This window comes from Schistocerca americana, chromosome 6 (genome assembly GCF_021461395.2).
Source record: "Schistocerca americana isolate TAMUIC-IGC-003095 chromosome 6, iqSchAmer2.1, whole genome shotgun sequence".
NCBI classification, from domain to species: Eukaryota; Metazoa; Arthropoda; class Insecta; order Orthoptera; family Acrididae; genus Schistocerca; species Schistocerca americana.
In genome coordinates this window covers 535750439-536038796 of record NC_060124.1, presented here as the reverse complement: position 1 = coordinate 536038796, position 288358 = coordinate 535750439, and the positions used below count along the sequence as shown (strand labels likewise).

At 41.5% G+C, this 288358-nt stretch overlaps 2 protein-coding genes across 3 annotated transcripts; one reads left to right on the top strand and one right to left on the bottom strand.

Moving 5' to 3' along the window:
- Positions 1–17493: 17493 nt before the first annotated feature.
- LOC124619616 (exosome complex component RRP41) lies at positions 17494–50939 on the bottom strand. The gene is made up of 4 exons (XM_047146124.1): positions 50563–50939; positions 31532–31738; positions 18429–18638; positions 17494–17797 (listed from the first exon to the last, which is right to left on the bottom strand). Exons 1-4 carry the CDS (start codon positions 50722–50724, stop codon positions 17621–17623), a joined length of 756 nt encoding a protein of 251 aa, XP_047002080.1. The 5' UTR covers positions 50725–50939; the 3' UTR covers positions 17494–17620.
- Positions 50940–67189: 16250 nt separating this feature from the next.
- Positions 67190–272178, top strand: LOC124619376 (5-oxoprolinase). Of its 2 annotated transcripts, none has more exons than XM_047145702.1 (20): positions 67190–67257; positions 145545–145736; positions 151875–152119; positions 157838–158086; positions 160366–160567; positions 169411–169671; positions 173568–173699; positions 180397–180598; positions 181572–181794; positions 183757–183895; positions 187695–187972; positions 199284–199431; positions 199565–199677; positions 211310–211583; positions 211821–212065; positions 219197–219308; positions 223607–223831; positions 227076–227319; positions 238462–238559; positions 271938–272178. In XM_047145702.1, the coding sequence occupies exons 2-20, from the start codon at positions 145560–145562 to the stop codon at positions 272088–272090; spliced, it is 3720 nt and encodes a 1239-aa protein (XP_047001658.1). In that variant the 5' UTR covers positions 67190–67257; positions 145545–145559; the 3' UTR covers positions 272091–272178. The 2 variants fall into 2 exon arrangements, with proteins under 2 accessions (XP_047001658.1, XP_047001657.1); XM_047145701.1 differs by lacking the exon at positions 67190–67257 and adding an exon at positions 95800–96062.
- The last annotated feature ends 16180 nt before the right edge of the window (positions 272179–288358 follow it).

Below are 288358 nucleotides of genomic sequence, written 5' to 3'. Positions count from 1 at the left end.
TTCAGTTTTCAGGGAATGGATCTCTCTTTTATGTGGCAGGAAAAGCTCGTCACTCTGTGCTGTTTATTTAATTCTGGAACATGCAGGTCTTGTAAAATATATCGGAAAAAAGTAATTAAATATGTAAATTATCAATTTTTCTGATCGCACTAAGGATAGGTACAGGACGCAGCCAACTGCAGGTGGTGGCTCATGTCGGCACTAATGATGAGTGTCGCTATGGATCGGAAGAAATTCTCTCTGGTTTCCGGCGGCTATCTGAGTTGGTGAAGACTGCCAGCCTTGCTAGCAAGGTGAAGGCAGAGCTCACCATCTGCAGCATCGTCAGCAGGACCGATTGCGGACCTTTGGTACAGAGCTGAATGTAGGGTCTGAATCAGAGGCTCAGACGGTTCTGCGACCGTGTAGGCTGCAGATTCCTCGACTTGCGCCATAGGGTGGTGGGGTTTCGGGTTCTGCTAAATAGGTCAGGTGTCCACTTCACACAGGAGGCGGCTACACGGGTAGCAGGGGCTGTGTGGCGTGGACTGGACGGTTTTTTAGGTTAGACGATCTTGGGAAAGATCAAAAAGGGCTCCAGCCTCAAAGGGTACAGGGCAAAGAAACGATGAGAATCGACCAAGCAACAGTCGGTATTGTAGTTGTAAATTGTCGTAGCTGTGTTGGAAAAGTACCAGAGCTTCAAGCGCTGATAGAAAGCACGGAGGACATCGAAAAAGTACAAGGAAGGGCAACTCGTTTCATGCTATCGCGCAATAGAGGTGAGAGTGTCACTGATATGATATGCAAGTTGGGGTGGCAGTCACTGAAACAAAGGCGGTTTTCTTTGCGGCGAGATCCATTTACGAAATTTCAATCACCAACTTTCTCTTCCGAATGCGTAACTATTTTGTTGACACCCACTTACGTAGGGAGAAATGATCATCATAATAAAATAAGATAAATCAGAGCTCAAACGGAAAGATTTAGGTGCTCCTTTTTCCCACGCGCCATTCGAGAGTGGAATGGTAGAGAAGTCATAGTGTGAAAATGGTTCGATGAACCCTCTGCCAGGCACTTAAGTGTGAATTTCAGAGTAACCATGTAGAAGTAGATGTAGATGTAGATACTGTAATGAAATCGATGTCAACGTAACTGTCCACACAAAATTACACTGTTAAACACCTTTGAATCACGTCTTTGCACCAACCACAGGGCAGACCTGCCGGCTGCCTTGCATATTCCCACGCGTGCAGTTTGGGAAGGAGGCCAGCACACAGGGCTTGCTCATGCAGCCCTCAGACTGGAAGTCACACTAATTCCCAAACAAAACATCACATGAAAGCAACCCTTTGTGGGGCTGTGCCAACAGGTAAGAGGTGGTATCACGTGCCTCTCCACCATCAAGGAATTTTCTATGCCTTATTCTGCCATTCCCTTGTTCGAAGCAGTCTGTAGAGGACCCTATGCCCCCATAAAGCATGTCTTGTGAGCCTCTGACGTCATGGAATTTTCTGTGAATGGAGCATCCTGACTGGTTGTTACTGAATTTACCCACCAAAACGCTACTGCTGGTGAGGGAGCACTGTCCGCCACTTTCTACAAATGGACAAATTACGAGAATTTCAGCTAAAAGCTGTTTTCATATATTCATATGGCACTGATGGTTAAACCCTGCAAAAGTTGTCTACAGGTCATGAAATCTGTAAACTACTGCCAAAGTCACTTAAGTCAAATACACTGCTCTGCTATAGTTTGAATTTTTTGATGTGAAACCGATATCCAACCAGGCTATATCACCACAGACAACTGTACCACCATGCCATATTGCTGCGGTACACATAATTCATATCCTGCACCACACAAAATCATCACTTCACATCCTGCATGTAACCATCAACTGCCAGGCATTTCTACACATACCACAAAGACACACAATCCCAAAAGCAGAAGCACATGCACCATATATAGTCACAGTGTTAGATATCCCCCACGAGGTCGGTCAATCATCCACCATGGCTGACGGTCACAAGGCAACTACCTCTATACACATTGGCCTGAAGCATGATTGGAGTATCCTCCACTGACAGTGGCCACTCCCTGAGCTGGTGTACAAAGGCTGGGCTGGTTCCTCCGATACAAAATCATCTGCAAACAGTACTGTTTCCAGCTGGGACTGCTTGCTGTCATGGTTTCTGCAACTCATTGCAAAAGGAAGGGGGAAGTGGGGGAGGGGTACATTAATTGATTGATTGACTTAATTAATTAGTCAATTAATTTGATATCAAAAGTGTGCTTGATTGAGTGAGGGGAGGGATCGGAGATTTTCCAGGCTGGTGAGTGAGGTGGAGAGGGAGGGGATTGAGTAGTTGATTTTGTCCGAAGGACGGATTTTCCTTCTATTCTCTACTTTTTTGCTTTACTTGTTTCTTGAGTCACTGCTCGCACACCTCTATCAGCTCTCCACAGTTCCTGTCCCTTTACCACCTCCCACCCTGCTCATAGCTGTTGATGCTTCCTCCTCCTTTCTACACTATTATCCCCGGTTCCCGTAGCATTACCACCAGTGACCACCGCCTTTCAAAATGCCTGACTCCAAACCCACAACCTCTTTTATAGTCATAATGAGCAACTATATCCTCATCCTCAATTACTTTTCCTTTGAAGGCATCACCTATAAACAAATCTGGTGCAGCAATGGTCACCCACATGGCACTATCCCATTCCAATCTACTATTGGCCAGCTAGACAAATTCTTTCTAGACACCAAGAATTTCAAACCTGTTATCTGGCTCAGATTAATCTTCATGATCTGTACACCAAAAGAGGATACCCTGTCCACATTCCTCCACAAGGTGACATCGTATCACCCAATAGATACACTTCATGTTCCTCTGCCCATCAAGCCCCAGACCTGTCGAACACTTTGCTGATGGCTCCATCAGTAGCTCCATCCATATCAAACCCATCAACCACCAACAATACCTTCATTTTAACAGCTGCCACCCATTCTGCGCTAAGAAGTGCCTTCAATAGCATCATGGTGGTCTCATCAAAGTGATGAGCAGTCCCTCTCCAAACATACTGAGGGGTCTTGATGAGGTCTTCAAAAACCTAAATTACCCTCCACACACTGTCCAGGAAAAGATCTCCACACCTTGTTTCGCTAGTCACCTATCATCACTCACTCACATATCAACTGATCGTCCACAAAAAGCACCCCTTCCCCTTGTAACTCAAAGTCACCCACAACTGGAGGAACTGAATCACATTCTATGCCAGAGTATCAATTACCTCTCCACTGCCCACCCTACATACAAAATATCCTTGTCTGTCCCTATTCCACACTTTCTCCATGGCTCATGCTGCTGTAAAAGACCTAGATGCAAGGTCAGTCCCATACACCTTCCCAATACCACCTAACCTAGTCCTGTCACAGCCATTTCCTATTCCATCAAATGAAGGGCCACCTGTAAAAAACAGCCACTGCAACCACTCTGTAGCATTCTACACAGAGATGGCCCTAACAGACTTTCTGTGTGCACGATTGGGCCAAACTGTGGTGGAGAGACAGCTGGACAACTCAGAGCATGATGTGTAACACTATGTGCTCAACTTCAGCGCTGCTTTGCAGCCCACATCATCTCGATTCTTTCCATCAACACCAGCCTTTCAAAACTGCACAAGTGAGAACTACCCCCACTGTTTGCTTAAGCCACAGGTTTCATGTTCCAATAGTCACTATACCCCACCTGCCTCTATCCACTTCCCTGCTACATCACCCCCAGCCTCACATATGGCTTCTGCCCCCCACTGCAACTGTACAATTCTTTGCTCTTTCCCCTTCTATTGTTCCTCCCCCCCCCCCCCCCCCTCCAGCACAGGCAAACTGATGGTGCACCTAGCACCCACTATCTTGACCCACACTCTGCGGTCAGGCCTCAGCACCAAGACAACAAGACAATAGTTGCCACATATGTGTGTGAGTTGTGCATTGAGTAGCAGTCTACCCTAGTTCATATTTTGTAACAATATTTCCTTTTGTTGTTGTTGCCTTCAGTTCGAAAAATTATTTGATACAGCCCTCCTCACTAGTTTATATTGTGCAAACTTCTTTATCTCCGAGTAACCCACATCTGTTCGAATTTGTTCATTGTATTCAAGCCTTTATCTCACTCTATAATTTTTACTCCATTACCAAAAGACGACTCTTTGATGCCTTGGGATCATCGATCCCTTCTTTTCATCAAGATGTACTGCAAATTTCTTCTTTCCCCAGTTTCATTCATTACCTCCTCATTAGTTATTCAATCTGCCCACCTAACCTTCAGATTCTTCTTTAGCATCATATTTCAAATGCTTCTTTTCTATTTTTGTCTGAACTGCTTAATGTTCACATTTCACTTTCATACAAGGCTGTACTCCATACAAATACCTTAAGAAAGATTAAATTTATATTCAGTGCTACCAAATTTCTGTTTTCAGAAATACTTTTCTTGCTATAGCCAGTTTGCATTTTATATCCTGTCTGTGTCCAGTTATTTTGCTGTCCAAATACAAAACTCATCTGCTATTTTTAGGGTTCATTGTATAAAGCAGTTGACCTTAGGTTAACACAGAAAATGACATCAGATCAAGTTGAACTCAGAAATTGGTGTTTTATAAACGTTAATCCCATAGTATATTGCTGTGAAGTATGATCATCTTTGGCTGGAAAAATTTTATAGATCAAGTCAAGATCAACTGCAATCGTCAGTTCATAATCTAGTGGCATTACAAAACATGCTTTTGTTTTTGCATCATCATCATTTAAGACTGATTATGCCTTTCAGCGTTCAGTCTGGAGCATAGTCCCCCTTATAAAATTCCTCCTGATCCCCTATTCCGTGCTAACATTGGTGCCTCTTCTGATGTTAAGCCTATTACTTCAAAATCATTCTTAACCGAATTCAGGTACCTTCTCCTTGGTCTGCCCCGACTCCCCCTACCCTCTACTGCTGAACCCATGAGTCTCTTGGGTAACCTTGCTTCTCCCATGCGTGTAACATGACCCCACCATCTAAGCCTGTTTGCCCTGACTGCTACATCTATAGAGTTCATCCCCAGTTTTTCTTTGATTTCCCCATTCTGGACACCCTCCTGCCATTGTTCCCATCTACTAGTACCTGCAATCATTCTAGCTTCTTTCATATCCGTAACCTCAACCTTGTTGATAAGATAACCTGAATCCACCCAGCTTTCGCTCCCATAGAACAAAGTTGGTCGAAAGATTGAACGGTGCACAGATAACTTAGTCTTGGTACGGACTTCCTTCTTGCAGAAGAGAGTAGATCGTAGCTGAGCGCTCACTGCATTAGCTTTGCTACACCTCGCTTCCAGTTCTTTCACTATGTTGCCATCCTGTGAGAATATGCATCCTAAGTATTTGCAACCGTCCATCTGTTCTAACTTTGTTCCTCCTGTTTGGCACTCAATCCGTTTATATTTCTTTCCCACTGACATTACTTTCATTTTGGAGATGCTAATCTTCATACCATAGTCCTTATATTTCTGATCTAGCTCTGAAATATTACTTTGCAAACTTTCAATCGAATCTGCCATCACAACTAAGTCATCCGCATATGCAAGACTGCTTATTTTGTGTTCACACATCTTAATCTCACCCAGCCAGTCTACTGTTTTCAACATATGATCCATATATAATATGAACAACAGTGGAGACAGGTTGCAGCCTTGTCTTACCCCTGAAACTACTCTGAACCATGAACTCAATTTACCGTCAACTCTAACTGCTGCCTGACTATCCATGTAAAGACCTTTAATTGCTTGCAAATGTTTGCCTCCTATTCCATAATCTCGTAGAACAGACAATAACTTCCTCCTAGGAACCTGGTCATATGCCTTTTCTAGATGTATAAAGCATAGATACAATTCTCTGTTCCATTCATAACACTTCTCCATTATTTGCCGTAAGCTAAATATCTGGTCCTGACAACCTCTAAGAGGCCTAAACCCACACTGATTTTCATCCAATTGGTCCTCAACTAATATTCGCACTTTCCTTTCAACAATACCTGAGAAGATTTTACCCACAACGCTGATTAAAGAGATACCTCTGTAGTTACAATCTTTTCTGTTTCGATGTTTAAAGATTGGTGTGATTACTGCTTTTGTCCAGTCTGATGGAACCTGTCCCGACTCCCAGGCCATTTCGATTATCCTGTGTAGCCATTTAAGACCTGACATTCCACTGTATTTGATGAGTTCCGACTTAATTTCATCTACCCCAGCTGCTTTATTGCACTGCAATCTATTGACCATTTTCACCAGTTCCTCAAATTAGATCCTATTTCCTCCTTCCTATCCCATTGTACATCGAAATCTGAAACATTACTGATCGTATTTTCACCTACATTGAGCAACTCTTCAAAATATTCCCTCCATCTGGCCAAGGAATCCACAGGATTCACATGCAGTTTCATGTGAACTGTCCGAAATAGTTGTCATTTCCTTCTTACCTCCATTTCGAAGACTGCTAATTATGGTCCAGAATGGTTTTCCAGCAGCTTGACACAAAGTCTCCAACCTGTTTCCAGTCTTCCCAAGATTTCTTCTTGGATGCTGCAGTTATCTGTTTGGCTTTGTTTCTTTCTTCAACATAACTTTCTCTGTCTACCTGAGATCTAGTATGTAGCCATTTTTGATATGCCTTCTTTTTCCTTTTACAGGCTGCCTTGACTGTGTCATTCCATCAAGCTGTTTGCTTCCTCCTACCTTTACACACTACTGTTCCAAGACATTCTTTAGCCACTTCTAGTACTGTGTCCCTGTACCTTGTCCATTCCTTTTCCACTGACTGTAATTGACTACATTCAACTAGCTGGTACCTTTCTGAGATCACTGTTATGTACTTGTGCCTGATTTCCTTATCCTGTTTTTGCAAACACAAGTTAAAAATAAATAGTAAAAAACAGTATTAACACAAAATATGTTAAGGAAATAAGTGAATACATCACTCTCAATTTTATTTTTAGGTTAAGAAATTATGAGCTATGTAAGTAACGAGTGCAGATAATAATTGATTTCATGACTCTTGCAGACGACTCAAAGTAATATGATTAATTTAAAGAATTTTATAGAAACTTGGCAGCAGTATTAGAAAAGGAAATTCAAAATAAATTATCAGGTGGTGGCTGCATCCTAGAATGAAGACCAGAGGATTTCAGGTTCAATCCCACATAAGTTCATGGAATTTTTTTTTGCCACTTGCAGTGTCTTTCACCTCTTTGCAAAATGTTAAGCTGTTTGAGTTTAGGACTCAGGGTAAAACTAAATTACAGTTATTATAGCTGCAGCATTTGACTTTCACAATACAACCTAACTGTCAGTGAGTCAGATGAGGAGTTTGAATCTGCAATCTGCTCCATTATTTAAATCTGTATAAGATTAAGAAATGAACATGAATGTAACAAATAATAATATAAACACTTTTTCACAGCAATTCATTTTAAACAATTTATCTGAGCACATTAAAATCCATATTAACCACAAAATAAAACTCTGAGATAAAATTCTGCATTTTCATCATAGGGGTTGGAAACAGGAACAAGTTGTGGCTTCAGGCCTTCAGTTACTTTCTGCCCATAGGCCTGACAGACTGCTTCCAGTTTTAAACATTTCAACCTGGACAGGTTTTTATACTGGTTTTGTTCCAGTTTAAACACATCTAATTACACAGCAGTGGAAGTATAGCAATTGCAAACTGTATCTTAAAATTATACTGTCGTGCACAAACATTTTCTTGGTCCTTCTCTTAAACTGACGTTGTACGGGGTTCACCACCCTGCTGGAGCAAATGTAATTTCAATGTATAGCTAACGCGCTGCCTGCGACAGAAAATATCTTTGATGCAATAGAGTCGCAGGTCAGAGCAGTCTCGGCAGTTGTTGCAGGCGCTCGTTGCTACAGTGCAGTTGTAGTTTGTCGTTGGTAAAGCGCAGTTCATATCCTAGTATTGTAAGGTAAATTTTATTATTTTTATTGGCATTCGTGTAGTTAAGTCACTTGCCTGAGATGTTATTATAAATTCGTTTCAATCTCTTTGTGAGTATTCAGCACCAGTTGACCCAAATTTGTAATATTCAGTTTCTCATATAATGGATTGCAGGTCTTTATCAATAACATAAAATATTTTCAGAATATAATTTTTACCAATCAACAAAAAAATGAAGGAATAATTTTGCCTTAAGTCATTACCAGTCCTGATCCAGTTATTTATTTAAATTTAAATATTTCAGAAATTTTCTCAGATCAAAGTCATGTGTTCTTTAGTAATGAGACGACATGCTATGCAGCTGTGTCAATCAGCAAAGTCAGTTTTACTAACGATTCATATCTCAGACAAATGTTGTCCAGTATTAGTAGATAGGGCAGCATCACACTAAGCTGTGCCATTCATGAGCAGATACACAGACAGTGTTTTCCGGCGACACCATCATGAACTAAGAATTTTTCATTTTATTCAGATTTATCAGTTTTCATGAGTTAAGATATTAACAAAAAAAAAATTACCATTTTTATTATTTTATACGGGAAGGTTACAATGTAACACATTTTCAAACACTGTCAGCCATAATTTGTCCTATATCCTGTGAATTAAAGTCAACAGTAACTTCGTTCCATACCTTTTCTTCATGGACACAGAAACTTAAGATTTCCAGCAAAAACTTTTTTGGCTGGGGAGAAGTTTTAAGACAGCACCTTCTTCTGCTTACTTTCCTCCAGTTTTATAACACGGAACCTTCTATAATAAATTTTGGGGGCTTATAGGAGCACAATCTTGGTTCACTGCCAGGCTACTTGGAGTCCTGTGAATTTATCAAACCATCATCTCATTTTCTTATTGGGATGTTTAGAGCCTTTCACATTTGTTTGTGTTTTGTAGTGAACAGAAGCTGGTTTCATCACACAGTGTATCTGATTATGATTTATTGCGTATATTTCAGTATCAATTGCATTGTAAGCACTTTGCTCGTATTCTGCTCAATTTCTGTTCGCATCCATAATATTGGGTAGAGTATATGATTCCATATTTGTTTTCATTTCATATAAAAGAAGCTGTTCTCATTGCATAGTGTTCTGCGGATTTGTGTATATTTCTTACTGCTTATGAATCCATGTGTGAACTACTCAGTTTAAATGCATTGCAAATATATTGCTTTTATTCTGCTGTATTTTTGTTTGTATCCATTTTCTGTACTTTCTCACATTCAAAGGAGAACTCCATGTTAACAGCTTTTGTCAGAACTGGTATTCAGCTTTATTACATCTTGTCATGTAATGAGTAAATAATTCTGTTATGAATGGTGTTGCTTCTTGCCACTGACTGCCTTGCATATCACAGTCATTTGAAGAGTGTGCATGAAGATATAAATGAGTATGCTTTGCAGTTTTAGTGACTAGACCATTCTTCTTTGCAAATGCTAAAACTTCAACAGTAATTATGCAAATGTGTTCACATGTTATTAACAGGCACTGCAAATAATACAGTTTAGCAGAAACCTATGTCCTAGAATCATCCTTTGGCTCAAATTAAAATTTCGGAGGCCTCCATTAAATGGATGTATGAAAAACAAATGCAAACAAAAATAACACAGAATATAAGCAATATAAGTACTTACAATAAATTTAACTTGAGCAGGTTACACATGACTTCGTAAGTAGTAATACAAGAGACATGGGTCCACAGAATAGTGTGTAATATTTTATATGAAACAAAAACAAATATGGAATCACTCACTCCAACCATAGTATATTACGGATGTGAGAAAAAATAAAGCAGAATATGAGCATCATATTTACAATGCAATTCAAAGAGTGCAAAGTAAACAAGATCGTATTCAGGAACACAATGTGATGAAATTGGCTTCTGTGCCATGCCATGTCACTTCAGATGATTTTTTATGTTTTGAGAAGTTGTAAAGCACAATTATTTCCACTCAATAATTGCCACATAATTGTGCAATACTGGGTTTCAGTCACAAGGCGAACACAATGGCACCTGCAAAATTTTACATTATTAAACTGCAGCTATGAGAAGTTAATCTTGGTTTTGAGATTTCTTGAATGTATTGTGTTACAAAAATGTTTCAAACTACACATTTCACCACCAGACTATGAAGCCCAACCATAAAGAACAAATGAAGAATATCATCATCTAAAACTAATATTTTGCAAAGCACGAATACGTATTTTTGAGTTTTGAAGTTAACTGCCCGGCCACTACTGTTGTTCTCTTTCTGTAGGACAGACCTTGCAATTCTTATAATTTGGCGTTCTGCTATAGATAGTGTGTATCAGTAATGTGCAATTAACATGTGCGGTCAAAGTGTGATAGTCATGTTGGTAGATGATTTTAACATTGCTGCCAAGCAACTCTCATACTAATTTACATCAGCTCTGAACCCCCTTCAAATCCAAGTATAGTGTTATACAATAGAGTGGAGTCCTGAAAAGAGTTAAGTTTCTGAGCTAAGATCAAAATTGACCCCCAGTCACCAATGTTTATACAACTGTCCCTATGTGCCTCATTTCCTAATTTATCAGCAGCACCTGATTTTATTCGTCTATATTCCATTACATGTATTTTACTTTTGTTGATATTTATCTTACAGCCCTTTATGAGACACTATCATTCCATCCAATTGCTCTTCAAAGCCTTCTGCTGCCTGTAACAGAATTATAATATCATTGGAAACTGCAAAGTTTTTACTAGTTCTTCTCCCCAAATTTTAATTGCATTTCCAAATTTCTTCTTTTTCCCCTTAACTGTTTGCTGAACGTACAGATGAATAACACTGGGTTGGAGCTATATCCAGTCACAACCACTGGTTCCCGTCCATGCCTTTCAAATCATATTAACTGTAATCTTGCTTCTGTATAAGTCATCTATAACTTTTTGCTGTCTGTATTTTACCCCTGCTACTTTCAGATTTCCAAATGCATATTCCAATCAAAATCGTCAAAAGCTTTCTCTGAAGCTATAAATGTTAAAAATGTAGGTAAGCCTTTTTTCTATTTGTCTTCTAAGATAAGTTGTTGGGACAGTGTGGCTTTGTGTCCGTACATTTCTCTGGAACCCAAACTAATAATCCCGGAGACTAGTTTCTTCATTCTTCTGTAAATAATTCACATCAATAATTTGCAACTACAACTTGTTACACTGACAATTTCATAATATTCACACCTCTCAGCACTTGTCTTCTTCAGAATAGGAACTACTACATCCTTCCTGAAGTCTGAGGGTATTGCATCTACCTACGACTATCCTGCATTCAAGTGGAATAGTTTTGTCATGGCTGGCTCCCTCAAGGACATCAATAATTCTGTGAGAATGTCATCTAATATAGGGGACTTACAGAGCTCTGTCAAATCATTCTCGCAATATCACATCCACCAGCTCATGTTGATCCACTTCCTCTTCCCTTTCTATAATATAATCTCGTGTATACTTAGCTGTTACATACAGTCCTCCCAGCTTTCCCTCTGTTGCTTAGTACTGGATAGCCATCCGAACATTTGATACTCGATACAGTACTTCTATTTTCTCCAAAGATGTCTCTAACTCTCTTGTAGACAGCATCTATATTTCTCATAGTCAAGCATGCTTCTGCAGCCCTCCATTGCTCATCTAGTCATTCCTGCTTTGTCAGTTTGCACTACCTTTCAATTTCAGGTTTTAGAAAACGGTATTCTGTTTTGCCTGCCTATTACCATTTACAGTAAATGAATTCTTTTCTTGCATATGTTGTTTTCCATTGTATGTTCTTACATACACTGACCTACTTAATGCAGGGGGGGGGGGGGGGGGGGGGGACTGAGAAATATTGCAATAAATACCATAATTGCAGCACAGCATATGTGGGTGTCTAGAATGTGCTCGTATTTCAGATGTAAGGCCAAAGGCAAGCACAGCACTCCTGATCACTGGACAGTAAAATGGGTAAAATGACAATGCACTGGACAAACAGACTGGGAATGAAACCCCTTTCTGCTAAATGAGAAAACAGAGGTAGTATTGATAAAACTGTAATTTAATAAACCCAAAACATTATGATCAACTACTTAAGAGCGTTGTTTGGAACACACTACAGCAGTGATTCTGCACAGTTTGAATTCCCTGAGTCCTTGGTAGGTTTCAGCTGGTGTGTGTGCTCTGATCGTGCAATGCCCATAAATTAAGGGCTGGTGGTTTGTGGATGCAGAGTGGGTACCCGATAGCATCACAGATTAGGTGAATTTTCTGGCCAAAATATCAAAGCGATTTCACAATCATACTCCTCAGACCACAGTAGCATGATTCTGCTCTTGTGGAAGGAAGATGCAATCACCATCGGCGAAATCATTGAACACGAAGGGATTCAGTTGGTCCACAATAATGTTCAGGTAATCCACAGCTGTTGTCATGGTGCCTTTGGTTACTACCCTAGGTCCCACAGAAGCCCTGGGAATGTCCCCACCCTCACTGGTCTGCATCTGTGGCAAGGTGCGGGCTTTGAGCAGACATTCACTTGAATGCTGGCATATCCACAATCTTGCTGATACAAATCCCTTGCAAACGTAACTGACAATGATGTTGGATCAACATGAAAACAAGTAGAAATTCTCTCTCGCAGAGCCCCGTGTTCAACAATGTGTGCTGAACTGTGTCCTCTGAAACACTTGTGCCTCAGCATTGAACACTGTTGTTAGATATGCCACAGTTTGCCACTTTACAGAGTGGCCATTCCCCTGACTTTCCCATTCTCTAATGGGGCATGAGCATGCCACTTCTTGTCACCTGCTTGTTGTTTCACTGACATTCATCAACTTTGCATGGATACTCAAGACAGTAACACACAAACTGCTAACCATCTTCATGTTTTTGAGATGCTCATTCCCAGGTGCTGGCTCATACCAGTCTGCTCTTTGTTAAAATTGCATATGTCAGTAAATTTCCCCATTTGTGGTCCATATCATTGCTGTAACAGTTTCTATTCATTTCTGTTTCACTTGCACACTTTTCTTGCCATGTCAATGTGCCCACAAATTTCCCAGGTGGCATTGAGTCTCAGATGTACAGTCATCATATAGCGCAGGGTCAGAAGCTTGTATGGAAAAAAGTGTGGCAGCCCAGTTTAGTAAGTTATTTAATTAGTTGCTTGCGTGTCTAGTGGATCATATATGTGACCTCTTGCAATGATATGAAACGAGTCAGTTTTGCAATCATAGTACATCATCTGTATCGAAAATATCGCAACTTGCTCACCACTTATATTATTGCTTCTTTTTATTGTATTTTTTTATTTACCTGCAGAGTGCATTTTATGCTGAAGTAAACACACACACACACACAAAAAACACGGTTTCAGTTTGTGCTTTGCCATAATTTTAATATTCGATAACTAACTGATGATGTGCCAATCTTGTTACGCTACAGCACGGTCTCGGAGACCTCTGTATTGTAGTCGTCGTACAAGCATCAATATTATATGTTATTTAATTTTGCATTTTTAACTATTTCAAATGAATACATAACAACTAAAAGGAATATTAATTCATTTATAAAGCATGTTTTTTGGAAACAAAATTTGTTTACATTATAAATCATTCTTTGAAATGTTAAATTATACGAAATTCTGAGTAATATAACATATAAATCAGATATTTTGATCATACAATTAAAAAATTGCACTAGCACCCCATTAGCTGCAGTTTTTGCATTCAAATGGAGCACTGTAGACAAATAGGCTTTTTGCTTGTGTTACAGGTATAAGCAGTTTCTCTCTTCAGTTTTGATAGGCAGGTGTAGCATGTTCATCTGTTTTTGCCTCATTTTACAAGGGCTGGAGCTTGTTTTTAAGATGCGTTGGGTCCAAGAACTCGGGTCACTGTCGCTCTTAGTTTCCATGGCACCTGTTGTTCACAGCACACCAATGTACCTGAGGCAATGCTAAAGTATGTCCTAATATTTTTAGAAAAATTCCTCTTTCTGTTGGCTTGGTAAATTGAGTGTTGTACAGCACATATGCATTTACTCCATTCAATCTAAAATTCTATAGAAAATTTCCAATGGCCGACTTGTAGAGTAAACTGCGCATTTCTTGTGCAGCTCATCTACGACCCCCCCCCCCCCCTTGTGGAGTTATAATAGGCAATAATTTCAGGCTTAAGTGTATGCCTGCCTGCCTGCCTGCCTCATCAGAACAGAATGGCGCACTGACAAATTGTCAGCAATAACACTGTAACGAGAACCGTAAACTGGTTCACATAAGCAGACTGAGTTGGTACCAAAAATTTCTTTTCATCTGATGATAAATTTTGGTCACTGGAACCTTTTCCACAATAAATGTACCCACTGTAGAAGTGATTGGTTTTACTATCGCTCTCATACTCATAATTTTGATGCTGTATTTGGCAGGTTTTTGTGACACTTAGGCAACAAAATAAGAACAGCCTCGAAAATGCACCAACATTTCATTTACAGTAACACTTTCTTCAAAATTGTACAGGCTTTGGGACTTAGAAATAAATTTTTCAAATATACGCACTACAGCTGCAAGCTTATCGCTTAATATGCTTTCACTCATCTGCTGCATTGATGTATTGAAAGCAGTGCAGTAGCATTTGATCACTGCCGAATAGAACAATATACCAAAAGATTCTCTCAGCTACCGAGTCTAATTCAGTGAGTTCAAGGCGATTTTCATTTGAGATTTTATTTTTATACGCAACTACTTTTTTTATTTGTTCATTTTAAAATTTCACATCATTTCATTATCCATTAGCTTACACCAAATGAAAAAAGGGTCATGCTTTTCATTTTTGGGCAACTTTGAAGGGGGTAACTTGATGATAATATTATGTGAAGGAGTTATAACTGCTCTGTTCAGTGCATTCTTTGAACACTTGTACCTGTTTTGCCATACAAACTTCTTGGGGTTATTTTTACAGGATCCAGGTCTACCTCTCATCAGATGATGAAACTTCTGAAACATCCATTTCTGAATGACTGCTGTAATAAATTTCTTCATTTTCAGAATTCTTGGCTCTCTCCTCTACAGTACTTACGTCTTAATTGCAGTCTCACAGGTCGTATGTCAGCAGTTAAAGGTTAAATTCTTTACATCACTTATAGGTGCTCTGATTTATTTATGAGTGAATACCATATTCCTGTCTGTGTGATGGGTAGTGAAACTCTTCTCCTAGTATGATATTTATGAACGTTACTGTTATTATAGACTGTAATTCACTATTGACAACAAACTTAATAAGGGGGTAAATGTACTGTGAGACTGTTGTGTACATGCAACTGTTTATAGAGCTGTCTACAAGAGATTCTACAGTGGACATCACATATTACCCTTATTATATGCTCACATATTACCCTTATTATACGCTCTTTTGCAATGAAGACCTTTTCTCCTTAATGATGAGTTACTCGAGAAAATGATAGCACGAGGCATTAGTGAATGATCTTCTCACCTCCAAAATCTGAAATCATATAACACACAGTTACAGAGCAAAGGAATTTAAGATCTATAACATGTGACTTCCAGTTCACATTCTTATCAATTAAAAAATATAGAAATTCAGAATATTGTTTCTTTTATAGATTTATACTCGTGCATTATTTCTAATGGTGTGGTCACACTTTGTCCAATACTTAATTGCATTTATTGTGTTTTATTCAAATTCTGTGACAGTCCACTTGGAAAGAACCAGTTATAACTTTAAATAAATAAATATCTGTATTTTCAAGTGTTGAAATTACTCCATTTGGCATGATTATAATACCTGCTGTATGAAATTACTCTTGGATATACAATGACAGATCATTTATGTATAACAAGAAAAACAGTGGAGCCAATTTCAATTACTGTAGTGAACCTTTAGTGAATGTACGAGGGTTGTTTTTTAAGTAAGGGCCATTCGCGCATATAGTCCCGTAGTTCGCGCGGACGCTGCAACAAGCCACCGCGCCACTTGCCGGCATCCTTCCCGTTCACACTGATGCAAGTTGGAGCTCTGTAGCTGACGTGTACGCTTCACTGTGCTACTTTATAATATTTACGATTATTGAACTGCCCGCCGTGTGTGAGATACGGTCAGTGATACGTTTTTTGACCGCGAGAAGCCTATCAGCTGCAGAAATTCATCGTCAGTTAACAGAAGTTTATGGCTTGAATGCAATGAGTGAAGGTAAAGTGCGTCATTGGGTTAGAGAGTTGAAAAATGGCCGTAAAAACGTCCATGACGAAGAACGCTCAGGCCGGCCCTCTGTGATCACTGATGATTTGGTGCCTGCAGTCGAAACAAAGATTCGTGAGGACAGAAGATTCACAATTTCCACTCTTTCTTCGGAATTTCCACAAGTTTCAAGATCGGTTTTGTACAAAATTGTGTCTGAAAACCTAAACTTTAAGAAACTGTGTTCTCGGTGGGTACCCAGACTCCTCACAGAGGTCCACAAAGGGAAGAGATTTGCCACTTCATTGGACTCTTTGATTCGTTACAAAGAAGAAGGAGATGACATGTTGAGTCAAATTGTCACTGGAGATGAAACATGGGTATCCCATATCACTCCCGAAAGCAAGCGACAATTGATGGAATGGTGACACACAACCTCACCCGTCAAGGTCAAAGCCAAACAGACGCTGTCAAAGCGCAAGATTATGGCAACTGTGTTCTGGGACCGGCGCGGTGTTTTGCTAGTGGACTTTATGCCATGAGGAACGACAATCAATTCAGATGCCTACTGTGCAACTCTAAAGAAGCTCCACAGAGCAATTCAAAACAAAAGGCGTGGCATGCTGACAAAAGGAGTTTTGCTCCTGCACGATAACGCTAGGCCTCACACCTCTCAAAATACTCGGGATTTGATTGATTCTTTTGGCTGGGAAATTTGGACCATGCACCATACAGCCCCGACCTTGCTCCTAGCGATTTTCACCTTTTCCGGTACCTGAAACACCATCTTGACGGGCAGCACTTCAATGACGACGATGAAGTGAAAGCAGCCGTGAACTCTTGGCTGTCGGAGCAGGCGGCCGAATTCTTTGAAGAGGGAATTAAAAACTTAGTTGTACGGTATGACAAGTGCTTAAATAAACAAGGCAACTATGTAGAAAAATAGGTAAAAGTATGTAGAATCAGAAAATAAAAGTTTTTTTTACAAAAGTATTTGTATCTTTTTTTAAAAATAAAAATGGCCCTTACTTAAAAAACAACCCTCATATATAGTTCCTAACATACAGTTTAAATGCCTCTCCAGCATAGTGTACAGGATGTAATGGCTTTACTCACCTTGGCACTTCACAACATACAGCATCTCTCTCTCTCTCTCTCCCCCCCCCCCCCTCCCCTCCCCTCACTTTTTGTACATGTATAATGATCAGATAGTTGCAGTTATCAAGGAAGACGGGGGAAGGATCTCATTCACAACAGGTTTGGAATTGCAAGAATCTTATCACAAAATAAGGGTTGTAGACACAATGAAATAGTTTTATAGTATCAAAATATAGTACTCTCAATACTTGTTGCCACAACATAATTTAGAATCCACAGACAAGTTCAAAGTTATTGTTTTTAAGTAAAAGTGAAATCACAGTTCATTTGCGGACTTCATTCCCCAGTTGGATGCAACACCAGCAGTTTGTACATGTTCGATTACTTGTGCATTCAAAATCCGATGGATTTCACGACATCCCTCCAGTGCACACTCTACCACTTCATGGAAACTGTCAATATGAAACCTCTGTGACATCTCCATTACAGCTATCTGAAATTAAAAAAAACAAGGTGCCGTTACTGAACTACAACAAATAAAAGTGCTAGATATACTGAAAATGGACTACAAACACAAACGGATTATTATTATTATTATTACTGAAAATGAGGATATCTACCAAAACAGGTCTATACAGAAAAATATCAGAAGAAGAAGGTTAATCTCCTTTGGGCATCTCTAACAAATGAATGAAAACATGCTAATGAAACAAATAATATTGTATTTCTAGAGAAAGAAGTCCACAACACCACAGATTATAGAGATCAGAAAATGACTGAAAAGATCAATATCAGGGAACTGGAAATAACAGAAAGAATAAAATACTAAATTTAGGAGGCTTACAAGGCAGAAAATGTAAAGACTAAGTAAAAACATGAAAAAAAGAAAAGACAATGTGTGGAGAAGATGAAGGAGTACTGCAAAACAAAGGAAACAGCAAAGAAATAAAGAAGAACTGAAAATGCTACACGATACCAGTTGGACAATACGAAGATAAAATAAATAAATACTGCTGTTTTTCATGAATGCTTATTTCACTGGCAACAAAATTTAACTCTAGAATGGAAACTTTTCTTCCTTTTCAAGAATGCAATACTCAGAATATGAAAGCAAAGACTTTTACCTGGCCAGATATTGGCAAAGCTGCAATTGTAAGATTACATCCACCAGAAATTTCTTCCACGTGGCTTATGTCAACCATTGGTTTATTGTTACTTGCTAGAGTGGCTGAGCAAGATATCATGTACTCCTTCATGGGAATACCAGCATCAATTAATGCAAGAGTAGCTGCATTAACACAAACACAGTAGTTTCCACCGTCAGCCTGCAGAACCTGAAAAACGAATACTTATAGAAAATATTAAAATAGCAGAAACTCCTGGATGCAAACAATCCATAAAAATGAGGACAGGCAAAGCTAACTGATGTTTGGTGCACAGTCACATGTAACAGCACAGATGTGATTAATTTTTGCATGAATACTCATTTTCCAGTGCTATCTCTCTCTCTCTCTCTCTCTCTCTCTCTCTCTCACTCACACACACACACACACACACACACGTGCGCGGAACCCCTAGTCGTGTAATCACAGATGATGAAGCCTGGATTTTAGAATGTGATCTTGAGACAAAGTGGTAAAGTGAGGAGTGGCACACTGAGACATCTCCTCGACTGAACAAATGAGCAAATCACAGATTAAAACAACACTGATTTGAAACTTCCTGGCAGATCAAAACTGTGTGCCCGACTGAGACTCGAACTCGGGACCTTTGCCCGTGAGGAGGGGGCATGCGTCGTGCTTGGGTAGCTCATTGGTAGAGCACTTGCCCGCGAAAGGCAAAGGTCCCCCGAGTTCGAGTCTCAGTCCGGCACACAGTTTTAATCTCCCAGTAAGTTTCATATCAGCGCACACACTGCTGCAGAGTGAAAATCTCATTCTGGAAACGCCGATTTGGTTTTTTGACAATAGTGGTATCATACATACAGAATCTGTTCTTCCAGGACAAACTGTCAACCAAATGTTTTACAAAGATGTCCCTGAAAGGCTTAGGAAAAGGCTGAATCAAGTGAGACTGATGACAACACCCATGTTACCTCAAACCTCCTGTTGTTGCACAGCCCCTATTCACCTTTGTTAGAAGTACATCATTTTGGAAGTATGTGGATAAATGCTGGGGTAAAAATTACAGGTGCTGAATTTTACTAGTATACTAGTGTCATAAGTCCCTTAAAAACCACCCAAAGCCACTAAGCTGACTACACAGTGTTTACCCCTAATGGCATCTGTGTAATCCAGTCCTTCATAGAAGTGAAACTGGAACACACTAGCAGCATAAATGCGCAGTATATGTAGCGCACCAGTGCGTTCATCAATGTGGGACAACGTTCTCACTCATATGAGTACACAATAATATGCACCTTGTTCTACAGGTAAACTGACTGAGTATGAGCTAATCTAGGGTTGGTAAGAGTGGACGTCTGACACCAACTCCAACCTGCATCAACATTCACTGCAGATGCTTAGAAGTGGTCCTGTTTTGAGTGTATTTTTTGGGCTAGTTTCTGAGGCAATGTATAGCACACAGAGCCTAATTTATAGGTACAATCTGGAAAGACCAAGGCCCTCTAAAATTAAAAAATGAGGCTATGTTTGAGAATTCGTCTGACTAATGCATTGCTTTTCAAGATGATTATTTTCAGAGAAGAGCATTACCTCAGAGCCCATGTTATCTTTGTCAAGTGACAAACTTTTTAGATGTCCATTTCAATCTTACAAAGCCATTGAGGTGACAGAAAAGCAATTGTCACATCTCTGATTGAGCAAGTCATTTCCATACCTCAACCAAAATATTACCGTAGGTACTACAATGTTAATCCTTTGAGCGCCAGTGGTTCCGCCACAATCCACTATTTCATCCTTTTCGTTTTTAAGTACAAGTGCCTGAAGGATGAAACCACCGATGTTGCAAAAGCTTTGAATCATGGCTCAGAGTATTAAGAAGGGTATGTGAATGGCTGGTTGCAAAAAATGGAGAATATTCTTGTCTCCTGGAGCATTGCATTGATGCTCCAGTCGTATCACAAGTTGTAGCATGTTTTGTTGTTCAGAAAATGTGCAGCAGCAATTGTCAATTTTTGGACAAAACATGCATGGTTGCTTCTTTGTCTGCAAATGATTTCACTGTACATGCAGCTTCCAATACCACTTCTTGCAGAGCATGTAGATTATCAGCAACAGATACATCAGAGAGGGTGTGTGAGTAATCAAATGTATATATGTAATTCTGAGCTTTCTGAAATGGAAAAGAAGGGAACTTAATGATTTAGAAACCAGATCTTAAGTTTCCCTGTACTTGCCTACCATAAAAAAACAACCTAGAGGTGAGTAGTTATTAAATATTTTAGGTTTTTGCCAGGTGAGCTGATAATAATGTGAGTGATTATGATGAACTCACCCGGTTAGGAAACTTAGAAAATTGACATAGTTCAACTTGTCAGGAAAGAAAACTAAATCATTGTAAGATGATGCACATTAGCCACAAGATACTGTTGGCAAACAGCTGCATTTCTGACATAGCTTAACTTAATCAAATTGCTAGGCGTTTTGTAACGATGTTGAGGCAAAACATTAAATGCACAAATAATAAATTAAGTGTTGTGGGGGAAATACATGTAGAAGAATAAATGTGACTTTTAAGCTAAGAATTTTATCATGGTATTGCAAAGTCCAGGACGGGAAAAAATAAAACTCAGGATAAGGATCCGGTCATCTGCAGCTTATGGACACTTTGCACAGACACCCATACTACAATATTAAAAACATAAATATCACTCACAGATTACGCCTTAGACCTGTTCCGACTGCTGCTTACAAGGCACTGTGAGGAGCAATCTATGATTGTGGGATGTGTTCAGCTTGTTGATAATGCTTCCAGCCATTATCACCAGTAGATAAAACGCAATGGTCCCACTATGCTGCTTTATTCAAGCAGCTCCTCATTTGGTCCCACAAGGCTGAGTGGTCCCCATTCTAGACCTCCCTAACTCAGATCAAATCTGACAAGACACCGGGAACCGAACCTGGATCCTTCTGCACCGAAGGGAGCAATGCTAACAGTTTGGCTATGGAGGCAGTTGAACAGTATATTCTGTCACTTATAAAAGTCCAGTCTTCTTGCAACAAGTGATCAGATGGCAAAAAACTTACACGACAACAACCTGCAAAAAATCATGCGACATTCCTAGTCACATAATATCTGCATTAATGTACGACATTCTTTGCTATTAGCCAGAGCTAGTATCTCTTGCTCTAAGTGAAACACTTCCTTGCGATGGTATAATGAAAATATGCTGTTTATGTATGTGGGTTGTTACTTTTGTATGAGGGTTGTTGCAATGGTGCACACAACTTGCTGCCTCAGTTGTGTATATGCCACAATGGACAGTACAGGAGCATACTGCAACTGAAATGCAAACCAATATCAAGACAAATCAATGCTCAGATGATTCAGGCCCAGCCTCAAGTCATACAAAGTCCAAGGAAAAAGGAATGGCTGAAAGGAAGTTTTGTTAAAGTAAGAGAGAGTGAATCAAAGTTTTCTTTACAGATTTTGCATTTAAGCTTAATATGTTTCGCGCACACATGTGCATGCAGATGTGCAGGTGAAGTATTTAACAATTAAAGGGACCACCAGCAAAGTTCTGAGACAAAAGTAGAGGGGTAAGAAGGAAAATCAAAGAGTGAAGAAGAGATGAGGAAAGGAAGATGTTGTTGTCGTTGTTGTGGTCTTCAGTCCTGAGACTGGTTTGATGCAGCTCTCCATGCTACCCTATCCTGTGCAAGCTTCTTCATCTCCCAGTACCTACTGCAACCTACATCCTTCTGAATCTGCTTAGTGTATTGATCTCTTGGTCTCCCTCTACGATTTTTACCCTCCACGCTGCCCTCCAATGCTAAATTTGTGATCCCTTGATGCCTCAAAACATGTCCTACCAACCGATCCCTTCTTCTAGTCAAGTTGTAGGTGAAATAAGGTGGAGTAGAAATGTGATGCCCTATAGCATTAGAAAAGAAATCTTACAAGGACTCATAGCATAGTGGAATGGTTGTAGTACATGCCCCATATGCAAGAGGTTGTAGGTTTAGATCTCATCAGGTGCTACATTTTTTTTTTTTTTTTTTAAATCTTTATCAAAATTACTTAAGTCATTTTTTATTCAGGTTTAAATGTGCATTTTTAATTTTAATTCCTTTTTATGTCATTTTAATGACCATGATAACTTTTCAATTGCTCTCATGTTTTCTTCCTAGCACTCTCTTTCCAGCTGGAATCTCTGTGTATGGGAATTTAATTATATAATTATTTTTATTTATCTATCACAATATCCAAACATTTGGGAATGCCAATGTATCAGTTAAAAACCAAAACACGAAAATCTATTTATATGTGCATTTGGTGTCAAAAACACAATTTTCCTCACAAGATGTATGTTTTCTTGGATGGCAATCACCATACGAACATTTAAAACAAATTCTTATTGCACTATGGAAAAAATAATGCAGATGAAGATTTAAATGAAAGAACGGACTATAAGCAAAACTAAATTCAAGCCAAATGGGAAAAGAAATAATGAATAATAAATGCAATAACATTGTTGAAAATATAGGATGATGAAACAGAAGAAATTAAATCGATGTTAATGAATGGGATTAACTAAAATCACATGGACAAAGATTCTATGTGCAGAAAGAATTTTAGGAAGAAAAACTGAGAGCAACTGAAAAATCTATAATATAAAAATGAATCGCAAAATGTGTTGGTAAGCGCATAACTCAACAACGCCTCGACCAATTTGGCCAAATCTTTTTTTAAAATGTTCGTTGAAGTTCAAGGATGGTTTTTACGGCGAGAAAAATTAGAATTATTGCTGGAAAAACCCTAAAAATAGCCCTTTTCTTTTTCCTATACAAATGATTTGTAACTAAAACGTAGTCAATTTGAGCTTTATTGCTATGGTATAAAGTTCATATTAAATTACAAGCACTCACTGTTGTCTAAGCAATGTAGGTGTGTTCCTAACGTCAAAGATCATATCTATCAAAACAATGTGCGTGTGTGCGTTGGAGCACAGAATACATAGTTGGAGAAGTTTAATGTCGCGTTCCGAAACTCGCATTTCTTTTGTATTAGTTTCGGCACGCGAGATAAAATGCATCAGTTTCCACGTCATTACATCAGTCAAACAAAAATCGCGTTACAATTCGTACGGCTTAAAAGGATTTGACTTCAAGTCATATAAAATTTAAAAAAAAAAAAAAAGTTGTCTGTGACCTAATCTACTGAGTTTGCTTTTGTCAACTGATACACGAAACAAATTCGTGTTTTGTGCAGAGTGTTTACTTAGTTAGTGTTTGTTTAGTTCGTGATTAGTGAAAAACTAATTTATATTTGATATGCCTCCTATAAGACGAAGCAATTTAGGTAGAAGAACCAGAAATGCTACAAACCAAGCTAATTACCGATCTAATCGTACGGCACAAGAACGTGACGACGGAAATGAACGTGAAAGAATTCGGATATCACAAACGCGTGAAGCGCGAGCGCGACATTCAACTAATAATCGCGCAAGTTTGAATCGAGCTGCTTTCAGTTACGATGTGTCAATTGACTACAGTAACTACCAATGTGTTGTTATTGGTTCTATGAACTCGGTTTGCTCACACTGTAAGGCATTAAAATACAAAAACGAAGCCAATGGATTGTGTTGCGCAAATGGTAAAGTGAAATTGATACCATCGGACCCACCACCAGAACCATTGTTCTCATTGGTTTCAGGAATAGGAACAGATTCTATACACTTTTTGACACATATCCAACAATATAACAATTGCTTTCAAATGACTTCATTTGGGGCAACAAATGTAGTTCGGGAAAATTTTATGCCAACTTTCAAGGTATGTATTATAGCAGTTACTCATAATTATTTTAGCGAACAAAATTTTCTGTCACAAAAGTTAAGATGTGTCACTAATCTTCAATTTCTTAATCACTTATATATCACTTAGTCATCATATTATATGGTGATTCAGTTTCAGTGACACTTTTATTATATTTTATATTTGATAGATATTACTTCAAACTAAATACATACTTTTTAAGATCAAATATTATTTAAGTTTGATCACTGACAATCCATTAATTTATACCACACCATAATATTTTATTTTATTTACAGATACAAGGGCAAATATATCACAGAGCAGGTTCACTGTTACCAGTGTCAGATAGCGACAACAAATTCCTGCAAATTTATTTTATGGGCAATTCACCACAAGAAATTGATCTGCGTTGTGCACATAACAATTTAGTAAAGAGGTCTATTGTAGAACAATTACAAACTTTATTTCATCAACACAATCAATTGATTATATTGTTTAAAACTGCCCTGGATCTGATGCCATCCGATAATCACAAAATTGTAATCAGAGCTGATAAAACACCTGCAGGTCAACATACAAGACGTTTTAATGCACCAACTATTGATGAAGTTGCTATCGTTGTAGTTGGAGAAAACTTGGAATCCCGTGATATTGTTTTACATCGTCGGAATGATCAATTACAACGTATAAAGGAAACACACCGCTCATATGATGCACTGCAATATCCCATTATATTTTGGCAAGGTGAAGATGGCTACGATTTCTCAATAAAAATGATAAATCCCATTACAGGTAACTAAAATATTAATTTAGCTATGGCGATAATATCTCAGTCATTATATTATGTATTTTAATTTTATATTTGAATGTTATTAAAAGAAAATCTATTTACAGGTTCTGAAACCAACAAAAAAGTCAGTTCAATGAACTATTATTCATACCGCCTAATGATTCGGGAAAATGAAGAAAATCACATATTGAAATGTCGGCGATTATATCACAAATATGTTGTTGACATGTATGTAAAAATTGAAACGGAGAGATTAACATTCATCAGGTTGAATCAAACCAAACTCCGATCTGAAGAGTATATTCACCTTCGAGATGCGATTAATACTGATGGAAATGCACAGAATGTCGGTCGGATGACTATTCTTCCAGCAACATACATCGGAAGCCCTCGGCATATGCACGAATATGCTCAAGATGCCATGTCGTATGTTCGTCATTATGGTACAGCAGATTTGTTCATCACATTTACATGCAATCCGCAATGGATAGAAATCAAGCAGGAGTTATTCCCTGGGCAATCACCCATTGATCGTCATGATATTACAGCCAGAGTCTTTAGACAAAAGTTGAAATCTTTAATGGATTTCATCGTAAAACATAATGTGTTTGGTGAGACACGCTGCTGGATGTATTCTGTGGAGTGGCAGAAACGAGGATTGCCACATGCACACATTTTGATTTGGTTGGTTGAAAAGATAAGGCCAAATGAAGTTGATGCAGTGATATCAGCTGAAATCCCTAATGTACAAGTAGATCCTGGATTGCATGAGGTAGTTATCAAAAACATGATACATGGTCCCTGTGGAACTCTTAATCAAAATTCACCGTGTATGATGGATGGTAAATGTTCAAAACGATATCCACGGACATTAATATCGGAAACAATTACTGGTAATGACGGTTATCCATTGTATCGTCGCAGATCGACAGCAGACAATGGAAAATCAACAATTGTCAAATTAAATCAACAAGATATTGAAATAGATAATCGTTGGATTGTTCCATATTCACCCATTTTATCAAAGACATTCAAAGCACACATCAACGTTGAATCTTGCCATTCAGTGAAATCTATTAAATACATTTGCAAATATGTAACCAAAGGGAGTGATATGGCTGTGATTGGAATTGGTGCAGAGAATTCCAATGATGAAGTTACCCAATACCAAATGGGCCGCTATGTCAGTAGTAATGAAGCAGTTTGGCGAATATTTTCTTTTCCTATTCATGAGAGACACCCTTCTGTTGTTCACTTAGCTGTGCATTTAGAAAATGGACAAAGAGTGTATTTTACAGCACAGAACGCAGTACAAAGAGCTGCTCAGCCACCATCTACTACATTAACCAGTTTTTTTGAGACATGCCAAAACGATCATTTCGCACAAACATTGCTATATTCTGAAATGCCAAAATATTATACCTGGAATCAATCCTCAAGGAGATTTATACGACGGAAACAAGGAAAACCAGTTCCAGGATATACAGATGTATATTCCACCAATGCGATTGGCCGGATTTATTCAGTACATCCAAGCAATGATGAATGTTTTTATTTACGACTGCTATTAGTCAATGTACGTGGCCCAACATCATTCCAACAGTTACGAACTGTTCATGATGAATTGTGTGGATCCTACAGAGAAGCCTGTCAACGTTTGCAATTGCTTGAAAATGACGCTCATTGGGAGCAAACTCTCAATGATGCTGTAATATCATCACACGCTCATCAAACACGAACATTGTTTTCTATAATCATATCTACATGCTTCCCATCAAACCCAATTGATTTGTGGATCAAGTACAAAGATTATATGTGTGATGATATTTTGTATCAAATACGGAATAGAATGGGAAATCCAAATATACAAATCAGTGAAGAAATTTACAATGAAGCATTGATTTCAATTGAGGACATGTGCTTGATAATGTCAAACAAACTATTAATTCAATTAGGCCTGACCGCGCCCAATCGTCCAATGCATGACGCTTTTAACCAAGAGTTGCATCGAGAAAAACTGTATGATCTCAACGCTTTGAAAGAATTAATTCAAACAAATCTTCCACTGTTAACTGAACAACAGAAGTATGTATTTGAAACTCTTATGAAAGTAACAAATGATGAAACTGGAGGGATTTACTTCTTAGATGCACCTGGTGGTACAGGAAAAACTTTTTTGATTTCATTAATATTAGCAACAATTCGCTCACAAAATAAAATTGCACTTGCACTCGCTTCGTCGGGAATCGCAGCAACTTTGCTTGAAGGTGGTCGAACAGCCCATTCAGCACTAAAATTGCCATTAAATATGCAAAGCAATGAAACTCCAACCTGCAACGTTTCGAAGAACTCTGCAATGGCAAAGGTTTTGCAGCAATGTAAATTGATTGTTTGGAATGAATGCACGATGGCACATAAAAAATCTTTGGAGGCTTTAGACAGAACCTTAAAAGATCTACGGAGCAATAATAACCGATTTGGTGGTGCAATGATTTTATTAGCAGGAGATTTTCGTCAAACATTGCCAGTGATTCCACGATCAACGCCAGCTGATGAACTCAATGCATGTCTAAAGTCCTCCAATTTGTGGAAACATGTCAAAGTACTTCATTTAAGCAAGAATATGCGTGTCGAGTTGCGAAATGACCAATCTGGAAACATATTCTCTAAACAACTCATTGACATTGGTAATGGCAAATTTCCTATAGACATGTTGACTGGCTGCATTAACTTTCCTCAAAGTTTTTGTCAGTTAACTCGATCAAAAGATGAACTTATTCAGAAGGTGTTTCCAGATGTTTCTCAAAATTACAGAAACCATGATTGGTTGAGCGAACGAGCTATACTGGCTGCAAAAAACATAGATGTAAATGAATTAAATTTCAAAATTCAAGAACAAATTACAGGCGAATTGAGGATATATAAATCAGTTGATTCGGCTACTAATCAAGATGATGTAGTCAACTATCCACCGGAATTTTTAAACTCGCTGGATTTGCCAGGATTGCCACCTCACAATCTTCAATTAAAGGTTGGATCGGTGGTTATAATGTTGCGAAATATCAACCAACCGCGTCTTTGCAACGGTACACGGTTAGCGATAAAAAAATTACTAAACAATGTGATAGAAGCAACTATACTCAAAGGAAAGTATAAAGGAGAAGATGTTCTCATACCGCGCATCCCAATGATTCCGACTGATGTGCCATTTGAGTTTAAACGACTACAGTTTCCAGTGCGGCTTGCTTTTGCTATGACTATAAACAAGTCCCAGGGGCAATCATTAAGTGTTTGTGGTATTAATCTAGAAAACCCATGTTTCTCACATGGTCAATTGTATGTTGCCTGTTCCCGTGTTGGAAAACCATCAGATTTGTTTATCTATGCGCCAGGTAATCAAACAAAAAACATCGTATACCACAAAGCACTACAATGATAATAATAATAATTATGATCCACATGATTAACAATAAAGCGATTACTTACTTTTAAATCCTTATATATGTTTTATTTAATTATTTTTTATTCACAACGCCCTATCACCAGGGTGACGGTTCTGTTCAGGAGAATTTTTTTAAATACGTAGGCAAAAAAACTGCCATATTACAAATCTTTTTGACAGGACGAAGTCTGTCGGGTCAGCTAGTACAATGATAAAAATGACATGACGAAGGAATAAAAATGATAAATTACATTCAACCAATGAACTGAATAAAAATAATTATCAAAGTCATTTTGATAAAGAGCTAAAAATGAAGAATTTCACAGCACCTCATGAGAGCTGAACCCATAACATTTGCACTTGAGGCTTGTATATCCATTATGCTACGTAAATAATCCATATACAGTTTATTTTTTTAAAGCTGTAAGGCATCATGTGAAAGCTCAGAATTTGTTTTCTTAAGTTACTCACATACAAGGGCCCACCTGGTTAATACTTGCAACCTTAACCTGGATCACCGTAGAGATGGTTTCAAAATGTTCAATCCACTGCTGGGGACTTCTCCTTGTAAATGGCACATATTTTGAAGTAGCTGAACTCTACCACATTATGTCATGTAGCTTGTATGCTGTGCAACAAGTTGGCATTTGGCTACAACTTTACTGGTGACCATTCATCTGTGTGGATAGTTCGTTATAGTTGTAATGTAGTTTACATATTATTTGTCTGTTTTCACAGGTTGTGCTGGTGCTGCCTCCTATAGAGCGAAATGCTACATAAGTGCTGGAATATTTTTTGTCTGGTAGCATTATCAATATGAAAGTGCCAGAGATGTTCAGGGAAGCACTTTACACTGCAGACCTGCATAGGCTGCACACAGTAACATAGCAGCACAGCCCACATTGACTTTTCTTCTAAACTTCTAAAAAGCTGTTAACCTCTCGTTATTTTATTTGCTGCCATGTACAAATGATCTGCTGTCTAGTGGCCAAGACAGGCCACAATTTCATAGTATTAAATTGTACATATACATAATATGAAGTTTATTTGATTTTTATTTTTAACTAAGTTTTAATAGAGCTGCAGCTTTCAAAAACAAACTTCAGACTAATTAGGAAACTGAAACGCTTAAAATTAACAACTCATGTGTTAAGATTAGAAAACAATATTACGAAAAGGATAGTTGCTAGTCACCATATAGCGGAGATGCTGAACCGCAGACAGACACAACATAAAGACTGTCAGAAAGCCTGGCCTCAGCAGCCAGAGTGTGTATGTGTGTTTCGTCTATTACAGATGAAGGTCTTGTTGGTCGAAAGCTCACTTTCTGACAGTCTTTTTTGTTGTGCTTACCTACGGCTCAGCATCTGAGCTATATGATGAAGAGCAACTATATTTTCACAATATTGTTGCATTCCATCCTGGATTTTCCATTCTAAGATCAGGAAACAGGAAGGTAAGGAAGAGTTTAAATTTATACAATGCCACTACCAACGCTGTCCAGGAGGGAGTACCAGCCTTTCACTCCTGGGCAGCCATCAACCCACCAACCACTGAGGGCAAGGACCTCAGCAATAATCTTTTGGGTCTCTAGCCCTCAGATGGTGTGGTACTACAAACAGGTTACGTTGCTCTACACAGCAGCATCTCACTTTTTTTTATGAGTCAGCCAACTGAAGTTGTCAAGTGCAGTGATGTACATGATCACAACACCACAACAAAGTACAACTACTTTTGAACATGAACAAAATTCAAAAGGACAGATCGATGTCCATACATTAATGGTTTGATTTGGCTTAATAAACTGCCATAATTTATACAAATATTGAAGGAGATTGATTTTTATACAAAATTAAAACCTTTTCTGATAGAAAAATGTTTATATTCATTCAATGAATTTTATAACACTGCTTGTGAAATGAACCAGCAGTGTGTCAGCCATAAACTAATAAATATACAATATTGATATAAGATGCAATAATTGTAATATGTAGCACTTTGTTAATGTCATTATTATTTATGATTTTGTAAAAGCCATCCTTGTGCTGGCATCAAGCAAATAAATAAATAAATAAAGATTCAAGCACAAGATTTATGTATACCTGTACATTACCCAGACAATCTTATTTTAAAATTCATTCCAAAAGTTGGTGCAACAGCAAAATAAACATTAACGGATTATGTGAAGGTAAACTATTCCAACAAGTTATTGATTTTATTCACACTTTCCATTTCCCACAACTGGAGAATCAAACACATATCCAATTATTTGACCTGTGTCCTCAGTGTGCCACATATTTAATGCCTGTTTTGAGAGAATGAGGTAGGAACTGTTCAACATATCAGCATGTACATGTACAGCAAAATTTATTTTAATGTTTTTCATCTAGTGGAAAATGAGAAATGTGTTTTAGAAATGTTCAAAATATCCTCAATACACTGAAACCTTTTTACGGACATCCCCAAAACATTTCTAAACAGTTTATACACAATGTTGGGCAATAAATTTCCCTCATTGTTTCCTAAACTGCAAGAGAGTAGCTGTAGTAAGTCAGTACCATTTGATTCCTTTTAAATGACAGAAAAAATGTTACAGTTTACATTTCACATTAACGGATTTACTAAAACTGAAAATGTAACACATGTATTATTTTATCTGTGAATAGCACATTATAAAAATTAAGAAGCAACTGTGTAATGTGGATCGATATAACAACACCCGTCTTCAGTACTTTGGCCACTTCTGTGCAAGTGCTACTGTCGCAGAAGGAACACCTACTATGAAAAGTACGCCACTGCAAAATCCATGACAACAACAAAGCGGACAGAGGATCCCCCTAACAGGTTAAGTGAGAAGCAGCTGCTGTTAGCCAGCAGTAGCAACTTCTCTGAGGCTTATCCCTATTTGTCACCAGAGTTGTCTCTGTTTTCCAGATAGTCTTGTGGCCTGCGCACAGTACTTTCCACAACGGTAATGTTTACAACCACTGAGTAAATACAAAAAATAAAACACTAACAACCACAATCACAAATGGGATACCCATTCCTGTATACCTCTACAAAGACATCAATCTGGGACCTCGGGTAGAGCTCTGTTTTAATTGCCGCCTGCAGCGCCTGGCGCAGATGTTGAGTCATTTCTTGAGATTTTCTGTCACCTCTGGGCCTTCGTTTACGTTCACCAGTGCTGAATGTCGCCATACTGTACTGGCAGTTGACATACACCTGGTCATGTATGGCTTTTGTTTTGCTTCCTCGAATCTGGAAAGTCAAACAATAAACATTTTACTGCCTTTGCAGTTATCTGGATGTACGGAATGGGATATTTAATATCCAAGACTGGTTCTCCTATTATTAAGATTTCTGGTATGTTACTCAATAAACACAACATGAACTAATCTGGACACATGACCAGTAGAGCCACCCTCCAGCTGTGATTAGTACACTAGATGTTAGCCAGTCAAGTCTCGCCATGACCTGTCATGGAGTGGAAGGTGTAGCCCCATCTTACCAGGGTCCCTCAACCACTGTACCATGCCAATTCAGTCAATAAGTGATCTACCTAACAATATGAACACAAACATTTAGCCAGCATGAACATAACAATGATTTCAGATAAAAATATTCAGTCCACTCTGGATTATTTCACATGAAATCATGCAGTGGCCATTGCACTCATGTCAAAGATGTTTGTGAAAATTTGGTTTGAGATAACACACAATGAAAGAATGTTAAAATATTTTTTCCACACTATTTTAATCAGAACTACAGTTAGGAGGCAATTTCAAAATGTGGGTCTTTTTCACAAATTTCCACAGAGAGACAGTGGTTTAAAAGCTCGTAGCCACTATAATTTTTTAAATTTTTGAACCAATTTCATTCAATTTGCTCTCTCTGGAAAGATATAAAATTATTAAAATGTTGAAGTTATACATGCACATATTTCCTATCTACAATAAATGTCATTTCTAAAGCTGCTTCACCAAAATTATAAGTTTCGGTATCTTAATTTTTGTTTTACTTAATGCCTATTACCATACTGATCAACATAAAAAATGAGAAGCACATTGTTCTCTTTCTTGCTAGATCACACACTTCTTTAATAAAATGGTAATGACTTACCTCAAACGGCTACATACCAATACATGAAACAACAAGAATCACAAACACAGGCTGCACTCGCACTGTGTGTGTGTGTGTGTGTGTGTGTGTGTGTGTGTGTGTGGGGGGGGGGGGGGGGGGGGGGGGCGCGAGTGGGGGAGAAAGAGAAAGAGAGAGAGAGAGAGAGAGAGAGAGAGAGAGAGAGAGAGAGAGAGAGAGATGCAGCCGCTGTGAATTGGCAACATTATTATAATTGTTCTTACTCTGAGCATGCTACACAGAGATTTCTGCTATGCGAGATTTAAAGGTCTTTTTTGCCATAACACAAGTATTAGGGATGACATTTAAACTCGTCATCAACTCCTTCTTGCTTCTCTTTACAGATTATTCGTAATACATCTTTGACTGATTAGAGCATCAGAAAAAGTTTAAATCATCTAGTCCTTTACTGCAACAACTAGCAGTAGCAAAGTGATTGATTTAATACACGTCAAGTCTGAATCTATCTGACACTGAATTACTAAAGTATCGGTGAAATGTTGACAGTTTTTCTTCTCCTCTATGGCTCTATTTGGAAGCATTTCACAGTTTCATGAGACTCTAAAGGAGTGTGGTAAAAAAACTGCTATGGTATTTTTAAAGTTGTTTCTTTAACTACAGCAAGGAATAGTCTTGGACTTATCCCAGGTACTAAGTGTTGTACAACGTCCTGTGCAGTCATTCTATTTCCTACACTAAATAGATTGCCAGGGACGGATGTGGGGTTGGGTGATTTGGGGGAGGGGACCAGACAGCAAGGTCATCAGTCCCATCGGATTAGGGAATGAAGTATGCTGTGCCCTTTCAAAGGAACCACCCTGCCATTTGCCTGAACCGATTTAGGGAAATCAAAGAAAACCTAAATCAGGATGGTCGAATGCAGGTTCGAACTATCGTCATCCCGAATATGAGTCCAGTGCGCTAACTACTGCGCCACACTGCTCACTGCTCAGTTTTGCCAGGGATGGATGAATGAAGTTGAATGAACAGAATATAAGTATGATACGTCTACAACACTTAAAAAACTTAATGAAAGTCAAGAGTTATTTGAAATTTTACCATGTAAAGTCACCTAAAAGACACAAGACAGGCAACCAGAATACATTCAATCTGAGTCTTGTCCCTTAGCACTGAAATTCCATCAAACAGCAGCAGATGTGAAATATGGCACCTGTGGTGAATCAAAGAAACCTTAAGCAACAAAAGGTATCAAAGGATCATGTAGCAGAAAAAGAAAACACCAAAAAAGGTCAGGACATGCACAACTGTGCAAATGCTTTCATATTGCAGAATATGATTTACTGCAAAGAGTTAAGAAAATCACGAAATTTGCATTGTATAGCAAAGAGTAATAATTCTAAGAATAAAATAAAAAACAACATTGAGCATAGCCAGAAGAGGAGCAGGGAAGTCTAGCAGGGAACAAGATGTTTTGTTTTGTTTTAGGGTACAAAAATAACTGGTGTCATAAGCACCCAAGTCAAAACTATAGAACATGAAGACAGAGAGGAATTAAAAAATGACTACATTTCAGTCGCAATCGACGCAAGAGAAGACAACTAAAGATTTGGAGAAAGGGCTATAAAATACACTATAGAGAAACAGAGGTCCAGAACTAAAAATTAAATGAGCTTCGTCATATTGCTACAACAGATAAGAAGTGAAATATGGTTGACAGCTCTTGCATTGTTCGCTAAAAAGGCCGATAACTCAGATGGCAAACCCAAGAGGGAATGAAACAGTTAAAAAATGGCCATTCCATCAGGAAATGGCAGACAGTTAAAACTTCGATGCAGTGTGCACTAAGTGATGAGGGAGTGTCGCTTAACAAGTGGCGATGGTTAAAACGGCTGTGTCCTATACGCAACCTAGTTAAAATGACCTCCTCCCAGCGGGGGGAGGGGCCGAGAGGAAGTCGTCCAAGCCACTGGGAGAGGCTTAATAATTCTGAGCTTATTTCCATGAAGAGAGGACCACTGGCGATGCCAAAGTGACACTGCTTCCTGACAGACGGCAACACACGACATCATCGGAGGGAATGTAGGAACTAGTGGGCTGAGGTACGAGGACTGCAGCCTTGGCAGCAGCATCAGCAGCATTGTTTCCTGGCAGGCCGACACAACCAGGAACCCACATAAACATCACTGTAGCTCCATCAAGAGTGAGCAAGTGACATTTTTCCTGGACCCATTGCACTAAGGGATGGGTGGTGTACAGCACATAGAGCCTTTGAAGGGCACTGAGAGTGTCTAAGCAGTGGACGCAATTGAAAATCCTGTGTTGCCAGATGTACTCCGTGGCCTGATACAGGGCGAAGAGCTCGGCTTTAAATACTGAGCAGTGTGCCGGATGCTGATACCGCAAAACATTGGTGCCAATGACAAAGGCACACCTGACACCACGGTCAGTCCTAGAGCCATCAGTATACACAAAGGTACTATTGTGAAGATCCCTGAGAAGGTCCATACAAAGGTTGCGAAACTAAAGGCGATACAACAAGGCTGGAGTAGTGACCTTAGAAAGCGAATGAAGGCCAAGGCGAACAAGGGCCGCCACATGAAGCCAAGGCAGTGAAGGGTTCACACCCACAACGAAAGGTCCAGGTAGTGTGAAGTTAAGCCGATGGAGCAAGTGCCAAAAGCAGACTCCAGGAAGTAACAGTGAAGAGGGGTGCGCCCCATACTGGCGATCAAAGGAGTCATTGCAGGAGGCGGCTTAGGATGGATTGCCACGCATGGCAGACATACAGCTTGCATACCTGCTTAGGAAAGAGTCACAGCAGTAGTTCAGCAGCTTCGGCATAAAGACTCAACCGGACTGGTGTAAAAGGTGCCAGTGGCCAAACAGATGCCACAATGATGGATAGTATGGGGTGATGGTGTAAGAGGGACGGACGTGCAGACACATAAAGAAAGCACCCATAAACTAGTTTCGAACAGACAAGAGACTAGTACAAATGGAGAAGGGTGGTTCGATCTGCACCCCAGGAAGTACCGAGAAGGACACATAGGACACTGAGGGACCGTGTACAGTGGGCTGGCAGGTATGACACATGAGAGGACCAAGAGTGTTTCCTACTTAGCATGAGCCCAAGGAATTTCGTAGTTTCAATGAACGGAAGAGCAACAGGCCCAAGATGAAAAGATGGTGAGAGAAACCAATTGCTAAACCAGAAATTCATACAAATGGTTCTGTCAGTAGAAAAATGAAAGCCATTGTCAATGCTCCATGAGTAAAGACGATCGAGACATTGCTGAAGACGCCACTCAATGAGACAGGTCTGTGGCAATAGATGGCAAAATCATCAACAAAAAGGGAGCCAGAGATGCCTGGCAGAACACAGGGACTCAGGACTAAACCCTGAGGCGTACTGTTTTCCTGGATAAATGTGTCCGACAAGATGGAACCCACACGTACCTTGAAAACTCGGTGTTTTAAAAATTCCTGAAGGAAATGGGGCACGTGGCCATGGAAGCACCTCGTGTAGAGGGTAAGGAGGCTAACAGTTCTCCAGCGGGTGTCATAGGCCTTCTCCAAATCGAAAAACACTGCCACAGTCTGGGATTTCTGCAGAAAAACATTCCTGACATGTGTGGGCAAAGTGACGAGATGGTCAGCTGCAGAATGGTGCGCTCCAAAGCAGTGGTTAGTAAATTGGGAAACTCTGATCACCATACTAGCCGGGCATGAATCATATGTTTCATCGCCTTGCAAACACAGCTGGTGAGAGAGTTGGGTCAGTAGCTAGAAAGGAGGTGTGTGTCCTTAGCAAGCTTCACGCCAGAGTCTGGGAAACGTGCCCTGTGCCCAGATGCGGTTGTACGTATTAAGCAGAAAGAACTTGCCCACAAGAGAAAGGTGCTGCAACATCTGAATGTGGACAGCGTCTGACCCTGGGGCAGAGAATTGGGATGAACTGAGAACACTGTCTAGCCCCTCGTAGTAAAGGCGGCATTGTAGCACTCAAAATTCTGAGAAAAGAAGGGTATTGCCTGAGCCTCTTCTGCTAATTTCTGATGGAGGACGGCAGTGTGATAGTGGGAAGAGCTCAAAATTTCTGCAAAATGGCAGCTCAAGGTGTTGGAGATAGCAATAGGGTCCACAATGACATTGTCTGCTAGTGTCAAGACTGGAAAATGGGGAATGGATCTTGGTCTCAGAGAGCCGTCGGAGGTTGGCTCATGGAACAGAGGAAGGGGTGGAACTGTTAAAAGAACTAGCAAATGAAATCCAGCTAGCTTTTTTGCTATCTCGAAGAATGCGATGACAGTGTGCATACATCTGTTTATAATGAATGAAGTTTTCCATTGAAGGATGACATTTAAAAACGGGGACAGAATGTCTCTGCGGACGAATAGCATTGTGGCATGCCTCAGTCCACCAAGGGACTGGAACATGGTGTGGTAAAGAGAAAGTGCGAGGAATGGAAGATTCTGCGACGATAAGGATAATGTAGGATATTCCACCTGGTCATCACAACTTGGGAAATATTGTTCTTCAAAGGGCGCCAGGGAGGAGTAATGCTGCCAGTCAGCCTTAGTCATTTGGGTGTGCACACAGGTGGGGTAGCAGTCAGCAAACCGATAGCATATGGGAAATGGTCGCTCGAGTAGGTGTCAGAAAGAACGGACCACTCGAGACAACGGGCACGCTGGGTACTGCAGAAGAATAGGTCCAAATGGCAATAGGTGTGTCAGGAGTCTGAAAGGACTGTGGATGCTCCCGTGTTAAGGCAGAAGAGGTGAGGTTGATTAAGAAGGTCAGCCAAGAGGGCACCTCTGGCAGGTTCCTGGGAGAACCCCAAAGGGGACGATGCGCATTAAAGTCACTGTGTAGCAGAAATGGGCGAGGTAGCTGCCCAATAAGCTGGAGGAAGTCTGCCCTGGTGACATCAAATGACAGAGAGTTATAAATGGTACAAAGGGAAAAGGTCGGGTGCAGAAGGAAAAGGCAAACTGCAACACCTTGAAGACAGGTAGTCATGGAGATCACGGAGATGGGTTGACTATGAACGTCATCTCGTATGAGCAGCACGACTCCCCCATGAGATGGAATGCCGACCTCAGGGGGAAGGTCAAAACGGACCGGGAAGAAATGTGAAAGTTCAAAGCGGTCACGAGAGCACAATTTTGTTTCCTGAAAGCAGAGTACAAGGGGACACTGCAATTCTAAAAGTAGCAGTAAACTCTTCTTGTGGCATCAAAGGCAGCAAACACTCCACTGGAGAAGTGTGACGATGAGGAAAAAATGAAGGGGTGTCACCTCGGCAGCTGCTGAATGCTAGCCTGCAAAGACTCACTGCTACATGGCACAGAGGCAAGATTATTCTGCTCCATGAGGTCCATAGAAGCATCGGCTTTCTTTTGCTGTTGTCTCTGAAGTCCAATGCAGAAAAACGGTTGGTGGTGCGGATCAGTGACACGGAGGCCAGCCTGGCAAAGGTATCGCATAGCGATACCATCGAAGAGGACCTTCGAGTCAGCGAAGAAGAAGACCATCTGACTTTGCTGGACTTCCTCAAGCCTTTATAGTTAGCAGAGGAAGGCTCAGGTGTTGGTTGGCAGGAGGGACATAGGACGTCTTCACAGGAGTACTCCTTCTGTCCTTTTTGGTCTGCCAGTTGTGTAGCCGGTAGCTTTGCCCCGAGGCGAGAGTTTGATGGCTTGTTGCACACCTGCACAAGGGTACGGCGATGTTATCTTGACACTGAGCAATTTCACAACCTCAGAGCCAAATTTGAGGTCGCACATCTGCGTGACCATGTTCTTCATGGAGCAAGATGTAGCAAGAACAGAACTGTAAGTGCCAGATTTGCGACCAGCCAGTAACTTGCGACCGACCGGTTAGGGCACTTTTTCTTTTACCCACATGTCTTGGACAGCCCACTCATCTAGATACATGGGACAATATCGGGAGCAGGCGACATGGCCACCACTGCAGTTAATAAAGCGGGGAGAAGGAAGCGGACAATCGCCCTTGTGTGCATCCTCACCACAAGTTACACATTTGGCTGGGTGCCGACAAGACGTTGTAGTGTGGTTGAAATGATGACACTGGTAGCAGCGCATTGGGTTCGGAATGTATGGTCAGACTGTGAATTTCATATCCAGTTTTGATCTTGGAAGGAAGCACCACTCATCAAAGGTGAGAAAAGGAGTGCATGTGGGCACTAAGGAGGAATCTACGTTTTCATCACCCAATGGATGGCAATGAAATCCTCATCAGAGAGGTATGATTGGATTTTGGCCTCGGTCAGACCGCCAGGCAGCTTAGTGTCAATAACACCACAGGAAGAGTTCAGAGTTCTATGGGCCTCAACACAAATAGGTTAGCTGTGGTGAAGCAAGGTGGCAAGCAGCAGTTATGCTTGAGAATCAGAAGTAGTCTCCAAAAGCAAAGTGTCAATCCGTAAATGAGAGCAGGATTTCACAGAGCCAGCAATTGCATCCACACCTATCTGAATAATAAATGGATTTACTGTTGCGAAGCACTGACCGTCTTCAGTAAGCACTGACCGTCTTCAGTACGTGAAACCACGAGGAACCGTGGTGCAGCTGAAAGGGTCTTTGAATTGTTAGCCTCATTCCATTTGTGTTTCGTAGACGTTGATTGTGAAGATTGGCTCATCACAAGAAAATCCCCCATGATTGCCAGGGTTTTCCATGGTGCACTCCTTCCAACTAGGAGCCCCCTTCACAAGGGGGCGCACCCGCCGTAAGTGATTGTTCAAACTTCAGGTCACACCTTCTGAACAGCTGACAGAGGGATCGATCAGCAATTTGGGAAGGTAGCAGCTCAGGAAATAACCCCTCCCTGCACCCGGCCTGTACCAGGGGGTACGTGTAAACCCTACCTGTTGATGCGAGGCTGGAAATTACGTGCTACCCTGTCACCTGCTACGCATCAGATGCATGGACCGGCATTCTGGGGCACACAGGGAGGAAGAAGAAAAAGAGGAACCGCAAATGCCAAAGTGGAGGAAGGATAGGAGAAGGGAAACATAGAAAGGAAAACGGAACAAAAAAACTGTCTTGAGACTGTTCTTATGTCAGTGACAGACAATGTGAAACATTCCCAAAAACACACCAGACATGTTCCCCAAGGGAGGGGAAAAAGAACAGCAAGATGATAGACAATCAGCACAGAAAGAAAAGATGCTGCAAATGCTGGGGCCCCATGGTAGCCAAGCATGAACCAGCCAAAGTGTGGTGAGCCCCCTTGGGGGAGGGAACAAGATGACTTAGTAGTTGAAGATAGTGAGCAAATGGTCCACAACGCCAAGCACATAACAAGCCTATTTAACAATTACTTTCTAAATGTAACTTAGACACTTTCTACAAATAGCCCAAAATAAAAAGCATTGCAGTATATGTGACAGTCACTACCAAAAGCATTCAACCAATTCTAGGTCACACCAACTTCTAGGGAATACAGGAAAATAACTAACTCTTTTAAAAACAAAAATTCTCATAGCGTTCATAACATTTTAAGCAAATTATTAAAAGTGTGATGTTCAGACACAACTACTATGCTGTCATATATCGAATGCACCACTTTCATAACGTTCTTCTTGAGACTAGAAATTGCAGGTCGTGCACAGACTGCTACTTCACATTCAAGATGCTGATTGAAAGATGGACACAATTTGATCTTGAAGCACATCAGGCATTTACTGATTTTAAGAAAGCTTTTCACACAGTTGACAGAAGAAAACTTTGGAAAATCCTGGCAGAAACTAACACTCCACAAAACACCATAAAAGCAATTCAGAACATACAGAGACAAAATGTGATTACAGTCAGTGCTGTGCAACAGCTGTTGGTCTGGAAACACCTGGCCAAGGAGTAGGACAAGAATGCTGCCTCTCACTGCTTCTCTTCAACGTAAACAAATAAAATCATCAGTGGATGAAGACAAAATCCCAGTGCAGAATCAAGATAGACAGGTAAACTAACCTAGACACATGACTGTCTGCAGATGAGCATCTAATTTTTGCAAAATCTGAGGATGATCTACATAGATCAGTTTATAACCTGCAAAAAACAATAGCAAAAATGTACAACAAGGAGATCTCCCTCATCAAAACCAAAGTTGTGGCCTTCATAGCGAAAGACCACAAGAGAAGTAAAATTTCGATAGATAACACTTTCACTGAGAAAGTATCAACATTCAGCTAAATTCAAGACAGTAATACGCAACACAAAATCACGAACTTAATATAAGTAACAGGACTAATAAACAGCATACTGAAACCATCTCTTGTTCAGTGGTACACCCTGCCCAAACCTATCCTCTTGTAAGGCAACAAAGCTTGGACACTCCACAGAGAGGACAAGCAAAGACTAATGAGTGCAGCAATGCAGTTCATGAAACAAACGGCTGGCTACATTTGGGATAGGAAAAAATGTGATGAGATCCTTAAGCATCTCAAAGTAAAACCAATTCTCAACAGAGTACAGAACTATAGGACATCTTGGTAAGACCATGATCCTCCAAAAATTCTCAAATACTAACCCAAAGGTAGCATAGGTGTAGTAAGACCTGCACAGAATGGACAGATACCATACCAGATCACTATATCTAATACTGGCTGGGGGTCGCAGGGGGGAGGGCGGAGGGGGGGGGGGGGGGGAGGAGGAGGAGGAGGAGAAGGAGGAAGAAGAATTCCTCAACATATGTTTCCAGGCGGACAGATAAATGCTTCCTGCTTCAGAAAGTTATTAAAACAGATGTTAATAACAACTGACTCATTTCACTATTAATTGTCTTCTCAAAAGTTTTGGGAAAGACAAATATATTTAAGAATGGGTAGGCATATAAGTAAACATAAGATTCCAAGTCATTCACAATTTGGATTCCAGAAGGGCCTCCCACTGAATATGCCACCTGCCATTTCTCTTACCTTGCGTTAAAATATCTGAATGATAAGATTTCACCTAACTAGATTCTTTGGTGAGCTGTCTATGGTATTGAACCTTCTTTACGAGATGCTTCAAATTTATGCCTTTTATGGTGCAACGAGAAAGTGGTTCACTTCCATGGACTCTGCAGAAATTTATCCAATTGGGGGAGGGGCAAAGACTCTAAAATTGGCATCAGTGTGCCCATGAAAGCAGGGTGTTCACGTGATTACCTTGCAGTGCCTGGTACACACCTTCCTGGATCCGCTGATTAAGGAAGGCCGATAGCAGGAAATAAAAGCTGTCTGTGCAAAATCCAAGTTGTCTGTCTGTCAGTTGCCTGATGTGCTGTCTTCATCGCCAGGATGTCCACAACAAGTTAAAGTAGGTGTGCCGCAATGACACTGTCCACGTTTGTGTGTGTGTGTGTGTGTGTGTGTGTGTGTGTGTGTGTACAGTGATACAAATACAGCCATGCACACTTAAAAACTGAATTATGGCTGTTAGTTTTGTTCACCTGCTTGCCAATCATAACCCCACACCACACAAATACTCATCCTAAACGAAATACCTTTGTAAAAATATTTTCAGACATTGGGTCCTTAGTGTTCCTTCCCGTCAATATTCCTGAGGACATAAGATAACCTACAATCTTCCATGGAGCACAGCAGTGATCACTATTATTCGCGAAAGTTTGTTCAGTATCCGAATGTGGCATTAGCGTAGAATGATCACAAGACTGATGCAGGCAACATTCTTCTGTAAGAGTACTTTTCTTTGGTGATGCAGCAGAGCAGCACCCAGCACTAAAGACAGCGCTTCTGTAGATATTGGCTTTGCTGTATGTGCATGTGAATGGTGGTGATGGCAAATTGGAGCAATTGGGTAATCAGTCATGATGGACACACAGCAAGCCGTGAATTTACAGACCGTTATAGGGCAATTACGCTCAGAAATTTGGCAATCGAAAAAGCGGAAGATAGGAGCAACACGAGTTGCATAAATAACAGCCCTCCGAGTGTAACCAGTGCAAGTGCAATGGACTCAACAGTAGTTAACATCATCTTGTTCATCCATACAGCTGCAGTTTTTCACAGACCCCTCATACATACAAGTGAACAGTTAGTGACAATGAATGCTTAAAAACCACTACAGGCAATATTAAACAATGGAAAATCCAGGAAGGAATAATGACAACATCATGAAAGGGATATAGACTGCTACTCACCATACAGTGGATGTGCTAAGTAGTAGACAGGCATAACAAAAAAACTGCTAAACAAGTGAGCTGTCACCCAACAGGCCTTCTCCTAAGGGACACACACACACACACACACACACACACACACACACACACACACACACACACACACACACACACACACAGAGAGAGAGAGAGAGAGAGAGAGAGAGAGTGTGTGTGTGTGTGTGTGTGGTGTGTGTGTGTGTGTGTGTGTTTTTCCCTTCCTACTATATAGAAGAAGGCCCTTTGGCAGAAAGCTTACATGTTTAGCAGTCTTTTTGTTGTCCCTGTCTGCTGCTCAGCATCTCCACTATATGCTGAGTAGCAATCTATCCTTTTCATAATAGTGACATTACTCCATTCTGGATTTTCCATTGCTTTGTTGCACAGCCTCTCAACATATTTCAATTTGTTTCATAAATTCACTGTAATATGATATTTTGTTTCACAGCAACTCGACATATTTGTTGTTGTTTCAGGATATCACAGAACAACAGTGCTTTGTTTCTATATACAGCAGCAGCTGCAGCAGATGAAGAAGGACTGAGTTCCATCAGTGAGTTGTTGTGATCCCAGCTGTGCAAACAGCATGGGTTCGCATAGTTGTTTAAATAGGGCTGATGTGTTTTGCTATATTTATGGGACATGTATGTGCTTAATCAATGCAGAAATACCACAGCCTTCATGAAAGAGAGGCATACCATGCTCCTTTTGGCATCAAGCTTCGTGACCAGGATAGAAAAATTCACTTTGCATTTAGCATGTCGCACATTTAGAATGGCAAGAAGAGAAGCATGCACTTTGCCATACTCAAGGTGTGAAGGAAACCCTTGAATCACAGTAATGACTGTTGTTTTTGTAAAGTGGTTGTAGCTCAAGGAACAAAAAGAGAATAGTGTATCCCAATCTACAATCTTCTATGAGATCTATGCCTCATGACCCTACTCTAACCATACCCTAACTACCATACCCTAACATCAATCAACGAGCACTCAATTGGACAGTGGTAAAGATGCTGTATCACATTCAGATAGTGATGACTTTGAGCACAGTGTTAGTGCCACTTCACCAGAGTATTTACACAGCCATAACTTAATGATGTGATTCATTAACTCAACTTATCAGAAATAAGTGCAGAGCTTTAGGTTCAAGACTCAATCCAAAAATTTACTTGCATCTGTAACTACTTTTACGTGGTACAGAAAGGGGAAACAGGACATTGCATCTTTCTTCTCTGAACATGAGACCACAGTTTACTGCAGCGATACATAAGCACTGATGGAGCGGCTTGGTGTGAACTACCAGGCCTCTCAGGGAAGACTTTTTATTCACTCCTTACTGTGTGTTACTCCACAATAAATCTCCTTGGGTGTATTTTTATGTCCAGTCCATTCACAGATAAAATGTATTAAAGTGTCACATGTTTGCTGCAGTGCATTAATTATAAAGACCATCAGTGGCTTCCGTGTGGTTGATGATAGGCCTGTTATGGGGCTTACAAATGGGCTACACCAAACACCCTCGTTTCTTATGTGAATGGAACTGCCATGCAAGGAGGGAGCACTGGCAATGGAGAGAATGGCCACTCCAAAGACCTTTGTCTGCTGGCTCCATAAATGTCAAACATGAGCCGCTTATGGAACATTCCAAAATATTACTCCCTCCATCGCACATTTGTGTCTGCAATGGCTCAGAATGGTAATGCCTTTAAACATATCTGCATGACATTTATAGCTGTAAGTTATGAAATACTTGCAGCTGGAGTATTTATTGGACCCCAGAGAAGAATTTTTTTTTTTTTTTTTTTTTTTTTTTTGTTTGTGGTTTTAGGGCGCAAAACTTCTATGGTCATTAGCGCCCAGCCCGTGACGTAGAAAACAGGAAAAAAACGAAATTTAAAATCAGCAGCAATGGAAACAAAGTCAGAAAATTTGAGAAACTAAAGGCAGAAGGAATGCTTAAAAGTCCACTATAGAAAGGGGTTGGTTGTCCCCCAAAAAAAAGCTTCAAATGACTGACGTCATTTCACTGTCACTAATAAACTGTAGAACGCGGTCAGCTGAGCGCGTGTCATCTGCTAAAATCGACGATAGATCAGGCGATAGCTGTAGACGGGAGCGTAACGGATTAAAATAGGGGCATTCAATTAAAAGGTGTCTGACCGTCCACAGCTGAGAGCAGTGGGGACAGAGTGGGGGAGGATCACCGCTTAAAAGATGTCGATGACTAAAAAGACAGTGCCCTATCCGGAGTCGAGCTAAAATTACCTCCTCCCGACGACGCGTTCGGGAGGAAGAGGTCCAAGCGCAAGGAAGGGCTTTCACTTCCCGCAATTTATTGTGGGGAAGTGTTGACAAATGCGCATGCCATAAATGAGTAACTTGGCGACATAAACCGCTCCGTAGATCGGTAACCGGAAGAGACTGAAGAGCTGGCCGAGGAAGAGAGACTGCAGCCTTTGCCGCTATATCGGCCGCCTCATTTCCACAGATACCAGCGTGTCCCGGGAGCCAGAGGAACGCCACTGAGACGCCCCCCAGGTGGAGCAAGCGCAGACAGTCCTGAATCCGGTGGACCAGAGGGTGCACAGGGTAAAGAGCTTGGAGACTTAGGAGAGAGCTGAGAGAATCTGAGCAGATTACGTACTGTATCCGCTGATGGCAGCGGATGTAGTGGACAGCCTGGAGAACAGCGTAAAGCTCCGCAGTATAAACCGAACACTGGTCGGGAAGCCGAAAGTGATTTGGGGTGTCGCCAACAATATAGGCACTCCCTACACCTAACGATGTTTTCGAGCCATCGGTGTAAATAAATGTGGCTTCCGTCATTTGTGCACATAGAGCAGCAAATGCCCGACGGTAAACAAGTGTAGGGGTACCATCCTTGGGAAATTGACATAGGTCTCTGAGCAAGTCGATCCGGGGACGGAGCCAAGGCGGTGCTGTACCCCAAGTTGTCAAGAAGGTTTTAGGAAAGCGGAAGGAAAGAGAATGGAGCAGTTGACGGAAGCGGACTCCCGGGGGTAGTAGGGAGGAGGAGCGGCCTGCATACCCGACATCAAAGGAGGCGTCGAAAAAAAGGTTATGGGCTGGATTAGCAGGCATGGAAGACAGATGGCTAGCATAACGACTCAGAAGGACTGCCCGCCGATTGGACAGCGGAGGTTCAGCAGTCTCAGCATAAAGGCTTTCCACAGGGCTGGTGTAAAAAGCTCCAGACACTAAACGTAATCCACGGTGGTGGATAGAGTCGAGACGCCGAAGAATAGACGGCCGAGCAGAGGAGTAGACTATGCTTCCATAATCCAATTTCGAGCGCACTAAGGCGCGATAGAGGCGGAGAAGGACCACTCGGTCCGCTCCCCAAGAGGTACCATTCAGGACACGGAGGGTGTTAAACGAACGCAGACAGCGAGCCGAAAGATAGGAAACGTGGGAGGACCAGCACAGTTTTCTGTCAAACATCCCAGAGAAGAATGTTAGGTATGATCCACAATTTGATAATACTATGACCCAAGTTGAGAAACAAGTGTGGGCAAGTTGCCCTAATGTTACTGAAAATCATCATGGTTACTACATGTGTCCACAGTACAAAGAAATGGCTCAAGGACTGCTAGAAAACTTGAAAGTTCAACAGGACTTTTTAAACTGCATTTTCTACATTCACACATACACCATTTCTGTCTCAGAGTCTACAACAAAGAACATATTGAACATTTTCACCAAGAATTGAAGGACATTGGAAAAAGATAATATGGAGGTTGAGCAGTTAATATGATGGCCAATTATTGCTGATCTATGAAAAGACACACATCACCCCTACAGAAGGTTATGGTAAAATAGTTCAATGAAAATAATTTCTTCCTTGAGCAATTGAAACATGAATCCATCTGTTATTGATTTATTTTCCCACTGTTTCTTGTAAATTATTGAGAGTTCCAACCAATTTGTAAGAAATAATGTGATCAGCAACACATGTATAATTAAAATGTACATTACAGCATGAAACATTTTCCTCATTTCTAAGAAAATGTGATGTGATGCGAGAACTGAAAGCATATAAGAGCTGTGTTATCAGAGTAGTTATTAGAATTTAATTAAAACTGTTAATTCAAAACTGTAAAAAAATTATACTTTAAACTATTAAAATTAAAGCTTAAGTTCGTTTAATTTCATAAATTATATTTGTTAAGATGTTTGACAAACTTGGAGAAATATGGATTACTTTTTACTTTTCCAGCAAATTCATGACAAGTTTCTTTCGAATTAAAAAATATATAAACATTTTTTATAGGTTTAACGAAACAACTACTTTGTTCATTTCTCCACTTTGCTGACAACATTAAAAATTCTTTCAGTCTGTTCACACAAAGGCTAGCACAGAAGTACAGTATGTGTCTGTGCAAACTTCTTTTGATGAATCCCAACACCCAGCTCATTTTCAGTAGCTGCAACTTCAACAAATCTGCATTCAATTTCACCTGTCAGTTTAAGAGCACAATTTCCTTGCTCCCCTCCTCATTTGTGGTGTTTTTGCCATTCAAACTTTGTTGTCAAAGCTGGGAACACTATAGGGTTGTAACATTATGCACTGAATTTTTTTTAAGTCTTTTTAAACTGCCATTCCAATGAAATTCTGATCCACATTATCGCAAATCTTCTCCAATTTCCAGGGCTAGAGAGGCAGAATCTACAGATTGGACAGTAGCAGTATAGCCCCTCCATTATCACTGAATTACAGCCACAAGCGTACATTACAAACCACTAACTGATGCCATCATGTTGGATATCAAGCACAGGAGCTGATCCAGACCAAAACGCATGTCTTCAACAAACGTTACAGTTCTTGGCACATTAAATATGAATGTCTGATCACTTTCAGGAGTATGACATTCAAAAATTATCCTCCAGAGGGTCTATGAACACCACACGGAATATCTATGTTTAACTTAATTGTAACTAGTTGATTTACTGACATTATGAAAACAAACAGTAATAGATATGATCAAACAGCTAACAGATGTGTTAAGTTAATTCAAAAACTGAAATACTGCAATTATAAGAAATCCAATTCACAGACAAAAAAATTAGCAGTTTTATACAACTGACTAACAGGAATGAAATCATAAGAACTATGTCACATCTAGGTAGCGTCTTCATAATAAATCAATGCTACACTCACAAGGGGCTCTTACAGAGTAGCACCCTTTGATTTTTTTTCATGCTTATAGAATTTGAAAATCAGTACCCAGACATATGTTTTGGAAAACAGTACAATGCAATAGTGAGGGGGAAAAAAAACCACCTTTGATGATCTGAAGATTTCTAAGTACTGTTTTTCTTCTTTTTTTCCTAGGACACACACACACACACACACACACACACACACACACACACACACACACACACACACACACACACACACACAGAGAGAGAGAGAGAGAGAGAGAGAGAGAGAGAGAGAGAAAACATTTCTCCTTTGCTGGTTTGAATCTCCCTAGTAGAAACCTCTTGTTTCTGTGAAATGCACTTTTTTCTGTGCACTGCACCATACTGCCATATAAAGCTGATATCCAGGAACCGACTTCAAGTTCTATAAGTATGAAGAAACTTGAATGGGGCAGTCCACAAGGCATTCTTGTCACTACTACAATTTTCCTCCCCTTCAGAAATATGGTCACCTCTCATAGCCCAGCTTAATTAACACACATGCACCAGAATGACAAGAACAACTCCAAAAACTAGAACAGTTTTGTGAACAGCCAGAGAAAAATGTTATGGTTGGGAAACAAGTCAATAACTATGGAGGTTTGCCCTTACTCCCTGTAGTATGCAAATTCTTCTTATGGTGAACTGCAGGTCTGGATTCAGAATTAGGGGAATATCAAACAGTCTTTAGGTGTAACAGGAAAATTCACAATAAGCCACAAACATAAAACACACTATTATAAAAATGGACTAAAAGAACGTGCTGTACACTACATTACCCGATTTTTAAAATTTATTCATATGTTCCCCAGATTTATCAGGGAGAACCTTCAGAGATATAAAACAAGCCAACCACACATTAAGAAAACAAACAGCAAGCCATGGAAATGTGAGGTCAATACTGCGCAAAAGAAAAAGGTCATGATACTAGTAACTGCTATTTGTGCTTTACATTTAACCAAGTAAGTTGAATACTAAGTTGCTACTTCAAAAAAGCTGTTGCTTTCTCCATTACACTTAATAGCTACTGCTTATCACTAAGGACAGCTTAATATTTACTTACTAAAACTGGTGTTTTTTCAATAGTCACCTACATCAATAAGCACAGCATCTTTCTTACAGTATATTACTACTTGCCGTGTAACTTTACAACAAACACTGCTACTTACCATGCAAATAACAGAACTTTACAATCCTTGAGTCTAGCCATTCGTGTAGTTAGTAGAAAGAGTGGCTAATGGTAAGTTCTTAATTTTCTTTTATATGCCTTGTGTCTGTGTCCTCATGTGCATATATTCATAGGTCTCTGTACGGCTTATTTTTACCTTTTATTAACATGACAGAGCCCATATCAATATAAAATAGTCCAAGGACAAATAAACTACTGGTTCTGATACATGACTACACTCTGAACCCTCAACCAAAAGGCTAAATTTAAATGAAAATTATTGTTGTCTCTTCTACTGCGGTTTTGCAACCACAGTTCAGTTGAAAATTATTTTTACTGGGAAAAATCACCAATAACTGGGAATAAGTACACAATTCCCTGTTATAAACACATCTGTAAGCTGTGTCGATATCTGTTTTACACAATATTTCAATTGCTCGTTTCTTCCGAATAAACATTTGCCTTAGAAGATAGTTTTGGAAAACAAGAGAGAGTCAACACAGGGTCCTGGAGTCAACCTCAGGTGTCCACAGCACATTAAGTGGTGGTGTACACACACAAAAAGAAACAGTGCACAACTATTTTTATAATATCAGTTATATTTTGCAAGTTGCGTACAATCAAATTAACATTGTGCAATCGGGGTTGTGACTGTGCCATTGTTATGACACTGACTTTGCACTCACGACAATAGTGTTTGCTTTGTCCAACCATCATGGCACAGGTTTTCCTAAATAATTTTAGGCAGATGTCATAACACTTCCTTCAGCAAGGCCACAGTCCTACCCTTGCATGTTTTAAGTTTGTGTATATTTGAACTGTTTATTTTCATTTTACTGTGACGACAAATCGTATATCATTGTGAGATGATACCTGGATGAACGCACAATTAAATAAAAAAAAATAAACCACCACACAGTACAATGGGTAGTTTAACCACATGTTTGCTCCATAATAACAAACAGATCCGTGGAATTACACACTGTGTCTCATTTAGCATATGACCATTACTGCCCACTTCTGGGGTTGGCAGGTTATTGCTTGTTAGAAAACAAATAAAACGAGGCTTTGTGAAATTAAGACTCGTTAACTGAGATAAAAAATACGACATATCACATACGATTATCATGTTTCTTGTATACTCCTATAACACAGTAATAGCCTACAATTTAAATGACAACTGGATACATAGGCAAGTTGTCATTAATGCCCTCATCCACGATAGCAAATATTCGTAGATCTTGGTTTGATTTATATTTTGAAACCCGAGTGTAAGTAAAGTAAGATATAAATTTAACAATAGTTTTCAAGCGACAATTTCAATTTACAGTAAACATTGTGAGCATGGAAAATTTCGTGTGCAACTGACAATTATTTATTGAGTATAAGAACGAGTCAGGAAACATGTCATATATATTCTTATTTACCTCATGTGGACCATAGACCGCTGCCAGCACTTTTGTGTTGCCTTGTTCCAAATATGCACTACCATCAGGCTGACTGAAAACACCTAGCTTGCATTTAATAACTCTTAGTTCATTCGGCTTGCGGCCGTCTAAACGGTATCCTTCTTCCGACAGCAAATTCATTGTTTCCTACAATGAATATTTTTACGACTTAAAACAAAACTCTCACGAATATAGATTCAACATGTAACACATCACTGTATAACAACACATATTATGCACGAGGACCGTTTTGTTTGTGGCGGATAAACCGTACCACGTGCTGTTACTTCGTCTGCACGACAGATGACTAGCGTTGAACTTATAAACAAGCTTACGCGCAAAGTTGACACTTTGGCGAGGTGGCTGATGGGAGCGACTATACAGACATTTCCTATTAATCCATAGACCCTGACGTATAGTTATGGCTCAAAGGGAGCCGGCGTTGCCCCAGCTTAGGTTTGGTGGGACATGCGAATTTCAATTATATTTACAAGGCGTGCAACACTAAGGCGGCCGATTTTTTTTAAATTTCTGCTAGCAAAAGCATTCTTAGTGCCATGGAGGGCAGGAACTAGGGTAAACACAGCAGTAAACTTTTTATCGACATAATGTAGTTCATGAAGTAACAGAATGCTCTCATAATACAAATATACATATTTATTTTATTTTGGATTAAAGCTCATACCGGTATTTCATACAATGAAACTGTAACTGTACGTGGCAAAAAATAACGTGATAGAAATAACTGGTTACTGCGAAGTAGCAGTTACTGGAATAACTGCTCATCTGGTACTAGCAGCTATGTCAGTAACTGCCACTGGTAACTGCCAGCAAACAGTGCCTCGTGCTATCTGTTTACCGAAACTCGTACTAAGCTTCGCGTCGTTAGAGATCTGACTATAAAGGAGAGGTATAGACCAACTGGAAGGTGTTCTATGCGTCATGGAAATAACTGTGGGACTGCACGCCATATGTTCATAGAACTGTGTACTACTCACTCTCTCTCTCTCTCTCTCTCTCTCTCTCGTCACTACTTTCAGCACAACCACAAACAAAGGCGGCGTCAGAACAGTAAAGGTATTTCACTTATACGATCGTTTCCTTGAGCCACCGCGCTGTTTGACAACTTAGTTTGGAAGGGTAGTACCAACAGTGACCATAAGGAAGTAGTGACCATAAGGAATTCTAGAGACTATGGAAATAACAGTCAGACGTCGGTATTTTTCTGTGGCAGTTATCGTATTCGCTCACAGTTGCTCTCTGGGAGTTACGGTGAATTCACACTTGCCGGAACGTCACCGTCACGTTTCCAAGCGTCGGAAGTCAGAGGAATTCCTGAGCATTCACACCACACGGCACTTCAACGTTGAAAGGACGTCGAGACGTTACAGATGTTCATAAAATACTTACTAGATACTCTATGACGTTGTTCATAGTAGGTCGTGATAAAAAGCCGAAATTTAGCTTATGCTGGAATTGTGTGAACAATAAATTTCGTGTGAGAGGGCGGCAAAGTGCATCATGTGAAATATAATATACCTCTCTGGTGCTATTGCAAGGGTAGCATTCATCTCACGCTATAAGTTCAATTCTTTTATCTTGGCGGCTCGCGAATGCCCGCCCAGACGCGGGAGATTGCTGCGTTGCCAGTTGCACACGACGCACGCGCCAATAGAAGCAGCGCCATAGTATAGCATAGTTCGCAAGCTTACGTTTAGGGGGGAGTGCGCAGTTCATGAAGTAAAGCCACCACGGCCGCATTAACCCTTTCGCTGCCAGAAAGACGTGCTCCCTGCATTCCGCGCTGTGCGCGATTTTGTCACTGCATTGCTCGCCTGTGAAGACACATCGTGTTCCGACTGCTTTGACACTCTTATCATTCGAATCCACAAAAACTATTTGGCCCAAAAATTAGATTTTTACACATCTTCTTGACTGATACCTCCCCCCCCCCCCCCCCATAAATGACTTAATTTTTTTTCGATGTTCAACGCAGTTATTATGCAGCATTAAATATAGTAAACCATTGCACGAAATTTTGAAGAGTTTGCAGAGGTAAAAGTCCATAGAGTATACTTTCCGTATGGTCGATTTTAGTTGCCACAATGTTGAGAATAAAATGTGGACAAGATACCTAAATTTCATATAAAATTTACTGTATAACAATATCTCATTGAAGTACCACATAGGTGTCGTACGTAATATTGAGAAATATTCCGTCTTTCGCGACTGTAACAAAAGTTTTATTTACACTGAGCACGTTTGGCTTTATTTTAAAGCACTTCAATCAATCAAAAGGAAGTAGACAAAATAAATTAAACAAAAATTGTGGACTTACAAAAACATTAGGACTTGAATATACCGTCTATCAGTGAAGTGCTCTGAGCTATGTCAAACATAATTTTTGTGTGTGGCACACACAAACATCATTTATTTGCTAAAACACTGATCGGCCAACACAAACGTTGACTATTGTGTTACCGCAGCACAAAACTACGAAAGGTGACTTGGCAATGGAGGAGACAAAATACTGTCCACTGAAGATGCTACAAAAGAGAGAAACGCGTCTGGTCTAAATAAGTCGCTTATTCTTCTTCTTCTTTCGATTTCGGCCATCTTTGGACCACGTTCAACAATTCACTTGCCCGGCTTTTTGATCTTTTTTCTCTCTTCCCAATATTTCCTCATCATTTTCGAGTGGTTCCTCCTCCGCTCTTCCGACCATTTCCTGTTATTATTCTTTAGTTTCGTTTCTTCTGGAAAACACTTAATTTCGTTCACTATTTGTCTAAACTTTTCCCTGTCCCTGATTGACTCACGGGTGACATTAAAATAGGCCAAATCCTTTTTCACCATCTGTATCCATTTATTGTTGGTTTTTTCGTTCCTGTTACTATGTTCAAACACTTTTCTTGTTAGTCTGTTTCCATCCATCCTCGACAGGTGACCATAAAACGTTAGTCTGCGTTTACGCATTGCCTCACTCACTTTCTCAATAGTTTTGTATATTTCCTTATTACTCTTTAGCTTGTACTCTTCTCCAATCTTTCTCGGTCCTAATATTTTTCTCAAAATTTTCCTTTCTTTCTTTTCCATGTTTTCTATTTCCCCCTTTTTGTTAAGAGTTAGGCACTCCGATGCATACAGGCATTCTGGTCTAATGACAGTTTTATAATGTCTTAATTTAGCTTGAATCGAAATGTTTTTTTTGTTATATATGTCTTTGGTTTTTTGAAAAGCAAATTCCATTTTCCTTGCTCTCGCCTGGTTTGCACTCTTGTCTAAACCATTCACTTGAATTATTTCACCTAAATACTTAAATTTTTCTACTCTCTTAATATTGCCGTATTTAGTAATAAGATTTTTCTTGTTATTTCTATGATTAGACATATACACGGTTTTTTCAAATGAAATCTGCAGTCCAGCTCTGGCCGAAACTTCTTGTAGTTTCTCCAGGTAGTTCTGAGCTATTTCTTCGTTTTCTGTAACTATTGCCAGATCGTCTGCAAAAGCTAAACAGTCCACTTCTATTTTTTCTTTTTTTGTTCCAATTCTGATGTCATTCTTGGTGCCTTTGAGTTCTTCTTTCCATATTCTCAATATCTTTTCCAGTACGCAGTTGAAGAGGATTGGGGATAAACCATCACCTTGTCTAACACCTGTTTTAATTTCGAACTTCCTTGAAATTTCACCCATAAATTTAACTTTGGCCTTACTGTTTGTTAGCGTCTGTTTGATAATTTGAATTGTTTTCTTATCGACCCCAAATTCTTCCAATACTTTCAGTAATGTTTCTCTATCTACCGAGTCGTATGCTTTTTTGAAATCTACAAATACTATTGCAAATCTCTGGCCTCTTGAGATTCTGTAACGAATTAGTGTTTTCAGGTTAAATATTTGTTCAACACAGGATCTACCTTGTCTAAAACCTGCTTGATATTCACCTATTTTTTTATCCAGAACTGGCTCCACGATTTGAAGTAATTTCCTTGACAAAATTTTGTATCCTACTGGTAGTAGCGAGATCCCTCTATAATTATTAACATTCATCTTATCCCCCTTTTTGTGTAGTGGGTGTATCAGGGCACACTGCCAGTCTTCAGGAATTCTTTCTTCGTCCCAGATCTTCTTAAACATATGTTCCAAAACTTGTGGGAGGTTGGTATCCATTATTTTTAGGATTTCTGGTACTATGGAGTCTTCACCTGGGGCTTTATTGTTTTTTAGACTGTGTATTATGTGTTTTATTTCTTCAGCGTCTGGAGGTTTTGACTCGGTATTAGTATTTCGGTGGTTTTCAAAACTCATTTTATCTTTGGGTGGTTCACAATTTAGTAGATTCTCGAAATATTTTGCTAATATTTCACAATTAGTCTTGTTTGTCAAACCTAGCTTGTTCTCTTCATCTTTAAAACATAAATTTGGGGATTGGTATTTGGTTAGCTGTTTTCTAAAAGTTTTGTAGAAATCTCTAGAATTATTTCTTTTAAAGTCTTCCTCAATCTGTTCTAGGTTATCCTGAAATTGTCTTCTTTTTTTATTACGGAAAAGCTTGGCTGTTTCTCTTCTCTGGATTTTAAAATTGTCAAGATCTTGAGGATCTTTTGTGGAGTTCCATTTCTGCCACAATTTCTGTCTCTTCTCCAGGTTCTCATCACATTCATTGTCCCACCATGGATGTCTTCTTACTCTTTTCACGAGACAATTTTCTTTTGCTATTTCAACTATTTCGTTTTTGATCTCCTCCCATCCCGCTTCCTTGTTTATTGTGGATATGCCATCGCTATCTTTGTGCAATGCTCTTTGAAACCGTTGTTTAATTTCTTCATTTTTTAAAGTTTCTGTGTTATATTTTGGAATTTTGTAAAAGGTTTTCTTCTCTTTTCGAAATGGGAGTGGTCTGAATTTAATCGTAGTCAAATAGTGGTCTGAATCAACATCAAGGCTTTTCAGCACTTTAGTGTTTTGAATTTCTTCTTGACAATGAAGTGAGATAGCCACATGGTCAATTTGGAATTCTCCGAGAAGTGGATTTGGTGATCTCCATGTTTTAGTTTTTCGGCTCAGCTTTTTGAAATGTGTTGTCATTATTTTCAAGTTGAAATGCCTACATACCTCTATAAGACTTTCTCCATTTTTTGAAGTTCTTTTGTGACCTGGGAAGAGGCCTACTGTTCCATGGTATTTTTTATCCCTTCCTATTTGTGCGTTAAAATCGCCTACTAACATTTTTATGTTCTTCTTTGAGCATCTATCCAGTTCCATTTCAAGTATCTCCCAAAATTCTTCAACTTTCTCCGGGTTATTTTTGTTGTCCTGGTTTATGGGTGCATGACAGTTGATTATAGAGTATCCTTTGTTTTTACATTTAATCTCAAGAATGGATAGTCTCTCAGAACTCGAGTAGAAGTTAGTAACTGAATCTAAAATTGAGTGATGTACCAGAAATGCTGTTCCCAGGTATGGCATTTGTTTCATTAAGATTTTACCTGGTTTTCCTTTAAATAAACGATAGTTTTCAAAATCTAAAGCAGTTTCATCTAAAAACCTTGTTTCTTGTAATGCACATATTAAAATTTCTTTCTGGTTCAGCTTTTCAATCAATAATTTCAATTTTCCTACTTTAATTAGAGAGTTTACATTTAGGGTTGCAAATATAGTTGCTTTCTTAAATTTCAGTGTTGAGGGCTGCATACATGTTGGTTGGGGTCCTCCAAAATCCTTTGACCCCTTTGCATTGTTTCTACGAACAACGAAGGATTTGCCATTCGGTCTACCTCTTGGAGTAGTGTCTATCTTTGACGACGTTCCCATCATGCTTTGCAGTAATTGTTGGATAATAAATTGGGGGATCAGGTTGCCCCGAATCCGAAATTAAAACCAAGGTAGTAAGCCCTGGAGTTAGCTCTTCCGCTCTCTCTGCCGTTGGGAAATTGTTCCTCTTCCGCCATTGAGACCGTTGGCTGGGTTTCACCTAGTAACCCTAGGCAGGGGCCCTATGACAGGGTGCTACCATCTGGAGCCGGACGGACCCTGGTTTTTTTACGAGGTTGTTACTCCTCCCCCTCCACACTTCCCCATCCTCTTGTTTTTAGATGGACCCGGGCTTGGGACCGGCTTGCGGCGGTGTTATTACAGTTGCAGAGGAGGAATATATTTCAGTACCATCGGTAAAACTGCGAGAAAGAGAACATGAGTACCATTGTGTGTGTGCCATACATTTCATTGACTGAAGTGCTTTAAAATAAAGCCAAACGCGTCCGGTGCACATAAAACTTTTATTACAGTCGCGAAAGACGGAATATTTCTCAATATTACATACGACACCTATGTCCTACTTAAATTAAATGACATATTGTTATACAGTAAATTTTATATGAAATTTAGGTATCATGTCCACACTTCGTTCTCAACATTGTGGCAACTAAAATCGACCATACGGGAAGTATACGCTATGGACTTCTACCTCTGCAAACTCTTCAAAATTTCTTGCAATGGTTTACTACATTTAATGCTGCATAATAACTGCGTTGAACATTGAAACAAAATTAAGTCACTTATGGGGGGAAGTATCAGTCAAGAAGACGTGTAAAAATCAAATTTTTGGGCCAAATAGATTTTGTGAAATCGAATGATAAGTGTGTCAAAGCAGTAGGAACACCATGTGTCTGCACAGGCGAGCAGTGCAGTGATGACAAAATCGCGCACAGCGCAGAATGCAGGGAGCATGTGTCTGCAGCAGCGAAAGGGTTAATGAAAAGACAAAGCACTAGAAATTTCGAAAAATTGCATTCAAACGAATATAATTCGTGATGTAAAGGCACTTCGATATGGTTTTTAAGTAATGAAAATATTAAGCACCAGACAAGGATTGAACTCATAATCTTTGGCATAGAATCCATACACCTTCACCGTTACACTAACGCACCTGATGTGACTGCTGAACGCCATGGGGGACTACTATAACACGTCACGCAAAATACTGACAAACACTACTGGTACGACTATGAATTACTCACGCTTCGTCGAAGTACAGTAGGAAATAAACAATTACTGCTGTTCTTTATTGCGAAAAAGCGGTTCGTGAGAATGATACAAACACCTTTCCTTGCTATCGCCTGAATTAGGAGTTTTATTGCTCGTTTGGTTTAATTAATTAATAGAATATGAAGCAATTGGTATAAAGACTGCTTTTTCCAAACTTTCTATAAAAGGAAGTCTGCTATCAAGACATTGCTTTTGTTCTATTACTGTATTTATGACTGAACGTTCCTAAAACTGAAGACACTCGTCCATGCTCTGCACTGCAGTCGAGATCTGGCAACGTCGTTCTCTGTTCATTGGCTGACTGTGTTTTGTGACTTCAGATGCGCAGAACGAACCTAAACTCGGCCGCAACGTCATAGTGACGTAACACCACGTCATCCTGACATAATAACCTAAATCGACTACATGAGTGCGTATATCGGTCTTTGCAGTTTTACCGATAACGTCAAAGCTAAATGTAAATACACGTGTACAAACATGGAGGTATACCTCCATGGCCACCATGGACCAATGGCTTCTGAAGACTGAAATGCATCATGCACAGTTGACAAAAACAAACTGCCTAGTGCTGACAAATCACATATTGGTGCTCGATCCAAGAGCAATTCAGCACTGCTGTGTGCAAGTGCTCTTCTCCTTGTTGACAACCATCTGCCGCTCACTGTGACACAGATCACTACATTATCGAAGATTGTCAGAAATCCTACCTGGCGAACCAAACCAGTTTGTTTACACCATCTGCCAGCTCTAACAGCCGCTATGTACGTGATTGTAATAGTAGTCAGCATATATTGCTCTACTCGGGTTCCGAAATCAGCATGATCCTGAACACCACTACTCTTCCTTATGCTGCAGATTTCTCATCTCAGCTCAATGTGGCAAATTGGTTGGTTGTTACCACTTATGGATCTTCTGTATGCAACACTGACTCTGGCAAATTGCCAGACTTTCACATGGACCTTCAGGAAAGCAGATGTGAATGAACCCTGTTAGGAGCAGATTTTCTCTGTGTGTCCAGATTTGTGAGATGGAGCACTCTTCTGTAGAACACTGTCTCTTAGCATTCAGGGTACGATCAGGAGACCTTCAATGAAGGCTGCTTTACTACAGACAGACACACTGAAAACTCCAATGTGCAGGCTTCAGCACCTATGCTCCTCACTCGAGTATCATCTGGTGGCAACCAACAAATTGTAGAAACACACTGTACAGCAGTGCCTCTCATTACAAGAAGAAAAGTTCCTATTAGAGGAGACAATGCATGAGTCATACTACCATTAGGCAGAGGCTAATTGTCAGGTTTCTTCATTACAACCTTGGTACCGTATTCCACCAACTTTGATGCCTACCATCACAGTACTTCAACCTCACGAATATTTTTTGATGTAATGTGGACACCCTAGAAGTCAGATTAGAGAACTTTATCAACAGTTCAGGAGTTGACAATAAGTACAGATAGATCGATGAGTTACTGACCCAGGCTTTACTGACTTTGTACTCAGTGGACACTAAAGGCAAAGTGAGCACTTTCCACTCCTGATGGACAGCTGTAGAAATAATTCAGCACTGTATCAAACAGCTGGAATCATCAAGGATGACAATGCCTATCCACTGTAATTATATTTCTTCTTTACCTATAGCAAACATACAGATTAGTCATAGTGCAATCAGTGGCAGTGACTCCCACTTGTGTGTGTTCAGTGCTCCCCAGTCCATAATCCACCATAGCATTAAGGGACATACAGTGCATAGGATCGAGACTACAGAGGGACAACTCATCTATTACAAGTCATGATGCCTTTCCCTTGACAAGTTACAAATCACTAAAGCCATTTTAAACCAATCATTAACCAAGGGCATTATATTCTCTTCACCGACTCATTTGGCTTCGAAAACGATAGTACATTTGAAATGTGTGGTCACTATAGGGACTATTCCTGGTCAATATCCAGAACCAAATATCCACAGATTTTCACATTCACTATCAGGTGCTTCTGTCTTCAGCTTTATAGACTGTCAGATGGCTTACTTGGAAATACTGATGCCAACAGAGAACATAGCTGCAACTGCTTTTTTTACCCTATTCATATTATTTGAATTTTTATACATGCCAACCTGGTTGAAAAATGCAGCACAAACTTGACAGGGTTTCATCAGTTCTGCTTTGTGCAAATTCCCAATTTGTTTTTCATAGTTGGACGACATGCTCATCTTTTCTTGTTCACCACCGAGCGAGGTGGTTAGCATATTGGACTCACATTCAGGAGGACAATGGTTCAAACCTACGTCCAGGCATCCTGATTTAGGTTTTATGTGATTTCCCTAAATCGCTTCAGGCAAATGCCAGGATGGTTCCTTCAAAAGGGCAGTCCGATTTCCTTCCCCATCCTTCCCTAATCCGATGGGACTGATGACGTCGCTGTTTGGTCCCCTCCCCCAAACTATCCAGTCCTGTTCACCACAAGAACCTGAAAAACACCTATAACAGGTTTTTCATACCCTGGTTCGATTGGCCATGGTACTGAATAACGAGAAATGTCAATTACAACAACAGAATGTAACATTTTTGAGCTATTCTGTATCGCCAGAGAGGATCAAATCAATAGAAGAAAGGACAGAATTAATTCATCTGATGCGTAAGCCTACAACTTACAAGGAACTAATGAGATTTGTAAGCGTGGCTAACTTCAATTGGCGTCTTATTCCACGGGCTGCAGAAATGCATGCGCCTCCAACCAGCGTCCTAACAAAAACGAATCCTTAGGGGAGACGACCTGCAGCATGGTTTTAGGAAATGTTATGAGTTTTTGAATTTATCAAATGGTCCTTACAGATCACTCACCTGTTGCCTATGGTCCATCTGTCTATCACTGCTGACGTTAGACATACTGCCACTGACATAGTTTTACAACAAACAGTGGATGGCATCCAACAGCCCCTTTCTTCCCAGAACTGAAGCTGTGAGGACTGGTTGTGAGTCATGCTTGGGTGGCTCAGTTAGTACAGTGCTTGCCCACGAAAGGCGAAGGTCTCGAGTTCGAGTCTCGGTCCAGCACACAGTTTTAATCTGCCAAGGAGTTTCACATCAGTGTACACTCCGCTGCAGGGTAAAAATTTCACTCTGGAAACATCCCCCAGGCTGTGGCTAAGCTATGTCACCGCAATAGCCTTTCTTCCAGGAGTGCTAGTTCTGCAAGATTCACAGAAAAGCTTCTATGAAATTTGGAAGGTAGGAGACAAGGTATTGGCAGAGTTGAAGCTATGAGGACGGGTCAGGAGTGATGCTTGGGTAGCTCAGTTGGTTGAGCGCTTACCCATGAAAGGCAAAGGTCCTGAGTTCGATTCTCAGTCCGGCACACAGTTTTAATCTGCCCAAGAAGTTTCAGCCCTTATCTTTCTTTCCCACAAATTAAGAGGGGCCCACAATGACTGTGGCCCGCATACGACCGTGAATTACTATCGCTATGTAAATCAGTGAAAGACTTTAAGGAATCTATTGAGGACTCACCTCTCACACTTTCCATTGACCACCACCGATTGGTCAAAGCTATCTGTAACCCTAGTTGGGACATGTCCACTCCCACCATTTCAGACATGTGGTCTTTATTGTGTAATTTTCAGCTGATATCTGGCACGTGAATGTGGGTATAATGTGGTGGTGGATTATATGTCCAACATTCATGCCCTCAGTACACTAGTAGATCTCGATGACTCAGCTGCAGCAAATGAGCAAAACAAACAGTTACAAGCCTTCTTAAACAACACCAACACGGTCTTGCAGTTACAACACATTAGGATACCTGATTCTCATGTTTTCTTATGATGCAATACAGTACAAGGCAGGCCATGCCTTTTGGTCTCAGTGTCATCCAACAAAATAATCTGTGACATCTTAACCCACCTTGAGACTTGCTATTGAGCGTTTTGCGTCGGGGTTGGGGGGGGGGGGGGGGGGGGGTTAAGGCAGACTGTAGGAAGTGATCGTACATCTAACTTCCTTGCCAGCACAGCAAAGCTGGACACCATACAGTTCCACCACAAGGTACTTTTATGGTATCTAAGGGTCATTTTCAACATGTGCTCCTGACCTTGCTCAGTGTACCACACTCCAACACCTTTAGATACATTCTATGGACCAGCGACCATATGACGCAGTGGGTTGAGGCAGTTTCCTTACAAGATATAAGAGTGGAATCTATGACATAGGAGTTTATACACATAAGGCTATCTCATTTTATCTATCAATACCGACCAGAAGTGACATTTTGAATCACTTCTCTTTGTGGAGTTATGCAAATTATGTGGAGTGCAATGCTTTCATACAACAGTTTATTATCCCAAAAGCAACATGGTTGGCTGAAAGGCAGCACCAAATCTGGAAGGCTGCTTTGATGTGCCATGATGCGCAAGGGATCAACACACTGCCATGGGTCCTACTAGATATCTGGACTGTATCCGAGGATGACATGATGTCCTCACCCACAGAAGTATTGTGTGGTGAGTGTCTCACAATGCTGGTTCACTTCCTCTTACCTTCTCCACAAATATCTGTTTTAGAATTGCCATCATTGGTACACAAAGTCATAAGTCAAATAGTTCACATCTACACACCACTACCTCATACCCAAAGTGGATGGTAAGATTTTGTACACATGGTGCTACATGACTGCACTAATGTAATGCTACAAGATGACACGACTTGTGCTGCACTACAACAGCCATATTCCAGACTCAACAAAGTCATCCATCCAGGAGAAGGGACAGTCATTTTCCATGTTAGTGGAATGAAAACCTAGCAGAGCATTGGCCTAGTGCGTCAAGCCAACTGGGTGTTGCAAGAGCAAGAGGACAATAAGCTTTCTTGATGATCTGTGGATCTTTCAACTGCTTCATTTTTGTGGTGTCACACAGTAATACTACCTCAACTGCAAGGTTCAATGTCTGTTCCCCTGCTTCAAGCATCACCAACAATAACCTGCCCTGCTCCCGCTATAGCAGAAATCTTCAACTTGCAGCATTTCTTCAAGATTGTGTGCCTGACTGGTAATCCAGTTCTACTCACTCCGTGGTGCTCTGTACTGAAGGGGGTGTTTCCACGGTGACATCAATCACCAAAATCAATGTCGACACCAAATCAATATTAGAAACAACATAACAATGACTACTTTGGCTCTTGAGGGAAATGATTGTCTCCGTCTTTGCATTCCTGTTATTTTCTTGTGTCGAGCACTATGGTCTCGTGCGTTCTCTTATTTCTGTATGTGTTTTCATATCAATAAAGAGTGTAATTCATGGCAACGGTATCCAAATATCATCCACAGGTTTAGATGAAGCTCCAATGTGTATACTAAAAGATTGCATTAGCAGCATAAAAGAACCCTTACCAGACATTATAAATGAGTCGTTCTCATCAGGTTGCTTCCCTAATTATCTAGAGCACGCAAAAATTCTTCCCATATACAAAAAAGGTGATACAGAAAATATAGAGAATTACACACCAGTTTCATTGCTGTCTTCTTTTTCAAAAATAATGGAAACTATTATGAAAAACAGACTTATGGACTACTTAAATAAATACCAACTCCTATGCAAAGAACTGTTTGGTTTCAGGACTGGAAAGGGAACAGAAGCAGCTATAGAAAAATTTACATGAGTAGTTCTAGAAGCCCTAGATAAAGGAGAACAAGTAACAGGCGTTTTCCTAGATCTCAGTAAAGCATTTGATACAGTTGACCATGAAATACCACTAGGTAAACTTGAAGCTCTAGGAATCAGGGGGGTTGTAAATAAATGGTTTAGATCTTACCTTGTGGATAGAGTGTAGAGGGTGGAGATATCTCAAATTTCAAGTAGTTCAAATTATTTAGTTAAACATCTTTCAGATGAAGAATATTTGAACATTGGAGTACCTCAAGGGGTGTGCTAGGCCCAGTACTATTTCTTATTTACATTAATGACTTTCCACAGTGGGTAACGCAAGGGTAAACAGTGTTATTTGCTGATGACGGCAATTACAGACAGGACAACAGAAAGGTTACATGTAAAAGCTGAAAAGGCAGTTATGGTAGTTCACAACTGGTCAAATAACAACAAAGTAACCCTTAATGTGAAAAAGACTAGTAACATAAACTTCTATATAAAGAAAAAACCAAATATGACAAAACTTAAAGTTCAAAATGAAACTATAGTGTGTGCAGCCAGCACAAAATTTTTGGGTACGTATGTTGATCAACAATTAAAATAAGATGAACATATTAGGATGCTTTGGAAAAAAATTAGCACAGCATGCTATGCCTTACGAATAATAGTCACTGTGTGCAATAGTTCATGCCAGACAATGACATACTTTGCACACATACATTCTATAATAAGTTACGGCATAACATTCCGGGGTGCAAATGCCCAAAATGTGAAATATGTGTTCAGATTGCAATAACGAGCTATCAGAATAATGAGCAAGAGTCACAAAAGAGCACACTGCAGTGAGCTATTTAAAAAATGGGGTATTCTGACAATCCCAAGTGAATATATCTTGCACACTACAGTTTTTATTCACAAAAATACTGAGCAATATTTAGCAAACAGCTGCATACATGATAACCAAATCAGAAACAGTAGAGAGAATGAATAAAACCAAAACCCAAACCACTATGTTTTGCCAACGTGTCAAGATATACAATAAATTGCCAAAAGAAATCAAAGACATAGAGGAACTCAGTAAATTTAAAGCATTCCTTAAATAATATTTATTAAAAAATAGTTTTTACTTGATTATAGACTTCATGCAGCATAAAATTGGCATAAATAAATAATCAGGTTAATCAATTATAAGGTGGACATTCTAGATTGTAATTTACCCATACAAGTATTTGAGGAGTCGTGTGATCTATTTCTTTTGATTGAAGCAGGTTCTTCTGCATTATGTAATTCAATGATAAATTGTGTGTGTAATGATGACATCCATACAAAGAAATTTGTTTATGGATGAATAAATAAATGAATAAATATTATTCTATGACTCGTTGCAACTGAATCCCCAAAAGCAGTTTTAAAACCTAACCACATAACTGTAGACTGGGTGCAGTCACTGTCTTTCAATGGTTACTTATAAAATAAAAATAGCAGACAGCACACCTTTGTATAAGTCAGTGACCATAACCATGCACATATACACAAATTTTTTGCACTCTTATACTCACTTTATTAATTCTAATTTTGGTAAGCTATTTGCACTAACTGCCATCATTAAATCTTTCATGAGACAAAAAGAGTAATCTTTGCATACACAAAAAAATATTTTTTGTAAGAAAAGAAAAATGACCATGGAATTCACATTATTTCAATAGATCATAAACTACGAATTAACAGGGTACAAATACATTAAAATAAAAAATTGAAATTATATTGTAATCTAATTTAAATTTTTTTCATGTTTGCACTTGTCAGTCATCTGTCACATGGAGTGCATTGTTACTGTGTACTGAGAAGCACCTGATGGTAGCTGAATAATTTACCTTCCTACCAATAATTGTGTCACAGCCAATATGCACCTACACTTTGTACAAGTATGTACTGTTTGAGAATATATGATGTATTGGTGTTTTAAAGTGCTTGGTTGTATTACCCAGTTATATTACCATGTTTGTCCCTATTAATTGTGAGCAGTTATTAGTTTGTCATCTACTGAAATAACGTGCATCCCTTGGTTATTTTTCTTTTCTTAAGAAAAATATTTTTGTAATATGTGCAAAGAATTGTATACCTCCTGTTTATACATTTCCTTATGAGAGGTCTAATGACATGAGTTAGCCAAAATGTGTTATCAAATTCAGAAATAATAAAGAGTGGTCAAGAATGAGATTTTCACCCTGCAGCAGAGTGTGCACTGATATGAAACTTCGTTGCAGATTAAAAGTGTGCGCTGGACTGAGAATCGAACTCCGGACCTTTGCCTTTCTCGGTCAAGTGCTCTGCCAACTGAGAGCTTCAAGAAATTTGGAAGGGAGGAGATGAGGTACTGGTAGAATTGGAGCTGTGAGGATGGGTTGTGAGTGGTGCTTAGATAGCGCAGTTGGTAGAGCACTTGCCCATGAAAGGCAAAGGTCCTGAGTTTGAGTCTCAGTCTGGCACACAGTTTTAATCTACCAGGAAGTTTCAAAGAGTCGTCAAAACTGAAAAACATTTGTCTGTTTGTACTTACAAAATCATTTATACCTTAAAGAATAGTGATTTCACAAACTTCAATCAGTACTTCTGTGTTTGAAAACTAAGCTTCTCTTTGTTTGCCCAGTTATGGGAATCAACTTTTAGTCATTTTAAAGAAATATATTCATGTCTAAGTTAAAGAAATTTCATATTTTATTTGTGACTGGTAACAGCTAAACAGTGTTCTCGTGCTGTAGGCCAAATAAATAAAAAAGGAAAATTCTTCCAGCCTACCACTACACTGTAATATCATTGGAAGAACATATAAACACACTGAAATTAAATGCAACTGCAAAAAGGAAGACTATCACTTATTGTATTACATACTCAAAAATCTGACAATGTTGCAGTGTGCAGTACATTGGCAAAAAGTTTATAAGGTTCTCCTTTCAGAAATAAAATGTAAATTTGATAACAAGTCCATGTTTATGGAGTCTCTGAGACAATTTCCTCTGACATGATCATTTTGCAGTTTCCAAATCTTCTTAGTCACAATAAAAAACCTTCCTAGAACTGTTAAATACATTTGGATGTAACATATCATAAGATTGAACAATTATGTACTGTCTTACGTAACATATACAATTCTTTTCATTGACTTCTTCTTTATTTTTCACTTGTTGTATCTATAATTGTGTAAAAGTCAGTCTCTATTGACTATCTTGTAACAGAGAAACAGTAAGGACTTGTAATTTTTAAGAACAATTCTCATGGAAAAACGGAGGTCTGGGTAAAAGTACTTCAAAAATCGATTGAAAACAGTCTCAGTCACAACAAAACATTCATTCACAATGGCTATTAGTTTTGGTCAGAATGTGACCATCTCCAGACCATTTGTACCATGATGGGAGATGGTGGTGATGAACAGAGCAGGTATTATAACTCAATGAACATTAACTGCAATTAACATTTGTCAAGTCATAACAACTGTTCCATTAACTGCCACCGCTTACCATCATGGTAGAAATAGTCTGAAGATGGACACATTCTGACCAAACTGGTAATCATTGCAAACGGCCGACCGAAGTGGCCGTGCGGTTAAAGGCGCTGCAGTCTGGAACCGCAAGACCGCTACGGTCGCAGGTTCGAATCCTGCCTCGGGCATGGATGTTTGTGATGTCCTTAGGTTCGTTAGGTTTAACTAGTTCTAAGTTCTAGGGGACTAATGACCTCAGCAGTTGAGTCCCATAGTGCTCAGAGCCAATCATTGCAAACAAATGTTTTATTGCTGTTTTTAATCCACTTCTAAAGTAATGACTTGTGCTTCAGCTGTGAATGGTTTCTTGAAGTGATTCTTCTATACTATTTTTCTCCTCTTTTTTGTAGAGAACAACCTTCTCCGAGGCTGTTTACTTCATTGCCTTCTTGATGCAGAAATACAGAGACCAGTCCATCGATGATCTGCGTTACAGTTAACAGCAGGTAATGTGGCTTTCAGACCTGCTTGTAAGTGTTTTAAAACTTACAGTTTCCTTGGAGTAGATGTGTCAATCATATCAGGTAATTTTACTACATTTTCTCCTTCTTCTGCTTTGAATCTGAAGGCTCAATATTTTCCCTGCTAAGTTCAATCAAAACGCTTTCTTTCTCACTTACTAATTTCCCTTATCTATACATGTGTAATGCAGCTTTGAAGATGTTGTCATTAACAGCATGAAAGTTATTGATGTTCATTGAACTATATAGCTGCCTTATTTTGTGGAGATTGACCAAACGAATATGCTTAATGTGCGTCCACATGGTGCTATTTTTGTGTTCAACTATGGATGTACACTTACATTTCTAACAGTGTAAGCATAAAATCTTATCTGAGCATGCATAATTTCTTCAAACTGTAGGTTGTGCATCATAGTGCATAGCTTCCCGGGTTCAGAATGAACATAGACCCACATTTCTCAATCTTTTTTTTTTCCTTTGGGACACACCAAGTACATTTCAAACTTCCGCAATAACCCTACATGTAATTTTTTTCCTAAATGTAAAAACCAAACATATAAAGAACATACAATTTTTTAAATATGGACCAAGAGTGTGACACAAATGTTACAAATTGATTACATAACATGAATATAAACATAAGGCATGCAATTAAAGAAACTTATTACTCTTAACAGCAAAAACATAAAGCACATAGAATACATATTTTGTTCTTATGGGACTATTAAGAGACATAAATCTCAAAAAATTAAGTACGTAAGACTCTTGAATAAAAACATATGGACATAAAAGGAACTTACAATTCATAAGCAAGAACATAAAAAATAAACATTAACATAATAAATATAAGAAGATTTAAAACTGGTGAGATACTTCTCCCTGGCAGTTTTTGCAAAGCAGATCTATGTGTGGACAAACTCTTGACAGGCACACCCTCATCTTGCTGTCCATATCAAGGAGGCAAGACACATAGTCACATTTTATGTTCTTCAATGTCGATAATCCAGACATGCTCCAGTAGAACAATGAGCAGGGCACTGAAAGAGACACTGATTTATTCACAATATCAAAATATTCACTTCTGACTGAGATCCAAATAACTTTGGGAGCTTTTTCTTTCAATTTTTGACCTCAGTATTGTATAAGCTGATATTTCAATAAGTTGCATGTTTCTGGAGCTGTTTAATTCTGCTTTGGATACATTTTCCTCATCAGGTGCAACCACCCACTCCCAGTTAGTAGTAGAGGTGGAGGGAAAGCATTTGGATATCCATTCTTGCAACTCAAGACAGGCTCCTTACATGGGTTCCTTTATCCTATTTTTTTCTTTTCCTTTTTTATTCAGCTCTCCTGATGTTGCTGCTACACCTGGAAAAGCAGTTATACAGTTTTCTCCCTATGACAGAGATTCAAAGGATGAGTTTTTTTCCCAACATGCGCTATTTTATCTCTTGATGATATAACCATATCATGCCATCCACAAATACCTGAATTTTAAGCATTAAGTTCTGCAAATTGCTGCAGATTTCAATGCTGGCCCATCAGCAAGTGTCAATGTGCGAACCATTCAACTAAACATCATCGATTTGGGCTTTTGAAGCCGAAGACCCACTTGTGTACCTTGATGACTGCATGACACAATGCTTTATACCTTGACTGAGCCCATCAACGCCAACATTGGACTGTTGATGACTGGAAACATTGTATCAAGTGGATGGACGTTTAGGGGTATGGAAACAACCTCATGAATCCATGGACCCAGTATGTCAGCAGGGGACTGTTACAGCTGTTGGAAGCTCTCTAATGGTGTGGGGCATGTGTAGTTGGAGTGATATGAGACCCCTGATACGTCGAGAAATGACTCTGACAGGTGACACACATGTAAGCATCCTGTCTGATCACCTGCATCTGTTAAAGGTCGTTGTGAATTCTGATGGACTTTGGCAATTCCAGCAGGACAATGCAACACCCCACATGTCCGGAATTGCTACAGAATGGCTCCAGGAACATTCTTCTGAGTTTAAACACTTCTGCTGGCCACCAAACTCCCCAGGCATAAACATTATTGAGCATATCTGGGATGCCTTGCAACGCCCTGTTCAGAAGAGATCTCCACCCCCCCCCCACCCCCCTCATACTCTTACGGATTTATGGACAGCCTTGTAGGATTCATGGTGTCTGTTCCCTCCAACACTACTTCAGACATTAGAGTTGAGTCCATGCCCCATCATGTTGTGGCACTTCTGCGTGCTCGCAGAGGGCCTACACGATATTAGGCAGGTGTATAAGTTTTCTTAACTCTTCAGTGTATGTGCTCTGGAAGGCAATGGCATACAAAAAACAGTTGGATGGGTGGCAGATGCGCAGAACCAGTTCCTCGGCTGTCATGAAATCATAGGAGCAGTGGTAATAACAACATGTTTTATTCACCAGGATTCACACAGCTGCCGTGGACAGCTCTGTGGGGGTGTTGTTGACCCCATGATGCAGTGCCAACCCTTACTAACTTATGGCAGCATGTGACCATGGCAGTACTATATGCTCTCAGCAAAGCACAACAGTGCGGTAGCCTCACATGGTAACCATAACCTACTGACAATGTGTCAGTTGCTGGTGTAATGTGCCCACCCCAGCACTGGATGAGCTAGCTGGCAGTAACGGACATGGCACTTAGGTGCAGGCTGCGAACCAGAAACACCTCAAAAATTCCCAGGAGTCACTCGATGTCAGCTTGCAGGAGGGCCCCCCCCCCCCCCCCCCCCGCCCCCCGTCTCCACCAGTTCAGACCTTGGCAGCATCCGTTCTAGCAGCATTTCACAGTCCAGCAGCTAGTCGAGGGAGCAGCTGGTGTGGGGGCATTCTCGGTGTAGGCAGCAGTTGATGACAGACACTGTATCTATACTGGCTTGCCCCAGTCCTATTCTGACAAGGCATCGTTTCCAGTCACATAGAAAGGTCCAGGCAATGTGCCATGAAATAACACAATGATCCCCTGCACCAGGCCAGTCGCATTCATCATGTCATCTCAGCAGCACTGTGGCCCTGCCAGCAGAATTTTTGAGGACAATATGCTGGCCCGCCTGGCTACAGGCTGCAGGACCTGCTAAGAAGAGGTGCCAGTGGCACATATGAAACTAAGAAACACTACTAACAAGTTCAAAATTCAAAATGAGAGTTTAGAATGACAATTAAATAATTTATTTTACACAGATTACAGGCATTGTCATATCTTCCAGAATTTATTCTTGCAATAACACACTTCTCCAACATTAGAATTTATTGTTGCAATAACACAGTTATCCAACATTAGAATTTATTGTTGCAATAACACACTTCTCCAACATAGGCTGGCAATTCACAGAGCTTCTACATCGCACTTGCACAGCTATTTCTTCTTCCAAAGTTATTGGGGGTGCCATCCCACCTTGAAGAGAAGTGTCATCCCATGGCCTGGTTCTCCATATGCACGGAGGATAATTAATCCACACAATAGTTGTACTCTGTCAGATAATCATTTATTTTATTGTTCTTTCACTCATGAGCATCACTCACTGGTGGGGTATACATAGGTATACACATTGCTCTCTCAGAGTAGTATGTGTCAACACACTTTCTATTCATTCACGTACAGAGCATGGGGAAAATATTTGAAAGATATAACCGTTATTTGACTAGATTTCAGCCTTAGGCCATTTTCAAGTGTTGTTAAGTACAATAAATCACTAGACTTCAGTAGAATACTAGTCACAGGTTTTAACCTGTGATTCGTCATCTGTTTTATTCCACAAACATATCTAGTGAATAAGTCATGCTAACTGCCAATAAATTAGCCTATTACACAAATGTTCTCACATTTAATTTTGACAAAATTGGTTTGTGTAAAAGAAGATAAATACACTCCTGGAAATGGAAAAAAGAACACATTGACACCGGTGTGTCAGACCCACCATACTTGCTCTGGACACTGCGAGAGGGCTGTACAAGCAATGATCACACGCACGGCACAGCGGACACACCAGGAACCGCGGTGTTGGCCGTCGAATGGCGCTAGCTGCGCAGCATTTGTGCACCGCCGCCGTCAGTGTCAGCCAGTTTGCCGTGGCATACGGAGCTCCATCACAGTCTTTAACACTGGTAGCATGCCGCGACAGCGTGGACGTGAACCATATGTGCAGTTGACGGACTTTGAGCGAGGGCGTATAGTGGGCATGCGGGAGGCCGGGTGGACGTACCGCCGAATTGCTCAACACGTGGGGGGTGAGGTCTCCACAGTACATCGATGTTGTCGCCAGTGGTCGGCGGAAGGTGCACGTGCCCGTCGACCTGGGACCGGACCGCAGCGACGTACGGATGCACGCCAAGACCGTAGGATCCTACGCAGTGCCGTAGGGGACCGCACCGCCACTTCCCAGCAAATTAGGGACACTGTGGCTCCTGGGGTATCGGCGAGGACCATTCGCAACCGTCTCCATGAAGCTGGGCTACGGTCCCGCACACCGTTAGGCCGTCTTCCGCTCACGCCCCAACATCGTGCAGCCCGCCTCCAATGGTGTCGCGACAGGCGTGAATGGAGGGACGAATGGAGACGTGTCGTCTTCAGCGATGAGAGTCGCTTCTGCCTTGGTGCCAATGATGGTCGTATGCGCGTTTGGCGCCGTGCAGGTGAGCGCCACAATCAGGACTGCATACGACTGAGGCACACAGGGCCAACACCCGGCATCATGGTGTGGGGAGCGATCTCCTACACTGGCCGTACATCACTGGTGATCGTCGAGGGGACACTGAATAGTGCACGGTACATCCAAACCGTCATCGAACCCATCGTTCTACCATTCCTAGACCGGCAAGGGAACTTGCTGTTCCAACAGGACAATGCACGTCCGCATGTATCCCGTGCCACCCAACGTGCTCTAGAAGGTGTAAGTCAACTACCCTGGCCAGCAAGATCTCCGGATCTGTCCCCCATTGAGCATGTTTGGGACTGGATGAAGCGTCGTCTCACGCGGTCTGCACGTCCAGCACGAACGCTGGTCCAACTGAGGCGCCAGGTGGAAATGGCATGGCAAGCCGTTCCACAGGACTACATCCAGCATCTCTACAATCGTCTCTATGGGAGAATAACAGCCTGCATTGCTGCGAAAGGTGGATATGCACTGTACTAGTGCCGACATTGTGCATGCTCTGTTACCTGTGTCTATGTGCCTGTGGTTCTGTCAGTGTGATCATGTGATGTATCTGACCCCAGGAATGTGTCAATAAAGTTTCCCCTTCCTGGGACAATGAATTCACGGTGTTCTTATTTCAATTTCCAGGAGTGTATTTTGACAGTGACCTGTGTTCTACTCAAGTCTAATGATTTTTGACAGTTATAACACTTGAAAATATCCTTAAAGCAGAAATCTAGATTGTGGAATACAACCTGTTGTTAGGTCAAATGGCGGTTACACCTTTCAAAAAGTTTTTTTATGACTGTGGCTCCACAGCAAAGTAAAATCATTCACGGGAATTCTGTAACTAGTCTAATCTTGTTTTCATGGTTGGTTGGTTTGTGGGGGTTGAAGGGACCAGACAACAAAGGCCATCAGTCCCTTTTTTCACAACCGTGAAACACCCACAAGGAATAAAAACACACAACGGAGATGACAAGGGATGACATAGAACAAGAAAGACACAAACAAATACTTCACAAAAGAAATTAAAAGCACACAGTATGTTACAGTGGTTGGCCGACCATAAAAAAAAAAAAAAAAAAGCCAACCACCTAGACATACACTAAAAATCCCAATCTAAAACAGTAGGCCAAGGGCCAGACACAACGCATGAAAGAGACAAACCCTCAGATCGAGTGATAAAAGACCCCAGCTTGAATAAAACTCAAAACTAGGCCAGCCATTGCAGAGTCATCTGTTAAAAGTGCAGGGAGCGTATCAGGCAGCACAAACATCTGCCAGAGCACAGTTAAAAGTGGACAGTCCAACAAAATGTGGAGCACTGTCAACGCTGAACTACAGCGACAGAGAGGTGGGTCCTCACGGTGCAATAAATAACCGTGCGTCAGCCAGGTGTGGCCAGTGCATAGCTGGCAGAGTACATCGGAGTCCTTGCGAGAGGCCCGCAAGGAGGAGCGCCACACTCCGGTAGTCTCCTTGACGAACCCAAGTTTGTTGGGTGAAGGCAGGCTGCCCCATTCATCACTCCAGGTACCAATGACCTTCTGCTGCGCAACTGACTGGCGATCACACTCCGAAAGGCCAGTCTCCAGGCCCGGTGCACCAACTGTATGTTTGGCCAGCATGTCAACACGTCCATTACCCAGGATTCCAACACAACCCGGGGTCCAACCAAAGACCACGGAGTGGCCACAACAGGCAAGAGTATGCAGGGACACCTGGATAGCCACCGCCAAACGAGAGCAAGGAAAACACTGGCCAATAGCTCGTGAACCGCTCAGGAAGTCACTACAGGTAATGAAGAACTCACCTGAGCAGGAGCAGATACTCTAGGGTGTAAGAGATGGCGGCGAGCTCTGCAGCGAAAACACTGCAGCCACCCAGTAATGAACATTGTTCAGACTGCTCCCCAAAGTAAAAGCATACCCAGCTTGACCAGCAACCATCAAACCGTCGGTATAGACTACGGCAGAGCATGGACACGCGGCAAGGATGGAAAGAAAGCGTCAGCGGAGGGCCTCAGGAGGGACTGAGTCTTTTGTGCCTTGTGCCAAATCCAGCCGAAGGCATGGGCGGGGGGCACACCATGGGGGTATATGTGTATGGGCCCAGAAAAGAGGTGGGAGAGGGAAAAAATCAAGCCCAGAGAGAAGAGCCTGGACACAAACCGCGATTGTACACCCCAACGGGGGCCACCATTCTGGAAGATGGAGGACCTAGTTGGGGAACAGGAGATGGTAGTTTGGATGCCCGGGCAAGCTATAAACACTTGCAGCATAAACAGCCAGTAGTCGTTGGTGCCAGATCCACAATGGAGGGATGCCAGTTTCCACAAGTAGGCTGTTTACAGGGCTTGTGCAGAAAGCACCAGATGTGAAATGGATCCCGCAGTAAAATATGGGGTCAAGCAACCGCATCATGGAAGGCGATGCCGAACCACAAGCCAGGCTCCCATAATTGAAATGGGACTGAATCAATGCCTGATACAGTCATAGAAAGGTAGATCGATCGGCACCCCATCTGGTGTGACTCAAGCAGCGAAGAGCATTAAGATGGTGCCAGCACGTTCATTTAACAGGGTGTATACGGGGACAAGGAAAAAAAATTCCCGGATTATTCCTGGATTTGTCCCGGATATCCCATTTACAAAATATGCTTTTTCCCGGGCGAAAATACACTTTTTCTGTACTAAGTGACAGAAGGTTTTCCGTAGATTTTCCCTCGGAACTGGAAAAATTATCAATCCTTTGAATGGTTAACATTTTATACAATCACGTAGAACTTCCCGAAAAAAAAAAGAAAAGACGGCGCAGAGAAGTTTTGGAGAGACTTTTAATAAAAAAGGAGAGAAGTTTTGGAAAGACCTTTGATTTGCAGCAACATATTTTCGTATTACGAAAGTATAAATTCGAATTGCACCAAACACAGGGCGTTAGTTTCCGCAGCGTTGAAACCGAGGTTGCGATGTCCTTTTGTAAGCGAGTCATATCTCAAGCCACGAGATCTCGCCAGCCGAAGACAGCAGCTATTCAGAGCATAGGGCATCTGTTATAGTCAGCCAATAGCAAGATCTCTGGTTACATAGCACGAACACGCAACAGGAAAAGTTAACGGTTTACATCAATGTACACAGTACCGTATATCTACAAGAAAAGCTAAGCTTTCACATATAATATTGGTCTCTAAGATTAACACGCTACAACAGACGCTAAGCTTTCACATGTAATATTGATCTTTCTTTGTGTGTGTTATACTTTAAGATACATCAAACAAAAGTGCCAGTAAATTTAAAATTATGACATACATGTCTCGGCTCGAAATACTTGTAAGTGGCTGGTCCTCAAACTGTTCAGTTTTGAATGCTCTGTGATTTATATATCCATCCCACTTTCTCACACGTAACATAATTCATCTTGCGTAAAAAGAAATTTACTTTGAAAGTAACGCTTTTCTAACCGCCGTTCGCAATACTATCCGCAGTCTCTTAGCAATAGGTTCGATTTACCAGTTGCCAGAAAACAGGCATTATTGCACGTGAGCAGCTGCAGTGGTGTAGGAAGACCACATGTTCGTGTCTATAAAGCACTAACAGAGCTTACACTATACCATAAAAGAAACAGGGCATCAGAGGATACTCCAAAGAGCATCGGAATTTCGTAAACCATACTAAAATGCATAATTCGGCTTGAAGTGCAAACTGGCTTTTTCCAGATTCACAATAAAGTAAGTCCCATCTGATATTAAGCTTTTCAGTGTGGTTTTTGGGATGTAAATTTTCTTGGAGTACCAGTACTCTACAATCTCATTTTTGGTTCTTTATTATGGCATAATACTATATATGGCAGAAGATGATAACATGCACTTGAAATTCAGCGAACAGTTGGAACTAGCCAATACTGTAGAATGAAACACTTCGTTTCAAATAAAATGATTGCCTCAGCGGAAAGATAAATAAAGCCAAATTTCTTTAGGAAACTTGCAAAAATAACTTCACTGTTCTGCAAGGCGATTAATGCTTGACTGCTCCTAATTTAGAAATAAAATAATATCAGAAAACTGAAATTAATAATATATTTTTATCCTCCGTAATTATGTGAATGTATTTTAATTCACTTGATATCTCCTGGCCACAGAAATCCATTTTGTTTTCATTTGACGTGGGAGCTGTACACTAAGAGAAGCAGCGAAATCACTTAAAGTAAACACGGGTAATGAGGAGGTTAACCCCCTCCACACTACAACTCAGATAACTCTGTGCAAGCGTGAACTGGCAGCTAGGGCACACAGAAAAAATTTTTCTCGTTTGCAACTGGCTGCTTGCTGTTACTACCGATACAGCTAACAGCCAAACTTCAAGTAGCGGGAGAAGGTACTGCTTATACGCGAGTCAAATGCGCATGCGCAACAGACCGCTGGCAATTGGTCAAACGAACCTAATGTGAACAGTTGTGACGTCATGGTCATAGCAATCAGTTTATTGTTACGAAGAATTACAGTCTGCGCCCTACGGCCTTTGTCATATTTTTGCTATTTGCAGACGCTTGTGAGTGCACGATGTTTTGTTGTTGTAAATTGCACATTTCCTTTGCCACTAAAGTTTTATTTTTTTCCCTCTCGTTTATATTTTATTGCTGCAGTATCATTGTCCAGTAGCAGGATACAATAACATTCTTTACTAGAGAATCAATTCTGCAATCAAATTATAAAAATTTAACTGAAAGGTAAAACAATGAAAAATTCCCGAATTTCCGAAAAATTCCCGGGTTTTCCCCGGTTTTCTCCCGGATGAAAAAATTTCCAGGTTTTTCCCGGATTTCCTGGTTGTCCCGGGTCATATACACCCTGTTTAAGCTACTGAATATGAGGGAGCCAAGCCAACTGGGTATCAAAAAGCAAGCCCAAAAACCGATGTGTCTCCACTACGGCAATAGGTTCGCCATCAAGATAAAGCCACAGCTCAGGGTGAACAGTACGACGCACGCAGAAATTCATGACACAAGTCTTGGTGGCCAAGAATTGGAAGCTGTGCGTGATGGCCCAAGACTGCACCCTGCAGATAGCGCCCTTTAGTTGCCATTCAGCAACCGCAATGCCAGTGGAGCTATAGTACAGCAAAAGTCATCAGCATACAAAGAAACCAATACAGCCGTTCCCAGAGCTACAGCTAGCCCACTCATAGCAACTAAAAACAGGCAGACACTCAAGACAGAGCCTTGCGGGACCCCACTCTAATGGACTCAGGAGGAACTATGGGAGGAATCAAATTGCATGCAGAGGGAATGAAGCAAGAATCAATTTTGAATACAACTAGGGAGTGGGCCCCTAAGACCCCACCCATGAAGCGTGGTGAGGATGTGATGTCGTCATGTTGTATTGTATGCCTTCCACATGTCAAAAAAAGACAGTAACCAGGTGCTAACGGCACACAAATGCGTATGGATGGCAGACTCCAGGCAGACTGGATTATCGGTGGCAGAGCGGTCCTTACAGAACACACCCTGACATGGAGCCAGAAGGCCCAAAGGCTCAAGTAACCAACTCAGCCTCCGGCTCACCATGCATTCGAGCAACTTGCAGATGAGGCTAAGGGGCCATAGCTGTCCACGTCTAGTGGGTTCCTGCCAGGCTTCTACACTGGTATGATAATGCTATCGCGCCATTGAGACGAGAACTCACACTCAATCCATTTGAAAAGTTCTCGGAGGTGTTACTGGCAGTCCATCAAGCGGTGTTTGAGCACCTGATGTGGATGTGATCCAGCCCGGGAGCCGTATCAGGGCATGTGGCTAGGGCAATTTGAAATTCTCACTCACTAATTGGAGCATTGTACGATTCAGATTGACATGTATGGAATGAAAGGCTCCGACATTCCAACTGCTCTTTCAGGGAGTCCAGCAGGTAATTCGTAGAAGCGGAACTCTGAGCAAAATGCTCTGCTAAGAGTTCTGCAATTGTGTCTGATTCAGTACAGACTGCTCCATTCAGAGAAAGCCCAGGGACGCTGATGGAGGTCTGATATCCATAGAGCTGCCTAAACTTGGTACAAACCTGCAATGGAGAAGTACGGATGCCAATGGTGGAGACATACCTTTCCCAACACTCCTGCTTCCGATGGCAAATAAGGCGGTGGGCTCGGGCATGGAGCCATTTAAAGGCAATGAGGTGTTCCATCGATGGGGGCTGCTTATGACGCTGGAGGGCACACCTGCAATCTCTAATCGCCTCAGCAATCTCGGGTGACCACCAACGCACAGTCCTCAGCAAAGGAGACCCAGAAGAACAGGAAATTGCAGATTCTGTGGCAGAAACAATGCTGGTCATGATCATGTGAACCACCACATCAATGGCGTCATGAGAAAGAGGCTCAATAGTGGCAATGGGGGGGAACGAGTCTCAGTCAGCCTTATTCAGAGCCCATCAGGGGAGGTGCCCAGAAGATTGACACTGTGGCAGTGACAGAAAGATCGAAAAGTGGTCACTAGGGCTGCAGACCGAAAGGTCGATGGCTGAGTACGTGCCATGCACCATTCTGAATGGTGGAGACATACCTTTCCCAACACTCCTGCTTCCGATGGCAAATAAGGCGGTGGGCTCGGGCATGGAGCCATTTAAAGGCAATGAGGTGTTCCATCGATGGGGGCTGCTTATGACGCTGGAGGGCACACCTGCAATCTCTAATCGCCTCAGCAATCTCGGGTGACCACCAACGCACAGTCCTCAGCAAAGGAGACCCAGAAGAACAGGAAATTGCAGATTCTGTGGCAGAAACAATGCTGGTCATGATCATGTGAACCACCACATCAATGGCGTCATGAGAAAGAGGCTCAATAGTGGCAATGGGGGGGAACGAGTCTCAGTCAGCCTTATTCAGAGCCCATCAGGGGAGGTGCCCAGAAGATTGACACTGTGGCAGTGACAGAAAGATCGAAAAGTGGTCACTAGGGCTGCAGACCGAAAGGTCGATGGCTGAGTACGTGCCATGCACCATTCTGAAATGTGTGGAGACACCATTATTTAAGAGGGAAAGGTCAAGCTGTGCCAACTCTTGCTCAATGACAGTGCCTCGGCCTGTTGCCACCAAGCCACCCCACAAAGGGTTATGGGCGTTAAAGTCACCCCATAACAGAAAAGATGGTGGCAGTTGGGCTATCAGCACAGCCAATACATGCTGTGGGACATCTCCATCCGATGGAAGATAGATACTGCAGATAGTAACAGCCTGAGGCACCCACACCCAAACAGCGACAGCCTCTAAAGGTGTTTGAAGAGGTACACACTCGCTGTAAAAAAGAGTTAAGGATGTAGGATGCAGACTTCATCAGATATCCTTGCATAAGCTGCCCAATTCTTATAATAACCACGATAGCCATGGAGAGCGTGAAGTCGCATCGCCGGAAACCAAGTTTCCTGGAGAGCAATGCCGAAGAAAGAGTGAAAGCTGAGAAGCTGTCGGAGCTCAGCAAGATGGTGGAAAAAACTGCTGCAATTCCACTGTAGAATGACATTTTTCGTGGCCGAAAAAGGCATGTGAGCCATGTGTGGCTCACGTTGCCGCCATCATGTATTTTACACCCCGTTTTTAATGCACTTCCACCTCACTACATTAATTTAAATTACTACTGTCACTGAGTTGCTGCTTTGCCTGATCATGAGCGGCAATAGCAGCACATATCGATATATCCCCCCTCCTAGTATCTTTGCTCGACTGCTATTACTTCCCTGTCATTGTATGTCATAAGGAGTTCGGGTTGCAAGTTCGGGGCTGCCAGTCAGTTGGAATGCATCTGGAGCACAGTCCGGACCTGCCACTCGGGAAATTGCAATGCGGCACAAATGCAGTCGGGTTGGAGCTGTGAGGTCTGCGTCGACATGGCTCGCCCGACCATTGCCGCCACGTATCACTTGAGCCAGGTCACGGTATTGGTGGATCGATGGTCAGTCGTCCTAACAGACAGTGCGTTTCGGCTCGCCAATTATTCACGAGTCAGCTCTGTGTGTGTGCGCATCGACTCCCGATTTGTCTTCGTGCGTGCTTAGTTACTGTTGGGTATCATTCAGGGCTTCGTGCTAGTGTTTGTCAAGTTGTGTGTGTAGTTGGCGTTATTTCCACTGCTGACTATTTTAGACGTTGTCGGCATTCTGAGGGGAGTCATTCGGTTGGTGCGGACCAGGCAGGATATGTCTGCGCGGTGCAGTTGTCTGTGTCCACTGGCGGTCCCTGCGCAGTGTCAGAGCGTGTGTGGAGCTGTCCAATTGCTACGAGCTTTGTGGCTCACCGACCCAGGATGTCTAGGTTGAGTGGTGTTTTAAGTACCCAAGCCACATCCATTCATGTTGTGTGGTTCGTTTCGGTGGTTTTCTGTTGGGGAGGTTTTCCTGTGAGCAACACCGAGTGTTTGTATTGCTGAAATTTAGCCTCCACGAGGTGGAATTACCTGTATTGGTTGACTACAATTCAAGTGCACCAATGGAATTTTCTGCCTTGTGGCCGTTAGTGTTCCAGTTACCTGCCCTGGCCACTAATGTAATTTCAGGCAGTGTCCTTTCCTCACCTGTTGTCGCTGTCCAACACGGTGTGTAGTTTTGACAGCTTAATACATATACATATTTGATTCTGGATAATTACATCCGTAACATTTTGTGTTTGAGTTCTCATGTACCAATTGGTCACAAGCAAGTCGTTTTGTCGGTCTGACTGTGGCTGTACCTTGGTTGGGTTCCGATAGATCAAGTGTACTTGGGCTCACCAACTGTCTCACCTAAATGAATGAGGGCAGACCGATCCCTGGAGGCTTCCGAGTGCCGTTGCCTTTACTGTCTTTCTCACCGGTGTTTAATTGTCTATTTATAATCTATCATAGCCAATGATTTAAAAAATTCTTGGTTTTACTGGTTTTATGTAAATTAAAGGTTTTCACCCGCATATAAGTAAGTTTGAATACTGGCAAGTGGATATTTTCTATAAGATTATTGATTATTGCTGTTGTGTTATCCTTTCTTTTAGTGTGGTTTCAGCTACTTAAAACTTAAGGCTTATGGTTATATTTTTTAAAATTTTGGAAAATTAATTGTGGGCCTTCAGCCGCTTGGAACCTTATTCTTAAAATTACCCCTTAAGCAAAAACAGTGCGGCCTTCTGCCTTTGAAAGGTTATGGTAATTTATTTTAAAATCTTGAAAATTTTATTGTGGGCCTACAGCCGTTTGTATTGCATCTTGTTTAAGTTTGTCTATCCACCCCCATTGGTATGTTGATAGAGACCCTAACAAACAACAAACACACACACACACACACACACACACACACACACACACACACACACACACACACACACACAAAAATTCAAGCTTTCGCAACCCACAGTTGCTTCATCGGGAAGAGGGAAGGAGAGGGAAAGACGAAAGGATGTGGGTTTTAAGGGAGAGGGTAAGGAGTCATTCCAATCCCGGGAGCAGAAAGACTTACCTTAGGGGAAAAAAGGGACAGGTATACACTCGCACACACACATATATATCCATCCGCACATAAACAGACACAAGCAGACTGATGAAGCAACCGTGGGTTGCGAAAGCTTGAATTTTTTGTGTGTGTTTGTTAGGGTCTCTATCAACATACCAATGCTTTCGTTTGGTAAGTTACATCATCTTTGTTTTTAGATGTATTTTTCCCACGTGGAATGTTTCCCGCTATTATTTTATTTGTAATTGTAGCTGCATGTCTTTCAGTCACTTGAAATTTACCTTGTTGATTTTTAAGATTTCTTGTTTGGAGGCCTTCAGCCATGAACGATTTGGAGCTTGAAACTCGTAATTGTAAAAGTTCGGCTATGTGCTGCTTTGGTTGTAAATGTGTTATTAAATTACAATAAATACCAATTTTAAGGTGAAACTGACCCCAACCTTATTTGGCCCTTTCCACAATCCTAATCATCTGTTCTTCCCAGTGGGTTTAGCAGGCATTTCAGTGTGAAGAAACTGAGGAGGCAGATTATGCCGATGGGTCTCCTGCTGCCACTGATTGAGTACCTGTGCAATCGACATCCATTGTGTCTGAGGGTCCAGCGAGATCTGGGTCCTCAGCGGATGCTAGAATCTCCACCTCTTCCTCAGATGCAGACCTTGTAGGTAGCGATGGGGTGGGTGCCACAGCAAGTTCCTTGGTCTTAGAGATCTTCTTCTTGGACTTTTCTCACTGCTCCTTGGGTTTCACTGGCTGGGAGGGCCTCACTGATTGTGTCTGGGTCTGAGGAGGAACGTGAAGCCCCACGACCAGCTGATTGTGGGCACTTCAGCCACTGGCAGGCATCACTTTTCCCACTGGTGGAAACCTGGGAAAGGAGGGACCCAAGGGACCCCTTCCGAGTGAGAGGAGCCGAAGAAGCTGGACACTTCTTCGGCTTAGAAGTGGGGATGGACGTCCCCAATGGGTGGGGAGAGGGGGGTGTTGATCCCAAAGTAGATGGTGCAGGAGCAACAGGGAGGGTGGTGGCCCCCTATGGTCAAGGGGGCAGATGTAGTTGTATGGCTCGGAGAGCCGACTGGAATTCGCTGAACTGATGGGGCTATCACTGTTGTCGTAGTGGCAGCATAAGAGGAAGTCATTCGCACAGGATGGAGTCGTTCATATTTCCTCTTAGCCTCAGTGTAGGTCAGTCGGTCCAAGGTCTTATATTCCATGATTTTCCACTCTTTCTGTAAAATCCTGCAGTCTGGCGAGTAAGGTGAATGAGGCTCTCCGCAGTTGACAGATGGGAGGTGGGGCACATGGGTATTGGGATGTGGTGTGCGTCTGCAATCTTGACATGTGAGGCTGGAAGTACAGCAGGAAGACATATGGCCGAACTTCCAGCACTTAAAGCACTGCATCGGGGGGGATATAGGGCTTGACGTCACAGTGGTACACCATCACCTAGACCTTCTCAAACAATGTATCACCCTCGAAGGCCAAGATGAAGACACCGGCGGCAAACTGATTATCCCTCAGACCCCAATGAACACGACAGACAAAATGAACACCTTGCCGCTCCAAATTGGCGCACAGCTCATCATCAGACTGCAAAAGGTCCCTGTGGAATATAATGCCCTGGACCATATTTAAGCTCTTATGGGGCGTGATGGTAACAGAAACATCCCCCAACCTGTCACAAGTGAGTAATGTCTGTGATTGGGCAGAGGATGCTGTTTTTCTCAAAACTGACCCAAAGCGCGTTTGGAACAAGCCCTCCACCTTCCCAAACGTGTCCTCTAAATGCTCTACAAAGAACTGAGGCTGCATCGTCATGAAAGACTCCCCATCAGCTCTTGTACAAACTAGGAACCAGGACAAATATCGCTGCCATCCTTAGCCTTTTGCTCCTCCCATGGTGTGGTCAGGGAGGGAAACAATTTGGGGTTATAATTCTGGGCATTGAAGAGAGCTCTCGAATGCTTAGAGACCACTGGCGGCTGGCCACCAGCAAGAGAAGATGTGCCACACTTCATTGCGTGTCATCCACCCTGATGCCACCCACTCCGACCAAGGGCCCTCCTCAAGTGCATGCTGGCAACTGCACTCAGGAATGTATCCTTTCCCAAGAGATGGAGAATGAGTGGGACTGCAATGCGACAATGAGAAAGGACACAATGCACCATGCAAGATAACCTTCTCCACTTGGCTCGCACTTCGGAAAAATTTTGAAATATAGAGATCAAACCCGAGAGGGGACCATCACAGAAAAGCCAAAACATTGAAGACTCCTTTTAGTCACCTCTTACGATGGGCAGGAATACTGCAGGCCAATTCTAACCCCCGAACCCGCACGGGGGAATCTTGTTTTCATGATCCCCACAAAAACTATATGTAGGGAATTATTGTATATTGCTAGATTCATCACTTAAAGCGCGTTCCTGAAAAACTATAAGTATGCATTCTCAGGATAGGTAGTGTTCATCACCAAGCATCTGGCAGTACAGATTTATCAGCATCTCTTTGACACTCTCACATGGACTAAACAAACCTTTAACGGTTCATGCTGTTCAATATCCACTATTCATCACATCTGGTAGGATCCCACACACTTTAAAAATATTCTAGGAAGGCTCACATAAAGGTTTTGTACGTAATCTTCTTTGTAGATTGATTGTGTTTCTGTAGTATTCTAGCAATGAACCAAAGTCTGCCACTTACTTTACCAACTACTCAGACTATTCTATGCATTTCATATCTTTACACATTGTTACACTCTTGTATCTGTACAAGTCTACCAATGCCAATTTTTTACTCTAAGTCACAGAACACAATGTTTCTTTGCTTTGGGCTGGTGCATTGGGACGTACTCTCTGCCATGCACTTATCGTGCATCTTTCTTCAGACAGTATTTCATTATACATAACTGCATCATCTGTAAAAGAGCCTGGCATTGATATTACTATTATCTGCAAGCCATTAAAACTACAATGAACATCAAATGGTCCCAGCAGACTTCCCTGTGAACTGGGGTACACATTATGACTCTCCATGTAAGATATCATCCTGAATCCTCCCCACCAAGAAATTCTCAATGCAGTCACAATTTTCACTTGATACCACATACGATTTTACTTTTGATAAATCTAGGTGTGGTACTGAGTCAAATGCTTTTCATACCATAACAGTAAAGGTCCTGATCACTTTTATCCGTGACTTACAGGATGTCACGTGAGAAAGGTGTGAGTTTGGTTTCACATGATCGACATTTATAAAATCCATGCTTGTTAGCATGGAGGACCTCATTTCGTTTGACATACCTCATATGTTGGAGATCAGAATGTGTTCAAAGATACTACAGCTAATGGTGGTCAAGGATAGTGGAGGAAAGTTCTGTAGATTTAATTGTCCTTTCTTTCTGTTACTGGGCCTGCTTTTTTCTGAGGAATCTACAGTATATTGTAGTTAAGAGAGGGGCTAAATCAACTGCACACTTGGTAGAGAGTCTCACAGGGATTCCATCAGGACCTGGACCTTTGTTCAGTTTTAGGGATTTCAGCTGTTTATTAACAGCACTGACTAAACCCCTATCATTCACCTTTGCAGTGCATCTTTGAAATGCAAGAATTAAACTGGGGCAATATTCCTGGGCTTTACCTTGTAAACATTTGTGATAGGCTATAGAATGATTCTACTGGCTCCAATGTTCATCTCACATAAGGATCTCACAGAGACATTTGCAAGTTATAGTGTGTGTCATTTATGTTGGCGGCCGAGTTTAGGTTCGTTCTGCGCATCTGACATCACAAAACACAGTCAGCCAATGACCAGAGAACGACGTTGCCAGATCTCGACTGCAGTGCAGAGCACGGACGAGTGTCTTCAGTTTTAGAAACGTTCAGTCAAAAATAAAGTAATAGAACAAAAGCAATGTCTTAATAGCAGACTTTCTTTTATAGAAAGTTTGGAAAAAGCATTCTTTATACCAATTGCTTCATATTCTATTAATTAATTAAACCAAACAAGCAATAAGACTCCTAATTCAGGTGATAGCAAGGAAAGGTGTTTGTATCAATCTCACGAACCGCTTTTTCGCAATAAACAACAGCGTTAATTGTTTATTTCCTATTGTACTTCAAGTTTTTCATAATCATACCAGTGTTTGTCAGTATTTTGCGTGACGCGTTAAAGCCTCATGGAATTATGTTGTCAGACGAGCTGCATTAGTGTAACAGTTAAGGTGTTGGGCTGCTAAGCGAAAGGTTAAGAGTTCAAACTTTGTGCAGTACTTAATATTTCTTTATTTAAAAATTATATTGAAGTGCCTTACTTCACGAATTTTATTCGTTTGAATGCAATTTTTTGAATTTTCTAGTGCTTTGTCTCTTCATTAAACCTGCTGCAGACACGTGCTCCCCGCATTCCGCTCTGTGCGCGATTTTGTCATCACTGCACTGCTTACCTGTGCAGACACATGGTGTCGTTGTGTTCCCACTGCTTTGACACACTTATTATTCGATTTCACAAAAACTATTTGGCCCAAAAATTTGATTTTTTTCACATCTTCTTGGCTGATACCTTCCCCCCATAAATGACTTAATTTTGTTTCGATGTTCAACGCAGTTATTATGCAGCATTAAATACAGTAAACCATTGCACGAAATTTTGAAGAGTTTGCAGAGGTAAAGGTCCATAGAGTATACTTTCCGTAGGGTCGATTTTAGTTGCCACAATGTTGAGAATGAAATGTGGACAAGATATCTAAATTTCATATAAAATTTACTGTATAACAATATCTCATTTAAGTACCACATAGGTGTCGTATGTAATATTGAGAAATATTCTGTCTTTCGCTACTGTAATAAAAGTTTTATTTACACCGGGCGCATTTGGCTTTATTTTAAAGCACTTCAATCAATGAAAGGTATGGCAGATACACAATGGTACTCATGTTCTCTTTCTTGTTTTTGTTCCACAGTCGCAGTTTTACCAATGGTATTGAAATATAGTCCTCTTCTGCAACTGTAATAAGCGACTTATTTAGACCAGATGCGTTTCTCTCTTTTGAAGCATCATCAGTGGAAAGTATTTTGTCTCCTCCATGGCCAAGTCAACTTTCATAGTTTTGTGCTGCGGTAACACAATATTCAATGTTTGTGTCGACTGATCAGTGTTTTAGCAAATAAATGCTGTTTGTGTGTGCCACACACAAAAATTATATTTGACATAGCTCAGAGCACTTCACTGATAGACGGTATATTCAAGTCCTAATGTTTTTGTAAGCCCACAGTTTTGTTTAATTTATTTTGTCTACTTCCTTTTGATTGATTGAAGTGCTTTAAAATAAAGTCAAACGTGCCTGGTGTAAATAAAACTTTTGTTACAGTCGCGAAAGATGGAATATTTCTCAATATTACATACGACACCTATGTGGTACTAAATTAAATGAGATATTGTTATACAGTAAATTTTATATGAAATTTAGGTATCTTATCCACATTTGATTCTCAACACTGTGGCAACTAAAATAGACCATACGGAAAGTATACTCTATGGACTTTTACCTCTGCAAACTCTTCAAAATTTCGTGCAATGGTTTACTATATTTAATGCTGCATAATAACTGCGTTGAACAACGATACAAAATTAAGTCATTTGGGGGGGAAGGTATCAGTCAAGAAGATGTGTAAAAATCTAGTTTTTGGGCCAAATAGTTTTTGTGGAATCGAATGATAAGAGTGTCAAAGCAGTCGGAACACCACGTGTCTGCACAGGCGAGCAATGCAGTGACAAAATTGCGCACAGTGCGGAATGCAGAGAGCACGTCTTTGTAGCAGCGAAAGGGATAATGCGGCCGTGGTGGCTTTACTTCATGAACTGCGCGCTCCCCCCTAAACGTAAGCTTGCGAACTATGCTATACTATGGTGCTGCTTCTCTTGGCGCGTGCGTCGTGTGCAACTGGCAATGCAGCAATCTCCCGCGTCTGGGCGGGCATGCGCGAGCCGCCAAGATAAAAGAATTGAACTATAGTAACGTTACACACTACCCTCCATCATGTACAATACAGTGGCTTCTGGAGTATGTACGTGGATGTAGATATGCAGTAGGCAGTCATAGAGGCTGAAAATATTTTAACAGTAACAGATCTGAATACTTTCCATACAATAAAATACTTTCCATACAAAAAAATATATATGCAATTGTAACTGTTGTGTTCCTTACAAATATTGTTATAACAAGTCTGCTCACATCGGATCTTTTTTAAAACTATATATATCTATACTGCAACAACTGTCTGTTGCAATAAATAATATGTAGTAGTTTTAAATGTTGATAACTATTTATGTTTTTATCATTTTAATAGTTAAGAGTTTTTTGATTACATAATTTGTTTCTTGTCTGCCATAGCCCATTTAGTCTCTCTTTTGTATATGCAGAATGTAGATAGCCGTACCATAGTTGCAACCACAATGGACGGGTAGCTGTTGAGAGGTCAGACAAACGTGGTTCCTGAAGAGGGGCAACAGCATTTCAGCAATTAGTTGCAGGGGCAACAGACTGGATGATTGACTGATCTGGCCTTGTAACATCACTCAAAACAGCTTTGCTGTGCTGGTACTGAGAAAGGCTGAAAGCAAAGGGAAACTACAGCCATAATTTTCCCCGAGGGCATGCAGCTCTACTGTATCGTTAAATGATGATGGCATCCTCTTAGGTAAAATATTCTAGAAGTAAAACAGTCCCCCCATTTGGGTTTCCGAGTGGGGACTACCCAGGAGGGCATCATTGTCAGGAGAAGCAAAACTGGCACTCTATGGTTCGGAGCATGGAATGTCAGATTTAATGCAATGAAGAAATGCTACAGGTGCAGTCAGTACCAAAATGCTGAAGCTGCAAAGGAAATGATATTCTGTCTTAAAATTTTTATATTTGTCAAATTCTGGTATTAAAACCTAGAGCTTCAGCTTCTTATCAGCAATCATCACAACTGCATGACACATCACTCCCAAAATAATTACTATGTTCTTGAGATGATAATCTTCAAACTCAACTCTCCACTTAATTTATTTTCCGTCCTGTGGCTCTTTGCAAATTCCAAATATGTCAGTTTTCTGGACAATGATTTCAGTTAGTCCGACAGCTACAACAGTGAAACAAATCTGCACCTACTTATATACTTAGCAAACCAGTGTACAGTGCACAACAGGGGGTTCTTAACACTCTATTACACGTCACTGTTTGTTCCCATTTCAGTCACACCCAAGTGTGGAAAGAATGACTGCATAAATCCCCAGATATGCTGAGCATAGATGCCCAGATTTGCTGAAATTGGTCTAGTCCTGTCTTTATGGTCACCAAGGGAGCAATACGTAGCAACCTGGAGTATATTCCTTGATTCTTCACTTAATACTGCCTCTCCAAGCTTGTAACTACAGTTTCTTCACAAAAAATCTACCAATTACAGTTTTTTCGCTTTCGTGGCGCTCTTTGTATGCATTCAATACACCCCACTAGTTATAGAGATGCCACACAATAGAGCACTATTCTAACATAAGACACACAAGCAATTTTTAAAATGTCTCCTTTATAGAATGATTATATTTTCCCAGTATCCTGCCAGTGATCTAAATCCGGCCATTTCCTAAGTAAAGGAAATGAGCCAATGTACTCGTGCCATTTCATATCATCCTCTCCCTTCAACTACTCAGTGTTTTCCATACTTTCCTTCTCTCACCAACTCTGTGGAGAATATCCTCATTCCTTACCATATTGGTCTACCTAATTTGCAACATTATTCTGCAGTACCACATCTCAAATGCTTTGATTCTCTTCTGTTGCAGTTTTCCTACTATTCATGATTCACAACCATACAATGCTGTGATCCAAATGTATATACTCAAAAATTTCTTCCTCAGCTCACCCAAGCATTTGTGTGAAGTGACTGATTCCAGTTGTGACATTGGTGTAGCCATAGAATACTAGATTTTTGTGTTTCGTGAAATGAACAGATTTACATTTCTGTACATGTAAATAAAGTTGCCAATCTTTACATCATTCTGAAATCACATGAAGATCTGACTGAATATATCTGCACATTTTATACAATTCTTTTCTATAGGTAACTGAATTATATGTGAAAAATCTAAGGTTACTATACATATATTCTGCCATATCATTAACATACAAAAGTGATAGCAAACATCAGAAAGCTCTACCCTAGGGCATGTTTACAGTTACTTCAACTAATGTCAATGACTTTCCATCCAACCTCACAGACTACATCCTGCCAACAAAGAAAACCACAACTTGGTCACAAACTGCGTTTCACACTCCATACAATTATATTCTGGTTAATAAAAATTGGCATGGTAATGAGTCAAATGCTTATCCAAAGTCATGGAATATTAGCTACATCTGCTTGCCTTAATCCATCGTTTTGAATATGGCAAGTCATTATAGCGCAAGAAGAATTTTGCACAATTGCTAATATTAGAATCTATGCTGTTTGGCTTGGACGAGCTCACACTGTTTGACATAGATAATTATTTTTAAGCTCAGGATATATTCTAACATTCTTGAAAGGATGGGCATGAATGAAACTTGACTGTAGTTTTGTGGATCATTATTCTTCTTGTAGAAGAGAGTGACCTGTGTATTTTTCTATTGGGCACTTTTTTTTTTCTTTTGAGTACTACTCTGAACAGCTCTTTCATTGCTGTATGTCAGTAACAGACTTAGAAACATAAAACAGCAATCCAGACGGTTTCCACTTATCTCACAGGAAACTATTTTTGTTCCATAAGGTAACTAGAGATTGTACCAATATGAAATACTAATAACTGGGAAGTCAATATATTTTGTGATTCAGTCTTTATTCCATCTTGGAAAGTACTGATCAAGAGCATGTAGAGTTATGTCCATATTGCAGTGTAAAAAGACCTTTATCAAAATATCTTTTATAAAAGACATTTAAAGAGCATGTAGAGTTATGTCCATATTGCAGTGTAAAAAGACCTTTATCAAAATATCTTTTATAAAAGACATTTTACAACATTTTTGGTCTGTGTACCTCTTTTATAAGAGGATTGTCCTACCTATCATAAAAGATTTGTCGAAGAAATTCAACAGCGTACTATAGGACATCTTTATGTCCAACTTTACTTTGGACTGCCCTACTAGCATTCTCAGTAAGAAAGAAAGAAATAACAGCAGCTATTCACAATACATTTCTAAATTCAATTATTTTTCATGAAACTGATAAGAGTTCCATAATAAATTGTTTGTCTGACCATGATGATCAAATAGCAGCAATAAAGCATCACCAGTCAAGTTTAGCTAAGAAATGAATAATTCAGTTCCAAAAAATGTTTACTCAGTTACAATATTCAGAGTGAATGTACTGGGTGATGAATGGGAAGAAGTTTACTAAGGATGCATAGTAGAGGAGGGGACTGGCTGCAATCAAGACTTAAAGACACATTACAAGCAATAATATGATTTCTTCACTGTATCATCAGAAATGCAAAAACCACGCACTTTACACAAAACTACATTTCAAGAACAAATTGCGGGCATATTTGGAACTTTATTATGTAAGACACAAATAAATTAAGAAATGCAACATTTTCATCTCTCTTATGGTGACAGTAACCAAGACAAATGATACATTCCAATTACTGCTCAATAAAATAAATGAATTCTTCCTCCCAGAACTGAATTGTCACAAGCAAATGCATTAAATTTACTTAAACAGGTATTGAATACTCCGCCAGCAGACATCGATTTTTCCATACCTAGCTGTTGTTTAAGATGACACAAACAAAATAAACAAAAATTTCAAATAAATGAAAAGCAGTGGGCTAATCCTTCTCCCTGCAGTGCCTTTACAAGAAAAATGTTATCTTGTGCTGAACTTACGTCATCCACTTAAATTACCTTTGCAATCAGTCTGTGTGTCATGACGTATGTGCTGAAAGACCGAAATATGCAGTAATGATATTTGAAAAAGTCCACGATACCAGAACGAGAGATCAATGAGCACGTACAGCATCCTGATGGACAAGAAATTTAGGTGGCACCAATATATGGATAAGTTACAAAAAAAATCAGTTCTGCACACTTCCCACGCAGAAATTTCTTGCACTCTGTAGACCTGCAGATAGTTTTGCTAGGGCTCTTAGCAAAATTTTATTTGTTTGTGTTAGTGATGTAATAAAAGTTTCAACTTGCATCTAGTAAGCCATGCTGATGACAACTCCATCTCATTTCACGATAAATACTTTCAGGAATTACAGTCAGCTGCAACTAAATGTGTAACAGAAGTAACCATCTTTTCTGCACCAAGGCCTAAACACAAACACCTGTGAATATCAGCTGTTAACATTTAAAACTGGCTCTCTCGAGTTCGAAATACATAAAACATATGATATTACATCAGTAGAAACAAATAACATCAATTTCTTGTTGTCCATCTGGAAAAAAAAATTCTTCAGTGGGTAAACCACATTAATTTTTTATGCAAGGCAATCAGCAGTAGTTTGAATCTTGTAAGCCAATTGGCAAAAATAATTCCAAGTTAAACATTAAATCTTGTTTACAATGAAACACTATCAATTTCTGAATTATGGTATTGAACTGTGGGGCAGACTTGCTTCTGAATAGAAAACTGACATTACAGAAGAGAGCGATTACGTTAATGCATGAGAGTTCAGAGAGTCCTCTCATGGAAACTTTGTCCAACATAAATATTTAACAATATATTCCATCCATGCAAGATGTAATTAACTATATTTGTACAAACATATTTTTCTGAGTAGTACAAACAAAGTAAATAAGTGCAGTAATACATGTGATTATAAAATTTGGAGGAATAGAGAGAGATTTGATTTTACTTTGCTGTGGCACAAAATATAAAGTCTAATGAGTTACAAATAAGTCGCTTCAAAATTCTGAAACATACATTTCATATTTTTTATTCTCAATTACATACAGTCACCGTATGCGGCGTAAAAACACATTATTTTGCTACGCGCCATCAGTTACTGAGTGTGTCTTCGTGGCATTGTGTATTTAGTGCAAATATCTCTTAATCTTCTCATGTGCTGATTCATCTACAACGAGATATGTATATACTGCATTGATTTTATTGTAACACTATCAACAGTCCATACCAAAAAAGTTAAATTTGGAAGAAAACCCATTACTGGAAATTACATTCCAGAATCAAAATATTATTATTAAGTCCAGTATGGATTAATGAGGTTTTCTTTTCTTTAGTGTTTAGGGATTTACAACTTATTGCTTGATATCTACCAGCAATCTTTCAGTCTCTTTCTTCAGAATATAAATGTAGGTTCTGATCTGTACACTTGAATGGACAATTTATATGGAACAGGCTTCTGCAAGATATTATTTATCATCTATAGGCTACATAATATTTGGTGAACCCTTCTGTAGACAAAATGCTATTTGATGCTAGGTCCATTGTCCCAAAAAGATTATGCCACAGGGAAGCATCTAATTTATTTATTTACGTGTTTGTATGTGGCCATCAGGCTGATGACTTGCAAAAGTCATAGATAGCTTGAGTAGTGAAGAGATATAAGTAATACCTACATGTAGTACTGGTACAGAGTAAAAAATGAAGAGGTACTGAGAAGAGTGGGAGAGAAAAGGCAGTTACTAGATGTAATAAAGAGAAGAAAAAGAAATTGGATTGGGCATATATTAAGAAAGAATGACGGACTGATAAAAACAGTTTTAGAAGGTTATGTAGAAGGGAAAAGGAAGCAAGGAAGGAAGAGATTCCAGATACTGGATGACATGATGGACGGTACAACATACAGCAGCCTTAAGAAGGAAGCAATGGATCACAGAAAATGGAGAGGCAAAGGACCTGCTAATATAGCAGATAACTGATGATGAGTACTGGTACATATATTCATCTTGATATTCTAAGTATGTTACATGTTGCAACAAAGCACCTGCAGCTTAGAATTCACTGAGTGAACACGGAAACACTTATTAACTAGAAAAGCTTTTAACTCCCTGTGGAACAGCTTAACTTCACAAGTATGTGGCAGCTTGTCGAGTCATATCTGACCATTAATACAAGAACTGTTGTCAGCCTTTCTTTTTCCACATTTTGTCTTCTTCTGTAGTTACCCTTGCTTCTGTTACCACAATTACATGTGAATGGTGGACTTCATGTGGTTCCCAAGTTGTGCAGCGACCGTAAACCATAAAATTACCAAATAAGCAGCAACCTGTTGCAAAATCATGTTTTATTTATTCACTTTTGCAAATCAATTTAAGCTAATTAACAGCCATCATCGGTGCTACAAATATAAGAATAAAAATAATTAATAATGGTGACCAAATGAATAAATGAACATAAAGCAATGTAAACCCAATTAAATGAATATAGATGTATTAAACCATTTAAAATGCACATACAAATTTACCTTTCAACGAATATGTGCCCTGAGGAGTAAAACTGTCTTAAGCAGAGGTCAGACATAAAGTGATACATCAAGAATTGAGTAAGACAACGAGGAAACCATAAGGGGGTGCTGCAAAGCAAACCCGCCCTCTATGCAAAAAGATACAGCTAAAATAAAAATGAGAAGAAGAAATGACATACAAATGGAGGTAAAATATAATGATATAATACTAAAATATTTACATAAAATATCCATTTTATGGTTTACGGTCACTGCACAACTTGGGAACCACATGGAGCCCACCATTCACATGTAATTATGGTAACAGAAGCAAGGGTAACTACGGAAGAAGATAAAATTTAGAAAAAGAAAGGCTGACAACAGTCCTTATATTAATGGTCAGACATGATTCAACAAGCTGCCATATACTTCTGAAGTTAAGCTGTTCCAGAGGGAGTTAAAAGCTTTTCTAGTTAATAAGTGTTTCCGTGTTCACTCAGTGAATTCTAAGCTGCAGGTGCTTTGTTGCAACATGTAACATACTTAGAATATCAAGATGAATATATGTACCAGTACTACATGTAGGTATTACTTATATCTCTTCACTACTCAAGCTATCTATGACTTTTGCAAGTCATCAGCCTAGTGGCCACATACAAACATGTAAATAAATAAATAAATAAGATGCTTTCCTGTGGCATAATCTTTTTGGGACAATGGACCTAGCATCAAATAGCATTTAGTCTACAGAAGGGTTCAATAAATATAATGTAGCATATAGATGATAAATGATATCTTGCAGAAGCCTCTTTCCAGCAGGGAGTCTTACACATGTCAACAGGCCTACACTTACTCTCTATTGCAATTTGTGGTTAATAATCAGAATGAATTTTGGATTAAGTGTTAAATTCATAACCACACTACTGGAAGTACAAATGACTTCTAAATAAATTGTCCATTCGAGTGTACAGTTCAGAACTTACACTTATATTCTGAAAAAAAAAAAAAAAAAAAAAAAAAAAAAAAGACTGACAGATTGCTGGGAGATATCAAGCAGTAAGTTGTAAATCCCTAAACACTAAAGAAAAGAAAACCTCATTAATCCATACTGGACTTACTAACGTTTTTGGTATAGACTATTGATAGTGTTACAGTAAAATTAATGAAGTATATACATATCTCGATGTAGATGAATTATCAAATGAGAACATTAAGAGATATTTGCACTAAATACACAAATGCCACGAAGACACACTCAGTGACTGATAGCGCGTAGCAAAATAACGTGTTTTTACGTTGCGTACGCTGACTGTCTGTAATTGAGAATAAAAAATATGAAATCTGTGCTTCAGAATTTTGAAGCGACTTACTTGTAACTCATTAGACTTTATATTTTGTGTCACAGCAATGTAATATCAGATCTCTCTCTATTCCTGCAAACGCGCTGTAACCGAAAGACTCCAATAAAAACTGAATTATTACCCGCCATGGGTATGACACTCTCTCAAGTAAAACTGCGGAGAAAATTCTGCACTTAATTTCATCACTCTAGGTTTCGATTTCCAATACAAGTACGCAAACACTAAAGAAGAACCCTGTTGTTTGAAGCAACACCACAGTCTGGTACGATGCTAAAACGGTCAAAACAATTCAGCTTGCAGCGTTAGAACTAACGAATGACGGCAGTGACGCAGCAATAAAACTTTTGCTCCCATCCAGGCAGTGCTGAAGAAGGAATTCCGCTTGCGTCTTGGCTGAGTGCATGAAGTCACTGTCTAACCTTGACAGTGCTAGCTAGCGTTATCTGAATGTAATTCTCACACACGACTGCGCAAAGAGGGCACGTGTGCTACGCGATTACTCAGCTTCTTCTTCTCGCGTTGTCATAACACTCTAGACTACTGGCAGTAACGAGTGATGCTCATTGGCTGGACCCCCACCTCCCGCCGCAGCAACCTGCCAGCAGCATGACACAAACCCCCACTATATAACAGCTGGCAAACAGCTGAGAAACAAGTTAGTCGCGGAAGCGCACTCTGTTCCCAGAAGCCTGCAGAAGACGCTATGGTTGTAAACAACAAGTTTAGATTCGCGATTGACAGAGGTGGCACATTCACAGACATCTATGCAAAATGTCCAGGCGGAAAGATTCGCGTTATGAAACTTTTATCTGTGGATCCTGCCAACTATCCTGATGCTCCTAGAGAAGGTATAAGAAGAATCTTGGAAGAGGTGAGTGAGAACTCATGAATGTTTGTTCTTGATTTCGACTGTATTGTATAACAGATACAATCAGTAGTGTTAGTGCTTTAATTATTCATAATACCCTCACAATAAACTTTGTTGAGAAGATCCGTTATATATGTGGTGTTAAGTCTGTTGTGTTTATATTTGCCTCCCGAGTGCGCCCATGTTATTCTTACTATTTACCTCAAGTGTAATTATTAGGTTCAGCTTCATACATATTAGGTCCGCAGCTGCTATGAAATGTTTAGGTGACTACTACATGCAGCTCTCATTTATTTTTTCTTGGTTGTACTATTGCACTGTTTTCGTCTCACCAGAGCATTTCCAAGTACATGTGCAAACTTGTTGTCATACGAGTATCATTACAACACAACGTCACAGTTTTAAAATTACATGTTTATCCACATACCATCGCACTCAACTTCCACGTTATGACCGCACAGTTATTACGGTATTTAGTGGCAGGCTAGGGCTAGAAAGCACGGGTGAGTTTTGTCATCGTGACTATAAAGCTGCAGTCACTGGCACGTCATCATCAAATAATAATATTTATGTATGTTAATCGTTTGTATAACCATTTGTATAATAATGTGTGCACTAACAGTGCCTTATACAACACAAACTGTTTACAGGCAAATAAATCAATTTAAAAGTGAAGTGCGCTCTCGAAGGATGATTCACTAAACACATTTCGAAATCCAAGCGTCATTGGTCGATATGGATTTTGATGAGACGGTCATTATTGCGATTCATGATAAGCAAAAGAAAATATCATAAAAAAGTGCAGTGGGTACACCCCCTTTGGAGTGACAGGCTAATAAGTGAAAAGTTTTGCACAATGTTTAATAAACTTGACAAGATCCAAAAAATGTTTTTCAATATTTTCGAATAAATGTTGAAAGTTCTGATGAATTACTTATTATTTTACCCCCATTAACATACAAAAATACGATCATAAGATTGTCTGCCCCAGCTGAAGTTGTCCTGAGCACTTAAAAATAACTGTTTCACCGACTTCTTCTCATCCTTTAGCTTTCATATTTATGTCCGAGTAATCTAAGTTGTTGTTAAAAAGTGCTTGTATTTTTTCCGTTTCTTCTTTAAGAATACCATTGTCATAAATAGTCTTCACGGCTTTGCCACTGGATGACGATGTGTTGAACCACCTGAAGATGTCGGACAGTTGCTCCGAGGTAATATTGTAGAATTTGCACGTCATCCGGCAGCAAACCCGTGAAGACTATTTATAACATATCCGCCGGGAAACCTTGAAGAGTCACAACAATGCCATTGTCGATATTAGCTCCGTGCACATTCACATTGTGCGAAGACATTTATGCCTTGTAGGTGTGTCACTTTGTGCTTTGGAAAGCAAATGGGAAGCTGAGAATGTACGGGGAGATCGTTTTGTCATCTTTGCTCGCGCGGCAATCAAAATCTATCGGCGCAGTGACAGTTCTATCACGGGCTTGTTCGCGGGCCGGCACGCGTGTCATCCGGCTTTGACGTCTAAGCCTCTTCCAGTAGCAGTTAGACGCTCGTCGTACTTATAGCAGTGCGCCTGCGAAGTGACATTTTTCGACCCTCTTGGGTACCGACGTTACAGCGGCGAGATCAGTAGGCTTGCTTATCACAAACCTTCTCATATGTGCGCTATGTACACAACAGCTCCATTGTTTCCTCCTTTCAGGGAATTATTACGCATACTAGCTTGGCGACAACAATGCATTGTTTCATAGATTTACAGCCATTTTATCGGTTGCTTTTCTCAAACGTAATGTATACTACGCATCTGTATCACGAAACTGCTAAAACGGTGCACGGTGCTATTGTCAGATTGCCTGTGTAACGGCAAGGGATAACAAAAATTGGATATGAATTTCACAAACGCTGTAGAAAGAGAACCACTACATAGAATGACGTCAAATTTGAAAAGCATAACTGGCGCAGGGGGAAATGTTATGAACAAAACAGCAACCAGTAGATGGCGCTGCAAGCGTCGTAACTTAAATGGGGTCGGCTTCAAATGATAGATGAATGGCAATAAGACGGCTATAGTTTGAGATGCACTTTACACCATCCCTACCGTTCAATGTGCATGACTGTACAAGTTCGGCAGTCAACAGCTGTGGTCCTGTTAGGTAAGCCCATCCACAGCGACAAGGTCGTGCAACATCGGATGGGAAAAATTGGTTTTTGGTTGTTCTGAAATAAAAAAAACCGCATAAAAAGCAAAATGATATCGGTTTCGGATTGTCTCGATATTGGCGCAAGGCATGTTCAGTATGCTGTCAACCGTTATCTGCCACAAGTTGAAACTGCGAAACTGCACGTTCGGGAATCGGAGTGTCTTCTCAGGGGCCACGTTCAGAATCTGTCTGCAGTTCAGTTCAGTTACGTTCGTATTTGGAGAACTGAACACAACGTCTTTCAGAAGTCGCGCGAGTTCAAATCTGGTGATCTGGACGGCGAGGCTGTAAGGAAATGACTTCCGACAATTCTAGCATTTCCGAAATGCATCTGCAGCAGCCACTTCACTGGCGGAGGAGCGCCATCTTGCAAAAATATGATCCTGCCCACACATCCACGCTGTTGAAGGGTTGGAATGACGTTGGTGCGCAAAACACTCTAATAGCGTTTACCTGCCTTTCCAGAATGAAATGGCACCGGTTGATGTGCGTGCTGGTTTTCCGTTGCCCGTATTCTGCAATTCCATGTTTTGCCAAGTCCATGGAGATGGAAACGGGCTCCGTCTGTCCACAGAACGTTCCATTGCCATTCATTGCCCACTTCCATTTGAGCAAAAAATTCCAGAGCGAACATTTGGTGTACTGCCAGGCCAGCAGGAAGCAACTTCTGAACATGGGTGATGGGACCGATGACCTGGCTGTTTGGTCGCCTCCTAATGCAGGACGTTTCGTAGAATTTTATGCGCCGTCCTCGCAGGTGTGTCCAACGTTCGGGTAGTTCGTGCACTGCATGTTTGCGCACCACCTGTCGACCCCGCCTACAGTGCTGTGTCCATCTTCGACAGGCGCCACAGCGCACTTCAAAAGAAACTGTCTTTTCAAATTTTGTAATCATTTTCTCGACATCATTAGCAGACATCGGACGAATACCTTTTTGCATACACGTGAATGTCCGAAACATGCAGGGCTATTGGGGTACAGGCAATGTTCTTGTAAAAGCGCGCGATCCTTCATGGAGGCGGTAAGGTCAGATCTCTCGGATGAAAACTGAGGAACAGCCGTATGCTGCGCGTTTGTTGGTGTGCTTATTCTGACGCTTACAGCACCGTATGTTGTTCACATTTTCGTTATTTTTTTGTTTTGTTCCATGACGTTTCCCCATGCACCAACAATATGCTGTTTAAATGTGACGTAGTTCTGAGCAGTGGTTCTTTTTTATAGCGTTTTGAAACTGGAGATTTAATTATGGACATCCGTAATTATCCACCGAATTTAGAAATTCAAAATGCTGTCATAATACTGATTAAGAGGTTTCAAGAACAAGGCAAGTATTAAAGTTAGAAACTGTGTATACATCTTGGATGTAGAGTTAACTCACGGCGCGGAGATGATGCAGATTTTATTCATACAGTATTTGAGAAAGAGAGCACTGTTTACATACACTTTCAAACGTTTTCTAAACTTTTTCGCTATGATACCCTCCATTAAATAATGAAAGGAAAAATGTTTATCGCTTACAACGTTTTTGGTGTTCGTGCATTTAAACTATTGAATCAGGCATGACGTTATTTCTTTAGCGCGAACTCTATTCCCAGTACATGTTGAAGACAGCATCCACATGTACCACTGAATTTACTTGTCAAAGTGTATCATTGTGCGACACTGTGTCTATGGGATATGGCGTCATAAACACTGAGATGCGTGACAAGCTGGCATTTGCTTAAATGGAGCGCAAATTAACCAGATCACAACTCATCCATGAAATAAGAGCATTTTAGCCACCACCAACACACTTTAAACATAATTTCAGACTTCTAATAAACTTTCTTTAGCTTATATGCTTAACGTCCAATATTTAACACATTTGCTCATTTGTTAAGTAATCAGAAAACTGAAGCTGTTTTATACTTGGGAGTTAGATTATTTAATGGATCGGGCGTTTACTGGTTAAAACCGTAGTCTAGAAACCCTGAAGAAGTTTTCCGTGGTTTCCCTCAATCCCTTAAAGCCAATTTCGTGATATTTGGTTCCAAAAACTAAAGGAACGGGTGGTCACCAACCCCATCCTTGAGGAATCTGTATTACTGAAAATAACCTACAGGCGTGTGGAAGCACGTTACAAAAGAGCAGTAGCTCTTACAAATAAAACCTGTACTCTGTGTTAACAGTAAACATAACCGTTTGTACGACACTGGTTAAACTGACGTAGATACTGCAATTAGTAGGAAGCCGTTGCTCTCCCTCCCCCCAAACAAAGGAAAACTGTTGCTTTTTCAGTTATAATAAATGCTAAGCAGCTGATACTCATTTCCTATTGCTATATTAATACCTACATGATCACACCGACGCTGCTCAAAGAACGAATTACTCGTGTGTTGCAAGGAGAGAGAGGTGAAATTTACGAGGGTAATCCCAAAAGTAAGGTCTCCTATTTTTTTTTATAAGTGCAGAACTCTGTGTGTGTGGCAGTTGGTCACACTGTTACGAAGAGTGCTTCACACGCTGTGTGTAAACACGCGCACGCCGCGCTGAGGCGCTGTCTTGGCTTGGCAGCCATTGAGAATGTAGCTCCCGTTGGATGTTACCGCCAAGCGCGAATTGCGCGCAGTTATTCGGTTTTTGAGCGCAAAGCGCACTGCTGCGCGGATTGAAATCCATCACCAATTGACGAAAGTGTATGGCGTGTCGTGCATGGATGTCAAAAATCCTTCTTCGCCAAAGCCGCGGAAATTCAAACAAACAGTCTGCAAGTAAGGTCATGACAACCGTTTTTTGGGATCGGAAAGGGTTATTGTTGGTGGACTTTATGCCCACGATTAACGCTGAGACTCTGAAAAAATTCAAACGGGCAATTCGGAACCGGAGAAGAGGAATGTTGAGCAACGGTGTTCACACTCTCCGTGACAACGGTCGCCTACACATCGCTCGGCAAACCGTTGCTCTCCTGCAACAGTTTCAGTGAAACATAATCACCCACCCACACACCCTATAGTCCTGACTTGGCGCCCAGTGACTATCACCTTTCCGTAGGTTAAAAGAACAAATGGCTGGAAAGCGATTCAGCTCAGACGACGAGGTGAAAGAAGAAGTTCATAACTTTCTGAACAGCATAGCGGCGAGCTGGTATGACATGGGCATACAAAAACTGCCACAGCGTCTACAAAAATGCATCGACAGAAATGTTGATTATGTCGAAAAATAGCTAAATGTTCAAGCTGTAAACTGATGTAAACCATTGTAGAAATAAACAGGTCTATGTATGCAATTTTTATGGATCGTCTAAAGATACCTTAAGTTATATTGGTGTGAATAGATGCCATGCCTCATAATAACCAAATAAGAGTGTAGTACTTCCAATGGACCACCATTTAGGATCTCTACCGCCGGTCGATAGATCCCATATGTCACTATGTCTACCAGAGCCGAGGGCCGTTTCTACTATTAAGGGACACTAGGCGACCGTCTAAGATGGCAAAGGACGGAAAATTTCATATCGAGCAACGAAAAAATTGAGCAAATGAGGAGGAAAAAATGAAAAAGAGGAAAAAATTAAAACACCAAATTGTTTTCAAAAGCATGTGCAACAGTTACATGACAAATCCTTACTTATTTTATGAAAGTGAACAGATTGCCTCTACCTGCTTCATAACTACACCAACCGCAGCTGAGTACCAAACGGAAACGAACGTGACCTTGATTCATCTCGGACGAGCGCTGGACCCGGCCAAGTGTGCTGGCCTGCCGAATATTAGCAAAGCATTCATGATCTGTATCATGATTTAAAAAACCCCTCCCATCACAAATTTTCATGTTTTATTAAATACACAATTAATTTCGGACGCTGTGGGTCCATCATCAGGTGTAAATCGTCTGAATAAATCATTTATTTTTGCTGTTGATAGAGGTGAGGTGCATGTTACTCTCATGAAAAGGTTTGCTGTTAGCATATGAATTTCGTTATGTCAAATGCGGAAAACATGTACCAAAGAGTGGGAGAATAAACAGTGTATACTTACCACACAATCCAAAAGAGCGTTTTCAACTTTAACACCATCATACAATGGTTTCTCTATCCTGTTCATGCAAATCACTTCACTCAAGAGGCACATTTGTACACACATTTTTGTAAACATTGTGTAGATGTTGTTAGACTTTGGTGTGACCAAAGATGAATTTATTCGTAGTACCAGAAATCTAATTATTAAACGATTAACATATGTAGGGAATAACTTTAGAATGGGTCTTTAGTATTACTGAAATAACTGTGGCTTACGAAATCTGTATGTTCATTCAACATAGATTCTGGTTTTTTTGATTTTGTGGAGGTATACCTCTAGCTGTTCTGACACATTTAGGGTCTTACCATTGGTTTCATTATGTAGTGCTACCAAATTGTTTTCCAGACTGTTGATGACATGATTTGTTTCCAAAAAATGTTGTGCAATGACTGACTTTTCGAAGTGGTTGAGCCTATAAAGCATTTACGTGTTCTGGGAAATGCGTTTTGAAGTTTCAGACTGTTTTCCCTACACAGTGGACAGGACAACTGGGGCATGATACTTTCTACACTCCACTGCTGTTGAATTTTTGTATATTTAATTTTATGTTACGGACCATTAAATAAAGTCACGTTTGCAGCTGCAAAATGTGGATACAATTAAATCGTATCATGGTTGTCAACCTGAGCGATACTTTTCATGTGAAATAAGTACAAAATAAGAATCAAGTACTATCATTCAGAGTACTACTTCTGACAAATTTTAAATCTTACTCTTAGTGGGCAGCACACAAAAACAAAGCTACATTTTGATTTGATACTGAAATTTCGTTGTGATTCTAAACAACAACAAAAAAAGTCAAAAATTTACTGTACAGAAGAAGAAATGTTGCAAGTCCATTAACTTCGCTAGCAGAAACAGTTTAGTATGGCCATACAAATGAAGAATTTAATTAGTAAATGTACTTAAAAGTTTCATTCAACTTTTTTATTTAGGGTTTAACGACCATAGTGAGCAACTCAGTGGACTATAAGCAGTCGCCCGTCCCTAGTTTAGGGCCACGTACTCCAGAGAAGAATAAGAGCCAATGCCTTCAGACAAACACAACGTCCATGCCTCATCGGGATTCGAACCCAGACCCTTCTCGGACGAATGATCAGAAGCCAATCGCTTAGACCACTGTGCCACCGGGGCAGCTAAAGACAGTAGTAGAGCTCTGAAACAGAAAAAGCGAACAAGGCATCATTTATTTGTTTACTTATTTAGTTAACTGCGAGAAAGTGGATGCTGAAAAAGATGAGATTTATTCCTCATTCTAAAAGTATTTCAGATAAAACAGAAACAAAATAACAGCATGATTATCCGGATGACCTAGTTTGACTCTTCGACATGTCTGGCATTAGTAGAGCACAATTTGTATATTCAAGAAAAAGTTCGTTCGCACCAGAAAATAATTCCACGCCTGTTATAGTTCATTTTCTTGCCATTAAATAAAATAAGTAATTTATGCCAAATTTGGCAACACTGATGTTTTCAGTTGAATTCTAGTTTAACTGTTCAGCGCATTCTTCCTATTTCAATTATTTTGGGAAATATCAACAATTGAGGACAAAAAAATAAGAAGGTGAGGACATTTGATGCCGTCAGTCGGTTTTAAAGGAACTGAGGACAAAGCACGAAAATTGAGCACTGTCCCCAGGAAATGAGTACGTCTGGTCACCTTAGTTTGATGATTGAAAGTATAACAGGAGATTTGCATTGCTGTGCCGTTGGATGGTGGTGGTGGTGGAGGGAGAGGGGATATCGGGGAGTCCGAAGGTAGTTAAGAAAGAGTTCTCGCCTAAGGCGGCAAGACTGCTAGCAACGGCCATACCGGAGCCACTGCTGGCACTGCTAGTTGCCTCCGACTAATTTCAACAGCCATGAGGTGATAACACACGAGAGAGAGAGAGAGAGAGAGAGAGACTGACTGACTTACATGGCGAGATGACGCAGCAGCAGGCTCGGCCTCGGTCTCGTCTCGTCCTTGACTACGCCACAAAGTGACGCTGAGAGGGGGCCGGACGCCTGTCTAGCGGTATGACTGGCAAAGTGGGAAGCTGCAAGTCTGCTTGCCCACCCGCCCATCCGCTATCCCTTCGCGTCATGTTTGCAGACTGTTGGGTGGGAAGTGGGAGGGGGGAGAGGAGGAGAACGATGAGTGCAGCGAATCTGAGAGAGTGTGCGCCTGCGCGGACGATAACAGCCACAGCGGTATACTTCGTTCATTGTAAGAATAAATCTGATGCGAACAAACACAAACGCGATGATTGGCCAGAAGCCTTAGCGCACGTAAACTGCTGTTGTTACACTTTTGGAAGTACGTCCTACTATGTATTCGATATCGTATTACAGAGTTACTTTAAATTAAACTTTAAGATATTCTGATGTATTATCAGCCATCAACGTTTTTCTTGATCAAGCTTTAGATATGTCGTTTTTATCTCAAACATCGCGTACAGTTATAGTCTCTGTACTGTTGTCAGTTGTGCTCTGATTGTTGTGCTGTTAATACGCAGTATGAAAATGGCTTCTGTCCTAAGACAGAAGTATCCTGCTTCCATCTTAATAACAGAGAAGCCGGCAGAGCTCTGGAAGTATACTTATGACGAGATACGCCTCAACCGCGGCAAGGAGCCAAGGTACCTAGGGGTCATGTTACACAGAACCTTGTCATTTAAATCACACATTACAAAAACAGCTGCCAAGGTGAGAACAAGAAACAACCTCATCCATAAACTCTGGGGATCAACGGCAACAACTCTTATGAGGACGTCTGCGCTGAGCTTGGTATCTCTGCTGCGGAAATGGCTAAACATTAGCCACGTGAACAAAATAGATGTTGAACTTCACAGAACCATGCGCATTATTTCAGGAACCGTTTGGTCTACACCTAACATATGGCTACCTGTCCTGAGTCATAGACCACTCCCAAAAATGCGACGAGAATCAGCCTTGGTCAGCGAACACAACAAGATTGAAGCAAACCCTGAACCACCGGTACACATCGATATTCCTGATCTCAGTATCAAGATCCTCCACTTGCTCTCCACAGCCTCACTGGAGCTGACATCAACTCTTGGAGAAACTGCAAACTGCCCCATCAGTTTGCCACCTAATACTTTGTATTACTAAGGCAGTTTCTGGGTTTGATCAGCCCTGCAGGATCTGGTCAACTCTGAACCGACTAAGAACTGGGCATGGAGGATGTGCTGACTCATTTTTCAAGTGAAGACTGCTGTCTTCGCCAGCATGTGACTGCGGCGTGCCTAAGCACACCATGCAACACGCCAGAGAAGAATGCAGTTAAAAAAAAAAAAGGCTCTGAGTACTATGAGACTTAACTTCTGAGGTCATCAGTCCCCTAGAACTTAGAACTACTTAAACGTAATTAACCAAAGGGCATCACACACATCTATGCCCGAGGCAGGATTCGAATCTGCGATCGTAGCGGTCTCGCGGTTCCAGACTGAAGCGCCTAGAACCGCTCGGCCACACCGGCCGGCCCCGAGGCACGATTCGAACCTGTGACCGAACCCAGACTGTAGCGCCTAGAACCGCTCGGCCACCCCGGCGGGCCAAGAATGCAGTGCCAGAGCGTTCAGTGCGGATTTTGAAGAATTCCTCATGGCATCCTAAAAATCCATTGAATATATACAAGGACTAGATGTTTGCCTGTGAATATATGTAATGTAGAATAACGTGATCCGTGGTTAGCACACTGGACTCGCATTCGGGAGGACGACGGTTCAATCCCGTCTCCGCCCATCCTGATTTAGGTTTTCCGTGATTTCCCTAAATCGTTTCAGGCAAATGCCGGGATGGTTCCTTTGAAAGGGCACGGCCGATTTCCTTCCCAATCCTTCCCTCACCCGAGCTTGCGCTCCGTCTCTAATGACCTCGTTGTCGACGGGATGTTACACACTAACCACCACCACCAATAACGTGATCCAATACTGAAATGTACTTAAATGCAATACGCTAAATAAATAAATAAATAAATATGAAAATGGCTGAGGCTGCTTCCTGCTCCGTAGTGAAACACCCCCGTGGAGCGCGATTAATAAGAGCCGAGAAATAGGTTGTTCTTAATGTTTTTCATAAATTTACAGGAAAAATCGGCTATAAAGTTTTTCGAGGGACTGTATTTTATAGAGTTGAGATACAAATGCACGCTCGATGTATAGCGGAATCGGCAGCAGTAGGCCTGATGCGACCAAGCCGTTCATTTCGGTATTCAACTTTTATTTGAACACATCAGACTTCTTCCAACCCCGGCAACGAAAATCTAATGGCGTAAGGGCTGGCGATCTTGTTGGTGAGTTAGTTGCACTACCATGACCAGTCTAGTGATTAGAGTAAGAGCAGTTCAGATGTTCCCTCACACGTATGATATGAGTGGAGGGGCTCTGCCATACTGGAAGTACATCGCTGTCCATGTGGCCAAAGGAACGTCCTCAAGGTGTGCAACAAACGAATTTCCCAATACTGTCCCGTTATCTGCTCTTCTAAAATGACTGTGCTTACGAACACATCGCCGTTCACGCCGCAGCAAACTATAATCGAAAAACGAACATGGAAATACAGGGGATAGGCAAAGTAATGTGAACAGTCGTAGTAATGGGACGGTTGAGTTTGATGGTCAACAACGCAGGTAAGGCAGGTGTCGCGCTGGACTGTGCGTGATCAGTACGGACTAGGCATCAGTGCAGGTTGTTTACGAGTATTGCACACTTCGTATTTGCGATCAGAGGCCGAGGTCGAAGTGCAACGAAAGACCTAACAGAGTTCCAAAGAGGGCAGATTGTGGGGGCCCGATTATCTGGAGTATCAGTAACCAAGACAGCCAACTTATTGAATATTTCAATAGCGACTGTTTCAACAGTCATGACAGCCTACACAAAACATGGAGAGACACCATCGTTTAAGCGTAACAGTGGGCGCAAATCAAAATTAAATGACACAGATCGTCGTACGCTAACACGAATTGTGTCAAAACAACACAAAACTACGGTGGCTAAAGTGACCACAGAGCTCAATTTTCATGGGCGAGCTGCTATACCGAAACCATTAGTGACGACAACCAACGCAAAGACGTGTGAAACATGGTGTCAGAAGCATAAACCCTGACGGCTGATCAGTGGAAAGACGTCATATGGTCCGACGAGTCAACGTTTCGGTTATTTCCAACATCGGTCCGGGTTTACGCCTGAAGAACGCCAAAAGAGGACTACAGTCCTGATTGCTTGATTCCAGCGGTGGAAGTGTGACAGTGTGGGCAGCCATATTATGGTATTCTGCTGGTCCCATCATTACCCTCAAAGGCCGTGTTACAGCCAACGATTATGTGAACATTTTAGGTAATCATGTGCACCCCATAACTCGAATGCTGTTCCCAACAGTGATGCCTTATTTCAGGACAATAATGCACCCATCGACACAGCCAGGTCAGTACAATCGTGGTAAGAGAGGCATGCAACTGAACTGTAGCGTCTTCCCTGCCCAGCACAGTCCCCGGACTTGAACATTGTCGAACCCTTGTGGGCAGTATTAGAACGCAGACTCCCTCGTCACTATAGGAGTTAGAAGAGGTTCTGATCGAAGGGTGGCATAACATTCCACTGGAGAGTATTCAATCATTATATGCCAGGATTATAAGAAGAATCGCAGCAGTATTATGTGCAAATGGGGGTCCATCCGCTTATTCCCAAGTAAGTACAGGTGTTCACATTATCTTGCCTATCCCCTGTATGTTTCCACTGTAGCGTGTGGATTTTAGTGCGACTGTCTCTATGATTGTTAGGTCCATTGCCGATTCTGTTCTGCGTAAACGCTGCTTTATTATTGTATTAATGGAACAAATGTCGATCGTCTTTTAATCAGCGATAAAATTCAATTTGTGTGGCACGTCATCAAACTGAAGATTGTGAACTCTCTGTATGTGAAATGGATAAAGGTTTACCGAATTTAATGTTCGCCATACACGTTTTCGTGCAGAAGGTCGTCGTGTGCTGGTGGTACGAACACATTTGCAACATTTCAACACTGTATTACTGTTCCAACACAGGTTGTTGAACTACGCTTTCAGAAAAAAATGGGAACTTGTAAAAACCTCCCTTTCACGAAATGTACGGAAAACTCTGATAAACACTCTACGATCAGGAATTTGACGCATCGGAAAGCGTCAACAGTATACTTCAACAGCAGCAGGAGCACAATCGTCGCAGAAGCCGTAAACGTCCACCGTATCTGCATATTCCATCAGTGTGGTTGAAAACTGCTGTTTAGTCATTGGTGTGGCACTTTAGCCAGCGCGTGTACAAACACTGTTAACCGACGTTGCTCTCTGATCCACTCCCAATACCTCGCACTACTTCACTCGCAATACACTGAGGACAACAAAGTGAACATACAGCGGGCCAGTTTAACGGCAGAAAAACATTGCGAGCAGAGGTCAAAAGCAACGAGATAAGTCGGCTTAAGCGGCCTGCTCACGCACAATATTGTCACAGAAGGTGAGTAGCACAGTCACTATGGTGTAGTGGTTATGATACTAGACTATTGTATGGAGGGTCGTGAGTTCAGAAGTCACCTGAACTGTAATATTTTAATTTCTTTATTCGGCTCGAGTACATTGTAGAAGTATCCACAAATGGCAATAATCATTGTACTGCAATGTTGTGTAACTACACTCCTGGAAATGGAAAAAAGAACACATTGACACCGGTGTGTCAGACCCACCATACTTGCTCCGGACACTGCGAGAGGGCTGTACAAGCAATGATCACACGCAAGGCACAGCGGACACACCAGGAACCGCGGTGTTGGCCGTCGAATGGCGCTAGCTGCGCAGCATTTGTGCACCGCCGCCGTCAGTGTCAGCCAGTTTGCCGTGGCATAAGGAGCTCCATCGCAGTCTTTAACACTGGTAGCATGCCGCGACAGCGTGGACGTGAACCGTATGTGCAGTTGACGGACTTTGAGCGAGGGCGTATAGTGGGCATGCGGGAGGCCGGGTGGACGTACCGCCGAATTGCTCAACACGTGGGGCGTGAGGTCTCCACAGTACATCGATGTTGTCGCCAGTGGTCGGCGGAAGGTGCACGTGCCCGTCGACCTGGGACCGGACCGCAGCGACGCACGGATGCACGCCAAGACCGTAGGATCCTACGCAGTGCCGTAGGGGACCGCACCGCCACTTCCCAGCAAATTAGGGACACTGTTGCTCCTGGGGTATCGGCGAGGACCATTCGCAACCGTCTCCATGAAGCTGGGCTACGGTCCCGCACACCGTTAGGCCGTCTTCCGCTCACGCCCCAACTTCGTGCAGCCCGCCTCCAGTGGTGTCGTGACAGGCGTGAATGGAGGGACGCATGGAGACGTGTCGTCTTCAGCGATGAGAGTCGCTTCTGCCTTGGTGCCAATGATGGTCGTATGCGTGTTTGGCGCCGTGCAGGTGAGCGCCACAATCAGGACTGCATACGACCGAGGCACACAGGGCCAACACCCGGCATCATGGTGTGGGGAGCGATCTCCTACACTGGCCGTACACCACTGGTGATCGTCGAGGGGACACTGAATAGTGCACGGTACATCCAAACCGTCATCGAACCCATCGTTCTACCATTCCTAGACCGGCAAGGGAACTTGCTGTTCCAACAGGACAATGCACGTCCGCATGTATCCCGTGCCACCCAACGTCCTCTAGAAGGTGTAAGTCAACTACCCTGGCCAGCAAGATCTCCGGATCTGTCCCCCATTGAGCATGTTTGGGACTGGATGAAGCGTCGTCTCACGCGGTCTGCACGTCCAGCACGAACGCTGGTCCAGCTGAGGCGCCAGGTGGAAATGGCATGGCAAGCCGTTCCACAGGACTACATCCAGCATCTCTACGATCGTCTCCATGGGAGAATAGCAGCCTGCATTGCTGCGAAAGGTGGATATACACTGTACTAGTGCCGACATTGTGCATGCTCTGTTGCCTGTGTCTATGTGCCTGTGGTTCTGTCAGTGTGATCATGTGATGTATCTGACCCCAGGAATGTGTCAATAAAGTTTCCCCTTCCTGGGACAATGAATTCACGGTGTTCTTATTTCAATTTCCAGGAGTGTATATATACCGTATGTGTTCTCACCGGAGGCAGCTCACTCCGCGTTCTTGTATGTGCAAGTGCTGAATAAACCTTCATTAAGTAAAGTTAGTGTTCGTCATACATCTATTTACACCTTCTTCTAAGTGACAATATTTATTGACAATAGTAGTTCGTCAAACTTTCAGTACATTTAAGCGACCTCACACTATCAATAATATTGACAAAAATTGTCAGTTAGGAACGCGGTTTTACAAGGTTAAGACGTTGTACATCCAAAAGAAAGCGAGTGCTTCAGTTATATTAGCTAAGGCTCGCAAAAAAACGGAAAACAGTGAAAAAGAGAAGAAGGTACCGATACTGGTTTGGAAGAAAAGGAGCGACTAGTCACATGTTATTTTACTGACAACTTACAAAGGTTTCATAAATTATTTTCCGACGAATCTTCCATAATACAGTAAGGTATTAATGTTTATACGAGATAAAATAGAGAAACAAAATATGTTAATTCGAGAGGCAGTTGGTGTCGACGGGAGATTAGGAGTAACTTTGAGATTTCTGGTGACAAGCAGCTCTGTCGAATGCTCGAAGAAAGTCGTTTAGTATCTGCATGCAAATACTCGTACATGCAGTAAAATTGTATGGAAAGCTGTGAAGCTATTATATCTGCCTGGCCAGAATGTATTCAGTCAACACAAAACATTTCTTTAATGATTTGTATGGTTATAATTTGGTGAAATTGACATGCATTTCTCGCACTTCTTACTAGTTATTGCAGATATGCAGGGTGACAATTATTGACCTACATGAAATAAAGTCGTCATAGCTTCGGAACGGTTTGCGTTAGGACGTTCAAGCTGCACGGTTGGCCGCGTAGCATGTTGGGGATTAGTATGCGTCAATAAGAAAAGTTGGCGCTTTTGGGGGACTGAGAATCCGCATTTCGCGATCGAGAAATCTCTTCACCCTTAACTGGTGGCTGCGTGGTGTGCAACGTCCAGTCACGGAATAGTCGGTGCGATATTCCTTGGTGGCACGGTGACTGCCAAACAGTAAGTGAAGGTTTTGGAAGATGATTTCATCCTCATTGTCCAAAGTGACATTGATTTCTAAAGGTGCATTCGAGGAGCACATTGGGGACCGCATTCTGGCTCTGGGGTGTGTGTATTGAACCGGAGACCTAGAAACGACGGAGAGACGTCTTCCCGCCATAGCCCTCAGTGGTTTGCAACCCCACAACAGGCCACAGCAGTCCACCCACTCCACCGCCGCCCCACGTCGAGCCCAGGGTTATTGTGCCGAGCGGATTCGTGAAAGGGGCCGGCATGCCTTCCCGCTTCGCGGCTAGCCGGGCGGGCTGACTGTGGGGTACACGGAGACCACTGGCATGGGCCGCGATTGGTCGCCATATTCTCCGAATCTGAACATACGCGACTCTTTAATATTTTGAAAAAAGTTGTATAGCAATAGCACCAAAGCCATTCCTAGGATGAAAACAGTCATTCAGCATCGAGGCGTTCAATAAATTCGAAAGTAAAGTGCTATGTACTGACTTGGCAGAAAATCCTAAGAAATTTTGGTCTTATGTCAAAGCGGTAGGTGGATCAAAACAAAATGTCCAGACACTCTGTGACCAAAATGGTACTGAAACAGAGGATGACAGACTAAAGGCCGAAATACTAAATGTCTTTTTTCCAAAGCTGTTCCACAGAGGAAGACTGCACTGTAGTACCTTCTCTAGATTGTCGCTCAGATGACAAAATGGTAGATATCGAAATAGACGACAGAGGGATAGAGAAACAATTAAAATCGCTCAAAAGAGGAAAGGACGCTGGACCCGATGGGATACTAGTTCGATTTTACACAAAGTACGCGAAGGAACTTGCCCCCCTTCTTGCAGCGGTGTACCGTAGGTCTCTAGAAGAGCGTAGCGTTCCAAAGGATTGGAAAAGGGCGCAGGTCATCCCCGTTTTCAAGAAGGGGCGTCGATCAGATGTGCAGAACTATAGACCTATATATCTAACATCTATCAGTTGTAGAATTTTGGAACACGTATTACGTTCGAGTATAATGACTTTTCTGGAGATTATAAATCTTCTCTGTAGGAATCAGCGTGGATTTCGAAAAAGACGGTCGTGCGAAACCCAGCTCGCGCTATTCGTCCACGAGACTCAGAGGGCCATATGCACGGGTTCCCAGGTAGATGCCGTGTTTCTTGACTTCCGCAAGGAGTTCGATACAGTTCCCCACAGTCGTTTAATGAACAAAGTAAGAGCATATGGACTATCAGACCAATTGTGTGATTGGATTGAAGAGTTCCTAGACAACAGAACGCAGCATGTCATTCTCAATGGAGAGAAGTCTTCCGAAGTAAGAGTGATTTCAGGTGTGCCGCAGGGGAGTGTCGTAGGACCGTTGCTATTCATAATATACATAAATGAGCTTGTGGATAACATCGGAAGTTCACTGAGGCTTTTTGCGGATGATGCTGTGGTTTATCGACAGGTTGTAACAACAGAAAATTGTTCTGAAATGCAGGAGGATCTGCAGCGAATTGACGCATCGTGCAGGGAATGGCAATTGAATCTCAATGTAGACAAGTGTAATGTGCTGCGAATACATAGAAAGAAAGATCCCTTACCATTTAGCTACAATATAGCAGGTCAGCAACAGGAAGCAGTTAATTCCATAAATTATCTGGGAGTACACATTAGGAGTGATTTAAAATTGAATTATCATATAAAGTTGATCGTCGGTAAAGCAGATGCCAGACTGAGATTCATAGGAAGAATCCTAAGGAAATGCAATCCGAAAACAAAGGACGTAGGTTACAGTACGCTTGTTCGCCAACTGCTTGAATACTGCTCAGCAGTGTGGGATCCGTACCAGATAGGGTTGATAGACGAGATAAAGAAGATCCAACGGAGAGCAGCGCGCTTCGTTACAGGATCATTTAGTAATCGCGAAAGCGTTACGGAGATGATAGATAAACTCCAGTGGAAGACTTTGCAGGAGACACGCTCAGTAGCTCGGTACGGGCTTTTGTTAAAGTTTCGAGAACATACCTTCAACGAGGAGTCAAGCAGTATATAGCTCCCTCCTACGTATATCTCACGAAGAGACCATGAGGATAAAATCAGAGAGATTAGAGTCCACACAGAGGCATACCGACATTCCTTCTTTCCAGGAACAATACGAGTCTGGAATAGAAGGGAGAACCGATAGAGGTACCCAAGGTACCCTCCGCCACACACCGTCAGGTGGCTTGCGGAGTATGGTTGTAGATGTAGATGTTCGGACACTTCAGCGGGTCATGCACAATTTCGCTATTCGTCTGCGCCACATCATCATCAATGATGGCAGGCATATCGAACATGTCATAACCTTAATCCGAATATCTGTACATGCTGAATAAAGTGTTTACACTCCGTAGTTTGTAACTAATTTGCTTTTCGTTTCATATAGTTCAATAATAGTCACCCTGTATGAGGCATTTTTCGAAGTGGAAGCAGTTTTTCCAAGCTACTATGTAATTCACCAACCTATACTAATTTTCAAATTAATAAAATAAACAGTGTCATAGAGAATTCTCCGTTGACCATCCTAAAATGGTACATACCATGATTACCCTAGCATTGCACTATTAAAATTGTTTTGTGTTAAAATGAGGTATGATACGCACAAAGGTGAATTGAAAACGTAAACTATGGACAGTAACGCCATGTGGCTGATTCATGAAGCTCTGTCAACACCTGAATGTACAATATTGTCAGACTGTCAATACTTGGCTTCACATGTTCAGTATGTATTGACAGTATCGAGAATATTTTTAAGGCGGTCAATACTGCTCGTCAGTGTTCCTAGTATTGACAATACGTCAATATGCACCATCAGAAGGTCAATATATTTCCGATACGACAATATTATTGAACGTGTGAGGGGTCCCTTTACAGTAAAACGTCAAAGAGATTGTTTGGCTAAGACATACACGAGCACACCACGAGCTAAAAACAAATGTAAGTTAACTGTGTTCTGTCTCGGAAACCGTTCGGAATAGGACTTATTTCCATATGAGATTTCTGCTTCAAATGAGCTCTCCTGCCGAACAGCTGAAAAATGGCTTCAAAGTGTGGAAAAACGGACACATCTCGTTATTCGAAAATCATTGTTATTCTATTGTAGCCGTTGGAGATAGAGCACTACCTTGTTAGCTACTGCTTTTGCACTTTATTCGAAGTTTCTGCAGTCCCAGAAATATAGCCAGTTGGACATTTTGCGTGATTTCTCGATTAGTGTTTCCAGATGTCTCGATTTTCACGAGATGTCCCAAATTTTTAGAGATGTCCTGACATCCCTCCCCCCCCTTCTTCCTGTAAACCTTACGGGGATGCCAGGTGTCCCGACTGGTGTGTGGACATTTGCCACGATTTTACCTGCTCCGAAGGGTTGGGTCCTTTGTCTCCCCCTCCCCCTCCTCATCCTCCTCACCCGCCGCCCGACCAGCAGTAAAGTTGCTTACTGAGCCTTTCCGCTGGTTTGCTTAACATAGGACCAGTATCTCTACGGATTTTCCGCAACATTTCTAGATAGAGTTTCGTTGTTGGAACTATTAAATGCATCTCGCATTGAAATCCGCATCAAATTTCGAACCTCAATAGTAAAACTTCGCCAATCTTGGAGATTTTGCGCTCGTCTAAATTATACGTCCCTTTTTCGGTGCTACTGCAGCAGCCTTCTGTCGTGTTTTGTGTACCATGGGGAATCAGTTCCGTCTGTTATTAATTTATTTGGTATGAATCTCTCGAGTGCTGTTGATACTATTTCTTTGAAATTAGCCACATATGGTCTTCACTTACATAGTTTGAAAGGATTGGAGACTGTCTCTTAGAAAGTAGTCAACCGAATTTTCAGTTACTTTTATAAACAGATGTATTTCGCGTTTAGTTTTGGTGAATTTCTCTTTACGGAATTGAGCCTCGCTACGACTGTGTGTTCACTAATCCCTGTATCCGTTGTGAGGTCAAGTGTGTTTCCTTAACCATTTACAATTTTAATGGCCTCGTGAACTAATTGTTAAAAATAATTTTTAAAAAAGCATTTAGAACAATTACGGAAGTTGCTTTCTATCTACAATAGGGTCTGAAAATGTATTTTGTCAACATACGGAAGGTAGATTGAAGTCACTGCCAACTATAATTGTATGAGTAGGGTACCTATTTGCGATGAGACTCCAGTTTTCTTTGAAATGTTTAGCAACTGTTTCATCTGAGACCGGGGGTCGGTAAAAGGAGCCAGTTATTAATTTATTCCGGTTGTCTAATATAACCTAAGTCACAGGAACTACCTCCTTCAATGTCGCTTGTGAGCTGGAACACGCATTACATTATTTTTCCTTAAGTTCTGCTTATTGTTTCTGTTGTTGTGGAGATCATTACAATTACGTCTTTTCCCTTCAAAACCTAGGATGCTTTGTCTGTGACCCTGTAAATACCAGAGCTAGACAATGTAGAACAACAACGTACGTTACAAGCATAGCATTCTGTATTACTTCATTTCCTTAATTCTAACATTTTAAAACTGTACGTCGAATTTAGATGACGTGTCAATCATAGATGTTCTTATCTCTGTTTGTGAACGTACTTTCAGTCATGTTTTGAACATTGTCCCGCTACACTTTATTAACTAATGTTTCGCCGCAAGGGATATCGGATTTTAGAGAGTAAATTAATATGGAATATGTCGTTCTTCTTTTCGAACATTCACATACCCATTTCTTCTTTCCTTATTGTCTTTTGGGCATGCAGTTGCAGTAATTAAAGTAGACACAAATGCATTGATCAAAAGGAAATAATTAGCGTACATTCGCATTCTCTTTACAGCGTTCCTTTCTTGTTGCTCCCATGGTGATGGACTGTTCCTATAGCAATCAGTAAGCGTGAAAGGAAGCTACCGTACAGACAGAGGGATCTATATTTATACTTGGCAAAACTAATTACATACTGACATAATCGTCGGAATTGCTTTCGTTTCCCAAAAGTTATAAATATTTCGATTTCGGAAAAGAAACTCTGTATTTCGCCAAGATGTCGAAGAAGAAGGTCCCTTGCGTACTGGTTGTATCGAGTAAGATGTGGAGATGGCGGTTTGAAAGCGGACAGAAGTAGTACGAGGAAGGACGTCCCTTACCTGAGGGATCGCTACCTGGCGAAGGGGAAAGTGTGGCAAATGTCCGGCATTCGTCCCGACTTCGACTGTTGTATTATTACCGCCACGCCACTGTTTTTTAACTTCTCCCTCCTCTTGCCCTTCGACTGGCAACGACTTCTCTTGTACACTTCTGTGCAAAAAGAAGGACGAAAGCAACTTTCTCACTATGTGTTACTGCCACGTAATATAGCTCGATGAAACTTGGGCTACACGTAGAAAGAGCTGCTAGAGTTAGTAAAGAAGGTAACGAATAGGAGAAATACGCGGTGAGACGAACATAAATTACACTTTTATTCGAAGACAATAACTACACTGAAGTCCTCGGGATTCATGACCGTCCCCTGGACACTAGAAAGCGGAACGTTGTTCCTAATAGAGTGTGTGATCGCCACGAACGGCAATGACCGCTTTGCAACGGGTGGTAGCGAATTCTTGTGATGGAGCGTCCATCCCTCCACCAGCGCGTTGGATAACTGCTGGATGCTCGCTCGTTGCTGCACATGGACGTGCGGCCAATACCGTCCCCTTAAGACTGCAGTGGGTCCGATATCGGTGGATTCCGCCGACGACCGACATCGGCCATAGATGCCAGATCTTTCGAAATCATTACGCCACTACATGCGCGGCCACACTATAGCCGATCTTATCGCCCGAACGTACTGACTTAAGACGAGATTCGATGAAATACAAATCAAATCGACCGACGTTCTTGCACACAGAATACGGAGCGTGATAAACTGATAAGTTTAGTCCAAGGAAGAGTGAGTTTGTGGCATCCTGAGGATGAAAATGTGGTATCGATAGCAACGATGCCACGGCGTAGGTCCAAGTTCGTAAGTTGGCACTACGAGACACCGCCGACAGCGCCCTATAGCCGGCGCTGTGGAGCTCTACGAGCGTCGGCCCGTGTTCGCACCATTTGATGCCGAGGAGAAGACCTAGTAACACAGTTTCTACTTCATAGGGAGCTATTTCTGGCTTTGTTACTTAAATGATAGTGTGTCTCACTACTATTAGTCCTTACCGTTGATACCTGTACCAGTCGCACCTACGGGTCTTCAGTGTACGTATGTCCTTGACTAATAATTAAATGTACTTTCACGTAAAAAGCTGTACCGAGAATCTTATCTCACCTGCTCCTACTCGCTTCCTTCATTCGGCCAACTTTTCAGTTTTCAGGAGCAAACCGACGCGCCGCCTTCCAGGCGGGATACAAAAGAAAATACGATAATCGGGACTTTTTCGGAATCTATGGACTGAAATCGCAGGTTTATTCGAAACCTCAAGTAGCCAAAATCTTTATTGGAAAATTTAGGTGTAGATTATAACATCTGAAAGTAAATCGTTCAAGTGAAAAGGGTGGCGTATCTTATATGCATATAGCTACTGTATTGGATCTTTTTTACGGTTAGGTTGTCATTACAAATTACTACTACTTACTGGCGTTGTATGTCAGTGGGGTATTGATTCTGTTAATATGAAGTGGTTTGCAAATGTGGTGTACGGTATGTACACTACTGGCAATTAAAATTGCTACACCACGAAGATGACGTGCTACAGACGCGAAATTTAACCGACAGGAAGAAGATGCTGTGATATGCAAATGATTAGCTTTTCAGAGCATTCACACGACGTTGGCGCCGGTGGCGATACCTACAACGTGCTGACATGAGGAAAGTTTCCAACCGATTTCTCATACACAAACAGCAGTTACCCGGCGTTGCCTGGTGAAACGTTGTTGTGTTGCCTCGTGTAAGGAGGAGAAATGCGTACCATCACGTTTCCGACTTTGATAAAGGTCGGATTGTAGCCTATCGCGATTGCGGTTTATCGTATCGCGACATTGCTGCTCGCGTTGGTGGAGATCCAGTGACTGTTAGCAGAATGTGGAATCGGTAAGTTCAGGAGGGTAATACGGAACGCCGTGCTGGATCCCAACGGCCTCGTATCACTGGCAGTCGAGATGACAGGCATATTATCCGCATGGCTGTAACGGATCGTGCAGCCACGCCTCGATCCCTGAGTCAACAGATGGGGACGTTTGCAAGACAACAACCATCTGCACGAACAGTTCGACGACGTTTGCAGCAGCACGGACTATCAGCTCGGAGGCCATCGCTGCGGTTACCCTTGACGCTGCATCACAGACAGGAGCGCCTGCGATGGTGTACTCAACGACGAACCTGGGTGCACGAATGACAAAACGTCATTTTTTCTGATGAATCCAGGTTCTGTTTACAGCATCATGATGGTCGCATCTTTGACTGGCGACATCGCGGTGAACGCACATTCGAAGCGTGTATTCCTCATCGTCATACTGGCCTATCACTCGGCGTGATGGTATGGGGTGCCATTGGTTACACGTCTCGGTCACCTCTTGTTCGCATTGACGGCACTTTGAATAGTGGACGTTACATTTCAGATGTGTTAAGACCCGTGGCTCTACCCTTCATTCGATCCCAGCGAAACCCAACATTTCAGCAGAATAATGCACGATTGCATGTTGCAGGTCCTGTACGGGCCTTTCTGGATACAGAAAATGTTCGACTGCTGCCCTGGCCAGCACATTCTCCAGATCTCTCACCAATTGAAACGTCTGGTCAATGGTGGCCGAGCAACTGGCTTGTCACAATACGCCCGTCAATACTCTTTATGAACTGTGGTATCGTGTTGAAGCTACATGGGCAGCTGTACCTGTACACGCCATCCAAGCTCTGTTTGACTAAATACCCAGTCGTATCAAGGCCGTTATTACGGCCGGAGGTGGTTGTTCTGGATACTGATTTCTCAGGACCTATGCACCCGAATTACGTGAAAATGTAATCACATGTCAGTTCTAGTATAATATATTTGTCCAATGAATACCCGTTTATCATCTGCATTTCTTGTTGGCGTAGCAATTTTAATGGCCAGTAGTGTATTTCCACTTTAAAGTGCTTTAGGTTTGCAGAATACCTTGACGCTACTTTTTATGATTCTTTCAGTCGTGTGCTAAATGACAATTAATTGACGTACATCTACACAACGTTAAATAAATATGTACGATACGATGTTGCAGCGACTGTGTTATTCTGATTACGATGCATGCATGTCCAAAGAAACTTTACATCGTAATCAGAATAACACAGTCGCTGCAACATCGTATTTACCTGGCAATACCGGGCAAGTGACTTGCAAGTACAACGTCTGACCTGTACGGGAATACAGATAACGGATGTACGAGTACAGGTCGTAGACGCATGGCTGATGACATATGGATGTTTGTGTCTGGCCGTGAGTCGTGCATGGATAGCCAGCTTGTAAGGCGACCACTCGCGATAAGCGGGAAATCTGTGTTCGGGTCCCAGTCCGGTACAAAGTTTCACTGTCGCCATTCCATTCTACGGCTGATGTAGTCCTCATCCGTAATTGCGATTTCATTTAATGCGTTAAAGAAATATAGGGAAACAGAGTGTTTATAACTTGCTTTTCAAGGTCACCACGAATTATCTCGAGTTTTTAAGAGAATGTTGCTCCTGTCGTCCCACATATCTGTAAAACTGTTTCTGGTTATTCCGATAACCGAGGAGAGAGTGTGTAGTACTCGCCATGTTGTTCAGGAGACAGGAAAGTTCATTCACATGCAAATGGCGTCTCTTTATTAGCAGAAGTCACTATGCAGCACTCGTATCCAAGCACAGAGGCGTCGTGGTATTCACCCCACCCTAACAGGTTGAAATCGCGCGGTTTTTCGTATTAAGAATTTTTTACGGCGATCTTAGGACGCATACATGTTAGGAAGACAAATGAAAAATCAAATTTCATTTTTTGCAACATATTTTTATAATAAACGTAAATATAGTTGGCACTTTTGATGAATGGAATCGTACTTTTGAGCACAGTTGTACCAGCGCACCAATTCTGTTCATAATACAGTATAAGAAAACCAATTATCCCACCACGGTAGATTCCTTAAGGAATCGAACATCAATTTATAAAATAGCTCTGTCTTCATAGGAAGCTAGTTTTTCACACATCTCATTGATTATGACGTCATATCTCCCGAACTATATGTCGTCCAATAATACAGTTTGGCAGGAACATTCAGTGGTAAATGTGGGTAAAGTCTACAAAATGAGCCGCGCGGGGTAGCCGTGCGGTCTAGGGCGCCTTCCCACGGTTCGCCCGGCTCCCCCCCCCCCCCTCCTCCCCCATCGTAGGTTCGAGTCCTCCCTGGTGTGTGTGTGTGTTTTGCCGTTAGTGTAAGAAAGATAAGTAGTGTGTAAGCCTAGGGACCAATGACCTTACCAGTTTGGTCCCAAAGGAACTTACCACAAATTTTCTACAAAATGAGTTGCATCGTGCCTGATGCTGTTGTTTTCCTGCATGAACAGCGAAGTTGTTAGTGAACGATAAACTTTTTTTCCTTTCATAATTTTTTAGGGTTGTCAGTGAGGAAGTTTCGAAAAGGTTTGAAATTACATGTAAGGTTCGTTGGAAGTTCTCTAATTCTCAAATAATGAATGAATAATGTCTGGCTAATTAGCTTATGTGAGCTCCACTGCCTCAGGACAAACATTTATATTCGGTCTATAACTGAATGAGAAACTCAAAATCAATTTTTTTGCTGCCCCTGTAAGCCGTTAAATAGATAACCATCAAATGGAATAGGGTGTCTGTTTCTAGCCGTTTAATAATAGATAATTGTCTAATGATTGATAATTTACTTCCCTTGTTTTGTTTCCTGACTTTCAGGTCCTTCTCCCGCCAATTTTTTTAAACCACCAGTCCCAAAGTCCCGCAAATTATACCTGTCAACCCTAGTGCGGCCCTAGCCGATATACAGGGTGTCCCAGTCAAACCTCCCTGATTTCAAAGACGCAGGGAAAAAAGCACAGTAGATACGACAGTGAAAAATTCACCACATTGTAGAGCATCTCAAAGAATTTATTTATTTATTTATCATCAATACACCTCTACATGTGAACCATTTGTAGCACGAAGAATATGGAGTCTATATTCAATTTCTTGCCAAGTTCTTCTAACATTTCCTCTGTTATTGTTGCAATTGCATTAGTGATACGATGTCGCAACGTAGGAAAATCGTCCACTTTGGTAGCATACACGCAGTCCTTCACGAATCCCCACATTAAGAAATCAAGCGGCATAGTGTCGTGTGAACGTGGTGGCCAGGCAATGGGTCCACCGCGGCCTGTCCAACGATTGGTAAGTTTCCTATCCAGGAACTTGCGAAAAGCCGTTGACCAATTTAGCGGAGCTCCATCTTATTGAAAAATGATGTTAGGTTGCAAGTCTTGTATCTGAGGGTACACAAACTGCTCCAACATGTCCAGATACACTGACCCTGTTCTGCATTAGTCCACACCAGATCTTTTGTTTAGGGCTATCACGAACATGTTCAATAACAACGTGCGGATTTTGCGAACTCTAAATCCAAACATTATGCCTATTAACCCTTCCTTATAGACGAAAGGTTGCCTCATCTGAGAATAAACATCTTTCCAGAAAGCTGGCATCCATATCAATACGCTGCAGCATATCCACAGCAAATTGTTGTCGGCTTGGTTTCGTCAGATGTTGCAGAATTTGCACGTTTGTAAGCACACATACGAAGACGCTGGTGAACTCCACGATGCAATGTTGATCGATGTACATCAGGTTGCCTAGATGCTTCGCGAATTGACTTATGTAGGCTTCTGAGAAACGTTTGTCTGATGTAATCCGCTGTCTCTTCTGAAACTCCGTAACATGCACCGCCAGAATGTTTCAGAACACTTCCTGTTGACACAAACTTCCTATACCACTCTTTGTTTTCACCTCAAGTGGATCACATTCATACACACGACGATAATTTCTTTGTACAGTAATCGGCGATTTTGTTACGGCAAACCACACTGCTGCTTGCGCGCTGCTGTAGAGTCGCCATTTTCACTTCATGCGACATGCTGCACTCTGGCGACGATACTTGGCACTTCTGAGCCTGGAATATAAATTCTTTGAGATGCTCTACAATGTGGTGCATTTTTCATTGTCGTATCTACTGTGGTTTTTCTCTCCTGGGTGCTTGAAATCAGGGAGGTTTGAGTGGGACATCCTGTAAATTCCACATTTCGTCGGAGCAGCATACTGGTTCGGGCCGGGCTTGGAAGTTTCCAGCACTGCTAAAGGAGCTAGTTACACACGCCAGTCCGTATCAGCAGCCGTGCACTAGCGGCGTATGGCTACTTTAATCCTGCGGCTCTCGCCTGCCTGTTGCGTAATGTTATTTAGGACGCGTCTGGAACAGAGATAAGGGGGCGGTCTCTGGACTGCAGTGATATGTGCTTAGTGCGGACTCTCGTCACCGTCCTCTTCTCCGATTTTTTGGGATCACGTTTGGACTCGCCTACTGATGAACCACCGTAGTTAGCGATTGAAGAATCGCCTTTAAGTTGTTATTAGCGACCACCAGATAGCGCTATAAAGATGTGACCTTACTATTGTTTCATAATTTTTCATTCCATTCATGTACGACCGAGCGCCGAAGTTGGCTACTTAAATACAGCATTGCTAATTCAGGAAACAGTGAGGTGCTGCGGTCTGCAGGGTTACTATCCGCATTTAGGTTGACTCCCCTCACCCGTGGTCGAATGGGAGGTAGTTTCAAGGTGTGGCACGCAGCCATAGCGTAGAAATATCTCTCGAGCATTGCGCTCCGCGCATGTCGTCAACATTAAGCTGAAACTGTCACTAGACGTTGTTTGCTGAAAGTCAGTTCACACTGGCTGTCGCGACACGTCAAATTACGTCGCCTCAAAATATTTCACCATGCATTTCAGTCGCCAACATTCACACAGGTCGTCAACAGACTGTGACGTTACATCACGGCACGCCGATGTTTCACGGGGAAAAAGTTTTGACGGTATCGTCGTCTGCTAACAACGTTCAGTTAAACTATTTTCGCCGCGCTCACTCGTGTTATGGTACTGGCTTTCATGCTCCTGTGTCGTCTTAATCTTCATTCTGTTATTTACTTTGTTTTCGTGACAAGTTGCAAACATTCCATGAGAAGTAGGATATTTTTTTCCATTCAGTGTTCTTACACAAGAGAGATCAGATACCTGAAAGCGAAAAATTATTTAGATTTTACAATAACATAACAGAGCTGACGCCCACAATGTATATAAAGAAGAACGTAAGTTTAAGTGAAAAGGTCAGCTTTAATGAAGGAGAAAAGACAGTTGCTTTTGACGTCATTAGTTACATAAGGGAAAAAACATAATAAATAAAGTAAATAGACTCCATTTATTCCATTACAGCTACAGTTTGAGATATTTGTATGTACACAGACGGGAAAAAAAATCGAAACACAAAGGAGCAGTTGTGCGACGTAAACGAAATTTGGTAGGCATGTTTGTACATCTGAAAGATGATGTCTATTCAAATTTCGTGTCAGTTGCATGAGTGGCGCAGGATGTAAATCATGTTTGCTTTAACGCTGTAACGGTCGTGAGCGTTATTTACCTTTGAGATTGGACGTGGTGAGTTCATGTTACTCAATAATGCCTTTGGGGCAACAAAGACGACATTATGAGATTTTCACTCTGCAGCGGAGTGTGCGCTGATATGAAACTTCCTGGCAGATTAAAACTGTGTGCCCGACCGAGACTCGAACTCGGGACCTTTGCCTTTCGCGGGCAAGTGCTCTGCCAACTGAGCTACCCAAGCACAACACAACGCCCCGTCCTCACAGCTTTACTTTACCAGTACCTCGTCTCCTACCTTCCAAACTTTACAGAAGCTCTCCTGCGACCCTTGCAGAACTAGCACTCCTGAAACAAAGGATATTGCGGAGACACGGTTTAGCCACAGCCTGGGGGATGTTTCCAGAATGATATTTTCACTCTGCAGCGGAGTGTGCGCTGATATGAAACTTCCTCGCAGATTAAAACTGTGTGCCGGACCGAGACTCGAACTCGGGGCGTTTCGCGGGCAAGTTTGGAAGGTAGGAGACGAGGTACTGGCAGAAGTAAAGCTGTGAGGACGGGGCGTGAGTCGTGCTTGGGTAGCTCAGTTGGTAGAGCACTTGCCCGCGAAAGGCAAAGGCCCGAGTTCGAGTCTCGGTCCGGCACACAGTTTTAACCTACCAGGAAGTTTCAAAGATGACATTATCAGCACCTAAATGAGTTTGAACGAGATCGTGAAATAGGGCTACCAGAAGCTGGATGTTCCTTCTGCGATACTGCAGAGAGGCTTGGCAGGAATGTAGCCACTACACAAGACTACCGGCAGCGGTCATCAGGAGAATGTACGGTCGCAAGAAGACCGCACTCCGGACGGCCACGTGGCACTACCGAGAGGGAAGACCTTCGTGTTCGGAGTATGGCTCCGGCGCATCGTAATGCATCTGCTGATGTAGTTTGAGCAACAGTTGGCATCACAGTGACACAAGGAAATATTACAAATCAATTACTTCAAGGACAGCTTCGAGAAAGACACGCTATAGCGTGCATTCCACTGAACCCAAATCACGGCTGTCCGCGACTTCAGTGATGTCGAGCTAAAGCTCATCGAGGGCAGGGTGGGGGGTCTATGGTGTTTTCTGATGAAAGGTGGTTCTGCCCCGCTGCCGCTGACGGCCGTGTTGATTAGGAGGAGGCGAGTTGAGGTCTGCAACCAACCTGTCTGCGTGCTAGACACACCCGACCTACTCCCGGAATATGATCTGGAGTGCCATTTCGTATGACAGCAGAGCACCCTCGTGGTTATCACACGTACCATCACTGCAAAACTGTACGTCAGTCTGGTGATTCGACCTTGTGCTACCACTCATGAAGCCGGCCGAAGTGGCCGTGCGGTTAAAGGCGCTGCAGTCTGGAACCGCAAGACCGCTACGGTCGCAGGTTCGAATCCTGCCTCGGGCATGGATGTTTGTGATGTCCTTAGGTTAGTTAGGTTTAACTAGTTCTAAGTTCTAGGGGACTAATGACCTCAGCAGTTGAGTCCCATAGTGCTCAGAGCCATTTGAACCATTAAAAAAAAAAAAAAAAAAAAAAAAAAACACTCATGAACAACATTCGAAAGTGCGTTTCTCAGCAGGATAACACTCGGCCACATACCGCTGTTGTAACTCAACATGCTCTACAGAGGATCTACATGTTGTCTTGGGCTGCTCTATCACCAGATCTGTCTGCAATCGAGCACGTATGGGACATCATCGGCCAACAACTTCAGCATCATCCTCATACAGCCTTAACCTTTCCCGCAGTTACCGACCAAGTTTAACAGGCATGGAACTTCAGCCAACAAACTGACATCCGGTACCTGTGCAACACAATGCGTGCACGTTCATTGCTTGCTTTCAACATTCTAGCCGTTCCACTAGTTATTAATGTACGAGCGTTTCACATTTGTAATGGCATATCTCGCACTTATATAACCTGTGATGTCTCAGTTCAAAAATGGCTCTGAACACTATGGGACTCAACTGCTGTGGTCATGACTCCCCTAGAACTTAGAACTACTTAAACCTAACTAACCTAAGGACATCACACACATCCATGCCCGAGGCAGGATTCGAACCTGCGACCGTAGCGGTCGTGCGGTTCCAGACTGTAGCGCCTTTAACCGCTCGGCCACTCCGGCCGGCTGTGATGTTTCAGTGTTGATCACTGAAATATGTTACCTTTTGTAAGTCGCCAGTTTCTGACTGGTTTGATGCGGCGCACCTCGAATTCCTCTCCTGTGCCAACCTTTTCATCTCTGAGCAGTGATTGAAACCTACCTCCTAAATTGATGGATCTATTCTAATCTCTGTCTTCCTCGTGGTTTTTAACCTCTACAGCTCCCTCTAGTACCATGGAAGTTATTCCCTGATGTGAAACTTCCTGGCAGATTAAAACTGTGTGCCGGACCGAGACTCTTAACTCGGGAGGTTCGCAGGAGAGCTTCTGTAAAGTTTGGAAGGTAGGAGACGAGGTACTGGCAGAAGTAAAGCTGTGAGGACGGGGCGTGAGTCGTGCTTCGGTAGCTCAGTTGGTAGAGCACTTGCCCGCAAAAGGCAAAGGTCGCGAGTTCGAGTCTCGGTCCGGCACACGGTTTTAATCTGCCAGGAAAGTTTCATATCAGCGCACACTCCGCTGCAGAGTGAATATCTCATTCTATTCTTAACAGATCTCCTATTATCGTGTCTCTTCTTCTTGTCAGTGTTTTCCATATGTTCCTTTCATCTCTGATTCTGCGGAGAACCTCCTCATTCCGTATCAGTCCACCTAATTTTCAACATTTTTCTGTAGCACCTCGTGCCAAAGGTTTCCATTGTGTTCTATTCCTGTTTTCCCCAGTCCGTGTCTCTCTACGATACAATAATGGTCTCCAGATGTACATTTTCAGAAATTTCTTCCTCAAATTAAGACATATGTTTGATACTAGTAGACTCCTCTTGACCAGGATGCCCGTTTTGCCAATGATAGTCTGCTTTTTGTTCTTCTTGCTCGGTGGGTCGTGGGTTATTTTGCTGCCTAGGTAACAGAATTCCTGAACTTCATCTACTTCGTAATCCCCAATTCTGACGTTTTTTCGCTGTTCTCATTTTTGTTCCTTCTCATCAGTTTCGTCTTTATTAAATGTGTTCTCAGTCCATCAAACTTGAAACTCCAGGTAGGAATATCAGCAATGTAGTAAAAGATGGATTGCTACTTCCATAAAGAAGAAACGCTAAGTTGCAGACAGGCACAATTAAGACACTTACACAAAGCTTCTGGCCACAGCCTCCATCAGCAAAAAAAAAAAAAAAAAAAAAAAAAAAAAAAACAACACAAACCCACCATCATACATACAAGCAATCATACCTCCGCGAACTCCGGCAGACTCCTATTATACCTTTTTCTTCAGCTCTTCAGCTGTCGATTCTGCCATATACTCATCTAACGAGAAATCGTTGTATTCTTTTCGTTTCACTTCACCGACCCCCACTACATCTAGACTGAGCCTCTGATTTCCGTTCTAAGATTTTATATTTTCCCTACCACGTTCAAACTTCTGACAGGTCACGCCCCAACTCGTAAATGTAATCCTTCTTTGGTTATTCAATTTTTTTTTTTTTTTTTCGTGGTCGCCTTCTCGTTAGCAGTCCCCTCCCAGATATCCGTATAGGGGGCTGGTCCGGAATATTTCGGCAGTGAACAGATTATCATGAAATTTTTTTCCAATTACAGATCACGTGTCCTATGGCTACACATATGATTCTTCTGCCTTTTAGGGGCATTTTCCCACCCCAAGAGTGCCCTGAAGCTCTGTCTACTCCGCCGCCCTTATTGTCAAGTTCGTTGGCAGAACGAGGGTGGCTTGTCATGCCGGAAGTCATCGGCCACCGTTTCTGATGATTTTTTATTCAAAATTTAAGCAGCAGCGAGGTTCGAATCTGGGAGTGAGGATGTTTTCATTACTAGTCAAAGACGCTACCCCTAGACCACAAATGGTTCAAAATGGCTGTAAGCACTGTGGGACTTAACATCTGAGGTCATCAGTCCCCTAGAATTAGGACTACTTAAACCCAACTAATCTAAGGACATCACACACATCCATGCCCGAGGCAGGATTCGAACCTGCGACCGTAGCAGCAACGTGGTTCCGGACAGAAGCGCATAGAACCGCTCGGCCCCAGCACCTGCCCCTAGACCACAGGTGTTATCTAGACAAATATATTTCCGGGATTTCATTTCTCTACATTAATTATTTTTTGGTGTTGCGATTTTTTTCCGTCAGTGGATATAACTTCCGTAGCAAATAAAGGTTGATATTTTGAAATGTTGCTTCACTTCTCAGCACTTTAACAAACGAGATTGATCAAGAACATACGTATTAATTTTGCTTCGGCCGTTAATAAATATTGTTGTTAGTTCCTCAATTCCGATACTATACCCTGACATTTTGTATCGCAGTTGGCGATTTACATTCGCCATTCGATAGTGGTGTAAGCGAACTGAGATGACGTGACGTGACGGATAGTAGTGTTAATGCAAGCCGTTACTTGATGCCTGTTCATTTTTCTCTTCAAAGCTAAGAGCCTAGTTTATTCCAAGTATCAAGTGCAAATTTTTATGGTGTCTATAAAACGCCTGAACCAAATCCACAGCACCCACGAAGGGTATCTGTATTTACTAGCGATACAATGACATTCAAAATTTATAGGACGCATTACGGACAAACGTGCGCTGTTTCGAGATCACGTGATCAGTGTATGTTGACAACATAAAATCAGTTCTGCGCATCTGAATGCTGACTCCAGAGATATTTCTACTCTCTGCACGCAGCGAAAAACTTTGCGGGAGACCGACAAACAGGTTTCAGGCGTTATCTGTAGCTGATTAACATCCTGAGCTGCAGTCGCCTGTCGCGTTTCAGAAGAAGCCTCTCTGCCTGAAAGATCCGGGCATTCACAAAGGGTGGGATTATTGGTGGCCAATGTCGTACTTTAGCGATATTCCTGCCAATGAGGGGAAGCAATTCAGTGGGAGTGTAACAGAAATGCAGATATTGCGAGAACCTGCTGAGAAAACTGAAAAAAAACAGCTTCCGGAGCATAAACGGTGTACTGTGTTTAACCACGGCATATCAGTCATGTACAGATCGTGCACATGAATTAAACAAATAACAGCTTGCACGGAGACGTAAAAGCAGTCATTTTTTCCATACGCCATTGTATATTATTATATGGTACCATAAAGAAGTGCACTGGGGCACAAGTTCCGTAGTGAATACGGAGTGTAGATATGGATGTAATAGGAAACCTGTAGTGGACAGTGTCTATCAGTTCTCTAGTTTAAAAAAGTCAGATAAGACATCTTTTCTTTCTTTTCCACTTACATTATAGAATTTTGTTTGTGTGGATGTTATTCGTGTGTTCAGTGAACTTTACCAATGCCTGCCTGCCATGGGGCCAAGTCAAGAATGTATCTGCAACGTAACATGTGGTGGACGTCCACATTTTCTAAGTCGTGTTTTCCAAAATTCTCTTAAGAAATTTCCTTAGTCATGGACATGACCTTATTCCCATTTTTTATTTTATGAGCTGCTATGTTGGGCAATATTAGGCTGTAAATATGTTTCGTCGTGTTCGATCATCACTAATACTGGCATACGAAAGTTCTGAATGGGCTATAAACTGAATCGTGTGACATGTGACGAAGGCAGGGCTGGTTCCTGAAAAACATTCCACACAAGCGATAAATTCTTTGGTGTCCCTCGACCCGCCACTCCCTCAGACATTGTGGTTGCTTTCCTGGGGCTCTTAGTAAGACCTTTTTAAAAAATCGTATTTGAAATCCTCGGCCGCTGCCTCAGTCGACTGTTATAGCCATACGAGGAAACTCTAAGATACTTGAACCGTATGTAACTTGAATTTATAATACAATGGGTACTAGGAAAGTTTTCCAATACGACGCAACAATAAGTCGCACGAGGCTGATTGTTGTGTTCTGAGAATACTTCAGTAGCATTCTATCCGCTGTGCCAAGTCTGTGGGCGCAGTCTGACATCGTGATCGCGAAGTGAGATTCTGGCAGCTTTACGGTACAACTTCGCGCGTGGTTTGAACATAGGCCAGTGCTTTGAAGTAATGACTCTTGCACTCGGTGATCTGTGTCCACATCGTACAATTATAGTCAGGTGGTACAGAGAATTCCAAAGAGGAAATTTCACTCTGGAGGACGCGAAGGCCATTGATGCTGTAAGGAAAAGGCTAGACGAAGCAGGCGAGTTACCTATAAGCAGATAAAGGATACCTTAGGGCTAAATGCACCACCAATTCGTTCTATTCTGCGTGATCTTTTGCAAGTAAAGAAATTTTGTTGTCTCTGGGTGCCGCATAGACCGACGGAAGAGCAGATGATACGACCTGTGAATTGGTGCTGGGAGATATTAAAGAAGTTGTCTAAGGGACAAACTCAGCAGGTGAATAACATCGTGACAGGTGACGGGACTTGGCTGTGCTATAATGATGTGCCTACTAAGACTCAAAACAAATGTCTTTGAATATGAAGACATACCCTTAGCTGTCAGAAAATCCCGATAAGTAAAGAAGAAAATGATGGCTGCTTTTTTCAAATCGAGTGGAATTGTGGAGCATGTTGTTTTGGACACACAGAAGACACAATTAAGTGGTACACTGAGCAGTGCCTGTCCAAAGTCATCCAATCTTTGAAGAACCTGCGACCGAAGTCAAGAATGGACACTTGGTTCTTCCATCACGACAACGCTCCATCATACAGCGCCAAAGCATGCACCGAATATTCGCGGGGTACAGGACTGAAACTTCTCGAGCACCCTCCTTACAGTCCAGACCTTGCTCGCTGTGACTTTGCACTGTTTCCGCATGTGAAAATTAAGCAAAGGAGTGCAATTTTCAAGTGATGAGGACCTCCTTGACGGCTTGGAACAATGAGTGTGCCTAAGTCCCTACAGAAAGTAGCGAGAACTGGTGTAGGGATTCGCTTCGGAGGATGAAGATGTGTATTCAATGTGACGGAAATTACTTCGCAAAAATTAAATAAATAAAGCTGTATTGCAAAACTTCCTCAGTACCCTTTGTTTGCGACCACGTCCCTTCCCGTAAACACTACATAAAACTTGTGTGATACTCGGGGCTGTTTTAAGACACAAGCGGCCGCTCCTCTAGTGCAAAACTTGTATACAGGGCGTGTTATAATTAGTAGCGTAAACAACCCAGTTCCACGCTCTGTACATTTAGATTTATTTTTAACTGTCTTATTACAATCAAGAAGCGATAGCTAATATGGGAGGGAGAGACAGAAAAGGAGGTGGGAGTCACCAAGTGATGTGTCGCTCCTGGGGGAAAAATGGAACAAGAGGGAGTGGGGGGGGGGGGGGGGGGGGGGCGGCGCCAAATGATATGTCGCTTGTGTGGAAAAGATGTTCTTGCGTCGGCCCTTATGATGCTTGATATGTTGCGTAAAATGTGATTCTTTTACAGAGCCGTAGATAACGTTCGCCGTCGACGATTCAAGTGAATGCCGAAGCAGATTAGACGTCGTACGAATTTCTGTCAGACGTAGCAGATTTATTGCTTCCGGTGTTTCTCGTTGTGTGTTCTTAACTTTCCCTAATTATGGTGGTTCGGCGCATTTGAGCGTGCGTATAGTTCTAGAAATGCAGAAACTTTTGAATGTAACTATCATAATTTCAACTGCTTGCCGGCGTCATTCTAACAACAACGATGATGCGTGAGCCAGACCATCAAAGTTATCAGCGAAGCGTTAATCTGTTTTAGTAACTTCACAAGAAATATAATTTTTTGTCAAATATTTAGTCAGAATAGTTTGTATGTATAGAATACACGTTTTTCATCAGCTTAGAATGAATGGTAGTGTCTTTCTCCTCTGATAAAACTCATTCTACGTCCTATTTAATTTTAGTCGTAAAATTTTTGGACCAGGGATTATGTAACATTTTTGATAACTTTCAATTAAATGAACTGGTCAGAACATTCAAACAAATAGAGCGTGACACAGAAAAAGGGGAATATTTCCACAATGCAATAAAACAAGAAGTGATGAATGAAAGAAATTGCATTCGTAGTAAGTGAAACCTTACAACTTTGCCATATACGAAACATTGCTGACATTTATCATTTTTTAACAAATACTTCCTTTAGATGGCGTCCTCCTGTATGAATACATTCGTGAAATCTGCTGTTGAGATTCTTCATTGACCGCTGCAACATCTCAGCTGGAACATTGTGAATTGCATCCCCAATTCTCTGTTTTAACTCCTCCAGGGTTCTTGGTCGAGTCGTGTAGAATTTGCTCTTGAGGTATCACCATAAGAAAAAATCACAAACGGATAAATCTGGCGATCTAGGGGGCCAGGGAATGTTACCGAATCGTGAGATCACACGGTTGCCGAACAATTCTCACACATACGCCATTGTTGCTGTGCAGTGTGTGATGTCACTCTGTCCTGTTGAAACCAGGCTTCTTGAACGTTTGGAAAGTTGTCCAATGCAGGTGTAACGAAAGTTCGTAACATCTTCCCGTAACGATCGGCATTGACAGTTAGTGCGTTTCCCTGTTCATCTTGGAAAAAATACGGCCCGGTAATACCATATGATGAAACAAGTCACCATAATGTCACTTTACTATAGTGCGTGTCATTTATGTTGGCGGCCGAGTTTAGGTTCGTTCTGCGCATCTGACGTCACAAAATACAGTCAGCCAATGACCAGAGAACGACGTTGCCAGATCTCGACTGCAGTGCAGAGCACGGACGAGTGTCTTCAGTTTTAGAAACGTTCAGTCAAAAATAAAGTAATAGAACAAAAGCAATGTCTTGATAGCAGACTTTCTTTTATAGAAAGTTTGGAAACAGCATTCTTTATACCAGTTGCTTCATATTCTATTAATTAATTAAACCAAACAAGCAATAAGACTTCTAATTCAGGCAGTAGCTAGGAAAAGTGTTTGTATCAATCTCACGAACCGCTTTTTCGCAATAAACAACAGCGGTAATTGTTTATTTCCTATTGTACTTCAAGCAATTCATAATCATACCAAGTGTTTGTCAGTATTTTGCGTGACGTGTTAAAGCCTCATGGAATTATGTTGTCAGACGAGCTGCGTTAGGTAACGTTTAAGGTGTTGGGCTGCTAAGCGAAAGGTTAAGAGTTCAAACCTTGTGCAGTGCTTAATATTTCTTTATTTAAAAATAATATTGAAGTGCCGTACTTCACGAATTTTATTCGTTTGAATGCAGTTTTTTGAATTTTCTAGTGCTTTGTCTCTTCATTAACCCTGCTGCAGACACGTGCTCCCCGCATTCCGCTCTGTGCGCGATTTTGTCATCACTGCACTGCTCGTCCGTGCAGACACATGGTGTCATTGTGTTCCCACTGCTTTGACACACTTATCATTCGATTTCACAAAAACTATTTGGCCCTAAAATTTGATTTTTCTTGGCTGATACCTTCCCCCCATAAATTACTTAATTTTTTTTCGATGTTCAACGCAGTTATTGTGCAGCATTAAATGTAGTAATCCATTGCACGAAATTCTGAAGAGTTTGCAGAGGTAAAAGTCCATAGCGTATACTTTCCGTATGGTCGATTTTAGTTGCCACAATGTTGAGAATGAAATGTGGACAAGATACCTAAATTTCATATAAAATGTGCTGTACAACAATATAATTTAAGTACCACATAGATCTCGTATGTAATATTGAGAAATATTCTGTCTTTCGCTACTGTAATAAAAGTTTTATTTACACCGGGCGCATTTGGCTTTATTTTAAAGCACTTCAATCAATGAAAGATATGGCAGATACACAATGGTACTCATGTTCTCTTTCTTGTTTTTGTTCCACAGTCGCAGTTTTACCAATGGTATTGAAATATATTCCTCTTCTGCAACTGTAATAAGCGACTTATTTAGACCACATGCGTTTCTCTCTTTTGAAGCATCATCAGTGGAAAGTACTTTGTCTCCTCCATGGCCAAGTCAACTTTCGTAGTTTTGTGCTGCGGTAACACAATATTCAACGTTTGTGTCGACTGATCAGTGTTTTAGCAAATAAATGCTGTTTGAGTGTGCCACACACAAAAATTATATTTGACATAGCTCAGAGCACTTTACTGATAGACGGTATATTCAAGTCCTAATGTTTTTGTAAGTCCACAGTTTTGTTTAATTTATTTTGTCTACTTCCTTTTGATTGATTGAAGTGCTTTAAAATAAAGCCAAACGTGCCCGGTGTAAATAAAACTTTTGTTACAGTCGCAAAAGATGGAATATTTCTCGATATTACATACGACACCTATGTGGTACATAAATTAAATGAGATATTGTTATACAGTAAATTTTATATGAAATTTAGGTATCTTATCCACATTTGATTCTCAACACTGTGGCAACTAAAATAGACCATACGGAAAGTACACTCTATGGACTTTTACCTCTGCAAACTGTTCAAAATTTCGTGCAACGGTTTACTATATTTAATGCTGCATAATAACTGCGTTGAACAACGATACAAAATTAAGTCATTTGGGGGGGAAGGTATCAGTCAAGAAGATGTGTAAAAATCTAGTTTTTGGGCCAAATAGTTTTTGTGGAATCGAATGATAAGAGTGTCAAAGCAGTCGGAACACCACGTGTCTGCACAGGCGAGCAGTGCAGTGATGACAAAATCGCGCACAGCGCGGAATGCAGGGAGCACGTCTTTGTAGCAGCGAAAGGGATAATGCGACCGTGGTGGCATTACTTCATGAACCGCAACTGCGCACTCCCCCCTACACGTAAGCTTGCGAACTATGTTACACTATGGTGCTGCTTCTCTTTGGCGCGTGCGTCGTGTGCAACTGGCAATGCAGCAATCTCCCGCGTCTGGGCGGGCCTGCGCGAGCCGCCAAGATAAAATAATTGAACTATAGCGTGTAAGGGGCACTCATTAACGTCATTAGGATGTTGTGTTTGCCAGTAACGGTAGTTCTGTTTATTCACATAAGCTGTGAAACGAAAATGTGCCTCATCTGACATTCACAACTTGTCTAGAAATTCATCGTCATTGTTTATTTTTGTTATCATTTGTTGACAGAATACTTATCTTTGTCCTTCAATTGTTGCACCATCTGTAGTTTGTTCGGATAAAATTTTAAATAAACATGAAGAATTCTGCGAACACTCTCTCGGGACATTCCAACCACTGCTGCTTGGTTACGAATTGAACGCCGTGGGCTCCGTAAGACAGACTCGCGTATATCAGTGTTCGCCGGAGAACGCACATTTCTTGGTCGCCCTGTTGGTTTCTTCTTGAGAGCGGATCCTGGTTCTTCAAAGTTCTTAATCTAACATTTTATCGCGTGTTTCAACGGAACGGCATCATTAAGTCCTACATTACAAAAACATCGAAACTCCCTCTGCGCCGCTACCAAACTATCATTGTTTTTATAAAACTTTCTTTACGGCTAACGCACGCAGTTGTCTGTTCCACTGAACCATTAGTAATGAAACGGCGGACTGTTTACTCGCTAACTGTCACGAACCCACAGTGCTGCCACCTGCCCATGGCTGCCACTACTCATTTCAAACATTCCCATTATTGTGTGTGACCCTATATCATTCCTCCATTAATCAGAGCAAACAATACTTGTATTTTTTAGGAATGGAGAATGAAATGGCTCTCATGAACCAGTTGGTAACGTTTCAATAATACACTTGAACACTGTTTAGTGCAGTGGTTCCCAACCTAGCAGTAACTACCTCCAGAGGGGTAAAATGAAGCTTACTGAGGGGCAAAAACAAAAAGAGTTCGACTGTGTTCCGACCATGAGACTAAATTATTTTTAAAAATATCGTTATTAATATCACTGTTTCCCAAGACTGTAATACTGATTCTACAGGGTGGTCCACTGATCGTGACCGGGCCAAATACCTCACAAAATAAGCGTCAAACGAAAAATCTACAAAGAACGAAACTTGGCTAGCTTGAAGGGGGAAACAAGATGGCGCTATGGTTGGCCCGCTAGATGGCGCTGCCATAGGTCAAACGGATATCAACTGCGTTTTTTTGAATAGGAACCCCCATTTTTATTACATGTTCGTGTAGTATGTAAAGAAACATGAATGTTTCAGTTGGACCACTTTTTTATCTTTGTGATAGATGGCGCTGTAATAGTTACAAACATATGGCTCACAATTTTAGACGAACAGTTGGTAACAGGTAGGTTTTTTAAATTAAAATACAGAATGTAGGTACGTTTGAACATTTTATTTCGGTTTTTCCAATGTGATACATGTACCTTTGTGAACTTATCATTTCTGGGAACACATGCTGTTACAGCGTGATTACCTATAAATACCACATTAATGCAATAAATGCTCAAAATGACGTCCGTCAACCTCAGTGCATCTGGCAATACGTTTAACAACATTCCTCTCAACAGCGAGTAGTTCGCCTTCCGTAATGTTCGCACATGCATCGACAATGCACTGACGCATGTTGTCAGGCGTTGTCGGTGGATCACGATAGCAAATATCCTTCAACTTTCCTCACAGAAAGAAATCCGGGGATGTCAGATCCGGTGAACGCGCGGCCATGGTATGGTGCTTCGACGACCAATCCACCTGTCATGGAATATGCTATTCAATACCGCTTCAACCGCATGCGAGCTATGTGCCGGACATCCATCATGTTAGAAGTACATCGCCATTCTGTCATGCAGTGAAACATCTTGTAGTAACATCGGTAGAACATTACGTAGGAAATCAGCATACATTGCACCATTTAGATTGTCATCGATAAAATGGGGGCCAATTATCCTTCCTCCCATAATGCCGCACCATACATTAACCCGCCAAGGTCGCTGATGTTCCACTTGTCGGCGCCATCGTCGATTTTCCGTTGCCCAATAGTGGATATTATGCCGCGCTGTTGGTGAATGACGCTTCGTCGCTAAATAGAACGCGTGCAATAAATCTGTCATCGTCCCGTAATTTCTCTTGTGCCCAGTGGCAGAACTGTACACGACGTTCAAAGTCGTCGCCATGCAATTCCTGGTGCACGGAAATATGGTACGGGTGCAATCGATGTTGATGTAGGATTCTCAACACCGACGTTTTTGAGATTCCCGTTTCTCGCGCAATTTGTCTGCTACTGATGTGCGGATAAGCCGCGACAGCATCTAAAACACCTACTTGACAGCAGCTAAAACACCTACTTGGGCATCATCATTTGTTGCAGGTCGTGGTTTACGTTTCACATGTGGCTGAACACTTCCTTTCCTTAAATAACGTAACTATCCGGCGAACGATCTGGACACTTGGGTGATGTCGTCCAGGATACCGAGCAGCATACATAGCACACGCCCGTTAGGCATTTTGATCACAATAGCCATACGTCAACACGATATCGACCTTTTCCGCAATTGGTAAACGGTCCATTTTAACACGGGTACTGTATCACGAAGCAAATACCGTCCGCACTGGCGGAATGTTACGTGATACCACGTACTTATACACTCCTGGAAATGGAAAAAAGAACACATTGACACCGGTGTGTCAGACCCACCATACTTGCTCCGGACACTGCGAGAGGGCTGTACAAGCAATGATCACACGCACGGCACAGCGGACACACCAGGAACCGCGGTGTTGGCCGTCGAATGGCGCTAGCTGCGCAGCATTTGTGCACCGCCGCCGTCAGTGTCAGCCAGTTTGCCGTGGCATAAGGAGCTCCATCGCAGTCTTTAACACTGGTAGCATGCCGCGACAGCGTGGACGTGAACCGTATGTGCAGTTGACGGACTTTGAGCGAGGGCGTATAGTGGGCATGCGGGAGGCCGGGTGGACGTACCGCCGAATTGCTCAACACGTGGGGCGTGAGGTCTCCACAGTACATCGATGTTGTCGCCAGTGGTCGGCGGAAGGTGCACGTGCCCGTCGACCTGGGACCGGACCGCAGCGACGCACGGATGCACGCCAAGACCGTAGGATCCTACGCAGTGCCGTAGGGGACCGCACCGCCACTTCCCAGCAAATTAGGGACACTGTTGCTCCTGGGGTATCGGCGAGGACCATTCGCAACCGTCTCCATGAAGCTGGGCTACGGTCCCGCACACCGTTAGGCCGTCTTCCGCTCACGCCCCAACATCGTGCAGCCCGCCTCCAGTGGTGTCGCGACAGGCGTGAATGGAGGGACGAATGGAGACGTGTTGTCTTCAGCGATGAGAGTCGCTTCTGCCTTGGTGCCAATGATGGTCGTATGCGTGTTTGGCGCCATGCAGGTGAGCGCCAGAATCAGGACTGCATACGACCGAGGCACACAGGGCCGACACCCGGCATCATGGTGTGGGGAGCGATCTCCTACACTGGCCGTACTCCACTGGTGATCGTCGAGGGGATACCGAATAGTGCACGGTACATCCAAACCGTCATCGAACCCATCGTTCTACCATTCCTAGACCGGCAAGGGAACTTGCTGTTCCAACAGGACAATGCACGTCCGCATGTATCCCGTGCCACTCAACGTGCTCTAGAAGGTGTAAGTCAACTACCCTGGCCAGCAAGATCTCCGGATCTGTCCCCCATTGAGCATGTTTGGGACTGGATGAAGCGTCGTCTCACGCGGTCTGCACGTCCAGCACGAACGCTGGTCCAACTGAGGCGCCAGGTGGAAATGGCATGGCAAGCCGTTCCACAGGACTACATCCAGCATCTCTACGATCGTCTCCATGGGAGAATAGCAGCCTGCATTGCTGCGAAAGGTGGATATACACTGTACTAGTGCCGACATTGTGCATGCTCTGTTGCCTGTGTCTATGTGCCTGTGGTTCTGTCAGTGTGATCATGTGATGTATCTGACCCCAGGAATGTGTCAATAAAGTTTCCCCTTCCTGGGACAATGAATTCACGGTGTTCTTATTTCAATTTCCACGAGTGTATGTTTGTGACTATTACAGCGCCATCTATCACAAAGCGAAAAAAGTGGTCCAACTAAAACATTCATATTTCTTTACGCACTACATCAATATGTAATAAAAAATTGGGGTTCTTATTTTAAAAAAAAGCGCAGTTGATATCCGTTTGACATATGGCAGCGCCATCTAGCGGACCAACCATACCGCCATCTGGTTTCCCCCTTCAAGCTAGACGAGTTTCGTTCTTTGTAGGTTTTTCGTTAGATGCTTGGCCCGGTCACTATCAATGGACCACAGTGTATAAGTTACTAATAATTAAATATTTTCCAAGTACTAACATTAACATACGACACAACGTGGTGGAGACTACATCTTGTGAAATTAATGTATTAACGTCTTCCTCACACGGTCCACCCACTACACACATACTTTTGTTCTTTGTACCATGCATATACCCTGGCTAGTCACATTAATGTGATCACCCGTCAAAAGCTTGTATAACCACCTTTCGCACCACGGACTGGTGGGAGGCGTGCAGGAAGTGTGTCGGTGAGGTTCTCAAATGTACCGATAGGAATGTGGAGCCACGCCCACTCCAGTACTGTGGCCTGCTGTGCTATGTTTGTCGGTTGAGGGTCGTGGTGCGAACAGCCCGATAGAGGTGATCCTATATATTGTCGACTGAGCTTAAACCTGCGGAGTTCCCTGGTGAGGTAAGCTCGTCCTGGTGCTCTTTGAACCACGCACGTACACTGCGAGCTGTGTGACGCGTTGTATTGTCCTGCTGGTAGATGCCATCGTGCCTAGGATAAACAAACTGCATGTAGGGATGGACGCGGACCCCAAGGATAGATGCATACTCGTGTTGCTCCACTGTTCCTTCCAGAATGACGAGATCACCCAGGGAGTGCCAAGAGAACGTTCTGCAGAACATAATCTCTCTCCTCTGGGCTGGACCCTTCCGACGATTGTTGTTGCGTGTATATTTCCAGACATTTCACGCCCTAAACGCCAATGGCCATCTTTCCGATGGGGCATAAAACGAGATTCATCTGAAAAGGCCACCCGTCGCCACTCAGTGGACATCCATTTGAGGTATCGGCGTGCCAATTCTATCCTTCGTCGCCGATGAACGGCAGTCAGCATGGGTGCATGAAATATGCGCCTGCTGCGAAGGCCCATAAGCAGCAACATTCGCTTAGCAGCTGTTGGGGAGACACTTTTGGTAGCCCCATAGTCCATCTGGGAGGTCAAGTGCTCAACAGTTGCACCTCTGTTCGCCCGTACTTACTGGGTGATCTAAAAGTCAGTATAAATTTGAAAACTGAATAAATCACGGAATAATGTAGATAGAGAGGTACAAATTGACACACCTGCTTGGAATGACATGGAGTTTTATTAGAACCAAAAACATAAAAAAGTTCAAAAAATGTCAGACAGATGGCGCTTCATCTGATCAGAATAGCAATAATTAGCATAACAAAGTAAGACAAAGCAAAGATGATGTTCTTTACAGGAAATGCTCAATGTGTTCACCATCATTCCTCGACAATAGCTGTAGTCGAGGAATAATGTTGTGAACAGCACTGTAAAGTATGTCCGGAGTTATGGTGAGGCATTGGCGTCGGATGTTGTCTTTCAGCATCCCTAGAGATGGCGGTCGATCACGATACACTTGCGACTTCAGTTAACCCCAAAGCCTATAATCGCACGAACTGAGATCTGGGGACCTGAGAGGCCAAGCATGACGGAAGCCACTTCCGTCATGCTTGGCCTCTCAGGTCCCCACGGCTGAGCACACGATCATCACCAAACGACGCGCGCAAGAGATCTTTCACGCGTCTAGCAATATGGGGTGGAGTGCCATCCTGCATAAACATCGTACGTTCCAGCACGCGTTTATCAGCCAGGCTGGGGATGATGCAGTTCTGTAACATATCGGCGTATCTCTCACACATCGCGGTAGCAGCTACAAAACCAGAATCACGCATTTCCTCGAAGAAAAAAGGCCCGGTAACGGTAGATGTGGTGAATCCATCCCATACCGTGACTTTCTCGTCGTGCAATGGAGTTTTCACGACAGTTCTACGATTTTCGGTAGCCCAAATTCTGCAGTTGTGGGCGTTGACAGGCCCTCGGAGCGTGAAATGAGCTTCGTCGGTCCACAACACGTTACTCAACCAATCGTCATCTTCCGCCATCTTTTGAAACGCCCACACCCCAAATGCCCTCCACTTCACTAAATCGCCAGGTAACAGTTCATGATGCCGATGGATTTTGTACGTATAGCATCGGAGGGTACGCCTAAGTGCCAACCAAACAGTAGCGCATTGAAAGCCGGTGCGACGTGCGACTACACGAGCGCTGACTTCCCCGTGCACAGACGATCCCGCTACAGTCTCCATTTCTTCCTGAATTGTCTCAGCAGCATTACGGCTTGTGCTCGGCGGCCACTACGGGGTCTATCGTCTAAACAACCCGTGGCTTCGAACTTCGAAATCATTCTCGCCACAGCTGCATTTGTCAACGGACCTTTACCCGTTCGAATCCCCTTCCTGTGGCGATAGGATCGTAACGCTGAACTAACACATTCCTCATTCTGATTATACAGCTTCACTAAAAGCGCCTTTTCAGGTAACGTCAACATGCTGCGATTGCTGCCGCATGTGATTCTCTCTCTCATTACAGCTCCTTGTACACGATTGTCATGCGCAGTCACTGACGTTTTGCTGCCCAGCGCCATCTGTCGGACATTTAGTGAACTTTGTTTTTTTGTTGTTGTTGTTGTAATAAAACCCCATCTCATTCCAAGCATGTGTGTCAATTTTTACCTCTCTATCTACATTATTCCGTGGTTTATTAAGTTTTCAAATTTATACTGACTTTTTGATCACCGGGTATATCCGCAGCCGTCGTTCATCTGTCATCTATTCCCAGTGGTGTATCACAGGTTCTTCGGCGCCGGTTTTGTATAGGATCATTTTGCCATGCACGGTGTATTTTAATCATTGCGCCAAGCGAGCATTTTACAAACTTAGTGGTTTCGGAAATGGTTCCACCTTTGACCCGAAAACCAATTATGGTGCTCTTTCGGGCGTCAGATAAACCGCTCTGTTTCCATATTAAGACAACGAATGTCCTTTTTTCCCCAGCCCTTGACACACTTTTATGTGCCCTCCACTGCTAGTGCTGCCAACCGTCATCTCTGAGTGGCTATTGCACGTTGACGTCGAATGTAGGTGGTGATCACACTAATGTGACGGGACTGTGTATGGCAGTGAAACTGAGACGTATACGTCACATATGCTTAAATATTTCATGAAAATGCGTTTGAGGTTGTAGCTAGTTCCTGCAGTAGACCAGAAAATACTTAATTATTCACCGAGCGGGGTGGCGCAGTGGTTAGACACTGGACTCGCATTCGGGAGGACGACGGTTCAATCCCGCGTCCGCCCATCCTGATTTAGGTTTTCCGTGATTTCCCTAAATCGCTCCAGGCAAACGCCGGGATGGTTCCTCTGAAAGGGCACGGCCGACTTCCTTCCCCATCCTTCCCTAATCCGATGAGACCGATGACCACGCTGTCTGGTCTCCTTCCTCAAACCAACCAACCAAACAACTTAATTATTCACTTCACAACAACAGATGAACTAATTGACAGGACAATATGACAGAAACTATGTTCAAGCTATTGTGTTGCTGTAGGGTCTACATTGTCGTCAGAAATAAAGCATTCTCAACCTGAGTCATCCAATTTCTGCCAGTTCAGACGTAAGGGGTCCAACAACCAAGTGATTTGTAAACCGTATTCCTAGTACTCATATTTTAATATGGTTGATTCTAACTGGGAGTGCAGGTTGTTGGTGAAGAAAGTGTTGCTAACGAGAAGAGTTGTGCAGACGAAGCTTTTTTAGTGGCAAGCGTCTTCCCTCAATTTGAATAGTCGCCTTTCTTTTCTGATAACGTAAGACTTGCGAAGTACTGAGAACCGCTTCATCATTATACAAAAAAAGTTTTTAGATTCATGCAGTACCAATTAATCATTCAAGGAGGTAGGCAGGATATTGTCAAAGAGGGGGGGGGGGGGGAGGGAGGTCCAATGTATTAAAGAGGACGTTCAAAAGCTCATGTTTTTCATTTATTCTGAAATACATTTATTTTTTAATTTTATGTACCTAATTTGCTTTGGTTCAAATGGCTCTGAGCACTACGGGACTTGACTGCTGTGGTCATCAGTCCCCTAGAACCCTAGAACTTAGAACTACTTAAACCTAACTAATCTAAGGACATCACACACATACATGCCCGAAGCAGGATTCGAACCTGCGATCATAGCGGTCGCGCGGTTCCAGACTGTAGCGCCTAGAACCGCTCGGCCACTCCGGCCAGCAATTTGCTTTCATGGCGCATTTATACAAATAGTATTCTTCCTATAAATTTCAGTAGAAACATTTTCTTAAGTAAGGTGTAACATATATTCCCCATACATATGAGGAATACTCAAAAGCACAATTAAATATTTCTTTGACAGTGCGATAACTTCACTTTATCACCAAATTAATTAAAATTGTAGTATAATGTATTCACTCTTCGCTGACAAAACACAACTCAGTCTTATAACATAAGGTTCACCATTGCAGGGCACCAGATCTTAACTTTCGGTTGGGTAACTTACAAAGTTAAAAGGGTTCAGACCTCTTTCGACAATAGCTATCTTTCTCCTACTACAGTCTTGTATTTAAATTTATGACTTACTTGAAACCAAGTCAGAATTCCTTCAGCGCATCAAAGCATCCCATGTTTCCCAATTCATACTCAAGCTGAAAAAAGGTTTTAGGATGAACGAACGATAGAATGTGCTGTCATCACATGAACCTCCCTCTCTCTAAAAGCCACTCTCCATAGTTCCGTACCGGTAATCTTTATCGTAATTGAGTACTGCACGGATGAGCAGATTAGGCGATATTTTGCAGTTTTGGCTACGAATAATAGAATTTTGAGCAGATTGTGTAAAGAAATGCAACCATCGCCGTTTGGGCGATATTTTTGTTGATCAACGCGACAGAGGTAAATCCAAGTGTGTTTTTATGCACTGACTTAATTTAATGTTATTTGTAATGATGTTCACTGCTCCGCTGCCTTGTGAAACACTGAAGTATTACAACCTCAAAGTTCAGTCAGGCTCCAAATAACGACTCCAGTACTAAATTGCTATAGATGGGTAATTAGGCTACATATTTTTAACGTACCATAAAGTTAGTGGACGAATGAAAAGTCGCTTTCCTCTTCTTTTTTTTTTTTACAGATTTATCCATAATTAGAAACTATCACATCACACAACACAAAAGCAATAAAGCAATTAAGTTCAACTGGCAGTGAAAACGGAACTGATTAACAAAACAACCGAGCTCAAATAAGGCCAATAATATAAAGTAGTTGATGTTGGCAAGTTTAAATCTATCGATAGTGCGTAATGCTTTTTCGTCGATTGATTAAAAATCAAATCGTCTTTCAGTTTCACTACATAGCAGCTAGTCCGTGTGTAATTTCATTCAAATGATAGAGAGGGGAGGGGTCCAGATCCTCCGAAAGCGCCCCCGCCCCCACTTGGCTGCGTCCTTGATTCATTAGTTTGTGGTTCAGTAATTCGTGATTCAGTATGATACCCACAAATACTAGATATAACATCCCTTTAGGCATCTTAAAAATGGAAGTGTTCAAAGAAAATTCTTTTTCAAAATGGTTCAAATTGCTCAGAGCACTATGGGACTTAACTTCTGAGGTCATCAGTCCCCTAGAACTTAGAACTACTTAAACCTAACTAACCTAAGGACATCACACACATCTATGCGCGAGGCAGGATTCGAACCTGCGACCGTAGCGGTCGCGCGGTTCCACACCGTACCGCCTAGAACCGCTCGGCCACCACGGCCGGCAATTCTTTTTCGTTCCAAAGTTTAGTTAGGCGTTCGTGTTGACGATGGTGCGGGAAAGATGAGGGGGCATGTGAAGGGGGTTAGGGAGGTGTTGCTAGATAATACCCAAATTGCACTCGGGGGGTAACGGTTTCAAAATCGAGAACCACTTATTTAGTCACTTACTTCGTACAAATTCTTGGCTTTGTAATGAAATGGAAGGAACTGTGATTTATTAAATGGTCAAGAGTAGATTTCATAAAATAAAAGGCGGTACAACATGACTCTCGAAACTAGTCTGATTACAAATTTGCTGTTTGTTTTCCCTATGATCGCTTCGCAACGGGCGCAGGAAATCTGGTGTCGGTTAAGCTTTTTTTGCGGTTGACGGCTTACACTTAACCATGACTTGTATCCAGTGACACGTGACGTTCAAGCTGCACCAAGCTAGCCGTCCGCACTCCCCAGATCTCCGCCGGCATAAGCGAAACGAATATCACAAACACTATGCAATTCACACGAAATAGTTAACAGTATTATACAACAATCATAAACCAATAATGTTAAAAACATACTGTACCATTCATTTTGATTCCATTACGCTGTGATGTCTGTGTGCCTCAGGAAACCGGCGTTCCCATGCCGGCGGACCAGCCAGTGGACGGCAGCGCGATCGAATGGATCCGCATGGGCACAACGGTGGCCACCAACGCGCTGCTGGAGCGCAAGGGCGAGCGCATGGCGCTGCTCGTCAGCTCCGGTTTCCGCGACGTGCTCTTCATTGGCAACCAGGCCCGGCCGCGGATCTTCGACCTGGTAAGGAAATGCCCAAACAGTAGCGGGGATGTAGTTTTACAATGTATATTTATTGCAACTCGCTGTGCTTCCCCACCCTCCCCTGGTGACGGTGGTTGAGTTATTCCATATCTTATACACTTCTGGAAATGGAAAAAAGAACACATTGACACCGGTGTGTCAGATCCACCATACTTGCTCCGGACACTGCGAGAGGGCTGTACAAGCAATGATCACACGCACGGCACAGCGGACACACCAGGAACCGCGGTGTTGGCCGTCGAATGGCGCTAGCTGCGCAGCATTTGTGCACCGCCGCCGTCAGTGTCAGCCAGTTTGCCGTGGCATACGGAGCTGCATCGCAGTCTTTAACACTGGTAGCATGCCGCGACAGCGTGGACGTGAACCGTATGTGCAGTTGACGGACTTTGAGCGAGGGCGTATAGTGGGCATGCGGGAGGCCGGGTGGACGTACCGCCGAATTGCTCAACACGTGGGGCGTGAGGTCTCCACAGTACATCGATGTTGTCGCCAGTGGTCGGCGGAAGGTGCACGTGCCCATCGACCTGGGACCGGACCGCACCGACGCACGGATGCACGCCAAGACCGTAGGATCCTACGCAGTGCCGTAGGGGACCGCACCGCCACTTCCCAGCAAATTAGGGACACTGTTGCTCCTGGGGTATCGGCGAGGACCATTCGCAACCGTCTCCATGAAGCTGGGCTACGGTCCCGCACACCGTTAGGCCGTCTTCCGCTCACGCCCCAACATCGTGCAGCCCGCCTCCAGTGGTGTCGCGACAGGCGTGAATGGAGGGACGAATGGAGACGTGTCGTCTTCAGCGATGAGAGTCGCTTCTGCCTTGGTGCCAATGATGGTCGTATGCGTGTTTGGCGCCGTGCAGGTGAGCGCCACAATCAGGACTGCATACGACCGAGGCACACAGGGCCAACACCCGGCATCATGGTGTGGGGAGCGATCTCCTACACTGGCCGTACACCACTGGTGATCGTCGAGGGGACACTGAATAGTGCACGGTACATCCAAACCGTCATCGAACCCATCGTTCTACCATTCCTAGACCGGCAAGGGAACTTGCTGTTCCAACAGGACAATGCACGTCCGCATGTATCCCGTGCCACCCAACGTGCTCTAGAAGGTGTAAGTCAACTACCCTGGCCAGCAAGATCTCCGGATCTGTCCCCCATTGGGCATGTTTGGGACTTGATGAAGCGTCGTCTCACGCGGTCTGCACGTCCAGCACGAACGCTGGTCCAACTGAGGCGCCAGGTGGAAATGGCATGGCAAGCCGTTCCACAGGACTACATCCAGCATCTCTACGATCGTCTCCATGGGAGAATAGCAGCCTGCATTGCTGCGAAAGGTGGATATACACTATACTAGTGCCGAAATTGTGCATGCTCTGTTGCCTGTGTCTATGTGCCTGTGGTTCTGTCAGTGTGATCATGTGATGTATCTGACCACAGGAATGTGTCAATAAAGTTTCCCCTTCCTGGGACAATGAATTCACGGTGTTCTTATTTCAATTTCCAGGAGTGTATAAGGAGGAAACAACGAGAATGAAGTTTGACTGGAATAATAGTAGTTAGTATTGCATAATATAATGCCAAGACGATAATTACGTGACTGATTTTATAATGTTAAAACTCAGATTTCTTGTACAGAGTTTAGGTAAGGCTTGTCAATCAGTTTCAAGACAACAATAATACAGTCGACTTTTGCTAATTCGAAACTCGATAAATCTAAAAATTCTGTGTGTTTTGATTCACTCAGTAAATATTAAAGATCGTCATACGTAGCGCACAATAAACAATGTATCAATCGAAGTTGATGGCTGTCTAGTACTAACAAGGGAACCTCCCCATCGCACCCCCCTCAGAATTAGTTATAAGTTGGTACAGTGGATAGGCTTTGAAAAACTGAACACAGATCAATCCAGAAAACAGGAAGAAGTTGTGTGAAACTATGAAAAAATAAACAAAATATATAAACTGAGTAGTCCATGGGTGAGATAGGCAACATCTAGGTGGATGTAAACCCATGAGCGCCGTGGTCCCGTGGTTAGCGTGTGCAGCTGCGGAGCGATAGGTCCTTCATTCAAGTCTTCCGGTGGGAGAAAACTTTTTTATTTTCAGACAATTATCAAAGTTCAGGCACTCACTTATAATCGACTTCGCTCTCCAAAATTCCAGGACATGTTCAGATTTGCTTGGACATATGCAGGATTTGACGGTCTACACACGGAAAATTTTGAAAACGTTAAAAACATATGTTTTGACAGAGCACAGACAAAACTGTGCGACTGTGAAACTGTTGCATTAATTTGTTGCAGTTTATGTGACAAACTCTTATGTTTTCACACTTTTTTGGGAGTGATTATCACATCCACAAGAAAACCTAAATTGGGCAAGGTAGAAGAATCTTTTTACCCATTCACCAAGTGTACAAGTTAGGTGGGTCGACAACATATTCCTGTCATGTGACGCACATACCGTCACCAGTGTCGTATAGAATATATCAGACGTGTTTTCCTGTGGAGGAATCGGTTGACTGACCTTGCAATCAAATGTTTTCGGTTTCCATTGGACAGGCACGTCCTTTCGGCTACTAATCGCACGGTTTTGCGGTGCGGTCGCAAAACACAGACACTAAACTTATTACACTGAACAGAGACGTCAATGAACGAACGGACGTCAATGAACGAACGGACAGATCATAACTTTGCAAAAATAAAGGAAGTAAACTTTTCACTCTAGGGAAGATTTGTTGCACACGCTAACCACGGGACCACGGCGCTCCTAAACTCGGACTCTCCTAGATGTTGCTTATCATGCACATGGACTACTCAGTTTGTATATTTTGCCTAGTTTTTTCATAGTTCCACACAACTTCTTCCTGATTTCTCGGTTGATCTGTGTTCAGTTTTTCAAGGCCTATCCACTGTACCAAACTTATAACTAAATCTGAGGGGGGTGCGATGGGGAGGTTCCCTTGTAAGTAATTCGAATGATTTCGGCAATTTTTCAGGTGGCTGTTTTGTCAATCAACTCTTTGTGACAGTCCTTTGTTTTTTCAACAATGTATGTATTATGTTAATCTATTGTTTGAATAACGTCGTGGTATCAAAAGTGTTTGACTTTCGCAGAAGGTATCGGATTATTGAGCCCGTGGAATGTAAAGTGGAAAAAGAGGATGTAACGAAATCCTGACAAGTACGATAATGAAATGGAATGAGAGGGAGGAAACGGACCTGAGGAGGTAAGTTTCCGGGAAATACGGAAGCGTCCGATCCCGCCCGTCTGCTTTGACCCATGACGTCACAAATATGGCGGAAACGACCATAAACCACGATTCCAATATGGCGCATATAAAGTCGGTACGTACAAATTGAGGACGAAAATACATCGAAAAACAAACACACACTTTCCACAAAAACCCTAATGACACTAACGAGACAAGCGCAGGAAATGGGGTGTTTTTGGGTGGGGGGAAAACCAAATATAAACAAATTTAGACACCCACCCCCATACAAAACCACACAAAACGACGAAAAAAAAAAACCGACGTCACAAATACCACTAACACAATATCATCTGGAATCGGACACTATATAGCTCAACAGCAGCTCCCGATCCCATAAATTAGGATCAAACACTTCCCTTGGCCTATATAGCTCAAAAATATCTCCCGATACCAATATCAACATACACAGCCACACATTGGGATCGAACACTTCTCTTGACCTGCGCACTGTTAATTTTATCCGTCACATCTATTCCTGGACAAAAACGACAACCAATTAATTTTACTAAAATTACCACACGATGTACAGCGAACAACACTAAATTAACGTTCACACAAAATCGTTAACTCACTGAAACGAATTCCACTACAAACACAGCCGACACTCGAACAATTCTGGATAATGAGCAAAAACAAACTGAGCCCATTACACCACACAAACGAAAACCCTGAACATACCACCAGAGAGCACAACACACCACAACATGACAACATCTACAAACACGCCACACTCACAAACCAAACTCTGCTCTGTCATGACCTCACACACAACACCCTTACGTCACGGGTCAAAGCCGATGCGTGGGATTGGACGCATCTGTAGACCAAGTTTCCGTTTCTGAGAGAATGCTTACCGAATAGGCTTGGGAAATGTAGAGGACAAAACATATGTTCGAGGTTATATCCATAAGACAAAGCACAGTCATTTGCTGAGCATTGAAGGATTCGCTGTTAATGAGCAGTTGCTCACCAACCTTAAAGAAAAGGAGATGACATAACTTCGTATTTTAGATAGTTTGTGTGAAGAAACTTTGTGTGGGGGTTAATGAAACGGTTTATATGGAAAAATAAATAAAATTGAAATTTTCTTATGCTCTGGTAATAAGTTTCTTCTCACTTTTTTTGATATACAATGTGAAGTAGTAATTACTACCCACCACATTGTACATGTTACAGTAGTAGAAATTCTTCTTCGCAATATGAGTAGTTGTCTAGGAGAGACTTTCTCAGTTTGTTTTCAAATTTCGCTTTACTGTCAGGCAGACTTTTACATTACTGTGGAAATTAAAAATATATATATATAAATCGTAAATTATTTGTGCATACGTGTGTATGATCAGTAAGACCTGTAAATAGGCTACATGTTCTTGTAGTCAAGTAACTTGTGTGTGTCACTCCTGTGCAATTTCCTGTGCACAGTGATGATAAACACATACCCCTTAAATGTGAGCAGGTTTCGTACTGGTAATATACAACTACATATATTAACAGAGTATTTATAATATACTTAACCTATATTTTTTTGCTTATGTTAGTAATTTTTATTGAGGAGATTGAGCAGTGTGAAGATTGGGGGGCAGGGGAGGTTCTCTCTCTCTCTCTCTCTCTCTCTCTCTCTCTCTCTCTCTCTGTCTTGCTCTCCTTTATTGTTTAAAAAAAGCACTAAATAGAACAAACTAAATTGCAGTATGTAAGTCTTCTTATATAGTCTTTATCACTTCAGGCAGTGGGGTTACCTCCATAGTCTCAGATGTTATTGAATATAGCATATGTTAAAATTCAGGAGTAAGTAAGAAACATGTATTTTTTTGTTTTCTCCAAAAAAAAAAAAAAAATCTTGCCCTGAGATACAGGTCTCCAAAGATGACACTGCGAACACCATTTTGAAGATACGAATTTTGGAAATTTTTTTAAAATGCTTTATCTCTGTAACAGTTCTAGATATTTTGTTAGATTCTTTTTATATGAAAGATAATTGCTTTATGATTACAATGGTATCTTCCGTTTGAACATATCTGTCAAAATTATTTTACTGTCGCCTTTTGAATCTTTTTTGTAATATACTGAAACAATATTTTTTTTTTTTTTTTTTTAAATGCCAATCCAGAAAAGTTAGATTTTTTCCCTGTTGTCGCAGAAACCATGGTGCAATGGTTATGATACTAGACTGTTGCATGGAGGGTTGTGAGTTCAAAACTCACCTGAACTGTAAAATTTTAATTTTTATATTCGGTTCAAGTGCATTCTAGAAGTATCCACAAATGTTAAGAATCATTGCACGGGAATGTTTGTAACTGCATATATACCGTGTGTTCTGGCTGGAGGCAGTTCGCTCTGTGCTCTTGTATGTGCAAGTGCTGAATAAACCTTCGCTAAGTGAAGTTAGTGTTCGTCATTCATCTAATTACACCTTCTTCTACGTGACACTATAGTAAAAGAACTTTGACAGATAAGTCCAAATGGAGGATTTCTTTGTAATCATAAAGCAATTGTCCTTCAAATAAAAAAAAAACAACAAAATATCTAGAACTGTTCCAGAGATGCAGCATTTTAAACTTTTTTCCAAAATTCGCATCTTCAAAATGGTATGCACAAAGTCATCTTTGGAGGACTGTATTTCGGAGCAGAAATTTTTTTTGGAGAGAACAAAAAAATACGTGTTCCTCACTCCGGCCTTTCTTGTGACATATGCTAAATTCAATGACATTTGAGATTGTGAAGGTAAGATTTTTTTCCTAGCCTGCCTGAATTGAAATTAACTATGCCTTGTGTATCTGTCTTGATCTGCGAGTATAGTAAGATTGACATACTGAAGTGTCCTATGTCATCTGCAGGAGATAGTCACACCCGAGGTACTGTATGAGGACGTCGTAGAGGTGGACTGCCGTGTAATTCCTGCACTCCCCGGGCGTTGCCAGCTGCAGGAGATGGCTGCAGACTGGCGGAAAGTGCGAGGCACTACTGGAGAGGAGCTCCTGGCTGTCAAGGAACTGGACACTGAAAAACTGACCAGAGACTTGCAGGCACTTCGCGGCAAAGGCTATAACAGCCTTGCTGTAGTACTCGCCCATTCTTACATGTGAGTCTCTCTCTTTCTCTGTCTCCCTCTCTCTAACTTCAGTAGAATGGTTCAAAGTTAACAGGCATATTGTAACTTCTGTAAAAAACCAGCAGGCTCAGTCAATTTTCATACTACTAATACTACCACCACCCTACTACTACTACTACTACTACTACTACTACTACTACTACACAGAAACTCCCCACTGCAGCACCAGTTTTGAGCACTGACAGAAATATCTCTCATTGATAAATGAGGCAAAAACTTTAGGTGTACATATTAAGCGAATCAAGAAATGAGAAACCACCTGAATAATCCAAATGAAAAGCTAAATACAGTTATTACGTGCTGTAAGAAAGCGTAAGCAAAATATGAACCATGCATACGAAGTAACAATTTACCATTCGCTGTGGACTGATGTGTGTAATTATTTGTGGGGTAACTTCATAATCAACATAACAATATTTAGACTACAGTAAAAGACTCTCCTCATTGACCCTGGCCGAAGATGGCATCCACTCAGAATTCTAGTTGGTGCCTGGCAGTGCTGACAAAAGGCGTGTGGCAACTGGTAGCCTATTAGGCTGCAGCTGTGACATCAGCGGTGCACTACTTCTCTTGGCAATGGTGGCATATCCCTGGATGACTACTGCTGGCCTGTGCACCTTCACCATGATAAGGTGTGGAAACTGCCCTACTAAGGATTCGACCTTCCACCCTGGGCAGGCATTTGATGGTCGTTGGCACTGTGGCACTGAGTCCTCCTAGGAACTCAGTGCTGGTGGAAAAAGGCAACTGTGATGGGCTGGCAGCACTGGGATGCCAAGTCCCATCAGAAAATTAGTTCTGAAAGCACTGGACTTGAAACCATGGCTGCTGCTGCTGATGATGATGCTCCTTCATGCTATGGATTGGCATGTAGAGAAGACAACTGTATGATGAATCAATGAGAAATCTGCTGTGGTTCAAACTATAACACTATTTATACCACTCTCTAGCACATTTGTTTCCCTAAAACTTGTGGCTAGTGATGTCCTGTATAGCAGAGATCACCCCTGGTATGGCGACCTCACTTTGTATAGTGTGGCGGCTGTTGCTGCGCTATGCTGTTTTCTGATGCAATTGTCTGCCTTCGCTGTGTAGCCCACTTGCTTGACTGTTTGTATTGTCCTACATGTCGTCACATAGCCAGCTTCCAGCCTGTGATGGCTAATGCAGTCCTTCTTTTGGCTAAATTAGTATTTCTTAGACTGCGGTATTACTGTACATTCTGTAATATTTGATGTTCGTATATAGAGTGGAGATGCTGTTCAGGACCCAATAAAATGACCGAAATGATCAGAATCACCAAATACAACTGGTAGGATAAAATCATGTGTTGGCAAAACATATGCATTTACTTGAATGACATAGGCCAGCTATGGCTCAAGAACAATGAAGAGACTCAATAGTTGGGACAAACTCCAGGTCAAACTGAAGGACAGAAGCTGACAAGATCTCACATTTGGTGAAAGTGTTTACAGAAGATGTATATCAAGTCCTTCTGACAAAAGGTTTTCACAATAGCAGAAGAATCCATCAAGTGGTGCCAGTGCATCAAGGAAGCACTATAGAAAAGAGTTGGATGAAAGAGGTTTGGTGAACGACTCCCGAATGTTGCACCTACAGCAATTGTGGGAGAACACCCTGACCTTACTTTTCTCATGCTAGATTATAGGAGAAGAGATACAGCATTGTATAGCAGTCAGAACTGATGAACCAAGTACACTAGAGATAATGACCATGCATGTTGACACCATTGTCAGGAGGTAGTAGAAAATGTGGCAGAGAGGTATATTGATCTTTGGCACCTGTCTCCACCACCAGTCGAATGCACCATGAAGAATAGACTCTGCCAACTTGTACCCGCATCATCGCCATCAAATTTTGTGTGTTTTGTTTTGTTTTGTTTTAGGGTGCATCTCCATCAAATCGCAACCCAGTATTTGACCATTGCAGGTACTACCAGCTCCTCCACCAAGTAAAATACTCTGCAGAAGAACAGACATTTGGAGGACGGAGGAGAACATGGCAGTCTGTTTTCACTGTCAATGCCTTGGACATGCAATGTGCTATTGCAGGGTAAAAAAAAAAAACAACAGGTGTTCAGTGACAGTCACATTGAAAGGTGTCAACTATCACAACATTTCTATGCATGCCAGTTAACTGCAGATGATTATAGTTGACCTGTGGGCCAGAGTGTGTACTGTACCCCGGACAGCGTTGATCCCCAGCATGCCTTAAACATTCCTCATCACTGTACAGAGCTATCAGTAGATCGCCTAGCTGGTAAACTGAGGAAAACCAAGTGAGACAACAATCTGTGGAGATGAGACTGGCACAGATGAAAACTCTCCATGGACGACAGTTACCAGGATGATAAGAAATCTCATTGACTCCGTCATTAGTAGCCAACCAAACTGGGCGCTAGACAATTCAGGGGCTTTTTTTCTGCAATGTGAAGTGCTTATTGTTGCAAGCTAATGAAGACTGTGTTCTGTGATACAAAACTGATTGTGCTGGAGGTTTCAAATGGGAAATACCTCCAGAACATACTGCATAAATGGCAGCACACAGCTCTACAAATATGTTGTCTTAACAGCATGTTGTCATGATGTTATTCTCAGATGGAACTTCTTGCAGACATCAGAAACATTCATACGTTGTGGAAAATCAGAGCTCCAGACTGACAAGCTATTCCAACATTCACAGCAAAAAACAGAGTGATGTGCACAGTTGTTTGCTGTTAAAGAAAAGATGAGTTCATCATTAATTCAGATGCACAGTTAAAATGTGAACCTTCTGTCAATTGGAAAAAGCTACTTGGGCTCATAAAAAAAATCTATACGCCAGTGTTGATAATAAGCATTCTGAGTGGTCAAGGAGAATCTAAGATCACTAATTTTTTTGAGCGGCCACAACTTGTCCCCAAAGGCATGTGAGTAGAGCCATATCAGTCCAGCAAGGGCTGCATAGTGTCATTGATCTAGAATCATGCTCTGCTACTATTAAAGGCACCTCAGGGATGGAAGCCACTATCGAACTGCCAATAGGATCAGGATTGATGGAGAAACAGAACTGACAAGTAATAGCCATTCTGTTACAAGTTTCCAGTGGTTTCAGATCCAAAGTGAAGAAAAGATGGATCAAGCAGCTCATGATAAAATGCTGTCTCAACACTGGGGATCATCCACAAATTAACCAGCACTTGTATAGAGCATCACCAGCTGAACAAAGGACAATCAAGGAGGAAGTGGAGAAGATGCTGCAGGATAATATCGTTGAGCCTTCAGAGTGTTCTTGGTCCTCTTCAGTGGTCCTTGTGAAGGAGGAAAGCACATGGCTTTTCTTCATCGACTACTGATGACTGAACAAAGTCATATCTACTGCCACTCACTGATGATACCTGGACTGCTTGAAAGGAGCAAAGTATTTATCAGGCCTGGAAATGTAGACAGGCTGCTGGCAAAAATACAGGGTGGAAGGCTGACAGGAGAAAAAAGACTGCCTTTGTGACTCCTGACAGCCTCTAAGAGTTCAAAGTTATACCGTTTGGACTATAAAACCACAGCCACCTTTGAATGATGGTGGACAACATGCTTCGACACTGTAAATGGGTGGCATGTCTTTGCTATACAGATGATTGTTGTTTTTTTTTAAGACATTTGAAGATCATCTAAGATGACTGAAAACCTTGTTGAAATGTGTTCAGACTGCAGGTGTCTGTCTGAATTTGAAAAAGTGCCTCTTCATTGCCCAAGATATAAAAAATTGTGGGGCATCTAGTGAATGGAAGTTGAGTCTGTCCGGATCCAGAGAAAATGTGAACAGCCACAGTTTTTCCAACTCCTCAGCACATTCCTGATGTGAGAGGTTTTCTTGGTATGTTCTCATACTACAGCTGATTCATAAAAGACTATGGTACCAAGGCACATCTGTAGCAAAACTTACTGCAGGGAGATGCAAAATTTTCCTGGAACGTGGCACAAAAAAGATCATTCTTGTCATTAAGGAGGCATAACATCTTCTCGAGTTCTGAGACAGAACTTCACACTAATCATAGCAATTTTAGAATAGGGGAGTTCTGTTGTATCATCTGGTGAGATGGACATGGAGACTTCAGGAGTAAAGCGTCAAAATGGTGTACAAAGCACAAACACAAGGCCACTGACTGCCTTTCAAGGAATCCTATGGTGGAACACAGCAGCATGGACAAAACCTCAGTCATTGCTGCATTAAATGACATTGCTGCTGAGCACAGGGAAGATCAAGCAGCCTTGACGAAGGAAAGCCATAATAAGTGACAAAAATTTCTAATTTCCAATTAATAAAAGGAATGTTGTATAAGAGCAACTATGATCCGATGGAGCAGAAATGGCTGCTCATCATCTCATCTCATCTGCAGTCAGCAATCCTCAAGTATTTTCATGATGGCTCAACATCTGGTCACCTGGGATTCATGAAAACTCTAGAATTGGATACAGGTATCACTGGCCATATCTCTACTGATCCATTAGACACAATGTGAGCCACTGTAAGGGATGGCAATGATGGAAGTGTGTGCTGCTGTTACTTCTGGGGCATCTGGTATGAATCACATCTGCAGTAGTGCCATTCCATCGAACTGTAATCGACCCCTTTGGAGGTTCCTGAAGTTGACAAATGGGGAGTCAATGGACAATAGCCTACACTGACTACCTCACCCACTATGCTATCATCAGAGCTGTGTTGACTGTCAAATCTCCAGAAATTGCAAGATTCCTTGTAGAAGAAATCATTTTGAAGCACAGAGTACCCTGTGTGATAATCTCTGATTGTGGAAAAGTTTTTCAATCGAGACTGGTATCAGAGGTAATTTCACATTGCTGCATCACCCACAGGATGAAAACTGCCTGCCATCCACAGACAAGGCTTCACAGAACACATTAAGACATTGTCATATATGCTCCTGATGTACGTTGATGTCAAACAGGAGGACAGATGCAGTACTGCTCATCTGACCTTCGCATAGGACACAGTGAAGCAAGACAGTACAGGCTTCACACCATTCTTACACCACTCTTCAATCTGTACAGTTGAGTAAACAAAATGATGGATACATGTTCCCTTTTAAACTACTACATGAAACACTCATCATCAGGATCAAAGAAGTGAGGCAGTTGGATGTCCAGGAGAAAGACTGTGATCACTACAATGCCTAGCACTGGTCAGTGAGACCAGAAGACTTGATATGGAGTTTTACACATGTGTGGCAAATGGGAATGTCAGAAAATTTAAGTGTTACTTTGGCCCAGTTGTATCCTTAATTGCTTGTTGGGCATTACATATGAAGCCGAGGATTATGACCCTTCGTCAATAAGACAAAAGCACAGAGACATGGTCCATGTCCTTTGTACAAAACCCTACAACAGTCCAGAGCAACTGTGCCAACTACAAATTCATGGGTCCAGTATTCTAACCCAGTTGGTCTAGAAATTTTTGTCACTTATTATTGCTTTAACCTTTGGCTAGTTAAGTCAGTTCAAAGACTGGAGGAAAACAAGTATGTATCATCTCCAATAGGACCATTCCTAGTAAAGCACTGTGGTGTTAAAACAAACCTTTGTGTTGACGATAGTTTAACTTTATGTAAAGAACATTGCTGACAGAAGTTACTTGTGAAAAATTATCAAAATTTTCCTTCGTCTTATTTTTCAGGTTTCCTGACCATGAGCTGGCTGTGGGTGAGATAGCAAAGAAACTTGGTTTCGGGCATGTATCTCTGTCACACCAGGTTATGCCCATGGTCCGCATTGTGCCACGTGGCTTCACTGCCTGTGCAGATGCATACCTCACGCCACACATTCAGCGTTATGTACAGGGCTTTGCTTCTGGATTCAAAGATAATCTCAAAGGAGTCAATGTGCTATTTATGCAGAGTGATGGTGGTCTTACTCCCATGGATGTGTAAGTACTGTCGGTCACTAGCTTATGACTGATTAAATATTCTGTTACTATTATAGGCTGCACTTGGATACCAACTCAAGGATAGTGGAAGCGGCATTACTTACCAACTCAAGGATAATGGAAATGGCATTATTAATAAGTCTTTTTACTCTTAGAGAAATGAATACACAAAAGTAAGATGTTGAAAGATGTGTACTGCAAACTTGCTACACTGCATTCCTGAAATTCCTGTTCATTCCACCTTGCACTCCTATCAAACATGATGATGCGTAGGAAACCATCTTTTTATGTGTAAAATTTGTTCAAAAAGTAATTGGAATTTTTTTGGAAAGAATCTTATTTATTTGCCTTCATCAATTTTATCCCTTTAAAAATAGTCCCCATTAGATACCCTTATGCCAGCACTTTTTCCAATCTCTGAAACGCTTCTGGAACTTTAACTTTGTCGTAGCTTTTAGCATTCTCTGTGATGCATTTTTTAATCTCATCTATTTGTAAAATTAGTCCCTTACAGTTTTTTTTAGTTTTGGAAGCAGAAAGTGTCACATGCCGTGTGGTGAGTATGGAGATTAAAACATCATTACAGTTTTATTTTTGGCCAAAAATTCATGAATTAGCAATAAAGTTTAAGCAGTTGCAGTATTGTGTTGCAAAAGCCCGGAATTATATTGTAATTGGATAGATAATAAATCTACTCTGCAAGCGGCTGCAGAACACACACACATAAAAGAAGGTTATAATTAGGCATGCTTCAGGATCTAGTGGCTCCTCCTTCCTGTGGAAGAGCTGAAGGGGAAGGAAGAGGGCTGGAGGAAAAGGACTTGGAGAGGTCTAGGAAAAGTCACCCAGAACTGCGGGTCATGTTTTTCGTCACAACCCGTGGCAGTTTTTTTTCTGGTTGCTTTATGCATACGGTGTGTAATTTATAAGTAGTACTCCTTATTGATCATTTGACATTGTGGCAAAAACCCGTGGTGTACTATGCTGTTGAAATTAAAGAATGCAATGAGCACAGCTTTCACATTTGACCACACACTTATTGGTCTTGGCCTTGGTGACCCAGAATGCTTCAACTAGGACAGCTGAGACTTAATTTCATTGTCAGATCTGTAAATCTATGTTTCATCAGCCGTTATAATGTATTTCAGTAGTTTTACATTTTTATTGAGTTCATAAGCAACTCGTGAGCAACTTGCATTCAACAGTTTTTGCCAACAATTTTGGAACAGATTTTGCTGTCACTTGTTTCATACCCATGGCATGTGAGAAAAAATTCATGAAATGAGCCAGTTGATAAGCCAACATCATCAGCAACTTCTCTGATTGTGATTTGGTAATCATTTTAATAATTTGTTTCACTTTTACCTGATTTAATTAGTTGATGATGTGCTGCAGTGACGAGGGTGCTTGTTGTCATCTGTATCCTCACAGCCTTCTTTGAAATTCTTATACCACTCATAAGCCCATGTTCTACTGATAAGACTCACCAAAAGCAATATTTACTATTTATAAAACTTCTCTGCACTTCACATTGTTCTTATAGCAGAATTGAATACAAATTCTCCATTCCATTTTTACACAAAACAACCACTGACACAACCAAAACACATGTAACATTTTTGACAGCTTACAACAGACTAAAGATTTGATTTGACTTACACTATTCATGTACTTTTCAGACACATTTATCAAAGCAACAATTACAAAATCACACAAACTGTACTAATAAAGCACACAAAATTATAAAATTTATATAACTTTTTGAGCACACCTCATAAATACCAGCAGAAGTAGAAACTGCCCTTGGTAAAAGAAATCAAGATTCAAATATATATGGGACTTTCATTGGTGAAATCTTCTTGAATTATCATCCAATTTGTGGCGTAGTGTTGCTGCAACATTGTGACAAGTTTCCTACCCTTAGCTCCAAGACATGGAGGAAACTCATCGAAACATTGTGACAACATGACGTACAACTTGGGTGATAACCAGAGAAGATTTAATTACGGATTTGAATAGGTGCATCAGACATACTGTTAGTAAAAATGCTTGCTATCTAAAGTTCCAGAAGCACTGGTTGTTTGATGTAATCTAGGGATGAATGTGATGTTGCATAGGGGATGAGGAATCTAAGTTGGAAATGAAGAAGTGCTGTAGTATTCACTGAGAAGAGGTGATGACTGCTTGCAAAGGAAGTACAACTACGCACCACTGTCTTCTTAAAATTGTGTAGAAGAGTACAATGAGAACTTCTGAAAGCATCATTCATAATGTTTCAGATTCAATGGCTCCCGAGCAATACTTTCTGGCCCAGCAGGTGGGGTGGTTGGATATGCTGTCACAACATATGGAAGAGAAACTAAGTTGCCAGTCATTGGGTTTGATATGGGTGGAACATCCACTGATGTTAGCAGATTTGATGGAGAATATGAGCATGTATTTGAATCAACTACAGCGGGAGTCACAATACAGGCACCTCAGGTATGCTGTCTGTAATACCCAAATAAAAACAAATGAAGTTATTTTGATGTATTAGGAATATATTTGCCAACTCCACTTTAAAGTCAATAATACAGAGATACTATAAATGATCGATTCAGTTTCAGAGCTGTATATTTTCCATAGTATTACATGTTCAAATAAGATTGATGCAAAAATAGGACTGTAAACTCACCAAATTTGCATTTTGCACTTGAAAAATGCTCTAAGAGCGCCGCTTGGGTTGTGCAACATGCACCCCAATGGTTGTCAAGTTCATTTCATAGCTTATGGAGTAACATCCTGTCAATGGTCATAACAGTGTCATTGATGCACTCTCTGAGCACCTCCAGTGTTCTTGGCAGTGAAGTAGATAAACAGTCCCTAATGTACTTCCAGGGGAAAAAGTCACAAGGCATTTAGTCAGGCAACCTGGGGGACCCAAGGGAACAGAACGATGTGCAACAATGCTCCACTGAGAATGCTCCACGGAGGGAGTGCCCTGTCTTGTCGGCTTATAAAATTCTTGGAATCGGCAGTTGTTTTCCATAATTCCTTCTAATGGACCCAAAAATATTGTAACAAATAAATGCCTTGCATGTTCCAACACCCACAAACTCTTTTCTTGCTGTCACCATTTTGTCAAGGCACTGCACTCACATTACCAACTGGTGGCAGAATGAAAACTTGGTGAGTTTACAGCTCTATTCACGCATCAGTCATATTTGTATATGGAAGCCAACAGCTCCGCGCATACTGACTTGGTATGTCATGACTCCAACAACTGACTTGGATGCACTCTTGCTTGTCCTTGCTCCAGAATAACAATCTATAATGACAGTTTCACTATTAGTGTTACAACTTTTGTTAAGTTGTAATGAAAAATTACATTTCTTTTTTGCATGATTTCTTGAAGCCTGCAGCTGCCATTCTCTTTATCTCCTGTATGATTGTACAATTTTGGCCTTAGGCCATTTTCAAGTATCTAAAACGGAAGTTTCACACATTGGATACATTAGTGACACTTGTGATTTTGATGTAGGAACAAGTCGTATCTGTGAATATACTAGGCACATTATAACTTACTATGGATGATGTTTTAGTAACAGATTATGTCATATACGTCGCTGCTCCTATGACGACATGTTATGCTTGTAAATTAGTTAGAGATGTTCACACTATTTTAGGAGCATATTACTTTCGAGCAGTTGTTGCAAAGCTCTTATGTATAACGTACTTAACACTAGGAAGATAATTATTTTACAGAAATTTGCTACCTAACCTGCTGCATATGCTTTTGTTCTCAGTTATATTTAATTATCATTGATAATTAGTGTAAATATGACTGTATGTAATTTCTTTAAAGTAACTTGTAAGTATTTGTTCTGTTATTGTAGAACCATGTCATTTTTGAATAGTTGGTACAAAGATCTTATACATCACATTTATCATAGTATTTTAATGAAATAGTACTGAGAACCATGAGAGTCTAGTAAAAACTGCTTTATGGCTGGGTGATGTTTGCATTACAGTCATATCTATTAATGAGTGTAGCAATAATTTTACGTTCTGTGTTTCTGTAACGCTTCATTGTAGAACTGGTAGAAAGTTGTCTAGGAATTTCCCCATTTAGCAGTTTTTTTCTTTTTTTTTGTTTTTTTTTTTTTTACTTCTTATTTAAAACTCTGTCTGACTGATCTTTTAGATGTATGTAGATTTCAATTTCTTCCATTACATCCATGACTTTTCCTTTCTGTAACTTGCATAATATTTGAAGTGATCAATCTACGAAGGGCATTCAAAAAGTTTTGCACAGTCGTCTCCAATTTTTTTTAATTTTTTGCAGGAGGAGAATGAAACTTTTTGTGAACATACTTGGAACATTGAGCTATACATTGAGCCTACTCAATGTAGCCTCCATCAGCTGTGACACATCTGGCCCAATGTTTTTTCCATGATGTAAATGCACTTTGGTAAAATTCTGGGGATTATCTTTTACACCATCACTTGACACAGGAAATAAGTTCTTTCTGACTATCAAATGTTTTACCGTGCAGGTGGGCCTTTGGACGACCGAAGAGGTAAAAACTAGATGGAGCCAAGTCTGGACTGTAGAGAGGATGAGGAAAAATTAGCCAACCCATTTTCCTGATTTTTCTCCTGTACCAGAAGGGCTGTATGGGATTTGGCACTGTCTTGGTGTAGTCTGATGTGCTGACCCTGAAACTGTGGTCTGTGGGTCTTGATGGCACGTTGCAGCTTGTCCAGTGACAAGCAGTAATGGTCCCAGTTAATTGTGGAGTCAGGTTCCAAAAAGTCAATGAAAATGGCACCACACTGATCCCTGGAGAAGCCTGCTGTCTGTGAAAGTCTTGGTTTCTTCTTCTGAGGGGAACCCGGATGATGCCACTCCATGGATTGGGCTTTGCTCTCAGGTTCGGACAAAAACAACCATGTTCCATCCTGTGTAATGATGCCATCAAAACACTCTTTCCATTCTTCACTAAAGGTCTTCATGAGACACTCGCACACATTCTTCCTCATCGTTGTCATTTCTTTTGTCAGTAATCTAGGCACCCAGCGTGCACAGATTTTTCATACCCTAGTGACTGTACCAGTGATACCACACTACCCAATGACAAATGAGTCATTTCAGCAAGCCGTCATGTCGTCACACATCTGTCATTTTGGATGATTTGATCAATGGTCACCTTATTCGCATCACTCATTGCCGCCTAATGTCTCCTGCATCGTGGATTGTCCAGTAGAGAGAAATCACCTTCTTTAAACCTCTGCAACCACTGGTGGATACTGCTACGATCCACTGTGTCCTCCCCATAAACAGGGAACAACTTCCTGTGAATCGATGTGGCAGAGTCATCACCGGTCTTGAAGAGGTACTACATCATTGACGACTGTCGCAACCTGACATCTAAGTCACGGTCCATTATAGCTCACTTGTAAATAAAAGAAAATACTTTTATACGCCAACTTATAGCTAAATGTTCCAAGTATGCTCACAAAAAAATTTATTCTCCTCCTGCAAAAAATAAAAAAAAAAAAAAATTAGAGAAGACTGTGCAAAACTTTTTGAATGCCTTTTGTATGTTAGATATTTTGAGGTTGGTGTCTTTCAAGTGTGCAGCAATGTGGATGGGTTATTGTTACTTATTGTCATGTGTTCTTTGAAACGTGTACTAACTTTTCTTTCTGTTTGTCCAATATAAAATTTTGGCGTTCTTCATAGTTAATTTTGTAGATTCTTGATAGTGAAAATGGTTCTGATTTATGTGGTATGTGTCTCAACAATCGGTTTAGATTGTTAGGGGTTCTGTAACTGGTGTATAATTTTGTATCCTTGAAACATCGAGTAATTTTGTCAGAAATAATACCAAGATATGACCATAGATCAAAATCACAGGTGTCACTAATGTATCCAATGTATGACACTTTCATTTTAGATACTTGAAAGTGGCCTAGGGCCAAAATTTTACTATTGTACAGGAAATAAAGAGAATGGCAGCTGAAGGCTTCAAGAAATCATGCAAAAAATTCATCGCAGCTGCAGACCCTACCGCACTGAAAATTAGAAAAATTACCTATTAACAAGAACTTACATGTGACAATAAGTTGTAAAATAATGAAGCAAATTTTTGACACTGTTTGTTTTCTTATGCAATTTCTTTTTTATGCAACATCTGGCAAGGTATCATTTTGAACAACTGCTTTTAAAATATGCAGATTTATGCTAAAGTGCTTTATTATTTTTATTGCTAACATTTACAGAGGTTGCAATGCTAAAGATACATTATTTGATACAGTCAGCTACATGATAAACCATGTTAAAGATTATTATCTACTGAGCTATTTGCAATTTGAATAACTGGTCATAACATTACACAGTATTTTTGTAGAGCTTTGTATTTGATAATTTTGTATTTCATACAAAACCTCCACGCTACTTGAGTAAATTATCATAGCCTTGGATTTTTGTTAGGAAATCTTAAATGTTTAGCAGTCTTTTCATTGTGTCTCTGTGCAACTCAGTGCCTTCTCTCTGTGGGGAGTAGCTGTCTATCCTATCCTGGACTTTCCCTTGTGTGGAAGGAAAAATTCTTAGCTCTGGAAAGAAAAACTGGAAGGAGCACTGCAGGAGTACTGAACCCAAAGCAGAAGTCTGGGAATCATAACATACCTCCATTAATAAAGTCAGCTGTCTTCCACTTCGTCTTTCGAATCAGTGAACAGATTTGCTACCACCATTTAGTGGCAAGTGTTTATCTTCAGAGAGGATGTTTCATATTCATGAGCTACCTCAACAATGTTAAATTCGTATTATGCATTGAAAATAAACAGATATATATCACACAATCATTATTAAACATGATTTTCATCTTTTGTGACTATCTGCAGATGATGTGCATGGATACAGAGGGTCAGCCATTTGAGAACTGTCATGAAAAGTAGGAAATGCCTGGCACAAATACTGCTGAATGTCCATCAGCACAAATAAGTGTAATGTAACCTGCAAAACTAGATGGAAAAGACCCACCATTTTTTGACTACACTGTTGGTATTGGTTAGAAGAGTTGGTAAAAACTATAAAGTATCTTACACATACACACTCACACAAGGAGAACTCGGACACACATGGCTACTATTTACAATCTCTCAGGCCCGATTGTGGGGTGTGCCTGCATCTGATGTGAGCAGCAATTTGCAGTGAATGGTGGGGGCAAGGAGTTGGGATGGTGTGTGGAGGGGGAGGGATGTTATACTGCTGTGGGAGCTAGCGGGGGTGGTGGGGACTGGATAGGGCTACTAGGTGTGGAGTTGGGTGGCTGTGCTGGGAAATGGGGGAGGGGAGGGGAGGGGAGGGGAGGGGAGAGGAGAGGAGAGGAGAGGAGAGGAGAGGAGGAGAGGGGTGGGCAGGGGAGGGGAGGGCAGGGGAGGAGATGGGGAGGGGAGGGGAGAGAAAAAGACTAGTAGATGCATTGGTGGAATGGAAGAGGTGGGTAGTGCTAGGGTGGAAGCAGGGAAGAGAGAGGGGTAGAGTAACCAGCAAAAGTTGACGCCAGGGGTATTATAAGAATGAAGGATATGTAAGGAGAGTTCCCACCTGCACAATTTAGAAAAGCTGGTGTTGGGAGGAAGAATCCAGATGGTGCAGGTTGTGAAGCAATTATTATAGTGGAGCACACATTGGGCAGCATGTTTAACAAGTGTGTGGTCCAAGTGTCTCTTTGCTAGAGTTTGGTGGTGGTCATTCATGTGGACAGACAACTTTTTTGGTTGGCATGCCCACATAAAAGCAGCACAGTGGTTACAGCATGGTTTGTAGATTATGGGACTCGTTTCACAGGTAATCCTGCCTTTGAGGGCATAAGAGATACCTGTGACAAGACTGGAGTAGGTTGTAGTGGGAGGAAGTATGGTGTATGAGCCATCAGCCAGGGGTTTGGAGCAGGGCTGGAGTAGGGATGGACAAGGATATTGTGTAGGTTCGATTGGTGGGAGCATACCACTGTCGGAGGGTTGGGGAAGGATATTTCTCATTTCCGGGCATGAGAAGAGGTAGTGAAACACCAGGCAAGAAAGAGATTCAGTTGCTCCAGTCCTGGGTGGTACTGAGTCAAGGGGGAGTGCTCCTTTGTGGCCAGACAGTAGGCATATGGAAGGAGGTGGCAGGTGACTGGAGAGACAATGCACGGGAGATCTGTTTCTGGATGAGGATGGGAGGGTACTTTCAGTCTGTCAAGGCCTCAGTGAGAACTTTGGCATATTGGAGAGTGAGGTGATAACCACAGGTGGCTAGGCTGAGTGAAAGGGACTGCTTGCTGTGGAATAGGTGACAGCAGCAAAAGTAGAGGTATTGTCGTCGGTTAGTAGGTTTTACGTGGATGGAAGTATTAAACCAGCCAGCCTTGACGTGGAGATCAACAAGAGGAAGGCAGCTTGTTGGATTGAGGAGTATCAGGTGACGCAAATGGGGGAGATGATGTTGAGGTTCTAGAGAATGTGGATGGGTTATCCTCACGCTTGGTCCAGGTCATGAAAACATCAGCGATTCTGAACCAAGTGAGGATTTTGACTTGTAATATGGTGTTGAATTTTAAGACCACTATATATGTGTAGTAGACAAAGATCCATAGTCACCAAGAGGTTGCATGTACATGTTTGAATTCCTAAAATTCAGTCTAGAATTTAATTCTGTGTAGACTAAAGTACAAAAACCAATATGGTAAATTCTCTAATGTTTCTTTTTGTTAACACTTAAGTAAAATTATCAAATCGATTCAGTCTTCCAGCAAAACAGTGCTGAGAGATTAATTTGTCTTAGTGTTTTTATGAAACTTAAATGTGAAGCGTAAGATAACCATACAATATAATTGTTTATTAACCTATAATTCATGTCTTACTAACATGTATTTCCATTACAATATCGTTGAAGCATGGACCCTTTTCTTACCTAATATTCTGATTATAACAGGCTGGATGTAGACTGTGGAGATGTTGAGTCACAGACAGGACAACAAAAGTGAACTTTTTGTCAAAATGCCTTCTTCTGAATTAGACAAAACACACACACACACACACACACCACACACACACACACACACACACACACACGTTGTGCTGGTCTGCGACTCGACGTCTTCACTGTATTATGATTAGCAGGCTATCCTTTTCATAATATTGCCATTATTCCATCCTGTATTTTCCATTGTTTGAAAATGTAACTGTAATTAATACATTGTTCTTTAAAGCACAGTTAAACCTGTACTATGTCACTGACTTCCACCAAATACCAATAATGATAGTTTGGTCAAGATATAGCTCTACCAACACAATGTGACAATAATCTAGTAATTCATGTACATTCGCTCTCTACATAATTATTTCACAAGATCTTCCCATATTAACAATGCTATCATCCATTTAAAACCAGTTTTGAGAATTATCGGAACCTGGTGAACAATATTTTACTGGTAGGGAAATCGAGGAACTACAAAATTTCTTGGTTGTCACACTGTCTGTAGTTGTCTTATCATCCCTGCAAGCTAGCTCTTGACTATGTCTGTACTCTGGGACGTAGATGATTAGTACCTACTCTGACCTTGCGAGTACCCGAAGCATAACTGCAACTGCCCATAAGACCCATGTTAATCCTTTTTGGAACCATTAAAACAAATGAATGGTTAGTGCTACTGTCATTTTTAACAATTAATATATTATTAAGGATGGCCACCAGTTCATCTTCTAGTGGTCAGCTGCCACATGCTGCAACTTCCTTACTGCTCAAGGTGCTCTTGGGCTGTAAGCAATTGATACATGATTTTGCTGCAGCACTCATTCATTTTGCTCTACAACATGTATTTCAACAATATCATGTATCATTATAACTGTTTGCTTATATGTTAAATGCCCTTTTTTATGACAGTGTACACTCAGGTGCTGAGCCAACAATGTTACCGTGACACCAAATATTATCAAGTGTTTTGACCTGTCACACAATGTATTTTTTCTTTTTGTGTATTAGACTGGTAAATTAGAGAATGTTCTGCTAAAAGTACTGAGTGAATAGCCTTTCTGTAGTATGTTTACAAATCGATATTCAGTTAAACTAAAGAATTATTTATATCTAAAAACAAAGATGATGTGACTTACCAAACGAAAGTGCTGGCACGTCGATAGACACACAAACAAACACAAACATACACACAAAATTCAAGCTTTCGCAACAAACTGTTGCCTCATCAGGAAAGAGGGAAGGAGAGGGAAGGACGAAAGGATGTGGGTTTTAAGGGAGAGGGTAAGGAGTCATTCCAATCCCGGGAGCGGAAAGACTTACCGTTTTTATTTACATATTTTGCCTTGCTTATAACCATTTCTGCACATTGGTTCAATATGGGTGTGATGATCCAAGCAAAATGAAGTACAGGTACCTAATGTGATTTTGCATTACTTGTTTTCTTTTGTCACAGTGTGTTCAATAATGTAGAAATAACGAAATTTTAAAATAAGTAATTAATGAAGTTTGATACTGTAACAGTATGCCGAGTCCTGGTTAGTTAGTTTGTGTTAATGTTTTACAGGAGAATATGTGTAGGTATCCGTTCATCACAGTTTCATGTTGTTAAGGATTGGACTACAGTGAACACATTTTGACTAATCGGAAAATGTCTCCCTTTACCTAACTTTGTGATCCACATGTTCATTTTCATGAAATCCAGACTATTGGTAGTAAAAATTTTGTCAAAACCTGTGCACTGGACAGATTATCTGATTCTTAGTGCCAGTACTTTCTTGAGTGTGTGTGGACACAGCATTGTACTTGCTACGAAACTGTGAGGCATGGGTTCTTTTTCCATGATAGGCAATTTTAATTTGCAATTAATTAATATTTTGTCATGTTGTCATGATTTATAGCAATATTTAAATGAATTATTCTTTTGTGTTTTCGATATATACTTATACTTCTATTTTACTTCATATCACTATACTGCAAGTAATACATTTGGTTGTACTTTACATTGTGATGTAATGAATAAGTTTGGGCAACATACACTACACAAAAGAGGAAGGAAAGTTTTAACTATCTCTCACTTTGTGACTTATTACAGAGATTAGAAATTTGTGCCCATCTTAGTTTTAAGTGATAGAATGCAGCATAATGTTTTTTGTAAGACTACTGGATTACTTCATGTAGCCTTGTGTAAAGGGGTGTGAGGTATCAGCTTAATGAAAGGGACTGTGAAAAAAGTTTTAATGTTTCTATATTATCACAAGAGTACAGAACTGCCTTTTGACGTGGCCAACTTACAGGGACAATCTTAATGTTTCAGCTCGATGTAAACACTGTTGCTGCTGGCGGTGGCTCGATGCTCTTTTTCCGCTCAGGAATGTTTGTGGTGGGTCCTGAATCTGCTGGTGCACACCCAGGCCCTGTCTGCTACCGAAAGGGAGGACCACTGGCTGTCACTGATGCCAATCTGTGTCTTGGAAGGATCCTACCCGAGTACTTCCCAAAAATATTTGGGCCTACAGAGAATGAACCCCTGGATAAAAAAGCGACTATTTCTGAGTTTGAAAAACTCACAGCTGAGGTAATTACTTCATTTTACGTTCTATAGTTCCAGATATTTCAGTTTTTGGAAATGAAATTCTGTTACACCACTATTTTGTATGTTTGAAAGCAATGTCCAATGTGAGAATCTATAAAAACCATTTGACTTTTGTTTCATACATTTTTCTTAGCCCAATATATTTTATCACCCAGTTCAACATTGCTAGATAAGCAGAGTCATTTTTTCATGGGCTGTAACAATACAGAAGGAAGGAAAAAATCATAACAGGCCATTTACAACTCTTCTTTCCCCTCAAGAATCTCCCAGCTTTCTCTTGCTTCCAAATCAAAAAGAGAGCATTCACTCATCTGTTGTCTTTCTTAAAAGTTGATTTTAATATTATGTAAGGTGGAAAGGAATGTTTATCAAATTGGTCCTCAAAAAAGATTTATCTGCAAACTGGCACACTGTGAAAACGCATTGTAGAATTTGTAATATTATAGATCAAATTAATTGACATAATCCTAAACTACATTGGAAAATTTAATAAGTAACAAGCAACTTAAAATATATGATGAGTGTAAGTGACACATGAATTAAACTTTGTACACCAGATAATATATGGGGCTGTTCAAATTTCTCTAGAATTTATCATTTGATTATAAAACTACAGTTGATGTAATTTTTACTCAACATTGTGTTTGCATCTAGTTTTTCTATAAGTAACAGTAGGTATGCTGCCTACCATTATTGCTCATTGTATGCTACCATATTTCAGTGTCTTTCGTGATTTATATGGTCATATTTAGTTAATAACTGTAATTTAGCCATTTGAAGCAGTTAATTAATCAGTGTGTACAAGCTCTGATTATAAGGTGATTCACTGGCTCTCCTGTCAGACAGTTGATTGATGCCATGATTACTTGATTGTGTAAAACATTCAAATGTTTCCTTAATTTTGTTGTTGTATCTAGTGTAGTATCCAATATACCAACATAAAAAAGCAATCACAAGAAAACTGTCATGTGGCATGGATTTGCAGCTGGGGAGGGAAGGCAGGGAACAGTGCCTCTGAAACCAGCAGCTTTGTCACCCTGATAAGGGCTGCTTCAAAATTGGTCAAAATGTCTGTTTCAGTTATGGGTGTATCTCCAAAATAATTTGGACTAATACCAAAAATACACTCTTGGAAATTGAAATAAGAACACTGTGAATTCATTGTCCCAGGAAGGGGAAACTTTATTGACACATTCCTGGGGTCAGATACATCACATGATCACACTGACAGAACCACAGGCACATAGACACAGGCAACAGAGCATGCACAATGTCGGCACTAGTACAGTGTATATCCACCTTTCGCAGCAATGCAGGCTGCTATTCTCCCATGGAGACGATCGTAGAGATGCTGGATGTAGTCCTGTGGAACGGCTTGCCATGCCATTTCCACCTGGCGCCTCAGTTGGACCAGCGTTCGTGCTGGACGTGCAGACCGCGTGAGACGACGCTTCATCAAGTCCCAAACATGCTCAATGGGGGACAGATCCGGAGATCTTGCTGGCCAGGGTAGTTGACATACACCTTCTAGAGCACGTTGGGTGGCACGGGATACATGCGGACGTGCATTGTCCTGTTGGAACAGCAAGTTCCCTTGCCGGTCTAGGAATGGTAGAACGATGGGTTCGATGACGGTTTGGATGTACCGTGCACTATTCAGTGTCCCCTCGACGATCACCAGTGGTGTACGGCCAGTGTAGGAGATCGCTTCCCACACCATGATGCCGGGTGTTGGCCCTGTGTGCCTCAGTCGTATGCAGTCCTGATTGTGGCGCTCACCTGCACGGTGCCAAACACGCATACGACCATCATTGGCACCAAGGCAGAAGCGACTCTCATCGCTGAAGACGACACGTCTCCATTTGTCCCTCCATTCACGCCTGTCGCGACACCACTGGAGGCGGGCTGCACGATGTTGGGGCGTGAGCGGAAGACGGCCTAACGGTGTGCGGGACCGTAGCCCAGCTTCATGGAGATGGTTGCGAATGGTCCTCGCCGATACCCCAGGAGCAACAGTGTCCCTAATTTGCTGGGAAGTGGCGGTGCGGTCCCCTACGGCACTGCGTAGGATCCTACGGTCTTGGCGTGCATCCGTGTGTCGCTGCGGTCCGGTCCCAGGTCGACGGGCACGTGCACCTTCCGCCGACCACTGGCGACAACATCGATGTACTGTGGAGACCTCACGCCCCACGTGTTGAGCAATTTGGCGGTACGTCCACCCGGCCTCCCGCATGCCCACTATACGCCCTCGCTCAAAGTCTGTCAACTGCACATACGGTTCACGTCCACGCTGTCGCGGTATGCTACCAGTGTTAAAGACTGCGATGGAGCTCCGTATGCCACGGCAAACTGGCTGACACTGACGGTGGCGGTGCACAAACGCTGCGCAGCTAGCGCCATTCGACGGCTAACGCCGCGGTTCCTGGTGTGTCCACTGTGCCGTGTGTGTGATCATTGCTTGTACAGCCCTCTCGCAGTGTCCGGAGCAAGTATGGTGGGTCTGACACACCGGTGTCAATGTGTTCTTTTTTCCATTTCCAGGAGTGTATGTAGAAACTTACATCATGTGTTCACTTTGTGATTTTCTGTTCATGCCATGCCTAATATTGATCCATTTTTGTGGGATATGTGTCCTGCTATAGGTTCTTAAACACTGTTCGCGCAAGGCTGCCAGCCAGTTCTTCCCTTCAGTATTATTTGTAGGAGAGCTGCTTGTGGTGTTAATAAATTTAAAATATGTAGTATAACACCTGGTGTCAAATGTCTCTGGTTTTGTACATGAAACACATTATTGTTAAATGGGGTACTATTCCAAGCAACAAGGCATTTCAAAAACTACAATTCCTTAACTAAGCCTCATGTTCAGTATTGTAGTTGTGTGTTGGACCCTTATTAGTCTTATCTGAGTGCAGATATAGAGTATGTAGAAAAAAAAAAAAAGAAATTTTTGTTCAAAGAAAATTTGACTGGTGTATTAGAGTATCTGCCAAGATAAATACCTGAAATAGGATTCATTTTCAAACTGAGGGGAAAGTTGTGGATTATGGAACTTGGACAAGACTCTTACAGGTTGCAGTGTGTGGGAAATAAGTTAATATGCTAGTTACGGAAGAATAGGGGGCGGGGGGGGGGGGGGGGGAGGGGGAGGGGTCAGCTAGAGGTTAGACCATCATATAGAACAGATGGGCTATAATGAAAAAAGTTGAGGAAGGGGGTGAATGTTGTCTTCATAGATAAAGAGAAGATGAAGTGGAACTGATAATTGAAAGTGGCCTTATATATTTTGCATTCGATGTCCATCTCCTTAGCTGACAAGTCAGCGTGGCTGACTGCAATGCAGGAGGCCCAGATTAGTGTCCCAGCCAGGTCAGAGATTGTATCCCCTTGGGGAGTAGATGTTATGTTGTCCTCATCATCATCGATCTGCAAATTGCAGAAATTGCGTCAAATAAAGACTCGCATTAGATGGCCAAAGAACTCCACATGGGATCTCCCACCCAATAACACCCTATGATCATTTCTTTTAATTCCTGTTGAACAACAACACAACATTGCTTCAGAAAGCGATTGAAACTAAATGAAGTAATTGAGTAACGAATTTTAAGTGTTCACAGGAGTGCAAGTTGTGTATTTAGTTGTGCACATTGCAAAAGAAGCATTGGAAGCTATCTTGCATTTTAGGGCTTTGAAGAAGAAGAAGAAGAAGTAGTAGTAGTAGAAAAAGAAGAAGAAGAAGAAGAAGATCTGGTACTTTGAATACTTCTTTCAACAAAAGGTTATCTGTAACATACCAATATTTTTTAAGGACTGAAGTATCATTCACTATGTATGCTAAATAAATCATTTTAGGCTATCAGTATTTTATTTTTCTTTTACAGATAAACAACTTCCTGACAAGTCAGGAGACTGAACTTTTGAAGAAAGATACAATGTCTGTTGAAGAAGTTGCTATGGGATTCATTAAGGTTGCAAATGAAACCATGTGTCGCCCAATCAGAGCCCTTACACAGGTAACACTATTCAGTCACTGTCGAATGTAGTTAATTGTTCTTCAAAAACAAGATGGATTTTGGCTTTTCATGTAGTTTTTTTTTTCTTTTTTCATAAAATTAGATTTGGTTGCTTGAGTCTACGCGAGTGTTGTAGAGAAGAGATTTAGTTGAAGGCTAACTTAATACTAATTAGATTTAGCAATATCTCTTCCTTCTTGTACACTGATAGACATTAGAATCACAAGACAACATTAAGTTGTTTGTAATCAACCAGATCCATTAAATGGAAGTAGACATGATTAAAGGTATGTCACAATGGCAATATTGCAATGTGAAATATTGACATACAATTGCAGTTATTTAGCGACCCTTTTGTGATGGTTCTGGAAGCTGTGTGACACCAGATACCATCACATGTATGTTGGATTGTGTCCCACTGCATATGCCACCTATTTTCCTGTATACATATATGTGTACCACCCCCTCCACTGGTGATGACCTACACTAGAGCAGATTTTAACATAACAGAATTAAATGCATGCAGTTGGTGACTTAATTAAAGAAGTAATGTATAAGCTGTGAGTTTGAGAAGCTGTACAAACATAGACATTGTTGTGCTGTGTAACAGTGTTTGGCAAGCCAAGCAGAATGGAAGAAACAGTTTTTACAGAAGCATCTTGATATACCACTATGCTGATCCTGCAAGACACATTAGAGGTGACTGAAACTGTAACTGCTGGCTTATGTGAGCTACAACACCTGCGTGTATTTCTAGACAGCACAGCTGTGTTCATGAGGCTGATGTCATTAGAAACTGGTTATGAAGTGTTGGAAGACATGATGATTGGTGCTTGGTGTAAAAACTGGCAGGCTGACCCTTGACTTACAGAAATTGGATGTAATGTATGTAAAAAAGATAGAGGCCCAAAATTGAATGGCTGCATGATTGGAAATCAGTCCTCGAACTCAGTCTCAGCCGTCAAGTATTTAAGAATATCCACCCAAAACAATTTTAGATAAAATCACCGTATTAGTCAAGCTGTGGGTTAGGAATACATCCGATTCCAATTTATCGGAACAATCCTGATGAAGTGTGATTCATCTGTCAAGGAGTTTGCTTTTGTAGACTCATACTCAAAAAATTGTTGATGTATTTGGGATCGATACTAACTTTGATGAATAAAAGGAAGAGGTGCACAATTTATTATGTGTTTCTTCAGTCAGTGGGAGAGCATCACAGAAATGCTCATTGTGGGATGGCACAGTACAGGAAATACGTCATGAATCTCAGTGGACCTTACTCTCAAAATTCCAAGAGCCACATCTGAGTACAAAGGAAGCACCGTATTACAGGTACTTCACTCAAAATACGTATTGCACAATGACCCTGGCAGTAACATTAGAAAATTTGGGGTAGTATTAAGAATGTCAAAAATTATTCTTCCTGAATACTATCTGAAAATGAAATCAGATGGTGGGGAAAGTCTTGGGCACAATGTGCACTCTTTGGCGCATGTTCTAGGGTACAAGTGTTTATTTTCACTCTGATGGTGAGATACAACCATAATCTGGGGTTAGGCTGAAACAAAATTATCTGTGTGATCCGTCATCGTATCTGTATCCAATTGCAGATTTGCTGTATCTTAATCGTTCACTAATTATGATTCAATAAATTACAACTGTCTTAAAATATGAAGAATATGCACAATAGATGTACAGTAAAATTGGAAAAATTTAAATTATAACAAATGAGATGTCCATAGTTCTAAAAGAAAGCAAATGGGTATTTAATGTGTTACTCAATTAAAATTGTTAGTTACATAAGGGATTCGGACTTCAATATGATCAGGATAGGTGAATTGTGGACTATGGGGTTGTGTAAGGGTGAATGGGTGGTTAGTACCAATAATAGCAGCTCCATTAATTCTCTAATGACTTTTATTACTTCTGCAAATGTGCACACATTCAGTCATTACCTGTAATAGCCAACTGGTACCGAGCATTGCTGTTTGAAGACATAACACAAATCTTCACCTTGCCTATCTGACCAACACTGTATCTGCTTACTAAGTTAGGCCACTTTAGATGCCTGCATGCAGGACAGCATAAGTGTCCCTTCCTTCATTAATTCATACATTATATTCCATAAATCCCAACTGGTTTGTGTCCATCACACTATGGACAGAGTTTTTGCAGGTCATGCAGTTATCTGTAATGAACTATTACCTGAGGAGGAAAGTGGCACAAATATCCAGCCCCTCATGATAATATTTTAAACTGGTGCAAAGGTTGGCAACTTGTTTTAAATGTTCAGAAATGTAAAATTTTGCGATTCATAAAATACTGCTGCTAGTATTTCAGCAGTAAAATGTTAAGCCATTTTCAAAGTGAGCCTGAGAGACTGACAGTAAAGTGTTCCTGTCCACCTTACCTCAGCTGAGAGAAGCAATGAGAGTACTATCTGAAACACTTAGACCTACACCTGTTAATTGGCTATCTGTATTAGCTAATACACTACGTGATCAAAAGTATCCGGACACCCCCAAAAACATAAGTTTTTTATATTAGGTGCATTGTGCTGCCACCTACTGCTAGGTACTCCATATCAGCGATCTAAGTAGTCATTAGACATTGTGAGAGAGCAGAATGGGGCACTCGGCGGAATTCATGGCTTCGAACATGGTCAGGTGATTGGGTGGCACTTGTGTCATACATCTGTGCGCGAGATTTCCACACTCCTAAATGCCCCAGGTCCACTGTTTCCAATGTAATAGTGAGGTGGAAACATGAAGGGACACAGACAGCACAAAAGCATAGAGGCTGACCTCGTCTGTTGACTGATGACTGATAGAGACCGCAGACAGTTGAAGAGGGTCGTAATGTGCAATAGGCAGACATCTATTTAGACCATCACACAGGAATTCAAAACTGCATCAGGATCCATTGCAAGTATTATGACAGTTAGGTGGGAAAACTTTGATTTCATGGTCGAGCGGCTGCTCATAAGCCACACATCACGCTGGTAAATGCCAAACGACACCTTGCTTGGTGTAAGGTGCGTAAACATTGGACGATTGAACAGTGGAAAAATATTGTGTCGAGTGACAAATCATGGTTCACAATGTGGCAATCCGATGGTAAGGTGTGGGTATGATGATTGACTGGTGAACATCATCTGTCAGTGTGCCTAGTGCCAACAGTAAAACTCAGATGTGGTGGTGTTACGGTGTGGTCATGTTATTCATGGAGGGGGCTTGCAGACCTTGTGTGTTCTGCATGGCACTATCGCAGCACAGGCCTACATTGATGTTTTAAGCATCTTATTGCTTCCCACTGTTGAAGAGCAATTCAGGGATGGCGACTCCATCTTTCAACATGATTGAGCATCTGTTCATAATCAATGGCCTATGGCGAAGTGGTTACATGACAGTAACATCCCTGTTATGGACTGGCCTGCAGAGAGTCCTGACCTGAATCCTATAGGACACCTTTGGGACATTTTGGAATGCTGACTTTATGCCAGGCCTCACCAACAGACATCGATACCTCTTCTCAATGCAGTACTCTGTGAAGAATGGGCTGCCATTCCCCAAGAAACCTTCCAGCACCTGACTGAACGTTGCCTGTGAGAGTGGAAGCTGTCATCAAGGCTAAGGGTGGGCCAACACCATATTGAATTCCAGCATTACTGATGGAGGGTGCCACTAACTTGTAAGTCATTTTCAGTTAGGTGTCCAGATACTTTTGATCACATAGTGCTTAGCACCATCTGAAATCAAAAGAAATCAGTTGCTATTCAGGGTCTGTAGTAAAATATTTTTGGACCAAATCTTCCTGTAGAATAGGACTGGGCACCAAAAAAATGCTTATAATAAAGGTATGGCAAAAAGCAAAATCTAGAATAGAAGCCTGTTTGACCCAAATAGAACAATGGTGACTTAGTCTGTCAAAGAAGAAGAGCCAATTAGTTTTTCCCTCTTACTCTGTCAGGTACACCTCTCTTGAACTGGGGTTGGGGCGGCTTTTCACCTATGCTAAAGCCTTAGAAATGTGTTGTACTCTGACTCATGCCTCCATTATGACAGAAGGGGCTATGGTTAAGAAAGATGACAGTTCCTTGTGTTTCTGTGTGCTGCCACTTGGAGAGTAGTTTGCTGTATCTCTATTGTGGAAAGTATCTACATGTATACTCTGCAAACCACCATAGGTATATGGCAGATGGTATGTCCCATTGTCCAGTTATTAAGGTTTCCTCTCATTTCATTCACATATGGAGTGTGAGTAGAATGATTGTTTGAATGCCTCTGTACATGCAATAATTATTGTAATCTTATTCCCTGTTACCTATGTGAGTGATATGTAGAGGGTTGTAGTATATTCCTGGAGTCATCATTTAAAGCTGGTTCTTGAAACTTTGTTAACAGACTTTATCAGGATAGATGTAAACTATCTTAAAGATTCTTCCAGTTCAGTTCTTGCAGTATCTGTGTGACATTCTCGCACAGATCAAACAAGCCTGTGACCATTCATTCTGGGCATCTCTGTATACGTTCAGTATCCCACATGTAGTCCTATTTGGTATGGGTCCCACAACATTTGAGCAATATTCTAGAATCAGTTGCATGAGTGATTTGTAAGCAGTTTCCTGTGTAGATTGATTGCACTTCCCCAGTATTGTACCAATAAACAGTATCTACCACCTGCTTTGACCATGATGGAACCTATGTGACCATTACATTTCATGTCCCTACAAAGTGTTCCATCCAGCTATTTGTATGATTTGGCTGATTCCAAGAGTGACTCACTGATATTCTAGTCATAGAATACTACTTTTTTTTCTTCATTTTGTGAAGTGCATAGCTTACATTTCTGCTCTGCACATTTAAAGCAAGTTGCCAATCTGTGCACCACTTCAAAATCATATCAAGATCTAACTGAATATTTATGCAGCTTCTTTGCAACTGTACTAGGTCATAGATAACTGCATCACCTGCAAAAGGCCTGAGGTTACTATTAATATTTTCTGCAAGGTCATTGACTTACAACATGAATGTAAAGGGTCGCACCACACTTCCCTGGGGTACACCTAAAGCTTCTTCCACATCTGATGATGACTCTTCATCCAAGATAACATGTTGCTTCCTCCCCACCAAAAAGTCCTCAGTCCAGTCACAAATCTCACTTGGTACCCCATATAATCATACTTTTGACAATAAGCTTAGATGTGGCACTGAGTCAAATGCTTTTCAGAAATCAAGAAATACTGTATCTACCTGATTGCCTTGATCCATAGCTTTCAGTATGTCATATGAAAAAAGTGAGAGTTGGGTGTCACATGATCGATGTTTTCGGAATCCAGGCTGGTTAGCATTGAGGAGATCATTGTGTTCAAAGTACCTTATTACATTCGAGCTCAGAATATTTTCTAAGATTCTACAACAAATTAATGTCAGGGATATTGGATGAGAGTTTTGTCGATCACTTCTTCTACCCTTCTTATAGATGGGTGTGACCTGTGCTTTTTTTTTCAAGAACAGGACATGGTTTTTTGTTTGAGGGATATGCAATAGATTATAGTCAGAAGAGGGGCTAATTCAGCCGCAAATTTAGTACAGAATCTGATGGGAATTCCACTGGGGCCTTGAAGCTTTTTTCAATTTTACTGACAGCAATACTTATTTCATTCATATGTAGTATGTCTGCTACATAAATTGCTTGAGTACATTCCATGCACTACTCACAATTTGTCTTGCCATTGTTGATTGGTCAAGTGTTGTCAGCGCAGAGGACATTGTGCAGCTGTGCCCAATTTCTGTTGAAGGCAGTGGGTGGCTCTAGTAAAATGTAGCCTGCATATTTTCTTCATATGGAATTACCACTGTCCTCTTCTTCAAGTCATTGAATAAACTATATTTTGCTTATGGAAATTCTGGGATTGAAACAGCAAAGAGGATGGGCAACCACCTATTTGTGGATGAATGGTGGCTGGCCCACCTTTGCACCACCTGTCCATTCAGGTGCAAGTCCTATTCCGTCAAAGGTGCAGCCGAATATTTTGTTCTGTTCTGTTTAGCTGTGAAAGTAAACATGTAATCTACCAGGTATGCTGCATCTATACTGCTGCACTTAGGACGAATAACCAGATGGCTACCAACAGGGTACATCACTGACAAAATGCAACTAATCACAAGCTTGAAGGCTGTTTTACAAAAGCTCAAAATTATGACTGTTCTTTTATCATTTATTCTTTGTTTCACTGGACCAAGAGAAAACCAGCAGAACTACAAACCAGTAGACCTTAAAAACAAAAAAAGGTTATAAACAAATGAATGATTGTCACAGTACAAAAATCAGCAAAATTTGTATTAGTTATAAATATCTCAGTCTGTCATTAAAAACTTTCATGTATGCCAGGATGCCATAAAATGGAATTAAAAAGGTGGCATTGTATATGGTTAAGGACTTAATGAATTGTACAAAGTGAGGCCTTACATTTTTACATTCATTGTTCATAAATTTTTATGTTATGTTCTTATCTTTACAACAGTCTGCTGTTTACTTCTATTCATTTAGTGATAGCAGTGTATACAATGCTTTCTGTTGGATCAGTAAATTGATCTGAACTGTTAGAAATAGAAAATTATTTTATTTTCTCTGTTTCATATCAGTGTAAATTTAAGGGCTATCATTTGTAATGCGCTTTTGTTTTGGCTAGGCAAAGGGTTACGACACTTCCCGGCACGTACTGGCCTGCTTTGGAGGAGCAGGAGGGCAGCATGCATGTTCAATTGCTCGTGCACTTGGAATGGGAACTGTATTTGTTCACAAATATGCTGGAATTCTTTCAGCATTTGGTATGGCTCTTGCAGATGTTGTTCATGAGGCCCAAGAACCATGTGCAAAATTGTATGAGCAAGGTAATTTTAATCCATAATACTGTTAAGCTATTAATTCTTATTTTATTTCCAGGAATTGTCCAAGCATCAACCACATAAAAAAAAACATTGGATTTTAATCAGGCAAAGGAAGAAGCTGCCTTTGGTTGTGGGTAAAGCAGAATGTATCATTTGCAAGTTGTATATGAAATTGTAGAGTGGAACACAGAATTTAAATTACTGGACAAAATGTTCTCAGTTTTCAAACTGCATCTATTGAAAGCCTTATCACAGCTAATGCTTAATGCAGTACAAAAACAAAGAGCATTTTATATTTGTGTCTTGAGTAACTGGTAAACACATTGCCATGGAAACGAAACATTGTCCCATGTGGAAAAGTATGCTGTGGGGTTCAGTTCATCTTAGATTGTGTGACAATAAAAGGGGGGTGGGTTACAAAACACTGTACTTCATTGGTGCAAATGGAGTAGGATGCAGGTAGGGCACAGCCATGCTTTGCTTATATCACAAGAGTGCAAAACAAACTGATACAATAACAATGAAACCAGCTACAAGTGAAGAGAATGGTGTCATCTAGAGACTGGTGGGCATACTTAGTCATACCACTACCCTAAAGACAATTAGACTCAAAATGGAAAGATTTATTAAATACTCGGATAATGACCTAATTACAGATGACAAAAAAATGCAAGAACAACATGATTGCATGGAATAGTCTGTGAGAGGTCTGTATCCAAGAGTGAATGTCATTTGCATGATGGTGGTGACATGACAAGAAATAAAGCTGAAAACATTACAACACAACTTCATGTGACAGCAAAATGTGTTTTGAGAGAGTCTACTATGATATAGCTTTGAAAGACGTCACTTATTTTTAGTATTGTATTTCATAATCTATTAGCCTTTCTGAGACAACAATTTCTTCACAACATTGTATGTTTCAGCTATGAACCATATTATATGTGTGAGTATGTTTCTTTTTTTTCTCCCACAGATTCATTTACTTATCTAGATGAACGTCTTGATGCACTAGAAGCAGAGTGTCGGCAGAAATTAATGGAACAGGGGTTTGCTACTGAGCAAATTGAGACTGAACCATTTCTACATCTTCGATATGAAGGAACAGATTGTGCACTAATGTGTTGCCCTCGTAAAATGAGCAAGAATTCAATGTCTGAATGTAAACACGGTGACTTTAAGGAGACTTTTCTCCAAAGGTTTGTTTCCACAAAAACTGATAGTTGTAACTTAATATATGTTTTAATATTATCTGACAAATATTTAACAGTTTTTGGGTTATATAAATATAAGTCTTGATGTGGTTTGCCCACGATTTGACAAGAGTGAGTGACATTATTGTACACTCCTGATCTCAACTGTGGTTTCTGCTGCTTCAGACATAGATAAACATGTAGCAGCTTAGAGATCTGTTTCCACATCTTCTACTGTTTTGATGACTGCCAAACTCAATATTCTGATGTGTTTTGATGTGATTATGTGCTACTTGATGAACATAACTGGTTTCAGCCATTTTCCTATGTCAAGAAATATATTTTGATGAATTCTTTGTGCAATCTGTTGCCAGTCCCTGAGCAGTCACTTACCAGTTGGTGCTGTGGTTACAGGTTTCACAGTACATACTGTGGCTGGATAGTGATGACAGCAATTTGTGATACTAGGAGAAACATATCTCGTATTTGGTTAAACGTATATATACCGGATACATCTGAGGATGAGTCTTGGTAGTTCAAAAATTGATCATGACACTATAGAAAGAAATTGAAGACTATTTATGCAGTCAGAAACAAATTTAGTCCTAATCTCAACTTATTGTATAATAGCGTTCCTATGTTCCATCACAAAGGGAAGGTTTTGTGAAGTGTCCATTCAGCAGAATCAAGCAGTAAGAATCTTGTGTGAAGTAAATAAATGTGCAATTTGAAGAAGCCCTTTTTAAGAATCTTCCAAATACATTCCTCCATAATGGTTTTTGATGCTGGCAATAATAATCACTTTCACCTGAACTGTGATGTATGTAACCACAATACAAGACACAAAAATAAATTTTAAGTAGACTTTGCCAGCTTGTCTAGGGTTCAGAATAGATTTGTGCTCTGGTGGGAAGATATGCCACAAGCTTTTAATATAAAGCAAGAACTGGAAAGCCCAAGTAATTCAAAATAAAATGTCTAGATTCAAGGGTTTAAAAGTTCTTTTACCTGCATGGCAAGTGGAAGTGTTCACCATAGAGCACTGTGACAAGCAGTAATGTACTGTATGTAAATGGGTTGTAGGCACATTTCAACTTACATATGACTGATTTTTCTGAAACAGAGTTGAGGGAGTTCATTTCTGCAGACAGTTTGGCTTTGGCCACTCAGCAGAGAAGTCTTGAAGCTGATGAAGAGATACTATCTGCAGATATAAGTACAGTGCATGAATACTTTAAAAAGTTGAGATTAACACCAAACCCAAAATATCTTAACACTAGAATAGTCAGTGCAAAACTAGATCACCTTTAATACTTTTAATGATCAAGTCCTCCACCACCAAGACTTCCAAAAAATCTAGAAATACTCTGGATAGAACCTTATCCTACAAGAAACACACAGAAAACACTGCAGCAAAGCTGAGATTGTACAATAACGTCATACAGAAGCAGAATGGCACCTCATGGGGTGCAAGATCTATTACATATGATGTTCTTCCTTAGGACTCATCTACCCTGTTGCTGAATACTGCGGTCTAATGTGGCTTAATAGTACAGTTGAGGAGGCAGCAACTTTTTTCCAAAGTAACACTTTTTTTTAACTGACTTACTAAAATTTGACTGGCACACATGTGAATAGCTTTAAGTAGTATAGTGACAGTTTATTGATAATGTGGTACACGGATTAAATTTTTGTGATTTCTTGAGTGACATATTTGATTCATTCCACATCTCTGAACATTTTCTTTCGTCAAATGGAGTGCAGAATGCTATAGGCAGAATGAATTGATGGATAAATAAATTGCATGTTAAGCAGTCTGTGGGATATTTAAACCAAAACTGTATTTATACTGGTTTTATTTTTCTGTCCTTTCCATCTTTGTGTGAAAGAAGATGGTAACTAATCTGTAAATTATGATGAAGCACGTTACTGAAATATATGTGTAATATTTGCCAATTATTTCCACAGATACCAACGTGAGTTTGGATTTACAATTGCTGGTAGAGCTATTGTTGTGGATGACATAAGAGTGAGAGGTATTGGGAAGTCCATGATAGATATAGATCATAAAGTGGAAACAGCTACTGAGCCTCCAGTTCCAGACAAGGTAACATTACACAACATTATTTTGAGACGTAATTCAACTCAGTTTTATAGAAAGATACAAATAATATGATATTGTGTAACATATAAAAAGAAGTACAGGGTAATGGAAAGTAAGAAGAGACTAATTTAGAGGTAGAAAAAATTCAAGTGTGAGTGGTGGAAGACAGAGCAGACTTAACAGAAGTGTAAGGGTAGAATTTACACCATTGAAGAAGAAGAAAAAGAAGCTCATAAAAAGGAGAGGATGATCTGCAGATAAGTGTTGCACATAATTTAATTTAATCACAGAGGAGTGTGTGCATGTCAGTATTTTTTGACAAGTAAGTGCTCTGCGGTGGTGGCATGGTAGGTCCAACTAATGAAACCTATCCATACCTTTGGTTGTGCCTAGGTACCTTCGCACTGTGGGCCACCCTGCAGACGAGTTCACAGGCTTTGCACCACCCGTACCTGCTTGGCTTTGCAGGAAGCACATTCTCTCTCCACTACACAAATAATTAAGGGATATTGAGTACATACATCTGGAAAAGATTTGTTGTAGCAGAAAAATAAGGACAGAACTATGATTTAACAAAGAGCAGAATTTAATTGGAAGCACTGTGGCCTCCTAAAAGAGTACGTGACACAAAAAACACTCCAAAATAATGCCAAGTGTGTGCATTTCCACACACACTCCTAATACCTCTGATAAGACATTATAAAACAGTTTATTGTATTGCAGCAACTCGTAAACCAAAGGTACTGTTCACATTAAACTGCTTTCTACTGTATCACTCGTACACATTTACTACATCCAGAACAATTTTCCATTGGCTATAAACTACTGTCAACTGTTACTCACATATCAATAGTGTGAACCAGAATACTTTCAGGGAGGCTGCACTGCTCAGAAGCATGTTACCATCAACAATTTAAAACTTTTGATAAGGCAGCACAGGTGTGAAGTGATAGCACATTGAAGAATAGCTTTAGAAGTATGCATCCATCTTTGATACCAGTGGAAGCTGGATTGTGGCAATTGTATATGAGCTGCCTTTGGCAAAATAGATGACATCAAATTACAGTATATCATGTTAATAATGCCGCTTCTGTGGAGCTACTGACAGCATAAGATCTATCAGCAACAATGGCTTCTGGTTAGATCTCACTCACTGACAATTCTGGAAGATACTCCAGTGCAACACCTTCTTCTTCGTAACACCTTCTTCCCTAAAAAGATGATGGCATCCCTATTTATCACTTCAGTTAAGTTGTATCTGATTGATTGCTAATTAAACTTTGTCTAACACATGTCTTTGAAACTTAACACAGATGTTGCAAGCAGATAGGCATTACTCTTATTGACCTGGTCAACAGCCATGCTCATTAGCATGCTGCTTCTGGAATTCGGGGAGCTGCCCCAGCCACAGATTGAATTTGTTGAACAGATTGATGATGAGGTCTAGTGTGCCGACCTGCCTGGATGTGGTTCTAGACAGTTTCCCACATCTAACTTCTGGGCTGGTACCTGTGTACTGCCCCTGTTACATGATTCGCGAACAGTTCATAAACATTTTCACACTTTCACGTGGGATAACACTAGTTGCAGACAGGTGGGGTGCACAGATCCATCCTGGGGAGGAAGACAGCAAGAATGTCTGGCCATCCTCTGTGATTAATATTGCCAAAATTAACTTGCTGACCCTTTGAAGATACAGGATAAGGCAGAGGAACATAACATTCATCTCATTCTCCATATCATAATAGCACACTCGAAATGTATAAATACCGTGTGTCTTCCCCATGTTTGCCTAAGATGGGACCATTGATTAAGGCTGTTTGATAGTGTGGAGCCATATGTGATACACAGAATGACTGATGATAACAGTGGGAAGAGCGAGGGGCTACCTGGCCCATGGGTGTAGTGTGAGGTGGCAAACAAAGAGTGTGGTCAACTGGCTGTCTTCAATTTACAATGCTGCTATCTATATTTACATCTACATCTACACGATTACTCTGCTATTCACAATAAAGTGCCTGGCAGAGGCATGTTCTATCACTGATAGAATGAGCTTTGGTTCGCTGTGCACTGCGTAATACATTAGACAATGCTGCTGCAGGACACTACTTCTAGTAGTGAGCACTCCTGCTCCCAGTGCTCATGACTCACAGAGTGAAAGCAAAATCTTGCTGCTTCATAGAGTACAAGTTGAATGGTCCTGGGCTAAATTGACAGTTCCATCCTTTTAACCAAGGACTGTGCTTACAGATAAACTATGCCATTACATAAGTTCACCAGATGCATAAATACATCAATGTTCTAGAAGCTTTGAGACTCAGAAGCTGAATTGTATCCAAATGTCAAATCAAACATTTTTCAGCCATCTAAATTTTCAAATTGTTATTTTATTTGGCTTTCAGTTTCGGCAATATGTTACGCCATCTTCAAGCACCCGAACCAACGTGTGGGAAGATTCCCATCTTTGGTCCAATTGAATTAGGGGCCAGCATTCAAAGACCGGTATCCATGGATTTTTGAGACAGTGATTCCTTCAAACATCATCTGAAGATGGCGTAATGTATTGCCAAAACTGGTAGCCCAATAAAATAACAATTTGGAAATTTAGACCACTGAAAGGTGTTCGATTTGACATTCTGTACTGAACATCTGAGGTCCCACAACCAACTGTGAAAAGATGGACATTCAGAGACTTGAACTGTATCCAACACCATGCCATTCATGGCAAGCAGAGCTTTCCCTTGCTTCATCAGTCAGTTACCTTATCCTGCACAGCTCTCCGGCAAGTAATGCAGTAATGTCAGACATGTTGTGCATCAGTGCTTTGGTCCCTAGTGCATTCTTCAGTGCTTAATTTAATAGCAATGTAGTTAGTGACAACAATAAGATACACATACATTATTCAACACAAATTATCAATACATAACAGAACTGTTTAATAATGTAGCTGTATAAATCAGATGATTATAGAACAAGTTACATAAAGACATAATAAATGAAATAGACCAGGGACTCTAACTCTATATCATGGTAATATATGATGAAAGTAAGTCACTTGTTACAATAATTCACTTGTTTAAATGTACACCTGTGTACCCATATGACTGTTAAAGGATTGTGCATATTGTCTGTGTAAATCAGTGGTCCATGCCTATTAATTTTTAAAGAGAGTTCTGTGTTACTTACGGTATAGATACTGCTTTGTGAAAGATGATGAACTACGTGATTCCTTTCAATCATACTAATTTGGTTTTTAGTGGAAGGGCAGGGATATTTGAATTGCTTTTCATAGAGATGTGAATCAGAAGATTAGTGAGAGGTGTAGGGATAACTTAGGGCTTAAGCAGAATGCCACTGGCATTGTCTTAGGAAATACTATATGATTTACGTAGCATTTGGATGGAATTCCATGAAGCAGATACATTTTCAGATAATGGCTTTGGAAGCTCATAGATTTGAAGGAGAAACTGGTTGATCATTTCCAAATCAGAATAGAATTTTGTAGTGAAGATGACATTTTGATGAGCTATTTTTCGTGGCCTCTGAAAAGGTGAAAATATTTGCTAGGAATATATTTCTATACAAAGTTGTCAATGTAATTTGCACACAAGAGGACACATATATATCCATGGAGCAAGCCATGTGAAATATTCAGAATTAAGCAAAGGAAACATGGAAGCCAGTTATTCATACAAATTTTATTCATTTCTGTACTGACTGGATTGAATATTGTCATAGTTTTTCTAGCACACAATAAAACAGTAACAGTTGTTCTTTTTTAATGCAGTTTTCTCTATTTTAGGTAACAAAAGTCTATTTTGAGGGTGGCTACAGAGAGACATCAGTATATTTACTGAGTGATCTGAAAGCTGGACACACTATAGCAGGGCCTGCTATCATCATGGACAACCTCAGCACCATTCTGGTAGAACCTGACTGCACTGCTCTCATAACATCAGGTGGAGACGTTAAGATAACAATTGGCTCAGGAGAACTGAAGAAGATTGGCACTGAACTAGATTCAATCCAACTCAGCATATTCTCACACAGATTCATGAGTATTGCTGAACAAATGGGAAGGTTTGTAGAGAATATAAATTGGACAACTTTTTGATCATGGTTTTATAGGAGTTAAAAGTTTTGATCGAAGCACTTACATTATTTAGCTTTCAACATGTATGAAATGAAACTTTGAGTATTGATTTGTAAGATGATACAGTTGTTACAATCCAATATGAAAACTGTTGGTAGCAGTAATTTTTAGTTTATTCGTCACAGCTGGGGTTTGATTTCATTCTGACATCTTGGGAAACGCACTAATTGGACAAAGATTTCTGCGACAAAGGCTGGATTGTTGTGAAAGATGTGCACAATATTTCGAAAACAGAGTTGAGTTGTTCATGTTAGGTGATCTTGTGAAATTGATGGCAGGAGGCCCAGGAGCACTCATGTTTCACATGTGTCCACCTCATATGTCTTCTATGGGCTGCAGTGGGAAGCCAGTTGTCTGGCACTGGGTTGGTAGTGCAACTGTTACCCCTCTGTCCAGTGCCACAGTTATTTTTAACTTCCCACCTTGTTTATACTAATGAAACTAATCAATGTTTAAAAATGCAGTAAAATTAGATGCATAAAAAATGTGCTTGCCAGTTGGATATGGAAACATGCTAACTTTCTGAGCCATTGGCTCCTTCTACTGGCAGATTAGTTGAAGGGAAAGAAAGAGGGGTGACGGAGAAGACTGGTGAAGTTTATGAAATGGGGAAGGTTATGGCAAAGTTACTCAGAACCCTGTCAGGGGAGACTTACTGTACAGTATGAGAAGGAAAGATTGACTGTTGGTGCCTGCACTGGACTATGTTTCTAAATCTGAGAACTTAATGTTGGAAAATAGGGTAATAAGCAAAACAGAGATTAAAAAAAAAACCATCATGCAAGAGTCAATAAGAGTGGCAAGCTAAGATCATTATACATGGTAGACAGGTGAAGGGGGTGGGAGGTCGAAAATATAGTGTTGAAAAGTAAAAGATATAGAAAAATAAAAGGGGACTGTTGAAAAGGAATAGGCATTGGGAAAAAAACTGCTGAGACCATAGAAATTAACATAAATTTATGCCAAGAGGGTGGTGAGAACCAAGCATTTGTTGTAATGCCAGTCCCACCAGCAGAGTTCTGAGAGACTGGTGTCAGGAGGGAGATCCCATATGGCACGTGTGATGAAATGGACACTGAGGCCTTGTCTGTCATGATACACACTCTAAGCCCGTTCGTCCTACCTAATAACTTATTTGTAGTCATACAAATATAGAAGGGTGAACAGTGTTCATATAACAGCTGGTACATGATGTGTCATTTCACAGGTAGTTCTCTCATTGGCAGTATATGTTTAGCCTTTTACAGGGCTGGTGTAGGTTGTGGTGGGGGGGAGCATCAGACAAGTCTTAAGGCCTTCATAAACAGTCGGACTTGTTGGCCAAGTTAACTCCTATCAGGCCATGGATTTATTGCACGAGCTTGTACATGAACCAACAAAGTTTGTCAAATTAGCCTGACTTTTGAGGCAGATGCTGTTCACTTATGCTGTATACTGACAGCAGTGGGAATGGCTACAAATGCAAATAAAACATTTCTAACATTGACCCCAGCAGTGTGTTTAAATATTGAGAAGAAAAGGAGATACTGCTCCAGGAAATGGTTTAAGATGAGAGAGAAATATAGTTATGAAACTTGTTAAAGGAAACATTATACTCAGAACCTGCTGGTTGCATCAGCTTTCTCCAAATGGACAGTGAAACTTTCATAACTCGTTTAGAGTTAGAGAGAGAGAGAGAGAGAGAGAGAGAGAGAAAGGAGCAGAAGTATGAGTTACTTTGTCCTTTGATAACAGTTCATTAAAATACCACACAGTGTAAACTACACCGTCCATGGAAGTACAAGAGAACTTTGATTTTTTTAAAATTCTTTTTAATTTTATTGCAGTCCTGCTTGTATGTCGTGCGCAGAATATTGATTTTCATCTTAACTTTTTTCTGTGTAATATATGGCCGGGAAAGATGCAATACCTCTACCATTTTGATAGTGGCCAGTGACATATTGTTTTTTGTCCTTGACTGTAGTTCCCATAGTCTTGGAAACTCATGATACAGTGAGGTAAATTGCAATAAAACTATTTTCTACTAAACAAATGTAGTGAAACATCGACGCAAACGACATCTCCCATCTTGTGAAATTTTCTGTCTAGCAGAATGACTTTTCCATAGCTCTTCCCATTTCCTAAACCTCACTAGTCTTTTTCCTCCATCTCCATCTTCCTCTTCCTTTCTCTTCAATGCTTCTGTCACAAAAAGGAGCCACTGTCTCCAAAAGCTTGCAAGTGTCCTTATCCTTCATATGTTTTTTTCTCCTGCTGCCACTTTTTTAGTAGATTATTTGTTTATCCATTGATCTTTTGAGCTTGACTGATGAAGTCTCAGCTTGACATCTACCATTAATTAAGTAGTGGGACATTATTATATTATTTGCATGAGCCAGGGTTAAATGGGTTTCATGTGATACTAATTTCTGTGAATTATCATATAGCCAAGTTCTGTAAGCTATATGTCAGTTTTAGCATCTTGATTTGGGAGCAGTCAATGGTGTGTTGAGTCATAAACAAAGTTCTGTAAACACTGACATGTCAGGTGTTTGGTGCTGTGCTCTTCCACTACTACCAAAAAATACTTTCAATTTTTGTATGTGGGTGGAATGTGAATTGCTGTCACTACTTCTGTGTAACACACCCAATATTGCGTGAGAGAGTACTAACAGAGGCGATATTGCCAGTTTATGGAAAGAGGTGTGGATTCACAATATCTCTGCCTTCTTCTCATTTGTATCCTGATGATTCACTGGTACAGCTAAAGGCTGGGTAAAATTTTGCTGGCTTGTGTATACCCATTACTGCTGAAGCCTGTTTTTCCTAGTGTGTTAATTATGTTCTCAGTATCAGATGAAATATGGGCTCAATGTACCAATGTGTGGAGAACACCGCTTTTTTAAACTGGATGGTGGTGACAGTGTACAAGTGGTTGTAAGTTTGTACCTAGTGGTAATTAATTTAGGAGAAAAGGTAACAACTCACTGAGTATGTGTTACCCCTACTTCTAAATTATCTATAGTCAGCCAGAACTTTACATACCATATTTGTATCTGATGGTTTACAGTAAACTCTATACCTAGAGTACCATTTGATTTCCTCTTGATCAACACATCTGAAAATGGTAGTTTCTGTTCTGTGGTGAAAGCCATGTCAGAATATATTTAACTCTGAGGCTACAGGAAAGTTAGAGAATAACTAGTTATTTAGGACGGACTATAATTTTTGAAATTTCGTATAAAGATGCTTTTACTATTTTTGACTGGCTTACAATTATATGGAAAGGGTTTGTTCTTAATAACAACACCGTGTAGTTTATAAATGTTATGGTTTTAAATGAAATGAATTTCAAAATAATTTGGCATGGTCAACTAGGCATATGTTTATTTGGTTTTTAATTTTTTTGCGGAACACACACAGTCGTGTAACATAACATTTGTTAGTTTCAGTAAAACAGGTTTTGATTCTGCTTGATCATCTATATTTGTCACTCCGCTAAAACTGTCAGAAAATTTATTGTGAAGAGCATTTTTTTTCTTTCAATTTTGACCAGTTCCTATCATTATAAGAAAATCTTTCTTTAGTCTCAAAATGTTAACTTGTAGAAGAAATAATTTCTTCTCCATAAAAATATTTTTGTGTGAAACAGACACACACACACACACACACACACACACACACACACACACACACACACACACACACACACTGAATGATATTTGCTCATTTATAAGTCGAAAATTAGCTATGCAAATATTCAGTGCCCACAGATCACTTGCTTATTAAAAGAACAGATGCCATAAGGGGGAAAAAAATGTCCTGTCTCTCCAAGCCTGTTACAAATGTTTTGATTTGACACCACTTTTGTGGCTTGCATGCCAGTGTACTGGATTATTTATTTCAGAAGCTTCTCACTTGGCCTCACGAAGCTTTACTTTTATAGAAAATGTATGTGTATTAGCAAAGTCCACTGAAATTTAGTGTCCTGTTATTCTGTCACTGAACAATAAAGGTTTACTAAAATGAAAGTCTTTAGTTTAAACTTAAAACCTAAGACCTTTCATTCAGTGGTCTCATTTCAGTTAAAACGTTATGTAGAAGTTCATGTTGTAGCATAATGCTTAAATGTATATGTATTGGTTGATGAAGAGCAAATTAGTTATCAGTCATACTTAATGAATTAAATCTTTTGCATCATTCACTCAACAAGAAAAAGGATTTGCACTTTATCTCCAGTAGTTAGAGAATAATAATAATTATCTTACCACATCAGGAGCCAAGCCACCTGTGAAAGCACCCCTGTCATTTACCAGCTATGCTGCAATCATTGTACAGCTTTTCATATTGGTACGACTACCAACCAGCTGTCCTCCAGGATGAATGACCACCAGTGTGTAACATGCAGTGTCTTTTAGTTACATATTATTCATATGTACACTAAATTCTTAGCTATGGCATTCTTTTTTGGGAAACAAATGCACAAAATATGAACACAATTTTCAAACTCCAGAAAAGAGCTATAAGAATAATAACCAAAAATACTAGTTGAGTTCATTGTAGAGATCTGTTCAAAACACTGGGGATTTTAACTGCTCCATGTGAATACATTTACCAGTCAGTTGTACACATCAAAAATAACATTGGTAATTACTACACAAACATTTCTGTTCATGACCTTGCAACAAGAGATAGACTCAACTTACATTTACCAAGACAAAATAAACATAAAACTCAAAACAGCATTTTCTACCAAGGAATAAAACTGTACAATAAATAACCAAAAGAGATTATAGAAATTTCAAAAATACACTTATTTAAAAAGACAGCTAAAAAGTACTTGTTATGCAGTACATTTTATACATTGAAGGATTACTTAGATAAAACAGAGTAGGTGTTTGTTCAAAAATGCTATATAAATAATAATAATAATAATGATTATTATTATTATTATTATTATTATTATTATAATTATAAAACATCCAACATTCAGCGTAACACATTCACTTTGTTTTTTCCCCTTCTTTTTTCCTTTCAAGAAATACTTACCCCCAAGCTATGCATAGCACAATACTAACACCTCTTCCTCTTTCTGAGCTCAACATCTCACTCATTATGGAGAGATGTTGACTCAGTTTTTCACTATAGCAAATGAAATGAGAAGTTGTGGTACGTGCACGCGCTTTGTGTGTGTGTGTGTGTGTGTGTGTGTGTGTGTGTGTGTGTGTGTGTGTGTGGTGACTGATAGTGACACATGAGTGAACAGTGTGGCATTACATTATTTGATGAGTTATTTGTAAAAAAAGTATTGTATACCAGGAGTAAATCTAATGATTGTCTCTAACTAGAAGTCTGTAAATATGTCTGTATCCGAATTAGCTTATTTTAAATTGATCTAAACTTGTAAATATGTCTGCTTGTGTCTGTATATGTGTGGATGGATATGTGTGTGTGTGCGAGTGTATACCCGTCCTTCTTCCCCCCTAAGGTAAGTCTTTCCGCTCCCGGGATTGGAATGACTCCTTACCCTCTCCCTTAAAACCCACATCCTTTCGTCTTTCCCTCTCCTTCCCTCTTTCCTGATGAGGCAACAGTTTGTTGCGAAAGCTTGAATTTTGTGTGTATGTTTGTGTTTGTTTGTGTGTCTGTCGACCTGCCAGCACTTTCATTTGGTAAGTCACATCATCTTTGTTTTTAGATATAAACTTGTAAATACTTTGACATGTCCTATATCCTTGTAAAAAGAAATCTACAGGTGAATAAAGCTGCTACTACTACTACTACTACTACTACTACTACCACCACCACCTCTGCCAATGCATCTGCACATCTTTCCCTGCTCCTCTCCATTTTTGCTCCTTTTTTTCCCCACTTTCTAGCCCCACAACCTCTTGATGCTGCACTTGTTGGCATTCTAGTATCTGCACACTCCACCAGACAGTGTTCATCTCTCTCCCCACCTGTACACTACTCTCTCTTCCCCTTTCCTGCTACCTCCAGATTGCTGCTTGCATCCCACAGGATAGTTGCATTCCAGCCGGAGATGCTGGAGTTTGCAGTTGCATGCATGAGGTGTGCTTGCTTGTGTGTATGGATGGTGAGTGTTTCTTTTTTGCTGATGGAGGCTGTGACTAAGAGCTTTATGTAAGTGTCCTCTAATTTTGCCTGTCTGTAACTTAACGTGTCTTTTTACAATAAGTAGCTATCTGCCTTTTGGGTCATTGCATGTCAAGGTTGACAAGGGGTCCCCACTCGACCATCTCCAAATCTAATAACATTTGGTGTGAAGGTTCTATATGGTCTGTGATGGTTATAAACCAAATTTCAGTTTGGCACATTCAGTGGTTGAATTTTTAGGGGCTTTTAAAGAGAGCCTACTTATCTTCGCATCACATATGAAGGTGCAAATGTGCCAAGTTTGCTAGGCCTTCTTAAAAGTTCTTGCAAACATTTGGTCGTCTGCTTTAATATGCATAGACAACTCTGTATGCTGAGTGACACCATGGCAAAAATTTGGGATTTAGCCACACCTAAATGTAGATACAAGCCTGTAAAGCGACTAAAAAAATCGTTGCACTATTCTGAGAGCCAAGGTTTGACCGACCACTGCTACTTTTCATATGAACCAATCACTCCAAAAACTTTAGAGGGTTATTCCTGCCTAAGATGTATGTATGTACCAAATTTAATTAACATTGGATGCCTAAATGAAAAGATATGCATCTGAAATTTTGGCCAAAATTTTTATGTGCAAATTTTAGGGTATTTTTTGGGGGCAATATTTCAACTCTGTCTTGTTCAATCATTTTTTTTGTTGCCTCATCTGGAAAGAGCATGCTTTAAGTTTTCAAAGCCATATTGTTTAATTTCTGGATCTTGCATATTGATGAGTAGTAATATGTTTCAAAAATTATTATCTTTGCACTTCGAGAAGACTGAAAAGTGAAATATTTGGCTCATTAAGTACCACAATTAATTTTTTTATTTGAGTATATAAATCAATTGTAAACATTAATTGAAGATATGCCCTAAAACAAGTATAATACACAACATGGCAAATTTGCAGAACAAAAACACAAAAAAATCTGTTCCGTTTTGTTTATTAAATAGTTCTAAAATTTTGTCAAGGACATATTGAGGAAGACTGTATTGCCTTCCTGATGATGATGTTGATGATGCTGCTAAACTTATGGCAATATTTTGCTCAGGAATCCAGCAGGTGTCTTTAGCATTTGGCCAGTGGAAGGAACGAACAGAACCATGTGGGTGCATAAAGCTGATAAGGACATCTTGTTGTTCATGAGAAGCTTCACACACATTTCCAACCCACCAAAAATCGTCATATATGCATTACTATCCTGGTTGTAAACTTGCAATTGAGATTGCTGGAATTTCTTCATCTGCTTTGGAGGCATTAACTGTGAATGCTGTAGCATCATTGGAAAATCTGCATAATCTGAGCTGATTACAGTCAATTGTCTTAAATTGATGTTTTTCTCTTGTTCCAAATATTGTATGTCCAGTGGCAAACCTTGTTTCTTGATCAGGCTGATTTTTTTTTTTTTTTTTAAAAAATCACCTTTTAATATCTAAAAAAACCTTTATGCTTGGAATACCGTCATCACAAAATTTGAACAAATCATATTGAGTCAGTCTTTGGTTACCTAAGGGTCTCTGCAGACTAACATGGGCTGCTAGTCTTTTTACTGTCCCCCCCATGCCATCACAAGGCAATTTACCGTGGCTTGTTCCAAAAAAATTCCATTCGACAGTGACGCCAAAACCCTTTTCGTGCAGACATAAATTGATGAAATTTTTGAAATTCTTATATTGAGCTGCTGAACATCACTAAAGAAATAAATGTTCTTAATGTTTTCAATCTTTGTCTTTAAGTACACCATTAACTTTATTTGAAAAGCATAGACAGCAGACCGAGCGAGGTGACGCAGTGGTTAGCACACTGGACTGGCATTCGGGAGGACGACGGTTCAATCCCGTCTCCAGCCATCCTGATTTAGGTTTTCCGTGATTTCCCTAAATTGTTTCAGGCAAATGCCAGGATGGTTCCTTTGAAAGGGCATGGCCAATTTCCTTCCCAATCCTTCCCTAACCCGAGCTAGCACTCCGTCTCTAGTGACCTCGTTGTCGACGGGACGTTAAACACTAACCACCACCACCACCATAGACAGCAATGGTACCATGACTGAGACAGTTGATGATCATACAGATGCTAATACTCTGACATTCCTTGCCAGCAAAATAGATAACAAATGGATGTAATGTGGCCTGACTATTCTCCCAGTGAAATCCTTGCACAGCACCTTGAACGACAAATGAATAATTCTCAGCAAAATCTGTCAGTATAATTAACTCATTTTCTGCGAGACTTCTTTTAATCAGCTTAAGGTATTTTGTCACAAAGTGATGGCTTCTTAAACAGGTAATTTTCAAATTCAGTGCCTCCATGAAATCTTCAGCAGTTCTCTGACATGTCTCCAATGTGTGTCTGTTGGTATGGTCCCACTGCTTATATTACATTGTTTCTTCAGGGTCATAGTCTTTAAAAGTGTCTTCGAGAAAAGCCTCTAGTTGTATTTTTCCTTGATATTCCTCAGAATGTTGCAGCATACACTCTTTTGATTCCAATTGCATACAATTTTATTCCCTCTCAGAACATTGTAGTCATCTTGGATGGATGTTTCTGAAGCCAACATTATTTCGACATTTTGATGAAATGCACATAAACAAACTGAATGTGATCCAGAAGTACCAACTGTAGTACACCTTTTCAGCCTGAGCTTACAAAATTTTGAGAAGCTCAGTTGATTTCCACATTGCTTACAAGAAGCAATGAACATTTTTTTCAGGTTTTAAAGGAGCAGGTGTTTCTGCTTGTGAATCTTTTCCCCATTTATTTTTACTGCAACGCAGTCGTTGTAGCCTGGGCACAAACAAGGAAACCACACTCTCAAAAAAAAAAAAAAAAAAAAAAAAAAAAAAAGAAGTGAGGACATTTTGTTTTACTTAATCATTGCGCTTTTTCACTTTTTGGTTTGCAGGTGTTGTCAAAATACCACCTTGCATCTTTAGTTTCCTAGACGACTTCTCCATTTTAGTCGAAACAGCAAATTCATTAGCCGTTTTTCCTATAGTCCAGCTATTTGGGGCCAGGATCAAATTTTGAACTTTCTTGAAGCCCGAAGCTTAATCTTAAGTTCGTCAATTAAGATGTCCATATCCTTACATTTTTGACGCTCTTCTTTTTGTATTTGAGCAGTATCTACTTGGCTCACCTTAGTAATGCTGTCTTGGGCTTTCAGAACTGTGCACTTTATGTATCCCTTTTTGCTGATCCATTGAAGCTTTAATGCTGACTCTCCAAGTGATGATAATGAAGTATTAACAGTAAATCAAGCATCATCATCATCATCAGTGTCTTCAGTGGATGGTGATTCTTGCTTGTCCTGGTGGGATGGTTCTTTTTGGGCGACTTGATGTCTATATTTGGTACAAATATGATGACCAGGTTTAAAAACTTCATTAGCCAGTAATTTAACCTGTCAGACACTGCAATGGTTACTGCCCTTAAAGACTTCTTGGTTACATGTTGGGCTGCAGCTAGTCTTCTGCAGGAATTGAAATTTTATCATCGACAAGACATTATGGTATGAACAAATTTGAGCACCTTCAGTAAAATCAAGCCAAGACCTACATCACAGAAGCTCCTTGTCCATTGGTGATATTTCCTTAACTGATTGTAATTGACTTTCATCATAATAGAATGGTGATGACATATGACAATCAGCTTCATCTGATCTACCAAAGTAGCTGGGCGAAAGGATCTCTTGGTTTATTTTATTCAATAGTTTATTAAACTGTAACAAGCAATTTTGAAAGATCATGAATAACTGTCTTTGAACCATAGAAGTATCAGTCTTTTGTATATAAAATGTACAAATTAGGCCATCAAAACATATTTTTTTAATACTTAGCTTGAACTACAACAATGATTATTGATTATTCAAACACTCAATACTCAACACTAAGAGTGTACAATGTCAACACCAAAGACTACACAATACAGAAGACTGACACAGTGAAAATTGTCAATAATGAAAGCACAGTTGAAAGTAGTGATTCAGCAATGTATCATGGCAGTGAGGATAGAGCCTTAACAAACTATTGCTGCTTTATAATGTCGGTGGAAACTGAGTTACAATGCATATATGCTCCACTATGCATTGTAGGATTAAAACATTGTAAAGCGACATAGCATTCCATTATGATCTTCTAGATTTTATAATCTTAAGAGCATTTTCTGTGGGTTTTTTTTTTTATATTGATAGTCTATGCTGTAAAATTATGTAAAAACACTTCTTGTAAGCATAGTTACATTCCCTCAACTACAGGCAAATCTTATACTATTAAGACACTACAGTTACACATTTTTTGATTTACAGCTTCAAACTGTATTAAATTTTTGTATTTATTGATAATCCATTTACCCTACTTTTGATAGGTATTCTTACCAATCAGTATGGAAGTTCCAGAAATTAAACAATATAGCTTTGAAAGCTGAAAGCATGCTCTCTCCAGATGTGGCAAGAAAAAAAGGATTTCACAAGACACAGTTGAGATACTACCTCCCCAAAAATTTGCACATAGAAAATTTTGGAAAATTTTGCAAATGCATATCTTTCCATTTAGGCATCCAATGTTAATTAAATCTGATTCATATACTGACATCATAGGTAAGAGTAACCATATGAAGTTTTGATGTGATTGGTTCATATGAAAATTAACAGTGGTCGGTCAAACCTTGGCTCACAAATGAACAAATGTGTGCTAGAACTTTTAAAAAATGCCTTGCAAACTTGATACATTTGCACCTTCCTACGTGATGTGAAGGTGAGTAGCCTCTCTTTAAAAGCCCCTAAAAATTCAACCACTGAAGATACTCTACTGAAATTTGGTATACAACCATCAAAGACCATATAGAACCTTAACACAAAATTTCATTTGAGTTGGTACAGTGGGCACACTTTTTAATATTGGGCCCTTTGATGTGGAGTGACCCTTTTCCTACATTGCTGATATTCTTACCTGGCGTTTCCATTGTTTGATAATTATTCTCCTTTATTGTGGCCACAAGCTTTGAGATCTTAGATAAATCATGTCAAATTAGTATGCTGCTTATTACATTATGTGTAACTATGAATTTATTTTTAATCCTAACACTATTTGTTCGGCAATTTTCAGAATCTTACAGAGAACCTCTATCTCTACCAACATTAAGGAGAGGCTGGACTTCTCCTGTGCCCTTTTTGGACCAGATGGTGGCCTTGTATCAAATGCGCCTCACATCCCTGTCCATTTGGGGGCCATGCAAGAGACTGTGCAGTATCAGGTACAATTTTCTCACATTACGTAAATGGATATTCAGCTGGAAGATGGAAGAAAGTTATAACAATTGTTAAATTAAATCTATTTTCATAGTAAATTTATCTCATTAAAAATGTATATCTGTTAAAATATTTCAGATGCGTGTACTAGGAGATAATATCCATGAAGGTGATGTCATACTCTCAAATCATCCATCAGCTGGTGGATCTCATCTTCCAGACTTAACTGTCATCACACCTGTATTCTACAGGTAACTAACGTTATTGTATTTCATACTGTGGTTGTTGTTAATCTTTTCGCTATCTACCAGTTGTGTGAGAATTGTGTGATTGTCATGTTTGTATTCACATGAGACAAAGATAAAATTACGGGACAGAATTTCTGCCCAGTACTTACCTCCAGGAGGCAAAATACTTAATTCTGCCAACCGACACTCGCAAAAGTAAAGAAACTACCTTAACTTTCAGCACTATTAGTTTCTTCCTTAGGGAAGAAAGAGGAAGTAATTGGGCTGGGTTAAAAAGCAAGGGAAATCCATTCAGATCCCAGGATGAGAGGCACCCTACTATTGTGAGGATGAGGCAAGACTGATGAAGGGAGACAAAAGCTCAAATACTATTATACATGTCTATTGGCAGTACTAATTGCTTCTGTTTGTCTGTTAAGAATTCTTCATAATACCACAGTTAAGTTGTATCCTTCAGAGTTGAATTTCTAGTTTTTCACCTTATTTCTTTTATTCTTATCATGTCTGTATAGTTATAACAATTTGTTGCTGTTGCGTTGCTTGTATTCTTCAGTAACAATATTTCCTGTGTGATGTGAAGTAAATTTGAAACCTCATGGCAGATTAAAACTTTGTGATGGATCAGTATTCGAATGTTGAATCCTTGCCTTTTGCAGTCACATGCTCCATCAACTGAGCAAGTCAGTCTACTTTAAGGCAAGTGTCTCAGGATCAGGTCCTGTTCCAGCACATAATTTTAATCTGACAGGAAGTTTCAGACTAGTGCACACTTCGCTGCAGAGTTAAAATTCATTCTTAAGTAAATTTGTTTTTGAAAGCCTTAAAAATAAATCCACCTGTTTCTTCATTTCAAGGAGATGGAATGGCAGGCCAGTACTTATCTTCAGGGTGTGAAATCAAAATAGCCCTTACCAATAGACATGTACTTGGACCTCATGGTAAAAGGGATCGATGTGTTGTGAGGACAAGTGGAGATGAAATGAATAGGGAGGCATCAGGGAGAATAGGAAGTTCAAAATAGTGCATTAGTAAGCACTGTGCCAGTTTGTCAAGAGATAATAGAAGAGATCAAACAGTGGAAACTCTGGGTAGGAATACCAACAATGTAGGAAAAGACACATTGCTACCGTAAAGAAGATAGGAACAGTAAATGATACTTACACATACCTTTCGGCCACAACCTCCCTCAGCAAAAGAGAAACACACATCATTCACACACAGAAGCAAGCACACCTCACACACACGACTGACATCTACAGATCTCGGGCCGGAATGTGGTAGTTGCATTCTGGCTTGAGATGCTGGAGTTGTCAGTCTCATGTGTGTGAGATGTGCCTCCTTGTGTGTGTGAAGGGTGTGTGTCACTAAATGATGAAGGCTGTGGCCAAAAGTTTTATGTAAGTGTCTTTTAATAGTGCCTCTCTGCAGCTTGATGTCTTCTTTATGGTAAGTAGCAATTTGTCTTTTCCTGCAATGTTGATAATAGAAGAGAGGGAGAAGTAAGGAGAAGAGTAATGAGAAGTGGAACATGCAGTAGCATAGCAGTGTTAAGAATTGTAAAGAAAGAATGGGAAGGAACCAGAGAGAGAGAGAGAGAGAGAGAGAGAGAGAGAGAGAGAGAGAATATAATTGAATAAATAGTAAAAATAAATAAATTGTGGGAGGTGGTAGTTTTATGTTAATGGAAGTAAGAGTGTCAAGATGTGAGGATGTTGGAGGGGGCATGTTCCTCTCCTGTCTTTGGAGCTCATGGAAATTATTGCTGGGTGGGAGGACCCAAAAAGTTTACGTAATGCAGCAGGTAGCAAGCACAACTCACACACGCATGATCACTGTCTCTGGCCATTGTGGCCAGACTGCAGTCCACAGTACAGTGACAGTGCTCAGAGACAGTGGTCACGTATGTGTAAGTTGTGACTCAGCATCTCCTCTATATGATATTACTTTTGATGTAGAAACCACACTAACACAGTTTTAGCTGATATATTCAGAACATGTAATAGCCCCATACTCCGATCAATTAAATCAGAATGACTGTGTCATCATAAACCTAATAGTTCAGAAATAAAACAGTTGGGTTTGGAAGACAGCCAAAATCAGATGATAAAATATCCAACTATTGCCAAAAATGACACCTACTTTCCTATTAAAATGTATGGACTTTTTGATAATTGTAATGCAGATCTTTAGGAGCCTAAAATGGTAGAAGTGCGGACTGTTCTCTAGAATTATCTCAGCAGTGGTTCTTGTAATTTAGACAAACAAGTGCATTAACTGTCATGTAAAGGTGTTGCTATTACAATACGTAAATTTCGTGTAGTTGAAAATTGACAATATGGATAGGATAGAGTGCTACTCACCACAGAGAGGGGGCATTGAGTTGCAAGCAGGCACAGTGAAAACAGACACTAGAAATGCTTCCTCTGTGTGGTGAGTAGCAATCCACCCTTCCCATATTATTGTTACTTCTTCCTGGACTTTCCACCATTCAGTTAAAAACTGAGTTGCTCTGATATAATGAAACACACTTCTTGTCGCAGTTTGAAAAAACCTAGTGCTATAATTTTTACTGTAATTACTGATTCAAATAACATGTACACAACAATGCAACATGTGTTCAGACACAGTGATGCTTACTAGTGCAGGACAGCACTGTCTCATCTGACCAAAACTATTAAAATAACTTTTCTAAATAACACATGAAATAATATTGCACTCAGAATGGCTATTCAGTGCAGAAATACTGCAATCAAAGTTACAACAAGCTCAATTCAGTTAAATTTCAGAAAATTTCATGCCAGATTAGTTTCAAGAAAATAATGTGATTTACTTTTATGGCACTGATTACTTTTTTAATTAAAGACTGAAAGTTTTAAGTAAACACTTCAATAGTTGAGCCAGTGGAATATGCAGGAAAGCTAGTATTGTTAGCAAATATATATATTGCAGAATATATAAAGTTAGCCATAAACACAACTTTCCTGTTTTCAGTTAGAAATGACTGCAAAAAGGAAAACAAAACCACACATTTTCACAGCACAGCTTAATGTGTTGTTTCTCACAGCTGGTTTAACAGAAAGTGTTTACTGTGTAACATGTCTCTGTCTCCAGTGGTTTAGGCTGTGTGTTGTCAGTCAGTTGAGAAGGGATTCATCCAACCAGATCTTTCCTCGAATTTGTATGAATAAAAACAAGAACAGGTTCAGTAAGGTCATGAATTTATTGTAATGAAAAAAATCAGAATTCATTGTTTTGGAGTCATAATGGATCATGCTTGAGAAGTTTTTTTCAATTTGTCTGCAAACACTGTCTACACTCTTCGTCAGTCTCATTGACTTGGCAGTCTTGTAGCTTGGCTTGCACTGTGCATATGGTGACTGATGTTTCGACACCTCATTGCTGGTATTTTGTCCAAAGAAATAAACCACAAACTGAAATCAATTGAATATTTGCAACACACCAAATTGTAATGAACTGAGATCAATTTAATCTTTGCAACACATTAAAGACATGATCACCACTGATAACAAACTTCAATGCAGAATTTGTTGTTCTTATTAAAACATGTGACAGCAGACCTGTCAGACTGAATGTTACAAATTTTTGTTGTCATGAAAATGTGACAGCAGAACTGTCAAACCCATCATCACATTTCCTTGATTGATTTTTTTGTACAAAAATACCAACCAAATTTCCAACTTTTCTGATGGATTTCCCAAAAATTTTGTTTCACATGAAGATTGTCATAACAGTTGTGAACATAACAATACACGGCAGTATTCTGCTGCATCCATTTTCAATAAGCTACCACAAGATTTCAAAAATCTTGGCAGTAATCCAAATCTAAACTGAAGAGTTTTCTCATGGTCACTCCTTCTATTCTGTCTAGGAGTTCCTTAAAAAATTGAGTTAATTCCTGTGTTACATTGTTGTTTGCATCTATATAAACTTATAGCTAGTCATCATTCTAGGATTCATAAACATTTTATTTTATTTATTATTACTTTTCTGTTGTGATTCTATGACTATGAAGATTTGGTCCTCAATTTGGTCCCACGAAACTAGATGTGTAAAATAAAAAAATAAACAACAAAAATAAATTGACCAAATTGGTCCAGCTCTTCTCAAGTGATGATCTTTCATACATGCGGCAACTGACTTTTATTTGTATAGATTTTAATTATATTTTATGAACACTGTATAAATACATTTAAATTGACATTGCTGGTATTGTTTTAATATCAGGATCTGTTAAGTACAATGCTTGTATGTTCTTTTTCAAGATCTGAAGCTGCAACACCAAAGAAAGTGATTATGTGTAAATAATGAGAGGAAGGGCCTGGGATAAAATTTTCAGGTACCCTGAAGGTAACTTTGTGTCTCAAACTTTCATGGTAGTAATACTCACAAACATGCTAGTGGAACAGGGTTGAAAACAGTGCTAATGGATAACAAATGTAAACAGTATAGAGCAATGTTGAAAGGGGAAACTGTAAGGAATACGATATGACAGTTATAGTGTGCACAAAACACAATATTGCACCTCAGTAGTTGAATTCGTGATAGTAAAACATACAACAATTATATGAAGAAACAAGTCACTGAGTGGAAAAATGTGGAAATATTGCACAAGTCGCATAAACAATTGCCCTGCAATAAGGGGGAAATAATTTTCTGCAAAGCTGTTGCTACCAAAGTTTACAGAATACACAATTTTAGGTCACAATTAATTATAAAACATGTCACACACACTATTCACATGCATTCCAAAGTTCTAAAACATATAGCTCTTATTACATAAACTAGCAACCTGCCCGAGCTTCACACAGGTAGCCCAAGTATCTATGGTCAGACAGCTTGTCTGGCTTGGTGGTAAATTTGGTTAAGGGGCACTGCATAGTGTTATAATTAAAATTCTGAGAATAATGTTAGGGAACTGAATTTCATCAGTTTCATGTACCTGAAATGATTTAAGCAGAGCACACCAGGGAACTTCTTAAGAGACATGAATGTTATCTGATCCATATATAAGTGGCATTTGGAGTGATATCTCATGGCAGTGATGGTAGCACATCATAATTTAATCAATATGTGTACAACCAATGTAAATATTCTATGCAAATCCTGAGAGAGAGAGAGAGAGAGAGAGAGAGAGAGAGAGAGAGAGAGAGACTAGATGTGTCTTTGAATTTGTAGTGTATCATGGATCAGAGGCTGGCTAAGTGGATCATATCCAAAGGTCACAAATAAAAGAAATGAACAAAAGAAACATGCTTGATGTAAATGTTTAGTCCTTGAAAGCACTCCTCTTGTGAATCTTAGTACTCACTGATTCAGTGTTCAGATTGGTGGCTGCAATTCTTTGTCACAAACTCCTTGTGGCAGACTTATTCACTCTGCCATGCAAAGAATTGTGTTCACATTTAGGTTTGATTGAAGCAAAGCAGAAAGCTGAAAATTGTATCATCTGTTTCTCTGCTGAAACAACTTTCCTTGTGTAAATGAGTCAGAGCTGCATACCTCACTGAAGTAGTATTTTGGAAAGTGTTTTACTTTTTGCATAAAAAATTAAAAACCATAGATTTGGATTATCATACTTTTTGCTAAGCAGTTGCTCTCAAATAATTTCTTATGACAGTTAGAAGTCTTTTGAAATTTTCTGTAGTCATCCATCAAGAATTGGTTAATTACATTCCATCCTCTATTTTTAAGGTGTCGAAGAGATTATGCCCATGTTGTTCCTTCTTTAACAAGCTTGTGAATCGACCAAAATTTATGAGCAGTGCTGCTACTTTCTGGTTGGTTCACTTAGGTTATAGAGTGGTGCATACAAGATGTAGCTTCATTTCAAATTGTCCACACCAACTGTGACAAATAATATCACATCCACATCAACCGTGACATGCCAGACAGATTTCTTCTGTTGTTGGTACACCCAGTTTGGCTGTGGGTACAGTGTGCTGTGCAGAGCTGTGGACCCAAGGAGTTCTGCTGGTCATCACTAGGTGGCAATGGCATTGTTTTCACAGTGGCGGTTGACAAATTCATCACAGTTCGCCCAGTTTGTTTGAAATATTTGTAAGTTATATGCACAAACCTTCTTCATAAATGAGTCTACCCATTAGTGAAAACTGTATTAATATCCTCACAGTAGTTCATGAATTAGCCCAAATATACAGAAAGAAGCGAACAGAGGACCAGAATTTGTGTTTGGAGAGATAATACACAATAAAATTAAGGGGAAAGATTGTTTCTGGATTAGGATATTGCTGCGTAATACTTCTAAGAAGCATAAATGTAGTTTAAAATTGACAGTATGTGATAAATTTTACCCACCACTCACAAATGTTTGAAAATACACAATATATCTCGTACACATAAGTCTTGTCAGTGTTAATGAAAGATTATGTGAAAACGACATGAACAATAAATTATTGCTGTACAGAATATCTACACGCAGAGTCTCACACAAAGGAAATTGGGATGTTGGCTTGCATGTGGAAAGAAAGGTTTGATGGAGCAGAGTTTTTACTTAGTTGAATCTGTGACACTTTCTACACTACACGTGCCAAAGATAAAGATGAGAACTGCAGTGTTAGAGAGTGTATATAGAGATGGAGAGCTATCTGTATATTGTCAGTGTATCTCTCAGTATAACGAAAATACTGGGCACCAACAAAGCATGTCTATTGCATGTGGCAACTAACATCACTCATTGTGAATGAAACAACACTTATTATAAATCTTGCACAGAAACTTTCTATAAATTTGACACATACTGTGAAAAGTATAAGAATTTTATTCAGTAGAAAGACAGATAACATCAGACTGGTGTGCATAATAAAATGTTAATGTAAGAGCATTCTGTTCATTGTGAAAACGAAATAGGCAGTGGCAAATATTAAGTTTTCTATGCTTGCGCGTTATTGTAAGATAGTTGTCTGAGTAGGACTGTGGTGCTGTCTTTACTACAACATATATTCATATTCAGTAGCCTACTCATTAAAATTATGAAGGAAATGTAATTGTACCAGGGAAAAAACTAGAGCAGAGGATCTAAGTTGCAACTGAAATGGATGTTCTGGTGTCCAAAGGTGCAGAAGTTGAATGCACGCCAGAGGTAAGGACATGGATGCCAACTAGGGATCTCTCTGCTCCTGCACTGCAAGCCTTGCTGTGCGAGTGCACTACTCTCTGTACCACATTAAGTGCAGGGCCAATAGTGTTTCCCACAGTCATGTATTTAGGGCGGCCATGCAGTGCTACCCTGGCAGTCTAGTACTCACCGTAATTCGTGTTTGCATCACAGCCGTACTGCGTTCCAGTTCCATGGGTTGAGATACCTACTGTCATTGTTTTGAGTGTTCCTGCATTGTTGTTGTCTCGCTGTATTTATCACCTCAGTTCTTTCTTGCCTGCCTCAAGTTGTGTCCTGGTTGGTCATAGTGTCTGTTGTCCCCTACTTGTTTGTCTGTCCTGTCTGTTTGTTGTTAACAATACTTCCAGTGGCTCCCACGTCTTGTGTCTTTGCAGCTCCATTCTCTGCTGTGCGCTGCTCACCGGTCATTTGTGGGTATAACATTGGCAATGAGGTAAAAAGTTTAGTAGCATGAAGGCTAAGTTGGTCTGTCTCCTGGAGCAACAGCAGCAACTCATGCAGCAGCAGTGCCAGTTAAATGTCTTACAGCAATCCTTGCAGTTGTTGATGGTCAAAGTGACGGCATGGGATGCCATACCGCACCAGCTCCCGGGTGCCCTGGTTTTGATGCTTCCCCATGTCTGCCATTGTTTCCACTCTTTAACGACACTAAGGAAGACTGGGAAACATATTTGCATCATCTGAAACAACATTTCACAGCATTTTAAGTCACGGATGGTTGTTATTCTTAACCTGGGCCCCTCATCAGTGGTCACTTACGTCTTTTCCTGCCCACTCTTGTGCAGACTGTCTCCATTGCTGGAAGACATGCATGCTCTGTCAGAAAGACGGCAGTCTCCTATATGCCTGTTGCAGGTGCCCAACCCTCTCCCACCCTCACCCATGCTGCAGTCAGTCGTCCCACTGGACGCCCCATTTGTGCAGAAGTTGTTCCTTAGCCTCTGCCTTTTTAACGTGGATATTCGTTTCCAGGTTGATATGGGGGCTACCATCTCCTTGATCAATTTGGCGATGTATACACGCCTGGGTTCCATGGAGCTGTCTCCTAACTCTCGGCAATTGCTCGCATGTGTTGATGCGTGTATCACCCTCCATGGGCAGTTTCTGGTCCAAGGCACCTGTACATATATTCTCCGTTCCTGACCCTACTGGTGGTTGACTATCCCTTGGCTTCCAATTTTTAGACTTGATGCTTTCACACTGTTTGGCTTTTCGATTTCTGATGAAGTTAAGATCGTTTACACTGCCGCCCCATTCCAGTACCTCAACGAACTGTGCTCGGACAATGCCTCTCTGTTTCAGTCAGACTTAGGTTGTGCTTTGGACTTCCAGGCGCATATTGTTCTCTGACCAGATGCTGAGCTGTAGTTCTTCCGGGCTCAACCCGTTCTGGTGGCCTTAAGTCTGGCAGTCGAGCAAGAATGCAGACTGCAGGCTGCTGGAATCATTGAGCCCGTGAAAGCAAGTGCTTGGGCGACCCTGTTAGTGGTGATCAGGAAACCCCAAGGCTCCCTTCGCCTATGTGGGGATTTTCGCATTACAATCAATGCACAGTCCCTGGTTGAAACTTATCCCGTTTCCCAACAGGAAGACCTTCTCACCAAACTTGCGCATAGCGAGTACTTCTCTAAGATCGACCTGGCAGAGGCTTACCACCAATTACCCTTAGATGAGGCATTCCAGAATAAATGCAATTGGTGCCGGCCATTTTCCAGAGGTACCTGGAGCGGCTCACTCAGCCCGTCCTGGCTCATGTCAATTATCTCGATGACATCTTGGTCACCTATGGTACATGTCACGAGCATTTGCAAAACTTCAGTACCTTATTTCACACCCTGCAGGCTGCAGGCTTATGATGTCGGCTGGAAAAGTGTAGTTTCTTTCAACTGGAAGTTGAATACCTGGGGCACTGGCTCAGTAAAGATGGCATTCGCCCAATGGATTGCAATGTCATGGCCATCAACTCCCTTCCCCATGCCAATGATTTATCTCACCTGCAGGTTTTTTGGGCAAGGTTAACTACTACTTGAAGTTTTTGCCACAGGCTGCTGACGTAGCACAGCCCCTCAATCGTTTGCATAGCAAAGGGGAGCCTTTCAACTGGACTCCTGCCTGTGATCAAGCTTTCCTCCGCTTGAAAACTATGCTCAGGCCCCCCTTGCCTTTACTGCCTTCTCTCCAGACTAGTCCTGGCTCACAGGAATGAAGATGACTCAGAACAGCCCATTGCGTATGTATCCACGATGCTATCCCCAGCACAGAGGAACTATTCTCAGATTGAGAAAGAGGATCTGGCAATTGTTTGCCATTCAAAAGTTTTGCGTCTATCTGTTTGGGACGAAGTTCACTCTCCTCACTGATTACAAGTCTTTGGTTACCCTATCCGGCATGTGTGCACGCGCGCGCGCGCGCGCGCACACACACACACACACACACACACACACACACACACACACACACACACACAAACCTCCCAGAGCGAACTGTTCATCTCTGGCGCTGGGTGCTGTTCTTACGCAATTACACGTACGTTATCCAATATAATCCCACCTCTCAACACTCCAACACAGATACCGTGTCACGTCTCCCCTCAGGCCCTGATTCAGAGTTTGATCAACAGGAAGTCCTCTGCTTTCATATTGATACCACCTGCCAAAGTACACTGGATGGATTTTCCATCACGGCTGCACAGGTCGCATCAGACAACCAGTGGGTTCTCTACTACTGGTTGGCCCACCTATCTGACCTGCTGGCTGAAAACTGAATTTAGCCCCTGGTGGCACCTCTCACACAGGCTCTTGGTTGTGGCGAATGTACTTTTGTCAGCTGCCGTGGCTGACGCCCATTGGTTGATCATCCCACCCGATTTGCGCCACTGCATCCTACGCTTGCTAAACCACGGACACTGGGGGATGTCCTGTATGAAGGCATCCGTCCTCCAATGTCACAGCAGAATGACTGGTCAGAACATTTAAACAACAGCTGACAAAAGCAGTCGAATCCTCTGCAATCGTGTCAGCCCTTGCCTTATTCCTGACCACTTATCACACCATGCCAATTGATGGTCAAAGTCCGGCCAGATTCTTCCATGGGCAGCAATCATGGACCCTGTACCATCTGCTAAAACTGTCGCCTTCTGAGCCCCACTTCTGACCCTGCTCGTATGGGGCAAGGCTGCTTGGACTCCCGCCACAGTAGTCGCGACCCGTGGGTGGTGTGTGACGTCGGTACAGACAAAGAAGGGTCTTGAGTGCTGCCACCATAGCCAACTCCGGCCTCATACCCCTTCGTGGTACCTCAAGTCCTCCGACCCCTCACCTCCTTCTTGTGTGCACAAGGCCGTTGAGTCGGCCCCACTCTGACAGCCGCTGGCTCCCCACAGGCATGCTGGCACTCCTTCCCGTATCCACAAGGATCGGAGGTGCTGCGCGATGCCCTGCCCTCCTGTAACATTTTGATGGGTTCCACAGACTTCCCTCCCAACCCACCACTGGTGGTCGATGACACAGGGTCTCCCTCCATTTCCTCTTTCCGCCCACCACGGCACCGTCTAGGGCATTTCTGCCCCAATTTACAGGCTTTCGGGGAGATGTATCTGGTGTCGGACGGCATGGAAGCTGAATGCGCGCTAGAGGATATGGACCTGGCTACCCACAAGGGGTTGCTGTGCTCTGGCGCACACCTGCTCCATGAGCCTCACTGTGTGAGTGCATCACTCGTACATGTGAAGTCCACGACCAATCGTGTTTCTCACGGTCATGTATTTAGGCGGCCACCTGGCAGTCTGGTACTCACCATAGTTCGTATGTGCATCTTGGCCGTACTGTTTTCCACTTCCGTGTGTTGAAATGCCTACTGTCATTGTTTGGAGTGTTCCTGCATTGTTGTTGTCTCGCTGTGTTTATCACCTCAGTTCTTGCTGCTTGCTTTGTGTTGTGTCCTGGTCAGTCATAGTGTCTGTCGTACCCTACTTGTTTGACTGTCCTGTCAGTTCATTGTTAGTGATACCTTCAGCGGCTCCCCTGACTGGCGGCTTCGCATCTCCATTCTCTGCCATGCACTGCTTGCCGGTCACTCGTGGTTATAACATATGTTATGTTAAAACACCTGTGATATTTCTTTTCCGGAGAATGAATGTAAAGTAGCCAATATGGTGTGAGGAGACAAGGAATTATAAGAAACAAAAAATATACTCATATAAGAAAACAGTAAAAATCCAAAAGATAACCAAATACATGAATTTACCATTTTATAAGGTTTGAATACACCCGAATTTACCATTTTATGAGGTTTGAATACAGTAAATGCTTTCCATTTGTTGTGTATTGTTCTGTCAAGGGGGAAAATGAAATGGTTTTAACATATTGCGTTAAGTCAGTTGCATATATACAGTTGTAAGCATTTTGGGCAGAAAGGTTTGAAATAATGGAATGTCGGTATTTGCATATATGTAACTGAAGATTATCTATTGTGCAGGGACCAGAAGAAACCTGTATTCTTCGTTGCCAGTAGAGGACACCATGCAGACATTGGTGGCATTACACCAGGATCCATGCCTCCACACTCTAAAAGCCTAATAGAAGAGGGAGCTAGTTTCAAGAGCTTTTTCCTTGTGAAGAAAGGAGTATTTAATGAACAAGAGTTAATTGATGCTCTCATGGCACCAGGGAAAATTCCCGGGTCTTCAGGAACCAGGAATCTTCAGGACAATTTGTCTGATCTAAGAGCACAGATCGCAGCTAACCAGAAGGTATGACACTTATTTTGCATCTGCAAAGTTATCAAACAAATATTGTCACTACAAATCATTGAACTTTCCACTTACTTTTTTGCATTCTGATAATATATGAAGCATTAGATTAATAACAGCATCATTTATTGGCTCTTATTACTATGAACATTTACAAAAATAATAATTATCTTAAAAATAGTTATGAAAGAAAGAACGTAATTCTCACTTCTTATTTCTTGCTGTAAATCTTTGTAGGGCATCAGTTTGGTGCGAGAGCTTATTGATGCATATGGTCTGGATGTTGTCCAAGCATACATGGGCCATATTCAGTCCAATGCAGAAATAGCTGTAAGGGACATGCTGAGAGAAATCGGAAAAAGAGCAAAGGAGAGAACTGGACAAAGTGTCTTAGAGGCTGAAGAGTACATGGATGATGGGTCTCCTATAAAACTAAGAGTAACAATTGATGTTGAAGAAGGAACTGCAATCTGTGATTTCAGGTATGCTAATGCATTTATTTCAAATATTATAAAATTGAGCCTTTTTTAAATAAGACAATTCAACTCAATAAATGGGAGAGGGAACAATTTTTCCAAAAAAGCATTTGATGTAAACCAGATTTACTAAAAATGTGTACCCCTGTTTCTGATTGGTCAGGGAATCTTATTGCCTCTCAGAGATCAAAGGTTTGATTCCCAGCACCATAGATACTTAATGACACCTGTGCAAAACTGGGGTGGGTTGCTAGTAGCTTGTATACGGTGCTGGACTGAGTTAAAAATTTATTTTGTAGACTCATTTGTTTATCTACCATTATTTATTTCTTTGAAATTATGAGACTGAATTGCTCACCAGTTTATACCTTTAGGAAGTGAACTACAGTTACTGCTGATTGCCACACATAAAAATACACAACACTAAAACAGCTTTGGGAACTATCAGTTCCTTCTACATGGAGGAGAAAGGGATAGGTTGAGAAACATTAAAAATGAAACGCAGGTCAATTGGAGGTACAGAAAGAGGAAGACCCAACTGTTTTGAGGAGCAGGGGAGACAAAGACCTGAAACTGCTGAACTGGTGAAGCATTGCCAAATGTTGAAGCCAAATTTTTGTCTCTAACATCACTAATATCTATGCCACGTCATTTAGGAGGTGGTTATTCATAGAAGTCGCAACTTTCCATTCATTTCACATTTCTCTGCATATCATTCACACAAAGTAGCCTCCACAGTTTTGTGAGGGAGTACTATAGCTTCAGTGAGAAACAAATTTTGAATATTAAATGGTTTTCTACAATGTTATAATGAAAAAAAGTTGATCATTCATCAAATAGCAAACACTCTTTAAATGAATATAAAAAAAATTCCCTCTCATCCTGGGGTTTGAGTGACATGCCCTTCCTTTTTAACCTTCTCTAACTCTCTCTCTCTCTCTCTCTCTCTCTCTCTCTCTCTCTCTCTCTCTCTCTCTCATATCTGTGAGGAAGGAAATATTGCTTCTGAAAGTGTGGCAATGTTACTTATTTTTATATGCGCCTATCAGTGTCATTGATATTTCGTCTCCTGAAGATAAGTATTGTCCAGTAACTCTACTCATAATTTTATAGTATGCTTGAGTGAATTTTCCTTCTGATACAACTTGTGTATGTCTTCTTTGCATTTCAGCCATCTAAGGACCACATTAATTTTGTCCAACTTCATTTCTTCTGGGATTTAGGATTCTTAAACCTCATACTTAAACCTCATACTTTGCAATCTTATTCACTCTTTATGTCTGCATGCTTTCATGGCCATTGTCATTGAATCAGTTTGAAGAGGAATACGATTCAGCTTAATGACTTACATAGTTTTGCTCTCCACTTTTCCCATTTTTTGTGGAACCCGTTTTACCTCTTGGATCCAGCTTACTTTGTTTACCTTGTCAATGTGTCAACTTCACATGAGCCATTCTAAGGATGTGTCCAAAGAACAAGATCCTACTTTTCCTGACAGTGGCAGAGATGCTCTCTAACTGGGTGTACAGGTTCTGGTTGGCTTATCTTCTGTATTGGCTGTCTCCTGTTCTTTGAGGTCCCAATACCCTCATAAGAATACTTTGTTCTATAAATTCTAGCCTCTGAGGTAATCATGTTCTTACAAGTGTCATACGTTCTGCTGCATACAAAGCTTTAGGGCGAGTTATCGTGATGATTGCCATTTACTGTGTATTCCCAATAGAGGAATGTAAGCCTCATTCAGCCACTTTACTTTGGAGCTTTGTGGTTTGATTAGTTGTCTCTTTTAATAATTCTGGCACTATCACTGTACCGTCTGTGAATGCCAGGAAGTGCATCTGTATTTCTTTTTTTGTTGCATGCAAATCACATTTCACCTCACTCCTTTCATTCCTTGTCACCATTCCCTAATCCCCACATCAGGGATTAAAGTCTGTCTGCTTGTCTGACTATAGTTTTGGTCCTGAACGGCTCTTGCTTCTGAAGGACTCTGAGAATTCCTTAGAACTTGAAAGTGGATAGTACATTGTTTGCAGTTTGTTTAATCAGTTTGCAGAATTTTCCATCCAAACTGATGTCCTCCAAAGTTTGATCAGGTTCACATTCAAGATCTGTTCTGTGTATGATTTGCCCTTTCCAACTCCCGACTGGTACTCATCAGTTTGTGAATTTAGTCGATTTTCCTCTTTTCAAAAATGATTTTGAGAATATCTTGTAGGTCACTGTTACTAATTATATTCCTGTGTAGTTACCAGCCCCTGACTTCTCCTTTTTTGTGTAATGGTTGACATCCACCTCTGGAAACTGCTCAGATGCCAAGATTTTTGTTTATAATATGTATTAGTTTGATCTCTTTTTCATTAGTACATACATGTACAGCATAAATGAGACACCATTAGTACTTAAGATCATGAATGATGAAATGGAGTATACAAGTCAGGCAGTTGTTGGATTAACTGAGTAATGAGGGAAGGATTTTCGGAATCATATCTCTCAATTTGGTGCTAGGTGAGGGTTAGTCTAAACCTTTGTGAATAATTGTTTTGTGTTTTTCAAGTTCTGATGTTACTGGATGATAAAGAGAGTACTAGATGATAGCTAGTACACAGTAGTGATGGGTCTGTTGTTGTCATAGGACAGAATAGCATTGCAAATCTGTTTCTTGACTCGTCGTGCACACTGTTATGTCTATGGAGGCTCATATTTGGACAATTCCGGATAATTCCAAGGCTATACAGAAGAGGCCTATTGACATGGGATCAATGACAGCTCTCAAAATAGAAATATTGTTTATGATTGGTACATTTCATATGGACATGGGCATTGTTGAGTCAGTTGACAGATTGGCATGGACATCAGGGACTGCGGCTCACGTAATTGAATGATCAAGGGAAGATGATTTGGATCTGGACATTTAGGTAGGGAGAAGCAGACACAGAGACACAGGCCTTCCCATGAATCTAGATAATAAAATGTCCTCAGTGAATCTGAACAACATGGGAAGGATAGAGCACTACACACTATAGAGAAGAGGTGTTGACTTGCAGACAAGGAAAAGAACACTAGAAATTTTTCAGCTTTCAGACAGAACACTTCTTCAAAAGCAGAACACCACACACACACACACACACACACACACACACACACACACACACACACACTATTCCTGGGCCCTAAGGCCCTACTGTTGCTGTGTTTGACTTGAGCAGCAGTCTAACTGGGGTAGGTAGCGGTGGTAAAGGAGAGGTGTGGTGTTGGAGGGGGAGGCAGATTTCTACCATGCTGTCCCTCCCCTACCCACCCAAGTGCAGCCTCCCAGTGCTGTCCCTGCATCCTGCCACAGGCAGCACAAACATCTTCCCCTGCCCCTACCCTGCTTTTCCTCCCCCTTCCTGCTTCACGTCTCTTCCTTGCCTCCACTACCCATGTCAGATAGATTGTCACTGACATCAGTCACAGCTGCTTTGGGCCTTAGTGCCCGGGGACAGGGCTGCGATCTGTGTGTGAGGTGTCATCGTCGTCATCGTTGTTGTTGTTGTGTGAATGTATGTATGTTTTCTACCTCTGAAGAAGAACTTTGTCCAAAATCTGAAATATTTCTAGCTTTCTTTTTCATTGTGCCTGTTGTGACTCGATGCCATTTGTGTATACCAATTATCAATCTGTCCTTTCCATATTGTTTTTATTCCATCCTGGACTTCCTGGTTTTCAGTGAATCTGAACTAGACAAGTGGTGTGAATTGTTGAGTGACCCATAAGCAGGTTGGCAGAGGAAGTTTCCATGCCCAAAACCAGAAAATAACTTTTATAAAAAAGAATCCATTATTGCTTTATTGTTTTATTTTTGATTCCGCTTTTAGCACATTCAGCTTCCTAGCTGTTCCACAGTGAACAATTTCTCATTCTGTCTCCACCAATTCAGAAAATAAGTTTTTGCTGTAACAAAAATCTAACTTCACATTTTTCATGTATCCTGCTTGGCCTTGGCATGAAAGCTATCTTCCCATAACAATCAGTCTCTGTGATTGCTACACATCACTTAAAAATACTTCTGTCTTTTCGTTTTCCTTCAATCCCTGCTCTGTTCCTACGTAATCACATCTTTTAAGTACAGCTCCTGTAGTAATAGCACTATTATTCTGTGACAGTAATTTCTTGCATCCCATCTCTAAGATTGAGATCCTTTACCTCCAACAGTTGGAACATGAAGTGCTGTACATAAAATTCCTTCGTGACTCAATTGGCTAGAAACTGAATTGATGTAAACATCCTACCAAGCTACTCAAATTTCCTTCAGATTGTTTTGCATATAGCACCTTCTTCTGCAGGTCAGTGCAAAGAGAATTATTTCCAACAGATTGACATGCTTTGACTTTACCAACTGCTTGATGTGTTTTCAGTCGGTTATTTTAGTGGATAATTTTCTCCACTATGATGGCAAGAATGATTTGAAGCATTAATCCCGGAAAAAAAAGAAAAAAGGTGTAAAAAAGTGTAAAAAAAGAGTAAACCTCCATTCTTCATGAACCTTCCAAATTGTGACTGCAGAAACAATATTACGAGAAGGATAGGTTGCTATTCAGCATAAAGATGATACACTGAGCAGCAGATAGGCATAATAAAAAGGAAGTTACAACACACTGATATTTGGCCAAAGCCTTCTTCAGAAAAGAAAGGAAAACACACACATTCACACAAGCATGCACACCTCACACACAAATGACCACTATCTCCAGCTGCATTCACCAGACTGCCGCTTGTAATGTGGAATGAAAGCAGCAGTCCAGAATGGGACACGGAAGGGGGAGGGATAGCAGGGTACAGATGGGGGAAAAGAGGAGTGGTGTCTCAGAGAGATTGCAAGGCTATAAGGTGGTAGGACAAGGTGGCCAGGCACAGCTTTGTAGGCTGTTGTGGAGGGGAGGTAGAACAGAGATTAGAAAAGGAGAGGAGCAGAGAGGGCAGTTAAAGAGAGGGTGCATTGCGGAGAGTAGTGCACATTGAGGTAAAAGGATGTGAATTGGAAGGGTGTGATACTTCAGATGGGACAGACGCTGTTGGGTAGAGGGTATGGGGACAATAGGCTGTCCTAGGTTGAGGTCCCACATCCTCCACCCATTAATTTCTGCCCCCCTCTGTCCTGTCACATCCTCCCAATTTATGTCCTCTTACCCTCATTGGGCACTGCTCTCTGCCAATGCACCCATTGGTCTTTTGCCGTCTCTGCTCCTCTCCTGTTCTGCTCCCCATCCCCTCCTTCACAGCCTCCCAACACTGCGCCTGGCAGCTTTGTCCTGCTGCCTTTTAGACCCCCCCCCCCCCCCCCCCCCCATGCTCTGTCAGACACTGTCTTCTCTTCCACTATACGTATCCTGCTATCCCTTTTTGTTAAAATATTAATTAATTATGTCATTTGGAAAGTATTAAATAATAATGTAGTTGGCTAAATAGCTGGGTTGTTAGAGGCTGTTTAAAAATAAAAATTTGTTAAAAAATGCCAAAAATTGGACAGCTTAGTTACACACACCAACTATGTGCAACTCCAGGATGGCACCTGCATCAGTACACCAATCAGATCACAAACTGCCACTGAATATGCTTCACAATTAAAAAGAAGTGAAATGCTTATGGCACAATATAGACTGCCTTCATTTAGTTGCAATAGTAAAGATGGCTTACTGAGTTGCAGAGAGGTGCAATAAAAATATTGTTGCACATTACAGCACTAGGCCAAAGTCTTCTTCAGCAAAGGAAACACACACACACACACACACACACACACACACACACACACAGACCACTGGTAGCTCCGACTGAAATGTGACTGTCGTGTGAACAGCAATTCGGAGTGGGCAGGGGAAGGGGGAGGAATAGTAGAAGACAGGTGGGGGAAAGAAGAATGCTGTCTGGCAGGGTGTGTGGTGACTAGAGATTGCCAGGTGCAGGTTTGGGGGTTGGAGTGTGGGGGAAAATATAGGGAGTGGGAAAGGAGAGAAGCAGGGAAGGGGAAAGAGCAGGTGGGTACATTGACAGAGGGGCACACAATGAAGGCAAGGGAATATGGAAAGGGAGGAGATGGTAGGATGAGGGGGCAGAAAACTGTTGGGTGGAGGGTGTGGGGACAGTAGGTTACTGTAGGTTGAAGTAAGGATAATTTCTGGAGTAGAGAATTTGTTGTGAGGATAACTCCCATATGCAAAGTTCTGAAATCTTGTGGTTGAGGGGAGGATCAAGACGGCATGGGTTGTGAAGTAGTCATTAAAATTTAGCGTGTTATGTTCAGCTTCATGTTGTGCCACAGGGTGGTCTACTTTGTTTTGGCCACAGTTGGTCTGTGGCCATTCATCCTTTTGGGCAGCTGGTTGGTAGCCATACCAATATAAAAAGCTGTGTAATTGTTGCAACAGAACTGGTATATAACATGGCTGATTTCACAAGTGACCCAGCCTGTGATGGGCAGTCTGTAGTTCCTGCATGTCCTGCCAGACTTCTCTCCCCCCACCCATACCCTGCTATCCCTCCTACTTCCCCACCCCACCCCACTCCAGATTGCTATTCACGTGACAAGTCACATTCTGGTCAGTGCTGCTGGTGGTAAAAGTCATGTGAGCATGAAGTGTGCTTGCTTGTTTGAATGTGTTCTCGTTTTCTTTTCTGAAGAAGGGTCTGGCCAAAAGCTCAGTGTGTAACCGTCTTTATTCTGTGCTTGTCTGAAACTCCATGTGCCATCTTTACGGTGAATAGCCATCTATCTTTTTCATAATATTGTTGATATTCCAACCTGGACTTTCCGTTTTTTGAAGAATTGCACAAATATTCATAAATGTGAACAGTGCACTGATTCACAAAGGGAAGTTGAACAGTACAACATTTTGAGAGTCACAATGTGAGAAACATCTTGGTAAAAACAAGACTGTATGGATGCATACAATTAATACCCCTTAATAACAAAATAAACACTCTTATTGATAGTCTCTGTGTTGAATAATTGCCTCTTACTGCCCCTGTACTTGTTGCTTTCCTTGCACTCTTGAGTGCTCACTTTGAGTGAGGTTACATTTACAGTGAGAGTGAATGTATGAACATTTCTCTTCCTTAAGTTCTTAACCTGGTATGAATGGAATGTTACTTTTGCAGTGGTACCGGGCCTGAAGTATGGGGGAACTGCAATGCCCCCAGGGCGATAACTCTGTCTGCTCTCATCTATTGCCTACGCTGTATGGTTGGGCATGATGTCCCTCTTAATCAGGTATGAGATTTATGAGTACAATTTGACTCACAATAAAACTTCATATAATTTTGCTTTTTTGTTATTCTAAGTACCAGTTTTTGTTGTCAACATTCTGAATCTGCTTGGTGACTAGGTAAATAATTATTATTTAAAATTTTCTCTTCTGGAACTAGAATGAGAATCAGATGAACATAGGATGTAATTCCAGTCTCTCTGATGACCACTCCCCCTCCCCCCTCGCTTTTTGATCATTGTCTCCTATCCCTCTTTTCGCTCTAAGGAAAGAACATATAGTACTGATAACCAGGAGAATTTAGTGTACTTTTATGTGGATCAACTGGCAATGCTAAAGTACTGGTAGGTAATTCTGTCTTATAATTGTATAGTTTTTGAAGAAAAACTGTGTGTGGTATTGTTAAAATTTCATTATGATGAGAATTTTTCCTATTGATGGGTAGTCTTTGACTGTTTTGGAGGCTGCCATCTTGAATGCAACTTGTAATTTTGAAATGGAAATGGGTCCATAGAGAACTACAAGAGGAAAAACAATGGTGCCTTTCCTTAGAGCATAGCTTTATTCATTCTATAGTAATGACCAGTATGCCATTCTTATGGGTAGCATGAAACCTGATCTACAGCCTGCAGACCACTTTATAGTATGTGACAAGTCTTACTTTGTGAACCACTGTCACTTCATCCCTTCCCTGTTCTAGTTGCAATGGTTCATGGGGGCAGGAAGATTGTTTGTAAGCCCCTGTGTGAACTCAGATCTCAATAATTTCACTTCATGGTCTTCTCACAAGCTACACAGAGGGGCAAGCAATGTACTGATTTATTCTTCTAGAACTGTATGCAGTTGGAACATTAGCAGTAAACCATATTCTGATGCAGAGCACCTCTCTTGCTGCATCTGTCACTGGAACTGGTTGAGCACCTCTGTGACAACTTTTGAGCTAGCTAAATGAACTTGTAATAAAATGTACTGGCTTCCTTTGATGTTCTCCTTTTTTTTCTGTCAATCCTCTATGGTACCGATTCCAGGCTGATCAGCAATATTCAGGTGTTGGTCAAATAAGGGTTTTGTAAACTACCTCCTGTGTGGATGGACCTCACTTCCTGTGGATTCTTCCAATGAATCTGTTTGGCGGGTGCCTTACCTGTGATCTGTTTTATATAGTTGTTCCACTTTAAATCACTCTATGTGCCTACTCCTAGATATTTTATAGATGTGACTGCACCCAGTAAGTGTCTTCAATCACGTAGTCATTCAATAATCATTTTTTCTGCCTTTTTATGTTTAACATGTTATCTTTGTGTATGTTGAGGATCAGCTGCTAGCCCCTGCACCAACCATCAGTCCTCTGTAGGCCTTTCTGTATTTTACTACAGTTTTCTAGTGTCACAACTTCTCTGTATACAAAAGCATCATCATCTCCGAAAAGCATTGTGGAACTTCAGACATTATCCATTAGGTCATTTCTGTATGTTGTGAAAAGTAAAGATACTATAACATTCCCTTGGGGCATGACTGAACCTACTTTTGCACTTGAATATTTCTTTCATGCTGTGTTCTGGTTGCTTGAAACTTCTCAGTACAGCCACACAACTGGTCTGATATTCCATGCTTTCAGAATTTTGTTCATTAGGTCGGACGTACAAATGAAGAGGTGGGGGGGGGGGGGGGATATGTCTTAATATTATCCAACTGATAGTGGAGATCAAGAAATCTGCATCCAAAATCATCACAGAATCATCTGAGCCTCTGGTTTAAACCTTCCACTTGGATCCAAATCAAAAGCCTGTGATAGATTCTGGGAACGGTGCTGCAAAACACTTAGCTTTGCCTCCACCTGGGAAGTAAGGTGAGGTGTTTTTACCTAAGAAGCCAGATGCCTGCAGGAACTGAGTAGGGCCTTTGAATACATGCACTAGATGTCATTCATGCCAGTAGGAGGCACAATTTGCAGCTGTGTGCACTCAGTGCAATTGCTGACAGCAGGGCTCCCTCCACCCAGTATCAGGCAAATAGAGCAGACATTGGCCTTCTTTCTTTACCTGCCTGCTATTTCCCTAAGGGCACCATCACCAACCTAATGTTAGAGCTCCCAATAACAAACAATCTCACACTCTGCACTTGCTCCTATCTTTCAGGAAGATTGGCCTCTGTCCTAACAGACAAAGTGTCTCCTGCTTGGTCAGACATACTTTCAGCAGTGAGCAATCTCACAGACCTGGTTTTGATGTGCAGAGGAGGGGGGGGGGGGGGGGGGTCGACGACGACACAGCTCAGCAGCTGCATCCCATTTATCCTTCCACCCAAAAATTTATGACTCTGCCACTGTTCTGAATTCACTGCAAGTAAGTGTCAGCCAGCCAGGACAGGTGAATCGGGAGGTACTGTAACACTAGGGAGTCCAGATGACACTATAGGCTCTAGAGGTACCAGAGGATTTGTCTCATGGTGCCCCAGTGCCACCACAGCCCAGGGCTGCAGCCTAAAGCTTGTAGGTCATGTCCAACACAGATTCCAGCTATTTTTGGACAGTAACCAATTCCTCCTGCACTCATAAACAGTGTCCCTGTCCATCTTCAGACAATTTTTGTCTATCTCATGATTAATATAACACTAGCCAAAGCGGTCACTTAGTACAGTCTTAAGTTCTGCTGCTACAGTACTTCTGATTTTTGCTACATTACAAAATCAGCTAATGCAGTGCAATGCACTAAAATTTAATGGTCTTAACACAAGCCAAACACTGTGAGATTGTCCTGACTTCAGAAGAGAGAATCACTCATACTACCACCAAGAATTTCAATCAATGCCACTCAGAGAAACCATCCATCATTATCTGTTGTGTTGCAGTGAAACGTCTCTCAAAATTCTGTGAAACTGGCTCTCTTGCAAACAAACTGAAAGCCAGATAATTTAAAATAGCTAAAGTTGAATCAACATCAAATGCTATTCTAACATTGTTCAGTAAGACTTTGGAGTGCAATACTCATCACAAGTTGGGTCAGCTGTACACCAGTGATGCGAATTTTGGCCACATGAAAATCACACTCTTACAAAATGAAAATGTGACATCCCATTACGGATTATTCAGATTGTCTTTGTCATTTGGTGGGCTTGGTGACTCAAAAGCTAGATGAAAAACTGACATTTCTCCTATAATGTACTGTTTGTGGATAGAGAGGTAAATAAACAGAACCACAGATACTGGTCAGATGTCAACCCTCACTCCATGGATCCTTTGAACGTAGTTGGCGCATCAAAAGTGATAGTTTAGTGTGCGATATGCTGTTCTTGTGTTGTTGGGCCCCTAATTGTTCAGCATACACTGACAGCAGACCAGTCCCCTGCAATTGTTAGAAAAGATGTGCTGCCATCGCTGCTGTCTGAAGACTGGACATTTTCAACTTTGTTACAGCATTGTGATGGCCCACGTGATTATGGGCTAGCTGTCCAGGCATTCCTGGATATGCAGGTTTTGCAGAGATGTATAGGTTGTAGACATCTGGTAGATTGTCTGTCATATTCCTTGCATTTAAGTTAATTATATTTCTACTCTGGGGCGGCACAGAGAGGGGGAAAGGGGGGGGGGGGCAGAATGTGATGGCAGTTGTGTGTGCAGTATTTGGAAAGCTTATAAACCTTAGGGACTGGATTGTTGAAGCATGTGCTTGCATACTGGTGCATGTGCATGTATGAGGAATGGATGTTGTGGATGACAGCCAACTTAAGACATGCTGAGTGTGTCCTGTAGCCTTTGTGTGTTACCACCAGCATTTGCCTTGTTCTGGACAAAATGTGACAAAACTTGAGAATGGACAAAGCTATGTTGAATGGAAAGGCACCATTGTTTTTCTCATGTAATTCTGTATCTGTCTGATTTGTCACACAACCCCCTAATGATCTTAAAAATTAAGAGTTGCAGCCACGATGGAGGCTTCCAAAATGGCCGCCATGTTGGTTTTACCCCTCTCCCATCCCATACTGCTTGGGTTTAAATTTCTGTTTATTGACATATTTTTGTTTTAAAAGGGTGATTCCATACCTATTATATGAAAAACTGTATTAAGAAAAACTTTGATATTGGGCTGAAGAAGTAATTCAGTGATGTAACAATTCCACAAAATTTACTTCTTTTCTTACCCATTATTTTATTTAGAATGCATTTAATAACACATGGAAGAAAATTAAGGCTGAAATTACCCTTTATTTATGATGACACATGTGTTTTTGATATTTTACTCTTCTTTTGCATAATAAATAAGTAATGCATATATTTTCATATCCACATATTTGTTCTCAATAGGGGTGCTTGAATCCAGTGAAAACTGTTATACCTTCTGGCTCCATGCTCGACCCTTCAGACACAGCTGCTGTTGTTGGTGGAAATGTGTTAACATCGCAGCGAATTGTAGATGTTGTTCTAAAAGCATTCCAGGTGTGTGCAGCATCTCAAGGCTGCATGAACAATGTTACATTTGGTGAAGAGGGCTGGGGATATTACGAGACAGTTGCTGGAGGTGCTGGGGCTGTAAGTATAGTTTAATTCTCTGCACCACTAGTGACCAACTAAAATCACTGTCATTTAATTGTTTTCTTTTATATGTTAATTTTTTTGTCCCTGGTTATAGCATAGGGGAACAATTGTTTAGAAACATTCATCATATATTAAATTTTTACAGTGAGAGTACTGCACTGAAATAACATTTTACCGAGTAATATTCATTCATACAAAAAAAGTTTCCAGATTATGGGATACAGAACAAACACAAAAGGAAAACAGTAACCCAAGAAATATGAGTACTTTTTCATCTTCACTACTTTGAAACGTAACTCTTCTAATGAACAAATGCTCATAACTTTTAAGGTATGCATTTTAGAGCACATGTTTACTGGACATTTTTTCTTGTTTTGGTCCATACTGCCACTTGCCAAAATATGGAAAGCAAAGAGCTTGCAGTAGAAGAGATTTGTTTCACAGTATCAAAGATCAAGAATTGCTAATAGCTCTTAAGGTATGTGTTTTAGACCCCATGTTTACTTGCCTTTTTTGTTTCAAATGGTCATTCCTGTCATATCCCTGAATATTGACTATCAATTCTACATCCTGTATGCAGGAGCAAGAGGATTGGCCCAAGAATGGATCCCTGAGAGTCATCTTTTTTTTTGTTTTTGTTTTTTTTTCATCTTAGAAATATATCTTAGTATTTTCCTTTAGTTCATGTTTTATTTGCATTTTCTGTTTCCTGTTTGTCAAGTACAGTGTGAACCATTTTAATGCAGTTCCTGTAATGCCATATACTTGGAGCTTGTCCAACAGTGTGTTGTGGTCCAGTATGTCAAAGGCTTTACTTAAGTCTAAAAGAATGCCAGTGGCACTTTGTTTTTTGTCCAGTGTTTCCAGGGCATTTTGTATAAAATCATAGATGGCACAAGATGTGGATTTATTTTTCCTGAATCCCTGCTGAGTATCAGTGAGCATTTTGTTTTTCTCTGAAACTTCCACTAACCTATTAAATTATTTTTTCTATGATTTTGCTAAAGCCGAATAATAAAGCAATTGGTCTATAGTTTTTTGCATTTGATTTGTCTCCTTTCTTATGAATAGGGACCACTTTAGCAATTTTTAAACTGTCTGGAAATGTGCTGTCAGAAAAGATGAATTGGCTATGTTTGTAAGAGACACAGAAATGTTTTTGATACATTGCTTTATGATGCAGTCTGGATACCATCAATTCCTGATGACATTATCTTAAGAGTTCATGCAACATGGATGATTCCATCTGGAGTTGCTTCACAAACATAGATTGAAGAGGAACATGACTGCACTTTGTTTTTCTGTTTCATTCTAGTATCTGTTTTGTCTTTGACTGTCAAATTATTTGGGATATCTGTATAGTAACAGCTGAAAAGATTTTTGACGTGTTGGGGATCAGTTAAACTCTTGTTCAGAATGATATTTTCCATTTTAGGGGCACTATATTAGTTTCCTTCATTATTGCTGTCCATACTTCTTGGCTGACTCTATTATGAACTTATCATTGTTTTTTTCTTCTTTGGCATATCAGTCTTTTGTAGATTTGAATGTATTTCTGAATGTAGCTGTTCAGAAGTAGGGCATATAATATTGTTTTTCCTTTATCTGAGTAGTTCTCTTTCCATCGCGCTTGAGATTTTGACACATGATATTCTCCCCACTTTTCTTTTGATAATAGGAAATTGAATGTTTCTATATTATGTGTATTGAATTTCCATGCTGTTACAGTTCTTTTGTAGTTTTGCGTTGGCTTCAAGTAGCTTTGTAGGGTAACAACTTGAGCTTCGTGATCTGTAAGGCTTGTACTTGTACATTTTGCAGTGCAGTTTATATTCACTAATATCTGATTCAGGGTATTGGCAGTTGTTCTTTAGAGTCTTGTTGGTGTTGTCATAGTCCATTTTAAGTTAAAAGTATCTGTGAGGTTGAGCAGTAGATCTTTTATTGTACTGGTTCTTGTCTAGATGGAGCCTGTTTAGTACATATTCAAGCTTATTGAGGATTGACTCAAAATCTCTGTTTGGGGAGCGATAAATACGTGCTATAACTGTATTTGCCTCACTGACTTCAATGAGTGCCAGCTCAATGTGCCTTTCTGCACTGAGATGATGAAACCTAGTAATAGATTTATCTTTTAGACCCAGATAGATGAAAGTTACTGTACCTCAATTTTTATAACTGTTTCTACAGAAATAATTTTCTAGCACGTACCCTGGTGTAGAAAAAGAGACAATTTGGTCCATATTAAGCCAGTGATCTGTAATGCACAGAACTCTGAGAAAATGGAGTTCTGTATTTTGTGAAATCTCTAGTTACCTAAGGGAATTTTTGTCACACCACTAACCTCATTCTCGCACGATAAGGATTTGTTCATAAAAAAATCATCTGTAGGGGGAGCTACAGTCGTCTTCTGAGTTGCTGGAGTATGAATCTTTTCTTCCAGTGATCTGTGGACTGCTTGTGCATAAGAGGTTTAGTGTAGTGTAGTTTAGTTTAGCTATGTTCTGTAGATCATTTTCACAATTATTTTATCAATACGATGTGGAACAAGTCAGATTTCAAGATTATATATATACACATGAATAGTGCTAATATTTATATTACTGAAATTTTTAGTTCTACACATGCAACTACATTTAGAGGTACAACTTTCTTATTTATTTTTTATTATTCTTATTTCACATAATTGGTTTTGTTTGTTATTCAGACTGACAACAAAGTACGAGTCAATTAATGGGAGCTCTGTATGGTCTTAGGTTGCTGGTATATATCAGCTGTACTTGATTATTATCCCATGCGTGTGAAACTAAAAGTACAAAAGTAATTAAATGTTTAACACTAGAGTAACTAGTGGTAGATCACTCGGTAAAAGCTAGGATATTTTGCTAATAAAAGGCACAAAAACTTGTTTGTTAATGTGTTAGGTTCAATGGAGGTGACAAATATCTTTCCTGATCAGGCAGAATAACCTGAACAGACATACAATGAGAACTAAAGTTATTTGGAAATTATGAGTAAAATTCAAGCTTTCAAAACTGGGAGTCCCTTTCTTGTAGATGTATTAGAATATATGAATCTAAGTCTATGGATGAAACGTTTTTCATTCTGTGATTGGTTTTCAAATGCAAAATATTCAAAATTTGTTCATATCAATCAGATGGTGCATCGTGCATCGTGGCTGTTTACTTTTATTGACAGACATTGCTAGAATATTTCAGAGAATAATCTTCAATTTCAGGGACCCACTTGGGACGGCCGAGGCGGTGTACACTCGCACATGACCAACACACGAATTACAGATGCCGAAATCTTGGAACGACGCTATCCTGTGGTGCTGCAAAAATTCTGCCTTCGCGAAGGTTCCGGAGGTGCAGGCCTGCACAGGGGAGGTGATGGTGTTGTGAGGGAGCTGCTCTTCAGGAGGCCAATGACACTCTCCGTCCTCACTGAGCGCAGGGTGTTCGCACCCTATGGCATGGCTGGTACGTTACAGCACACAATATATCCTGGAGGTATACATTGTTGTATGTAGGAACCATATGACTGATTTTTTTATGACAATATGTGGATGTGGGCACCTCCTTATTTCAATTCTCTTATTCAGTATAGTAAAAGTTTACAGTTTTGTTGTTATCAAAACCTGTTGACTCTTAAAAATAAATAAACAGTTTCAGGAGGTTCATAATGTGCATAACACGATGTTACTTCTGCAGTTCTATCTTGAACAGTGTGTGTCAGTTCCGCTGTTTATGCATGTGAATTGGGTTTAATTTACGTAGTTCCAGCTTCCAAATTACAAGTTCTAACTTTAGATGGATCAGTTCTGCTAATTTAGCTCAGGTGAACCATTCATAATACAGGGTGTATACGACCAGGGACAACCGGGAAGTCTGGAAAAAACTCGGGGAATTTTTTCATCCGAGAGAAAACTGGGAAAAACCCGGGAATTTTTTGGAATTCCGTGAATTTTTCATTGTTTTAGCTTTCAGTTAAATTTCTGTAATTTGGACTGGTAAGAATTGGTTCTCTAGCAAAGAATGTTACTGTATCCTGCTGCTGGAGAATGATACTGCAGCAATAAAATATAAACATGAGAGGGGGGGGGGGGGGAATAAGTGGCAAAGAAAATGCGCAATTTATAACAACAAAACACCATGCACGCGCAAGCGTCTGCAAATAGCAAAAAAAGGTCAAAGGCCACAGGGCGAAGACTATGTAATTCTTCGTAACAATAAACTGCTTGCTATGAGCATGACATCACAACTGTTCACACTAGGTTCGTTTGACCAGTTCCAGTGGGCTGATGCACATGTGCTGTTGACTCGCGTATGAGCAGTACCTTCTCTCGTTTCCCGCTACTTGAAGTGTGGCTGTTAGCTGTATTGGCAGTAGCAGCAAGCAGCCAGATGCTAACGAGAAAAATTTTTCTCGTGAGCCCTAGCTGCCAGATACGCGCATGCGCAGAGTTGTGCGAGTTGTTGTAGGGAGGGGGTTAGTCTCTTCTTGACCCGTGTTTGCGTTAAGTGATTTTGCTGCTTCTCTTCATTTACAGCTCCCACGTCAATTGAAAACAAAACAGATTTCTGTGGGCGGGAGCTATCAAGTGAATTAAAATACATTCATATAATTATGGAGGGCAAAAATATATTATTAGTTTCAGTTTTCTGATTTTATTTTATTTCCAAATTGTTGGCAGTCAAGCATTAATCATCTTGTAGAACAGTGAAGCTGCTTTTGCAAGTTTGCTAAAGAAATTTGGGTTTATTAATCTTTCCGCTGGGGCAGTCATTTTATTTGAAACGAAGTGTTTCATTCCATAGTATTGGCTAGTTCCTACTGTTAGCTGAATTTCAAGTGCACGTTATCATCCTCTGCCATGTATGGCATTATGCCATAATGAAGAACCAAAAATGATATCGTAGAGTACTGGTACTCCGAGAAAATTTACATCCCAAAAACCACACTGAAAAGCTTAATATCAGATGGGACCTACTTCACTGTGAATCTGGAAAAAAACCAATGTGCACTTCAAGCTGAATTATGCATTTTAGGATGGTTTACGAAATTCCGATGCTTTTGGGAGTATCCTCTGATGCCCTGTTTCTTTTATGGCGTAATGTAAGCTCTCTTAGTGCTTTATCGCATACGAACATGCAGGCTTCCAACACCACTGCAGCTGCACACGCACAATAATGCCTGTTTTGTGGAGCGCTCTGGCAACTGGTAAATCGAACCTATTTCTAACAGTCTCCGGGTAGTATTGCAAACGGTGGTTCGAAAAGCTTTTCTTGTAGCTATACTGTGTACATTAATGTAAACCGTTAACTTTTCCTCTTTGTGTTTTCGTGCTACGTAACCAGTGATCTTGCTATTGGCTGAGAATAACATGTGTCCTTTGCTCTGAATATCTGCTGTCATTGGCTGGCGAGATCATGTGGCATGTGATATGATTGGCTTACAAAAGGACATCACAACCTCTGAATATCTGCTGTCGTTGGCTGGCGAGATCATGTGGCATGAGATATGATTGGCTTACAAAAGGACATCACAACCTCGGTTTCAACGCTCTGGAAACTAACGCGTTGTGCTTGGTGCAATTCAAATTTATACTTTCATAATATGATGATATGCAGTGTATATGTTGCTGCAAATCAAAGGTCTTTCCAAAACTTCTCTCCTTTTTTTTCATTAAAAGTCTTTCCAAAATTCACTCCCCAGTATTTTCTTTTCTTTTTTTCTGGGAAGTTCTATGCGAGTGTATAAAACTTTAACCATTCAAAGGATTGATAAGTTTTACAGTTTCGAGGGAAAATCTGCAGAAAACCTACTGTCACTTAGCACGGAAAAAGTGTATTTTCACTCAGGAAAAAGCATATTTTTTAAACGGGATATCCAGGAAAAATGCGGGAATTTTTTTCCCTTGTCGCCATATACACCCTGTAATAGCGGGGCTAACATAAAAACCCCCAGCCAAGCCATAGCAAAATATCCTGTACATAGAGTCTTATTGGACCCCTAAATTTGTGATCTGACTGTGTATTCTAACCACTTCCTGTGATAATAAAAGTTCCTCCACTTGTAGCCTAGCAGATTTACCTGCACTCCCCCCCCCCCCCCCCCCCCCGCCGCCGCAGGTCTGGGGGTAGGAATAGGCCCGAGGTATTCCTGCGTGTTGTAAGAGGCAACTAAAAGGAGTTTCACACAATTTGGCCTTTCTGTGATGGTCACCTGTAGGGTTTGACCTCCACTCTTCAAAATTTTCCTGAAGAGCGAGCCAATTGGGGAAGGGCGCCTTACATGGTACGTCATGTACATCGTGCATTGAGATCTTTAGCCCACTTTCTCATCTTGGCATTGCAGTCCTGTACATTCTCCATCTCTTGGGTGAGGACACCTTCCTGGGTGCGTTTTCCACCATGCACTATGCAGTGTCGCTTTCTGCATCGACAAGGACTATGGATTTCTTTGCACCTGATATCCAGCATGGTAGCCAGTCCGTTGTGGTGGGGCTGCCATGTACCCTGTTGGTTGTAGCCCCGTGACTACACAGGGATTGCTCTGCTGATGCCTGCACTGTTAACTCCCCACATATGCCAAGGGGTAGATGCCCATCCCCCTGGGGCATTGGGACTCAAGGCAATGGCCATCCTGCCAGGTGGCCTTTGCTGCGGCTGGGTGGCACTCGTGGGGAGGGCCCCTAGTTGGAGGGGGTGGCATCAGAGTGGTTGACACACAATGAAGTGTAGTCCATTATATCTTGCTGGCGGTGAAACACCAGCAGTCTCTAAGCATTTATAAGCTCAATTCAGTGCACAGAAATAGGACCCCAAATTGTTTCCCTCCCTGGCCACAACATGGGAGGAACATCAGGCTAAGGATGGCAGCGGATCTTATTTGCCCCAGTACCTTGTTTTTTAGAGAGCTGATAGGGAATCTTTCATGATGATGAAGCCTCAGTTTTTTGTTGAGCATTTAGAGGACAAGTTTGGGGAGGTGGGTGGATTGTCCAAAGTGAGATCTGGGTCAGCCTTGATCAAAACAGCATCCTCTGCCCAGTCACAGACGTTACTCGCTTGTGACAAGCTGGGGGATGTTTCTGTAACCATCACACCCCATAAGAGCTTAAATATGGTCCAGGGCAGCATATTTCACAGGAACCTTCTTTTGCAGTCTGAGGATGAGCTGTGCACCAATTTAGGGTGGCAAGGTGTAAATTTTGTGCAGCGTGCCCACAGGGGTCTGAGGTATAATTAGTTTGCCACCGGTACCTTCATCTTGGCATTTGAGGGTGGTACATTGCCCGAGAAGGTCAAGGTGATGGTCTACTGCTGTGATGTAAAGCTCTATATCCCTCCACCAATGTGGTGCTTTAAGTGCTGGAAGTTCTGCCATATGTCTTCCCACTGTACTTCCTGCATCACATGTCAAGATTGGGGACGCTCATTACATCCCAATACTGCATGTGCCCCGCCTTCCATCTGTGTCAGTTGCGGAGAGCACCATTCACCTTGCTCACCAGACTGCGGGATTCTCCAGAAAGAAAGGAAAATCAAGGAGTACAAGACCCTGGACCAACTGACCTACACTGAGGCTGAGAGAAAATTTGAACGCCTGCATCCTGTATGTATGACATCGTCTTACACTGCCGCTACAACAGTTCTGGCACCATCAGCTCTGCCAACCCTAGTCACCTCTCAAAGCCTGAAGACTACACCTGCCTCCTTGGTGGTGGGGGGGCATTTCCCTCCCTGTTCCTCCTGCACCACCTAATTTGGGTCTCTCGCTAAGAAGGGGTCCCTTTGGGTCACTCCCTTCCCAGGTTTCTGCTAGTGGGAAAGATGACACCTGCCAGTGGCTAAAGAGCTCAAAAGCAGCTGGTCGTAGGGCTTTACGCTCATCCTCAGTCCTGGAGACCAAGCCAGTGAAGTCCTCCCAGACAGGGAAACCCAAGGAGCAACAAGAGAAATCCAAAAAGAAGACCCCCAAGACCAAGGAAATTGAGGTGGCACCCACACCACCGCTACCTACAAGCTCTGTGGCTGAGGATGGGGGTGGAGATCCTAGCGTCTGCTGAGGATCTCACCAGACCCTCGGACACAATGGATATAGACTGCTCAGGCAATAATTCGGTGGCAGCAGGTGGCTCTGAGTCATAAACAGCCTCATTGAATGTCCCATGCTTCCCCAGTCTCACGATGAAGTTGTCCTCCAGTGGAATTGCGGCAGTTTTCTCCACCACCTGGTTGAGCTACGGTAACTGTTAAGCTTTACACCTGCTATCTGCATTGCCCTCCAGGAAACCTGGTTCCCAGCAATATGGACCCCTGCACTCCACGGTTATAAGGGATATTACAGGAACTGTAACGACTATAATTGAGTATCAGGTGGAGTTCGCGTTTATGTCCTAAACTCAGTCTGTAGTAACATTGTGCCCCTTCAAACCCCTCTTGAAGCTGTGGCTGTCAGAATAAGGACAACACAGGAAATAACTGTCTGCAATTTATATCTTCCTCCAGATGGTGCAGTACCCCTGAGTGTATTAGCAGCACTGATTGATCAATTCCCTAAACCTTTCCTACTTTTGGGAGATTTTAATGCCCACAATCCCTTGTGCAGTGGCACTGTGCTTACTAGGTGAGGCAGAGATGTCAAAACTTTACTGTCTCAGTTCGATCTCTGCCTCTTAAATACTGGGGCTGCCACACATTTAATTGTGGCTCATGGTAGTTACTCGGCCATTGATTTATAAATTCTGGGGCCGCCACACATTTCATTGTGGCTCATGGTAGTTACTCGGCCATTGATTTATCAAATTGCAGCCCAGGACTTCTCCAATCCATCCACTGGAGAGTACATGACGACCTGTGTGGTAGTGACCAATTCCCCAACTCCCTGTCACTGCCCCGGTGTCAGCTCAAATGGAAGTGTTGGCAGCACCTCAATGCCCTCCATTGACTGAGCAACACCTACAGGGGTGGAGATTGCTCCATGCTGCTGCAGCTCTACAGAGCCCTCGTTCAATCCCGCCTTGACTATGGGAGTGTGATTTATGGTTCGGCGGCACCCTCAGCATTGCATTTGCCCGACCCATTGCACCGTTGTGGAGTTAGACTAGCGACAGGAGCTTTTAGAATGAGTCCGGTGACAAGCATACTGGTGGAGGCTGTAGTCCCTGTATTGAAGATCAGACATGCACAACTGCTCACCAGTTATGTTGCACACATTCATTGCTCTCCTAGACATCCTAATTACCGTCTTCGTTTCCCAACCTTGGCGGTTCACCTCCCAAATAGGCGAGCCAGGTCAGGGCTAATGATTGTGGTTCGCATGCGATCGCTTGTGTCTGAACTGGAGTCCTTCCCTTCACCACCTCTACTCGAGGTCCATTCACGTACATCTCCATGGTGTAGCTGTAGGCCAAATATTCGCCGGGACGTTTTGCGTGGCCATAAGGACTCTGCGATGGCTCGATCGCTGATCCACAGAGGCCATATTGAACAGCCTTCCTTGCCCAGTGGTTGCATTTATTCACTGCAGAGCTGGTGGCCATATCTCATGCACTTCAGTATATCCATTCATGCTCCAAGGAATCTTTTCTTCTGTGTACTGACTCCTTGAGCAGCCTGCAAGCTATCGACCAGTGCTACCCTCACCATACTTTGGTGGCGTCCGCCCAGGAGTCCATCTATGCCCCGGGACTGGTTCCATCTGTGTGGACCCCAGGACACTTCGGCATCCCAGGCAATGAACTTGCGACAGGCTGGCCAAACAGGCTACACGGAAACCACTTCTGGAGATGGACATCTCTGAACCTGACCTGCGTTCTGACGTATGCTGGAGAGTTTTACGGCTTTGGGAGACAGAATGGCATAACAGTACGCACAACAAACTGCATGTCATTAAGGAGACGATGAATGTGTGGAAGTCTTCCATGTGGGCTTCTCGCAGGGAATCAGTTGTCCTCTGCTGGCTCCGCATTGGCCATGCTTGGCAACCCACAGTTACATTTTGTGCCATGAAGATCCGCCTCAGTGTCGGTGCGGCGCCCTGTTGACAGTGGCCCATATTCTGGTGCACTGTCCCACTTCGACTGCCCAACGACGAAATCTTGGGTTACCGGGCTCGTTGCCGCTCATTTTATCTGACAACACCTCATTGGCTGATTTAGTTTTACGTTTTATTTGGGAGGGCGGGTTTTATTATTGGACCTGAGTTTTAGTGCATGTCCTCCACCCTAGTGTGTTGGGGTGGAGTTTTTAATGTGTTGCAAAGTGGCTGGCCTTTCCTTTTTATTCTTGTGGTCGGCCAGCCACTATAATCTGCTTTCTTGTTTTACTCTCTTCTGTTTCTAGCATCTCTCTGTTGTTTTCTTGCCCTCTTTTGTTCTTTTTAATGTTTGTTGCTGATACACCTTGCTAAACCCGCAGGACAGGACAGGTAGTTGGAATTGTGGAAAGGGGCCAAAATGAGCGGCTGTCAGTTACACTCGAACACACAACTTTATTTATTTGACCAAACATTACAGGACAAATTCTTGAACTTAGTTATTGGCTGAGTACACCACTCTGCCTTATGCTTTAAGGGCACAACCACTTTAATTAATCTAAGGCTTGAAAAGCAACAACCTTAATTTAAAGATAGCTGAAGGCCCAAGGTAAAAAGAAAACCGCAAGGCAGAAAGCTGTATCTTCAATTAGGCTGAAGGCCCCAAACAGTCTGATGCTCGAAAGACAAAGATCCTTAATTTAAAAATGGCTGAAGGCCACATGACACAAAACTCAATGTAAAATAAATTTAAACAAAAAAGCCTTATCTTAAATTAGGCTGAAGGCCCCAAACAATCTAACACTTGACAAGCAAGGAACCTTAAATTTAAAACAGATGAAGGCCCATGACTTAAAACACCAAGAAAAATGATTCAACTTTAATTCAAAACCATTGGCTATGAGCCATACAAATACACACAACAGAAAATAAGAAAAGGAAGTGCAGCTAACAGCGCTCATAAGTTTCGGGGGTCAGCCAGCACTTGAAATACTAACGTTCATTTAGGTGAGACAGGCAGTCGGCCCAACCATTCTCGATCTGATGACAACCCAACCAACAGACTGTCAGTGGACCCACTGACAGGGTAGCTTGTGCTCCACTCGACCAGCACACAACTGGGAGTTCAGTGCAAAACGTAAAAGGCATGGACACCCACAACCAAGCATACATTAAGCTGTCAAACTACACACCGTGCTGGATAGTGACAACCCAGTGAGGAAAGGACACTGCCTGAATTTACGTCAGCAGCCAGGCGGGTAGCCGGGAGTTAGCGACAACAGGGCAGAAAATTCCGTTGGTGCACTTCAATTGCAAATAACCAAATACAGTTAGACTTCACCGGACGGTGGCTAAACCTTCGCCAACTCAATCACACATGTTGTTGCTCACTGGAATGTCCCAACAGCCAACAATGGGAACCTAGCAGCACAATGTGAATGGTCTTGACTTGCTGGTAAATTAAATGCAAACTCAACTTTCGTGTACAGGGTTGGTCAGCCACGGACCTCGTAGCAATGGGAACAGCCCCACACACTCTGACACTGCATAGAGACCGCCAGTGGGCCCAGCCAAACTACTCCCCGCGGAGATTTCCTCGCTGCTCCACACCAACCAACCGACTCCCACACACCAGCATGGAGACAGCACTAAAATAACTGAGCAGTTGACATCACAAGCTACACACAGTTTCACGAACACTTGCACGAAGGACTAGACGATACTACTAGCAGTGACTGGGAAATAACACTGACGAATCATGAGTCAGTCCATGCAGGCAACCCGTAAGCGATCGCCAGCCAACATACATGTTGTCCGAAAAGACGACCGACCGACGACCAACGGAGGTAGTCTACACTCAAGTGATATGTATCGGCAACTGTGGGGTGAGTCATGGCTGTCCGGACCTCACTGTAGCTGCGCCCTGACTGAACTTCTGCCGCATCCTAAGTCAAACACTGCCAGGTCCGAACTGCACTGTTAGCGCCTCCCAACTTACTGGCAGATCCGAACTAACTCCAGACACACGACAACTGGGAAATAATAGCAGTCAGCAAAGATAATACGCCAGGGCTTATATCGATAAGCGCTGCTGTTGCCGCTCACGTGCAGGCTAGGTGGCAACTCAGTGACACCAGTAATTGAAATTAACAAAATGAGGTGGTGGTAGTACAGTAAAAACAGGATGTCAAATGAGATATGGCACGAACACGAGCCACGCGCGGCTCAGTTGCCTTTTCTTTGTTCTTGTGGCTTTTCCTTTCTTTCTGTTTTGTGTTATATGTCTCGTCTGTTTTATTTTCGCACTTGTGGCATTGCTTTGTTAGGAACAAGGGACAGATGACCTTGTAATTTGGTCCCTTCCCCCCTCCCCCCACCCCTGTTTTAAACAATCAACCAACCTGCACACAGGCTATTGTCAGTAATGTAGTCCTCACCAAAAGTTGAAGTTAAGACATTTTAACAACACCTTTATGTGCTCTGAACTACTGTTAATGGCCAGTTCTGGTCTCTTAAACAATCCAACATAGTACAGAGAAAGATGTAGTTACATATTGTAGTACATTTGTCTTACAATACAGTAAGAGTGCAGTAAGCTAACATCAATTTAATTAATCACAAATGTCTTCATGCTGCAAATTAGCAGTCAAAATAGTCACTTATTAGATCACTCGGTACACTCTCCTTTTGAGCTAATGAACAAAATGTGCATTGTTGTTCGTGGCCTAACCTCATTGTCCAAGTTGATTATTAAAGCTTCATGCATTGTATCAGAGTCATTACCATTTCACAGGCAAATTAATTATTGATAATTATTCACTTAATTGTGGAATAATAAGTGACAGGATATGTAACACATTGTGAAGGCAGTACACTTTTTTGGTTTGATGAACTGAACTGACAGTGGTATATTTTTCGTATAGGCAAACATAGGTGTTACTCCATTACAAACTCACTGCAGACTTATGGAGAACTAACCCTTTCATGGTAGTTGTTGGTCTTATAAAGAGGGGCATGAAAATAGACTGTTATTTTGAAAATGACATAATGTTTTAAAATTTGGCTGGGTCAGGATTTACTGTCTTAAATGAAGTAAAAGAACTAATGTGATCTTAAAAATACATGGACAGTGTTTTTCTACTGGTATGTGAATCTGCTCATTTACATGAATGAACACCATATTGCAAATAAGATTGAATTACATGACATTATTGATTAATTAGTGATGTAATCAGTCAGTGTTCTGTCATTTTGTACACAAAAAAGGGGGGGGGGGGACAAAAGTATGTAGTCAAAGTTTGGAATCTCATAATAGTTACACCAGAATTTACATTGAAAAGTGGCAGCCTCTCTGAATGTCAAATTTGTTTAACGTGGGAAGTTACTAATTTCAAGAAAAATACTGTGTTACTGTGAAGCTGGAATATTGCACTTAAGAATGGTATAGGTCCTTATACTGCAATAGGTCTCCTAGATCACCCCAAATTTGCAATTGTACTGCATGATAATTTTCAGTTAGTGATTTTTATAATTAATATGCTCTGTAGCCAAACTAATTATACCATTCTATTCAGAATAATCATATGAAAGATATTAGTAATAAAGTTACATTGAACTAAGCCTGACTATGAATTTGAATTTTTCATGTGTCTGCTGCATGTTACAAAATGTCTATCTTAGAAATAAAATGAATTTTGGAAAAAATGCTAATTATTGAAGGGAGAAAATGTGAGATATGGTCACGTGGGTGCCCAACTGGCTATGTCTCCAACTCTAGACATACAATGATTTGAAGATGGGAATCTACCACAGTCACAGAATAAATATCTTTCTCATCTTCGCGTAATATTGATTAAATAAAAAGGTAACTTATGCCGCACTCAGTTGGAAACAAATGTTCAGAGTTTGATTCATACCTTCTCTATAGGCAAAGGAAATTAATGAGTTATTTGAAATTTCAGCAAATGTTCTGAAAACACAGTTAAATTGAATATGACTCATAGTATGTGACTATCATTCTTCAAGAGAATCCGTCAGACCAATTGTTTAGATCATCTCCATTATCGGAAGCTGAGGAATATTAGGAGCTGCAATTTAGTTAGTATTAAAATTACTTAGCATTAACAAAGATATTTTAATCATACTTTAGTGTAGCACGATTTTTCTCAAGGTGATGCATCTTTTATGTTAAATGTGTTGATCAGTGTAGTACAAATATTAGCATTTTTATTCATCTGTGGACCACTTTTACGAGGATATTGGATTAAAAAAATTTACATACTTACAGATGTAGTTTGCCAATTTGCACAGATAGTCAGCCCTGACCTTCTAGTAGGAACAACCTGGTACTTGCCCAGAGCAATTTGGATAAACCACACAAAAACCTGACTCAAAATGATAAAAGTTCAGTATGCAAACAATTGATTCAGAATTTTGAAATCAGTGCCAATACTCATAATACTAAGAGCTTTTTGTTATTCTAAAAATTGTGGCATTTTTATCTATGCAGTATTTTATCTCAAGGGTGCATAGAAAGTATGTGATCTTAAATTTGTCTATTTGTTTGGGATTTCTCTCAGGTGGCAGTGCAGGTGAAAAAGGTCTCAACTTAATGTTGAAGAGGGATGGCCGTGTAATAAACCTTGGGCCGAAGACTGCTATTGATGTTGAACCTGGAGTAAGTACAGCTAATGCACCCCAACCAATAAGCTTAAAGGAAGGTGTCTTGTTGATATGTTTCCTTGAGCAACAATCTCGTAACTTTTCGTTACTTAGTTGTAATGTCTTTCCTTTGATGGTATCCTGCTGAACAGCAAATTAAACTACTTAGCAAAAAAGTACTCTTAATTTGAGTGGTATTGGAGGGTTGAGTTGGACCATATTTTACAGATATTGTATACATCTATATCAACATCTACAATGACATCATTTCCTTTTTCATTGCCTCCTCAATTGCATCACTACTGCCCCTATGTACAACACGTGCTGATTGCACAAACTATCGTTTTAAATATCTCTTTTTGCATAAAAACAATTCAGATAGTTGGTAAATAACATTTGTTTTTAATATTGCAACATAACCTACAATGATGCAGTAAGGGAAGACTGCTATGAAAACCTGTCGGACTTGTGGAACAAAACATTAGAATATGATGTCAAGATAGTAATAGAACAATGAAAATAATCAATTTTTGACAATATAATCTAATCAGATGGATAAAAATCTACTCACCAAGTGGTGGCAGGAAAGTGTACTTATAAAAGAAGGTTATATTATTGCAAGCTTTTGGAACCAGTGGCTCCTTCGTCTGGAAGACGGGTTGAAGGGGAAGGAAGAGGAGTGAAGGAAAAGGACTGGAGAGGTTTGTAAAAAGGGGTAGATTTTGGAAAAGACGTTCAGAACTGCAGGTCAGGGGAGACATACTGGACAGGATGAGAGGGAAAGGCTGGTTATTGGGGACTGTGCCAGGCAAGATTTGAAAACCTGAGATTTTAAAGGTGGAAGAAAGGGTAATATGGAAGGCAGAGATTATTCCAAAAACTACATGTATAAATTAATGAGAGCGAAAAGCTAAGTGCATTTTATGAAATGCAGGTGGAAGGGGAACAGCAAAAAATAGACAGATCAGAAAATAAAAGATGTAGGAAACTAAAACAGAGTGAAGAAAGGAGTAGTTACTGTGAAGAAATGCCGAGACAGAAGAAATTAAGGTAAATGAAGGGCAGGTGGGTGGCGAGAACCAAGGACATGTTGTAGTGCCAGTTCCCACCTGCAGAGTTCTGAGAAACTGGTGTCTGGGGGGGAGAATCCAGGTAGTGTGTGTGGTGAAACAGGCACTACATCTACATCTACATTCATACTTCGCAAGCCACCCAACAGTTTGTGGTGGAGGGCACTTAACGTGCCACTGTCATTAGCTCCCTTTCCTGTTCCAGTCGTGTATGGTTCACTGGAAGAACGACTGCCGGAAAGCCTCCGTGCATGCTCGAATCTATCTAATTTGACATTTGTGATCTCCTCGGGAGGTAAAAGTAGGGGGAAGCAATATATTTGATACCTCATCCAGAAACACACCCTCTTGAAACCTGGACAGCAAGCTACACCATGATGCAGAGCGCCTCTCCTGCAGAGTCTGCCACTTGAGTTTGCTAAACATCTCCGTAACGCTATCACGCTTACCAAATAACCCTGTGACGAAATGTGCCGCTCTTCTTTGGATCTTCTCTATCTCCTCTCTCAACCCAGCCTGGTACGGATCCCACACTGATGAGCAGCGCTCAAGTATAGGTCGAACGAGTGTTTTGTAAGCCACCTCCTTTGTTGATGGACTAAATTTTCTAAGGACTCTCCCAATGAATCTCAACCTGGCACCCGCCTTACCAACAATTAATTTTATATGATTATTCCACTTCAAATCGTTCCGCACGCATACTTCCAGATATTTTACAGAAGTAACTGCTACCAGTGTTTGTTCCGCTATCATATAATCATACACTAAAGGGTCCTTCTTTCTATGTATTCACAATACATTACATTTGTCTATTTTAAGGGTCAGTTGCCACTCCCTGCACCAAGTGCCTATCCGCTGCAGATCTTCCTGCATTTCGCTACAATTTTCTAATGCTGCAACTTCTCTGTATACTACAGCATCATCCGCGAAAAGCCGCATGGAACTTCCGACACTATCTACTAGGTCATTTATATATATTGTGAAAAGCAATGGTCCCATAACAGTCCCCTGTGGCACACCAGAGGTTACTTAAACGTCTGTAGATGTCTCTCCATTGAGAACAACATGCTATGTTCTGTTTGCTAAAAACTCTAAAATCCAGCCACACAGCTGGTCTGATATTCCGTAGGCTCTTACTTTGTTTATCAGGCGGCAGTGCGGAACTGTCTCGAACGCCTTCCGGAAGTCAAGGAAAATGCCATCTGCCTGGGAGCCTGTATCTAATATTTCCTGGATCTCGTGAACACATAAAGCGAGTTGGGTCTCACACGATCGCTGTTTCCATAATCCATGTTGATTCCTACAGAGTAGATTCTGGGTTTCCAGAAATGACATGATACGCGAGCAAAAAACATGTTCTAAAATTCTACAATAGATCGATGTCAGAGATATAGGTCTACAGTTTTGTGCATCTGCTCGATGACCCTTCTTGAAGACTGGGACTACCTGTGCTCTTTTCCAGTCATTTGGAACCTTCCGTTCCTGTAGAGACTTGTGGTACATGGCTGTTAGAAGGGGGGCAAGTTCTTTTGTGTACTCTGTAGAATTGAATTGGTATCCCGTCAGGTCCAATGGACTTTCCTCTGTTGAGTGATTTCAGTTGCTTTTCTATTCCTTGGATACTTATTTTGATGTCAGCCATTTTTTCGTTTGTGCGAGGATTTAGAGAAGGAACTGCAATGCAGTCTTCCTCTGTGAAACAGCTTTGGAAAAAGGTGTTTAGTATTTCAGCTTTATGCGTGTCATGCTCTGTTTCAATGCAATCATCATCTCGGAGTGTCTGGATATGCTGTTTTGAGCCACTTACTGATTTAATGTAAGACCAGAACTTCCTAGGATTTTCTGTCAAGTCGATACATAGAATTTTACTTTTGAATTCACTGAACGCTTCACGCATAGCCCTCCTTATGCTAACTGTGACATCGTTTAGCTTCTGTTTGTCTGAGAGGTTTGCAGTGAAGCTCTCTTTGCTTTCACAGTAGTTTCCTAACTTTGTTGTTGAACCACGGTGGGTTTTTCCCGTCCCTCACAGTTTACTCAGCACGTACCTGTCTAAAACACATTTTACGATTGCCTTGAACTTTTTCCATAAACAGTCAACATTGTCAGTGTCAGAACAGAAATTTTCGTTTTGATCTGTTAGGTAGTCTGAAATCTGCCTTCTATTACTCTTGCTAAACAGATAAACCTTCCTCCCTTTTTTTATATTCCTATTTACTTCCATATTCAGGGATGCTGCAACAGCTTTATGATCACTGATTCCCTGTTCTGTGCTTACAGAGTCGAAAAGTTTGGGTCTGTTTGTTATCAGTAAGTCCAAGATGTTATCTCCACGAGTCGGTTCTCTGTTTAATTGCTCGAAGTAATTTTCGGATAGTGCACTCAGTATAATGTCATTTGATGCTCTGTCCCTACCACCCATCTTAAACATCTGAGTGTCCCAGTATATATCTGGTAAATTGAAATCTCCACCTAAGACTATAACATGCTGAGAAAATTTATGTGAAATGTATTCCAGATTTATTCTCAGTTGTTCTACCACTAATGCTGCTGAGTTGGGAGGTCGGTAAAAGGAGCCAATTGTTAACCTAGCTCGATTGTTGAGTATAACCTCCACCCATAATAATTCACAGGAACTATCCACTTCTACTTCACTACAGGATAAACTACTACTAACAGCGACAAACACGCCACCACCGTTTGCATGCGATGTAACCTTTCTAAACACTGTCTGTGCCTTTGTAAAAATTTCAGCAGAATTGATCTCTGGATTCAGCCAGGTTCCGTACCTATAATGATTTCAGCTTTGGTGCTTTCTATCAGCACTTGAAATTCTGGTACTTTACCAATGCAGCTTCGACAGTTTACAATTACAATACCGATTGCTGCTTGGTCCCCGCGTGTCCTGACTTTGCCCCGCACCCTTTGAGGCTGTTGCCCTTTCTGTACTTGCCCAAGGCCATCTAACCTAAAAACCGCCCAGTCCACACCACACAACCCCTGCTACCTGTGTAGCCACCTGCTGTGTGTAGTGGACTCCTGACCTATCCAGCGGAACCTGAAAGCCCACCACCCTATGACACAAGTCGAGGAATCTGCAGCCCACACAGTCGCAGAACCATCTCAGCCTCTGATTCAGACTCTCCACTCAGCTCTGTACCAAAGGTCCGCAGTCAGTCCTGTCGATGATGCTGCAGATGGTGCGCTCTGCTTTCATCCCAATAGCGAGACTGGCAGTCTTCACCAAATCAGATAGCTGCTGGAAGCCAGAGAGGATTTCCTCCGATCCATAGCGACACATATCATTGGTGCCAACATGGGCGACCACCTGCAGATGGGTGCACCCTGTACCCTTCATGGCACCTGGAAGGACCCTTTCCACATCTGGAATGACTCCCCCCCCCCCCCCCCCCCCCCCGGTATGCACACGGAATGCACATTGGTTTTCTTCCCCTCTCTTGCTGCCATACCCCTAAGGTGTCCCATTACGCACCTGACGTTGGAGCTCCCAACTACCAGTAAGCCCACCCTCTGTGACCACCTGGCTCTTGCAGACTGAGGGGCAACCTCTGGAACAGGACAAGCAGCCATGTCCGACTGAAGATCAGTATCAGCTGGAGACAGAGCCTGAAACCGGTTCGTCAGACAAACTGGAGAGGCCTTCCGTTCAGCCCTCCAGAATGTCTTTCGCCCCTGCCACACCTCGAGATGACCTCCCACTCTACCACAGGTGAGGGGTCAGCCTCAATGTGGGCAGTATCCCGGACAACTAAAGCCGTAGTCCGATTGGGGGAATGCATGAGACGAGCTGGCTGTCCCCGACAAACCCCCATCCGGACCCTCACAGTGATGCCCATTGGCAACAGCCTCAAGCTGTGTGACCGAAGCCAACACTGCTTGAAGCTGGGAGTGAAGGGATGCCAACTCAGCCCGCATCCGAACACAGCAGTCGCAGCACTGAGGTCATGACTGTCATGTTGTAGAGCATGCTCTGAAATAGGATATTGTGTGTTGTCAGTATACATGCTTATGCTCATTCATTCTAACTGATAACTTAGTGGTAGTCATGCTGATGTAAAAGGTTGAACAGTGTTCACTTAGCTGCTGGTATATGACGTGTCATTTCACAGATGGCTCTTCCTTTGATAGTATCTTTTGCCAATTGCAGGGCTGGTATAAAGTGGCAGTAGAAAGGTGCATAGGGCAAGTCTTGCAGTGTGGATGGTCACAGGGGTAAGAACCATGGGGTAGGGAGATGGATGTAGAAGGATCATAGGATCTGACAAGGATATTGCAGAGACTGGGAGGGTGACGAAAAGCTATTCTAGGTGTGCCAGGGGGCAAAATCTCAGACAGAATGGTTCTCATTTCAGGTCCTGATTTCAGCAAACCATGGCCTTGTCAAAGTAGCTGATTAATGCATTCAAGACCAGGATAATACTGACTGACAAGATCAGCAGTACCAGGGTTGGATGGATGGCCTGGGAAATGTGCTTTGGACTAGGCTGGTGGGGCAGTTATGTTCATTGAAGGGTGAGGCAAGAATGGTGGTGTATTGCTGTAAAGACTACAAGAGTCTGCATCTGAGCAAATTTGTTTGCCTTGAATGCCAAGGCTGGATGATGTGCAGTCCCCAACAATCAGTCTTTCCCCCTCATCCTCTCCAGTAAGTCTTCCCTAACCTGCAGTTCTGAATGACTTTTCCAAAACTTAGCCCTTTTCCTAAATCTCTTGTGTCCTTTTCCTTCACTCTGCTTCCTTCCCCTTCAACCCTCCTACTGGAAGGTTCCAAATGCTTGAAATGCTATAACATTCGTTTATGTGTGTGTTTTCCTGCTGCTGCTTGTGAGTAGATTTTTATACATCCAGTTACAGTATATTGTCAAGATAGTAATAGGTGATTTTAATGCAAAAGTGGAAAAGCGGATGTTTCCAAACCAGCTTTTCGAAATGAAAGTTTGTATGAGAAAAGTAAAGATGAAGCCATCTGGCTGATAAATTTTGCTACATCATCTGACGTGATTATTAGCAGCACTGCCTTCCCTCATAAACATGTGCATAAAGAAGCCTGGAACAGTAGATCAGATTGACGATGTTCTCATAGATAACAGACATAGAGGAGTGGAAATTGGGTAACTTTATGATCTAATAATATGAAAATGAGAATCACGTTGAAGGAAACATCTAAAACAAAATACAGGCCTGGAAATGTGACCAGAGATGATTGGGAAAACAAAATAGCGACAGAAGAAATACTGATATACAAAGTTGAAATTTCATACTGATTTGAGATTTTAAGTAGCATGGGAGAACATTATGAAATGTTTGTTTCAGTGCTGGAATAGAATAAAAGAAGTCACTCTCACAGCTCCAGTAAAGAAAGGCAGGAAGATGTGGTTTGATGAAGAATATGAGGAAGTTGAATACAAGGTTATGACACTATGCAGAAAATGGCTACAAGCAAATAGATAGGTATTAGCAGGTACAAAAGCAGGCTAATAAAATACATCATAAGAAAAACAAACATACCTAAAACAACAGACTGAATCTGTTCATGCATATCATCAAAATAACAACATTAGGAAAATGTTGGGGCATTCAACAAAATTAAGAGGTTTTAATTACAATTGTAAGGTGATGAAAGATAAGGATGGCAATGTGCTAATTGAACCGTGCAAAATGTTACCAACAAACAAGGAACATTTTGACATTCTACTGAGCTGTTCTGATATAGAATCACCAATTACAAATTACAGCAGCAGCGCTAATAATGACCAAATTCCAGAACTGACACAAAAAGAGGTACTGGAAAGTATAAAACACCTAGAAAATGTGAAGGCAACTGGGAGTGATGAAATTCCAGCTGAGATGCTAAAATTTGGAAGGGAAGCACTGCATAGATGTTTCTATCACTCAATACAGGTAATCTGGAAAACTGAGACAAAACCAACAGAATGGCAAGAATTATCAGTAGTCCGGACACATAAAAAAGAAAACCAGTGATGATTTCAGAAACTGTAAGGGAATGTCACTAATTAATGTAGCCCATAAAATTTTATCTTATTAATGCTAAACCACTTGAAACTATGCACAGAAAATATAGGCAGGTATTATCAAAATGGCTTTCAAAGAAATTCGCTACTGACAAGTACACTCATCAGCCGGAACACAGACCACGTACCTAATAGCCGGTATGACCATCTTTGACATGGTTGTGTCATGGAAGCAATGGGGCCTTGGTAGATCGCTGGAGAGAGTTGGCATTAAATCTTCATCTGTTAGAAAGCATGCATCATAATCTGAAATGCTTTGAAAATTAAAATATTAGAGCCCACACTACAAACAATAGGTCTAGATTAAGTTGTAAGGTAATAATTTGGTGGGCTCTACTTAAAGAAAAGAGCTACTGTAAATGTGATGTGATGAGGCAGACTACAAGCTGAAGTGTCTTCGCCGTAAATTCCAGGGAGGGGGTGATGAGTTCTTGACACCATGTTCAGTCACACTCCAGATGTGTTCAATTCGGTTGAGATCTGGTGATGTGGGGTCAGCACATCACATCCGGGTAATCCACATGCTGTCACAATAAGCAACAATAATGAGCATAATAATTTCCAGAATGCTTCAATGGGAAGCCCCTCTGGTGAGAATAAAAGAGGATCAGACAGTTTCAAGAACGTTCATGGAGAAATAATTTGGCATCAGACCAAGGGGGTGACCCAGGAGTTCATGGGTAAATGAAATTAAAACAGTATGCAACAGGATGGGTGTAAATAATTGGTAGGATGTAACACAATACAAAAGCATTTGGAGGCAACATGACAAATTTGCACTGGAGCTTCAATTCCCTTAGAAGCCAAGAAGAACAACAACTTATGGGATATTCGCTTTAAATACAAGATAAAAAATAGGCTTCTTTGTGGCTCTGTGATAAGAGTTGTTGTGGATCACTGTATCTGTAATTGTTGGTTTTCCGAAAAAAATCAATGGCATGTGCTGATCTTTATTTTCCAATTTCCAACTGTTGTTGTTGTTGTTGTTGTGATCTTCAGTCCTGAGACTGGTTTGATGCAGCTGCCCATGCTACCCTACCCTGTGCAAGCTTCTTCATCTCCCAGTACTTAATGCAACCTACATCCTTCTGAATCTGCTTAGTGTATTCATCTCTTGGTCTCCCTCTATGATTTTTACCCTCCAATGCTAAATTTGTGATCCCTTGATGCCTCAGAACATGTCCTACTAACTGGTCCCTTCTTTTTGTCAAATTGTGCCACAAACTCCTCTTCTCCCCAATTCTGTTCAATACTTCATCATTAGTTATGTGATCTACCCATCTAATCTTCAGCATTCTTCTGTAGCACCACATTTCGAAAGCTTCTATTCTCTTCTTGTCCAAACTATTTATCGTCCATGTTTCACTTCCATAAGGCTACACTCCATACAAATACTTTCAGAAACGACTTCCTTACACTTAAATCTATACTCGATGTTAACAAATTTCTCTTGCCAGAAACGCTTTTCTTGCCATTGCCAGTCTACATTTTATATCTTCTCTACTTCGACCATCATCAGTTATTTTGCTCCCCAAATAGCAAAACTCCTTTACTACTTTAAGTGTCTCATTTCCTAATCTAATTCCCTCAGCATCACCCGACTTTATTCGACTACATTCCATTATCCTCGTTTTGCTTTTGTTGATGTTCATCTTATATCCTCCTTTCAAGACACTGTCCATTCCGTTCAACTGCTCTTCCAAGTCCTTTGCTGTCTCTGATAGAATTACAATGTCATCGGCGAACCTCAAAGTTTTTATTTCTTCTCCATGGATTTTAATACCTACTCCGAATTTTTCTTTTGTTTCCTTTACTGCTTGCTCAATATACAGATTGAATAACAAATAGGGAGAGGCTACAACCCTGTCTCACTCCCTTCCCAACCACTGCTTCCCTTTAATGCCCCTCGACTCTTATAACTGCCATCTGGTTTCTGTACAAATTGTAAATAGCCTTTTGCTCCCTGTATTTCACCCCTGCCACCTTTAGAATTTGAAAGACAGTATTCCAGTCAACATTGTCAAAAGCTTTCTCTAAGTCTACAAATGCTAGAAATGTAGGTTTGCCTTTCCTTAATCTTTCTTCTAAGATAAGTCGTAAGGTCAGTATTGCCCCACGTGTTCCAACATTTGTACGGAATCCAAACGGATCTTCCCCGAGGTCGGCTTCTACCAGTTTTTCCATTCGTCTGTAAAGAATTTGCGTTAGTATTTTGCAGCTGTGACTTATTAAACTGATAGTTCTATAATTTTCACATCTGTCGACACCTGCTTTCTTTGGGATTGGAATTATTATATTCTTCTTGAAGTCTGAGGGTATTTAGCCTGTCTCATACATCTTGCTCACCAGATGGTAGAGTTTTATCAGGACTGGCTCTCCCAAGGCTGTAAGTAGTTCTAATGGAATGTTGTGGAGACAGAAGATTGTTAACAACTTACACAGAAACCAGACAGCATATGACATGAAAGGGGGCAGTAAGTAGGAAAGGAGTAAGACAGGGTTATAGCCTATCCCCATTATTGTAAATTGAGCATGTAGTAATGGGAGCAAAGGAGAATTTTTTAATTTTCTATTATTAGTTTGCATTTTATATCCCTAGTACATCACCCGTCATCGTTTCTTTTGCTGCCGGAACAGCAAAACACATTTACTGATTTTAGTATGTCATTTCCTTATCTACCTCCCTCAGCAGCGTATGATATAGTTTGACTACATTTTATTAAACTTGTTTTACTTTCTTGATGTTCATCTAATGGCCTCTTTTTTTTCAAGACTCTATCCATTCTGTTTTACTAATGTCGGATGTCATAACAGTCTCTCTGAACTTTGATTCCCTTTCCAAATTTCTGCTTGGTTCCTTTACTGCTTGCTTGATGTGCAGATTGAATAACATTGGGGTGAGCCTTCAACCAACTACTGCTTCCCCTTCATGTCATTCAGTTGTTATAACTGCAGTCTGGTTTCTGTAAAAGCTAGGTAATTTTTCACTCTCTGTATTTTATCCCTACAACCTTCATAATTTCAAAGAGTGCATTTGAGTCAACATTGTCACAAACTTTCTCTAAATCTGCAAATGCTTTTTTAACCTATCTTCTAAGATAAGTTGTAAGACCAGTATTGCTTTGTGTTTTCCTGCATTTCTCCAAACCCCAAATGGATCTCACCTGATTCCAGTTTTCCCCAGTTTTACCACTCTTCTGTACATAATTTGCGTCAGTATTTTGCAACCATGGGTTATTACACAGATGGTTGGTAATATTTACACCTGGTAGCACCTGCATTCTTAGGAATTCGAATTATTATATTCTTATCGAAGTCCGAGTGTATTTCATATGTCACATATATCTTGCACATCAGGTGGAATAGTTGTGTAATGGCTGAATCCCCTAAGGATCTCATTAATTCTGAGAGAATGTTGTCTACTCCAGGGACTTATTTTGGCTTAGGTCTTTCAGAGCTCTGTCAAATTTTTTGCCACAGTATAATATCTCTCATTTTGTCATCTGCTTTCTCTTAATTTTTTATAGTATTGTCTTGAACTTCATTCCATTTGTAAACCCTTATATGTATTATGTCCACCTTTCACCTTTCCATTCTTTCCTTAATACTGGCTCGCCATCCAAACCCTTGATATTCACACAGCTGCTTTTTGTTTCTCCAAATGCCTCTTTTTAATTTTCCTGTAGGCATCGTCTATATTTTCCCTAGTCATGCATACTTCTAAAGCCTTGCATTTGTCCTCTAGTCATTCCTGTTCAGCCATTTTGCACTTTGTTAATTTCTTTTTAGACTTTGTGTTCAATTTCACATGCTCCATTTGGTGCATTTTCACATTTTCTACTCTCATCACTTAAATTCAGCATTGGTTTCTTCATTTTATCCAGATATCATCTCCTTAATTTCCTATGTTTCTGCATTTCCTTATGTTATGATACGCAATTTATAACCAAGAATGGCCAGTGATCACATCTCCAGTTGGTAATGTTTTGTAGTTTAAAATCTAGTTTTGAAATCTGTGTCTTACAATTCTGTAATCAATCTGTTACTTTCTGGTGTCTCCAGGTCTCTTCCATATGTATAACCTTCTTTCACATTTTCTAAACAAAGTGTTGGCATTATTAAATTACGATCTCTGAAATTCTGCCAGGCAACTCCTCTTATCATTCGTATCTCCCAGTCCATGTATTCCCACTATTTTTCTGTCTCTTTTTTTTTTTCTCAATTTCTGTTGAATTCCAGTCTCCTGTCGCAATCAAATTTTCATCTCCTTTAATGACTTGGGTAGTTTCTTTTATCCCATCCTGCATTCTTTCATTCACTGCATCATCTGTGGAGTTAGCAGGCCCTCTGCTATGCACCTCATGGTGGTTTGCATAGTATAGAGGTAGATAAACTTGTACAGTTGTGGTGGGCATTGGCTTTGGATCTGTACTGACTATGCCCTCACTGTGCTATCCATAGTAGCTTATGTGCATTGCTATTTTCTTACTTATTATTAAACCTACTCCCATACTTGATACTGTGTTGCTAATACTATATGTATGTGACCAGAAGCCCTGTTCTTTCTGCCACTGCACTTCACTGATTGCCACTGTATCTTAGTTGACCTTATCCGTTTCCTTTTAAAATCTGTAATCTATGTACTTGGTTAAGAGATCTAAGATTCCATAACCAAACTGTGTAATGCCAGTTTTGTTTTTCTTGATGACAATATTCTTCTGACATTACTTTCAATAAATGCGTTAAAGCATCTTTTATGCTTTTCATTGCTGTTAACTCTTTTCTAAACTTAAAGAAATGAATGTATCATTGTTTAAAGCTGCCCTAATGTGATGTGTAGCTTAGTTCTTGGAGTTTGCTGGCTGTGAGGAAAGGAAAGCTGTGGGAGTGATTCACTAGAAAACCTTAACTGTACCACTTCATTGGAGTAGAAATTGTTCCTTTTGCCACAGTTTTAAGTGTTAAAAAGCTGTGAACCACGGGGGAGGAATAGATACATGAGTGAGGAGTGAAAAACACTGTGTGGTTCAATAGATACTTGTCTTCCACATTGTCATCTCTAAGCGTGCTCTATAGAGATGATCTCTGGAAAAAAAAGAAAAGAAAAAGGAATTCAAAGTGTTCAATTGTGATTACAAGGGTAATGCAGTTCTTGGGTGACTTTCTCACTTAACAACTTGCCACTTTATCTCCTTTTTTACTTACAATTTGAAAATTACTGCACTTTCAACACTGGCCTCACTACTATGTACATTTGGCCTGGGTTTCTCTCATGTAAGTATTCTTAAACTTTCTCTGCCAATTGTAAAAAGTGAGGAAAATTAGGGTTCAATGTCCTGTCAGAATTGAGATCATTAGAGAGGGAGCACATGCTCAGATTGTTTCAAGGACAGAGGAGAAAATTATCTGTGTTCTTTCGAAGGAACCTTCTCTGCATTTGTTTGCAGCAATTTAGGGAAATCACAGAAAAACTAAACTGGGATGACTGGACATAGACTTCAACATCAAAAAAATGTTCAAATGTGTGTGAAATCTTATGGGACTTAACTGCTAAGGTCATCAGTCCCTAAGCTGATACACTACTTAACCTAAATTATCCTAAGGACAAACACACACACCCATGCCTGAGGGAGGACTCGAACCTCCGCCGGGACCAGCCGCACTTCAACATCATTCTCCCAAAAGCAATTCTACATATACATCTACTTCTACATTTGTACTACTCCACAAGCCACCATACAGTGCATAACAGAGGGTACCCTGCACCATTACCTATTGTTTCCCTTCCTGTTACACTCACAGGTAGCATGAGGGAGAAACGACTGTCGATATTCATCCGTATTATGAGCCCTTATTTCTCATATCTTATCTTCATGGTCATTACATGAAATATATGTTGGTGGCAGTAGGATCATTCTGCAGTCAGCTTCAAATGCCAGTTCTCAAAATTTGCTCAATAATGTTCCTCACAAAGAATGATTCTTCCCTCCAGATATTCTCGTTTGGATTCCTGAAGCAATACTGTAACACCTGCATTTTGTTTGAACATACCAGTAACATCTAGCAGTCCATGTTTGAATGGCTTAAATGTCTTCCTTTATTGTTACCTGGTGCAGATCCCAGACACCTTAACAGCACTCCAGGATAGGTTGCACTAGTGTCCTAGATGTGGTCTCCCTTCCAGGTGAACCATAATTTCCTAAAATTAGCCCAGTAAACCAAAGTTGACCATTTGATTTCCATACCACAATTCTCACATGCTCGTTCCACATTATGTGGAAATATTTAAATGACATGACAGCATCAAGCAGGACACTATTAATGTTGTATCCAAACATTAAGAGTTGGTTTTTCCTACTCATCTACATTAACTTACATTTTTCTAGATTTAGAGGCAGCTATTATTCATCACACCAACTAGAAATTTTGTCTTTCATCTTGTATGTTTATACAGTCACTTGTCTTTGGCACCTTCCTGTACACCACAGAATTGTCGACAAACAACAGCAGATTGCTACCCACCTTATCTGTCAGATCATTTATGTGTATAGAAAATAATAGTGGTTCGATCACACTTCCTTGGGGCACTCCTTATGATAGCCTTGTGTCTAATGAACACCCGCAGTAGAGGATAACACACTGGGTTCTATTACTTAAGAAGCCTTTGAGCCAATTGTATATCTGGGAACCTATTTCATCTGCTCTTATCTTCATTAACAGACTGCAGTGGGGTACTGTGTCAAATGCTTTTCGGAAATCTTAGAAATATCACCAGCTGCAACATAGTCACAGAAATATGGAATCTGCCTGTTGCCCTCCATCCGTAGTTCATAGTGTATCATATGAGGAAGGCGCAGGCTGAGTTTCACATGAATGATGCTTTCTAAAATTGTACTGGACACAAGCTTTTCAGTTCCTAGGAAATTTATTACATTTGAACTCAGAATATGTTCTAGAATCCTGCAGCAAACCAATGTTAAGAATATTGGTCTGTAATTTTGATGGTCCGTTCTTCTACCCTTCTTGTATACTGGAGTCATCTATGTTTTTTTTTCCAGTCACTTGGGTCTTTGCGCTGGGTGGGAGATTCACAATAAACAAGCTATGTAAGGGGCCAGTACGATGGAGTACTCTTTGCAAAACCAAACTGAGATTCCAATGGGGCCTGGCGACTTACTTGTTTTCTAATCTTCCAGTTGTTTCTCTGTGCCGAGGATGCTTATTACTATGTCATTCCTGCAGCACTCTGTGTAATGGTCGAATGATATGTTTGTCAATCTACCTGCATGAACATTTCTTAAACTTGGAATTTAAAACTTCAGCTTGTTTTTTTCTGTCTTCAATTGCCACACCAGACTGGTCAGTGAGTGACTGGATGGAAGCCTTAGACCTGCTTAGCGATTTTACGTAGGACCAGAATTTTCTTGAGTTCTCATCAGCCAGACCTTTTGCTAAGGTATGATGGTGATAGTTGTTGAACGCTTCGTGCAGAGATCTTTTCACAGATGCACAAATCTCTACTAAGTTTTGTCTGTCATCATTTGTGCATTCTCTCTTGAACTGAGAGTGCAACAGCCTTTGCTTCCTCAGCATTTTCTGAATTTTGTGTGTGCTAGCCACTGTGCAACCTCGCTTGGTTTCTGCCATTTGTTCACTCTGTGTGAAAAGGGGTGTGAGTGACTACAGTATATATTGAAGTACCAGGACTAATAGTTTTAGAATCCAATTATACTCATAATGTAACTTTTTATTATTATTGGATTTTAATTTCAAATATGCTCTAATATTTGTAAATTGCAGCACCTGCGTATGTGACTAAACTGAATTTTATACTACAGATTTAGTATATGTCAACATTCAAAGAGGTATGATTACAAGGCTGTACAAGATCTGTAATCCTAAAAAGTCTGTGCTATGTGAAGTGTCTGTATGTTGCAAACAGAGTCCATAACCTCTTCACAGGGATGAAGAGCTACCTTGATATGCTTCTCAGGAATTTCCGCCTGTGCAGTTTACTTGTTACTTGCAAAGCATTAGCTTTAATTTCCAGAGGATAATGATGAACAAGTGGGCAGTCAATAAATTGCGTATAGTGTGCAACGTTTAGTGTGCGACAGTCTGGAAAATGTGCAATATAGAGAAACAGTGGCACATGATATTCTTCAATGGAGATTATCATATTCCTTGTAGTGTGGTCCATACATAATAAGATCAGTTATCCCCTCAAGTCTCCTATTAGATGTTTAGTCTTCCAGCAGGAGACCTGAGGAGATAAAAGATCACACTACTTACTGATGCAGGCACTAGCTGTTGAGAATGACACAAATGTCAAAACTGAACTAACCAACAAATAATATGTGAGTGTTGACTGTTAAACTGTGTCGTCTGCCTTTAAATGTTCCTTCGCAAAGGAAAATCCAGAGATACTGCCCCCATTGCATTCTTGTGTAAAACTGGACAAAGCCCAAGGGCCTCATGGAATTCCTATCAGACTGTATATAGAATTTCGGGCTGAGTTAGCAACGTATCTCCTGCTTACCCTTTTTAACATTAATATGCTGTAGATCCCTCAAACAAAAAATTTTACCCAGTATTTTTAAGTTAGCACAGATAACACTCTTCTACAAGTAAATCAGCAAAAGTGATTCACAAAACTTCCATCCAGTATCATTGATATACAACTGTTGTAGAATCTTTGGACATATTCTGAACTGAAACATATCGAGGTATCTCAAACAGAATGATACCCTACAGGTAGCTCAGCATGATTCTGAAAGGATCAGGCATAGAAAACCCAACTCGCACTATCTCAAATGACATCCTGAAAGTGGTGGAACGAGGTAATCACATACCTGCAGTGTTTCTTGACTAGCAGAAAACATTAGACTCAGTAGCACACCTTTAATTAAAATAACAATATGATTATATGGGATATCAAACAAAATTTGTGGTTGGGTTGAGAGTTTTGTGGTAGAGAGGAGAGCAGGATATTATCTTGGATGAAGAGTCTCTGACAAAGTAGATGTAACTTCAGTCATGCATCATGGAAGTATGGTGAGGTCCTTGTTGCTCATGTTGTGTATTAATCACCTGGTAGACAATATTAATATGAGGTTGAATCAGAAAGTCTTTGCCCCAATTTCTTAATACAGGTACATACAGATAATTTCAAATACATACAGTTCAGATACATACCTTACACTACTTTTCCACTTGTTCACACGCCAATTCAAACATTTGTCCCATCACAGTGCTAAATTTGATATGTCCCTGTAGTAGAATTCATTCGGCTGACTGTGGAACCACTGTTCGACTGCTATCTTGGTTTCATTGCTGCACTTGAATCACTGTCCTACCAGGAACTTCTTCAACAGACTGAAAACATGGAAATCACTGGGGACGAGTTCATGACTGAGTGGTGGTTGGGCCCAAACTCTTCCAGTGAAATGACCGGAACTTGGCGGTGGTTCTGAGTGGTATATGTGGCTTTGCATTGTCCTGGAGGATAACTATGTTCTCCACATCAAAGATCCCTCGGGAGCTTATTCCTGACGGCAGCCCACAGGCATGACAGTGTGGATCAATAACAGTTGGCATCAATAGTTGAACTTAGTGGCATCAAGTCCACCAAGAAGGACCGTGGCAATCCCAGAAGATTTAACATAACTTTCCTAACAGATGCCACTGAACAGAATTTTTTTGTAACAGGTGAACCAACCTGTTTCTGCACCGTGCTCTGCTGCTTTGACTCCAGTGTGAAATGCAGTATTTTACTAGTAACAGTGTGGTCCAGGAAACTATCACCCCCTCGCAATCATCCACTTGCCTTTCATCATGTCATCCAGTTGCTTACACACACACACACACACACACACACACACACTCTCTCTCTCTCTCTCTCTCTCTCTCTCTCTCTCTCTCTGACATGAGACCTTCCTGTAACCTAAGGACCTGTGAACACTATTGTAAACATTCCCATATAAAATACTGAGCTCAGGGAAATATCCTTGATATGCACACACAGATCCACTTTCACCCTTGCATCCACATGGGAATTGTTGTCACCAGTCAGTGATGAATGTGGCGTCCTGGAATGCTATTTTTATGCAAGTCTTCATGGTTCATGGCCTTTTGTGAAATCATACCACCACCACCACCACCACCACCACCATCCAAATTTTGCAAAGTGAGACATTTTTCTCCATGCATTGGATACATTGGCCTGTGGATTTCTTTGGGTGTTGGTCATTAGCTCCATAGAAAATTAACTGTACTTTGTTGCTCGTGTGCTGTGGACATGTGAAGTACAGCCATGATCTTCAATTACTGACAGCAATGGTGTGTCTTGGAGCTGTCGGCAGGTAAGGCCAGGCTTGTCCAGGAAAGGTCCACTGCTGGGGCTGGATTTGTTGACTTTGGATTTAGGGCAGTAATTTGGCTGAAAAGGGGGGGGGGGGAGGTTGGGCAAAGACTGATTTGCCCTCATAGTATCCTGAGACTTTCTGCAGGTGATGCGGTTACTGTATAATGAAGTTACATTTGAAGAAAGCTGTACCAATATTAAATTAGGTCTTGATAAGATTTTGAAGCATTGCAGATGTTTGCAACTGGCTTTCAAACTTAATACATGCATTTCAAGAAAACAAAAATCATAGTATCCAAAGGCAGTGATACCAATGAGTCACAATTGGAATCGGGCAGCTTATACAAATACTGTGTGTAAAAAAAATATGTAAGGATATAAAATGGAATGGCCAAATTTGCTCAACCAATGAGTCACAATTGGAATCGGGCAGCTTATACAAATACTGTGTGTAAAAAATATGTAAGGATATAAAATGGAATGGCCAAATTTGCTCAGTCAATACATGCATTTCAAGAAAACAAAAATCATAGTATCCAAAGGCAGTGATACCAATGAGTCACAATTGGAATCGGGCAGCTTATACAAATACTGTGTGTAAAAAATATGTAAGGATATAAAATGGAATGGCCAAATTTGCTCAGTCAAGAGTAAAGCAGATGGCAACTTCGATTCATTGTTAGAATACTGGCAAAATGCAATAGGTCTACAAAGGAAATTGCTTACAAAACTCTAATGCAACCAATCCTAGCATATGGTTCAAGTGAATGAGACGTATACCAAGCAGGGCTAATTGGGAGATGGAAGCTGTACAAAGAAGGGCAATTCAGATGGTCACAGATAAGTTTTACACCTGGGATATGTCACAGAGAAGGTGTAAAATGTGAATTGGCAGATGCTTGATAATAGATGGTGCTACAGTAGTATTAATGCCTGTGGGTAGCTCTAATAAACAACAATATCAACTATCTGATGAAAGCCAATTTAAGTGTTTCAAGAACGAGTATTACTTGGAGAATCTAGGAATAATCTGTAGCGACCTAAGCATTGCTCCCATAGGGATTACAAAGACAATATTGGAATAAATATAATCTGCTCTTAGGCCTGTAATCAATTGATCCCATGCAAGTGTGGAATGAAAAGAAGTCTTAATACTTGATGCAATGAAAGGCTCTCTCTGCGGTGCACTCCAGTGATTTGGAGAGAAGAGATGCAGATGCAGATGGAGATTAAAACTGTTTATTGTACCAGGACTCAAACCTGGAACCTTGCATTTTATTGGCAGTGTTCTTGGTGACTGAGCTATCCAAGCATGATCCGTGACCCCTGTTCCCTGTCCTACTTTCCAACTTTGGCAGAAGTATTCTAGCATACCATCCTGAACAGTGTTCCTGGAAGAAAAGATATTTGCGGAGAAATGGCTTATCTACATCCTACTGATTTGTTTCCAGAATGAATCTTCATTTTCTCATAGGACCACAGGCCAATTTGAAACATTCCGGCAGATTAAAACTCTGCAGCTGGCTGTGACTTGGACTCGAAACCCCGCTGACCGATCTATTTGGACACGGATAGCCTGGACAGGTCAGTCAGTCAGAGGTTTATCCACAAAAGGCAAAGTTCAGGTTAGAGTCTCAGTCCAGCACAGATTTTTAATCTTGTAGAAAGTTTCAGAGTGCCACACAGTCCAGTGCAGGGTGAAATGATCATTCTGAAATACTGTTGCTGATTGACTTCATTGGCATCTACACCTACATCTTCAAACATACTTTGCGAACTACTACAAAGTGCATGGCAGAGGGTACTTTGCTTGGAGCCACATTTCCAGGTCCAGTCACAGATGGAGTGTGGAGTGCTTAAATGCATCTGTGTATGCTGTATCTAGTGTAATTTAATGTTCTGGGTCCCCAATGGGAGTGATATATGGGCGAATGAAAGATACCTCTAGATTCTTCACTGAATACTTGTTCTTGAAATTTTGTAAGCAGGCTTTTGCAGCATAATTTGCATCTACCTTCAAGAGTCTGCTAGTTCAGATTTTTCAACATTTCCATGATGCTCTTGTGAGAGTTAAACAAATCACTGACAGTTTGTGTGCTAGCCTTCATGGTATACATTCAATATCTGCTGTTATTCCTATTTGTTATGGATCCCACTTAGACCGAAAGCATTTTCACAGTATCCTGGTAATGAATCAAAGTCTCACATACCTAAAGGGGGTGGACAACAAGATGGAAACAGCTAAAACACAATGTATTACCACGCCTAAAACAATCTAGGAATCCCATTGGTATTCAAAACAGCTTTCACTCGCCTCAGAATGGATAAATACAGGTCCTGCGTGGTTTTCAAGCAAATATTACTCCATTCTTCCTGCAAAATATTGGCAACTTCGGGTAATGATGGTGATGGTGATGGTGATGATGATGATCACGCTCATTTGTCTCCAAAGTAGACCACAGAGGCTCTGTGGCGGTCAACAGAGTTATGACAATCCATCATTGTGCTCAAAAAATCACCCCTGGACGTTGCACGCTATGTAAACAGAGCCCTAGGTATGACCTGATCAACCAAAATAGTGACATAATAGTTGGCAGTAGCGCGAGCTTTTGGGGCACATGGAGTACCACGATACAGCTACCCAAATCGTCACTCTTAGGACGTAAACCCGGCTAGAAGTTGGAAACAGTGTGAAACAACACTAATCCGAGTACATGACTTTCTTCCGTTGCTCCATAGTCGAGGTTTAATGGCTTCGGCATCACGTTTTCCTTGGACGAGCATTTCCATCACTCGTCAGTGTATTTGGAATTCCAGCTGGCTCTGCAATTTCCAGCTTGTGAAGCTCCGTCTGTGTTGCTTTGCTGCTGACATGGTCCATGAGCGCGATATTCAGTTCTGCAGTGACTTTTGCAGCCGTTGCCCTCGTATTTTTCGTCATAATCCTCTTCGATGACCGTCTGCCACGATCACTCAACACACATTTTCGTCCGCGATGTGACTTAGCGGATGATGCTTTTCCACTTTCCGTGTATGCGGTATAAATCTCCTACATGTTGCATCTTCAAACACGACACACTTCGGCTCCCTTAGTTACGGACGAAGCACTCACCATTCAGGCACCAACGATTTGCTTAGTTTCGACATAACTACACTACTGGCCATTAAAATTGCTACACCAGGAAGAAATGCAGACGATAAACGGGTATTCATTGGACAAATATATTATACTAGAACTGACATGTGATACATTTTCACGCAATTTGGGTGCACAGATCCTGAGAAATCAGTACCCAGAACAACCACCTCTGGCCGTAATAACGGCCTTGATAGGCCTGGGCATTGAGTCAAACAGAGCTTGGATGGCGTGTACAGGTACAGCTGCCCATGCAGCTTCAACAAGATACCACAGTTCATCAAGAGTAGTGACTGGCGTATTGTGACGAGCCAGTTGCTCGGCCACCATTGTCCAGAAGTTTTCAGTTGGTGAGAGATCTGGAGAATGTGCTGGCCAGGGCAGCAGTCGAACATTTTCTGTATGCAGAAAGGCCCGTACAGGACCTGCAACATGCGGTCGTGCATTATCCTGCTTGTCTTGTGTCGTGTGACGAGGGCCTCCCGTCGGGTAGACCGTTAGCCTGGTGCAAGTCTTCCGATTTGACGCCACTTCGGCAACTTGTGCGTCGATGGGGATGAAATCATGAAGATTAGGACAACACAACACCCAGTCCCTGAGCGGAGAAAATCTCCGACCCAGCCGGGAATCGAACCCGGGCCCTTAGGATTGACATTCTGTCGCGCTGACCACTCAGCTACCGGGGGCGGACATTATCCTGCTGAAATGTAGGGTTTCGCAGGGATCGAATGAAGGGTAGACCGACGGGTCGTAACACGTCTGAAATGTAACGTCCACTGTTCAAAGTGCCGTCAATGCGAACAAGAGGTGACCGAGACGTGTAACCAATGGCACCCCATACCGTCACGCCGGGTGATACGCCAGTATGGCGATGACGAAGACACGCTTCCAATGTGCGTTCACCGCGATGTCGCCAAACACGGATGCGACCATCATGATGCTGTAAACAGAACCTGGATTCATCCGAAAAAACGACGTTTTGCCATTCGTGCACCCAGGTTCGTCTTTGAGTACACCATCGCAGGCGTTCCTGTCTGTGATGTAGCGTCAAGGGTAACCGCAGCCATGGTCTCCGAGCTGATAGTCCATGCTGCTGTAAACGTCGTCGAACTGTTCGTGCCCTCTGCCATGCACTTTGTAGTAGTTCGCAAAGTATGTTTGAAGATGTGGGTGTAGATGCCAATGAAGTCAATCAGCAACAGTATTTCAGAATGATCATTTCACCCTGCACTGGACTTGCAAACGTCCCCATCTGTTGACTCAGGGATCGAGATGTGGCTGCACGTTACAGCCATGCGGACAAGATGCCTGTCATCTCGACTGCTAGTGATACGAGGCCGTTGGGATCCAGCACGGCGTTCCGTATTACCCTCCTGAACCCACCGATTCCATATTCTGCTAACAGTCATTGGATCTCGACGAATGCGAGCAGCAATGTCGCGATACGATAAACCGCAATCACGAGAGGCTACAATCCGACCTTTATGAAAGTCGGAAACGTGATGGTACGCATTTCTGCTCCTTACACGAGGCATCACAACAGCGTTTCACCAGGCAACGCCGGTCAACTGCTGTTTGTGTATGAGAAATCGGTTGGAAACTTTCCTCATGTCAGCACGTTGTAGGTGTCGCCACCGGCGCCAACCTTGTGTGAATGGTCTGAAAAGCTAATCATTTGCGTATCGCAGCACCTTCTTCCTGTGCGTTAAATTTCGCGTCAGGTAGCACGTCATCTTCGTGGTGTAGCAATTTTAATGGCCAGTAGTGTAACTAAAATCCGTCCTAAAAGGCCGCGGAAGGCCCAATGGTGCTGATGACTGCCGCGTCGTTCTCAGGCAATGCGCGTCACTGGATGAGGATATGGAGGGGCATGTTGTGAGCACACCGCTCTCCCAGCCGTTGTCATTTTACGAGACCGGAATCTCTGCTTCTCAGTCAAGCAGCTCCTTAATTGGCATCACAAGGGCTGAGTGAGTGCACCCTGCTTGCCAACGGCGCTTGGCAGGTCGAGACTGTCACCCATCTGAGTGACAGCCAAGCCCGACAGCGCTTAACTTCGCTGAGCTGAGGAGACCTGGTGTTACCGCCGCGGCAAGGCCGGTGGCGTAGCTCCGACATGGTGCACTCAACGATCACACAGCACCCTGGTGTGACCACGACTGACACTTGAGAAGTATTGAGGACTTTCGCAATTACCGATCGTTAATCAAATACGAGGACGCAACCTGCAGGCTTGGATATCATCTGGATTTATATTCAAGAATGCATTTCTCGCAGTGTTTCCACATTTTTGTCCATCTTCTGTACGACTAGGCCTATGGGATTGTTCCATTTCATATCCCTCTGATTTGTCATACCCGGGTATTTGTACCAGCTGATTTTTCTCGCTTTGTGAAGTGCACAATCTTACATATCTGTACGTTTAAAGCAAACTTGCAATCTTTGCACCACTTTGAAATCTTATCAACATCTGACTGGATGTTTGCGCAGACAGTACTTCCGTTTGGGTAGATAACTGCATCGTTTTCGACTAGCTGGTTACTGTAGATGGGTTTTTCAACACATTTGTATGATTAGTTTGTTCTCTAGAGCCAAAGAAACTGGTACACCTGCCTAATATAGTATACGGCCCCCGCGAGTGTGCAGAAGTGCCGGAACACAACATGGCATGGACTCGACTAGTATCTGAAATAGTGCTGGAAGGGATTGACACCATGAATCCTGTAGGGCTGTCCATAAATCCGTGAGAGTACGAGGGGGCGGAGGTCTCTTCTGAATAGCACGTTGCAAGGCATCCATGATATCCTCAATATGTTCATGTCTAGGGAGTTTCGTGGCCAGCGGAAGTGTTCAGACTCAGAAGAGTGTTCCTGGCGCCATTCTGTAGCAATTCAGGACGTTTGGGGTGTCTCATTGTCCTGCTGGAATTGTCCAGGTGCGTCTGAATGCACAGTGGGCATGAATGGATGCAGTTGATCAGACAGAGGTAGTCTCCATAGCCGTACACATTCATCCGCTCGATACAGTTTCAAACGAGACTCGTCCGACCAGGCACCATGTTTCCAGTCATCGGAGCTGTTCATGGGCCCAGGCGAGGCGTAAAGCTTTGCGTCGTGCAGTCATCAAGGGTACGAGAGTCGGCCCATATCGATGATGTTTCGCTGAATGGTTCGCACGCTGACACTTGTTCATAGCCCAGCATTAAAATTTGCAGCAGTTTGCGGAAGGGTTGCACTTCTGTCACGTTGAACGATTCTATTTAGTCGTCGTTGGTTCCATTCTTGCAGGACATTTTTCTGGCCGCAACGAGTCTACTGCGCTCCTGATATTCACGGTACACTCGTGAAATGGTTGTACGGGAAAATCTCCACTTCATCGCTACCTCGTAGATGTTGTGTGCAATCGCTCGTGCGCCGACTATGACACCACGTTCTAATTCACTGAAATCTTGATAACCTGCCATTGTAGCAGCAGTAACTCATCTAACAACTGCGCCAGACCCTTGTTATCGTGTATAGACTTCGCCGACCGCAGCGCCACATTCTGCCTCTTTACATATCTCTGTATTTGAACACGCATGCCTGTACCAGTTTCTGTGGCGCTTAAGTGAGTAATTACTTTCTGTTGCAAACATAATGTTTTCTCGCTGAATGCCAGGGTACATTTCTGGCGTCAAGTGTACGCGATACCCTGTTGGATAACAGAAGCGCCAGCGAAGTTGCTTCGCCAGAGCGCCGAAAATTCCAAACTTGTGTTAATAATCCGATAAACCGAGCGCCAGCGCGGGGCGGCAAGCGGAATCTCTCGGCCTGGCAGCGACCCCGACTCTGCGCGAACAAGCCGAAAGGGGTCGCATACGTAATGCGCACCGGGACGCCATATGTATGCATGGCTTGTTCTGCCCTCACCGACGCACAAGAACCAGTGCCGGTCTGCCAAAGGCTTGTCCGCGTTCTCCGCAGATCCTTTCCTTTCCTGTGCTTCCCGCACTGCGTCTATTTGCTGCCGAACGGCGAACAGCCTCGCGCGAAGGAACTGCGAAACAAAGAACTGCGGGCAGTAGGGAGGGTCGGGGGAGGGGTAGAGGTGGGGGGGGGGGATGAAATAGTGTCGGAGGGGCTTCCGCGCAGTCAAAGTCGAGAGGCGGAATTAGGGCCTCGCAGTGCCGCAGCCGGGGCATAAAGAGGCATACGCCGAGAGGGAATGGAAAGCGAAATACGATCGCCCGCCGGCGTACTCTACTCTTCGGAAAAGGCGCGGTGAGGGATGCGGCGGGGTTCCTCGCTATTACTTTCACGCCTCTTCCGTGTCGCCGCCGTTCTTTACGGTCTGGCGTGTGAGATGTGGCGCGGGGAATACCCCGCCTGTGTGGCTCGTAAAACAAAACAACAGGCGCGCGCCGCGTAGGATGCGGCGAGTGTCGATGCCGGCTGCGGTGGTGGGCCGACTCCGCGGCGTAATCTCTGGGCCCACCGGAGGATCAGCCTCCTAGCCGGTCTTGCGGCGGGAAGCTCGAGTTATGTCTCGCCACCGCACTGTGTCCCCAGTAGCGACGACACGCGAGACTGCTCTTTGAACTTTTTCGATGGCCTCTGTCAATCCTGTCTTGTAAAGATCCTAACAATATTTCAGAAGAGGATGAACAGGCGTACTGTAGGCAGTCTAGTAGAGTTGTTACGCCGTCTACGACTTCTGCCAGTAAAACGCACTCTTTACTTCGCCTTCTCCACGCAGTTTTCTGTGCGATGGTTCCAATTTAAGTTTGTTCGTGACTGTAACACCTAGGTATTTATACGCACGGAAGCGCCAAAGAAATTGGTATAGGCATGCGTATTCAAATACAGAGATATACAGGGTGTTTCAAAAATGACCGGTATATTTGAAACGGCAATAAAAACTAAACGAGCAGCGATAGAAATACACCGTTTGTTGCAATATGCTTGGGACAACAGTACATTTTCAGGCGGACAAACTTTCGAAATTACAGTAGTTACAATTTTCAACAACAGATGGCGCTGCGGTCTGGGAAACTCTATAGTACGATATTTTCCACATATCCACCATGCGTAGCAATAATATGGCGTAGTCTCTGAATGAAATTACCCGAAACCTTTGACAACGTGTCTGGAGGAATGGCTTCACATGCAGATGAGATGTACTGCTTCAGCTGTTCAATTGTTTCTGGATTCTGGCGGTACACCTGGTCTTTCAAGTGTCCCCACAGAAAGAAGTCACAGGGGTTCATGTCTGGCGAATAGGGATGCCAATCCACGCCGCCTCCTGTATGTTTCGGATAGCCCAAAGCAATCACACGATCATCGAAATATTCATTCAGGAAATTAAAGACGTCGGCCGTGCGATGTGGCCGGGCACCATCTTGCATAAACCACGAGGTGTTCGCAGTGTCGTCTAAAGCAGTTTGTACCGCCACAAATTCACGAAGAATGTCCAGATAGCGTGATGCAGTAATCGTTTCGGATCTGAAAAATGGGTCAATGATTCCTTTGGAAGAAATGGCGGCCCAGACCAGTACTTTTTGAGGATGCAGGGACGATGGGACTGCAACATGGGGCTTTTCGGTTCCCCATATGCGCCAGTTCTGTTTATTGACGAAGTCGTCCAGGTAAAAATAAGCTTCGTCAGTAAACCAAATGCTGCCCACATGCATATCGCCGTCATCAATCCTGTGCACTATATCGTTAGCGAATGTCTCTCGTGCAGCAATGGTAGCGGCGCTGAGGGGTTGCCGCATTTGAATTTTGTATGGATAGAGGTGTAGACTCTGGTGCATGAGGCGATACGTGGACGTTGGCGTCATTTGGACCGCAGCTGCAACACGGCGAACGGAAACCCGAGGCCGCTGTTGGATCACCTGCTGCACTAGCTGTGCGTTGCCCTCTGTGGTTGCCGTACGCAGTCGCCCTACCTTTCCAGCACGTTCATTCGTCACGTTCCCAGTCCGTTGAAATTTTTCAAACAGATCCTTTATTGTATCGCTTTTCGGTCCTTTGGTTACATTAAATCTCCGTTGAAAACTTTGTCTTGTTGCAACAACACTGTGTTCTAGGCGGTGGAATTCCAACACCAGAAAAATCCTCTGTTCTAAGGAATAAACCATGTTGTCTACAGCACACTTGCACGTTGTGAACAGCACACGCTTACAGCAGAAAGACGACGTACAGAATGGCGCACCCACAGACTGCATTGTCTTCTATATCGTTCACATCACTTGCAGCGCCATCTGTTGTTGAAAATTCTAAATACTGTAATTTCGAAAGTTTGTCCGCCTGAAAATGTACTGTTGTCCCAAGCATATTGCAACAAACGGTGTATTTCTATCGCTGCTCGTTTAGTTTTTATTGCCGTTTCAAATATACCGGTCATTTTTGAAACACCCTGTATAAACAGGCAGAACGTGGCGCTGCGGCCAGCAACGCCTATATAAGACAAGTGTCTGGCGCGGTTGTTAGATCGGTTACAGCTGCTACGATGGCAGGTTATGAAGATTTAGGTGAATTTCAACGGGGTGCCATAATCGGCGCACGAGCTACGGGACACAGCATCTCCGAGGTAGCAATGAAGTGAGGATTTTCCCATAGGACCATTTCACGAGTATACCATCAATATCAACAATCTGGTATAACATCAAATCTCCGACTCGCTGCGGCCGGAAAAAGATCCTGCAAGAACCGGAGCAAGGACGACTGAAGAGAAACGTTCAACGTGAGAGAAGCGCAACCCTTCTGCAGATTGCTGCAGATTCCAGTGCTGGGCCATCAACAAGTGTCAGCGTGTGAACCGTTCAATGAAACATCATAGATATGAGTTTTCGGAGCTGAAGGCCCACTCGTGTACCCTTGATGACTGCACGACACGAAGCTTTACGGCTCACCTGGGCACATCAACATTGACATTGGATCGTTGATGACTGGAAACATGTTTCCTGGTCGGACGAGTCTCGTTTCAAATAGTATCGAGCGGATGGACGTGTACGGGTACGGAGACAACCTCATGAATCCACGGACCCTGCATGTCAGCAGGTGACTGTTCAAGCTGGTGGAGGCCCTGTAATGGTGTGTGGCGTGTGCAGTTGGAGTGATATGGCACCTCTGATACGTCTAGATAACGACTCTGATTGGTGGCTTTTACATAAGCATCCTGTCTGACCACCTGCATCCATTCATGTTCATTGTGCATGCCGACGGACTTCGGCAATTCCAGCGGGACAATGCGGCATCCCACACGTTCAGAATTGCTACAGAGTGGCTTGAGGAACAATCGTCTGAGTTTAAACACTTCCTCTGGCCACCAAATTCTGCAGACATTATTGAGCATTCTGGGATACCTTGCAACGTGCTGTTCAGAAGAGGTCTCCGCCCCAGAGTTCTCTTACGGATTTGTGGACAGCCCTGCAGGATTCATGGTGTCAATTTCCTCTAGCACTACTTCAAACATTAGTGGAGTCCATGCCACGTCCTGTTGCGGCACTTCTGGGTGCTCGCGAGGGCTCTACACGATATTAGGCAGGTGTACCAGTTTCTTCGGCTCTTCAATGTACACAACTAGCCATTAAAATTGCTACACCACGAAGAGGGCGTGCTACTCACGCGAAATTTAATGGACAGGAAGAAGCTGCTGCGATATGCAAATGATTAGCTTTTCAGACCATTCACACAAGGTTGGCGCCGGTGGCGACACCTACAACGTGCTGACATGAGGAAAGTTTCCAACCGATGTCTCATACACAAACAGCAGTTGACTGGCGTTGCCTGGTGAAACGTTGTTGCGATGCCTCGTGTAAGAAGAACTCCGTATCATCACGTTTACGACTTTAATCAAAGGTCGGATTGTAGCCTCTCGCGATTGCGGTTTATCGTATCGCGGCATTGCTACTCTCGTTGGTCGAGATCCAATGACTGTTAGCAGAATATGGAATCGGTGGCTTCCGGAGGGTAATACGTAAAGCCGTGCTGGATCCCAACGACCTCGTATCACTAACAGTCACGATGACAGGCATCTTATCCGCAGGGCTGTAACGGATCGTGCAGCCACGTCTCGATCCCAGAGTCAACAGATGGGGACGTTTGCAAGACAACAACCATCTGCACGAACAGTTCGACGACGTTTGCAGCAGCATGGACTATCAGCTCGGAGACCATGGCTGCGGTTACCCTTGACGCTACATCACAGACAGGAGCGCCTGCGACGGTGTACGTACTCAGCGACGAACCTGGGTGCACGAATGTAAAAACGTCATTTTTTTCGGATGAATCCCGATTCTGTTTACAGCATCATGATGGTCGCATCCGTGTTTGGCGACATCGCGGTGAACGCACATTGGAAGCGTGTATTCGTCATCGCCATACTGGAGTATCACCCAGCGTCACGGTATGGGGTGCCATTGGTTACACGTCTCGGTCACCTCTTGTTCGCATTGGCTCTACCGTTCATTCGATCCCTGCGAAACCCTACATTTCAGCAGGATAATGCACGACCGCATGTTGCAGGTCCTGTACGGGCCTTTCTGGATACAGAAAATGTTCGACTGCTGCCCTGGCCAGCACATTCTCCAGATCTCTCATCAATTGAAAACGTCTGGTCAATGGTGGCCGAGCAACTGGCTCGTCACAATACGCCAGTCACTACTCTTGATGAACTGTGGTATCGTGTTGAAGCTGTATGGGCAGCTGTACCTGTACACGCCATCCGAGCTCTGTTTGTCTCAAGTCCCAGGCGTATCAAGGCCGTTATTACGGCCAGAGGTGGTTGTTCTGGGTACTGATTTCTCAGGATCTATGCACCTAAATTGCGTGAAAATGTAATCACATGTCTAGTATAATATATTTGTCCAATGAATACCCGTTTATCATCTGCATTTCTTCTTGGTGTAGCAGTGTATATACCTGTCTCTGGCCTTACGGACTGTCTCCTGTTTACATAACCCCTGTAAATATCGTTTTCTATTATGGTGAGCAGCTTCGAAACTATCTCCTCTTCCATTCGAGTGAAATTACGAAACGAATATCGAGCTTTATACTCGTATGTATGTGATAAAATACGTTATTTTAGCGTTCAATGCAACATCGAGAGTATGAATAATATGCATGGCCTAACTGACATGAGACACTATACCTTAACCATGTCCAATTTAAAACCGCAAATGGGAAGAAAATTGAATTGTCTTAACGGGTAACTTCTACAGTTTGCTGAAGAGCACTATGCAGTGATCTTGTATCAGTATTTCGCTGTTTAAGCCATCGAAGAGTCCTGAATCTTCTTCGCGATTTTCTCCACCCTTCTTCGACAATCGGTAAAGGAGTTAACCTGCTATTTTACCTGCGTCCATTTTCATAAAGAAAATGTGTGGTTCGAGAGCCAAATAAATCCGACAACTGCCGCTGGAGAGGGGGAAATCACGTTAAGCAGCTCGTCCCGTGTGTAGGCAGCGCTCTTCTCTCGTGGGGTCGGACGTCCCATCCGTATCCACGTCAACACTAGCTGCCTCGTCCCGTGTGAGAACAGCTTTCTCTCTCCATGGCTACCCATGCATTCTCCTCTTGGTACTGAGATCCTGCTCACATACCAAACTTCTCCTTCCTTTCCCACTATCCGCCCCAATATCTACCTTTATCTCCGTAGATATTATCCAAAAGACCCCAAAAACATTTCCTCCCCTGTGCAGCTCTTTTAACGTTTTAGTGAAAGTATAGTGCTTCTTTTTAAAGAAATTCGCCGTTTTTGCAACGTGTTTTAAATATATATTTTTGGTTTTATATTAAAAAATAATGTCAACAGGTTAATATCATAAGATGCTATCACAAAATCCATTTTTTATAGATTTTAAAAACTTGCAAATTTTTTCACCTTTTAGCCCTTTCATGGTTTAAGCTCATTTTCTACTTTCTGTTTGCAGTGCTACTTTATCAGTATGGTACATATAGAAAAAGTCTAACAAATATATACCAAAACGCTCACGTCAATGAAAAACTTGAAATACCATAGACATGTTTTCAAAAACGAGATGGAAGAATGTCGTATCATATATCAATGATTTCTTCTAAGTGGTTTGTTGGGACGTATAATGATGCACAAAGTAGTAGAATCACTAACAAGTCCAGTAAGAGTTTAAAAATAGTGTTCGCTGCGCTGGGAACCGCGCGGTCAAGGACGCCTTGCCACGGTTCGCGCGGCTCTCCCCGTCGGAGGTTCGAATCCTCCCTCGGGCATGGGTGTGTGTGTGTGAGTGTGTGTGTGTGGGTGTGTGTGTGTTGTCCTTAGGGTAAGTTAGTTTAAGTTAGATTAAGTAGTGTGTAAGCCCAGGGACCGATGACTTCAGCAGTTTGGTTCCATAGGAACTGACCATAAATTTCCAAAACAATAGTGGTAAACACTGTTACTGACTCCAGAAATTCTTTGAGTGGAGAAGGTTATGATCTGATCTGACTTGATTTTCGTCGGAGAATTCACTGTGGCACTACAAAAACACGCCGCGCATTTGATGATTCACAATCTACTATACAGGGTGGATCATTGATCGTGACCGGGCCAAATGTCTCACGAAATAAGCGTCAAACGAAAAAAACTACAAAGAACGGAAGTTGTCTAGCTTGAAGGGGGAAACCAGATGGCGCTATGGTCGGCCCGCTAGATTACGCTGCCTTAGGTCAAACCGGTATCAACTGCATTTTTTAAAATAGGAACCCCCATTTTTAATTACATATTCGTGTAGTACGTAAAGAAATATGAATGTTTTAGTTGGACCACATTTTTCGCTTTGTGATAGATGGCGCTGTAAAAGTCACAAACATATGACTCACAATTTTAGACGAACAGTTGGTAACAGGTAGGTTTCCTAAATTAAAATACAGAACCTAGGTACGTTTGAACATTTTATTTCGGTTGTTCCAATGTGATACATGTGCGTTTGTGAACGTATCGTTTCTGAGAACGCATGCTGTTACAACGTGATTACCTGTAAATACCACATGAATCCAATAAATGCTCAAAATGATGTCCGTCAACCTCAATGCATTTGACAGTACGTGTAACGACATTCCTCTCAACAGCGAGTAGTTCGCCTTCCTTAATGTTCGCACATGCATTGACAATCCGCTGACGCATGTTGTCAGGCGTTGTCGGTGGATCACGATAGCAAATATCCTTCAACTTTCCCCACAGAAAGAAATCCGGGGACGTCAGGTCCGGTGAACGTGCGGGCCATGGTAAGGTGCTTCGACGACCAATCTACCTGTCATGAAATATGCTATTCAATACCGCTTCAACCGCACGCGAGCTATGTGCCGGACATACATCATGTTGGTAGTACATTGCCATTCTGTCATGCAGTGAAACATCTTGTAGTAACATCGGTAGAACATTATGTAGGAAATCAGCATACATTGCACCATTTAGATTGTCATCGATAAAATGGGGGCCAATTATCCTTCCTCCCATAATGCCGCACCATACATTAACCCGCCAAGGTCGCTGATGCTCCACTTGTCGCAGCCATCGTGGATTTTCCGTTGCCCAATAGTGCATATTATGCCGGTTTACGTTACCGCTGTTGGTGAATGACGCTTCGTCGCCAAATAGAACGCGTGCAAAAAATCTGTCATCGTCCCGTAATTTCTCTTGTGCCCAGTGGCAGAACTGTACACGACGTTCAAAGTCGTCGCCATGCAATTGATGGTGCATAGAAATATGGTACGGGTGCAATCGATGTTGATGTAGCATTCTCAACACCGACGTTTATGAGATTCCCGATTGTCGCGCAATTTGTGTACTACTGATGTGCGGATTAGCCGCGACAGCAGCTAAAACACCTGCTTGAGCATCACCATTTGTTGCAGGTCGTGGTTGACGTTTCACATGTGGCTTAACGCTTCCTATTTCCTTAAATAACGTAACTATTCGGGGAACGGTCCGGACACTTACTTATACGTTTGTGACTATTACAGCCCCATCTGTCACAAAGCGAAAAAAGTGGTCCAAGTAAAACATTCATATTTCTTTACGTACTACACGAATGTGTAATAAAAAATGGGGGATCGTATATAAAAAAACGCAGTTGATATCCGTTTGAGCCGGCCGAGGTGGCCGAGCGGCTCTAGGCGCTACAGTCTGGAACTGCGCGACCGCTACGGTCGCAGGTTCGAATCCTGCCTCGGGCATGGATGTTTGTGTTGTCCTTAGATTAATTAGGTTTAAGTAGTTCTAAGTTCTAGGGGACTGATGACCTCAGAAGTTAAGTCCCATAGCGCTCAGAACCATTTGAACCATTTTATCCGTTTGATCTAGGGCAGCGCCATCTAGCGGGCCAACCATAGCGCCATCTGGTTTCCCCCTTCAAGCTACACGAGTTTCGTTCTTTGTAGTTTTTTCGTTGGATGCTTATTTCGTGAGATATTTGTCCCGGTCACGATCATTGGACCACCCTGTGTATACAGCCCGTGTTCCGTAATTTTTTCTCTAAGTTCCAAAAGCATCACGTTAAATGACAGCCTAAACAGATACGGAATACAAACGGCCCAGCGCTCAAAACTGCATATTACTTTGCTATGACTTACATGTTCCATGAACCACGAAAACGTTAATCGTATTTCTTTCACCTTTGTGTACATTTTAAAGCGTAGGATGGAGAGCGGAATGTTGTACTACTGATAGCCCCCTCCCCCGTCGCCTCCTCCCCGATATGGGGCGATGGGTTTGAAGTAACAATAAAGAAAAAAAAAGAAAGGTCTGTGCTGAGCATGTGTCGGTTGTGTTGCAGGACGTGTTCCGGCTGCTGACTCCGGGCGGAGGCGGCTACGGCGCCCCCGACGGCGCAGCCCCTGCCGCAGCCGCCGCCCCCAGGAGCTGCCGCCGGCCCGCCCTCGAGAGGGGCAGCGTCTTCGAATACCGGCGCGCCCAGGAGTCCGTCTGAAGCCGCCGCTTCCACGTCTGCCGGGCGCCACTCCCGATTGTACATAACATAGTGTAACCCAAAATAAAGTACGCAAGTGCTGCTCAAACTTGGGTGTCTCTCTGTGTACTATTCCTGTTCCTACCTGGGCGACCTAGTGCAGCAACTGCCTGCTGCGCTCCTAGCTTCTCCTCGGGATTTGCCAAGCAGTGGGTCCACAGGGTACTGAGGAGCGTCGCAGGAAGCTCGTCTCGTATCGGACGCGCAAGCTTTTCCGAGATTACGATATTTCTGAAGGTTTTATTGGAACTTTCTTCACCCCACGCAATGCTACACCTTCTAGCAATACCACCACTTGCAAAGTAGGTTAGAAATCAAATTAATAATGTTGCTCATGCAGCATATGTTCGCTTTATCGGGCAACAACAAAGTTATTGACTGTAGATGGTATCGTCAGAATGGACTGTAAAAAAAGTCATTAATTTTGGCACTTATCTTGAATGGATTCCCACGTAGATTTCGTCGAAGCTGTTATGGCTCATCTTGTTGATTCTAGGGTGATTCCACTTTGACTGCTAGAAGGTCCAGAAGAGATGTGCAGAACTATAGACCTATATATCTAACGTCTATCAGTTGTAGAATTTTGGAACACGTATTATGTTCGAGTATAATGACTTTTCTGGAGACTAGAAATCTACTCTGTAGGAATCAGCATGGGTTTCGAAAAAGACGATCGTGTAAAACCCAGCTCGCGCTATTCGTCCACGAGACTCAGAGGGCCATAGACACGGGTTCTCAGGTAGATACGGTGTTTCTTGACTTCCGCAAGGGGTTCGATACAGGTCCCCACAGTCGTTTAATGAACAAAGTAAGAGCATATGGACCATCACACCAATTGTGTGATTGGATTGAAGAGTTGCTAGATAACACAACGCAACATGTCATTCTCAATGGAGAGAAGTCTTCCGAAGTAAGAGTGATTTCAGGTGTGCCGTAGGGGAGTGTCGTAGGACCGTTGCTATTCACAATATACATAAATGACCTTGTGGATGACATCGGAAGTTCACTGAGGCTTTTTGCGGATGATGCTGTGGTGTATCGAGAAGTTGTAACAATGGAAAATTGTACTGAAATGCAGGAGGATCTGCAGCGAATTGACGCCTGGTGCAGGGAATGGCAATTGAATCTCAATGCAGACAAGTGTAATGTGCTGCGAATACAAAGAAAGATAGATCCCTTATAATTTAACTACAATATAGCAGGTCAGCAACTCGAAGCAGTTAATTCCATAAATTATCTGGAAGTAGCCATTAGCAGTGATTTAAAACGGAATGATCATATAAAGTTGATCGTCGGTAAAGCAGATGCCAGACTGAGATTCATTGGAAGAATCCTAAGGAAATGCAATCCGAAAACAAAGGAAGTAGGTTACAGTACGCTTGTTCGCCCACTGCTTGAATACTGCTCAGCAGTGTGGGTTGATAGAAGAGATAGAGAAGATCCAACGGAGAGCAGCGAGCTTCGTTACAGGATCATTTAGTAATCGCCAAAGCGTTATGGAGATGATAGATAAACTCCAGTGGAAGGCTCTGCAGGAGAGACGCTCAACAGCTCGGTACGGGCTTTTGTTGAAGTTTCGAGAACATACCTTCACCGAAGAGTCAAGCAGTATATTGCTCCCTCCTACGTATATCTCGCGAAGAGACCATGAGAATAAAATCAGAGAGAGTAGAGCCCACACAGACGCATACCGACAATCCTTCTTTCCACGAACAATATGAGACTGGAATAGAAGGGAGAACCGATAAAGGTACTCGAGGTACCCTCCGCCACACACCATCAGGTGGCTTACGGAGTATGGATGTAGATGTAGATTTGTATTTTAGCAATACTTGAAGACATAACAAATGCGTTTTTCAGGAAATTCTTGATGATCAGACAATCCTAGATCGGAAAAATGGTATGGTAGAAGTAATATTTGACTTGGTCTTCACATCCACATTTTTATTAAACTTCTTGTAAATTCACATATACTTCTTCTTAATTGTCACATCATCAAGAAAACTTTTTGTATCAATCTTCATATATTTAATTTCCGCTTTAACCAAACACAAGAGTTGACTGTTCTTTTACAACGCGAAATAACAACTTAACTTCTGCAAAGTGAAACAAAGACTGCTCTGTGCTCGTTCACGCCAAAACGGTTACAAGTAGGTCAAAGATTATGACAGTCTCACAGAAATGAATACACACAAGAAACATATCACTGTAATATATCGATACATCGGAGTACCTATACATTAATATAACAAAATGTGAATATTGTCACAAAAATATGTCTGTTACTTCTTAGAAAAGTAGTACGATATTACTGATATCGAGAACTGGGGTTGGAGTGCCGTAATGGTCACGTAAATAGAGAACCATTACAACCTCCACATTTTTTTTTTTTGTGTGTGTATGTGGAGGCTAACGTCAGGAACTACTGTAGCGATTTTGATACGGTTTTCACCCATACATAGATTCATTCACAACGAAGGCATGTGTGTATTACCGCTACACCATACACGTCGTCTGGCCGTATATACGAGGGTTATTCGGAAAGTAAGGAACGACTGGTCGCGAAATGGAAACCACTGTGAAAATCCGATGGAGTTTTGCACAGGTGTGTTGGGCAGTTTCTCTAGTATGCCCGTCGATTGCGTTACGTCGTTCTTATTGGTTCTGAGCACACAAGGAACACACAAAGATGCCTAGAACAATAGCGTCTCCCGCCAAGTGCGAGGGTCTGGTGAGAAATTTCGCCTGAAGCTATGCAGCCAACATTACATAACTGGCGTGCGGTTTCTTGTTCAGGACAATTCTCCGCCGCATTCTGCAGGGGGAATGAAGATGCTACTGCGTCGTTTTCAATTGGAAATGTTTGATTACCCACAATACAGCCCGTAATTGTCTCCCTCTGAGTTTCATCTCTGCTCACATGAACCGCTGGCTATGAAGACAATATTTTGGCACAGACAATGAGCTTTGATACAACGCTACGACAAACGTCTGATTCGGATCGTCGTCTATAGAGAAAAGTAGCTGGAAGCTGTAGCTAACTGTTGCAAATAAAACAGTTTTTATTTTTACTGTGGGTTCCATTTCGCGACCTATCGTTCCTTACTTTCCGAATTGCTCTCGTACAAGGGGAAGGTCTCAGACACGACCAATAGATTCGGCTCGTATTCGGTAAGTCACTTGCGTACAACATAAAATGGGAGTACCTGAGATATTTTGGCTCAAACCCACCCCCTCCCTCCATTTTTTTAACTGCCTCTAAAGTTCATAAAGTGCAGTCGACTCAAAATTAAGGGGATCGATAGAAAATTGAAAACTGAGCATCGCTTTGTCTTTGTGCTCTTCAGTCCAAGGACTGGATCGACGCAGCTCCCAATGATACTCTATCCTGTGCAAGCATCTTGATCTCCAAGTACCTACTGTAACCTACATCATTCTGAATCTGCTTACTGCATTCATCTCTTGGTCTCCCTCTACACAATTTTTGCCTCCCCCCCCCCTCCCGCATTCCTCCAGTACTAAACTGGTGATCCCTTGATGTATCAGAATGTGTCCTGCCAACCAGATCGCTTGTTCTTGTCAGATTGTGCCACAAATTTCTCTTCTCGCCAGTTCTGTTCAGTACATCCCCATTAGTTGCGTGATCTACCAATCTAATCTTCAGCATATGTTTAACTTCCATACATGGCTACTCTCCATACATATACTTTCAGAAGAGGCTTTCTAACACTTGAATCTTTACTCGATTTTAACAAATTTCTCTGTTTCAGAAACGCTTTTCCTGCCATTGCCAGTCTACATTTTATATCCTCTCTACTTCGACCATCATCAGTTACTTTGCTTCCGAAATAGCGAAACTTATGTACTACCTTAAGAGTCTCATTTCCTAATCTGATTCCCCCAATATCACCTGATTTAATTCGACTCTATTCCACTATCCTCGTTTCACTTTTGTTGTTGCTTATCTTATATCCTCTTTTCAAGACACAGCCCATTCCATTCAAGTGCTCTTCCAAGTCCTTCGCTGTCTCTGACAGAATTACAATGTCATCGGGAAACCTCAAAGGTTTTATTTCTGCTCTCTGGACTTTAATTCCTACTCAAAATTTTTCTTTTGTCTTCTTTACTGCTTGCTCAATATATAGATTGAATAATATCGGGGATAGGCTACAACCCTGTCTCACAATCTTGTCAACCACTGCTTCCCTTTCGTGTGTCTCGACTCTTATAACTGCCTTCTACTTTCTGTAAAAATTCGCTGCCCGTATTTTACCCCTGCCACCCTTATAATTCGAAAGAGAGTATTCCATTGTCAGAATGTTATAATTTGCCTTTCCTTAACCTATCTTCTGTGAGAAGTCGTGGGCTTAGTATTGGCTCGTGTGTTCCTACATTTCTCTGGAAACCAAACTGATTTTCTCTGAGGTGGGATTCTAGCAGTTTTTCCATTCTTCTGTAAAGAATTCGTGTTAGTATTGTGACTTATTAAACTGGCAGTTCGGTAATATTCACACCTGCAGCACCTGCTTTCTTTGGGATTCGAATTATTCTAGTCTTCTTGAAGTCTGAGGGTATTTCGCTTGTCTGATAGATCTTGCTTATCAGATGGAAGAGTTTTGTCATGGTTGACTCTCCCAAGGCTATCAGTAGTTCTAACGGAATGTTTTCCTAGAAATCGAGGAAATGTATTTTTTTCTACTGTCGCTTATGTACCCCATAAAGTAAGCGCCGTTAAACGAAATCGTTTTTGGCCCAGCGGCCAAGGTGTCTGGTTGGGAAGCAGAGAACCTGTGCTGTTGTCAGTGGCATTCTGCAGTTTTTTGTTACTTGTATCTTTTCTCGCATCGAAACTGGCGGGAATGAGAGGATTAATAAGGTAAGTAAATCATGGGGAATAATAGCAACGTAGGGAAAACAATTCACAAACGACTTGGGTTAGTAAAGAATTAAAATTTTAAGCCTCGTTGTATGAAAACAATTCCGAACGAGACTGCTGCGAAACCTTTCATTCGACACACGTTATCGCATAAGACATAAAAACTAGCCCTTGTTGCTGTTGGTAGTGTGCATGAAATAGCGGATTTTTACACGGCTCAGTATTTCGTTACATCGTCTGGAAAATTGTTGCGTAAAGTTTTCCCGTGCTTATAAGAAACTAATGATTAATTTGGTCCTCAAGGTAGAGGAGAGATCAATCGATTAAGGCACACATTAAAAAGATGTTACATCACTAGCTCCAAATCTGAGAAATTGACAAATTCAGTTTATAAAAATATCTTGAACATTTTAAAACTCTACGTTGCTGATAATAAGCTTTGTCTGATATTGGATTTCTGGAGTGGACAAATTAACACCGTCATTTGTGATAGCATGTATATAGATCGAGGGTCAACCGACTTGCACTATAGAAGTAATATCGCCAAACTGCACAACTGTGTGCCAACAACGTGATGTTCATTCGTATCAGGAAGTCAAAAACTTCAATTCGAGATTTAAAATTACAGTCGGCTTATGGAAACACAGCAGGAATTGCACAATCGAACGGATGCATTAACGATTCACAACACAATCGATTATCAGGTTTCAGCATCGATTTTTCAGACAGTGTTACCGTATACGTGATATGCATCAAAATTAATTCCCGAAAAAGAAATAATTTTAACTGTGAGCAAAGTTTGCTTTCCTCTGAATCTTCGGAAGGATGTACTTGCGCGACGACTGCATTCATTAGATGTTCTTGGTGCCGCGAGTGTACTTGCTTCCAATGTTTATACGGCAAGTACCATCTGTCTAGTTGTTCGAAGGAAATTGAGGACTGAAAGAAGACACTGTAAATCGACCAGAATTAATGTTTTAATTCCTTACTAATGAAAATCGTTTGAGAAATTCATTTGCCTACCATGTCGTTATTCCCTTTTTCGTTTACTTATCTTGTTAACCCTCCTATGTCTATAAATTTCGAAACTGAAAAAATATAAATAAAATAAAACATGCGGAATGCAGCTGAGAATCTAACACAGGTTCTCTGCTCCCCAGCCAGATGCCTTGATCGCTACACCAGCGGCCCTTACCTTTTGGATACATAAGTGACAGTCGAAGAAATTTCTTTCCTCGATTTCTATGGAAGTGTGCGTTAGCGGCCCTTGCGTGTTGAAGAAAAATGCTCAGTTTTTAATTATCTATCGATCCCGTCAGTCCTGAGTCGATTGGGCTTCATTAACTTTATGGGTAGTATTCTCAAAAACGGGGTGTTGTCGAATCAAAACATCTTAATCTTTCATTTTAGGTTGAGCACAAGCGACCAGTTAAAAATGAACCGAATCGGTCGTCCGCCCCCTAGTTAGTGCTACCCTTGCAAAGCCAGGACGGGTCGCTAGTAGCATAATTATAAAAATCGTTGTCTAAGAGTATACGAGCGTCGATTTTTTATAGTTTCCCACTTTTTGCATTTCAGTCGTTTAAATTGTTGTAGGGCTGTATCGGGCACGATATTGTAGCGGGTAACAATATCATTTTTGTTACAAAATATTTTAATTAGACCATAAATGGTTATTACCATTAAGTTAAATATCTGTAAGTTACACATCTTAGAGCAAATTTACACACTGGGACAAAGTTGACTCATATAAGCAAAAATAATCACGAGGGCTCAGTTCTTATGGAACCAACCCTCATAAATATGGTACTGAACCGAACCAGTCTTCTTCGAAGGTTTCATTGATTGGAGAATATTGTTTCCTGTTCATTACTGAATGTTCTCGGAAAAACTTATTTCCTAAAATAGGTTTCGTACACACTTCTTTGTTTTCCGCCAAAGCTATGTCTGTCTAACTTAATTTAGTTCTGGAACAGAATATTTCTCACTCGCTTCCCTGACTATCTTGCGTACTACGGTTTCCTTCGCGTTGTCTGCATCCCATTCATGCTTTGACTTCTCAGTATTTGCCAATTAAAGAAAGATGAGGCGTAAAAATTTTAAGTTTTTACGGCATAGGCTTTTTTCAATACCGCCTGGAATTGCTTTGTCCGATAGTATACTCGAATGTATCGCTGCCTGGTGCTTTAACATTCCCACTGCTATTACGTGAGCTAAAACATTGTCACCGCCTACGATATAGAGTGTAATATCAGTTGTATCTAAATATACAACAAAACTTGAAAACAAAACAGAACACACCGTTCGTGCACCGGAATACTCACTACAGACAAATACCTCGGTGCCACTCTGAAACGCACAGTTGTTTTGAGTCAAACTCGCGTGAGATTTCCTGTTCCTCCATAGTTCACACACTAGCGGTGCTTTAGGTGCTTCCGCTAGCGGTAGAGTTTAGAAACAGCTGTTGTCCGATACAATCAGCTGACAAATGCTAACCGACCTTTCCCTGCTCGGCGCAAACACACGCCGTCCCTGTCGCCGCAGGTGCTAAACTCATATTCTGTGACCTCTCCAAATAGGAAGCTATCCGTGCGTTTTACCTAACTAGAGTTCCACTCATTTCTGTAATTCCTGTCATTAATCCTGAAATTAATAACTTTTTTCCACGCCAAATAGCGCGAACTATGCACGCGATGCGTGATGTTTGCGTCACTCACGATGGATTCTGATGTAATGATCCGGCTGGAGCTCCTGCTTTCCTGGCACCAAAAAATACCATATTTGCGTCAAAAGTTGTCTCTGTATCTCGGGGATTAATTGTACTTCTGAAACTTCTTGGTCTTAGTTTCATGAGTCCCTTGTCATTATTCGTGCAGATGAACAGAGATAACGTAACGAGGCAAAAGTTATTTAAAATGAAAACACTAGACGTAACACAAACTAAAGACAACAGGAGTATACAGGGCAGAAAATGGCAATACTCCGGTAAGTAAATACTCATTTAAAAATATACAAATGAAACGTTAAGTGCATGTTGTGAAATGTGCACGTAGAAGTTCACAGCAGGACTGTACTGAAAAAAACTACAGTTCCACCAGAGCACAGATGTGAAGATTGTACCATGCAGTATCGTAAGTGCCGCCAATAAGTAATAAATATGTGACAAAAAATTTGTAAATATTTGTCACAGAAGTTTTTAACATACATAGTTACTCATTCTTGGGGGGTTCATACAAAATTACTGTGTGTGTGGACAGAAAGTAATACCCATCTGTCTTCGTGAATTGTGACTCCATAAAGCGTACTTTTGAAATACGTAGGGCTTTCAGAAAACAAGCTGCACATGTTGTCCCACGTTAAGACCATTACCCAAAGGAGTGACGCATTGTCAGAAGAAAGTAAAAATTTCTGGTTTCGTCAGAATTTCACGATGAATCAGAATGCAATGTCCACCCAGTCGTGGTGAAATGGTGCCAACAATTTGACAAGGGCCGCACAGACCGGGGTGATGCTTCGAGATGAAGAGGTTGGCACAAGAGAGGAAGTCGCGGCAGGCCGCACCAAACCAGTCAGAAGACTGATGACTCAAAAAAATCGTCACTATGAGGCTAGCGTGTTTTCCAGTGCTACATTACTTTTATTTCTTCGTTGTGCGTCAGATGTGACAACACTTCTGCAGACATAATTGTGGTGCATTTTCTACTTCTGTTGGATCAACAGCTGATGTGAAAATAGTAAATTTTCCAACGGAAATAAATCGCTAGAAAGATGAGATAGAAGAGGAGTAAGGTGACAAGAAGACAGCTTATAAATGCCAAACAAACCGTCCAACGAGGCTGAAAATCTCAAGTAGAGTCGTATGAGCATTTCAGACGAAGTAACTAAAAAGTACACTTAATCTCAACGGTAAGACAAGTTATTCAAAGTGCCTGAAGGCATGGCGCACTTACTTTGAAGATATAACCGAGAAGAAAGCAACTCGCGGTACTTTACATCGTACAAAGAAAAAAAAAAAAAGAAAGGAGTGTACGAACCATGAAACTCTGCCGGTGAATTACCTCTGATATTTGCAGTTCATTAGCGACGGTTAAAAACATTTACTTTCCATCAATAACGTAAATTTTCAGAGTAACCCTCCCTCGTAATATTCCTCTTGAGGCCCGGTGTGATTCTCCCTTTCTCTCTCTCATACTGTTTTTCAAAAAACAAAGTCTGGACAAAGTTTTGGAAACGATTTTAGTCATAAACCTAAACATACATCAGTGATCAAAAATATGTTAAACGAAACATGTAATGAAGAATTGAAGGTTCAGAAGAATGAAAAGGTGCTAAAAAACGTGCTTTTGCTAATTAAGTGCGCAAAAGGTGCTGACGCCGGTTGTTTTTACTGCATCATGTCTTTGCATAAGTTATCTACAGCCATTCAAATAAGGAACAAATTGTAGATACAGCATCTAAAAATCCTAGGTCTAGCGATGACCTTTGTTTGATGAGATTACTTTCAAATCCTGTATCGTTTAGTCCTTGCTGAAGGAGTCTACTAAATTCTGATATGCTCGGCGCGGTTTTTGCTAAAATTTCATTCACCCGCTATGCGACGAACTTTACTTTGACTGCAAGATAATTGTAGTCATACAATGCTGCTGAAAATCATGGCATACCTCCTGATATCGTGTCGGACCTCCTCTTGCTGCACAAGTCGCTGGATGTCCGCACTAGTAAAACTGAACCATGCTGTCTCCACAGCCGTCAACAACTGTGAAAGTGTTGCCAATGCAATGCTTTGTGCATGAACAGACCTCTCTGTTACATCCCATAAATATTTGATCGGATTCACGTCGGCGATCTGGATGGGCAAATCGTTCGCTCGAATTGTCCAGAACGTTCTTCAAGCCAATCGCGAACATTTGTGGCCGAGTGACATGGCGCATTAGCATCCATAAAAATTCCATCTTTGTTCGAGATAATGAGGTCGAATGGCTGCAGATGGTCTGCAAATAGCCGAACGCAACCATTTCCAGTCAGTGATAGGTTCAGTTGGACAAGAGTACCCAGTGGATTCCATGTAAACACAACCCACGCTAGTATGGAGACACGACCAGCTTGCAGAGTGCCTTGTTGACAACGTGGATCCATGGCTTCATGGGGTCTGCACCACTCTCGAACTCTACAATCAGCTCTTAACAACTGAAATCGGAAGTCATCTAACCAGGCCACGGTTTTCCAGTCGTCTAGGGTCTAACAGAAATGGGTATGAGTCGAGGAGAGGCGGTGCAGACGAAGTCGTGCTGTTAGCTAAGGCACTCGCGTCGGTCGTCTGCTGCCATAGTCCATTAAGGCCAAATTTCGCTGCACTGTCCTGACGGATACGTCTGTCGTACGTCCCACATTGATTTCTGCGGCTATTTCTCGCAGTGTAGCTTGTCTGCCTCTGCTCTCAGTCGTTAGGCCGGTATTACACTATCAAACTTCTTTGTCAAAGATTTGATCAAAGACGTGATCAAATATTCCGTCAAATATACTTGACAAAGATCTTTGACGTAGCGCTACAAGGGGTATTACTCTGTCACATTTTTCGTCAAAGTTCAAGATGGCTGACAACAACAACTTGATATTAACCGCAGCAATTGCATGTACCACAATTGCACTGTGTGCACATGTGGAAGAGAAGCGGGGGGGAAAAAGGAAACGTACCTGGGTGAAGCTGTGGGTTTTACGACAACACGATAAAAGCATTCAACAAAACTTGGTACGTGAGATTATAGTGGAGGACGTCAAGTTGTACATCAATTACTTAAGAATGAATGAGCGTACATTTCTGTATGTGCTCAGTGAAGTGTATCCTCATATCACAAAGCACAATATTCACTTAAGAACTGCTACATCTGCAGAAGACAGACTCACTGTAACAGTCTGATTCCTTGCTACAGGAGAGAGTTAGGTTAGGTTAGGTCTCCAATCTTCTTAATCTATTTTTGTATTAAGGTTGCCTCACGTTGTAAAGGGCCTCGTCAGCTTTATACATCTCTATTAATTTTGTAGTTGTGAATACACACCAATTGTATTTACCGCCAATGTTTATAAAAACACTACAGATGACAGAACACTGCAGCGATGCTAGCGCTCCACGTGGTAACATGTCACATTGCAGTGAACAGAAGACAAGCGACATCTTTGGTCAAATCTACAGCGAGGCACTAGATTTGATCAAATATTTGACGACATTTGACAAAGTTCCTTATTACACCATCAAATTTCTTTGACAAAGATATTTGATAGTGTAATACCGGCCTTGAGTGAGGGCAGTCGGCCACTGCGTTGTCTGTGGTGAGAGGTAATGAGTGAAATTTTCGTATTCGTGGCACTCTCTTGACACTTTGGATCTCTGAATATTGAAGTTCCTAACGATTTCCGAAATGGATCGTCTCAAGCGTGTACTTCCAACTACCATTCTGCGTTCAAAGTCTATTAATTCCCATCACGTGGTCACAATCACATCCAAAAGCTTTTCACGTGGATCACGTGAGTACAAATGACAGCTACGCCAGTACACTGCCTCTTTATGCTTTGTGTACGCGATACTAGCGCCATCTGTATGTGTGCATATCCCTATCCCATGACTTCTGTCACCTCATTGTACGTGGGACGTAATGTTGTTGTTGTAGTCTTCAGTCCTGAGACTGGTTTGATGCAGCTCTCCATGCTACCCTATCCTGTGCAAGCTTCCTCATCTCCCAGTACTTACTGCAACCCACATCCTTCTGAATCTGCTTAGTGTATTCATCTCTTGGTCTCCCTCTACGATTTTTATCCTCCACGCTGCCCTCCAATGCTAAATTTGTGATCCCCTGATGCCTCAGAACATGTCCTACTAACCGGTCCCTTCTTTTTGTCAAGTTGTGCCACATACTCCTCTTCTCCCCAATTCTATTCAATACCTCCTCATTAGATATGTGATCTACCCATCTAATCTTCTGCATTCTTCTGTAGCACCACATTTCGAAAGTTTCTATTCTGTTCTTGTCTAAACTATTTATCGTCCATGTTTCACTTCCATACATGGCTACACTCCATACAAATACTTTCAGAAACGACTTCCTGACACTTAAATCTAAACTCGATGTTAAGAAATTTCTCTTCTTCAGAAACGCTTTCCTTGCCATTGCCAGTCTACATTTTATATCCGTTCAACTGCTCTTCCAAGTCCTTTGCTGTCTCAGATAGAATTACAATGTCATCGGAGAACCTCAAAGTTTTTATTTCTTCTCCATGGATTTTAATACCTACTCCGAATTTTTCTTTTGTTTCCTTTACTGCTTGCTCAATATACAGATTGAATAACATCGGGGAGAGGCAACACGTCTCACTCCCTTCCCAACCACTGCCTCCCTTTCATGCCCCTCGACTCTTATAACTGCCATCTGGTTTCTGTACAAATTGTAAATAGCCTTTCGCTCCCTGTATTTTACGCCTGCCACCTTTAGAATTTGAAAGAGAGTATTCCAGTCAAAATTGTCGAAAGCTATCTCTAAGTCTACAAATGCTAGAAACGTAGGTTAGCCTTTCTTTAATCTTTCTACTAAGATAAATCGTAAGGTCAGTATTGCCTCGCGTGTTCCAACATTTCTACGGAATCAAAACTGATCTTCCCCGAGGTCGGCTTCTACCAGTTTTTCCATGCGTCTGTAAAGAATTCGCGTTAGTATTTTGCAGCTGTGACTTATTAAACTGATTGTTCGGTAATTTTCACATCTGTTAACACATGCTTTCTTTGGGATTGGAATTATTATATTCTTCTTGAAGTCCGAGGGTATTTCGCCTGTCTCATGCATCGTGCTCACCAGATGGTAGAGTTTTGTCATGACTGGCTCTCCCAAGGCCGTCAGTAGTTCTAATGGAATGTTGTCTACTCCCGGGGTCTTGTTTCGACTCAGGTCTTTCAGTGCTCTGTCAAACTCTTCACGCAGTATCATATCTTCCATTTCATCTTCATCTACATCCTCTTCCATTTCCATAATATTGTCCTCAAGTACATCGCCCTTGTATAGACCCTCTATATACTCCTTCCACCTTTCTGCTTTCCCTTCTTTGCTTAGAACTGGGTTTCCATCTGAGCTCTTGATATTCATACACGTGGTTCTCTTTTCTCCAAAGGTCTCTTTAATTTTGCTGGAGGCAGCGTGCTCACCAGATGGTAGAGTTTTGTCATGACTGGCTCTCCCAAGGCCGTCAGTAGTTCTAATGGAATGTTGTCTACTCCGGGGGCGCTGTTTCGACTCAGGTCTTTCAGTGCTCTGTCAAACTCTTCACGCAGTATCATATCGCCCATTTCATCTTCATCTACATCCTCTTCCATTTCCATAATATTGTCCTCAAGTACATCGCCCTTGTAAAGACCCTCTATATACTCCTTCCACCTTTCTGCTTTCCCTTCTTTGCTTAGGACTGGGTTTCCATCTGAGCTCTTGATATTCATACACGTGGTTCTCTTTTCTCCAAAGGTCTCTTTAATTTTGCTGTAGGCAGTATCTATCATACCCCTAGTGAGATAAGCCTCTACATCCTTACATTTGTCCTCTAGCCATCCCTGCTTAGCCATTTTGCACTTCCTGTCGATCTCATTTTTGAGACGTCTGTATTCCTTTTTGCCTGCTTCATTTACTGCATTTTTATATTTTCTCCTTTCATCAATTAAGTTCAATATTTCTTCTGTTACCCAAGGAGTTATACTAGCCCACGTCTTTTTACCTACTTGATCCTCTGCTGCCTTCACTACTTCATCCCTCAGAGCTACCCATTCTTCTTGTACTGTACTTCTTTCCCTCATTCCTGTCAATTGTTCCCTTATGCTCTCCCTGAAACCCTGTACAACCTCTGGTTCTTTCAGTTTATCCAGTCCCATCTCTTTAAATTCCCACCTTTTTGCAGTTTCTTCAGTTTTAACCTACAGTTCATAACCAATAGATTGTGGTCAGAGTCCACATCTGCCCCTGGAAACGTCTTAAAATTTAAAACCTGGTTCCTAAATCTCTGTCTTACCATTATATAATCTATCTGATACCTTCTAGTATCTCCAGGATTCTTTCATGTATACAACCTTCTTTCATGATTCTTGAACCAAGTGTTAGCTATGATTAAGTTATGCTCTGTGCAAAATTCTGCCAGGCAGCTTCCTCTTTCGTTTCTTAGGCCGAATCCATATTCACCTACTATGTTTCCTTCTCTACCTTTTCCTACTCTTGAATTCCAGTCACCCATGACTATAAAATTTTCGTCTCCCTTCACTACCTGAATAATTTCTTTTATCTCATCATACATTTCTTCAATTTCTTCACCATCTGCAGAGCTAGTTGGCATATAAACTTCTACTACAGGAGTCGTGGGCTTCGTGTCTTTCTTGGCCACAATAATGCGTTCACTATGCTGTTTGTAGTAGCTTACCCGCAAACCTATTTTTTTATTCATTATTAAACCCTCTCCTGCGTTACCCCTATTTAATTTTTTGTTTATAACCCTGTATTCACCTGACCAAATGTCTTGTTCATCCTACCACCGAACGTCGCTAATTCCCACTATATCTAACTTTAACCTAACCATTTCCCTTTTTAAATTTTCGAATCTACCTGCCCCGTTAAGGGATCTGACGTTGCACACTCCGATCCGTAGAACGCCAGTTTTCTTTTTCCTGATAACGATGTCCTCTTGAGTAGTCCCCGCCCGGAGATCCGAATGGGGGACTATTTTACCTCCGGAATATTTTTCCCAAGAGGACGCCATCATCATTTATCCATACAGTAAAGCTGCATGCCCTCGCAGTACCAGCACAGCAAGGCCGTTTTGGTTAATGTGGCAAGGCCAGGTCAGTCAATCATCCAGACTGTTGCCCTGCAACTACATAAAAGGCTGCTGCCCCTCTTCAGGAACCACACGGTTGTCTGGCCTCTCAACAGATACCCCTCCATTGTGGTTGCACCTACGGTACGGCCACCTGTATCGCTGAGGCACGCAAGCCTCCCCACCACCGGCAAGGTCCATGGTTCATGGGGAAGATGGGACGTAAACATGTACATAAATACTCCGCAAGTTGTCACCCCGTGTATAGTGAAAAGTACTATGTACCGCTACTGGTACTCCAGTATGCTGTTTCACTTGCACCAGTGTATCTCCGTATGAGCCCTAACCACCCTTATTTTATCCTTACGCTACTTGTGAGAGACACTGGGGGCATTGGAAGCGATCTGCAGCCTGTCGCAAATGCTGTTTCTCTTTAATGCTTTAGTAGTATTTCCCAAAAAAATGTATTCTTCCATGCAAGGATTCCTCTAGGCTGACAGAGCTGTTTCGACGAAGAATGTTGATGGAAATGATGCGCGCCGTGCGTAGTTCTCCTTATAGACAGATGATATCCTAGTCACTTTGTCTGTCCGCATTTCTGTCCCTGTTTTGAACCGAAAGTGCAACAATCTTCGTTTTCTCTGGTATTATTATTAAATCAGAGAGGGCCTTCACCGTTTGTGTCCAACCTGATAGCTGAGTGGTCAGCGCGGTGGTCTGTCATGCCAAAGGGTCCGGGTTCGAATCCCGGCTGGGTCGGAGATTTTCTCCCGCTCAGGGACTGGGTGTTGTGTTGTCCTCATTATCATTTCATCGCCACCAGTGGAAGGCAACGGGAAACCGCCACTGGAATCACTTCCCTAGACGCTCATGCGGTGGACCTCTCTGACGAGGCTTCCCCCATGACTTCTTCGGTACATAATTATCCAAAGCGTGATGGACGACAAGTTCTAACTTTGTCCAATAGTACCTCAACGTAAAAGACATTCAAATTAAATGATGTCGTATTGTCGGGTGGTACTAACGACTGTTTATCAGTTCTACCAAGGATTAAAGCTCTGCTGAGCTTCCTGATGAATTAGTTACTCCAGTAAGCAATGTGGCTGTAACGACATTGTGGTCGCTGGTCCCTGTCTCAACTGATACTGACGACCGATCAGAAAAAAAATCTAGCTGCACGTCTCTAAGTTGCTTCAACATCTTTCTTTGATCCGAGTTGTTTGCTATTCGAAGCACTCGAGAAGTACTCGAGACTGGGCCGCACAAGTGCTTTGCATGCGGCCTCTTTTCCAGAACTATCCCAAATAGCAGTACTCGTCCCTTCGCCTTCGCTACAAATGGCCTTATGTGCTCATTTAATTTCGTGTCGTCTTTTTTGCGGCCACGAAGTATATAATATTTCTGTTACGTGGGGAAAGTAGAACCAGTCTTTAGAGAACAGGTTCGGAAGTAGTTGACAACACTGCCTATTCGTTCCTCCAGCAGTGAATGCATCGCCACCCCAGTGTGTTATGGGTAT

What these genes read in the sequence shown, in the direction of transcription:
- LOC124619616 (XM_047146124.1), bottom strand. Translation starts at nt 50,724, where the DNA reads ATGAATTTGCTGTCGGAAGAAGGATACCGTTTAGACGGCCGCAAGCCG. An exon ending in AGATTGATGTCTTTGTAGAG is followed by an intron (nt 18,639 to 31,531) that starts GTATACAGGAAT and finishes TTCGTTTTTCAG; the next exon opens with GTTCTGCAGGCTGACGGTGG. An exon ending in CTTTGCCAATATCTGGCCAG is followed by an intron (nt 17,798 to 18,428) that starts GTAAAAGTCTTT and finishes TTTTAATTTCAG; the next exon opens with ATAGCTGTAATGGAGATGTC.
- LOC124619376 (XM_047145701.1), top strand. Translation starts at nt 95,895, where the DNA reads ATGGTTGTAAACAACAAGTTTAGATTCGCGATTGACAGAGGTGGCACA. An exon ending in GTACTCGCCCATTCTTACAT is followed by an intron (nt 152,120 to 157,837) that starts GTGAGTCTCTCT and finishes CTTATTTTTCAG; the next exon opens with GTTTCCTGACCATGAGCTGG. An exon ending in AGATCGCAGCTAACCAGAAG is followed by an intron (nt 211,584 to 211,820) that starts GTATGACACTTA and finishes AAATCTTTGTAG; the next exon opens with GGCATCAGTTTGGTGCGAGA.